Here is a 288,358-nt window from a genome sequence, read left to right as displayed (position 1 = left end):
TGTTGCCAGGTCAACCCCAGCTCATGGCAGCCACATGTGGGTCAGGTTTTCAATGGCTGGGACCTTTTGGAAGGAGATCTCCATGCATTGCTTCCAAGAAAATGGCCTTTTTTGTTTGTAGGTCAAAAGTGGTTGGGAAGTGAAACTTTTGCATGGTTCAACCTAACAGTTGCCACTACCAAAGGGAAAAAAAGGGAAGACAGTCGTCTTATTTTGACGTTAAGGCTCCTCTCACCCCCCACAGCACACACTAAACAGAAAATCTGGCCCCCTCACAGCGCTCAGACTTTCTTTACCGCCATTGCAGCGATACGCTTGTTTTGGTGTGCTAGAGGAGAGCAGTGGACAGCAGCACTATTACCCCGTGGGGTAATGTTAGGAGGAGTTGGTTTTAATCCTACAGGAGAATGAAATAGGGCACAGCCCCGGGCTGTCCTCCCCACTCTTGCTATACGTGTGATTGTGCAGGTTGTTGAAGCCCTTGTGTTAACCCATCTCCTTGCAGGTCTTCCTCATTTTCGATGAGCCTTCTCTGCTTTCCCAGAGACTGGTCCCTCCTGGTAACATGTTCGAAATGCACAAGATGAAGTTAGAGATGAGCGAATCTGTGTGGGAAAAGTACGGACACGTGTCCTTTAGAAGCGAGGATGGCTAGACTTGATCTCATATACTTTGGACAGATCCTCAGGTGGGACCAGTCCCTCGAGGGCACACCGTGCTTGCAAAGCAGAGGGTCGGCGCCCAGAAAGGAAAAAGATCCTCAACGAGACAGCTTCATATGGTGACCGCAAGAGTGAGCTTAAACACAGAACAGTTAAGATGCATGGCACAGGACTGGGCACTGTGGCTTTCTGCTGTTCCTAAGGTTGCCATGAGAAGGAACTGACTCAATGGCACCTGAAGACAATAAGCTGCAAAGAGGCTGCAAGGAGGTACAGGGGCATATATTTATCAACCAGACCAGAGAGCACTTGTCACCTTGTAGCAGTTGAGCTCAGTCAAAGGGGAAGGCGGAGGACAAGCCGTCACGGGAACATCACTGTGGCTGTTGTTACGTGCTGTCACGTCGGCTCAGACGTAAGCGACGCTCTGTACGACAGAACACCCCGCCCAGTCCTGCCCATCCTCACAACTGTTGTGTGCTTGAGCTCTAGATTGCAGCCGTGATGTCGATCCATCTTGTCAAGGGTCTTCCTCGTGCTTGCTGCCCCGCGGCTTTACCAAGCACGAAGACCTATTACAGGAAAATTAGCCAATGATTTCTCTTTATAATGATTTCTCTTTATTTCTCTTTCCTAGTAACCTACCTACTTGCACCCGTGGTTTTGCTTTTTCGGAATGGTCTCCCTGAATGCCTATCGAATAACTGCTCAGGATAAGTCTTATATTTACATGTCTTGGTCTTTTGATATTTTACCACCACTTTATTCAGGTATGTTCTAAGCGAGACAGAGTGTAGTTCTTAATACTCTCCCTGCCATCGAGGGAAGGGCCCGTAAGTATTACACAGCTACTAAAGCCAAACTGCAACTAAACCCCTTGCTGTTCAGTCCATTCCAACTCTCGGTGACTACACACGCGCCAGAGTAGAACTGTACTCCAGAGAGCTCTCATTCAACTCGCAGGAAACAGAGCTCAACAGTGGTCTGGGGGGGCCTGGCTGTCGATTCTGTCCTCTCCTCGCAATTCTTGCTTTTCAAGTTTGAGTCAGACAGGGAGGCCACAGGTACAGAAGGTAAGCCAGGAACCTTCACACCTCAGTGGCTCTTCTGTACGGGAAAATATCCTCTGGGAACATGGGTTGTGTAAACTTCAGAATGCTGGGGAAGGGGAGACATCCAAGGGTTGGGGCTATTTTAGAGTCTCCACTCATATTTTTAAACATTTTTGACGTCAAGAAAACAGTTTCTAATTCAGTGACAACGGGGGTATTTGTTTTGATTGTGGGTTTCACCCACAAGCTAGCTATTTTGGTTAAAACAGAGCATGTGTTCCCTAAAAGGTGACAATTTGATACCTTGTTATTCTCATTTCCCAATCCTTCTATTCCTCCCATTTGGGGTCTTTGTACACATTCTGCCTTAAACCCAACCCTCCGCCCTCTTTCCTTCAGCTGCTGCTCACCTGCATTTTAATGCCAGCTCTTTTTCATTGTACCCCAAATCTTTGGACCCTTCTCTGCTTTGTGTTGTCGTTGCCTGTCAGGGAGCTGGATCTTACTTGAGGTGAAACCAAGCCAGATCAACTAAATGCTGATTGGTCCTGCACCATCCCAAAGATCAATCAGGGGTCAGATATTTGTGATCCGTGGGGTGTGCTGGCTTATTTTTGGAAGTGAAATAAATGCCACATCTTTCTCTCTGCTCTGCCCTACTCTCAAAGCTCTGCTGCAACACTTTCAGAATCAAAGCTCCAGGCCTCCACTGACAGGAGACCACTGCACAGGTGTCGCATCGACCCTTCCGCTATGTGCCTTTGTGTTGCGTGGCCATTTTTCCTGCATGTTGTAGTTGTTAGGTGCCATCAAATTGGTTCTGACTCATCCAACTCTGTGCACAATAAAATGAAACAGTCTCTGGTCGATGTCACCCTCACAATCCAGGCACACAATCCGATGTCTGAGGCGATCGTTACAACCACCATGTCAATCAATCCCATCCAGCATCTGCCTCATCTTGTCTGACCCAAGACTTTACCAAGCGTGATGTCTTCCTCCAAGGGCTAGTCCCTCCTGATAACAGGTTCAAAGTATATGAATTTTCACCATTCTCATTTTGAAGAGGCATTCGTATATGTCTTCCAAGAAAGTGTTGTTCATTTTCTGACAGTCCGTGGTCTAGTTAATATTCTGCTAAAACCTTAATTCAAATGCCTCCCTTCTTCTACGGTAGGCTTCCATATCCGATGCCCGGGTTTTAGATGCATACGTGGTGTTGGAATATACCAGGTGCGGGCATGCAAACCCTAGTTTTCTACGTAACTTCTTTGCTGTCCACTATTTAAAGAAGACTTGTACAACAAATGTGGCCAAATGCGGTATGTTCTGGACTGCTGCTTCCATGGATATCGATGTGAACTCTAAGGAAAACAAATTCCTTGCAACTTCAAACTTTTCTTCATTTTCATAATATTGCATCTTAATCCAGTGAGGAGGCTTTTTATTTTATGTGAAGGGATCATCTATTCTGAAGACTGTATCTAGTCTTCGATCTTCATCAGTAAGCGCTTCAAGCCCTCTTCACTTGCAGGAAAGCACGGTGTGTCATGTACATATTATAGATTGTTAGCGTCTTTCACCAGTCCCGATGCCGTGTCTTCGTATAGTCCTGCCACTCATTTTATTTGGTCGTTGTACAGGCTGGAGAAATACAACAAAAGGACAGAGTACCAGCTCACACCTTTTCTGATGGTGACGCACGTAGCATCTCCTCGTTCAGTTGGAGAATGACGGCTCCTTCGTTAATGGATAGTCCCCACATGGAATTCTCAGTCTTTGCAATGTTTCCCATTATTTGTTCTGATCGCACAGTGAGTGGCTTTGCCCTGTCAATAAACCACACGTGTGTTTCTTCCTAGTGCTCTCTGCTGCCAGTCAAGATCCATCTGACACCAACAATGATATCCCTCTTTCCCAGGAAGTCCTCTTCTGAATTGGGCTTCAATTTATGGCAGTCCCTGTTGAGGTCTTGCTGCAACTCGTTTTGAATGATCTTCAGCACAATTCTATTTGCATGTGACACTGATGATATAGTTTGATAACTTACGCTTCCTGTTGAATCATCTTTCTTTGGAACGGGCAAAAATGTGAATGGTGTCTTCCAAATTTCTTGGCAGCGACAAGTGAATGCTTTTAATGATGGCATTAATTTGTTGAAACATTTTAATTGGTATTGCATCATTTCTGGCGACCTTGTTTTTTTTTGTTCTCTGCGTGTGTGCCAAAGCTTCTTCCTTAGATACCATTGGCTCTGGGCCATACAATACCTCCCGGAATGACTTAATGCGGACCAATTCTTTTTGATACCAGTGATTCTGTGCATTCCTTCCATCTTCGCTTGATGCTTTCTGAATCGTTCAATATTTTGCTAACCATGGCCATGGAGTCTATTCCAATCAGTGACCCTATAGGACAGGGTAGAACTGCCCCTGTGAGTGTCTGAGACTCTAAGTTTTCACTAGAGTGGAAATCCCCAACTCTCCAGAGAAGCAGTTGTTGGTTTCAAATTGCTGACATTGCGGTTATCAACCCAACATGTAACCACGATGCTACCACGGCTCCTGATATTTTGCCAAAAGGATCCTTAAATACTAAAACTTGAAATTTGAATTTTGTTCCACTTCTAGCTCGACAGATGCCACGCATGTTCGTCCTGTTAGATTTTCTACCTCCTGGTCTTTGCACATTTCTGCGTGTTATAACCCCTGAGATATACATATAAAGCTGTGGCGTGTCTTGTTGAAAAATAATTTGCAATGAACAAACTATTGCTCCTACAAAATTCTATCTTGTGATGCCTGGCATTGTTTCTAGCCCCAAGGCCATATATTTCAACTATGGATCCTTCTTTGTTTCCCAGTTCACCTTCAAATCACCAATATTGAGAAGGCATCTTTCTTGAATGTTGGATCAATTTCAGACTGCGGAAGTTGGTCAAACTCTTCAATGTCTTCCTCTTTGGCATTAATGCTTGGTGCATGAATTTGAATAACTACCTTCCTCATTGGCATAGGATGTTATCCGATCACTGAAAGCATTATATTTCAGTCTAGATCGTGGAATGTTGATGGACGGAATGATGATGAGTGTACTGATATCCATCTTCAATCAGTCACTCCCAGCAAAGTAGAATATCCAATTCAAACGAGTCAGTACCAGCCTGTTTCAGCTCATTAATGCCTATGCTATCAGTCTCTACATGGTCCATTATTTTTTTGTAGGGCTCAGCACAAACACAGTTGCCTACATTTGGGGAAATCCCAGGGGTCAGCACATCCAGGCCCCTGCAATGGATGAGTCTCGCTCTGGGAAAACCACCTTCACTGTCATGGAATCTCCTCTGCCAGATAAGCATGCTCTATTCAGATTTTGATGGCTTCTATTTTCCTAGATTCATATTTCATACACTCCGTGTTCTAATTATTAACTGATGTTTGCAGCTATTTGTTCTCGTTCTGAATGGTGCCACATCAGCAAGTGACGGTGCTGAAAGCCTTTCTCCATCCACGTCACTGAGGCCAACTGTACTTTGAAGAGACAGCTCATCCCTCATTGCATGTGAAGTCCTTCCAACCCGACAGGCCCATCTTCCAGCATGAGAATCTGACAAGTTTCTGCTGCTGTTCATGAAATTTTCATTGCCCGTTTTCTTAGAAGCAGATTTCTTGGTCCTTCCTCCTAGTCTGTCTTAGTCTAGAAGCTCTGTTGAAACCTGTTCACCATGGGTGACCCTGTTGGGATTTGAAATTCTGGTGGCATACCTTCCATGACCATGGCAACATGAAAGCTATCACCATTCAATATACCAACAGACAAGTGGTGGGATCCTGATTGCCACTACTCTTGATAGCAAGTAGCATAATCTCAGCCTCATTTCCCTCTGTGTCTATTGAACATCTGTCTTCCCCACTGGATTCCAAGCTCTGGGACAACAGGTACCACCTAGGTTGCCTCTGTTCTTCAATGTCCCAGGACTTAATCTGATTCATAGTACATGTGTCATAGTCAGTGTTTGTGAAATGCCTGAATTAATTATCCCATAAATCATCATATAATTAATTCAATAAATGTGCTCATCAGTGACTGAAACTTAGACCTTCCCCAGTGGGAATAAGATGTGTGTGTGTGTGTGTGTGTGTGTGTGTGTGATGTGCAGACAGGGACGGAGGGAAGGTACCTCCTGACAACTGGACAGGAAGAGAAGAAACAGACCTTTGACCTGAGCACATCAACAACTCAATGCAAAATGTTGGAAAGGAGATTGTAAGACATTCCTGCATTTCGTAAGAAAGTGTTCACACATCAGCGGGGATTCCCAGGGGATGACCTTGAACTTCTGACAGGACCAACAGTCCAGAGTGAACAGGAATGTGAGTGATGAGTTTGAAGTCAACAACAGTGCGGAACAGAGGTGATCTTGGACACCTTCCCCTCTCTGTGAGCCTTAATCACAGAGCCGAGGGCAGGCCTTGCTCATGGGGCTCTAGTGTTCCTGTCTGGGTTTGGAAGGCGCTGGAATGCACAGATGCTGGCAACTGCCTCAGCAGATGTACAGAGAGAGAGAGGACATTCTGTCTAGGTGACATGAACTGCCCAAACAGGAATTTACCTGCTGTACACAGTTCTCGCCACTGCATGGGGCCTTGTTTTACCTTTCAACTTCCATTAGCTAGAATAAATATCATGGTGGAATATACAAGCAGTTACCATTATTGTCATGTGTTTAGGTGTGCTCCTGACATATAAAGCAACCAAGTTATACTTTAAGAACAACTGTTCCACTGCATGTGTACATCTTCTCATTACTACTGTGCACTACACACACGATGCCACCGCATCTTCTCTTTACTACTGTGCACCACACACGCTGCCACATCTTCTCATTACTACTGTGCACTACACACACTGCCATCGCATCTTCTCATTACGACTGTGCACCACACACGATGCCACTGCATCTTCTCATTACGACTGTGCACCACACACGCTGCCACATCTTCTCTTTACTACTGTGCACCACACACGATGCCACATCTTCTCATTACTGCTCTGCACTACACATGCTGCCACCACATCTTCTCATTACTACTGTGCACTACACACAATGACACCGTGCATAACTTCCTGCTGCTGTCATTATGAGGCCTTCACTCACCAGTGCAGAGATGGGATTTGGGGACACTCAAAGAGATTATATCCTCGAAGAATTAAATGACCTGATCAGGAAGTATTTAGTAAAAGCCTTTCAGGAGCAGTGGAACATAAACTCACTCAGTTTAACTCATGTAAATAAGAAAAGAAATAGGCCATATATTCCAAGATTAAGAATAGAGTTTAGCCAGGTACCCAAAATCCAGGATCATAAATTCCATCTCTATTCATAGATGCCCTATACGACAGAGTTGTATTGCTACATAGGGTTTTCAAGACTGTAAATCTTTATGGAAGCAGACAGCCTCATTTTTTCTCCATCAGAATAGCTTGTGAGTTTGAACCTTCAACCTTGTATTTCACATACTAATGCTTAGCATGCTGTGCTATCAGGGCTCCTTGCTAGGTTCCAGGGACATTATTCTTGTTGTGCCCTGGAGTTCATTCCAACGTCTAGCAACCTTGGGATAGACTGGAGCATCCCCATGGGATTTTCCAGTTTGTAGGACTCGTGGCATTGCAGTTCCATGTTGGGCTGCAGCCACCAGTTGCTCCTGGGGGGAGAGATGATACTTTCTATTCCCAGAAAGGGCTACTGTTTCAGACACCCATTAGGGCAGGTCTACCATGTGCTACTGAGTCATTGCGAGTCAATGGCAGTGAGAATGAGAATCTTTATAGGAGCAGAGAGCCAAGTCTTTTTCCTGGGGAGCTTCTATGTTGAATTACTAACCTTTCAGTTAGCAGGTGAGCATAAAACAATTACACTGCCAGGTCTCCATCCATGGGCACTAGCGGGGGAAAACCAGGCAGAGAGGCCACCTCTCTCTCACTCAGGAATTTTCAAAGCACTTATTGATCTTGTGCTCCACCAACTCTTCATCATCACCTGAAAGCTCAAGTGCCCACCACTAACTGGATCATCATGGTGGGAGAGGGGGTAGGGGCTAATTACATGCTCTGCTGCCTTTGTCAGGCTACTATGGGTTCCCCTCAGAAGGAGTGGCAGGCAATGATTGGCATTGCAAATATAGGCGAAAAGGATCCACATATGTGAAATACCTGCACCTGAAAGGGCAGACAGAAGAGAGCTTGGAAATCTCAAGACAGAAGTAATGGATGCCTGAGATATTTAAGTATATTGTGCCAACCTGGTCAATAAACAAATGTGGGGTTAATTGAAGGGCGGAGAGATTTATGGTTTGGTGAGCCTCACCTTTCTAGTTCTCAGGTCTCTTGCTCTCTGATCGTTGGACCAGGGTGCAGCTTCCTTAGCCAATTCCCTGCTTCAGCTGGCTAGGCTCACTTCCTGCAAGACATCCCTGAGGAGAAGCCACATAGACCTACCCTGATGCGGCCCTGGGTGCTGGAGCAGCCGTGTGGAGACCCCTGCCATCGATGAGATGCTTACACGTTCACTGATTCAGCTTTCCTCCTGCAGTCGGCATCATTGCGTGTGTTTTGTGAGATGGAGGAGGACTTTGTGGATTGGTGTTGGACATATGGGTTAATGTTGGACTTATGGACTTGGGCAGCACTGGGTTGGGATGCTTTCTGAATGTACACTTACCCTTTATACAAAACTCTCTCTTATACATTTAATTTTTTCTGTCGATTTGTTTCTCTAATGTACCCAGACTAACACAATGCCTGTAGGTTTTTTCCCATCAAAGAAGCGGGCAAAGAAAATAAGCTGCAGAGAAGGCAACTACCAAATTTCACACCTCAGTCATAGCGAGGGGATGCAAACTTCCTCTCGAACTAGCCCTGGCTCCGGTTATCTGAAGGTAACCATAGGAATGGCCCCGATGGTTTTATTAGCAGTATCCAGGTCCATCTGGCTGCCTAGAGGGCATGGCTCAGGGGAACGTGTCTCCACAGTCTCAGTAGCAACACTGACGCTCATGATCTGTCTTGCTGTCTGGTATACTTATAGGGGTGTACATACCGACCCCATTACCCTGGGTGTAGAGTCTCCAAGCACACTGTACAGATTAAACGAAAAGCTATCACTCGTTTAAACTTCAGAACACTGAGCTTAGGCACCACTGAGCTCCAACTAGTTGCCAGTTTGCTCAAAACCCAAACCAAACTTACTGCCATCAAGTCCAGCTCATCGTGACCTATGGAATCCCCCCTGTGGGTGGCCAATGCTATAAAACTTTTTGAGAACAGAAAGTCTCATCTTTCTCCCATGGATCAGCTGGTGGTTTCAAACTGCTGACCTCGTGGTTACCAGCCCAATGCATAACTCACTACACATCAGAAGTCCTTAGATAATTTGCTCTAAATAATTCACTGCTCTTGAGTTGATTCCAACTCATAGAGACCCTATAGGGCAGGGTAGAACTGTCCCTGTGAGTTTCCCAGATTCTTTAAGGGACTAGAAAGCCTTTTCTTTCTTCCAAAGAGTGGTTGGTGGTTTGAAACTGCATCTTCAGGATCACAGCCAAACACATATCCGCAACACCACCAGGGCATCTCAACAAACTCCTAGAACCTATTTAAACCTTAGGCGTCCTGGGAGCACACGCTTAAGTGTTGGACTGAGAACCCAGCAGCCATTCCAAGGGAGAAAGATGAGGCTTTCACTCCCGTGAAGAATCACAGTCTCAGAAACCCAGAGGGGCAGTTCTACCCTGTCCTATAGGTTGCTATGAGTCGGAACTGACTCAGTGGCAGTGAGTCTTGGGTTTGGGTTCTATTAAAAGCCTTCTATATGCTTCCTCAAGTCTACCCTTGAATGCTTTGTCTGCTGTAAAGGGAACAAGATAGAACAGTAGACGGCCTTGGGAAGGCTGCTGCTTATAATGGGAACCGTGTCTCCATTTTGAATCTTGAACTAAATCCAACCTCCTTGCGAGTTCATTCTGACCACTAACTAGCAATGTGGCAGCTTTGTCCTCAAGCAGAGTGTGCTTGACAGGGGGAAAGATCAATATCCTGACGCGCCCAGGGAGGGGTAGGCTTGCCCTCAGGGAACGTGCCTGGACAGTGCGTTTATGATTGACCTCAGAATTGGATACCAGATATGGCTCAGGGTCATATGATCATGAGTCATACCCCACCACCGAGTAACCAGGCAGCGGAAGGGCCCCAGAGGCAATCCCATGTATTTTTACAATCTGCATCTGTGTACGAATCCCAATCATAATGCTGTCCCGGGTTGTGAATTGACCTGCTGCCAATCATGATTTGTAACAAGTACCTTTGTTTTCAATGAGACAGAATGCATAAAGATCACTATCATAGACGTGAGTGGGTTGACGTGGACTGGTGCTGACCATTTGAGTCAGTCATGTGGTTTACTTTGCCTGGAATTACAAATTGAAGAGGACCGGTGGCATAGTCATTAAAAGAGCGTTTCAAGATGTATATGAAGTACAATGCTGTCTGTGATAAGCTAATACCCATACATGCCTTCAAGGAACAGAATACAACTAGTTAATACAACTATTATTCAAATTTACCCAACATCCACCAAAGCCAATGACAAAGAAACTGAAGAATTCTACCTGCTTCTCTAGTCTGAAGTCGATCAACAAAGCAATCCAGCTATATTGAGAATTTTCATGTTGCACGCTGACCAATGTCTCCCTTCCCCCACGTTTTTGTGGTCCAGCATACCACGCTGAAACCTACACCAGCCCTGTGATGCTTCCACCGCCAGTTGATCCACAAGACTTTCACCTGCTGGCCTGTGATCGCCCTGCATTTTGCATCATGGCTTGGGGGTGCAGGAATCGGAAAGGGGGGTTACAGACTAGTATTGGATGTATGTATTTGATCTGAACCGAGCTGGGGTGTTTTCCTGATATGTAACTACTCCTTGATATAAAGTTCTCTCTTCCATAGGTATGAATGTCACTGGATGTGTTTCTCTATTCAAGCTAACCTAACCTACAGGGTCAGTAAACTCATTGTAGGCAGTCGGCATTTGCTGTGAACACATTCAAAGCAGGAGGTCACTGGACAGCCAGACAGTAGATTTCAAAAGAAGAGTGCATGTAGGTGAGGGCTGCTGGGAAGAGATGGGATGGAAGGAGGACAGGAACATAGAAGATACATGTTTACTATAATCCAACGGAAGGGAAGAATGCCATCCATTACCCTCCACACACTGTTGCTTACTTCATAGCAATTTGGAAAGGGTGGGTCCTTGTGTTCTTGGGATGTTTCGTTTCCTGCATCCTTCCTTGGATATTTATGGACTTCCCTTCTCCCCCCCCCCCCCCCCAGTCTAGTGGTCTATGAGTACCGAGCAGAGCAAGCACAGGAAGGAAGCAGGCCCCGGAGACAGAGGTCTCGCATGAAGACTTCCCCCTGTCCTCGCTTCCCCTCTTGAACTTCTCTCTTGATGTACAAAGTACACAAATACAGAGCTGTCGAGGGGATTATGTCGATCGATTTTCTCTTAAATGACTAAATATGACTTAAAATGAAGTCATGTCTACCTTACTAAGAATTGATGTTCAATCATTTACCCTAAATGAACAATGGGCCTAAGTCAACTCCTTAATTCAAAAGAGAGGTGGGAGAGGCAATCTATCACGGGGTTTCAGTTTGCGCTTTGGTGGCCTTCTAGAGCATGGCCCCAGGGAAAGCGGGGCCACAGGGGGCAAAGGAAAAGTGGGGTGTGATGAAAACACCCAACAGTGCTACAGAGATTTCCTGCAGGTACTTATTTCAGGGGGTTTCAAACGAGGGGGAGGATTCCACAGTCTTTTCATTCCGTGTTCCTTCAGACTTTTCGGGGTCCCTTCATATATGTAGGAAAATGCATTGTGAAAAATTCTGGAAATTTACATCTGGCTTTTAACTTCCGGGAGACAAGGGAAGGTTATGGCAGGGCGCTGTGGAGTCATTGTTGATGCTCAGTGTCCCCGAGTGACCGGGCAGGACTGCCCACAGGGCCTTCTCAGCAGTGATGGTGGTAGGAGAGCAGTTTGCCAGCTGTTTCTCTGGGAGAGCCGGTCGGTGGGTTGGTGAATTGGCACCTTCAATGGTCATGCAGCTGAGCACAGAACCACTGCACCACCGGGGCTCTGTCATACAAGAAGGGAGATTTCATGACCAGGAGTGGTGGGCCAATGGAACTTCAACTTCATCTGTGATTTTCCCTCCCCCCCTTGTTCTACTGTGGCAGAATGGGCTTCAAGTTTGGCTGCTAATCACAAGGTCAGCAGTTTGAAACCACCAGCCATTTCTTTTAAGAAAGGGGAGGCTTTCTACTTCCATAAAGAGTGACCTTCCTGGCAACTCCAGAAGCAGTTAGACCTTGGTCTACAGGGTCCCTGTGAGTCAGAGTCACACCCATGGCAGTGAAAACAAAAACAAACAAACAAAACAAGGAGAACTCATTGATCTCTAAGGTCATTAAAGCTAAATTGTTTAAATAGGCATCACTGGTTAAGTGCATGGTTCTCCAGGGAACAACAAGAAAGAGCAGCTTCCCCTGAGAATGTGCCTGAGGCCAGGGTGGAGGGGGGGCGGGGAATTGTCAATTGAACTGAAAACTTGATTGCTGGAGGCCAGGTATCAAGTTTGACACTGGTGTCACCAGGTTGGGGTGTTTGTTTAAAGGCAGCATCTGGTTGGGCTTTCCCAACTACCATTGAAGCAAAATTAGATGGGAAGCCACATGGGCAGGAACGACTCTTGAGAGAATTTAAAACATGAAATGAACAGCGTCGAGAAAATCAGCTTGGTTGTGGAGGTGCGGCAACAGCATCATCAGTGTTTCCTTAATGAATCCCATGCCTCCCTCTCCACCTTCTAATCTCGCTCCTCCAATTCTCAGGAGTTTAGAGGTGCAAGCTCATAGAATCAGAGGGTGTTTTTTTTTTTTCTGTTGTTGTTTTAATTACCAAATAGATCCGACATACAGTGGAAGATGAATAGCTACAAATCCTTTTAAACCTTTCAAGCTAAACGTTAGCCTCTACTATCTTTATCAAATCCAGCAGGTTTTTTTCCTCTTCTTCAGGCGGGTGAGCACTGATGTAGGCATCTACCCCCTGTCCCCCACTCGTGGGGCCTACCCTCTGCGGAAGAGAAGACTCTGGCTTCTTCCTGTCTCCTTATTCGCATTTTGAGTACGCCTTCTTTCAAGGGCAGTACTGTTTTAGGGTGCAAAAGCAACCCCAAATCTCAAAGATCACTTAAGGAGGATGTGTATTATGTCTTAAACAGGACAAAGACCAGGCAAAGACTCGCACTCTTCATCTGGATGAGGGAGACCATGACTTAACATGAGGCCACAATGACCTCCAAGGATTCACAGCCACACAGTCACTTCAATAAGACGTGGAGAATAAGGGAAACTATTATAAAACCAGGACGGGGGTGGATTCGTTTGGGGATGAACCTTGTGTGGGACACGTACATGATGATAGATAGAAAAGCTTACAAGATTGGCCCAGGCACATCCAACCAAGGCAGTGAGGGCCTGACTCATGCCTTGGATATCCTCTCAGAACGGAACTCTGGTGGCGCAGTGGTGAAGCACTCCATTTGTACCATCGGGAGAAAAATGGGACACTCTGCTTCCATAGACCTTCTCAGGCTTGGAAACGACCTGGGGAAGTTCTCGACTGCTCTCTCTGGTCATTACACGTTGGATTTGGGTCTAAGATTTGGGTCATGGAGCAATTGAGAACATAAGCACAGCAAAGCTAGGCTGTACAGAGATGTTCAAGGGCAGTGTGCCAGTGAGGGCCCTAATGGAAACAGATGCCCATCCACTAGTCTAAGTGGAAATAGGTGCATTTCAGAAGGGACTCTTCAGAGCGGTGTACGGGCAGGAGTGCACCCTAGGTGATGTAAACAGTTAAAGCTTCACTACTAACACACACACCTTAGGAGAAAGGCCTGAAGATCTCCTTCCTAAAGGTCAAACTTCACCCCCCAAAAAACCTGCCCCCATGAAGCAGTAACTCCCCATTCCCTCTTCCTGCAAATCCCTGGCCAACACCAGTTTGTATTCTGTCTCCAAATGGTAACCTTTCCCCTGGAGGTGGTGTGCTGCACTGACTCAGTAAGGGCTGAGGCGGGACAGGGGAGAGCGGAGGTGGCAAGCTGGCTCTGACCTTCAGAAGGTAATGAAGCTGCCACGAAAATCCACAGTTAGCTCCTGGTTGGGAGCTGCCGTTTGAATAGGCGGATGGCAAAGACTTCCTGGCTTCCTGGCTGCAGGTTCTTTGAGCTCTGACAATGCTTACCTAACTGAGATCCTGTCTAACCAACTCCATCCACAGGTGCCTCTGAGAATACACCTGGATACCTATTTCTCAAAAGCCAGCCATCGAGAGCTCCGTGAGGCACAGGTGTACTCTGAAACCAGGGAGACCCTCTGAGAGGCATCAAGTCGGAGGCAAATTGCTTCCAGTATCTTATGGGGATATGGACAGCTACTCAGGCTGCTGAGATTCTAGACAAAGGTGATTAGGGGGATGGACATCCAGCCATTTGGGGAGCATTGAGGGACAGGAGGAGGGAAAAGGAGTCAGACCCTGTCATCCCCCATTCTCTGAGTCAAAGACACAATCAAGGAATTGTCCAGATCTGGACCTCATTAGCAAGGGGCCTTCGCGATCAAATCGGGCCTGAGCCCTTGTAAGAACTAAGGGACTGAAGGAGAGAAAGGAGTGGGTGATTCCAGTGACGAATCCGCTGTGCTTGCTTTGGATGAAGCAAAAGGAAAAGTCACGGAAGGAACTCCTCCCCTGGACTGTCGGTTGCTAGCACCCTGGGTCTTAGACTGGGAGTCCGGCTCACAGCCACATGCAGCTCACGGTCAGCTGCCTGGAGGGAGCGTGGGTCTTTGGGGATGGCAAGGAGGGAAGGATCTGCCAATGACAGAAGGCAGGCAAGGTCACTCTAGACATCAGAGGTGACATGCTACATTGGGCCAGGACTGGAGGTGAGGGTGGGGCCACTCACTCGGTTCCGTCCACAAAGGACACCCGGCACCGTGTGGAGGCACCGGGAAGAAGCAGCCTGGGATTCATGGCAGCCCCCTTTGTGTGCAAGGAAAATGACTCCATAGGGTTTTCAGTGGGTGCTTCTCCAAAGCTGATCACCAGGCCTTTCTTCTGAGGTGCTTCTGTGTGGACTTGACTCCCCAGCTTTCTGCTGGTAACTGAGCAACAGAAAATGAAAGGCACATGTCAAAGGACAGAAGAGTGTGACGAGGGCACGGGTTTCTCCGGCCAGTGGATACGTGAAGAGAATTTCTGTTGAACGTAATCTTTGTTAGCCAGAAAATAAGTTGTTGTGGTTCTTTTTTTCCAAGACTAAATCTTTTTTAAACAATTCATTGGCACATAATCCACTTATCATACAATAGTTCGATCACATCAAGAAAAGCCATACGATCATTAGCAATCAGTTTTTGTTGTTTCCTGTCCCCTCAATAGTTGAACGACTGTTTAGAGAATACTGGCCTGACCTCCACTGAACTCCCACGGACCACTGATCAGCGATGTGAGTGGCCTAGGCCTCAGACAGGGTGCAATGGAAATTAGACTGCTGCAGACACATAGTTAAGAGAAAATTCAACATCTTGCCCTTTCTTGTCCTTTTGACCCATTTACGCAGAGGGCACCACCCCACACCGGAATTACACTGGGTGGAGCGGAGCTTTCTTTCGTAGTACACACTTTTCCTGCTGGGCAAGCATCCTGCAACTCCCTGTGAGTCAGTGCACCCAGTAGTGTCCCCTGGGAAGGTTCTCTCTGGTCACTGTGAATTTTTTCCTAATAACAGTTTCGCTCAAACCTCATTTTTGTGATGGCCAATTTAAGAGAACAGCATGCGTCTGTGAAATTTTGTTTACTGCTTAGGAAGAATGCCACAGAAACTGTTGGGATGTTAAACACAGCTTACGAGAACAGTTTCTATGGGAAAAGCGCAAGTGTATGAGTGGTTTTCTCTTTCCACAAAAGGTAAAATGTCAATTAATGACAAACCTCATTCTGAATATCCATCAACTTCCTGAACAGATGGGCAAAAATGTCAATTCATAGTGAATTTGGAGTTCAATTTGGAGTTAACTGACTGTTAATCCAGCTTTCTATTTACAAATTCTGAAAAGATAGTGTAACAGTGTGTGACCAAAAAATAGCCTGATTTGTGGCATATGGGGGACTGGTTTTGCCACCACGCCAATGGTGCTCATGCAGCCATCTCAGTGTGCTAGGTTTTGACAAAAACCAGCATGCCTCTCTTGCCCCACGCACTTTACTCACCTGACCTCACTCCCTAAGAATTCCTTTTGTTTCCACAAATGCAGAGGGAAACAAAAGGACAGCACTTTGATGACACAGAAGAGGGGAAGAAAAAAAAACAACCAGGGAGGCGAGGCTCTGTGAGCCATCTAAACAGATGAGTTTGAAAACTGTCTCCAAGAATGGAATCGCAGATTTGACAAATGTATTAAGTGATGAAGAGTACTTTGAAGGTGCTAAGGCTGTTTTGTAAAAAATTTAAAGACATAGCTTTGGGGGAAAAAAATCCTTTTTTGCATACCCCTCTTTTAAATTATTCACGTTATTATTTTCTGCTTTATTTGGATTAAAATTTTTCTATGCTTTATTTTGTTCTTGTTTGAATTTTAAAAAAAAATTTGTTTATGATTTTCCTTATATGCAAGCCGAGATAGGTAAACCTTTAGAGACGGCAACTAGATTAAGAGCTTACAGTTATGACAGGAGAAGTTGAGGGAACTGGGGAGCTAATAATGGATACAAGAATGAAGACAGTGAGCTAAAATTGATTGTGGTGATGACTGTACAACTCTGAAATATATTTGGAACACTGGATAATATGGTGTGTGAATCTTATGTCAATAAAACACTTAAATAAAATAAAGAATACTGGCTTCAAAGGAGGAGCCCTGCCATCAAAAGTTAATGCTTGGCTGCTATCTGGCTAGTCAGCAATTCGACCACCACTGGCTCTGTCTGTGGGAGAAAGAAGTGACAGACAGCCTGCAGGCCACTGACAGCGTGAACCCCAGGCGGCAGCTCTGCAGCGCTGCTGTAGGTGGGAATCAACTGCACAACAACGGGTGTCTGTCAATGGGCAGGAGAGGGCTCTGAAGCAGAAGCCTGCCCCTTAGCTCAAACTCTGGAGTCAATAGTTCAGACCCACAAGTCAGCACAATGAGTCCAATGCAGAGCATGTTTGTTTGAATGGTTTGATGGTTAGTTTTCCTTTTTGTTTTTCAGACTCAAATACTCAGATTCATTGAACACTGGCTATAGGCCAGACGCTCTAGAGCAGTGGTTCTCAACCTTCCCCATGCCGAGACCCTTTCATACAGTTCCTCATGTGGTGGTGACCCCCCAACCATAAAATCATTTTTGTTGCTATTTCATCACTGTCATTTTGCTATTGTTATGAATCTGGCAACCCCTGTAAAAGGATTGTTGGCTCCCCAACGGGGTCCTGACCCACAGCTTGAGAACCGCTGCTCTAGAGGGGTATCTATGCAGAACAGATTTTATTTTCAGGAGAGTAGAAAAGATTTCTATCACTGCAAGAAATGTGGCCAATGCAGTTGTTGGACTTTCAAATCTGTCTCATGAAATTATTTTAGGCAGAAAAACTACAGCATATTTGAATACCTACTTTGAGCCAAACAAATTCACTCACTGCCATCTCATAGTGACCCTACAGAACAGGGAAGCACTGTCCCCTGGGGATTTCTGAGATTGTAACTCTTTATAGGAACAGAAAGCCTCATCTACCACCCACAAAGCGGCTGGTGGTCTTAAACTGATGACTTCGTGGTTAGCAGCCCAGCGCACAACCACCATGCCACCAAGGCTCCTGCAAAACCAAGCAAGCGTGCGTGCAGGTAGCACTGGAATGAGGAAAAGTCCAAGAAGTGTGATGTGAAAGAAGTGACCATAAGCCACTAAGGTCAGGCAAGCCAGAAAGTCCTGCCCACGGCCGAGTAGCTAGGTTACAATGACCATTCGGGCTCTAAACCATGTGCCAGGGGGCATGTTTAGAGCCCGCAGCTCACAGAGCCGGGAGGCTTACACACTGCGGAAACCCCTGACACAGTAGCAAAGGTCGCTATGCTGCTGTGAGGCACCCCGCGCCACCTTCCGCTCTCAGCAGAGAGCCTAAATACGGCTACTCTTTGCCTCTGTCTTGTTTTCTCCTAGTTGGGCTGGAAAGGTCACCTGGTGGCCTGCAAACCACATTTCCAAGTCTGGTGCGCCCCCTCCTGGCTCATTCTCCATACAGCCCTTGGGCCCGCGTTTCCTGAAGGAAGTGTGGCAGAGCTCTCAGAGACTACAATTGGAATGTCCCGTGAATAAGCACGGAGAGGGAGTGGGGTGGGGGCATCTGTTCACACTGCTGCTCATCCTAGCACCCCGGACAAAGCCGGAGCTTGCTCACTCGGTTGTAACCCTCTTTGCTACCTTCACCGTGGGACCCACAGAGAGAATGTAGCTTTTAGGGGCCTTCTCAATGCCAGTCCAGCCCATGTCCCCAAGGAAGCAGGGGGAAATAATCACCCTGCTAGGGGCTTATGGCTTTGAGGCGAAGTTGACCCCGCGGCACCTAACAACAACAACGTGGCTACATGTATTAACCTGCTTCCGTGTGTCAGGTACGCCATGTGCACAGTGCACACCATGTCTCACAGTGCCGGCTAGGAGGATTGCATGGAAGAATTAGACTACAGACGATTCAGAAGCAGGAGTTAGGACAGGGCACACCCACACACGGCTGCTGACCGAAAGGTTGCACAATTTAAGAGCACAGTGCTACTCTGACCTTCATGGAGCCGCCTCTACCGCAAAGCTGGTTGGGAAATACAACCTCAGTGGCAGGGTGGGTGGCTCTGTGGTTTACAGGGAGCTAGTCAGTCGCTGCCTTTATTTCCTGAGCTCAGGGTGAGTTCCTGGCCTAGCCATAGAACCTCCAACATGGTGAAGATGTGGAATGCAATCCTGAGGTGAGGGGTCTCCTTGGTCATGAACCTGAATTGCACAGGGCAGCTGAGGTCTGCTGAGACCCTGGAAAAGGCAGAGGAAAGGGGAGGGGCAGGGAAGGAAGAGAGAGGCTTGGACAACAGGTTCATGTCCAGTCATGCCCATGAGTGGAAGATGACTTTGGCCGTCCTTTGGGTGTTGTCAAGAAAACCTAGCATGAGTGTAAGACTACGCTCCTCAAAACACCCACAGATTAAACAAATGTTTTATTGAGCAGCTACTTGGTCTTCAAGACACACAAAGGATGTCAGTCCTTTTTAGTTTTCAAATCCAATTGAGACTGACTAAAAGTTTGACACAACCTTAGCACTCCCTCCACTGTGGGTCCACCTGTGGGCAATGTGGGCACTTGGGTATTAGATGATGGTCCCCAATCACTTTGCTCTTAAGAGGCAGACGTGAGGCTCAAGGATATGTCCTAGTCCTGATGGGTAATTTATGGTGCACATTACACAGATGCGGGCAGTTCAGAAAACAGAAAGTGGGGTGATGTGAACAGCTACTGACCACCGCCATGGGCTGAAATGGGGTTGACAGGTCCCCAAAGCAAGTCAACAGGACCAGAGAGCGAAGCAAGCGGAGACCCTGGAGGAGTCACTTTGCCTCTTGCTGTCAAAGCAAGGTGGCCAGTGGAAAGGGCTGTGCAGCTGAGAAATGGGCCTTGGCCTTGAATGGCCCCTTCTTCTTTCCCCGCCATCTGGCACAGGGGAACTGGTAGGCACCTAATCAATGTGGTCGCCCCTTAGTCTCCTACCTGTGTGGGATTGGCAGGAACTGAACAAAAGTCACACCCCTGAGTTGCAAGCTGCCCTGTGAGTACAGAGGCCTACAGACCAATGGCATTTAGGGAGCAGCTGGCGTCTGGTTCACGGTATTGGCCTCAGACTGGGATGGGTGCACCATTTCCTGCCCGTCCTTCTCCCTACCCTCTCTCCCTCCCTTCACAGCAGGGCCAATCCTGCCCTGGCAGATCTTGATTCCTGTCATTCACTCTGAATCCCCAGCAGGCAAGGTCAGGGCTTTGGGGGGCAGGGTTCAGAGAGGGGGAATAGTAGATGTCCCTGCAGGTCTCCCTAGTGAGCGGTGTTTCTGGGACACTCCCAGGAGCCCCGGCTGCCTGGCGGGTATTGAATAAAGCAGAAGCCAGCGTATAGGAAAGGCAGCGTCTTGGAACGGTTGCCTGGTTACAGAGTGGCCTGTCCACGTGGTCTGGTCCCTCCCAGGCAGCCCATGGAGAGCTTGTGGGGATGGGGGCAGCATGGGGAGGGGTTGTCCCTGGGGAGCAGCCGCAGCAGGCAGAGCGAGCAGCTAAGTACCTCTCCCCCTTCCCTCCCCACCACCTGCCTACACTGTGGGCCAGGTGCCTGCAGGAGGGAGGATGGTCAGAGAGCACATAGGAACTTGCCAAAAGCAGGATGCAGATCCTTTCCTGCAGCTCCTGTCTGCCTCTCTCCCTCCTATGAAGGAAACGGGTGAGGGATGCTCCCCTCTCGGGCTTGTTGTACTAGAGCACCAGTGGCTGAGGAGGTGACATGGAGGTGCTGTGTGTGGGGGGGGGGGGTGTCAGAGCAGAACCCCATAGGGTCTCAATGACTGGTGCTTGTGGAAAGTAGATGAACAGACCTTGGTGCCTCTGGGAAGACTTGAACCTCCAACCTCTTGGTTAGCAGCTGAGCGAGCTCCCCAATGGCACCAGCCACCAAGCACTGCTATTACAGGGCTCCACAGAGACGCTCTAGGTGAAGGGCTGGCCATGGGCCCAGGGACGGCTGCTGCCCTGCCCAAACTGGAGACCTTCAGGATACATCAAGTGCGGAACCCGGGGCCTCACAATCATGTTGGGTCCCAACTCAGATAGCAGGTCCCCTTTCCTCCTTCTCTCTCTCCTGACCCCCAACTCGGCCACCTTACTCTCCTCCCCCACCTCTCTGTATTATGATCCCTTGCCCATGAGTCCCCCAGTGTCTGTCTCTGTCTGTCTGTCTATGTCTTATGACCTCTTGCAGGTGTGTCTGCCAGGTCTCAGGAAGCCTTGTCCCAGGACAGGTGCATGCACACCCTCTGCCAGGTCCCGCCAACCCTCGCAGCAGCAGCAGCAGCAGCAGCAGCAGCAGCAGCAGCAGCAGCAGGCAGCTCTTTCCCACAGGCCCTCTGCTCCCATCCAGGACAGAGGAGGCACCCCTCAAAGTATCACCCCCTTCAGGTCAGGCCATGTTAGAGATCTGGATCAAAGGTGGGCAAGAGGCTACCCACTGAATGCATGGTCCCCCGAGGGCCTGGGGCAGGAAGGCTGCAGCCATCACCACCTGAGATGCAGGAGGAGGCCTTCCCGCCCCACTCCCCATCCTCTTCCCTCTGGGGGTGGGGTGGGGAGGGACCAGGCTGACAGTGGTGGGGAGGGGGCCCTGCACCTGAGCTGAGGCCCCAGCCTACCCCACGGTGCCACTCGACTTTGCTTACAAACAAAAAGGGCAGTAAAGGTAAAACTGTCCTTAGCGCAGAGGTCCAGTGGGTGTGCTGCAGGGACGGCCGCGCCGGGCTGAGCCCCAGTCTTAGCTGTGCAGTCAGTGCCATCTGTGGGCTTCAGTGTCCTCCTATCTAAACAAGGTGCCCAGGGGGTGGCTTTCAGATCCTCGTTCAGAATCTGTAGTTCATGATTTCTGACCCTTTAACATGCTTTGCGCCCATGATCATGTCCTTCCTCTCTTTGGGGATTAGTTTTCCCTATCCATACAGTAGGGATTAAATGATCCTGAAGTCTCCATCCAGGGTCAATGCACAGAGAGGTGGTTCTTTCCACCTCCCCTTCCCTGATGGAAGTTTTTCTTCTTACGTGGAAGGGCAGGTGAGTTTATCAAGGATGTATTGGGAGCATCTGGCGGCTGGTACCTTCCTGCTCACCTCCTCCTGCACACAACAGGGGAAGAAAGAGCCTCCCTCGCTACCATGGATCGATTTGATGCCAACTCACAGCAACCTTATAATGCAGGCTAGAACTGCCCCTGTGGATTTCTTAGACTCTCTCTCTCTTTATAGGAGTAGAAAGCCTTCTCTTTCTCCCGTGGAGTGGCTAATGGTTTTGAACTGCTGACCTTGTAGTTAGAAGCTCAACACATAACCAAGTACACCACCAGGGCTCCTGAAAAGAAATTTAGCTTGTAAAAAGGCTCCTGGTCTAATAAAAGAAATGAGGCAGCAGCGGGCAATTCACTCATTCACTTAAGCACTCACACCATCACTGTCCTAGATGGCTGAAGCAGCCTCCGTCCACCATCTCCCCCTGGTCGGATACGCATTCCCCTACAACCCAGCCTTTACAAACTGCCTAAGTGCACTCCTTAAATGACAGAGAACCATGCCTTCCCTCCTGAAAAACCTCCACCATTAGTTCAGTCGTGAAAAAACATACTCAGCTTACACAACACAGACTTGCAATCTCACTCACAGAAGCATGGGGTACACGGCTGTCCAAGACTTCTAGGCAGGGCAGTGGGTCCGGAAGCCAGGCTCCATCTAGCTTGCAGCGCCTCTGTGCCTGGCTCCCATTTCCAAGGTCACTCCGTAACCCATGATGGCACTGGGAAATCGACATGCCTCCTTTCCAGCACGCTTCTCAGAAGTGACAAGTGCCACTTCTGATTGCATGCGAATGCCAGCGCTTAAGATACATGACCATACTTGCAAAGGGAGCTGAGAAAAGTCGTGCTTAGACCAGAGAGGCTCCAAACCCAACTCACTGCTTCTAGCGACCGTTTAGGGCCAGGTGGAACTGCCTCTGAAGGAAAAAGCCCATCTTTCTCCCTCGGAGCAGCTGGTGGTTTTTAAATTCACCAATACTGTGGGTGGCAGCCCCATGTGTGCCAGGGCACCACCAGGGCATGGCAAATCTGTGGCCTTTATTAATGAGGCAGAAAGGTAGGCGTGGGGTGGGGGATACTTCAGGAAAACTTGATCTCTCACAGCTAATTCTACCTTAGCTCCCCTTTCCAAATAAAACCCATGTCAAACCAGGCCCGCTCCATTCTCCTCTCTCCTTCCGGTCTTACCCCCTTCATTCATCATTCTCAGGCCCACTGGCCTCCCTGGGGTCTCTCAAATGCCCAGGCTTTCCCCGCACCACCCATGGTTTTGACCCTGCTCTTCCTGAGCAGGCTGCTCCTCTCCCCACTCCCAAGTCTTCTAGCTTCTTTTCCTTCTAGTACCTTGGCTTAAACGGCAGCTCCTTAGAGAGGCCTTCCACCACCCGGTCTAGCAGAGCACCCACCCTTCCTTCCTGACCCCGTTCTCCCTTGGTTTCATGACAGCCCACCCGATGACATGAAATCACCAAGGACCGTCCTGGTGGTTTGTCTCCCCTGTTAGAAAGTCCGCCCTTCAAGGGGAGGGCTGGCACCTTGCTCTCAACCGCAAGCCGAGAGAGATTCGATCAACCGATGCTCATCACATTCCCTTTGTGTGCCAAGCGCACTTCCATGGCAGTGACTGTCACCTCGTTTCTTCTCGGCTGCAAAGAGGAGGGGATGGGAAACCTGGGGTGCCCTGCGGCACGAGGAGGCAGTGGAGCAGGCAGGAGCTCAGCAGACATGGGGACAGGGAGTCTAGCGGCCCGCTGCAGTTCTGGTGTCATGGTGGTTGGGCCGCTCCGCAGTTTGAAACCACGAGCCGCTCCACGAGAGAGAGATGGGGCTTCCTACTCCCCTAAAGAGTGCCAGTCGGGGAAACCCACAGGGCAAGGTGATTTTAATTAGAGGAAATCCTGTGAAAGCTGGGACCTGTCACACGAGGGAAATGCAGCTATTTTCCACTAAATGAAAGAGAGAGAAATAAGTAGTAAGGCTGCATAATCGCAGGCAGAAAACCTCACGACGCAGGAAAACCTGGTGTGCAGCTTGGCTCTGTGCCTTCTCACAGGTCCTGTGGGAACCAGGGTGACCAGTGATCGGGCAACCGGTAATCGGTGGAAAATGGCTCCAGAGATGTCTCCGCCCTTATGGTGATAGCTATTCTGGTCCCTCTTCAAGTCAGCCCCAGGCTGTTTGTTCCCATCCCTTCTGCAGGCCGGTGGGGTATAAACAAACAAATGAATACCGAGTAAAATCTGGGCTTTACTAATGCCACGCCTCTCCTCGGAGCGGCCCTGAACCTCCAGCCCTCCCGGAAATCTAGGACGGCTTCAATGGGATGTGTCCAGAAAGCAAGACGTGGTCTCCATCTGGTCTTGATGAGTCAGGGCAGAAGTCAGGAGTCCTAACACAAATGGTTACATGTGTGACAACCAGCTGAGGAAGCTGGCAGACCAAGGCCACCCAGAAGTGCCTCAAAGGACACGCCTGGAGATCGGCCTCTAGGGTCACAGCCTGAAGCACCCTGTGAAGTGGTTCTACTCTCTGCCCAAGGGGTTGCTTGGGAGAGAATCAACCTGACAGCAGCTAACAGCAACACGTGCCACCACCCCAAGGTGTGGAGGCAGTACCCACAGAATGGCCGGTTACAGTGGGGCTTCTCAAACTGAGCACACCTGGCGTTGGGATCGGTTAATTCTAGGTGGTGGAGGGCTGTCCTGTGCCTGATAAAGTGTTAGCAGTACCCCAAGCTCTTCTCACAAAATGCCTGTGGCACCCCCCTCACGCCCCACTTGATGACCCAAAATGTCACCAGATACTGCAACGTGACCTCCAGCTGAAAACAGCTGGCTTTGAGCAAGAGCCCAGGCCCCAGACTCTGGGCATTCCCGTCTCTGGTCTGCTAGGGAATCTTCAGCAAGTTAGCCTTTCTGGTCCCCAAGTTCCTACTCGACAGAATAAGAAAACCAACGGGCCGTCCCTTCACAGACTTAACGTGGAAAGCACTGAGGAAAGTGCCTGGCACAAAGAAGTGTAATATTTACTATTATTATTACCTTGAAATTTCTCTCTGCCTCCCCTGCCTCGCTCAAAACAAGTAAGTACCGTGTCTCAATGATTTCATAAACATGTCTATTCTCCACCCACCTTTCCCCAACATTACCCTTGGCCAAGCAGCCAGCATCTCTTGCCTCTGAAGAAGGTGCCCTCTATGTCCTTCTCTATAGAGACGCCAATCTGATCTTTTTAAGCCGCCAATATTTCAAACCATCCACCTAAGAAACAAAAACGAACCCACTGCCTCTCAGTTGATTCTGACTCAGAGAGACACTATAGGACAGAATAGACCTGCTCCTTAGTGGTCCTAAGCATGCTAATGAGCGGAGAGCCTCATCTTTTATCCACTGAGCAGCTGGGAGGTTTGAACTGCTGGCCTTGTGGCTAGCAGCCAAATGCTTAACACACTGCACTATCATTCTTCTGGGAAAATCCCTCAACAATGGCTTAGAGACGGTGCAGAGAACAACCCTTCTCCATCTCTCGGGCCTTGTCTCCTAGCACGTTCTCCCTTGCTTGTTCATTTGCGCCCCATTTGACTTTTCTTTCCATCTTGCAAAAATGCTATTCTCCCTCCGTCAGACCCTCTGCCCGCAACTTCAAATGACACTGCTTTCAAAACAGAGACCATACGCCTTTTCGAGATAAACTCTGGTCCCTTCATTGGAGACGTCCCTTCCCCAGAAAACCCATGGCCGCATGCTGACTCTGGCCTCCAGGACAGATTAAAACTGCTCCTTAGGGTCCCTGAAATGGGTGCTCTTTAGGGGAGCAGAGAGCTTCCTCTTGTTCCCTCGGTGGGGTTGGAACCCCTGATCTTGAACTTAGCAGCTCAGTACTTACTTAGCACACTGTGGTGCAAACCATTAATATACTCAGCTGCTAATGGAAAGGTTAGAGATTTGAGTTCACCCAGAAGTGCCTCCGAAGAAAGGTCTGGCAATCTCCTACTTAAAATTCAGTACTTTATGTTGACTTGACGAAGTGTGAGTAAACTTAATGGAGCACAGCCCAACTCCAACACATGTAAAAGTACAAGAGGGTAGCCCCCAAACCAGAATTGCACTGGGCAGAGCGGAGCTTTTGTAGTACCCATGTGTCTCCTGCTAGGAGAGCATGGAGCCACTTGCTCTGAGTTAGTGCACCCAGTGGCATCACCTGGGAAGGTTCTCTCTGGTCACAGTGAATGTTTACATAAAAGTAGTTGTGCTTAGCCTCATTTTTAGCGATGGCTAATTTAAAAGAATGGCACGCGGCTGTGAAATGTTGTCTCCTGCTCAGGAAAAATGGTGCAGAAACTGTTGTGATGTTGAACACAGCTTATAGGGACAGTGCTATGGGAAAAACCTCAAGCGTACAAGTGGTTTTCTCATTTCAAAAATGGTGAAGTATTGATTGATGACAAACCTCATTCTGGACATAGGTCAAATTCAGGAACGGATGAAAATAATTGATGTAGTGCATTTGGAGTTCATTCTACCAGGTTAGACTGTTAATCAAGCTTTCTATTCAGATATTTTGAAAAGAATGTGTAACAGTATGCAACAAAAAAGGCCTGATTTGTGGCAGATGGGGGACTTGTTTTGCCACCATGGCAATGCACCTGCTCACACAGCCATCTCAGCGCGCCAGTTTCTGGCAAAAAACAACATGCCTCTCTTGCCCCACACACCTTAGTCACCTGACCTCGCTCCATGTGACTTCTTTTTGTTTCCATGAATGCAGAGGGACATGAAAGGGCAGTGGTGTTGCAACATAGAAGAGGTGAAGAAAAACACCGGGGAGGTGCTGTCAGCCATCCAAAGAGATGAGTGTGAAAACTGTTTCCAAGAATGGAATTGCAGATTTGACAAATATATTAGGTGGAATGGAGAGTACTTTGAAGGTGATAAAGTTGTTTTGTAAAAAAAAAAAATTAAAGACAGAACTTTGGAAATTTTTCTAAGGGTTTTTTTGGGGGGGATACCCCCCTTTTATCATGAGTTGGAATCAACTCAATGGCAACTATTGGTTTTGACTCCTTTGAAAGAGCGTAAGTGGTTTGAGTTAGGGTCATGGCCTGCCCAGTGGGTCAGCATGTGCACCACACAGTGCCACAGCCAAGGGGACCAGGAGGAACAATAATGCAGGCCAGATGCCACTTGCCACGCCTTACCCCACTGAAGCGCCCAGCGGCCACGCTGTTTTGGAGCCATGTCTGTGGAAGGAGCGTCTTTTGTTCACTTGTAAGGAAGACATCGTGTAGGACAGTGGCAGCCCTGGAATTGGAGCACCCAGAGGGTGGGTAATGTGGGAGCCACGCCTTCACAGCGCATCTCTGCACTGTTAGTAGAGACCGTGCTAAATGCGGCGCCTGCCTTTGTCCACAGACATCCCCTAGCTCTCCTGCATTCTTGCTCTCCAGAGCTAGAGAGTGCGCTGTCCCCACGCCAGGGCTGCTAGTTTAGAGCCAGGGCTGGTTTGCGGAAGGCAAGTGCTCCTTACTGCGTGCCTTGAACAACTGGATACTTCTCAAGTCTGAGGGTGATGTCATTGGTGCTTGCCATCATTAAATTCACGGCAAAATGCCTTCTGGGACTTGTGTATCTTTTCTTTCTTTCTTTTTAATTAACTATTCTTATTAACCTCATTCATCAGTCTTGTAAAAGATGTAAATGAAGCCCAGCCATGAGGAATACAATATGAAACAGGGCTGCCAGCATGTATACTGAGTGCCGAAGACTCAGCCGTCAAAACGCTGCAGAGGCAGCAGGAGCTTCCCTGAGATCACCTACCACGGCACTGCGAGAACTCACAGATGAGAAGCACCTGGAATGGCACGCAGTGCTAGGGGGGTACTCGCCACTCCTGTGCGCTTGGCCAGCGCTTTAATGGGCCACCCCGGAGAACGAAAAAATTGAGGCCCACGCACGCTCTGACCAGACCATGGCCATCGAGCCGATGTCAACTGGTGGCCCTTAGGACCGAGTAGAACATCCCCTGTGGGTGTCCGAGGCTGTAACACTATACAAGACCAGAAAGCCTCCTCTTTCTTCCACAGAGCAGCTAGTGGGTTTGAACTGCCAACCTTGTGGTAAGCAACCCAACGTGTAGCTCACGAAGTTTATAAGAAAGCTGTGGTCCTACCTACCTGCTTGGCAAACATGGTGTGCTTCTCCAGGGCACTGGTTGATGACTGCTGAATCGCATTCTACTCTGTTTTCAGCGACTGTGGATTTTCAGATGCAACACATTTTGAGGGTGCCAGTCCTTTATGCAGTCCTGGGCCTGGGCTGCTGAGGCAGGAACACGGCCTTTCCTTCTCAGGTGTCTGGGCAACGAGGTCTCTGGAGTGACCGTGTTCTTAGCAAACCTGAGACCTGCGCATTCAGTTGGCCAGAAGATTCCAATAACATCCTCCCCTCATGTAGTTAAGCGAGAGATGCTGAGCAGGTGAAGACCCAATGCTTGCACAGAGGCTGCTGCAGCTGGGCGCTCTTAGTTACCTCGTGCTGTTACCTTCTGCTAGAACGGAGTGCCGCTCATGGACAGCTTTAACAAACACATTTCTTAGGAGGTTAGACGTCCACATTTAAGGCAGCAACGCTCAGAGGCGGCTCAGGGGAAGGCTCTCATCCTCTTTCAAGACCCAGGGGCCCAGTGTCCCATGGAGATCTACGTGTCTTGGTAACAATCTTCCCCTTGCTCTAGAGCGGTGGTTCTCAACCTTCCTCCTGCCGCGACCCTTTCATACAGTTCCTCAGGTTGTGGTGACCCCCAACCAAAAAATTAGTTTTGTTGCTACTTCATAACTATAATTTTGCTACTGTTATGAATGGGGTGACCCCTGTGAAAGGGTTGTTCGACCCCCAGGTGGGTCACGACCCACAGGTTGAAAAGTGCTGGTCTAGAGGGTTTCCAGTGCCAGGAACCTGGACTCAAAGGGCCAGCTCTATTCCAAGCTCTTTTTTCTTGGGGGTTGTAGGTCCTTATTTCTCTGCTCAGTTCCCTCTCCTTATAGATCTTGTAGGATTGAAGGTGGCACAACATCATCCCAGGGAAACTCACATCGGGTCCGGGTATGCCCTGATGAAGGCTGATGCATCCCACCCTAATCGCATTACCACTAGTTCATTACATCAGATCCTAGCAGGGAGGGTGACTGCTTCAATGCCCGCCGGGTGTTTTGCCCCATTTTGTTTTTTTCTTCAAAATAAGATATGTGCAGTGTGCATAGGAATTTGTTCGTAGTTTTATTTTAAACTATAGTCCGGCCCTCCAACAGGTCTGAGGGACAGTGAACTGGCCCCCTGTTTAAAAAGTTTGAAGACCCCTGGTCCAGAGTCGAATGCCGGAGGGGGAGTTAGAATTTGTGGAAAGTGACAGATTTGTTCTTAGCTGAACTCATTTCAGTCCCTTTAGTGAACCAGGAACTGTTACTGCACACTTACTGGAGCTGGTTAGTAACTATGGGCTGTGGGAGTTTCTGTAACCCGGGGCTAAAGGAAGGAGACCCCACCAGAAGCAGGAAGAGGAACAGGAAAGCTTTCCCCCTGGAATCCTGCAGGGGGCGCGTGGCCCCGCTGACACCTTGCCGTTAGATGTCTGGCCTGCAGAACTGTGAGATAAAGAACACCTGCCATTCCTGGCCATCTGATGTGTGGAAATTTACCGCAGCCATCCAGGAAGTGAGCACACAGGCACTTAGATTTCTCTGGAAGAAGTGACAGGAAGGGATCTGACTTACGTCCCGATCCTTACACCCTACTGTATGCCCCAGCACCTTGCCCAAGTGGGGCCCAATGTGAACTAGAAACCTGCAGGAGCATTAACCTTCCGAGTTCCGTGGCAAAACCCAAAATCAGACGCACCAGCATGTAGTTCTGCTCTGTCCCGACAGGAGGCAGTAGAGCGAACTGTTCCACAGGGTATCAAGTCTGTTCATTTAGGGGCTGACAGTCTCATCTTCCTTCCATGGATCGGCTGGTGGGTTGAACTGCCAACCTTGGTCACAGTGCCATCAAGGGCTCCAGGGCATCAGAGGCTGGGAATTCTGAGAAGCCTACCAGGTGGCACCACTTACTTTACCTACGAGAATGGATCTGGGACTTCCTCTCCCCTAGCCCCGTTCCTGGCAGGCAGGATAGTTAAGAAGGGCTTCAAAATAAGTCCATGCATCAAATGGAAAGAAAAGATATGGAACATTTTCTATGAATTTTCTGAAGACCCTGTAATAGGCACAGTCGTCTCTTGGACATCCAGGAGAGATGTCAAAGAACAGAGCAACATTCAGCTTAGAACCCCGGGAGGATCTATGTGGTCTCCACCTGAGCTCTGGGCTCATGGGCTCCCCTGAATGTCTCCCACCTGCCATGGCCCAACCTGAACTCCTGATACCACCCTGCCACCCACATTGGCTACTTTTCCTTCTCACTAAGTTGCCACTTCGTTATTTTAGCTACTGTCCCCCTCACCTCCTTTTGGGCTCTCACATCTTTCATCCTATCCCATTACGTTAAACATACAGTCTAGAGCCAATGACATTGTGGTTTCCATTTGTAACGGAGGCCACCATGCTCTCTGGCCTGGGTGAGTCTGAAAGCACTTTTCTCACTGGCCACCCCACTTCTGTCCTAGCTCCCCTTGTTCTGCTCTCCCACGAGCAGCCATAGAAAGCGCTTTAATTGTATGTGTATCTAGTATATAAACCATCGTGCTAAATATACATATAAGTGTAAAATGTATATGACCAAGTAATTTGTCATTTTGCCCATTTTTAAGTATGCCATTTGGTTACATCACATGTACCAGGCTGTGCAGCCATCCACGCCCCCCATTTCCAGAAGTATCTCCTTACCCCAAACAGATGTTCTGCATCCCTTAAGCCATAGTCCTCCCGTAGTCCCTTCCCGCAGCTTCTGGTAACCACAAATAACCTCTTCTTCCTCTATAGATTTACCTATTGTAGACATTTCGTATAAGTGGGATCATATGGTACGTGTCCCTTTGTGTACGGTTTATTTCACTCTGCAGAATGTTTTCTAGGTTCAACCATGTCCTAGCTTGCACCATAACTTGATTGATCTTTATGGATGAATGACATTCATTGCACTGCATGCATGGGCCATGTTTTGTTTATCCACTCATCTCCTGATGAACAGAGAAATATTTCTAATGCCTAAGTCAGTGTACGTCACTCCTCTCCTTAAATGGTGTCCTAGCTCATTCAGAATGAAATGCAGGATCTTAATCCTGGTCTGAAACCCCTGGTGGTGTACTGGTTACACATTAGGCTACTAACCACAAGGTCAGCAGTTTGAAACCACCAGCTGCTCTGAAAGAGAAAGAAGAGGTTTTCTAGTCCCGTAAAGTTACAGTCCCAGAAACCCACAGGAGGCAGTTCTGCTCTGTTCTGTAGGGTCACTGTGAGCCAACATAGACTCGGGGGTGCTAGTCCTGGGGGCACAATGGACAAGTGCTCAGCTGTAACCAAAAGGCCGAGGTACAAACCCATCAGCGGTCTCACATGAGAAAAGACCTGGCAACATCCTGCAGTGTGGTCGCAATGGAGGATGACCTGGGGAGCAGTTCCACTCTGTCATGTAGTGTCCCTGCTTCATGAATTTGGGTGTGTGTGTGTGGGGGGTGGATTCTCAGCAAGTTCTTGTGTCTTTTAGAACAAGTGGGGGTGAATGCATTTATCTGGAATGTGAAAAAGTGCAAGCCTGTGTGGGGCCCTGTGGGTGAGGGGTGATGATTCTCATGGATCTGCAGGACATGGGGATTGATCAAAGATCAAAGTCTTCAGCATGGATTACCCACTAGCATACAGACAAAAAAAATTCACACCTCAACCAATATGCAATATCACGATAAGCACATAAAGTTCATGGATACAAATACAATGAAATCCGTCACAACTTCAAACTTATTGAGATATCGATTGATCGGTCAGTGTCCATGGAAACTGCAGTCAGAATATCAAACAAAATATTCCTTTGGGTAAATCCACTACAAAAGACCTTTTTAAAGGATTGGAGGACTGAGGTGTTCCTGACCCAAGTCATGGTTTCTTCAGTTGCCTGCTATCCACAGGCACGTTGGACCATGAACAAGGAAGAGAATCGGCGCCTTTGAAATGTGGGAAAGGCAAAGAACACTGAATCCGCCACGCGCTGCCAGGACAGTGCCTTAGAAGAAGCGCAGCCGTTTGCCCTGCACTGCTCATCAGGAGGAGCCACCCCCTGAAGAAGGGCACCTGGGTAGGCAGAACCGGGACCAGTGAGGAAGAGGAAGCCTTTAATGCGATGGACCGACATGGCAGCTGCAACAAAGGGCTCTGAGATGGGACTGACTGTGAGGGTGGCAAAGGGCCAGGCAAGGTTTCCTTCTGTAATATATACAGGAGGTTGTTATGAGTCAGAGCCCATTCAGTTGCGACTAACCATAATGGACATAGATAAAGGTGCCACCTTCCTCTGTAGGTAAAAGGTGTTCAGCTGGGCAGCTGGGCTTCCAAGACTTGGCCAGATACAGGTCACGACACTCAGCAACTGTGAAGAGGCCAATACCACTGCTTCTTCCTCTGAGGAAGTTGAAAAGGAACTATAAATATGTTTAAGGTAATCAAAGGCAGAGTACTGATGTGTATATTTTAAGTAGTTCACATTAAAATATATATTTTATATGTTTAGTATATTTACAGAAAATTTGGTCTTTTAGAATTAATAGGCCAGCCTAGTAACATCCATTTGGTGTATGTAATTGAATAATAATTGATCTTGACTTATGATTTTAATTTGAAAATATAAAGTTTATATCTGGCATTAGAACATTTAAGACATATTATGAATCATATTTACTAGCTTAATTTAATAGATTTATAAAAATTTCGTAAGGCCCTAGAAGAATTCTCCAATAACTTAAATGAGCCACCAAAAAATGAAATTGAATATGTGTAATTTACAAGTATAGTTTAAAAGTATAGTGTAGGAATGTGTACATAAGCAAATGTGGTGAAGAAAGCTGATCATGCCTGGCTATCTAACGATATAGTATCTGGGGTCTTAAAGACTTGAAGATAAACAAGGAGCCATCTAGCTGAGAAGCAACAAAGCCCACATGGATGAAGCAGACCAGCCTGTGTGATCATGAGGTGTTGATGGGGCCAGGTATCAGGCATCAAAGACCCAGCACAAAAAAATAATATCAATGTGCATGAGAGGGGATGCAGAGTGGATACCCAAAGCCCATCTGTTGACAGATTGAACATCCCCTTACAGAAGGATCACAGAAGGGTCACAGGGAGAAGGCAAGCCAGTCAAGGTGAAGTATAGCACCGATGAAATATACAACTTTCCTCTAGTTCGTTCATGCTCCCCCCACTATTATGACAATTCTACCTTACAAATCTGGGCACACCAGCGCATGTACACTGGTACAGATAAGAGCTCTCCAACACAGGGAATCCTGCAGAGATAAACCTCCCCGGACCAATAATGATAGCATCAATACTAGGAGGAGGGGGGAGGGCAGGGAGAGAAAAGGGGATGAACAACACAAGGGTGGGGATGGGAGGCAGCAGATGGTATAAGGCATGGAAAAATAATAATTTATAAATTATTAAAGGTTCATGAGGGAGGGGAAAATGAGGAGCTGATACGAAGGGCTCAAGAAGAAAGAAAATATTACAAAAATGATGATGGCAACATGCACAAATGTGCTTGACACAATGGATGGATGGATGGATTGTGATAAGAGTTGTAAGAGCCCCCAATAAAATTATTTTATATATATATATATATATATATATATATATATATATATATATATATATATATAATGTTGGAATTAAGTTTGCAAATAGATTCCACCATGATTCAAATGGTCCTTCATAATGATGCTCATGTTTTTGTGGATTTACAAACAAAGCTGTACGCTGAACTTCAAAGCTTACTTTTTAAACGTTTGACTTTAATAAATTTATCATTAATCTCAAAACTCAAGATCCACTTCAGAATCATCTTTCCTATTCAAAAAGGCCATCGTGGGCTTTAGACATCGTATACATTTTTAGGTGGTTCCTCCCCTCATTAAAACACAAGCCTCGTGACTGGGAAGCCCCGACTGTAACCCAGGACATGGGTTGTGTCTGAAACATAGCAAATGCGCAGGAGACGTTTGATGAACGAGTGGAATGGGGTACACTTTGCCCCCAGGACTGACACACAATCACTAAGGAGAGGCGTACCAGATAGGCTGACCCGGTGCCTCCAACATGCCAACCACTGAGGCAAAGGTACAGACCTGGGCACGCCACTGTGGTGCATAATGTTGTTATGAGACGGCACCTGACGGCAACAACAAGACTGACGACCAGTAACAGTGTGGAAGATGCACTAGATCCTGAGCAAATGGGCCAGGGTCTGGTCTAGAACCCTGACTGTCTGAGCCATGGCCCCCTAGACTTGCTGCCTCCCTAGTGAGGGGGTCGACCCATCTGCTGCTTGCTTCCCATTGGACCCAGAGAGGACGGCATGCCATCGTTCCATGGCTCTGCCGTGTGGATTACTTGTGTCCTCGCTTCAGCTCTTCTTTTTGTACGTGGACGAGCCCTATGTCTCTGCACCAACCCAACGCCACTTCATGCCTTTGAAATCAGTGAGAAATTCACGAACTAGGGACTAGCAAATAGTGCTTCGGGAAAGCACCCTTTGTGTCCCCTGCCACCCTCGAAGCTAACGGCCCAGGCTTTTTGAGTCAGACTATATGGCACAAAATCCAATTCCACAGCTCGCTGGTTGGTATGTGACTTCAGCCCATGCTTAGGAAATCTCACAAATACTTCATGCTTTTAAAAAATAAACAGTAGCCTCAATGTGTTTACCAAGCAGGATCAAAGGAAACCCTAGACTCAGGATGCCAGTGGAAACATTTGAAATTGTTTGCTTAAGATATGTCAATAGATACCCACTGATGTAAAGGCTTACCGGGACTCACAGACCTTGTAGGGAAGCATTTCAATGTGGTTTGCATCTTAGCTCCAATAGATATTTGTAAACAGAAAGAAACCTGGAGGGAAGGAGCCAGAGACGATAAGCCTTTAGGTAAATAGTTCAGGGGCCCTCAGAAGCCACTTCCTGGGATAGTTCACAGGGGGGGTGGCTGGGCACCACAGAGAGCAGAAGTGCATCTGGGCATCTTGGGCATCTTGGGAAATGCACTTTCTGATCCAGAGCTCTGAGATCTTATTTCTAACCAGGCCACTTTCTGAACAGCAAGGATCTAGCCCGGGTGGCATGGTGCTTATGTGTGGGCTGTTGACTGCAAGGTCAAGCTCAAAAGCACCAGGCACTCCTGGGGAGAAAGAGGAGACTTTCCACACGCGCAAAGAGCTGCAGTCTCAGAAACTGCCCACAGGGCAGTTCTACCCTGTCCTACAGGCGCTGGGAGGCAGAATTCACTTGATGCCAGTGGGTAAGGCGAATCAAGGAACGCTGTCTGAGAACAAGGGGGAAGCACTCAGTTGCGGACTGGAAGGTTGGTAGTTTGAACCCACTGGGTGTTCTGAGGGAGAAATGGCCTGAAAATGGACTCTTAGAAAGATTACAGCCAAGGAGAAATTCTACTGTGCTGTGTAAGGTGACTGTGAGTCAGAATGGACTGAAATGGCACCCGACCACCTTGGAGGAGGGAGGTTCTGTGGTAGAAATCTTACCTGCCATTCGGGAGCGCCTTGCTCATTGTTCAGTCAATGCATCTCGTGCGTTGACAACACCCTCCGTCCCTGCAGGCTGTGTACCGCTCTGATGCCGGAGAGGCTTCCACAGAGCTTCCAGACTAAGGTGGTCTAGGAAAAAGGCCTGGTCCTTCTAATAACCGCCACTGCCCTGCTACAGAGCCCCTGCAAAATAGGGGCTATTGTTACCCTGGCTTACAAACCAGGAAACTGAGGCCCAGAGGAGGAAGCTACTTGTTCAGTGCTTAGAGCAGCCGTTCTGAACCTGTGGGTCAGGACCCCTTTGGGTGACGTTCAAGATGAGTTTCTTTTCTGCAAACCTCTTGAAACGACAACTACTGCAGCACGTGATGCATTTGACAGAGTTGGTTCATTTCTGAAAGAGCGGAAGGTCTCTTGGGGAAAGGGTTGTGGTGTTTGCACAGATGGTGCTCCAGCTGTATGCTAGGATGTCGATCTGGATTTCAACGTTTAGTACTGAATGAGCCACCAAAAGTCATCGGAACTCACTGTATGATTCATCGGCAAATATTACCAACAAAGATGCTGCCACAAGAGTTACAAGAAGTAATGAAAAGCGTCATCAGTACAGTCAATTTTGTAAAGGTGAGCACTTTAGACAGTGGACTGTTTTAACAACTGTGCAACGAGTTGGACGCGCCGAATAATGCCCTGCGATTTTACACTGAAATGAGATGGTTGTTGAGAGGAAAAGTTTTAAAATGTGTTTTTGAGCCTTGAAGAACTCAAAATGTTTGTTTAAATCAGAAACCAAGACCACGGTTTGAAGCACTATTCAGCAATAAAAGTGAACTGCAGAAAATAGCTTACTTGGTTGCCATCTTGAATGAGTTCAATTTATCACTGCAAGGACCAAATGAACATGCCTTGATTTAGCTGAAAAGATCTGATCATTCCAAAGGAAACTTCTGCTTTGGAAAAAAAATTGGATCAAAATAAAATCTACATGTTGCCTACCTTATCTGCTTACTCTTTAGAAACATGACATTGAACCAGACAAAAGGAGCAATGGTAATTTCTGTGAAAGAACACTTGCACATGCTTGTGGATGAAAATTTATTGTACTTTCCAAATCTACCTGACACCCCATCTGCCGTTGCCAGAAGCCCATTCACAGTCAAAGTTGAAGATGTTCCTGAGACAGACAGCACAAGAGGAGTTCATTGAACTTATTAACAAAAATGCAGCCAGAACTGATTTCTCTACAATGCCAGTTACAAAATTCTGGATCCAGTGTTTGCAGTCATATCCTGTCCTGTCTGAGACTGTGTTGTGCCTTCTTCTTCCATTTCCAACAACTTATTTTTGTGAAACAGGGTTTCCAGCTTGTTGGTTATCAAGTCTAAATACAGAAGTAGACTTGTTGTGGAAGATGATCTTTCTCATGCTCTTAAAAAGCCTTCCCCGAGAATTTCTGATCTGGTGAGAAAGAAGCTATCTCAACCTTCACACTGACGTTGGCTTTTTATGCATACTGTCACAAAATGTGGCAATGTAGTTTACTGTTGTTATATTAAGACTGGTACCCATGCTATACCATGATTCAATACAAAATTTCATTTATTTGTAATTAGAAAGGAATATTTCATAATATATAATTACATATTATTTTGTGATTAATCACTATGCTTTAATTATGTTCAATGTATAACACTGAAACTATATCCTGCCTATCAGATAATTACATTATGGTGCATAACAGTAGAAAAATTACAGTTATGAAGTGGTAACAAAACTAATTTTGTGGTTGGGGGTCACCACAACATGAGGAACTGTATGAAAGGGCCGCGGCACGAGGAAGGTTGAGAACCGCTGGCTAAGAGGCTGCCTCAGTAACCACCACGCACTCTCAAAGAGCCTTTTCATTGGGACCTTGTCCCCCAGAATGTTGTGCCAAGAGACAGCGCTTTGTGATGGCTGGCCACATAGCCAACCCCATGTCGTGGGTGCCGGGGGAAGACAATACCACTCTTTTTCTTACCAAGGAGAGCTCTTATTTCGTAGGCAAAGGGAGCCATCCCTGACTTAGCACCTGCAGAGAGGGCGGGAGGGAACGGATGCTGCATAGCAGCTGCGCTCTGGGCATGGAGGGGGCAAGGAGGGGGCATGGAGGGGGCACAGAGGGGGCATGGACAGAGCCGGCCTTTCAGAACTGCTCACAGTCGCCACCAATTAAGTGGGGGGTGGGGGGGAGCTGACAATGGCTTCCTGATGTGTCAATCACTTTGAAACCTGTAGGCTGGTAGTTAAAGCCATTAGTCTCACTTGGGCTTCCAGGACAACTACAAAGAAAATATTTTGTCAATTGCAAGAAGCATGGATTTGCCAACCCCCTGGGTTTGCCCCAACTGGTCAAGCAATTGTTTTTAACACTTTATTTCCTAAGTGGACTAGCACCTGGGAGGAGACAGAAAACAAACTTCACGTCAGAAGAGCAACACAGGGCTTCTTAGGAGCCGCAGGCCTCTCTGAATTCGACAGCTGTTGAGGGACGAGCTGGCCTCTTTTTTTTGGACAGAGAGTTTTTATTTCAGGCCCAAGATGGAGGGGGCTGCAAATGAGCCTGCATCTTTGGCCTGAAGTTGCCTCGCTGGAACCAGTCAGCTGCCCCAGCCAACAGCCAGGAACAAGACTGCGGGAGACAGTTCTAAGCCATGTCCCAAACTTCAACCCGGCTCTGAATGGTTCGGCCATTCCCCTGTAAACAAGGCCATGAGCCAGTCTCCCACCTGGGCCTTCTGAACTGGTCAGGAGGCAGGAGTGTGTTGGAGAGCCACGTGACCTACCTGGGCCTTCTGAAGCGGTCAGGAGGCAGGAGTGTGTTGGAGAGCCACCACGTGACCTACCTGGGCCTTCTGATCCGGTCAGGAGGCAGGAGTGTGTTGGAGAGCCACGTGACCTACCTGGGCCTTCTGAAGCGGTCAGGGGACAGGCGTGGGCGGGCTGCTGGAGAGCGCGGCGGGTGGCGGGCCTCGGAAGAGCAGCACGGGCTCTAAGCCGCATGGGAGCCTGCATCTTTGAACAGGCGCAGCTCGGTCTTGAGCGCGGCGCAAAATCCCACGGGCACAGAGTGAGGGGCTGGGCAATGCCCGCCGGGGCCATGGCAGCACCATATTGGATTGGTTGGAAGCCCTGGAGATGCGGGACCACACAGAGAAATGAATCAAGCAGGCAACGAGTCAGGGGCTAACTGGAGGATGACTTTATCTTGAGGCTCATGAGTGTTGCTAACTCGGACAGAATTATGGTGGCGGAGTCATAGAAATGCTCTAGTGGGGACTTGCCTCCGGTCAGCTATGTGACCCTCTGTCCCAAACTGTCTCTTCTATGTGGGGCTCATTGGTGGGGAACTGGCCGCTGTGCCGAGGGAGGGGCTGTCACTGCGGTGTTGCCACGTGAGGCTGTTACATGCCCTGGCTGCACTTGTTTGGGGCTCCCCCCGCACTAAGTGGTTAAGGGGGGTTGGGAGTCAGGTTGCCAGACCCCGGAAACTTGCCATGTCCTCATCTTTAAAATGGGGCAACAGCAGCCTCTCCCTCAGCCAGTGCTGGCTCCAGAGCTCCAGGAGAAGACACCTGAGAAAGCGTTCCACTCAGTTCGCTCCCAGGCCATTGGGGGCTCAGGGTGCACAGTGTCCAGAGACTTTGTACGAAGGCCCGACTCTAGTCCGTTCCACCATTAAGGGGCCAGTAACTGCAGTAGTTGGTTACACTGCAGTTCCTATTCTTGGCACGTCATTCGTTGGCCTCACCGGTGGTAGGCAACCTACCTGGCCAGGCCCTCCTCTGGCTGACAGTTCTGATTCATACATTTCCTTCACATTTGGGACCAGCGGGAGCACGGCAGCATTCTGTGCGTAAAGGTCTCATGAGAAGCACACGGTCTCTGTTGTTTCCTAGAGAGGCCCATACCCAAGGCCACAGACTGGACACACCTGCATGGCCTCACAGTTCTGCAGACAGGGAGTCCCAAAACAGGGTGTCGATCCCTCTGTGGGCTCCGGGGTGAGTTGGTTCTATGCCTTTCTCCTCGTTCCTGCCTGGCATCAGCTGACTGTTGGGGCATTCCTTGCTTTGGAGGTCACTCAGTCTCTCCTGTGGTATCTCCCTCCCTCCCTCTTCTCTTCGGACCCACTCGTATTAGAACCATCCTTTGCCGCATGACCTCATGCTGACTGATAAACATCTCCCCAGACTCATTTCCCAACAAAGGCACACTCACAGACACCTGGGGTCAGACTTGAGAAATGGACAGAGGAGCCTTCTTTTTACTGGTGGTTTCTCTGTAATCACAGAGGTCCTTTTAAGAAAGGGTCAGAAGGCCAGAGCCTGAACAAAGAGATGTGACCTGGGCAGCAGAGGTTAGAAAGGAGGGCGAGCTCTAAGCTGCCCTCCTGCGGGTTTTGAAATGGACGGAGAGGTCATGTGCCGTGGCATGAAGGCAAGCTCACTAGCTAAGCTGTAAAAAGGTAGGAAATGTAATCTCCCCCAGAGCCTCTAGAAAGCACACAGCCCTGCAGCACATTAGATGTCTGAGCTCCAACGCCATAAGATAATTAATCTGTATTTCTCTCAAGTCCTAAGTTTGCTCCAATAGCAGTAGAAAACGAATCCAGGATTCCCCAGAGATCCCGGGATGGTCTAGCAGTCTTTCGTTGGAATGAAAAGGATCACCCCATATGTCGCTGCAGCACTTTTAGCCAATACCATTTTCGGGGTGTGCTGTAAGCTGTGCAAGTACACATCTTTTGTTGGCGCTAAGAGTGAAAAACAAACAAGCAAACACAGACCAAACCATTGCCATAGAGTTGTGGCTGCCTCGTGGGAAGCCTGTGTGCGTCAGAGAAGTGTCATCCCTAATGGTTGGCAGTGGCTGCGACTTTGGAAAGCAGATCACCACCAAAGTGTTCTTCCACGGTGCCTCTGGGCGTATCCACACCACCAACCTTTGAGTCGATAAAAACTTAAAACCAGTCTTACTACCGTGAGTCGACTCATCGTGACCCTGTGATAGTTAGCTGTACTACGCCAACCTGGCCAATAGGATCAGGTGAGATTAATCAGGTTGTAGTTGAATTGGAGGGCAAAGAGGTAAATGGGTCTGCAAGGCACACCCCCATCTCTCTTTACCTCTGGTGACTGGACCAGCGTGCTGCTGCTTTAGTTAGTTCTCTGCCGCAAACTGTGTGCTACACTACCTATGGGCCAAGCCAACCCATGGATGGTGTTGCTAGAGCTTGGGGCTCCTTTGAGACCTGCTTAGCCATGCTGCTGGTTTTGAAATGGGTGGATCCTGTCACTGTGCATTGCTTGATTTTGATATCCCACCTGGGCCTGCTTTGCGAAGCTCCCAAGCTACTGATTGTTGCTGACCTGTCCCGCTGTTTGCTGCCTGTAGGCAGACTCTGCCTGCCTTGCCTGAGGGAGGACTCCCCTGTCTGCTTCCTTGTCCTTGGACCCAGTAGCCCATGTGCATCAAAGGACTTCCAGTATATTAACTGTTCCACAAAAGTGAGCTGAACCGAGCCTTGTATCCTGCTGTATGGGCTAATTGGCTGTTATATTCCTTCTTGTCGTGCAAACCCATCCTCTTAGCTATAAGTAATCATAAGTGTCCTGGTTTTGTTTCTCTAGAGAACCCTAGCAAACACAGATCCTGTAGGGCAGGATAGAACTACCTATGTGGGTTTCCAAGGCTGCAATTCTTTTTTTTTCCTGTTTTATTGGCAAGTAATTTACTCATTGTATAATTCAATAGTTCAATCATGTGGGAAACAGAAAAATTTCTCCCACGTTGTCTCCCCCAAGTATATGCTAGATTTAGGACACTGCTTGCAGCTAATGGTAAATGATTGTCAAGTTACCTCCCTGAAGGCAGTCAGCTGCCAGACTATGATCTGGTCCCACCACAAGTAGGGCCCACTCCCTGCTGTTAAGGACAATGGGCTACTTCTCCCTAAAGGCTTGTGGTCATCAGTTTGGTTCCTGTAGGTGTGGTTTACACTCTACTGATTACGGTTTCTATAGTGAGCCAGAGAACAGGTCAAACTCGCTCAGTGACATCCAAAGTTAAGCTGCCATCCTGAATCTAGGATCCGCCCTTCTTGTCACATGTGTGCTCCCAATCTCCCTCCCCTTCCTATTGCAGGTATATCCCTAGATTGTCCCCCTCTCATTGTTGTATAACCTACAGTGCAACCCCTTCCTATGACATATGTCTTTACCTGTAATTATTAGGCTTCCATGCCCCCCCCAAAGATATATAAGCCTTGGTTAGCAATAAAGATTCTCCTTGGCCTCTTGACTCCCTCTTGACTCTCTCCTTGACTCCCCCTTCCTCTTCCTGCCCTTGCTCCCCTGTTCCCTTTCCCTTGTCCTCCTTCTCCCCCCCACCCCTCTCTTCTGCTCTCTGGTCTCTCTCTCTCCATGTGGACCACCAAGTGAGGCTGAGGTGAGCATGCTACCATGAAATGTGTCTGACTCCACTATTTCAATCTCTCTTCTATCTCTCATGCTCTCTAGGATGGAGATATATATATATATCCGTACAATTGCGCCTATCAAACCTGCGGTTAGTTGTGGGGGCTGGCCTTTCCCCCCCACAATCATATCAAGGAGACTTTCACAATCACCCCCACACCCATAGAGCCTCCCCGTCTCACGGTTCAATCACCTCCAAGATGAGTAATGTAATCACAATCCAATCTAGTGCTCCTCCCCCCTCCTGTCTTCACCACTGAATCCCGAGATCCCCTTACCCTCCCATCACCCCCCCATCCCTGTATCCCCATGACCCCGTGTATCAGTTATTCTCAATGTGCATCCATTCCTCCAGTGCTTCACAGCTGGGAGGTCGCAAAGAAAACAATAAAAAACAACACCACGCTAAGGTGATCAGGCTAAACATATAATAGTATACAGACTAAGACACAAATAATGTGTAAGAAGGGACAGACCCCCAACAACATAAAAAAAAAAAAGCAAGAAATTTCTGACATGGAACCAAGCCTGCAATTCTTTGTGGGAGTAGAAAGCTGCCTCTTTCTCCTGGAGGACGCTCATGCTTTCACACTGCTGACCTTGGAGTTAGCAGCCCAATTTGAAGCCGCTACACCACCAGGGCTCCAGGGCTTTCAGTGAATGGCCAGGTGTTTAACCATTTGTGCCTCTCAGATTATGTGTTAGATACAATAATACTTAATTGCAAACCCGAACTGAATTCATTGCCATCAAGTCAACTGAGACATAGAATGGCCTTATAGGACTTTCTGAGGCCATACATCTTTACAGGAACAGGAAGCCTCATTTTTCTCCAATGAAGCAGCTGGTAGTCTTGAACCGTAGACCTTGCTGTTAGCATCTCAACTCTTAATCCACCATCTTATGTAACTGTCGTATATTAAAATGCTGAACTACTGAGAGTGGCAGCTTGGTTATATCAATTGCAAACATGTCTTTGAATATTTGTTTTTAAGCTTTGGATTTTAAATCGACACCATATGAATTTTCCATTTAGGAACATTTAAAAGAACTTGAAGCTCACTGATTTGTACCATACTTATATTCTTATATCTATGGGAGTCATTTACTTTTGGTGGTTTAAGAAAAAAGATTAAGTCTGACAACTGAAGGACTTAAGAAAAATAAGATTAATTAAATATGCAAGTGCTATATAAACTATTCGAAGGTTTATAAATAAGATAAGTGGAACAAACATCATTCAAAAGCATTTTAAAAGTAATTGTTAAAATATAGGCTGGTAAATAATTGACACGAAACTTTTACACTGAACTAAAAAACCTTCAGAAGAACAGGTCTTGAACTTGTGAAAACACTAAACTGTTAACTGTCTTCTCTACCCACAGACACTGTCCTCACCTGTGGCGCTCACGTGGACAGTCTGTGAAGCCACTTGACACAGTCCCCACAGAGCGACAAGACAAGCTCCCTACCCGCGTGCTCCTTTCTCTGCCAAGTCAGCTTGCACTCTGTGTCCCATCTTAAGTCACTGTCACGCTCACGACCACTTTGGACGTTTTTTGTTCGTATCAGTTATTTCTGTGAAATTGGAAAACAAGCTGAATCAACTAACAGGCAGGTGAAATGTATGCTTAGGGCAACAACAAGGGCAGACTCCAAAAGTTCTATGGGGGAAATTGGTGTTTTATGTATTTTCACAAAGGCCATCCTCACGGCAGTAAGACTCACTTCATGGTAAAGAGGCATTTTGAGCTCTGTATTCAAGAAGGGTAGCCCAGACTTTCCAGAGCTTGGGATTTGGGGAGGTTTGGTGCATGCCTTGCAAACCCCCCTGTCAAATAAGCAGGAAACATTGCAGACTTGACAGTGTGATGGGCAAGACATGAGGCTAAAAGTGAGACAGCCAGCAGGGCCTCTCTCGCCATCTGCTGGTCATAAGCAGAGGGTTCCCACATGCTCCGAGGTTGGCTGGTGAGGCAGGCTCTCAAGCTGGCACACGGCTTTGTCAACAGGACAGGACGTTTGAAAAGGAGCAAAGTCTTGCGACCCTGTTTGAAACAGCAGCCAATATTAGCCCGCCCCCCGCCCCCCGGGCATCACAGTCCCTGTCCCTCCCTGCTCTATTCCTCTAGGGCGCTATCAGGCAGTGCAACTAGTTAAGGCACATAGCTGCTAGCTGAAAGATTGGAGGTCCAAGTATACAAGATGTGCTTTGGAAGCAAGGCCTCGTGATATTCTTTTTAAAAAATCAATCACCAAGAGCCCGTTCTACTTGGGAACACACAGAGTCAGTCAGGAGTCAGAGCTGACTCAATGGCGGCTGCTCATGGTACTTACCCACATCTGACCCATCGTACTTGACCTGCTGTTCATTGCTTTGGTACGAATTAGAAGAGAAAGGAAAGGACAGTTGGCACTCTAGGCAAAGCGGCCAACAGGGGCCATAATGGCATATGAATGTCAATTGGGAAAATTAGGCACTTGGCTGCAAGTCAAAAGGATGATGGCTCAAGGCCACCAGCTGCTCTGTAGAAGAAACACGTGACTGTCGGGTTCCATACATATTTACAGCCTTTACATGGAGCGAAAATGGTGACCTAGTCGGTGACACTACACGATTGCTCTATAATACGGATCTATAATAACCCTGGGCCCTGAGCATCAATGAAAGCCTGAAGAATTCTGTCAAAGACTGATGGGGAGATGCCGCTTAATGAAAACAGCTCAAGAGGGCTACCAGGCACAGGTGCCCTGCCGGTTGACCCAGCACAACATTGTCACATGTGTCAATGCAGTAACATTCCTGGACAGAGGACATAGACTACTCTCTTTTCTCCTCCTGCACATCAACCCAGCTGAATTGGGGATCACTTCAGCTTAGCATCAGCCACTCACCCTGCCCCTTCCTCCCGTGGACCCAGCCAGTCACCTACCTTGCCTCGCTTGCCTGCCAACGCAGCCAAGTTTCTTACGTCTGCCATCTTCCAGGAGGCAGCAACTGTGTCCCACCAGTTAACCATATCCCTCACTCTTGCTGCACACCGGGTTGGCAAGTGCTACCATTTGCCTGCTTCTGCATCATTGGCTTGATGAAAGATTGCCTACACTTGTCCTGCCAGCCTCAGCTGCTCCACGTGACCAGGGGACAGAGGCTTGTGCCAGCACTTGCATCTGCTGGCAGAGACAGGTGGGGAGAGCCCCAGTACTGCTGAACTACCACCAGAATATAATGCCCACCCCTGAATGTAACAAGCCAAGCCCAAACAAAGCAAAAGTGGGGTGGGGTGAGAGGAGAGAAGCAACAGACAGTCACAATTAAATAATGTAATACAAATAATACTACAATGTCTTCAAGACAGCAGACAATCAAATCACACAAAGAAACAGAATAAGATAGCTTGAGCAAATGACCAAATACACTCAGAAAACCTTTCCGAGGAAGAAATGGTATTGGAACAATCTGATAAGAAGTTAAAATAGCTTATATTTAATATTCTTCTAAAAATTAAAAAGAGATAAAAGGAAACCTAGACAAAACCAAGGAAATGATAGGGGAAAAAATTCAGAGAAAACAGAAAAAAATAATACCTTAGCCCTCAAAGTAACATCCTTGCTTTTTTATATCCATCCTACAGAACAAGGGACTACTGCATGGCATAAATCAGGAAAAGTGTACCTCGGGATTATATCCTCTCACCATACTTACTCAATTTGTAATGATGGGCATGTCATTAGAGAAGCTTGATCTTATGAAGAAGAATGCAGCATCAGGATGGGAGGAAGGCTTATTAACAGCTTGAGGATGTGCAGATGACACAACCTTGCTTGCTGGAAGAGAGGAGGACTTGAGGCACTCGCTTATGAACATCAAGGATGGCAGGCTTCGGTATGGATCACAATTCCGTGTAAAGAAGCAAACATTCTCAAAACTGGACCAATGTGTAAACATGCAAAACAAAATATTGATGTCAAGACTGAAGTGGTCAAGGGCTTTGTCTTGCTTGGACCCACAATCAATGCTCATGGAAGCAGCAGCCGACAGATCAAATGACTCGCTGCGTTGGGTAAATCTGATGCATGAGACCTTTTTTAAAGTGTTGAAAATCCAGGATGTTACTTTGAGGACTAAGGTATTATGCCTGATCCAGGCCATGGTATTTTCAGTCACCTCACATGCATGTGAAAATTGGACACTGAGTAAAGAAGACCAAAGAAGAAGCGGTGCCTTTGAATTGGGGTGCTGGAGAAGAACACGGAAAGCGCCATGGACTTCCAGAAGAGCAAACAGATCTTCCTTGTTAGAATTACAGGCAGCATGTGCCATGATTTTGAACATGGTGTCAGGAGAGACCAGTCCCCGGAGGAGGACATGATTCTTGGTCAAATGGAGGGTCAGCAAAAAGAGGGAGGCTCTCAGCACGATGGACCAACACAGTGGCTGCAGCAATGCGTAACAACCATCGTGAGGATGGCGCAGAACTGAGCAGCATTTCGTTCTGTTGTACACCGGACCACTATGAGTCGATAGCACCTAACAACCACGTAACCCCCAATAACAATAACTAGAAGGTCGATAAATGGGTAGACAAGCAAGCTGAACAGGTGTGGGTGGCATACGGGACGACACCCCCTGTGAATATATAGCTTTAGCAGAGGACATTTCTCTGGGTGTATTTGTATGTGTTGCAAATAGATCCATTGTTGTAGAACACACAGGGAGCAGCTATAAAACATCTTTGGCATTACCAAACCCATCGAGGGACTGAGTAGTTGGGCTTGGAGGCTTAGTCCTGGGAGGCTTGCAGACCTGCTCAGTCAGAGCAAAGAAGAGTAAAGAAAATCAACACTCAAACAATTACTCCCAAAGACTGCAAACCACAACCTCCTCTACCCTGAGGCCAGAAGGACCAGACAGTGCTTGGCTACCACGGCCAACTGCTCCAACCGGGAAGTCCTGATCTGCCTGGGAAGTCCTAGGCAGGGTGTGAGCAAATGCACACAAAGCCAAAGATCATAAAGAAGACCAGACTTCTGGGTCTCATAGACGCAAGTGGAACCTCCCTGACTGTGGCCCTTAGGCACCCTTCAAACCTGGACGGAACACGCTTGTCCTGGCGTTTACCTTTCAGCCAAATAACAAGTGTATTAAGTGAACATTAATTCCCTTGGGGTAGTCCTTGTCAGAACAATCAACCTTAGAGGCTCAAAAGGGCAGCATTTTCCCCAAAACAAAGCCCAGAGGACAGAAAGGGAAGGAAAGGAGGAAGACTGTAGATGGGAATGGAGGCAGGGAGGACGTAGGATGAGGGCTATCACATCAAAGCATCTGAAACTCACACAATGAGAGCCTCACTCACGGCTGGCCCCTGAGTCGACAGTGACCTTGTAAGACGGGATGGAACTGCCCAGTGAGTTTCCAACACTGCAAAGCTTTACCAGAGTAGAAAGCCCTGTCCTTCTCCCTTGTAGCAGCTGGTGGTTTCAAACTGCTGATCAACTTGTTGGCAGCCCAACTTGTAACCACTATGCCACCAGAGCACCCATAATGAGATAAAAGGTGTATAAAGGTTGAATGAAAAATGAGGAGAAATTTAGCCTATTTCCCAAAGTGGGTGATACTGGCCCTGGGGTGTGCTGTGAACAATCCAGGGGTTGTGAAATCCGAAACCTCCCCTTTATCCTGTATTATGGGCTATCGCACAAACGGTTTCTAATGGACAGGATTGGAGGCATTAAATTTTTATACTCTGAAAAAGGGATGGTAGGTGAAATAAGAGGGGTATCCACTCCCAAATGGGAAAAAAAACAACCACTGCTGGGCTGAGCTTTTGTAGAACACATTTTTCCCACTGGGCGAGCATCCAGCAACTGGCTCTGACCTAGTGCACCCAGTGGCATCGCCTGGGAAGGTTCTCTCAGGTCACAGTGGATTTTTTTCTCATAAAAGCAGTTTTGCTCAAACCTTATTATTTTTTTTTTTTGTGATGGCCATTTTCAGAGAACAACGTGGGCAGTGAAATTGTGTTTCTTGCTCAGGAAATATGTGGCAGAAACTGTTGTGATGTTGAACACAGCTTACAAGGACAGCACCATGGGAAAAATTCAAGTGCACAAGTGATTTCTCATTTTCAAAAATGTAAAATGTTGATTGGTGACAAATCTCATTCTGGGCATCTGTTAACTTCCTGAATAGACAAAAATATCGACAAAATCTGTGCACTTGTGCTTAAAGACTAATGACCGACCACTGAAGAGACAGGGAAGTTATCTGGACTATCTTGGAGGTTGGTTCATTGAATTTTAATGGGAGATTTGGGAATGAGCAGGGTCGCTGCAAAATGTGTGCCTCAGGTTGACTGACCAGGAAAAAGGGCCTGTAGTGGGAACATGCCGTGCTTTGAAAGAACAACTCTGAAGCAACCCAGACTTCTTTGCAAGGTCATTACTGGTGATGAGACATGGTATTCGTACAATCCCAAAACCAAACATCAATCAAGCCAGTGGAAGACACCGTTTTCTTTTGAAGTACTTTGAAGGTGATACGGTTGTTTTGTAAAGTTTTTAAATATATAGCTTTGAAAAAATATTCCAGTTTTTTGAAGTACCCTCTCATAAGTTTGGGAACCTAAGGCTCAGCCTGAGCCTTGAAATCCCTGTGAGAGCAGGTCTGTCCTGCCCTGTCCTGGCCTGTAGGGTCACCATGTGGCAGAATTGGCTCAATGTCCATGGGGTTTGGCTTATCCCCACTGAAATGAACTTCACAAGAGCAGAGTTGTGTGTGTTTTGACGACTTGTGGCAGAAGCAGCTCAATTCCCCATTACTTGCTCTCTTCTTCTTATACTTCTCAGCAATTAAACTTGGCATTAGCTGGGCACATGGTTGCCACGAGAGACTATTTCCCAGGCTCTCTTGCAGTTAGCTGTGGGTGTGCATTGAAGTAATTGTAGGTAAGGTGTGAATCCAGAGCCGAGGAGACCCTGCGGAGCGGCCTACTCTGTCCCACACGGGGTCACCAGCAGTGGGACCGACTCCCCAGAAAATGGCACTGGTTTCTATTCGAGTTGCTTGGGAAATTCTCATTACGCAGGACACCCTCAGTCCACAGGGTAAAACCACTGCTATGCGAAATTACTACCAAAGCCCAAAGATTCGACACAATGATCTTCCCCGTTTTGTTAAATCATTAGTTTCTCATCGCACAGACCTGGGGTTCAGGTCTCCTAGTTCAGGGAGAACCACTTCAACTGATTTGGGTGGTGAGATGGGTCTTGGCGAAAGACCCCACCCCCTATCTGTTTCTATAGCAACCATAGTGCATGTGTTTAGGAGAATCTGCAGTTTAAAAATTAGAGACAGTCTCTTCTCAATGTGAATCAAGGGTCCAGAAACCACACACAGCATAAACGTCTGGATGTGACACACAAATGTTTGGATGTGATCATGGTATTTATTCATAATATATTTCACAATGCATTAATATGGACAATAACGGTTATTCATACACGGCATATTAACTTTTCCTGGAGCACTCTGGAGTTTACTTTGGTTAGAGAATACTGCCAGGTTGTCCCCCTACTTCTTTGGCTTTTGCAGGTGGGAAAGGTTCCGCAGACCAAGCGCCCCCCATGGGCTGCTGGCAATGGCTCCCTCCAACAGGTTTGGCCGGGCAGGTGAGCTCAGTTTTGGCACTCCACAGTGGGTGGCACCACGGGACAAGGAGTGGGTTGGTGGGAGCTGAGTGGCTCGAGCATCCACAGCTCACATCTCAGACACCAATTCGGACAGCACCACGGGGCAGGCAGGGTCTCAGGCTCAGGGCTGGAGAGCAGCCACATCACTGGCCATCGCAAGGAGCAGAGACGATGCTGATGACTGGGGACCTGGTTGTGAGCTCCGAATGTCCTCCGGTGCAGAAGCCCCCCCCCCCCCCAAATCCTGCACATCCTCTGTCCTGCTCCTGGTTGGCTGGGATGAAGATGTCGATTATCTTGGCAAAACAAAACAGCGTGAGGACGTCACTATCCCAATGTCGCTCTGAGATTCAAAGGCCTGGAGGGCCCTCCACATACCCGCAGGGGAACCAAGGCACTGTGGGAAGAAGGCAAAGCATCCGCAGAACAGCAGAACCAAGTCCGACACTCCCTCCTCGGATGCACATGTCCAAGAGCAAGGGCGAACAGCTGGTCCTGTCTCTTCTGAGTGAATCTGTCCATTAAATATGGTCCTTCCATCCCTCCTCCTTAGTGAAAGTGTTATAAGTCTAAGTCTGAAGGCCACTTAAACACCGACGATGTTAGCACCAAGGCAACAGTTGTGTTCCCAGAGATCAGATGAAACTACATAGACACTTGACATAGTTAATAGTTGATACAAATCTGTGATATCACTAAGTTACTTATTGGCTAATGATACGCTCCTAGAATTGCCCAAAACACCCTCAGACAACTCTCTGTAGCACCTTGATGGCGGCTAGGTTGTTTAAAAAAAACGAACAATAAAAGTAACAGGGCAACATTTACAGACGGAAAGTCAACAACAGTGTACCGTGATAATGAAGGATCACTTTGTCACCGCGCTACATATAATGTAGAGTACGTAAAACGCAGTGGGCTGACTGCATGGGCTAAGGCAATGCAGAGGCAGTCACAAGAGAATCATTTTACGTACAAAAATATTACATCGAAATAAATAATTTCAAACATAAATATTAAACTTTAAATCATCAGGATATTTCCTACATATATACACACACACAGTTGATTTATGTGCACGTGTACATATGTATACATATGCATATTTACACATGAATGCGCACGCAGGCTCACATACAGACTCACAGAGACACACAAGTATACACACACACAAACACATACACACACACGTGCACCCAAATTCAAGGTGGAGGTATTGCATGACTATCCTTCATCCAACCCCTTCGGCTTCCTCTTCACCACATCTAAAGATAAAAACAAAAAACAACCAGACAATGTAAACCTTTTGCCTCCAGTGCCGCGAATCAAGAATGGGCAGGCTGTATTTTCACTTGTGGAATTTAGAAATAACATTGTATCGTTTTGTCCAGATTGCCAGTCATGTTGGTTGTGGAGGGAAACTGGGAAATTTCAGGGAAGCAGAACAAGCAGAATACAGAATGTTGGTTCAACAAACAAAAACGGTAAGCCAGTCCCTCCTCAGAGGCAAGTGCCCACCCGCTACTGGTGGGCTTCCTTCTAGGGACTGGGAGCACTGGGTTCTGCTAAAGCAAGGCACGGTCTCCTCGCACAGGTGCTTAACTGGTCTGGGCCTCCGCGTCCCCACCCGGGAAATGAGGGCCATCAGAGCTCTGCCTTGTGGGTTTGCTTTGAGGGTTCGTTAAAACAAGTCTATAAAGAGAGGGGGAGATGGAGACAGCGAGAGGGAGAAGCCAAATCCCAGGTGCCCTTGCGAGTTCCACTCCTGGCAATACACGTATGGCAGGGTAGCATGGGATCTTATTTCTTTCCCCTGACGAGAATCACCAGGTCTTTATTCTAAAGCCCCTCTGGGCAAACAAGGGCCTTTTGATGAGCAGCCAGTGCAATGAATGGTGTGTACCATGCAGGGGCTCTGACTTGTATGGGCCTCACAGATGCTCCTGGCAGTGCGTGTCTGAGAACATCTGTGAGTCCCGCTCAGCCCGAGGAACTCCCTCAGGGATGTCTGAGAAGCCCCAGGTCCCACCAGAGAGCGAATGGCCCAGGGTCTCCAGGGATGGGGCCTAGGGAGCCCTGCCGAGGAAGCTGGTGCAGGGCCTAAGATCCTCACCCCCCAGGCACACAGCCGCAGAGAGAAGGTGGCATCATACCAGGCTAGCTTCCTGGACGTGGGCAGCCGCTCACATGTGTCTGTGAGAGGGAGAGAGGAGAGACAGGCAGACAGAGTGGACTGCCTTACCTCAGCTACAAAACTCGCACCTCCAGGCCAGTGCCCGAGGACGGAGTGCATTTTCCACAGTAACCGCCGCACTTCCCTCGGACCTGGGTCCCGTCCTGCAAAGACAAGCAGCATCGGAGTCAGTCCTCTGGACAATGCGTTTCGGTCCTCTCCTTCCTGCCTGCGCGAGAGGGACTCTGGAAAGCGTTCCAAGGGATGGGGCCTTCCGGCACCAGCCGCTGTCAATGGGGAACTTCATCCACTCCCGCGTTTGTCTTGCCGGAAACAGAAGCTGTGCACGCTGGCTCGCTGTACCACAGGCAAGGTGGCTGGGCGGTGGTTGAGTTTGCTGTGATTTTTGACGTCAGGGCAGAGAAGTTTTTCTGGGTATGAGCTGCTCTCAACCACGCTCATCTCCCACACCTAATGATCTGGGACATTATTGCTACTGACTAGATAAGGTTTCTAAGGGACCCAACCTAAAATGTGAAAAAGCAAGACTGTATTTATACGCAAGGCTTATTCAAGTCATCTGAAAGACAATGAGCCGCATCTGGCTCACGGTAATGTTAAGCTGCTTCATACACGGCCCTCCCTCACGGTCCAAAGGTAAAAGAAGTTCTTTTGCCATTTCACAAATATTTACGCTGGGCATGGTTCCAAGGTTGATTGTAATTCCAGCAGCATGTTTCAGGCTTTGAGTGCACTCAGAATTTTCATATAGAAAAATACACTTAGCGGTATGTGGTAGTTATATCATTTCATGTCAACTTGACGATGTATAATGATGGAGGGGTGGTATCCAACCTGTAAGGTCACAGCCTGATGGCACCTCCTTGTGGGCATGGCCTTCTCATAATGAGGGCCCTAGGAACAACCCCCTCACCCCCCCAAACACACACACACACACACACACACACACACCTTTCTGCCTGGGGAACAACCCCCTCACCCCCCTCACAAACACACACACACACACACACACACACACCTTTCTGCCTGGGAACAACCCCCTCACACACACACCCCCCCCCACACACACACCTTTCTGCCTTCACGTTCCTGCTGGCTGACCCTGATTGCTGCCCAAACCCTGCCACCGCCATTGGATCCACATGACTTTGCCCTACACGCCCGTGATCTTCCTGCATTCTGCATCATTGCCTGTGGCTGGGTGAGTCTGAAGAAGGACTTATGGACTAGTATTGAACTATGGAGTTGAGTTGGACTGGGCTGGGATGTTTTCTCGATATATAATTACTTTTTTGACATAAAGCTCTTTCTTACACATACATGAGTGTCACGGGTCAACCCAGTCTAACACACCGTGCAATTGCTGGGTTTCCATCTCCCTTTCCATTGGAACTGATTGTCAATGGAATGACGTGCTAAAAGGAAAGCATTAAGGAAAAAGAAAACTTTAAAAATTGTAAATGCTTAGCAAATGCATATAATAAATTAAAATGATGTGGTTGTGGACAGACTGATAGCAGTGCTTGTTGAAGCAGAAGATCGGTGAAAAGACCTTCACCAGGATGGGCCGACACAGCGGCTGCAGCAATCCCACCTAACAGTGACTGTGAGCTGGTGCAGGCCCCGGTAGCCTGTCCCTCTGTGGCACACAGATGGGGTCCCTCCCTGGGAGCTGGACCTGCTCCAGGACACCTCACAACAACATCATCTTCGTACAACACTTTCGAGGATGAAATATGGAATGTCACATTTCCAATCTGCATTGATAACTATTTGAAATCAATTTTAATTGTAGAGCATACTAATTAAGCACAATGAGTTACCCTTCCCCAAGATCACATCCTTCTCACTAGCCGGACTGGTATTACAAAAAAGAAAAAGAGTTTTATTATCTTATTTTGATTGTCATCAGTAAAATGTGTTCAAATTTGGTCTTTCTCGTTGTCTAAGTAAGCACACCACATCACTGATTTGGCCTCTGGGCCTCCAAGCCGAAGCTATTTACCACCTGGCCCTTGGCAGAAGCAGCTTGCCCAGTCTGGTCTCGAGCCCCAGGCCGGCTGCCTGCCTCCAGGTGCACGCAGTGGCCCCTCGGCCACCTCCGGCTTCTTTGTGCCGCTCCTCTGCCATGTCCCTGTTGTAAGGGGTTCTAACCATCCCTGCTGTTGGAACTCTTCCCTCTCCCGTGTGCACCGTCTCGGCCCCACTGTGGCCGACTTGGAAAATGCTTCAGCACCCAGCTCAACAGCCACTTCTGAGAACCCCCTGAGGCGGAGTGTCCCGCTGCCTAGAGCTCTGTACGTGAATAATATCCTGATAAAACCCACAAACACCCCACTCCGTCACCACTGTGTCTACTCCAACTCCTGGCCACCCTGTGTGTATCGGAGCAGAACTGGGCTCCCCAGGCGGCTGATTTTCAGACGATTGCCAGGGTCTTGACCAAGTGCCGCTGGGTAGATTTGAACTTCTAACCCTTGAATTAGCAGTGGCGCACATTGACCCTTTGCCCACCCAGGAATTCTGAGGCTTCAAAGGGCCCCGTTACAGCTTCAAAGGGCCCCGTTAAGTCTTCCCTTCCCCACGTGTCTGTAATATGGGGGTGACAATGACAGTCTCTCATGCCATGATCTACTTCTAGATTTGCTGTGAGATAAGTCATGTGACATGCTTAGCGTAGCATCTGGTCTAATGTACTTGTTCTACAAATATTGATCATTAGTATTATGGAGCCTTTTTTTTTTTAAAAAATGAGGGCTCTCCATTGTCACCTGGTAAGGTGATGATGAGGACAGGGCTGAGGAGCGAGGGGATTGCTGACATGGAATCTATGATGCTCATGCTAGCCCATCAGCGGGGACTCTGCTCATTTCAGCCTCAGGTAAAGGCCGAGCTAAAATGGGCCATGCTCGCTATGGAAGAGAAGAGCCAACCAGTGCCGTGAACATCACTGTCATGGGAATGATGTCTGTTTCACAGCAGGGGGTGGGGGCCATGATTCCCAGCATGTTAGAAGCACCCACTCACAAACAATGACACACTCATTGAACATGATTTTGAGTTCTTTGAGGCAAGCCTTCTACGAATCCTTGTCCACCCGCCCCGCCAGAGACTACTGTGTTAGCCTTGCCTGAGGTGTTACTAACATTACCATGAACGGGTCTGTTCTCTTAAGGAGAGCTTCTGCATCATCCTTCCCACTACCCTGATGCCATTCTCAGCCGGCAGGAAGATGACTCAGAAAGGCTAGCACATCTCTGATTTGAATGACTGATGTTGATTTGGTGGTAGAGGGGATCTGGCCGAGAGCCAGGGGGCAGGGCTGTGGAATTTTGCTAATAATATCCATACAGGTAGTAATAAATGGACAAATGATTTTAGGTCTCAAAATCCCAAGTTAGAGTAAAAACCATGGTAATAGCATGTGCCACTGAACGTCCTTGGAATTACCCATAAATCATAGCAGCTACGTTTGCTGTTGAATACAGCCCTGCACAGGTACATATATAAAGCTAAGCGTCGCTATGTTGGGTCGGCACTGACACGTGACGACTTTATGAACACAGACCCAAACGCTGCCAGGACAGGGCCATTGCCACGGTCGGCGGCATGTTTGAGCCCTGGTTGTGGCTATGGGGTCATTCCGCCTCACTGAGAGGTCCCTTCATTTCCGCTGACCAGCGCTTGACAGTCCCCAAAAGACTGCCCTTTTCTCGCCACTGGGCATCCGGAGAAGTGCCCAGAGCAAGCGAGTAGGAGGCCCAGCGCCCTCACTTCTAAGGAGCACCGGCCATGCTGGCAGGCCCTCTTGGCCGCCGCCCACCGCAGCATGGACGCACCAGCTCTTCCCCCATCTGCCCTTCCCGGATCCAGCTTTCGTGGGCATGCAGGGTGATGGAGGAGATCACAGCTCGAGTCAGCTGCATCCCATATGGGGACCCCTGCTTTTCCAAAGTTCGCTTTGCTCTTGCAAAAGGCCCACATTAGTGTCTGCTTTCCCTAACTGCAGAGTCTCAGAAATCCACAGGGCAATTCTACTCTGCCTTAGAGGGTCGCCGTGAATCAGAATCGACTTGATAGTGATTCCTTTGTTGCTTGTTTCACTAACTGAAAGAAATCCTAAGAGGACTTTCACTTTAATGGAAAGAGGCAGTTTTTGTTTTGCAGAGAGATATTAAAAGGCCGGGAGCAGTGAGGGTGGTGCCACCAACTGCCCTCCCTAGGAATTACATGCGGCTGCTCAGCATCACTACATCCAAGTGTGAGGGTAGGCCGTATGTGTTACTTCTTAGTAGGTTATTTGCCGGGTCTGGGGAAGCTCTGAAGTGTTTCCTGTTTACATCAGCGGTAACTGCTTCTTGCTCTGGCATGCCATTTCTGCTTCTGCCGGGAGTCCTTGGAGAGTGGGGGAAGCGAGCCTATGAAGTCCAGTTGCAGGCGCTGTCCGATGGATTCTGACCCACGGCCAGCCTGTGTGTCTTGGAGTGAAACAGCGCCGGGGGATTGATTTGCAATGGCTGGGCACAGAAACCGCCGGCACCACCCAGTGTCTCCCAGTGCAAACTGGCCGTGCCCCCCTGTGTTACAGGGTAGAACTGCCCCAGATGGGATCTGTAGCGCTGATCCTCAGGCTCTGAGCCAGGCAGAAGCTCTGCCACCCAGGGACCCCAGCATATGCATCAGACTGTCTGTAGGAAAACAACACCCTCACCACTGGACCACTAAGTGAGCACACCACGATCACTGGAGCAAAGGCTGGAGCTGTCAAGGATTTCGCCTTGCTTGCATGTACAATCCATGCCCATGGGAGAATCTGCTGCACGAGCCCCCTGTGAAATCATGAACAGCAAGGACGTTACTTTGAGGACTAAGATGCGTCTGACACAAGCCATGCTATTTTCAATCACCTGATATGCACAGGAGATGCGTGTGAACGTGGGACACTGAATAAGGAAGTCTGAAAAAGAACTGTTGCCTTTGAATGACAGTGCTTGTGAGGAATCCTAAAAGCGCCACGATGGCCCAAAGCACAAACCAGTCTGTCTCAGAGGAATCACAGCCAGTACGTTTCTTGAGGCAAGGATGGTGAGAATTCATCTCGTGTTCTCATGTACTTTGGACAGCTTGTCAGGAGAGACCAGTCCCTGGCGAAGGGCATGTTTGCTCAAGAACTGGGAAAGCGAAAAAGAGGACAACTTTTGCCAAGGTGGAGTGACGCAGTGGCGGCATGGAGGGGCTCTACCGTAAGAACACTTGTGAGGAGCGCCCAGGCCCAGGCAGTGTTGCACTGGGCGGTACAGAGTCCTAGGAGTGTGAGTCGACTGAACCACAAGATCTAATTCAGCAGGCTTTTCTATATGATTAGTATTGTAGCTTGATTATTGTCCTGGGGTGGATGGTGGAATTCTCCTCTGTGAGCCACAGGTTCGGAGGCAGCTCCTGGTAGATAATGAGAGGAGGGTGTGCCTCTCTGTCTCCCCACAGGGATGTTTGTATCTCAGGTTGCCTTAGCTCGTCTCTTCTCTGGCAATGCAACTTCCATTCACCTGTCATCACAATCTTTTCTTCAGCACGTGGACCGGGCAGCCTAACCTTACAAAGGTCAATTCTTGCCGAACTCCCAAGGCATCCAAGGAAAGCAAGAAGAGCCTGCTGTTCCCCTCACACCTAGCTGGGGAGTGGCTGCCCTGCAGTTGGCTTTGCCAATTCCACGCCGCCTTCCAGGGGCAGAAGGGCAACTGTGAGACGGGGCTCTGGAAGCGTTGTGGGATTCTGAGTGGGGCTGCAGGGCATTCGTGAGCCACAAAGGGATCAGGCTGGGAGAGCTTACGAGCTTTGAGATTTTCTCCCAGACAGCATACCTGCGCCATGCCAGCCACACTGTGGAGCCACTGGGAGCACGGGCACTGTCAGGGGGGCAGGGATTGAAAGATGTATTGTGCAGTGCTTCGGCAGAATTTTGGGAGACAGACGGGGCTTTCTTTTCCCATAAAGAGTTACAGTCTTATAAACTCAACTCACAGGGGGCAGTTCTACCCTATCCCATAGGGTCACTATAAAGTTGGCATCGACTCAAAGGCAGCCAGTTTGGATTTTTTGGTCAGCAGAATTTTATTACTTTTTATAAAAGTACCCCTGGCTAGTGGAGCAAAGCTTTAAACACGGTCCCACCAGGACCCCCACAGTGTGGACAGGTAGTACTCACTCACTGGGCTCTTGCCATCTGCCACACCAATAGCTTTGCGTCATCGTTCCACTCAGACTTGACAAGAAGTGAATGAGCACCAGCAAACGCCCTGCCATCTAGTTGATGCCAACTCATAGCAACCCAGTAGGGCAGGGTAGAGCTGTCCCTGTGGGTTTCCAAGACTGTCACTCTCTATGGGAGTAGAAAGCTTTGTCTTTGTCCTTCAGAGAGGCTGGTGGTTTCCAACTGATGATCTTGTGGCTTGCAGTCTCACCTGTAGACCACCACACTGAGACATGCAAATTTACATGGCTTCTGGGTGCTGCTAACGCTACTCAAGGTGATGACGCCCCACTGGGGTAAGGGAGTGCTGATTCAAACAGGGGCTCTTTCGGATGCACACTCCAACTTTCAACATGCTACTCTGTTCACTGGGACTCGGGGGAGAAACCAAAATCAATACGAACCGCTTCCCAGGTGTCCTTGACCAGGGAAGCCTGTTTTCAGTGGGCACTTCAAGGGGAGGCTGCCCCTGGACTCCCCTGGGTCAGACGTGCAGTCCCCTAGCTGCTGTGTGTGGGAGATTGCTCTGTCCTGACATCAGGCGTTTCATAGGCAGTGAGGTGCTCAGAACCCCATGAGTTTCATCCTGCGCTCAGGCTTTCTGAGTTGTCACGGATTACCAAACTCACTACCATCAAGTCACTTCTGAGTTATGTGCTGGCTGTTAGCTGCAAGGTCAGCAGTTCAAGTCCACCAGCCACTCCTCAGGAGAAAAAGTAGGCTTTCTACAATCATAGTGTTCCAGTCTTGGAAACTGACGGGGCAGTTCTACCCTGTTCTGTAGCATTGCCATGAGACGGAATAGACTCAATGGCAGTGAGCTTGATTTTGATACAGGGTCTGTGTGAGTCATGGACGATCAGAATGGATATAAAATAACAGTAATGGCATGGACAGACGCTCCTCAGCCAGTAGACTCCTGCACAGACTGCTTCCTCAAAAGGCTCAGGAAGCAACCACACCTGCTTGGTGGTGTAGTGATGATTCTCTCCTTAAGGTGGCGCCCCTGGCTAGAATGGTTTCTAGTTTGTCTCTGGAAGAAAGATACAAGGCTGACTAGCTACACAAAGAAAACCTCAATTAAATTTGGGCAGCTTATAGATAGATGGCTTGTTACACAATTAGGCTTCACATTCAAACCATTTTTTTCTTTAAAAAAATTAATTTTATCACCGTGAAAGAGGGGGAGTGCATGATGGGGACCCAATGCCCATCTGTAGACAACTGGACATCCCTTCCAGAGGGGTAGTGGGGAGGAGATGAGTCACTCAGGGTTCAGTGTAGCAACAGTGAAACTCAAAACCTTCCTCTGGTTCCTGAACGCTTCCTCCCCTCCCAATTATCATGACCCCAATTCTACCTTGTGGACCTGGTTACACCAGAAGATGTACAGCGGTGCAGTAGGGATCTGGAAACACACGGAATCTAGGACAGACGAACCCCTAAACACCAGCGGTGGGAGTGGCGACACCAGGAGGGAAGGGCGTGTAGAAAGGAGATCTATGTGTAACCTCCTCTCTGGGAGATGGACAATGGGGAGGCGGGTGAGGGGAGATGCCGGGGAGTGTAAGATAAGATATAATAATTATTTATAAACTCTCAAGGGACCAGGGAGGGAGTGGGGAGGGAGGGGAGAGGGGGGAAAAAGGGAAACCGAGCTGATTCCAGGAACCCAAGTGGAAGGTGAATTATGAGAGTGACGAGTGCAACGAATGTATAAGGGTGCTTTGCTCAATTGATGTATGTACAGACTGTGATAAGAGCCTTATGATCCCCAATACAAAGATTTTAAAAAATTAATTTTAATAAATCATTTTATTGGGAGCTTTTACAGCTCTTGTAACAATCCATACATCGATTGTATCAAGCACATTTGTATATATATCATCAGCATTTCGAAAACATTTTCTTTCTACTTCAGCCCTTGGTACCAGCACTTCTTTTTACCCTTTCTTCCCCCACCCTACCACCCTAGTGAATCCTTGATAATTTATAAATTATTTTAATTTTCATATTTTACACTATCCATTGTCTCCCTTCACCCACTTTTCTGTTGTTTGTCTGCCTGAGGGTGGGGTGGGCTTTACGTTGATCATTGCGATTGGTTCCCCCTTTCTCCCCCCACCTTCCCCATACCTTCATAGTATCGCTACTCTCATTATTGGCCCTGAAGGGTTTATCTGTCCTGGATTCTGTATGTTGAGAGTTCGTATCTGTACCAGTGTACATGCTCCAGACTAGCCGGATTTGTAAGGTAGAATTGGGGTCAAGATTGTGGGGAAGGTGGGGGGAGGAAGTATTAAAGAGCTAGAGGAAAGTTGTATATTTCATCGGTGCTATACTGTACCCTGGCTGGCTGGTCTCTTCCTTGTGACCCTTATGTGAATGAATGTCCAAATGTCTAAAGATGGGCTTTGGGTCTCCATTCTGACTCCCTTTATTCACATCAAAATGGTTATTTGTTTGGGGTCTTCTGATGCTTGATACCTGATCCCATCGACATTTCATGATCACATGGATTGGTGTGCTTCTTCCACGTGGGCTTTGTTGTTTCCCTGCTAGATGACTACTTGTTTAACTTCAAGCCTTTAAGACCCCAGGCACTACATCTTGTAATAGCCGGGCACCATCTGCTTTCTTTACCACATTAGTTTATGTACCTGCTTTGTCTTCAGTGATCGTGTCATCAACCCCATCTTGAATAGCTAATTCTCACCCTGCTTTGGGCACTGAAACACGTTACATGGACCCTAGAGGGTAATGAATATAGGGATGAACACTCAAAGACACACTAAAATATGTAAGTTGTCTTTCTACTATCTTTATTCCCTTGGTACAAAGGAAATATTTCATAATTTAGGAGTAATCAGCGTGACTGCTTAACCAGATCTGAGATGTTTAGATACCTGTCCAGTGGATTCTACTCAGTGGCCCCAAGTGACAGATGGTACCATTCCATGGGGTTTTCTTGGCAGTAATTTTTATTGGGAGCCTTGGTAGCACAGTGGTTGTGAGTTGGGCTACAGATGCAAGGTCAGCAGTTCGAAACCACCAGCTGTTCCTTAGAAGAAAGATGAGAATTTCTACTTCCGTAAAGAGTTACAGTCTCGGAAACGCACAGGGGCTGGTGCACCCTGTCCTGTAGGGTCACTATGAGTTGGCATCAACTCGAGGGCAGTGAGCGCAACATGAAAGAGAACAGCATAGTGGGCACCTTCCACTACCACCATTCCAAGCCCTGACCCTCAGAGATGTCACTGAATGCAGGTGATTGCAACATCACACCGGGCGGAGGAGCAGTGCACATGACTGGCCCTTCTCACGCCACCGATCCGGTGACACAGCATAGCCTGACTCGGTGGGCCTGGGGTCTCAGAGCTTGCATTTCCAACAGCCCCCCGGGGAAATGGCTTTCCCAAGGTCAACAGATTAGAGGCGCAAGGTTTGGGAGGAAAACAGAGGATAGCAGAAGTTGTGTTTCTGTAACTCCTTGGGCTTTCTGCTGGCAAGTTTTTCTCTTTTTCTCCAGTCTCATGTATGTTTCCATTTCCCTTAACGCCAAGGAAAAGACTTCATCTCTCCCTGGAGCTCACGCACATACAAAATCACAGAGTGGCCAAGGTGTGGGAACCACAGCCACTTCTAGCCTCCAGCTCCCAGTCCTTCTGAGGACTGGTTCACGTGTTCACCACGGAGGGGGGGGGGCAGTGGGCTCCGTGACCTGTTCTCCCCACACTCTCACCCAGCCAAGCTTCTGCTTTCCCTGTACTTCCTGACACTGTGCAAAATGGTTTGAAGGGTTGAAATAGAGCGTGCCCCTCCCTTCTGCCACCCCTCGTGGAGCCATGGCAGCCCAGCCCCAAGCCCTCGGGGTCTTACCGGAGACTTCTTGATGTCGGAGACGGCGTAGTTGCCCTGCGATATCCACCTGGCCGAATCCGAGACGGTCAGGCCGGTCCCGTAGAGGTTAATGCTGAACCGTCCCTGGAAGAAACGGGCCACGAGAAAGATGGTCAGTCCATGAGACGTCGCAACCAGAGGAAAGGTGAAGCTTTGAGAGCAGGATGCTGATTATCACCAGAGCATATATTTACCGAACCTCAGCCCACTCCAGCCAAATGCCTCATGCATATAATCTCACTTGTCCTTGCAGGAGCTCCGGTGAGGGCGCCTTCTGTACAGGGGGAAACTGAGGCCCAGCAAGCCAACAGCTTCCTCTAGGGTTCATGGAGCCCTCGAAGTGCTGTGGGCAAGCGTGTAAGGTGGGTGACCCAGCCCATCAGCAACTCCCGCGGAGAAGGCTGGGGCCCTTTGCTTCCGTAAAGAGGGGGCTCTGGTGCCCCACTTTGCCCTGCGCGGTGGCTGTGATTCGGCAGGACTGGTGGGCAGCCGCTGGGTTTGGCTGCGTGGGATGGAACTTCAGAAGGCTTGGAGTCAACAAGAGCCTGACTGCATGTTCCTGTTTGCACCCACTCTGATGTTGCTCACAATTATCGGATTCTTTCCAGAACAAAATGCCACGGTGGAATTTTTCTAACAAGATCTTGCTGCCAAAGCTTTCCTGCTTCCAGCTCCCCTGCGGGGGGTCAGCCAGCACGCCACCCCTAAGCACAGCAGAGCTGGACTTCAAAGAGGAGGTGCTTTCCCCAACGAGGCCAGCAGAGGGCAGGCTTGGCCTGCTCAAAGCCACCTGGGAAGGGGCTGGCTACTTTCAGGACAATGGAAACAAGATCTCACCAAGGGCCACAGGAGGATGCCTTTCACAACGTGGCCTCCGTGTTTAGAGATTTGTTTTATAGTCAAAGATCCAAGCAGGGAGAGCTTCTCTTTCTCCATCTGTCTTTGTGTCTCTCACTCTCAAGTCGTCTCTGCCTGCGGTTTCCCAGCCCCGCGTGTCCTCTGCTTGCTGAGTGTTCAGACTAAGGCAGTCAGTGGGTTATGTCAGATTCAGGGACAACTCCTTTGTGGCCTCTAATGTTATGTAAATTTGCCCTCACTTTGAAAAGACTGAACCGATGGACTCACAACAAATTCTTCAGCACAATCACATTCCCTTACTGCACAGGCAGCTTCTCCTGCACTGAAAGCACGAATGTTAGGCTCCATGCCTAACACAACCTACCACACACTTGACTTAAACGCTTAACTAAAAACAAACAAAACACCCCCAAACTCCATGTCCACCAGTTGGTCCGAGTCATCGTGGCCCCTCCGGGACAGGGTAGAATGGCCCCTGTGGGCTGCATGGACTGGAACTCTTTACACAAGCAGAAAGCCTCATCTTTCTCCCATGGAGCAGCGAGTGGTTTCAAACTGCTGACCTGGTGGTTAGCGGTCCAATGCGCAACCGCTGTGCACCCAGCTTACTCAAAGACCCACTTAGCAATGTGTCTTCTTGTAACCCGGGGATGGCTTGCTTGCCGCAGTGAGCCTGTAGGGAGTAAGAAAGGCCCTGTGTGAACAAGCCTTGGGGACTGTGTCCTCTCTGAACCGTACTTGTCATGACCGTCTAACTGAGCAACGAGGGTGGTGAGGTGGAGGTGTGTGAAGCCAGTTAGAGCCTGTGTCCACAGCCTCTCAGAATCTCAGCCTGCCTGTCTGCACAACCGAAGCCGGTGAGAATATGGCACAGTGAGCACCCGGGGAGAGGGGCCACGGCAGCAGCTCACAGGACCTTGTGGATTCTCCACAATCCTGGCCTCTGCGCTGTGCTTTCTCCTGGGCCATGCTAGTGTCCTTTCTGCAATGTCACAGTGAACTGATGGAGGCAGGGGACTTGCGCTGCTTGGCTTTCTTGTATCAACTCCCTTTGGGGAGCCGTGACATTTGGTCTATTGCTAATAGATGTCACATCCCAGTGCCTCTGCTGAGTCCTGCACGGATGCCCCAGCAGTTTCCACTCCAGGGCAGGTCCAGACAGGGGTTCTAAGCTCTCCGGAGCCCGAGATTCCAGAGCTGCGAAACAGGGACAAACAATCCCTGCTGACAAAGTGCAAGGAGGTCTCCGGGAAGCCAACGGTTTTCAACAGGGGGTGGTCTTGTCACCCTTCCAGGTGACACCAGGCAACATCTGGGGACCTTTTGGCTGCCACCAACTGTGGGGGAGGAGGTGCTACTGGCACCAAGTGGAGTGAGGCTGGAGCCCCCATGATGGAGAAGTCACCAACCCAGAATAGCAAAGCTGGCCTGGCTGAGAGACCTTGGGTGAGGAGGAAAGTTTCGTGGTAGGATTTCAACTCCCTTACCTCCTTTCAGTCTGACCTTGACCGGGTGCTTAACCTTTCTGAGTTTACCTCACCCCATGACCAGGAGGGCACTAGACAGAATGCACACGCATCTAACTCATTACCGGTCAAAGTATGTCCCATCTGTATTGCTCCAAACCCAGTGCGGTCAGTGCATCCTGGCTGCGGGCCATCCTGTACAGATGATGTAAGCGGCAGCTGTGCTGCTTTAATGGCAACCTGCCCAGGTGCTCCTGACTCTGGCCGCCCCCGCTTGGCACCTCCTTGCTTGCCTCCTCAGACTGGGGTCTGAGGGGTGCATGGCCCCATCTAGTCGCGTGCTTCCCTTCCTACCACCCTGGCTCTGGCTCCACAGATGCAGGGCCTGACCTCTGGCCAAGGGCCTTCTCTTCTCTCCCTCCCCAGCCTGCTTCCCTCTCAGACTGGCCCCACCGGCTTCTGCTGACCCGCCCTCACTGCTCTGAGCACTGCTCTGGGCATCCTGGGCTGAGGCCGCAGCACCTCTGTCTGGCCGGCCTGCATTCTCAGGTCAGGATGGGGGCCTGGAGGACACAGGAGCTGCTTCTCCTTACTGGCCTCCAGTTCTTCGAGAAGGGAGCGGCATTTTCAGCAAGCTCATTCTGGACGCAGAATGCCACCAGGGGAGTCCGGGCCTGCTGGCGTGTCTGGGTGCCTTGTGGGGCTCCTTTCCCCTAGCCTAGCAGCCTCTCCGGAGGGCCAAGGGCACACGGGATTTCTTTTCCCAAATAGGCCCTACCTCTTGTTGCCGGTTCGAAGGAGCAAACACAGAGAAGGCTAAATGCATCCAGGAGGTACCCCGCACAAGTTGTTAAAAGACGCACCTTAGACCAGAAAGAGAGCTTGCTGTCTGAGATGGGGACAGGCATGCCGCCACCATGGATTTGGTTTCAGATAGTCTGGGATCAACTCCAGGGACACCAGCTGGCAGAAGTGTGAAACACCCCGCCATTTTACACATCGTGGAAACCAGCATGGAAGTTCCTACAACATTCCACACGGAGGACTTGCCTCTGGACCCAGCCTTTCCACTCCTTGGAATACGCACAAAAGGAAGGAACACTGGAACGTGGATGCCACACACCCAGGGTCACTGCCAGGAGGTGGAAAGCACCCTAGTGTCCATGGACAGAGGCAGGGCAGCCTACAGCAGATATGACCCTGCCCTCCGCACAGCAGCTGGGGCTCCGCCCTCCAAGCAGAACGGACTCCGCCCTCGGAACAGCAGCTAGGACTCCACCATCCGAACCCCGTCTTGACACGTGCAGCAGCAGTGATGACCCTCGGTGATGCTACTCGGATTGAAATGAGGAAGCACAAAGGGGAAGTGTTTAGACTATTTAGGTTAAGCAAACGCAATGCATTTTCTGTGATTACTAGGGGCCGGTGGGAGGGGGTTAGGGTGCTCTTGCTAATGTCTCACTGACTGTCTCAAGGAAACGACAACAGATAGTGGTGATGGTTGTAGAACACAGTGACTGTCACTGATGTCACCGAACAGCCCGCAAAAAGAGCAAAAATGGCAAAGGGATGGTGAGATGCATATTTCACCACAGTGGGGGGCGGGGACAACAAGAAGGCACATCCACCCTCATAGGTCCCTGCAGGGCGTAAATGCTTTGGGATCACCGGGCATGGTGCCTACAGCATAGTGAATGCACAGTAATGACTCCTAGGGACCCTATAGGGCAGGCTAGAACGGCCCCTGTAACTTTCTGAGACTTAACTCTTCATGGGGGTAGAAAGCGCCGTCTGTCTTTCTCCAGGCTTGTGGTTTGGAACTGCTGACTTGCAGTTAGCAGCCCAACTGGTACCCACTGTGGCACCAGGGCTCCTAAATGACAAGGAATGTCCGTAGCAGCATCAGGAACAACAAGAGCACCGCATTTACTGTGACGGGGTACAAACAAATGCCGGCTCGCCTTTGAGGGGAGGGTTCTCAAGAGCCCACTTCATTGGCCAATCAATTCCACAAACCGTAGATGGGAGAGGCGGGAAAAGGAGACTCCCACACAGGGCGCCCCGTATCTGCTTTGATTTCTGCGTGATCCCTAGGAGACACTGACCCCTTCAAGCGCCTTCTGCACAACCCCCTCCCCCCTTCAAACCTGTCCCTGGAAAACGGCTTCCTTCCTTCATCACAGAGTTGGTGCCCAATAAACATCCCTAAGGAATCCAATTCTAAAAGGAAGCTGATTTGGTTTGAAGAATGGGCTGGGGGATAAACCGCAGTAGCGGCAGCAACATATTAGCCTCTCTCGTGGGCTGGGGGTTTTCTCACTTAGCAATCGCTTTGTGTCAGGTTTTAGCAATCAATCAGTTCATTTGTCTCTGAATTATTAAAATAAATGAAAGCAAATTACCTTTCAATTACTTAAGCTTCCCAAAGGGCGTGGATGCATTATGAAAACGCAAACCCTGAGACCTTGGAAAAAGGTGGACACACGCAGGGTCAGCCTAGGAAGAGTTCAAATGGGAGGTGGGCTGTTTGAAGTCCCCTTTGCTGAAAAGAACAGGCACTTCAAAAGTTTTCAACTCGGGGTAATGGAGGAAAGGCCCCTCTCCCATTATGCCCTTTGTTTGTTTTCTTTCTCCCCTGAGAGAACTTCCTTTTCTCTCCTGGAGAATGTTTAGCAATGCTCTTCAAAATCTGGGGGTTGAGAAAACACTTCCCTAAAGGAAAACTCAGATGTGTTTGCCTTTGGCCTGGCTCAAAGCAAATCCTTCCAGAAGAGCGGGAGCCGGGGATTTTGAGCACAGCAGCCTGCCTCCATCCTGGGACGCGTGAAGGCTCCCAGGCAAAGTGGGAGCTCTTCCAGACACAGAGATAAAGATCAGCTTTGTGGTGACCTCACGGGACCCAAGGCAAAAAGCAGGGCCTGCGTCTCGTGTGTCCAGAATAGTCTAGATCCTTTTGCTTTCCCTGCCTTCGAACGGCAGAATCCTCCCACACAAGCTGGCTTCTGCTTTGCAGAAGGTGCCCCGGCTGCACTGGGCTTCTGTCAGTGGTGGTGGATGAACTGGGAAAGATGCTTGTGACAGATGCACAACAGAATGAACCTAGCCAAGGTCACTGAATGGTATTTGTAAAAAGTCCTGAGCTGATAAATGATTTTAGATACTTTAACTACCTGGATAATAATACACAAAAACAAACAAACATTTAGCCCCGACAGACTGTTACAGTATATTTCCATAGGCAAGTCAAAGTCCACCCTTTCTATGAAGAAGCAGGAAAGGGTGGGGGAGTAGGGGGCGGGTGTGCTGCAGGATGGGCAGAAAGATGCTGCACAGCGACCCAGAAGAAAATGTTAACATTTAGCCCCAAAGCACGGGCAAGAAACTGTGCCCACTACATCTAGAGAGTCTTTCCCACGTATCCACACCCTTGGTCTGGCTCGAAGGTAGCATGCCGGTCATTCGGTTATTGCACTGTGTCCTAACGCCCCCTCCAGGAATGGATGTTTGAGAGTCGCCAGGACTAAGGATGTGAGCACACAAGAAATGCCTGGCCGGGTTCTTTTCAGACTCTTCTGGAGACCCTCATTTCAGGCTACGAGAAGTCAAGTGAAGCCCACGTTAGTATTACACATTTTGGAATCTCTGAGTCTGATGTCCTTTTCTTTTAAAAATGGGGAAAGAACTCCTGTTTATTTGGGAAAATGTAGAAAACACACAGAAGGTGGAAACAAAAAATGCAGAAAGAGTGCCTTCCCACAGCATCCCATGATCCTCTGGGATGTCTCCTTAGAGGCTTTTCTCCACTGACACACTGTAACAACTAATGTTGACGGAACACTCTGCAGGCACTGCTGTGAATCTTTTATCTCTTTCATCCTATTAGTGGTTTTCTACCCCATGCAACATAAAGAGTTTTTAGTGTCTGACAGTGGTATCTTAGAGTTAGCCTTGTGTTGGCCTACTGTGTGCACCTCTTCCTAACTCTCCACTTAGTGAGTTCATGTTGACAGCCTGAACTTGGTCCTGCGTGGAGTATTTACACCATGGATATCGGCAGATGCTCCAACGCAGGACTGTGTTGTTTTTGTATTCAGAGAGCCCAGTGCTAGATATTTCCCAGCATACCACTGACTCCTCACTGAATATTCAAAGAGGGAAGGTGGAAAGTGGATGGTCCATACTGAAGAAAGCTTGGGGGAAATACCTGCAGACACCCAGCTCGTTCTTCTTACCTGTGGGCACCTGACGGCACTGTAGCAATCTCCAGCCGTGGCGAAAGGGACGGGATGCCCCTCCCTGGTCTTTGCAAACTGCAAGTCAGTGGCTGTGGGGTAGAGACGGGGTGGAAATGAGACGCACTGTGAGAGCGGCAGACGGGGAGGAAAGGGTCAGGGGATATTCGCAAGGGGACTGAAGGTAGAATAATAGTAAGGGGGAAAAAACCCAAAGGGGGCAGGGAGGAAAGAAATCCTCCTTGGCAAACAAATGGGTCCAGATGTTCACTTGCCTTTTCCTCATTATAAGTGAGGTCCCCAAAGCTTTGCTCCCTGCTTTTTTTTCAGCACCCACTGTCTCCTCAAGAGTATGGATGCCGAGAAGGGGGCTCCGAGAGCTTTGGAAAAGTTCCTCCATAAGTAAAGGAGAGAGCCGCCTTCTTTAAATGCAGGGCAACTGGATGGGTCAGGAGCGTCCTGCAGGGCTGCAGTGGCTGCTTTAGGAGGGGTGGGGAGAAACGGGCAAGGCAACCCAGGCCAGCTATTTCGGGCTCTGCTCTGGGGTGTCATCTGTCCTCCGTGGCCTAGGTGCTAGCGTTGCCAAAGCATGGGGCAATCAGAACTCCCATCTTGAAATTATTAATGGCAGCGTCACAAGTTTGGGGCTATTTGCTGTTTGTTAAATAACGCAGTAACAACACTGGCCCTGAGGTTGCACCGTTAACCCCATCACAGTGCCCAAGCCCCGGTTTGCAAATGAGGAGGGAGATGAATGCCAAACCCAAGCTCCCTGGATGCTGACATTCCTGTCTTGTCTCTGGGAATGGCAGCAGTCACTCAAGCTCACTGTCCTCCAGTTGAATCCCGTCCACAGTGTCCCTTCAGGGCAGAGCAGATCTGCCCCTGTGGGTTAGTTTCTGAGACGGCAAACCTCTATGGGAGCAGACAGCCTCATCTTTCTCCCGAGGAGCAGCCTATGGTTTCGAACTGCTGATGCTGCAGTTAGCAGTCCGATGTGTAACACTCACCACGCCACCAGGGCTCCATTGGGAATGGCAGAAGTAGGCCTTCATCTTTCACAGATAGCTACACCGTGTGTGTGTGTGTGTGTGTGTGTGTGTTGGGGGGTGGGGGAGTTGGAGGCTCACCTGAGCATGTGGAACCCCTGGGTCTGTGAGAGGCGCAATGGCAGCCCCTCTTCCTGCGGTCCTAATCAGTCTAGCCGAAGGCAATTAAAAGTATCTTGGTTCAAATCAAGTCTAATCTACCTCAAGGGGGAAGCAGCACAATATTTCGGGGGCAATGGGAAGGAGGAAAAATTAATTATTCATCATTCTGTTTTCCTCTTTCCAAGGGCATGTGTTCAGCTATTTTCGCTAACTACTCCAATGATGAATGCCCTCACAGAAAATGCAGCGCTGCCCAGGGGGCACAATCAGCTCCTGGGGAGGTGAGGCGTTTGGAACAGGTAACCCAGTAATTCATTTTTCTTCCATCCATCGACACTTAAATCAAACCAGATTTCTGCCTGTGCGTGCGCTGTCCTGGGGTGGGTGTCGCCGGATGAATGTCTTAGCTGGAGACTTTCTTTCCACCTGTTGTGTCGTCCATCCGAAGCCCTCCTGCTGGTATTGTGCAAAGAGCCCCTCATTCTCACTTATCTGAGTCTCAAAGCTGCTGCGGACTCCACACACTCCAATGGCGCCCCTCACTGGTCCTTCGTTTCTCTCCCTCTTGTCATCCCCAAAAGTGGATGGAGCGCGCCAGGCACAGCACAGTGAACAGACAGAACAAGGACTCTGCCCGGACCTGGTCCTCCGTGGATGGCCAGCTCCACATCCCGTCCACCATCCTGAGCCCAGGCCAGCGTGCGTTCCGTCAGCCGGCCACGCCGACGCCCTTTACTTACTGATGATTTGCATGGTGGTCAGGTCTATTCTGATCTTCTGGAAGGTGGAAAACCCAGCCGCCGTATAATCCTTCCGACACGGGCAGTCGTCTCGCCGGCTTCCGTTGTAGGGGCATTCTGTCGGGTCGTGCAGTCTAGTACAGAGAGAGAAGGTTCTGGTGAGGGCAGGGAGGTAGTGCCCCGATCGGCAAGCAGCTGGACTTCTCGGAGCCGGGGGTCTCCTACCTGTGCCCGTAAACCTCGGAGAAGTTCTCGGAGTCGCCGTGGACCAGGGTCACATACTCTTTCGGGTGCTCAGAGTGCATCCCTGCACAGAAAACCTGCAAGAGAGTCCAGCCACCCCTGAAGGGCCGTGCCAAAACGGGCCAACGGGAGCAGAGGCCACGCCAACCAGACAGGCTCCAGCCATGACGGCGACCACGCACCTTGAGGCGCTTCCCTCGAATAAGTAGGACATATTCTCCATCTTCGCTGACCCCTTTGAGTCTTCTAACCTCCTTGCAGCTCTGGGGTAGCTCACCTGAAAAACACGACAGGAAATGGGATGTGCTGGCCCAGAACTGTACTGTCTGCGGATGAGCTGAGCTGCACTGGCTACACCCAAACCATGCAGCAAAGGGACCATTTCCTTAAACATTTCTCAAAAGAGCAAGCAAAGAAGTTTTGGGGTTTCGGGAAGATGGCCAGAGCTGGAAGCTTACAATTGTAGACATTGTGGCAGGTTTTTCTCTCCTCTGGCTTCAGATCTGGCGGGCAGAGGTGGCTGGGCTGGTCCTCGTTGGTCAAACACTGCACAGATCTCTGCATCACCCCAAGGCCACAGGACACGGAGCACTGCAAAGACAAGCCGCGTCAGTGGTGTGGGGACGTCTAGTAGGGTGGTGCTCTCTCAAAAACCGGCGGTGACTTGGGGCCTCATGCTGCGGAAAGCAAATAAACCCAAGGCTGCCAAGCTGCCCCTGCTGACCCCTGCGGTGACCCTACGCAGGGGTTCCGAGGTGGGAACAGAAAGCCTCCCCTTTCTTTGTGACAGAGTGACTGGTGGGTTCCGGCCGCTGCCCTTGTGGCTAGCAGACCAAGGTACCGGCATGCACTGAACTCAGAGTGCGCCGGCCTCTGTGCTTAGCCTTCCATACCCGTATTTCTACACAAACACATCCACACTGACAGACACCCACAAGGGGCCTTCAAAAAACCACACGGAGCACACCCATGATCTTTCATTTCCATGACTCCTTTGAAGCCCCTTCTTGTATGTGTGTATGTACTCACACGCATCATCCTCCTGTAATCCTCGTGACTCAGTGTGACAGCACTAACTCTAGCCATTGAGTGGATTCTGATTCGCAGAGAACCTACAGAACACAGTAGAACTGCTCCTGAGGATTTCCGAAACTGTAAATCTTCATCGGCGTAGGAAGCCTCGTTCTCTCCTGTGGGGTGCCTGGTGGTTTTGAACTGCTGCCCTGAAGGTTAGCAGCCCATCACATAACCCGCTGTGCCACCAGGGCTCCTGTTTTTACAGATGTGGCCTTGGGGTTCAGATGGTGTTGCTCGATCTGTTTTCAGGATGGACAGTCTCACTAGAGCGGAGCAAGGGCTGTCACAAACACCAGGGCAGTCCCAATGGAAAACACTGTGCCGTGCTGTCCCCAAATGCAGCGGGGCAACCCAGATGAAGGACTAGAATGTACATCTACTCTTGTCAACAGCAGCAGTAGCAGCAACCACAAAACCTTCTGCCAGAACCCCCACCCCAAACGGGCACCTGTGTGAGGAGTGGAGCCTGTCAGAGGCGGAAAAGGTAAACATGTGCTAATAGAGAGCAAGGGAAAGGTGATCAGCCACAATCGGGAACCTTGCAAGACCCGGAAAAGCACAGCAGGCTGGTGAGTTCTGGTCCATAGAGGTCTCACTGCATTCATTCCCCACAACCACCCATTCTGTGGGCGAGCCTCACAAGTTAGGCAGCTCGCCCAATGTCATTCACGTGGAGATGGCAAGCTTCAGAGGCCTTGCTCTACGCACCAGGGCATCCTACCAGACAGGAAGAGGAGAGGCCCCTGCTCCCCCAACTGTCCCCTGCAACTGCTCACTCCTGCTTTTCCCTGAGTCTCCCCCAGGAGTCCAGTTAGAGGAGAACAGGTGGAGGTGGAGGTGGAGGAGGGGCGGTCCAAGGGGTTTCAGGCCTGCGGCCTGGGCAGTCTACTTACGCTCCCCCAGTTGCCCACCCTCCAGGTGGCGGAGACCGGGCACGCCCGCAGGTAGCAGGGGTGGACGCTGGCCGGCTGCATGCCCGGGCAGTTGACGGTGGTTTGGTAGCTGTACTCATAATTTTCCTTCCCGGTGTAAATCTCACTGCAGGAGACCAGCCTTTGTTTGTAGCCCCGTCCACAGGTCACTGAGCACTGAGAAAAGAGGGGTCGTGAGGAGAGGCTCGAGCGCTTCCCCAGGGCAGCCCACAGTGGGCCCCTGACCTCCGCGCTGAAGGCTGACCCGGCAACAATGCTGGAGAAAACTCTCACTTTGGTAGTTTATTTATGCTGTTCCAACGACAGGCCCTGGGCACACAGGGGACAAGCAGCCCTATGTGACGCCTTCTTTCCGGGAGCCAGGGCTTCCACTCCATCGGTGGGGGTGGGGCACCGTGAGCCCCTTTCTAGACATGGGGGGGGGAATGGGGGGCGCAGGGAAGCACTCAGCTCACGGACAGCTCAATTTGCAGTTCTAGTTGAACCACAGGGGTGGGGGGAGGCGGCCTGCCAGCCCCAGACTAGTGGAAGTGGCCCAGGGCGAGAGGACTCAAGCCAGAAGCCAGCCTGGGAGTCAGCTTGAGGAGTCAGACACCTGAGCATGACAACGGTCTCCTTCTCTGCTCGACAGTGTTTTACGTTTCCATCTGACCTCAACTTAGCTTCCTTCTCTCCCCTCTCCCAGGCGATGGCCGAAATGCCACCTTCCTCTTTACTCTCCAGGGTCCCTGGGTGGTACGGTCAACAGCACTCTTGGCTAGTAACCAAAAGGCTGGACACTGCAGTCCGCCCACTTCTGAAAACACAGCCACTGGACACTCTCGGGAGCCCAGGTCCACTCTGACGCACACGGGTGGGAGGGGGCATGGGTGGGGGGAGACAAGAGGGCAGTCTGAGGTAGTGGGCTCTCTCCCGGGGCACTTCGTGCAGTCCTGCAGCTCTTTTAAAATAGTTAATGCAGCTTAAACAACCAGCAAGCGGGGATGGAGAGCCGACTCGTATTCTAGCGCTCCCTTCTACAACAGAACATCAAGCTGGTTCTTCCTAAGATTTTAGAATATGTTCAACCTCCTTAGCAAAAGACTTTCCATCATCTGTCTCTTTCTAAAGAAATACAATGCTTTTGCAATTCCTCCCCCCTCCCTGCCCCCATCCCTTCTTGACAGCCACGGTAGCTTGGCCTTTCCTAGACTCACACACATGACCTCTGTGACCCACAGAGCATGTTAAGGGCAGCGGAAACACCACACACGCTTCCGTCATGGAGGCATGTGACATTATGCACTTCTTAAAACCCACAGGACAAAGCTCTAATGTAAACTATGGGCTTCAGTTAATAATCATGTATCAACATTGGTTAATCAACTATAGCAAATTTAACAACCTCATGCGTGGGACTATGCACAAGGAGGTGGGAATATATGGAAATGCTGTACTTTCTGCACAATTTTCCTATGAACTAAAACTGCCCTGTTTAGTAAAGTGCATTAAGAAACACTGAATTACAATAATTTAATTTTGACTTTTTTTAAAAGGCAACATGCTCAAAGAACCTATTAGCTGCTGTAAAGGACCTGTAAAACCCCCTAAAATTCGGGTGATGGATCAGAGTCCCGCAGGTTGAATGCTGGGCTGTTAACTGCCTGGTTGGTGGTTCAAACACACCAGCTGCTCTGTAGAAGGCAGATGAGGCATTCTGCTCCCGGGAAGATTTACAGTCTGAGAGACCCTAAGGAATAGATACGCAGGGTTGAGTCCATGCAGGGGTGCCTCTGAAGAAAGGCCTGGCAATCTGCCTCTGATCACCTCTGGAGCACCCTTCTCTGACACGTGTGGGCTGCCCCGAGTCAGAATTCACTTGGCAACAGTGATCTGGTTTGGGTGTCATCAGTATTGTCTCGTCCAAAGGTGCCTTGAGGAGAGAGTCAGACGCCCCCTGAACCAGGAAGCAGCTTCCTACGCGTTTCCTGGGTGGAGGACTGACTGCGCAATCATCAGTTCCCCAGGGTGATTCAAATCTACAGCATCTCCTGTTTCCCACTGTCTCTGGACTGTTGCTCTGCGACACGCGGTTCCCCTTGGCTAACACCTCCCCAGGAGAAGCCGCCCGCCGTGCGCTGCTGGAGGCGGGAGGGAACAGGCCCGGCCAGCCCCAGAGAGCAGCCCCGAGCCTTCCCGTCAGCAGGCTCCAGACTTGGACACATGTGCTGTGAACCTTCTTCCCATTTTGGCTGCGGCTGTTCAGCTGCTCCAAGACCCGTCTGACAGCAGGCCAGGGAAGGCAAGGCTAGCCTGGCTGCTGCCGGCCTGGACAGGCCTGTCAGTGCTTTGTCTGTCTAAGCTGTGGGAATCCCGAGGGTGTCAACACCAGGGCCTGTGTATACAGGGGGGCTTCCAAATGGGATGAAAGGATCGCGGAAATGTCCTACCAACTGTGTGAAGGCTGCTCGAGTTGACGCTACAGTCTGCATGAACGGAAGAAGTGAGTCTGTGAGATTGCCCCGCAAGTGCGGAGACCTTTCCCCTACAAAGCAGAAGCGACACCAGCCCAGTGGCGATTTCTGCATGGGGAGGAGAGAGGGGACCGTGGTTTCTGGAGAAACTGAGCCCCAGAGGCAGTTGGTTTGGATTCAGAGGCCCGCACAGCTTTGAGGGAAGCTGCCGAGGACAGGTACCCGCGTCAGCAGTGCTGGGAAAGGGGGACCACTTGTGTCGCCCCCCAAAACCATCTCAGACCAGCGTTCCAAAGCACCAGAGACTGAACCAGAAACTAGGGACCATCTCGATGCGGAACTGGGAGGGGCTGGTGCCAAAGGGGAGAGAAGCCATCCCTGAACTACCTACCCCCTACCCTGCCCCCCCGCTAGCCCGGTGGGAAAGGCACTTGTACCTTAAGCCCAAACCACATTCACTGGCGTGGAGTGAATGCCAACTCAGCGATGCTATAGGATGGAGCACAGCTGCCCCCTGTGGGTTTCTGAGACTGTAACTCTCTAGGGGAGCAGAAAGCCCCATCTTCCTCCTGCAGAGTGGCTGGCCGTTAGCGTCACAGCCCAGTGTGTAACCACTATCCACCAGGCCTCAAACTCAAAGCAAGGTGCTATTTTGGATGCTTCTTTGGATTCTGCCTGTTCTCGGCAGGTTAGCAGTCATCTGTATCCTGGACCTTGTCTACCTTGCACGCTGCACAGGCCTGGAGTACCATTCAGGGAAAACCAATGGCTGAATTAGAGCAAGGTTTCTCAACTTGGCAACCTTTGGGGCTGAATAATTCAGAGGTGATGAGGGAGTGGGGTGGCGGCTCTGCTGTGCACTGGGGGATGTTTCACGGAATCCCTGGTCTCTGCCTGAGAGATGCTAGCCTCAGACCCTAGTTGTGACAACCCAAAGTGCCTCCACACATCACTTAAAGTCTTTGGAGGGGCAAAACCACTTGGGTGGAGTGACTTATGGGAGATGTAGTTCAAAAGGTCTTAGGATAAGGTGACCAGATTTTAATATTGGCAAAGCTGGATGCCATTGATAAAACTATCCTGGCAAAATAGCCACATGGCAGCTGAAAACCTTATACCCTAGCTTGTACTGCATTCTTTCCAAAAATCAGGACTTTCTAAAAATGCCGTGGGACACAGTAAAATTAGTTAACAATTGGGACTGTACCGCCAAAAGCGGGACGTCTGGTCACTTTATCTTAGGATCAGCTTCTAGGAGGAAACCCAGTGCCCGACAGAGACATCACTGAAACTCAAGTACCCTTTCTGGTCCCATCTGAAAATGCTACTGGGGGGCGCGGCCCTGGTCCCAGAGTGCACATTCACACACTGCCTGAGACTCCTTCCTGACCACTGTGCTCTGAGCAAAAAGGCTCCCCTAGTTTGGACAGGAAGCGGAGTAGCAACGATGGCTTGTTTTGATGTGAGAGGTCTTTCAATATTTGGAAAGATATATAGTTTGAAAATTATATCGGGGGCTGCAAAAGCTCAGGGAGAAATTCTATATTTTCTTTTCATGAACTTTTTGGAGCTCTATCCCATCATAAAACCACCATATTGTTGTTATTGGCTTGTTAATAATACAACGTATTTCTACAGACAGTGTGTGCAGGCAGAGATGGGAACTAGACACCGAGGGTCTTTGGTTCCAATCAAACATCATTTTGTTCCTCCGGACCAGAGGCTGCACACAGGTGACTCGTAGCTGGTTCACAAAATGTTTGGCACACACCCCCCCCCCCCACCCTCCCCTACCCCACCCCTCTTCTCCTAGGTTGAAATCAGGAGCTTTCACAGAAGAGTCCAGACTCTGAGCTTCCATGAAACAAGCAGAGTGGGTTAACACTGGGCCGTCACTGAGGCATGTCCTCACCTGGACTGGCCAAGCGCCGGTTCCTTTCTACAGCTCTCGTTTGTCATGGCCCACTGGCCCTGAGGTCTCCCTGACTGCGGACCCACTCTTGCACCTCCCTTCCTTTGGGTACCTAAGAACCTGCAGTCCCGTCAGGCACCTCCCCCATCAAGCCCACAGCTGGGACATCCAGGTGGGCCACAGGTCATGTCCGGGGTTGACAGCAGCTCAGAGGCCATCTCATACCTCTCTCCCACCTTGCGCCCTAGGCTCTCTGGCCCAGTCTGGCAGGAGGGCTTGCCTCAGGACACACGACTAGAGGTAGGCCCAAGTCTCCCGCATCCTTGCCCTCACCCCTTTGCTGCCCGCCCTCAGGCCAGCGCTGGTCTGAGGGGGTTACAGTGTCAGGACAGGACATACCTCCGACCATTCTCCTGTGATCCAGGCATACTCGCAGGGTTGCAAGCTGCAGCTCTCGTGGTCGGCAGGCCTCTGGACCACGTCACAGTACATGTCGTGGACCGCGCCCTTGTCCTCGTCCACACACACCACCTTGCGGTACCTGGAGCCGTTGCCGCAAGTCTTGGTGCACTGCTCAAGAAAGAGGTGTGAGAGGGAAGAATCACTGATCGCTCCCCATAGTGCCGTGCCGCTGTGACAGCAGATTCTCACCGCCCACTATTTTCATGCCCGACGAGTCCCTGCCAACACCGAGTGAACTGTGAACAGGCTTGCTCGCCTCAGCTGGAATGTGTGCACCGCTGGCCACTGCAGGTGGCCCTTCAGATGCAAGCACAGACTTTGGGGGACATTGATTCTTAGCAGGTAGGTGAATTCTAACCTGAGCTCTACCAGTAATGAGGACGGAAAAGTTTATTGATACGCCAAGAGCAGTGTGGTTAGGCAATGGGATGAAAAACTAAAAGAAGCTATCCAATCATCCCTGCCCCGAAGGTCATCCCAATGCTACTGGGTACACGGACTGGAAAATGAATACAGCTGATCCTGCTCAAGTTGGAAGTCATTTGTTCCACTTTCCTCACCTCACAAGGTCAGTGGTTCAAGCTCGCCAGTCACTCTAGGGGAGAAAAAGGAGGCCGCCTGCTTCTGCGAAGATTTACAGCCTCAGGAACCCAAAGGAGCAGTTCCACTCTGTGCTGCCGAGTCACTCCGTCAGGCTGGATTTGGCAGGAGGGGTTTGGTAAAGAGCGGCACCTCAATGTGCCTGCAATTCGTAGTTGTACGCCAGGCCTCCATTCTTGACTACCGCGAGTACGTGTGCTACAAGCGTGTGTGTATACAGGTTTGAACCCCCACTTTCCTTTTCTTTGTGGGGGAGGATGCATGTAGGAGTGGAATTGCTGGATCATATGCTATGCACCCCCGTGTCTTTGTTCTTCCGGATGCAGGCGAGATGAACTGGATACTAGGATAAACCCTGGATTCCCTGGAAATGCAGTTTAAGACTTGTACTGTTTGGAAGCACACTGCAATATCAATGATGTAGAATGATTGATATATCTGTTCTGGGGCAAAGATGAACTGTGAGTACTGCAGGGTGTTGATGGAGAACAAACGACTTCAAGTTAGTGCAGGAGGCTGGCTATGCACCCTGTCCTAGCTGGGTGTAGCTTAGGGAGCTTCTGTTCCTCAGGAGCAGGCTAGGAACCACTGTGACATGATACCAAAGACAAAATCAAAACAAACAACCTGCCCCCTGCCCCCCGCCAGTGCTGTTGGGTCCATTCCCACGCAGAGGGACCCTACGTAGGAAGTGTTTGCAGGATCAACCAGCCTTATCGTCCTCCTGGGGCGCAGCTGCCAACCTCACAGCTGGCAGCCCCAGGGCCCAGCTGGTAATGCTTTAAAGGTTAACACTGAAGAAGGAAAGGGAGGCAAGGGGCAAAGGATCTGGTAAGCCACTGAACGTTAAAAGCACCCAAACTCAAAACCCAGTCATTCTGTGATGCCGACACGTATGTGCAAAAGAAATTGAAGGGTAAAAAAAAGAATTTCTTAGAGATGTTAACTCCTTAGAAAGCAGGTCAGAGGACTAGGAGCAGCTCCTGATTCTGGAGCAGTCAGACCTGAGCCAGCCCCTCCAGTGTCCTCTCTGGCTTTCATCAGCCCACGGCGCTCACGCCAGAGCCATAAGCAGCAGCCCAAAGCAGGAGCACAAGGAGTCCTGCAGCCTTTAAGGGTAAGCCCTGCTTTCTGGTCTGGAAGAATGCTCAAGTAGCACGAAAGAATATTGTAAAAGGGAGCTTAGGACAGTGGAGTTTTTCCAACAGAGAAACGGAAGCTGGGAAGCCTTTTCTTAAGGGTACTTTTCAGGAAAATGAACCTAAGTAAGTAATTGACTTGCCCGGAGCTTTGGAAGGAGTAAAGCGCACTTTGGACACTCACAGAAGAAGGATTTCCTCCTGGGGGGAGCGGGGAGGGAGGGGTAAAAAAAAGAGGACCTGATGCAAAGGGCTTAAGTGGAGAGCAAATGCTCTGAAAATGATTAGGGCAGAGAATGTGCGGATGTACTTTATACAATTGATGTATGTATATGTGTGGACTGTGATGAGAGCTGTATGAGCCCCTAATAAAATGTAAAAAAAAGGAAAAAAAGAAAAAGAAGGATTTCCTCCTGCTGGAGTCCCGGACCCTTACGAAGGCCCAGGGCTGCGTATTCAGGAAACAAAGCCAGAGCATGTCCGCTTCCCCTTCCTCTGGTGACTCCGCACTCACTCCCCTACTCTGTGACAAGATCCAGAATGCGCCCATAAGCAGCTAGAGCAGCAGTTCTCAACCTGTGTGTCGTGACCCCTTTGGGAGTCGAATGACCCTTTCATACCAGTAGCAAAATGACAGTGATGAAGTAGCAATGGAAATAATTTTCTGGTTGGGGGGGTCACCACAACATGAGGAACTGTATCCACGGGTTGCGGCATGAGGAAGGTTGAGAGCCACTGAGCTAGAGAGTTCCACTCATCATTTCAATTTCCACAAGCTGTCCTCAAATTCCATATTGGCTTTTCAAAACACTCTACCAAGTGCCTCAGTAACAGCACCAGTCTCTCTGGATGTCGGCACACAGCATAGCTCAAGAAGACGATGGTTCCCGCACCAGTCTGAGCGAGACAGCCTGCCCTCGGTAGTGACAGCTGAGGGTACAAGTGGAGGGGACAGTCCCTAAGAAGAAGAGGAGAAGCCATTCTCAGGAAGGGTCAGTCTTCATTGACACATGAAGGGGAGAAATGTCATGGTGGAAGGTGGGAGTGGGGGCAGGGAAGGCTGAGATGTGGGGGCTGGGGGAATACAGCTCCCGATAAACACATCTGATTGTTAATGAAAAGGTGGGTAGTTCAAATCTACGCAGACACACCTCGTTAGAAAGGTCTGGAGATCTCCTTCCATTATGGAAGAGACCAGGAGTGGGGCATCCACTGGGATCTGCTTGCTAAGGCTAAGGTTACTCGAGCATGTGACTTGAGGCTGATTTGAGAGAAAGAGGGTGGGCAGAGCCCAGGCTTGTAAACCTCGGATGCTGCTGAGGAACAGATCCAAACCTTGCCGAGGCCCGCAGGGCCCACTGCCACCAGCTAATCCTGCAGCTCCCAGACAGCTGCGCTTCGGTCCACACACGTGGGCCCTTCCTTGTCCCTAGAAGCACGGTGCTTGCTCTTTACTGCCTGGGCTCCCTAGTGAAGGCATGTGCATCGCAGTCTCCGTCTAGGGGGTGGGGCAGCACTTTCTACAACTGCCACCGCCATACACGCTCAGCATGCTGGCTTCTGGTCCGTCTTCCTGGTTAGACTCCGGAATCTCAGATTCCTGGTCGCATCCCCCATGCCTGGTGTCTAGCACTTTGCCGGTGCTTGGTCAATGCTGGCTGAATATATATATATATATAACTGGGGAAACGAACCCTAAAGAGTTCCTGTGTAGCCCTGGGCACACACTGAAATCGGATCCCTCTCTTGTACGCCTCCTGAATATCTCTGTAACCAATTGACCAACGTCCAGTTCCGGGTTAACTTTTCTAGGCCAAAGGGGTGAGCGCATTAATCATTACACAGCTGATCTCCATACAAGTCCCCCGGCTCCAAACATGCTCGAAAGCTGCGCAGACCTGCCCTGGGCCAGCAGACTCCGAGGAGGCCCTGCTGCGAAGGCGAGCTGTTTCCGAGCACAGCGTGTCCGTGGCACGGGGACAAGAAAATAAACAGCTGTTCTCACAGGGAAAGAAGGGTTGGCTTGAATGTTCTGAAAGACACTGTAGAATGTCTTTAAAAAGCAAGGAAAAAGCCGACCAACTTGCAGGTATTTCTCTTTTTCTTTCCCTCCTGCTCTTCCTTTCTCCCCTTTAAAAGCAGTTTGGTCGACATAACATTCCCCTACAAGTCAATGGTTTAAACATATTAACGGAACAGCCTTGTATCCATTACCAGATCCCATTAAATGCTAACTTCCTCCCTGCCAGAATCCTCGAAAAGACCAAACTCACCGCCATGGGGTCGATGCTGATTCATGGGGACAGGACAGGGGAGAGCTGCCTTGTGGGCTTCTGAGACTGTACCTCTTTATGGGAGTAGGAAACCCCACCTTTCTCCCGCTGAGTTGTTGGTGGTTTCGAACTGCTAATCTTTTGGGTCACAGGCCAGCTTGTAACCAAGGCTCCTTGTCATCATGCTAAGGCACTATTAATCTGCTCACTGTCTCTATAGATTTACCCATTCTGGATTTCTTATAAAAAATACCACCAACAAATGTAATGTAGGAAGAAACCTCAATCCAAGGGAAAGCTGAACATAAGAGACACCACAAAAGAGACGCTGTCAACCGGTGACCTAAACGCATTTGCAGTATCGGCACTCTGCCTGAGGGTAGACTATTCACATCCCTTTGCCTCTCCATTCAATCATAGAGCCATTCATTCAACTGGTGTCCCCAGGCTCTAGTTGCGGAAGCTAAATGCTGGGAAAACTGGGGAACAAGCCCCCCCCCCACCTCAAGTAGCTGATAAGCCAAAGGAGGAAAATGGAGAACAATGATTCTATGCACACAGGCCTGCAATCTGAAAGGTCAGCGGTTTGAAACCACCAGCCACTCTGAGAGAGAAAGATGAGACTTTCGACTCACATAAAGAGTCACAGTCAGGGAAACCCACAGTGGAGTTCTACCCTGTCCTGTAGGGTCAACATGAGGCAGCATCTAATCAATGGCAGCATTTTGTTCTGTTTTCAAATGCTGTAGCTTAGCAGGAAATACTTATTGCCAGCATGCAAGTGTGCTTTAATAATAGGGTCCCTCCACCAGCCTGGGTGATCGAGTGGTCCCAAAGGGATCAGTTATCAGGCATCAAAGAACAAAAAATCATCATATCATTGGCTGCACACCTCCATGATAGGATCGCTGAAGACAAATGGGTGCATAAGCAAATGTGGCGAAGAAAGCTGATGGTGCCCGGCTATCAAAAGAGATAGTGTTTGGGGTCCTAAAGGCTTGAAGGTGAACAAGCAGCCATCTAGCTCAGAAGCAAAAAAGCCCACATGGAAGAAGCACACCAGCCAGTGCGATCACGAGGTGCTCAAGGGACCAGGTATAAGGCATCATGCAAAAAAAAAAAAAGAATTTATGTATGGGTATATATATATATATGTGTGTGTGTGTGTGTGTGTGTGTGTATACCATATTGAATGAAGGGGAAGTGCAGAGTGGAGACCCAAGGCCCAAGTGTCGGCCACTGGAGATCCCCTCATAGAGGGGTTTAGGAGAGGAGATCAGTCAGTCAGGGTGCGAGGTAGTACCGATGAAGAACACAGCTTTCCCCTAGATCCTGGATGCTTCCTCCCCCCAACTACCATGATCCAAATTCTACCTTGCAGACCTGGATAGGGCAGAGGTTGTACGCTGGTACATATGAGGGCTAGAGGCACAGGGAATCCAGGGTGGATGATACCTTCAGGACCAAGGGTGTGAGGGGCAATGCTGGGAGAGTGTAGGGTGAGTGGGTTGGAAAGGGGGAACTGATTACAAGGATCCACATGTGACCTCCTCCCTGGGAGAGGGACGGCAGAGAAGGGGGGGGGGAAGGGAGACTCCGAATAGAGAAAGATATGACAAAATAACGATGTATAAATTACAAAGGGCACATGAGGGAAGGGGGAGCGGGGAGGGAGGGGGAAAAAAAACAGGACCTGATGCAAAGGGCTTAAGGGGAGAGCAAATGCTTTGAGAATGATTGGGGCAGGGAATGTATAGATGTGCTTTATACAATTGATGTATGTATATGCATGGATTGTGATAAGAGGTGTATGAGTCCCTAATAAAACGTATAAAAAGAAAAGGAAAAAAAAAAGAAAAGAAAATGATCAGGGCAAAGAATGTACAGATGTGCTTTATACAATTGATGTATGTATATGTATGGACTGTGATAAGAGTTGTATGAGCCCCTAATAAAACGTTAAAAAAAATAGGGTCCCTGGAAAGAAAAGGAAAAAATGCACCCCAAAAGCAAACAGGAGGCCTGGGGTGTTTTCAAAGGGTTGCTGCCGAAGAGGAAGATGTAAAACGCACCCCCCTTCCTCATCCTGCCCCAAGACCTGGCCGTGCTGCCACTGAGTTCCAGCTCTCGGGCTCCTATAAGATAGAGCAGAAGTGTCCCTATGGATTTTCAAGACTGGAAATCTTTATATGAGCAGAGAGCCTCATCTTTCTCCTATGGAGTAGCTGTTGAGTTTGAACTGCTGACCTTGCGATCAGAGGCTCACTGCTTAATTCAGTACACCACCAGACTAAGTAATTGTTTGTGTCACCCAGGCCCTCAGGGTAGCATGAAAGAGACTTTTTAAAAATAATGGACTGCATTTCTAAGTGATCTGATGAGTGTTTAATGGGAATTTCTGATAGGGAACACAGATGCAACTAACAATTATACGAGGACAATAGGCAAAAACCAAGACAGTGGCGGGCCAGCAGACATGCGGTCCCCAAGGCATACGCTTGGTCTCCTTGCTGCGGGGAGGTCCTGAGGGGCCATGTTTTGCTTCTCCCTGACCCAGCTGCCTTGAGCCTCGCTCTACCAACTTACTGCCACTCGACGGTCTCCCCCATTTTCCTACTCATCCTCTCCACAGCCACGTCCACCTTCTGAACACTCCACTCAGGTTGAGGAAAAGAAAAACCTGGGGAGTTTCTTGACTGTTATGAGTGATCCCCCCTGCTGAGAGGCTTCCAGTGTAAACTGGTGGTCTCCGGTGCCTTTCTTAGATACATACAGGAACCGACCAGGTACTTCCTTCTGTCTCCTATGTCGGTAGTGAGTGTGCTAGAAAGATGTGACGAAAAATATTAAACCGTCCATCTACACAGCACATGCCAAGATGTATACTTTGAGCAAACTTTGCATAATCGGAGAAGAGGAATTTCGTGTTTATGTGGCAAGATTATTTCCATTCTTTGCAACTCAGAAGGAATTATAAATGGAGCTTGTCTCCAGCATTTTCAAAAGCTGGTGAATATGGGAGCAGTGAGCTCAGATTCCTTCCTACACAATCCCTCACTCTGTGCTCCTTGGAGAACTTCCCCGGGGTTGAGTTTGGCAGGAGGAGGAGAGGGAGAAGGAGAGAGGGTGGGGGCAGGGAGAGCGAGAAAGCAGAGAATGATGGGAACTGAGAATCAAGAAGGACCAGCGACTGAGGGGGAGAAACAGCGGGGTCCCTTCTTCCTCCTATACCCCCCACTGGCAACACCTCCCAGTCACAAAGGGAAATCCAATCCCAGCCTGCGATTTCGGCAAGTGTTTCAAATGCAGGCCCACCCTCAGTCATCCCTGGAGCAGGACACAGGGGCCACTTGGATGCCCTGGAGTATTTCAGAATCTTACTCTGTCCTGGTGTATTCTCAATCTCTTTCCCAACTGTCTGCACAGAGTGATGGAGCATGGCAGCAACCAGAAAGACATCAGTCTCCGAATGAACTCGCCGCCAACAAGCCAAGTCTAACTCACAGCAACTCCACAGTACCCCTCGGGTTTCCAAGGTTATGGGCACAAGCAGCCTCCTCTTTCTCCTATGGGTGGGCTAGTGGGGTTGAACTGGAGGCCCTGGGGTGAGGAGTACAATGGCCCACCACCGGGACAAGTTAGGGTTAGACGTTCAACTCATTATAACGAGAGAATGCCCAGAGAAGTTCAGAGAATCCTTGTTGGAAGTCACCCAGGACTGCGCTGGGTTAGGTATTGCCTTTGGGGAATTCAATACTCTGAATGGCTCAAGGACAATTAGTTGGAAATGTAACAGTTTTATCTGTTAACCCCTGCCACGATGTGGTACATATTTTAAAAATCTAGAAGGAAAACAAGCAAAAGGACTGAGCAGACAGAAAGGGTGACATTCCCAAAGCTGAGAGGCCTGCAAAGAATGGACGTCATTCATCAGGAGGTTGAGGGGCGTGGAGAGGACAGGCGTGGCTTCAGGGAACGAACTGAGGACCACGTCTCTCTTGCTTCCTCCACTAGCTAGAGATATGACACTTGGATAAGTGTTAGCACCTCTCAGAAGGACAGTTTTCTTACCCACAAGACCAATAATAATTTGTAAAAATCAGGGGGGTGGATGGCACCACGCCGAGTGCAGAGCCAGCTACAGTTTAACTGTTCCGAACAAGCAAACCAATCTGTACCCTGTCCCTCCTCTTCTGAAAGTCATTCCCGGAGAAGGGGGTGGGGTGGGGAGCACTCTGCAGGGTGTGAGCGGGTGTGCACACGTGCGTGATGGGGGAGGGAGGGGAGTCCTGTTTGTTAATCGCATCTTTGGACCTGGAACAGCATGCATGACCCATTATGCTCCAAGGTCAGTGCAAAAGGCTCCGCTTCCTCATTCCCGTCTCTCCCCCTTTCTCCAAGCTAATTTCTGCTCTGGAAAGAAAGGTTCCCTCCCACTGACTTCTTACCTTCCAGGCCAGGCTTCTTCCCAGGGGCACTGAGCCTGCACCCCCACCCCAGCCCCCAATCAAACATTAACCTGGAAGGGGTGAGGGGGACACCAGTCTGGTCTATTTATGCATTGCCTGAGCAGTTTCTTCAGATGACCTCATTGTAGAAAGTTTAAAAGTTGGAAATCCCTTGCTAATTAATCAGGGTTTCACTTCAGTGCCTAGGCGTCTCCTTCCTGAATCATGAATGAGGAAAAGTACGCAGTAAGTCCTACCGAAAGTCTGCCTTGCGGCTGGTGCCGCTAACATACATGGAATCGATGTGTGAAACCCTTGGGCGGAGAGTGATCTGTGGGCATTTGGCCCCAGGCCTGCTCACGTTTTGTGGGAGGCAGCGGGCTTGGAGCAGTCAGGAGAAACCAGGCGCTCCGAGTCCATGCTCGCTGCTTTCTGGGAAGGAGCCAGCATCGTCACCGGCCAGTGGCTTCACCAGCTTCACGGAGAAGGAGGAGATGCTATCTGGGGGTCGAGCGAACCGCCTGGCAGGTGCTCGCTCGGTGCCTCGACTTACTTCTTGCCACTCCTCTGGCCGCCACGCGTAGCGCGGGCACGGCGGGCCGTGGCAGGCGCGCTCCGCCTCCGGTCGGGCGTACGGGTTGCACTCGGTCACTCTGGCGATCTTGTGAGCGCCCATCTGACAGGCCACGTTCCTCTGCTGCGTGCCTTGGCCGCAGGACGCTGAGCACTGCGGAGACAGAGCATGTAAGTGGAGCGTTCGCTCATTTCCCCGGAGGAGGGGTCCATTCGGGCGACTGCCCTCCTGGGTGGGGAAGGTGGCAGAGGAGGGGACTGCTCTCCTAATTCAATGATGTTCCTAGTTTATTTCTAATTCCCCTGTGAAGGAGACTCAAGAGGACTGGCAGGTCTTAAATCTGGAGTCTCCCGGCACGGCTGTTTGGGGGAAGTTGCTGAAGTTAGGGAACTCTTGGAGGGAGGGGCAGGGTGGGAGACACCATTATGAAACAGCGAGCGGGACCTAGAACTATCACTGCTGTGTGAAATGCAAATCCCAAATGATTTCCATGCGGAGGATTTGAGGTTCCTGAAAATTGGGGAGCCAGTATCGTAAGGGGGGGTGGGGAGGGTTCTTGGCACATGAAAAGCAGAACCAAGGAGGGACTTAATGGTGAAGGGCAGGCAGCCTTGGAAGCAACATCATGGCTCTGTCACTTACTTTCCTGCGCTTTGTCTTCCTAGATGTGGGATTTTTTTTAACCATAGACTGTACTCAAGTATTAGTATCTATTTACAACCTCAGATGAATAAAACCAGAGTCAAAGCTAAAGAGAAAAAAACAAAAAACATTTTCTAGGACCTAATGTTTTCAGCTCTTGAAAAATACCGTTAATCATGTTGAAGCATTTTGTTGACCAACTTGCAGAACACCATATTAAATCTGCAATTAACTTTCCTCCAAATTAATTTTTAATGGCTTCCTCATTGCTGGGTTTCATAATCTCACTTTGGGGCAGGCCAAGAATTATTGTCTTTATTAAGGGTCTGACAAGTCAGAAACGAACAGCAATGTTGTATTGGAAAGAGGCGCGCATTGTTGCTCTGAGTTATTAAAAATTATTACGAAATCTTTGTGAGAGCTCAGCCTCCATTAGTTTGTCTGGTGTTAAGAAAACAAGTTTAGTATCCATTAAAGTCATATTCCTAAGAGGAAGTCTTCTTAAAAAATAAAATAATCAAGAATAGAACCAAGCTCTTTTAACGTGGGAAGAGATTCTTACGTAATTAACCTGCAGTGGCATCTATCTGTCTCTGAGGCTAACGGGCGTTTACTATCCAGAAGCACAGCTAGGTGGAATTCTGCCGAATATGAATTTTTCCCTCCCCATTGCAGATTTCAAGATACTGGGAGTGAGGGCAGACGGAAGGCAGCTGGGGGAATGGTATTGCTTCAGAGGGAGGTCACTCAAGCCCGCTGAAGTGCAGAGAATAATTCACATCACTAGGCTGGTGACCATTGTTAGTTTTTAAAGTGTCTTTGTTGGGTTGGATGAGTTTCTGACCCAAAGGAAACCAGACTTTTAAAGTCGCTCTGTCCTGCTTCAGTGGGAGGATCCCTGCGTCTTGACTACAGACCGTGGGCATGCTGTGTTGGCGGCCCCCTGTGCGTCTATGTTGGGAAAGCACCAGCAGAAGAGCCTTCTACCATGAGAATACCAGAAATGCCCACACATCATCACCAACCGCACAAACAGCTACCACCATCATAAAGACACGAGACCATCTGGATTGGAGGCCAGATTCCAAAGATTGTATTTCCTGAACAAATGCCTCCCCATACAAACACAGGGAAAGAATGACCCGAGGCGTAGTCAACAAGTTTCAGTTCGGAATAGGACTAAAATGTACTTGAAATTTCACAATGTTTTCAAATAAGGTAAAAGAAGACTTGGGGGCAAACGTTACAACCTGCTGGCGGTAAAACCTTGTCCCGGCCAGCAAGCAAACTAAAGCACTTGTTGATGTCCTTGCTGCTGAGTCAATTACGGGTAGGTTCAAGGCAGGCCAGGTATGAAGAGCCATCAGTCCTGGCTATAAAGAAGATAATCATGGCAGCATTGATTAGGTTTCCAAAGGAATAACTGGGACATGGCCAGGCTCAATTCATATATTGATCCGGCTGTTGAAGTTTATACTATCAAAGCTGGGCTCACCGTGCCTGAAGCCTAGAGCCCCAGTAGCAGCCCTGTACTTCCTGAGCAATGCACCCGAGGACATCCTGGTGCAAAACGAGAAGTGCCTGTGTGTTAGCTCTTGGTGTGTTCCTTCGGTGGGTATCAAGGGGGCAAGCATGTGCACACAGAGCCGGCAAGGCCTGCTGGGTAAGCTGTGAGATTTGTGCAGAGGCCCCATGAATAAACAGCATGGCACAGCCTCTGCGTGACCCTGAGGGTGGTAGTGGTGACGTGCGGGTGTGTACTGGAGTATTTTCGGTTAGTGCGTAAAGAAAGGAAAGCGAGCAGCCTCTGGTAATGTGTGCCCCACCCCCTATGGCCATCAGTCTAGCACAGCCGCCTGCTTGTGCAGCTCAGCAGGTAGACATGTTCGGTTCTGTACTACTGAGCTGAGAGCTCGGCGACATCTCCTGGGACTTCCTGCTGTGTCGGGCTGGTCTGCAGAACCCGCCCAGCTACAGCGGGTATCCTCAGCTAACAAGGCTTGGGCTCTGTGTGGAATCCCACCATAGACACTGGAAGGCCAGGAAAGCACTTCACATCATTTCTTCTGAAATAATGGTGGGGCCATTACGTTAAAGGAGGGATTAGCCTGGCCATAAACATGAACTTTCATACATGGTAATCCTACTAACCACATGCTATAGGTAAGTATATGGGGCGGGTGAATGTTATCATCCAAACAGTTCTTCGTTGTAGGGGCTGCCCTGTCCACCGTAGGATGCTCAGCAGCATGCCCGGCTTCTACCCACTACATGTCAGCAGCAGCCCACCCCCTCGGGTTGTGACACCCAACACTGACTCCAGCATTGCCAAAAGGCCTCCCAAACGAAACTCACTGCTGCTGAGCCAATTCTGACTCAGAGTCCCTATAAAACAGGGTAGAACTGCCCCTCTGGATTTACAAGCATGTACTCCTTTAGAGGAGAAGAAAGCCTCGTTTTTCTCCTTTGGAGAGGCCAGTGGTTTCAAACTACTGACCTTGTTTGCAGCCCAACTTGTAACACCACCACCCACATACACCCATCGAGAACTGCTACTCTGGACTATGTATTTTATGCAAAGTGTCTTTCTACTCCCTAATACGCTTTTGAGGCAGATATTCAAAACAAACTACAAAGCAAAGCAGACACACACAGAACTCAAGCCAAAATAAGACACAAGGCAGTCAAAATAAATTGCGCACTGAGCCTCATAGCCTAACTACTGTGAATGAGAATTTGGCTTCAGGTTTTAGGAGATGGTGCTCATGGCCGCAGTCTCTAGACTATGTCAGAAAGAGTGTGGGCCTCTAAGAGGCCTGTGTTCAGTAGGCCAGCATCAATGCCCCCAGTCCAAACACAAACAACATCAACGGAGCACACAGATCAATAACGCCACGCTCCTTCTCATCACCGGCCATGTGCGCGTGGTCTACTTCATTCCTCAAAGGACATAGGCACACGCATGTCATGGCATCCACAACGTCCTCAAAGAACACCACCAGATGCAAACACCACCACCACCACACTGCTCTGATGGTCTTAGCAAAGAGCCCCAACCCAAAGTGAGTGGTAGATTCTTACTGCAATTTGCCTATTTCCATTTGGGCATGGAACCTGGGTTTGTTTTTGTTGTTGTTGTTTTGTTTTTTTAAAGATCCGTTCTTTCACTGAACCTGAAACCTCTCTCAGTGCATTGTTTTTAGCACCACTAACCCCAGGCTGCTGATGAAACCGTGGCATCACATCGGCCCATCCTGGCCAGGGCTCTGTATTGCAGCATCTGGAGCGGACGGAACGGTGGTGTCGTGCTCCTCACTGTAATCTGAGCATTTCTTCTTTTTCTCTGTGATCCTCACCAACAGCAGCAGTGTTATTCGGGAATAGGGGAGTTACAATGTGGAAGTGGACTGCAATGCTTTTATAACACGGCCCTAGACAACCTTCACACCTGCCTGAACTATCAACTGACTTTCATGGTGACTTTTGCTTTAGAATGTCACACGCATCCCCTAGTTCTTGATGTGAATCATCTAAACAAGAAGGACTTTTGGGGGGAAGACGGAGTTTTGGGGGAAGCTCTTGAAGATGTTAGTGGGTATGTTTTCTAATAAAAAGCCAGTTTTTTTTTGACAAATCAAGATTTTCAAGAAGGTGTAGAAATGAAGTATTCTACTTTGAACTTGGAAAGATCAATTTTGGAGGGCGAGCGCTTCATAGGCTATATCGATTGTGCTAAGAACTGTGTGAGCCCCCAATAAAATGATTAGAGCAAGAAAAAAAGGAGGTTCATAGGGCAATAACCACCTCCTATCCAAGGTTTCCCAGGCATTCTGCTCAGGTGAGAAATTGTGCTGACCAGCGATAATGCATCTGAACTCCAAGGCAGGAGGACCAGAATACAGCAGTAGCACCAGACAGACAGTTTAAGTCATGTTGCCAAGGGGAACTCACTCTTCTTTTTTGCCTATTGCTGTCTTCTGATTGGTAAACGCTGCTATTTACCAATAGATCATTAGTAAGGCAACATCAGAGTCAAACCCTGGGGCTTTCCCCATCAATCCTTGGGTCTGATTATTTCCAGGCAAACTTGTAAATTGCAGAAATCAAATTGTAGCCATGCGACACCTTGTTTGCTTGGTTCTTCTGATTCATTGTTACAAATCCAATCAGGTATTAGGAAGCGGGCCACCAGATGCATCCCCGTACTGTGTTCACTTGTTTTCTTCTAGGCAAAGGTATCTTGACTTTTCTAAGCAACCATTTTGCAAAGATGTGATCTTTCTGGGGAGCAATCTGATTGTACTATTATTACCTTATGCCGACGCCACCCCCACCTGCTTTCAACCTAATCACCTCAGCTTGGTAAGCAATGTGGGGCTTTCCATCAAGATCAACAAGATGCTGGAGTAACACTCCCTCTCTGTGTACCACTAAAGCCCCAAAGATTTTCTTTTTAGGTTTTTTTTTTAATTGAATAATTTGGCCTTAAAAGGAGCGTTGTTTATATGCACTGAACTTAATCTTGAGGGCGGGCTGCAAACAGATACGGTAGAGGTTGGGGAACATAAGGGGAAGTAACACAGCACGAAATTCTATAAGAGGACAAGCTCATTACTGCGGTCTCTTAAATAATGTCAGCCACAGGCTTTTACCTGAATCGAACCACTGGGTGCAAAAGCTGAACGTCGAACTGACCAAACCCAAACCCAATTCACGGCCACGGCATCAGCTCTGCCCCTGTGGGTTTCTGAGACTATAAAAAAGTCTCTCTTTCTCCCAAGGAGCAGGAGGTGATCTTGAACTGCTGATCTCCCAGTTCATAACCACTACAGCACCAGGGCTCCGTAACAGTGCTCATGTAAATGAACCATGATGACAGACGTCCAAGATGAAATGCAGCCTTGAAATGTGACCTCTTACAGAAGCCAGAAGATGCTAATTCTGGTTGGATACAGATCCTTGGGATGAATATATATATAATATATAAAATATATGTATATATTATATATATATAATATGGCTTATTATTATAAGAGTCCTGGATGTGGAGCGAATGGTTAAGGTCTCAACTACTAACTGAAAGGTTGGTGGCATGGATCCCTACCCCAACGGGCCCTCTGAAGAAAGAAATGGTGATCTACATGAGACAGGTCCCAGCCGGAAACCGATGGAGAGAGCTCTCCTCTGCACACGTGGTCCCCACAAGATGGAATACCTGGTAAGCTACAGTCTTCAGTTTTGCATTTCTGTGAAGTGGAATGTTGGTAGGGAGGGAGCAGGAACAGGGTACACTTCAGGGGAGCTGAGAAGCCAAGGTCAACCCTTTTCCTGTCAAGTTGATTCTGACTCCTTATAGGGCTGCCCCTGAGGGCTTCCCAAGCTGCTGCTTGACAGAAGCAGAGTGCCAGGTGGGCTAGAAGCACCAGCCGTTAGGGGAGCAGCCAACTACTTAATTACTGTGCCACTGAGGTTCAGGAGCATTTAGGAGATATTCTGGTTCCTAGAGGAATTTTCCACGGGTCGTATTGAAGTTAAGGCTTCCTGAACTCTTTCCAGTGTTAACTTAGCTGTGTCCAAAGCTGCTCTGGGCCTTAAGAACCAGGACTCTGGCTCTGAAAGGACCAATTCTAGGTTCTGCTAAACTTGAGCTTTGTTCTCAATTCTCTGAAGTGAGCTCTTTAATTCTCCGCTGCATAGAGAACCGGAAATACAGTAAAACCTCATTGGGTCATGTTAAGGGAGAGAAGGAGCTGCATTAACTGCAGAATATTTTCAAAGAGATTGAGTCATATAACTTTTAAAGTAAGTACCTTGAACCAAACTGAAAAGACGTGCATGCATGGAATGCCAAGAGCTTTACTTAAGGACGGCGTCCGAAGGACTGCTGTTCACATGTCACTTATTCACAGGGAGATGGAAGCTTCCAGAGGTCCTTCGGAAAGCTCACCAAGGAAAGAAACTCATGTGCACTTCCCAACTAGATTATCAAACCTTTAGAATTAGTGGAAAAGTCTAATGGAATGATTTCGTGGATACTTAGCAGTCTCCCTTCCCCATCCAATACACACATCACTCTCACCCGTCCAACAAAACATGCTCTGGAGGGCCTCTCAGAGTAAGACTCCCACGGTAAGAACTTGGCACAAAGTTACTGTACGTAATCCTCCTGAGAACAATATAAAGGAGCTGTTCAGCTCTGAGGCTTCCGGAAGAGCAAATAAGTCACCCAGGGTCATTCAGCTAGAAAATGGCACAGAGAACTCTCCCGTCTGCCCCTCACCTCTGTTATAAGCAAGGACAAGGCTGCAGAAGTAGTTTCTTAATACTTAATATTAAGGGCCCTTTCTTCAAGGGCCTCAGAGGTCAATTTACGCAGTTCCTGCCAATTTCAGTGTGATCTGAGTTAGTATTTTCCTAAGTGGTGAATAATAGTAATAGTAATTAAAAATAATGATGATGAGTGCCCCCAGGAAGCACGGAGGGTTACTCTGTGCTAGCAGTCAGCTATTACCACCCAGACTAACTCATCACCACTCCCTCGGAGGTGTTGAGCAAAGCACCACAAGTTGAGGCCGCTTGTCCAAGGTCACACAGCTCCTAAGCCTTTTGATGATCAAGCCCTTCCCACCCAGTCTCCGGCTCCCCTGGGAGAAAGCACAGCCCTGCAGAGAAAGACAGATCTTTACAGCGGGGCTGTTCCCCCTGCAGAGTGTTAGGAAGCAGTGGGAAGAGGAGAAGGTCGCTCACCTGACTCCAGGCTCCAGCCTTCCATTTGGGGCATCTTCCTCCTCGACACTTTCTGTGCCCATGTGGCTTAGCAAGGTGTTTACAGTAATCACTTTCTAAATGGGTTCCATCTTTTGCCATGCAGTAAACATGTCGCTGTTTATGCCCTCGACCACAAGAGACAGAACACTGCAATATAAAGCAATGGCAAGGTTGTTTTTTTCCTTTTGTTTTTGTTTTTCAATCACCTCAAGAGATGCTAAGACCACGCCTAGCAAAAGCTACCATGTCCCCCCTTTTCCAGGGCCCTGTTTGGAGGACGGTTCACACCTCAGCAGGGGAGGACGGTGGCAGGGACACGTCCCTAGCATTACTGCAGCACTGCTGGTCACTCAAAGTGTGTGCGCAAATTCTGATAATTGAGACCAAAATACTGCCCAGGAACACGCCATGACCCGTGACTCTGATTTCCAGAAGCCCTACTATGGAGACATGCCAAGGACCCCCTTTGTACACCTCACTTCCTCGGTGCGCTTGGGCCAAGGCATTTCTTCACCTAAACACCCAGTGGCTCGGATTGGGGAAGCCCCTCTTTCAAATCACAACTGTGTCCCATGCCCTAAATGGACTCTTCAAGGAAGTAGTTCCATCCTTTCCCAGATACGGCACTCTTCTTTGTCCGGTCCACAGGAGGACGGCGGGCAAGGCACATTAGAACCCGAAAGATCAGCTTGCAGGTAAGTTCGTGCCGACTGCAGGAGCGAGGCAACACTTCTCACCTCTGACCTGCAGGTTCACTGAACTGTTGGAAATGCAACCTTGTCTGACCACATCTAAGAGACTTGACTTTGATTTCAGATTAGGTTTCTCAGAAAGATTTAGGAATCCAAGTGCCCGTGGAGTCAGGACAGAAATTTCAAATGACAGTTTGTGGTAGAACAGGCGAGAGGCCAGCCTCAGTGAATGCACTGTGATAGATGTTCAACTCTGATGGCTCATTAGGGATTATAGAACATTATAGAAGTCCTTACCACCCGGAGCCTAAGCTTGCTGGCTCAGGTTTTCAAGGCGCATTATTTTTCAGTCTAACGCTCTTGTGTTTCAGAGGGAAATGAGTTTAAGAATGAAGAACAAAATATGAACATGCAATGAAAATAGATTTCAAGTGTCATTTCCTTCTATTCAATATTTCTCACTTTCCCCATTAGCTTGGTGATTCTGTTAACTTGAATTGCCAGCAGGCCCTTTTATGCCTAACAGACAAATAGAACCATGTCAAACAAGTACCCTGTTATTAACTGAACCACTATTACCAAACATAACCATTCATAAATGTGTCAGCCAAGTTTTTACTAGTAAACCGTTATAAAACTGGCAATAGTCGTTGATAGAGAAAATGAAGATATTGTGTATTAACAGGTTTGGTATCGGCATTCCACTTTTACAAAGGGCAGGAGCATGACTGTTTTCATTTGATTTCTTCATTTTATGCATATTATGATTTGGTGGAGTCACCCTAGAGATCTTAAGAGACTCTCCAATGTGGAAGGAAGGAGGCAGTTAGATGATCTGCACAAAAACAAACTTAACTATTGTTCAGCCTAAAGCACATTGACGTGTCTAAAAACCTAGAAATCTAGAGAAAGGCCACAAGCACACTGCTATCAACCTTTAGTCTACTTCACATAATTTTAAAATGTTATTTCAATAAAAAAATAACAGAAGGACACACAATTAGTTTGGGGGACGAAATAAGCACTGATGGAGCCCCGGCAATGTCTCGGGCTGTGTGTTAAGCACTGGGAATACAATGACCAGCCAAGCTACACGGCCGACGGCTCACAGAGCTTTTAGACCAGTGTGGAGGCAGCGTTCTTACAATGACTAGAAGACCTGGCTAAGTCGCAGATCGAGGCGAGCGCGATGGGAGAAACGGGCCAGCGAGGTTGGCAAAGGGCTCCTAAAGCTGTTACCTGGGGCCAGATCACACAGATCCCGTAGGCCATACCATGAGTTTGGATTGCATTGTGCTCACAACGGGAACCCGCAGACAAATCTAAGTCGTCATAAGACAAGGTGTGATGGCTGTTTCTAAATGTGACTTTGGGTGCAGGGTGTCATGAGGATGGAAACACAGCATGAGTGGAAACAAAGAAAACTGCTCAGGAAACGATTACCTTTTGTCTGGCCTAGAATGGATGGCGGCTTAGACTCGGGTGGGACATGTTGGCCTGGGACAGTGTGGTGGAGTTAAGGGATGCCTCTTTTTTGGCTTGGTTTTGAGATCAGCTGCAAGGTAGAAAGGAGAGGACATGATCTGGGAGGAGTCCCAGGTCCTGTGCTGGACAACTGGCTATACTGGAGAAAACATATCCTGAGGTGGGGAAAGCTGGACAGTCATTAGGTTCCAGGTACTAACTTGGCCATAGACATACATTCCCTCTCATAAAAATCCCAGTAGTCATGGTGATAGGTACTGCTACTGGGGACCACTGGTGTTCTCAATACAATTGTTTGAAGACCTTTGGTGACTCCCAGGACAAGCAGACATCTATCTGTCAAGAGCAATTAACTCAACTCACTGCTAATGAGTCCATTCCAAGGGACTCATAATGGCCCTGTAGCACAGAACACAACTTCCCCTGGGGACTTCTGAGATGGTAAATCTTTAAATGAGCTCAGAGCCTCAAGAACTGTTGATCTTGCAGTTAGCAGAGCCACACGTTCCTCACTATGCCACCAGGCCTCCTACAAGAAAAAATCATGGCCATTGAAAACATGTGAATTGTCAATACCACCACCAGTGTAATTCATGTGTGCTGCTTCACTGGAGCAGCCAATAACTGGCGTTAGTGAAACACAGATACATAAGGTAACTTTTGAAAAAATAATGCTTTAAAAACCCTTGTGATATTTGAATGAGCTGTATCTTGTCATTCAATGTGTTATTCTTATTTGGGGCTAGAATGAAACTGATGTGGAAAAAAGACTTAGCATCTCCTACCCTGCCATCCCCCCAAAGAGCAAGATTCACTACAGATGTTACTTGCCTACAATTGTTAAGCCCTAAAAACAATTAAAGGATCCTCAAGGTATCTAATCCGACAGTAAACATCTTTCTCTTAATGCTTTTTAATTTACCAATGAAGAAAGGCAGCTGTTCTTGGAAGTTTTCATAAGTAACAGGCTAATTAATGGGCCCATTATGACTTCATAAAGACGCTGTCATTTTCAGAATCAAATAAACTCATGTCTCAGCCCTTGGATATCCTGAGGAAAATATCTGCCTGATCACTCTCTGTCCCCTCACAGGCGCTGGCATGTACACGGATGTGCATCACTGAGATGTGACGTTCAATTCAGTGCGTCACCTAGTATGTGCTATCTATTGGTCACGTTCCTGAGGCTTCTTGCTCTGGGGAGCATTTAGTTCCTTGGTCTGCCAAGAGGAGACTAACTTTTCTCTTGGGAAACAATCCAACTTTTTGAAGAGATTGATGCTTTTCCCACAACTATGAGCAAGATTCCCAAACAATGTTAGCTCTGCCTTGTTATTTAAAGACATCCAGGCCAGTATCAAGGTCAGGCGTTTCGGGCTTGCGCTTCTCGGGGACAGTTCAAAGGACGCTCTTGGACTTACGTTTACGAGTTTGACATCTTGGCAAGTCAACTCACCTGGCGGACACGGCACTCAAGACACGTGCAGTCTGCCCTTCACCCCAGTAGAGGGCTCCCTCTCTGTTGAGAGGCAGCTTCAGATGTGGTGTGCAGCTGGGACTGGGGCTTTGAAGCCTTAGGGGTCTTGTACTGGTCCTTTCATTTATACTATGGGGCAGGGGCTCTCAGTCATGAGAACCGCACTCTGCCTGCTTGGAATAGCCAAGTCTGTAGACTTCAGGAGGATGGGGTCCCCTGGGTTGCCAAGGCCGGTGAGGACCTAGATCCCCAAAGGAAAATGGAGGACAAGACAGAGTTGGTAAGGAGACCCTGAGGACCCAAGGACTAGGGAAGGGAGGATGGAGGTCAGGGTTACACACAGGATCTGGCCAGAAGAGGGCCTGGGGCTGGGAGAACTGGAGGGGCTAGAGTATGACCCGGGATTATTCAACTACAGCAGGTGTGCGATAGTCTGGGAGGGAGTCTGGGAGGGATAGTCTGGGAGGGAAGCCCTAGGAGAGAGTATCTGGGGAAACCTCCGTGATCTACGTCTAGGTCATTCTCATCTCCATGGAACCTGGGCACTTGCCAGTGCACATCCATGGGAAATGTGTTTTGTGGGATGCTACTGAGCTAGTGTATATGTCAACTGCAGGGCTGGCAACAGCTGGCCGCAGGAAGACTGGAACGGCTGAGAGAAAATATTCATTGTTGAAACCCACCACCACGTCAAGTCAAGACTCTTGACGGGATTACCTCCTGGCTAACCAGTGCTCTGGGCTGGGTTTTTGAGACAGACTTCACGGATTAATGTCAAGGCTTCTCTTTTGAGATAATAGGAAAAACGAAAATAACATTTAACTTAACTCATTTAAGCAATGTTCTGTTGGACTTTTGCCTAGCCACACCAGCTCTTTTGACCTTACTCTCATTTTGACTTGAACAAAATATAAAGGCAGATGTTACCTGGAGAGTAGGCAGCCAGAACAGATCCAATGCTGAGGATCCGGGTTCAGGATTACCTACAGCCATCACAGGGATGCCTGACGGGAGCCTCGCATGAGGGTCGGCATCACCCGACTGGGAGAACCAAAGGGAGGCCAGCCTCTACACAACGATTGTTCCACTGGCAAAACGCTTGGTAAGTCCAAGAATAGACTTTTCGGGCTCAGCCTTTGCAACATTACAGATGGAGAGCCCTGGAAACCACATGAGCCTGTCATAAACAAGCAGACGAGAGCGGCATTCTTTTGCTGCCTTCCGCGTGGGAGGCTGCCAGCGTCTCCTCGTGGAAATGAAGCCAAGGAGGGCACAGCCGTGCCAGCAGAGGTGCCCTGAAACACAAGGCCTGAGAGGAAGGACCCCTCGCAAGCTAGTGGTGAACTGATGTTGCCACGAGTTAGCTCGCTTCCCACAGGCCCTCCCGAGAGCACTCTTTCCGTGTGAGCAGCACGTCAGGCGACCTTCACTGTGAGCCAGACCCAGGTCTGAAGGTTTACTCTAAACACCACCGCGCTGCCACCAAGTCCATGCCAACTCACAGCGACCCTAGAGACCTGCCTCTGTGAGTCTCCGAGCCTGGAACCGTGCGTGGGAGTAGAAAGCGTTGTCTTTCTCCTGAGGTGGTGGTTTGGAACTGCCGCGGTGGCAGGTCGCGGCACAACCACGCCGCCACCAGGCCTCCGAGGGCTTACTAGCCGCTCTTACTTAACCCAACAGCAGCCTTGTGGCTCAGCTAAACATAAGATACTTTTTTAGCGATAAGAAGAGGGGACATTACTCGCCCAAGGTCACAGAGTTAGTAAGCAGCAGAGTCAGGCTTTGGATCTGGCGTGTCTGTCTCCAGGTCGCCATTTGAATCCTTGTGCTCTACAGAAGAAAGGCCTGGCGAAGACGACAACGACTCAGCACCACACAACCACGGCAGGCAGGAACACAGCAGGGACCTACATGAAACGTACCACTATTTCAGGATTCTCTGATTCCCCAGTGTCTGCGAACAAGAATGGCTCTGTGATGTCAGTTCGGACTTTAATATTTCCCAGCAGCAGCTCCAATGTCCAGAGAACATACAAGTCCAGGAGAGAGCAGACGCCATTTCTCTGGACCAAACTGCATGCTGGTTTTCTTTGGCCCTTTCGATGAACTCTCAGGGGGCCTGCCTGACGCCACACAGGGAATTGTTACCTCCGTTCCCTGGTGAATAGCTCTTGGCACGGTCACAAGCTAAAGCCTGCAGGTTGTAAATCTGGGCCTGTCAATTCGCCCAGGAGTAATCTTTGAGCTGTAAGGGACAGCAAAGATGATTCAGTCGCGTCTATGTATTTGACAAATTCAAGCTAGATAAAGGGAAGCGGCATGTTTCAGGTCACGCAGCAAAGAAGGCCTAGAGGGAGACGCTGAAAGAAGAGTCCTTGTCCCTGCCACAGCCCATGCTTGCCGCCAATGGTGCTGACGGCTTCCCGGCCAGTTCGTGGTGCTCTGCAGTTGCTTGGGACCACGGCAAACTGGGACTGTGGTGATGTCCATTTGAGGCTGGTCATGCTCACAGAGCTGGCGTGATGGGCTGGCCACGCAGGCGCAGCTTCCGCACCTTTGGCTTTGAGGGACTGCCAACAGTAAATGAGTAAGAGGGAGAGCAGTGACCTCTTTTTCCAAAGTGCCAGCAGTCAAGGACAACTGAGGGGACAGGCGCCCACACAGGAGATGAGTGTTCGCCTCCGGACACGCTGTCCTTCATCTTCCTGCAGAAGGCAGTGCTTTGCGGTGCTTGTTTGGGAGCCAGAGAGACCTAGGCTAGACTCCTCTCTCCACCATTTTCCACAGAGCCATTTGGGGTAAGTTCCTCGGCCTCGCTGCCCTCAGATGTCTTAGTTGAGTAGGGCGACAGGAATATTTATACTCAATAGAGATGCGTTATAATTAAATGAGAAAATGCATATAAAGGTCTTAGGATTTTTGTTCACTGTGATTGCGATCACTGCTTCTCTTGGGCGGAACCTTGTAGGAAAAAAGGTGAGTCATTTACAATCTATTATTCACTAACGGAGCCCACGGTAAAGGGCTCGGCCGCGAATGGAAGGGTGGTGTTTGGGCCTCCCTCGCAGCTTTGAGGGAGAGTAGACATGGCGATCTGCCCGTGACTGACGATGACAGCCCAAGAACCCCTGTGGGTTGATTTGCCCCCAGTGTCACCCAGGCAGCTCCGAGTGGAGCTGACCAGATGGCAAAGAGCAATAATGGCGTCCTGGGATGAGCATTCCAACACAGGCGTTGTTGGGTGACGCGGGGATGCTTTGGGCAAAATCTCACTGACGTGAGTGGGTGGAGTGCTCTTTCTTCCAGGGAAGGAAACATCCACAGAGCGGACAGCAAGGCAGGAGACTGCTCCATTGTGGCCCTTCCCCTGGATCAACTATTTCTTATTACGGCGCTCCCTTCTAACAAAGGTGGGGGAGGCACTGTATTCCTGGAGCCACATCTCCAACTGCTCCGAAACGACTTCTAATTTCCTCCTCTTATTTTAGTCAGGATGTAAGTATCATTTTTCAACGTCCCTCGCATCAGCATCCGCATGAACGACAACCGTTACCAGAGCGCACCGGCTGGCTCGGCCGCAGGAGTGAGACAGCCTTTTGTAGACAGGGCTCTCTTTCCTTGGCTCGTGGGCACATGCGGAGGGGAGATCTTTAGAGGGCTTCTCATCACATAGGAATGGCTCCAGCAGGGGAACCCGGGAACCCAAACAGGCAAGAAGGAAGGGAGAGAAAGCCCCACCCGGAAACAAGGGCCATGACGGAGGGTGGAAAGCCAGTGCTGACAGCCCTTGCCTGAAGGCTGTTTGTGTCTGGGACCACCCTGGCACTGATTACCATGAAAAGGGGCTGAGCAGGCATGGGACTGACAGGGAACACCATGGAAGGAAGCGGATGTGGGCGTTCCAGTCCTCCTGGCTGGACATGGCATTAGGCTTTCCTCCCACTGCCAATGCCCAATCCCCCCCCCTCCCCAGCCACCCCAGGCTTTACTCGGCCACAAAGGCCGGAACCAGCAGCGGAGAGAAAAGAAATTGAGGTTTGCACGTCCACATCCAGTGCACATGATGGCGAAGTAGGTGGCCCAGCAAGGGGGGTGATGGAGGCAGGCGGATAGGGGAGCCTGAGGGGAGAGGTGCCATGTTCTCTTCCTTCCTGGACCCCCAAGGATGAGGAGGCACAGGCCTCCCCCACTGCTCTCTCTCACGTTAAAGGTGCAAAGGGAATGTCTAACATTCAATACGCAGTCTCTGGAACCAGTTATGCGCGCTGTGAAGGGAAATGAGGGCTGCTCTTGGTTCTGTAGGAGTGTGGGTATGAGGTGTTTCTCACCACCGTGACAGAAAGCAAGTGCTAAGAGAAGCTGCCCGTGTGGCACCTGGTAAAAGCTCTGGTGGCCACACCCAACAGGGTCCTTTGAGGGACATGACACTGCCGGGCCCAGCCACCCTTCAGTGCCAATTCCCAAGCCCACTGCTCATTCCTGTAAGACTTCCTCTTCCCTTCCAGGCTTGGCCTTATGCTAATTTGTACGCTGACTTCAGCAGGAAGATGCCTGAAAGCACCAGGCCCCACCCCCTCTTTGGCTGGGGTGGGTGGAGACACGGGACAGATAGTCTGGCAGCAGGGTGGGAGGTGAGTGAGGTCTTTGTTCCAGGATTCTTATTTTCAGGGGCTCCAAGGTGAGTGAAGAGGTCTCTGAGAAAGTCGTGATGGGAAGGCTGTGGCTGGTGGGAGAGCAAACTGTGCTGTGAAGGTGGGCCATGATCAAGGGCCTGGCTGGACAGGCCTCGGCTACCCCGAGGTGTCATTCTGGTAGAAGGTGACAGTGCATGGGCACCTCCACTTGTCGTGGCAGATGCTCCTGTCACAGACAGGACCACACCTGGGAGGCATGCCTTTGGAAAGGAAGGCATATCTTCCCACAGCCACTGGGAAGCCGATGGAAACCAGTTCTTCTGTGATATACATGGAGTGGGGGGCACCTGAGTCTGTTCCCCAATTAGTGTCTACCCCTTGAACTTTCTTCCTCTCCAAGACCCAACCTATTTGTTATCCTGTCACATAAAGGACCCCAGGCCAGGCACAGCCAGTCTCGCTTTCTCTGCATGGCTGGCTCTTCCTCCATCCGCTTGGTGTGAAAGGAACATTTTTTTTACAAGCCAGCAATGTCAAATATCTCACAGTGAAAAATTACAACGTTTGGGGGAAGCAGCTGATATAATTAATTTGCTTCTGGGTGGATGTTAATACCATCCCAGAAATGAGGTATGCATATAGAGCTGAGAAATATATCTCAACGGGGAGAGAAAAAGGTCACATTGATAATTACTGGATGAGATGCTCATTCTCCAACTCCGCATGGTCTCGCTGGGGCTTTGGGCAGGGCACGGTCTCTCCCCATTCACACCACCCAAGCCCTCTGCACCTCCTCCTCCTGCCACCTGTGGTTGACGACGTGGCTCAAAAGTAGTACAATGAACGATCAAGATGAGAAGACAACCAAGCCAACTAAAATGCAGAGGCTGGCAACAGGGAAGACTTGCCAACCAAGTAGCTACAATGTCTGATGCTGCTCTCTACATGTCCATGATTTCTACAGTCCTCTGAAACTTATTCCAAGGGCATTTCAAGGGTTGAGCCAGAAGAATTTCTGTGGATAGGTCACATCTGCTCTGAATCCCAGCACTACCTCTTCCTTCTTGGTCGAGGCCAGATGCTCAGTGGCTCCAAGCATCGCTTCCCAATGCTGCATACTAGGGATATGAGCTGATGACCAACGGCCATCTCCAAGGTAATGGATCCCAAAGTGAACTCCTGCTCTCCTTCCATCAACCCTTTCTTTGAGTCCCCTTCAATCAAAGGCCCCTTCCCCCTTCCAGCTGTCCAATTCCCCAAACCAACAGTCATCCTCACTCTTTTCACTTCTACCTCAAATCCAAATTGCCGTGGACCAGCCAGAATCTTGCCACTTGTCTCTACATCCACTGTGAACACAGCTTGTCATCTGAGCCACTGCCATGATCATCTAACGGTCTCCGTTCCTCTTCCGAATTCAGAAGCCGGAGCCATCCTTTTCAGATACATTCATCTTCTTCCTCGCCTCAAAACTCAATGGCTTCCTATCTCCGCCAGAGTCAAAGCGAACACAACTCCTCCCGCCAGCCCCCAGCTTCCCCATCCTCCCCCTTCCTCAATTTGATAGCTTTTATCTTTCTATTCCACCCACCCTAGCCGCCTCGCTACTGCTGAAATATGCCTGGAAGGACAGTCCTTCGGGGTCTCTGTTTGGAATGCTTGCTTTTTCACTCCCCCCATCTTTGCTCCCGTGTCACCTTCTTAGCGTAGGCTTCCTCGCCCCTTTCCAGCGAGTTCCCGCTTTTCCCTCTTTCTTCCTGCTCACTCCCGGCACTGTTACGCTTTTGATTTACAGTGCATCTCACTCCCACTCCCCATGGGGATCTCTGCCCACATCTCCCATGCACGCACGGAGTGCGGTTTATGGAAAACCCTAAATACAGTGGGGCGGGGGGGGGCTTCAGAAATTTTGTAGAGAAATGGAATGATCATGGGAATATTCCCCAAACATTCTGAATCCTTCCCAGACGTAAGGAATGAAGGCACGAGTGAACTGTAACTCGCGGAACCTAGAGGCAGTTAGCTGGGAATGACAGTGGAAGGATTAGGTGAGCGTCCTGCCCAAAGCCCAGCCCACGGCAGGACTGATACATCTGTGGTGCGAATCCACCTCCTACGTCCCTTCAGTCCCAACTCTTCTGGTTGAATATTGAACTCACAGCAACAGAACTAAGTTCTATACAGGGGACATCCAAAAAGACATCTGAGAATGTGATAAAGAGATGTCAAACAGCCACGGCTAGACACGAAGGAAAACGACACGTGACAGGCCCTACCTAGTCCAGGCCTTGGCTCTGTCCCCTGACTTGGAAACATCTAACAGTAAACCATAGGGAGACACACTTCTGTTCCAAGACACCAGATCTCAGTTTGATCTCCTTTTTCAGAAAAGTCTCCTTTATTTAAGAAAAAGGCTCTTGAAGCATGGGACAACCAACCCCGAGATTCTGTAATTACAACGTGATTGCAATAGATTCAAACCCACTCCCTACAATCTCGCCACTCCCTGCCTTCTCTAGTAAATGGAAGGGCAGTTACCCAAGGAGCTCTGTGGCAGAGTGATGGTGTATTGAAACCTCCAGCTGTTTTATGGGAGAAAAGGGAGACTTCACTCCTGTAAAAAGTTACAGTCTCAGAAGCACACAGGGGCAGTTCTCCCCTGTTCTATAGAGTCACTATGAGTCGAAATTGGGTCAATGGCAGAGTTGTGGTTTTTGGTAGTTATCTGACTGTTAGGATTGGGTCTCTCCACAGGAGCCAGGAGTTCTACTTATGAAAAAATAATGAGAACCCCAGGGAGCATCATTCTGCTGATACATGAGAGGTCGCTATGTGGGGGGTGGTAGAAGACCTTGGGGAAACATTCAACCCCAAGAATGTAGCTCTAACTAACTTTCCAAAAAGCAGAGTGCAGTTTGAAAAACAAACCAAAAAAAAAACTCCCGAAACAAAATAAAACCCCACTTCCACACAGGCAAAGGCTCATTTATATTTTGCAGCACAAATCCAAACCTGTAGTTTCAAAATCCTATAGGAGAAGCATTGGCAAAACATGGGAATCTGGTCTGGATTTATAAATTAATGATTGCACGTGGTCAGGAAAGAGTCCCTGGGCGGTACAGTGAACATGCTTGGCGGATAACCGGATGATCGGAAATTTGAGTCTACCTACAAATACCTTGGAAGAAAGGCCTGGCACTCTATTTCCCCTAAATCTGTCACCTGACAACCTTGTGCAGCGTGGGTTCTTCAACTCACGGGGTTCTCGGGAGTTGGACTTGATTTGCCAGCAACTGGACAGTATGAAGGTGGGACGCGAGAGCAACCTCCCTGCACCTGTCTCCGCTGTACTCACTGTGCAGCGCGATCCTGGCATTCCCTGTCAGGCAACGGTCGGTAATGAACACCAAGCATGTAGCCCAGGATCTGCACACAGCTGGTGCTCCGAAAATGAGGGCTGCCCTTGTGATTTCTCCGTATCAATTCAGATCTATTTGGTCAACTACAACTGGTCCTTTTTTGTGTTATGTCAGGATTCTCAGCGGGTCCCTGGTGGCTGAGTGTGAAGTGGAGGAACTCATTCAGAGTCCAGTTTTTCTATAGGACCCAAGTCTTTGGGGGATCTCTTAGGGAAGATTTGTATGTGTTAAGAGTACACTGTGAAACCCCAAACTGGAAGGCACAGTCTTGTTTTTTTCTGAATCGCCCCAGCTTTACGCCATTGAGAGGGCAGTTCCTCACTTGCTCTCTATCAGTGGAAAGTATCTGCCTTAGCCAAGTTCCAGTTATCACAGATTTTACTGTCAAGAGGGAAAAGCTAAACATCCAAGCTCTAATTTTAAAGTGCTTTTGACATAGTGAGTCCATTGGCAACTTAAGGTTCAAATGATTTCTGGAAGGTGGGACCCACTTGTCTGACTGGACACAGCGAGCTCTCTTGTCCACCCTGGGCAGAGTGATGGGCAGCTGTTACTTAGGAGGGAAAAAAAGCAAACCCACCCTTAGAGTTTAAGCACGGCGAGGAAACCCCATCTTTCCTTAGAGTGGAGCTCCGACCATAAAGCCGAGAGTGAAGATACTGTCTTGGATTCCTTTTACTTGCCTTTTTGCGACCGGTGGGTTTCCCTTCCAGCCTCCAAGCGGCAGAGTCGCTACTAGCTTGAGGGCCATTGTTAGTGACCTTTTCACAGAATCGAGATGGATTTTCCTTCTCTGGCCAGGACATGCGTCATCTACAATGTTCTGTGACCCCTGATCCCCGAGCGGAGTGTCTATGAGCGTGTCTGGGTGATGCGGAGGCTGAGGCTGGCAGACACCCCGAATCTGCTGTCTACCACAGCATGGGTAGTTGCAAAGTGGGGGCTTCCAAACCTTTCTTCCCCAAAAGTTCAGGGGGGACATCTGGGTTAAAACCGCACATCTGGAAAAGCCGATCACTTATCCAGAGTGTCCTCTGATGGGCTGACGGACAGCAAATGGTGGCAAGGCACTGACTGTGAGAACGTGGGGGTTCTTAAAACAAAAAGCCAGACTGTTTCTCTCCCCTGAGGGGAGGAAGGGCGGGCTTCATAAGCTGGAGGAATTCTCTGACGTATGAACAAGCACGGAGGCCCTCTCTGGGTAATGCTGTAGATGGCACAGGCCCAATGTGCCAGGGTGGCTCACATTTCGTTGTCAGGGAATTCCCCGGTTTCCTGGGGGTGGGTTTGCCCCCAGAGGGCACCTGATACAGATCCTTTTGTGTTTCCCACTCACAGGGAGAGGCTAGGGCGCTGTTACACTGTCTCCCATGCTTGGGACACAGCTCACAACAAAACGTAGCTGGCCCCAAATGTCAATAGCACACGTGTTGGAAAGCCTGCTTCTCAGCCGTCTGCTCAACCCACGGGACACCGCATGCCCTGCTGTCTTAGTCGCCATCAGATCCGTGGTCTCCTGCTGCCTGGAGAAAATGCCCCACAAGGTTCCTCTAGCTTTAGAGACAGCAGCCCGAAGAGCCTACGTGCTCAACATCCGACACTCACGTCTGACTGGTTTCGAGCTGCTGCGGGACCAGTCCAGATGGGCAAGTTAGGGAAGCTGTTTGACGCCAGGCCCATCAGACCCATCAAACATCTCCTATGGGTACGACCGCACTGAAGACAATCCCCTCCTTGGAGGCGCCCACTTGCCCTCAGGCTTTTTGCTCTGAAGGAAGAAAGTTGCCCACTTGGGTGCAAGTGCAGCCCTCCCTGTATCACCTCCCTTCCTGCTTCGCCAAACCAGCAAGCAAAGAGCGCAACGCCCCCAGCGTAACGCCGCCCCAGGACTGCACGTGCCCCGACTGGTGGGTTAGATCGGCATGTCCACTTCACAGTAAACCCAGCTCTCCTGAGAGCGCTTGTGGAGAGATCACTGGGGCCAGCCACTGTGAGAGTGACCGTGATCTCACTGGCCCCTCACCAGACACCTCCTGAGGGTTTTTCAGACTTGGCCCTATCAACAGTTTGGGGGGGGAAAATTCTTCATGTGGGCGGCTGTGTATAGCAGCATCCTACCCTCCCTGTGTCCACTATACGACAGTGGTACCATCTTTATTTGTGAAAACCAAAACAGGTCTTCAGGCACGGCCAATTTTTTTTTTTGGGGGGGTGTTGGTCGGGGGAGTGGTGCAAGAGAGGGTGTGTGTGCACACTGTCCCTAATTGAGAATCACTCAATTGTATTAAGGAGCCTTGGTGGTATAGTGGGCTATGCATTGGACTGCTAACTACAAGGTTGGCAGTTTGAAACCACCAGCTGCTCTGAGGGAGAAAGATGAGGCTTTCTACTCCCATTCCGAGTTACAGACCCGGAAACCCACAGGGGCAGTTCTGCCCTGTCCTACAGGGTTTCTAGGTGTCAGCATCAACTTGATGGCAGTGAGTTTGAGAATTGAAATTGTCTTCAGTTATTAGAAAGAACTTCAGAAAGTTCTTAAAATAGAATTGATTTTAATTGCCATGAGGATGGAGCAGGTACACGCCCACTTGAACATCTGTCTCACGGGGCCCGGGAACATCTGTCTCATTTGGTCTTCGAGAAAACGTGACTTGCGCAATGTGAAATCAATCCCACACGCAGCAATGACTCCGACGACAATATCCAGGACAAACAGGTTCTGCACAGCACTTCCTCCCTGACATCACGTCTGTGAGCCCCCCACCGCCAGGGCTTCCCGGACATTTCCCATCTGACAAAAGACAAGGCAGGAGAAGGAAATAATGATGTCACCTGAAAGATGCAAATCGCCATGCGGAAATAGGCCGGTTCCTTAGGAAGCTCAAGGAAAACCAACAGCATGCCTTTGGGAGCAAATCCTTTACTTTTCAAAGGAATCCGGGCTTTGACTGGGTAGCAGTGGATACAAAGGGGAGCCTGCACATGACCACATATGTACTGGAATTTACTGGCAAGACTTGCAATGAGGTCTGGATTTCCCTGGGAAAAGGAGAGCACAATTCCCATCACTCCCAGAGGCCTTTCCCTGTAGCTAGTTGCTGGGTAGGAGGGGCTGGAGGCAGGCAGGGGGAGAGGAGGAGAAGAGAGTGTCATGGTCAAAATGCCAAGGAAATACCAGGTTTCTTCAATGTTCTGGCTAGAGCAGTGGCTTAGTCCACTACAAGGTTACACTGCAAGTCTGAGAATAAAAACAGCTTCTGAAGAATGTGTTACATACTTTAAAGTCCCAAAATAAAACCAAAGTGATTCTTTGTTTCTTGTATAGTAAATTGCACACCCAGAACATATTTCTGTTTCTATAAAAATGTTTATATAGCTGATTTCGGGGGGGGGAGTCTTATTTATAGAATCATTTTAAGAACATCACAAAGAACTGTCTTATATAGATTCTCCAACTGACAATATCGCACCCCATTTGCTCCCTCTTCTCTCTCAAGGGCTGTGTGACTCAGCGGTCAGAGTGTAGGGTCACTAACCAAAAGGTTGCTGGTTCAAATCCACCAGCTGTTCCATGGAAGAGAGAGGAGGCAGTCTGCTGCCGTAAAGATGACAGGTGTAGAGGTGCTAGGATGCAGTTCCACTCTGTCCTGGGCTGGGGGGGGGGGAGGGCGAGGAACTGACTCAAGAGCAGGTTTGGGTTGGGATTCTCTCTCTGTCTGTACTAGCCAAAGACTCCACAGAATGAACATGTTCGGCCAATCAGCCCAAGTTTGGGCTCGTCTAGGCATGACTCACAAGGAAAAGGATGGTAAACTACTTGTAAGAAAATCAGCCAATAAAAATTCTATGGCGCCTAGTTTTACTCTGAAAGGATGGGACTGTTGTTAAGTCAAAATTAACTTGACAATGGTTGTTTGTTTGGGGTTCTCTTGCTAGACACTTCCATATAAATACACCATTAAAATGTTGTCTGCTCCTGAACCCCTTGCCAACCATGTGCAGACCTGGTTCCATCGTGATCTCCCAAGCCCTGGTTCCCTCAAATCAGGGGCACTCTCTGTCCTAAGTACCATACAATGCTCCAAGTCAAAACATCCTACGTATTTCTTCTTAATGGGTTCTTTTGATAAGTTGGCTATTTATTTCTAGATTTCCAGGCCAGGTAATAAGGAGTTCAGCTCCTGAACAGCTGGGCTCATTCATTCACTTATTAATCAGCCTCCAGGCAGCCTCAGCAGACACAAGAAATGTAATGTTTGGAGCAAGTAAACAGCTCAGGGACACAGGCAACTGCAACTTGAAATGTGGTAGTCGGGTCTACATGTCTTCCCCTGTCCCGAGAAGAACACGGAAGCAAACCTTCTCTCGTGTCTTTCCTCCACATGTGTTCCTTCTTTTCATGCTACCAAACTATCAAAAGGGAACCATGTTCTGTCATTCACCTGCCACCGAGACCAGGTAGAGTAGCGATCCTTGGGGAAGGGAGAGGTGTGAGAAGGAAGGGAGGGACTGTAAGTGCAGAACTCCAAGCGGCTGGCTGTCCCACCAGTGGGGACGAATACGATTTGGCCTTGCTTAAGAAGGAGTGTAACTCCGGAGGGTTAGTTTTCCCTCCAGAAAGAATGTGGGAGACATGCCCATATGTTCAGTGCCTTGCCTTGCCTTTCCGCCAGAGAATTATGAGCAGGGGATCACTTTTTAACAAATTCTAATTTCATCATTTTTCAAAATTCACGTGTAGTGCTGTAGCATATTACCACCCATAACAAATGGTACTCCTGCAGAGATCTGCATGCACTCAGATGGGCTCCAACAAAATCTGATTTATCATCTTCATTATCTATATACCTGCCGCATAACCAAAAAACCCACCCTAGATTTATTACCTCAAGTTACTCTATCTTTCTTTGTATATTAAAATGCCAGCAACATCATCCAAATGTGTGCTTAATAAATATGGATTTTTTCCCTCTCTCAAAAAAAAAAGAAAGAGCTAGCCTAGGTCCTGTTCTTTAGTTGGTTTCAAGGTCAGAGACAGGGCTGCCGTTAGTCAGAATCATATCCCTCGAGAGTCTAGAGTGCGGAGGAAACGTGGAGCAAAGCTCATTGTAGAGCGTTCAGAAGTAGTTACCATCGGAACAGAGCAGCTTAATATTGGGGGCATTCATTCTCCTTTCACGGCGGTTGCATTGCACTGACTTGCAAAGTCAGAAAGTTCTGGGTTTAAATCCTCAGTCAGCCACTTTCCAGCACTGGGACCCAGAACCAACCAGTTAACTCCTCCATGGTGCTAACTTCCTCAAGTGGAGAAGGTTGGTCTGATTTAGATAGGGGGCTGGATGACTTAGCACCAAGTAAATGCTTCCAAATATCAAACACTGTGAAAAGAAATCAAACATCTCTGTGATGATGGTGGAAAGACAGTGTGCCAAGTTAAGTGAGGGCTCTCATGGATAACTGAAGATGAGATCATTTAGAAGAATGGGACTTGGGAAGATTTAAACAGCTTCCCAATTACTGCAACGGAGGAGACCCGGTGGCATCTGGGTAGGTGCTGGGCTGCCAAGTACAAGGTCAGCAGTTCAAAACCATCAGGCCCTCAGCAGCAGAAGACAGGGCATGTTCCCCCTGAGAGAGGGACAGTGTGGGAAACCCACAGGGCAGCTCTCCCCTGTCCTCTAGGGTCGCTGGGACTCAGAGTAGACGCAGTGGCAGGGAGGGTAGTTTGGGTTTTTCTTTGGGGGGGGGCGGGATTAGTGGAGGAGCGTGAGCACAATAAATGCTTCTAGACAATAGGCCACAGGAATCCTGGATTGTTTAATTCAGGATATCACCTTAGAGGGGGGAATCAATCCACATGGATTGTGATAGGCCAAAGGAAAAGACAATGACGACGCCGTTAGTCACTGGCAGCGGAGGTTGGTGCAAGCATTTTCATTTCCTTGACACGGTGGAGGCTAAATTTTGCAAAGATAAATGATGACCCCTGATAGAGGAGAGTGTCGCCTCCACTCGACTCTCCTGATACATCTGGCACAGAGCTCACCCGGTTCAACCTTCTGAACTCAGGGAGCTGGAAATCTGCCTTGCTGAAACCCTTCCTCCAACGCAGGAAGGCTCTCTACGAACTCTCTCTTCCCAAGGGGGCTCACAGGGCTTTGCAGTTGGGCCTTCTCTTAGAAAAGCATTCATCAAGTCCTGCCCGTGCAACCCACCCGAACACATAAACATGCTTACTCCGGAGCTCCACTTGCTGCCCTGATGAACTTGAACTCGGAGACGCACAAGAGGAGAGTTTGTTTTAACAGCTGCTTCTACCTTGAGGCTCCGACGTGAGGACGCTCAAGACAGCTGGTTGTGATAGCCTCTCTCTCCCCATCCCTCTCCTGTTTGTTTCTTAAAGCCCAGCTGCCAGGGAACACCCACCGACGTGCCTCAAAATAATGGCCCAGGACAGTAAAGGGGCGAGAGGAAGCTCATCATTCGACAGAAGGGCATCCTGCGCAGGGACCCCTCCCATGCTGACATACGGTTTTTCTCCCAAATTTCCCTTCACACATTTGATTTCTGGGTTGGTTTATGGTTAATTACTAATGACAGATGTCCTATTGCTTAATGTCACCCTCTCTAATATGATAGCCACTTGCCATGGGCTGGCTATTTAAGTTTAGACTATTTAAAATCCAGTCAAGTTTAGAAAGTACTTTCCCCGTCATATGAGCCACATTTCAAAGGCACTGTAGCCGTGTGTGGCCAGGGACTTCCCAGTCAGAAAGCAAACAGAGAGAGCAAACAGAGAGCATTTCTAGGATTGCGGAAAGTTCTTGGGAACTGCCTCGTGTGGGACGTAACCTCTTCCTAAGAGGAGAGGGGCGCGTGTGCCTGGCTCAGAAGGATGGTTTCTGGGCTCATCCCGTATCATTTAGCTTAGCTTCGACTCTCTGGACACTCTTGTCTTGACTGCCAATTCTCTTCTGTGAATTTTTGGAAGGTGAGGTTGTCATTAAAACCACCTACCCTACTTTGAAGGGAGAAATAGCAACAGTGGACAAAGGTGGTGTTGGCAATCCACACACTACAGGTCTTTTTACTGGAGCTCATTACATTAAAAAACAGTATCCTTTGAGGCTTGTATTCTTGTGGCCACAACTTCCCGTATATGTGGAGACCGGACACCTCCCAGAGGGAGAAGGCAGAAAACAGGTTCTTTATGAACTCTGGCTTTCAGACCAACAGCAGTCTGGGCTGGAGTGTAAAGGAGGATATCGAAGCACATGCTACAGTCTGACTGTTTCAAGGGCTCTGTCCCATCAGTGCTGGTGGTGCCATGGATTAGGCATTGGGTTCCTAACTGTAAGGTCAGCAGTTTGAATCCACTAGCAGTTCCTCTGGAGCAGTGGTTCTCCACCTTCCTAATGCCTCCACCCTGTCATACAGCTCCTCATGTGGTGGGGACCCCCCAACCATAACATTATTTTTTGTTGCTATTTCAAAGCTCTAATTTTGCTACTATTATGAACCAGGTGACCCCTGTGAAAGGGTCATTGGACCCCCCAAATGGGTTGAGAGTCACAGGTGAGAACCGCTGCTCTAGAGAAGGATGAATCTGTCAGCTCTGGTATAGATGTTTTTTTTTTGTGATCCAAGTGAATTTTTAATAAAGGATAGAAGCAGTTTCAGGCATTATAGTAAACTGAATATGAGAGAGAGAGAGACAGACACACCTTGGCACAGCTGTGCTGAGCTGTGTGTAGGAGCCGCTGGGAGAGTCTAGATGTAGTTTTGGAAAATCTATATAGGTTGGAATTGACTTGATGGTAGTGGGCTTTGGTGCCATCAGGCAACGGGGCATTTATTACTGAAAATGATTGAAGCAACTGCATTTCACAGGAAAGACCAAGTCACTATTACATTTGTGGAACAATATCAGCAGACCAGAAGATACATGGACTAACAGCATTATAGTAAACTGAACACTAAAGAGAGAGATTTTAATTAATCTCTATTAATTTCAATTAATCTCTATTTTAATTTTGATGATGGTGATGGGGGAGAAGGGTGTTGCTTGGGTTTCATTGGTTTTGTTAGTTGAAGGCCGCATTTTCCCTTTCTTCCATTAGAACAAAATGTTCTGCTTTGCTCACCGCTAGACGCTTAGTACTAGCACAGTGCCTGGCCTATAATGAACACTAAATATCAGATGAAAATGAAAGCCTTTTTAAAAAAAATAAAGGAATGATCCACCAGAGTATTTTTACTTTTCCCATAAATCTTCCCACTGCTTTATTAATCACTAGGATTCTCTCCCAGCCAATTAGGGCAGGACTTGACCTCTGCCTCCCACTCCACATTCCCAAGTTTCCATTCTTTTTGATGCCGGAAAGGCCACTCCAGGGACAAGACAGGCGTCAGGGAGGGCAGCACCTAATCCCCTCCTCACCGCCTGTCCCTGGGACCCCTCCCTTGGATGTTTTAAAACCAGAAAGATCAAAATCTGTCAAATGACCAGTAAATATTAACTGTCAAAGGAAGGGACGAAGTCTGGTGGACACACGGTCACTTTTGATGTCTACAAAATGAGAGATGAGCTTGCTGACTTTGGTTTCCAGGGTTACAGGTGCTGGCAAGGGTTTTGATTATTCTGAACACATTTGAGTTGTGTGGGGGGACCTGAAGAAAGTTATCCTACACCAAATTCAGGTAACCTCTATAATTTAATGCTACAATTGTTTTGATTAGAAAATAATTCATCTTACTTCATATACTCCATATTAATAGAGTCAAATAATATGGCTCTTTATTGATTTGGTTTTACTCTCCAGCAGTGTGTGCTGCAAGGCGAGGCTGTTGCTGAGGACGAAGGGTGCACCTGATGCCAAGCCACGGTATTTTCAACAGGTTCACATGCTTACTAAAGTCGATCACTGAAGAAGGAATGCGGAAGAAAACTTGATACACTCGAACTATGGTGTTGGCGAATACTATTGGAAGTATCTTGGACTGGCGAAAGAAACAGTCAGATCTGCCTTGGAAGAAGTATGGCAGAATGCCACTTAGCGGCACAGGTGAGGGACTTCATCTCACTGACCCTGGAGGTGTTGTCAGGAGAGGCCAGTCCCTGGACAAGGGCATCCTGCTGCTTCAAGGGAAAGGGACGTGAAAAAGAGGAAGCCCTGCCCCGCCCCCCGCCCCCCCAGGAATAGGGGTTGACACAACAGTGGGTTCACTGAGTTCAACCTGATGAACAGTTCTGAAGCTGGCCCAGGACCACAGGGGCCAATTGGATGGTCCCTGACAACAACAACAATGCTGTATGTTTAAGATGTATTTGGTTTTAGTAAAATCGATTTCCCCCAAGCTAAGTGCCTATGCATTTGCTATAGTATCAGTTAGGATACAATTGATGTATGGATTGTTATAAGAGTTGTAAGAGCTGTAATATAAAATGGTTGATTAAAATTTTAAATATAAATAAATAAAATTGGTTATGGCCCATATCCTTATTTTATCCTAGGAGAAAGAAAAGATTTTTACCACTCTCTAAACCTAAAGCAAGAGGAGCCCGAGTGTTGTATTAGTTACACATTGGGCCGTGGTCCCAAGGCCAGCAGTTCAAAACCGCCAGCTGCTCAGAGGAAGACAGATGGGTGTTTCTCCACCCATAGAGAGTCAGTCCAGGAAACCCACAGGGGCAGTTCTAAGCTGTCCTATAGGGTTCCTATGAGTTGGCATTACTCAGAGGCAATTAGTTTTTTTAGTTTAAATGTAATACAAGGATCTCACTTTGATGTGAAAACTGGGTGATGAATAAAGAAGACCACAACAGAATTGATGTCTAGGAATTACGGCGCTGGCGAGGAATTCTGAAAGAGCCACAGACTGCCAGAGGAACACACCAATCTGTCTCGGAAGAAGCACAACTACAATGTTCCTTAGAAGCGAGGATGGCACCACTTAAGTCCTTCGGACATGTTATCAGCAGAGACCAGTCCCTGGAGAGCACAGCATGCTGGGTAAAGGGGAGGGCAGTGAGAAGAGGCAGATGGTCCAGGCCATGGACAGACACAGAGGCAACACCAGTGGGCTCCTGCAGGGCTCTGATGGGGAGGACGGTGCTAGTGTACACAGTATTGGCCTCAGGCGCACACAGAGTCTGGGTGTCGGCGCTGACTGGCCCGCACTTTTCACAAAGGTAAACTGATGGTGGGGAAAGGACAGGGCTGAGAAGTCTCCTTCTGGTATGCCCGGCCTCCGCGAGGCAGACGCCAACCTGATCATAGCAAACTACAACCACAACAACATTAACTGCTGTCAGATGTACTCATAACTTTGGTCTTAAAAACTGGGATGTACCAAACACACAAGCGTTGATGTGGGAGTTTTCTGTTGCTGTTGTAATCAAAAGGACCGTATTACAATTAGCTGAATAAAACTGAGGTTCCCTAGTGGTTAAGTGTTGGGCTGCACTCCACCGAGTGGGGAGCTGGAGACTAACAGCCGCCCTGTGGGAGGAAACCAGGGCTTTCTCCTCCCCTCAACTGGGCAGAAACCCACAGGGGCAGTTCTCCTGTCCTATAGGGGAGCTATGAGTCAGCATCAGCTCGATGGCAGTACGTTTTTGAATAACACTTAGGTTAGATGGAGTTCCACTGTTAGGCACATCCTTTAACGTATATAAACAAGAGGCTTAAGACATTTGGTGTGAGCAGGGGAGGTTTCTGTTTATCAAAACAGCAGGGTTATTATGGTCAGCAGGTGGATACGGAGATCAAAAGCAGATTACCATATAGTCTAATGGGTTTGTAGCAGACCCGCCCTCCGTCCCTCCCTGGGTTAAGTGTGATGGACATTTGGGTAGCTTACCTTTGCTAATAATCAGAAAATGTTTGCTATGATGATATTTCTCTTCAGTCATGTTATCTTATTTTAGCTCATTAGAAAAATATTTAAGTCACATATCAAAAACAAAATGGTTGCTGTTAAATCGATGCCGACTCATTAACAACCCAGAGTAGAACTGCCCCAGGGTTTCCAAGGCTTCAAGAGTTACAGAAGACTGTTCCATTTTCTTTCTCCAGAGAAGCAGCTTGGGGGGAGGGGGGTTGATGACGAACCTCAGGGTTAGCTGCTATCCGTGTGACCACTGCACATTCGGGCTCCTTCTAAGTCACATGAACAAAACCCACTGCCATGAAGCCAGTTCTGATTCACAGTGACCTGGTACAGGGTTTCTGAGATGGAAAATCTCTCCGGAACCAGAAGCTTCATCTTCCTCCTGAAGAGTAGTGGGAGGGCTTTGGTTGGTGGCCCAATACATATCCCACAGTAACCCCTGAGCTCCTTCCAACTCCCTTAGGGACACCTTCATTTTGGGCCCGTCATCCTCAGCTACCACAGTAAAACCACGGTGCTAAACACAGTGCTAAAGGGCCAACTCTATGATTCACGTCTTTTTGAAAAGCCTGGGCGCTCCTGAAACGTCCAACTTTAATGTTACAATATGTTTTTTTTTTAATTCGTTTAGTAAGAAATGCTTTCTGAAATGGATTGCAAGTGAACAAGTGACAAAATCGACAAATGTTGTAAGCCCTTTACAGCTAAGTGAACACGAAGAATAAGGCCTAATCAAAGCTACGCATACAAGGTTAGCTTCCCCTGCACCTATCTCCCGCTACATGTTCAGAACCACTTCTTCTCATCACTCTGTTTTGTCTTCTGGCTATGTCTTATTATTATCTACAAATCCAATAAGTGGAACATTCATTTTTCATAGTTGAGATTCAACGAATCAGGACAATAGTTTTAGAAAAGAAAGAAAAACCACAAAATGTTAAGTCTCTATAATTTTGGTTCTACCACCAAGAACCATTTGCAATTCAGAACTATTTTAGAGCTAGCCCTCAAAATATACATTTGAACTATCCAATTACACAAATCTTGCTACTTGGTTAGTCAGACTGTTGGGGTGGGTGGGGGTAGTACAGGGCGGAGGGGATTTACATAATTAAAATGTGCTCTGAACAAAACAAAAGAAACATAAATGTGCATTTCTAATTTCCATTGCCTATTTGCCTTTACAGTTTACTGATAAACACTGAGTTTTACACATTGAATACAAAATTAAATAACATGAAAGAATAAATATGCCTTATCACACAAGCACATAGAAATTTGTACTGCTCAAAATATTCAGACAACCCTATGCTTGGTGGCTTCCAGCGGCACTCAGAAAATATGGTGGTGATATTTACAATCTTTACTTTTTTCTCTGGAGACAGATGTAGCGAGGCGATAAAACAGATGTCAGACATTTGTTCCTACTACCTTCAGAAGGTGCACACTTGCATATGAAAATGAGGTAGGTGACCGGGCAGAAACCAAAGCACAGGTCCTTGGTGAGCTCATAAATTCTTATTCAGGTCCACACACATTGCTCCAGAGCACCCGGAGCAAGGCTCAGAGAGACCACTTTCAGGTTTGTCATGAAAAACTCAAGACAGGCAATTTCTCTGAAGGAGAAGTGGAGCAGCCTCTCAGTGGATCAACCAGCAGATAGACTAACTAGGGACCACGGAATGCAAGCAGCAGCCTGGACCTCTGGCCTCGCCTGGGGAAGGTTTCCCTGTCATTGTACAGAGGGGCGTGGGCCCTCTTCCCACTGTAGCCACCTCTAGTCATGGCAGTGCCCACACTGCTGTCCGTACCTACAGCAGCCTGCAGGACACACTCATTTCAGAGCATTCTTTCACAAACAAATGCCTCCCTCCAAAGAGTTTAGCTTTATTAGTTAAAAAAACAACAACTCTGCCCTGAGCATGATGCTCTTTGACGAAGGCTCGATAGGGCCAAGGGGACAACAAGAACCCCAGAGATTAGAGAGCAGAGCCACAGGAGAAAGGGCACGAGAGTGCGACCAAGTTCCCCGGACAGGACATGCGGGACTGGCTGAACTTGGGTCTGTTTGGTTGTGTCTGTTCCCAACAACATAAACAGGCAGCCGTTTACAGAAACAGCCCAACCTTGCCAAAAGGACACACAGAAAACAAGACTGCAAAGGACGAAGGGGGGGTGCATTGCACAATCTCGACCCCAGAGCTGCAAGGACTTGAGCCAGAGTTAAAGACAGAGAGCAAGGCAACGGGGTGCCTGGGCTCCCAGCTGCTTCCGTTGGGAGCCGCAGGAAGCCCTCCGTAAGAGTGGGTGGGAATTTCTTTGTAAAAGTCCTGCTCCTCTTCAGGAAGAGATGGTGAACAAGGCCCACTGGGCTGCAACGGTTGCCTCGGCCAGGTTTCTACAGTACGGGGTGCTGTGCTGGGAGGGAGAAGCAGCCCTTGGCCTCTTAAAACCCTGCACTTGCTTCCCGTTGGGAGCAGTGGGTCAGCGCTTCACAGCTGATTCTCTTGCACTGTCAGTTACATTGATGAAGCACCAGAGATGCAGGTTTTATGGCTCTTCACACAAGTCACTGAGGCATGTTTAGATTTCGAATCACTTAGAGGCTAGACCGCAACCCAAAGAAATCACCCTAAGATTAAAATCAAAACCCTAACCTAAGGATGAGGAAGGCCGTTCTTTCACGCACGTACTGACCTAGTTGTTACAAATGCATCTATTTGAATATAATGTTTTTGAGCGGGATTTAAAAACAATCAGAATTTAAAAGGAGTGGCTGTATTCCTACACTGCGGAAGCATGTAAATATATATTCAAAACGGGTCCCTCTACAAAAGAAACATCAAAATGGTAGAGGAAGCAAAGAAGTTATTTTTAAATTCGCACGCTTGCTTCTGAGCATAGCAGAACATTCAGTTTCTATTCTCTTTGGGGCTTCAGACAACGAGCTCTGGGTTACTCATTGGGTGGTTAACTGCAAGGCCAGTAGTTCAAAACCACCACTTGATCGATGGGAGAAAGATGAGGCTTTCTAAAGAATGACTGTCTAACCCCCCTCCCACCCCCGCGGGTATCCCCCCTGTGCTAGAGGGTCCAGGTGCGTAGGGCTGGACTCAATCCCGGGGCGGCCTTGGCAGTGAGCTTGGTTTGGTGAGTGCTTCTGAAAACTCTGTGCCAGCAAACAAGAACAAAAAAGTATATGCCCTTAACATGCTCCCGTAAAATAAAATGGAGCTGGCATTTTAACATTTGAGCATTTAAAGCCATTGCTGGGGAGTCCATTCTGATTCATAGCAACCCTGGCGGGGGGGTGTTTCTGCCCATTTCCCAAAAGATCCCTCTGGAGATTAAATCATGGAACAATGGATGTAATTGAGCGTACAGAAAAGGTTAACAGGGATTCCACAGGAGGATGCCAGGCAGAAGCTTGCCTCTGAGGCTTCTTGAACAAAATGAGAGAAATACCTCTTTTCTGAGAGCATTTGGACTTTCAGAATCCCCTAACTCTGGTATTGCTATTGGCTACGTGGACAGGGTAAACATATCATGTGCTTGTGAAGGGAAACCTCATGGAAAATAATACGTAGTAGGTGATGCTAAGAAGGGATGCTAGAAGGCCAGAGGGTTTTCCTAGCATCCGGAGGTTATTGAGGATCTTTAAAATGATGTGTGTGTGTGTGTGTGTGTGTGTGTGTGCACTCCAGATTTGCAGACAAAACACTCCTGATGAACCACACATTTGACACTACATGGCATTCTTAAGCTCTTAAATGAAATCCTTACACAGCCCAGGCAAACAGTGCCAGCCGAGATAACACGCTAAGTTGGCTTAGATTTCTACTTAAGAAGTTCGGGGGTTATTACAGCCAGGGTTACACCCGCGGAGACAATCTCACACACTAAGAGCCTTGACTCAGAAGCTACAGTAGGTATCAGCCATGTCCCTTCAGTTAATCTGCTCTTAAATGAAGCTGGTTTCAGATATGGGCAAGGCTTTCCCATAGAAGCACACAGACTTAAAAAGGTTTCTGGGAGTGGCATAATGTAACACACCTACTTATCAGCTATTTCATTATCTGCCATTTCATACTGAAAATCTACTACTTGACTAGTTCCCCAGCCACAGCATGGGGCTGCACGTCACACGGAGACGTGTGGTGAAGGGCGGGCTGTGGTGGGGAAGGCTGTCCGTCAACTTATCTGGGGAAGGATTCTCCGTGGGTTTGCCGTTATGCGATCTCGTGATCTGGCAGTTATGTAATCACATTGTGCTTGGATCCACCCATCCTCCTATTTTCCCATAACGGCAGTCTTCGGAAAACTCACTATGTCAGAGAGTGAGGAGCGGATGTATGATTTTTGGGTCCAGCGCAATGAATGTATTTACATGAACATGTACTCTATTTACAGGAAGCAGTTATGCTGCAGTTTGTGACACAACTTAGGCACAAGCGTTGCCGTCACACGGTCAATCCTATGTTTTGTCCAGAGCTGTGCCAGCAGTTTGCATGGTATTTTCAGTGGTAAGCCTTGGCTACACGATCAACTGCTAACTAAGGCGACAAGAAAGGAAGCCAGTGACTGAGGTGGAAATTCACCTCTTGTCGTGGAAGAGAACGAGTGGCCCAGGCACCTTGAATGGCACCCCATCAGTGATTCCACCGATGCTAGTTTACCACGGTTTCAACCTTTGTGATGCTTGCATTGAGAGCTGCCCACAAGTCACACAGAAGGCAAATCATAGCATCACTCCATTAAAAACACACAAACACACAAACAAACCTACTGTGGTCTCAAGCAGATAATCGTTCTAAGAAAAAGCCAAAACTGCCACAGTGTAGCAAAGGGTAGAATGTCTGCTACTGAGCTGGCCTCTGGCATCCCTTGACGCTTAATAATCACCCAGAGTTGTTATTGATCGATATCAGTACTCCGCTGGCCCTAGGGTTTGTCCTAGGTACGGAAGCTATTCCTGATCCCAGGCCAGGAGCGGGTACACTTACTCTGGAAAGTCACTTTGGGCAACATGGTACGTACGATAGGAATTCCGTTATGTGGTACGGAGGAAACAGAAAACCCTTTCCAGCACCGTGTGAGGATGCTCCCGTGGGTGTGGCAATAGCAGCTGCTGCAGTGGCGTGCTCCAGAACACCAGACATGGTGTGTTAGCGAGAGAGTCTGGTTAACAATCAGTAACAGTTAGGGCCGTACCGAACTCCAAGGGCCAGCACTCCAGGCAGCATCTTGAGGACAAGCGTGTGTGTTACACTGCTCGCGATCGGGAGGCTTGTCCAGAATTTCACAGCTCAAATCTGGAAACCGCTCCCCACTGGGCCGCTGACAGACCACCAGTCTTGTCCGGACTCCTCCACCACACAGCTTCGTGCACTAGAAGAAGGAAAGGGAAGCCTGCAATGAGTTTGCCTGAAACATCAATGCCAAGTGCGTTTCCCCAAAAGAAATCACACTTCCTCCCCGAATTCTGCTGGGGATCCCAGCAAGGTAAGTCACTGATGACTACAACCAAGCGGCATGATTGAAGCTAGCGGAAGAACAAAGCAATCGGCTGCTGTCAAGTGGGCTCACGTGTGCAGAGCAGAAAGGTGTCCCCATAGGGTTTCCAGGGCAGCGGCGTTTTGGCAGGCAAGCACTTCACCGACTGCACCACTGGGGGCCTCCAAGCTAACACATAGGAATAGTACAGATCAGCCACTAGAGAAGCTCTTGTTTACTGAGAGCTTCTACTCAGCTCTGCCCAGGGCTGTTCCTTTTAGTCTCTCGGGTAGGAGAGAGCTTGTCGGGGTGGAGGGGGTGGGGTGGGGTTTGAAAAGTTTGTGAGGAAATTCCATTACCTTTTCAATCCACCTTGCCACGAACTTGTAATCATGACATCAACCAGGACTTCTTTACTTAACAACTTCTAAGAAGTTGTCACCCAGCCTCTGACTAGTCTCTGGCTCCAATCTCCAGGGACCCTCAGGACACGAGAATCTCTTAGGCTATCTCCGTCCTAGGACAACTGTGGCTGTGGACTAGGATGAATAAACAACTTGGTGGGAACGCTGAATAAAAACGCTTGCCTAGTTCTGAGCTTCCAAGGCAGGGATACATGCGTTGTATTTCTTGGACAGGGCCAGTGTGCTCACATCCAGGCCCAGTGGAGTCTGGTTTCTGAGATGTGTCAGGGCCAGATCCCCCACAGAACTCAGAATGCTCTGTGCTGACAGCGAATGTCCCAGCGAATGGGAGCCCTCTTTGGCCTGGGCTCAGTTACGGGAAGCTTAATCACAGCCCCACAGGACAGAACTTCTCTGAAGAGTTTCGGGAAACCCACAAGCACGTCTCAAAGCCTGACTCCTTCCCCTTCCTGGCCTTCAGCAAAGCCTTCCAGAATGACATAACTGTCGATGAAAGACTTCCAAATTCTCTACTCTTACTGTCTGTGTCCACTAGGTTACAGGTGAGAGTTTGTGAAATTGAGTTCGTAGTGCATGGCACAGGCAAGAGTGTGAGCTGACGTGTCATCCATCTCGTCCTGCCCTTTCCCCTCTGGGCACTGGGGTTGCCATTCCTCCTCCTTTTTCCTAAGTAAACTCAGGACCCACAGACCAGCCCAACACACTCAATCTCCCTCCTCCCTGGGGGTTCTAGAGTCAAGAGAGCTCGTGGTTAAACACAAAACAATACACACCTAATAAGCCCTCCAGGTATAAAGGGGGCTAAAGGTGCAGCTAATAATAATGGTGATATTAAAGATAATGACCATCATTATCGCTAATGACCATGATTATGCTGATTTAATCGCAGGTAACGTTGAAGGCTATATGCTAGGCATCTCACGGAGACGATCTCATGAAGCCGTCACGGATGTTATCGGTGCCGGCGCTATTATCAAAAGCACTTGCAGAGGAGGACGTCGGCAGTCAACGAGGTTACATTATCTGCCAAGGTCACAAGGCCTATACGAGTCAGAGCTGGACTGGGCCCCGGTCTTGTCTGCACCACATGCTCTATTTTGCAATCGCAGGGCAACTGCCTTCCAGCGGGTGCCTCTTAAAATGGTGACAGTTGAAGGATTCCATTATCTCAGAATGTAGAGAGAAGTGTCCCCTTGCACGATTCAAGTGCATCATCCTCGAGAGGAATAGTTGCACCCACTCTGGCTTCATCAGGGAGTTACAGCATTGGGAGACACTATGCCATGGTGACAGGGGACATACCACACATCCCACCAGAACTCTGATGGTGGCGGAAAGACTGACAGGGATTCATTCAGGCCGGATTTTAATCACACTGAAAACACCCCCTTTCTTCTTCCTCCTCCTCCTAATCCGCCTCCTTTTTCTTCTTTAATATCAGCAGAGGCGCATAAAGAACTTAAACCGGTCTTTATCTTTCCTAATTTCCCTCAGCTACCTACTAACGTATTCTCAAGCTGGTAATAAATGCATCTGTAACTCAGTCGCAAATTAAGAAGCTTTTTACTAGAGCTAGTTCTTCTTTCGGAAAATAGGCACGGAATGACAGCTGGGACAGCAACAAGGATTCTGCTTGGTTTGCAAAGGAAATAACCGAGGGGGAGGGCCCTTCTCACCTCTCCCCAGTTGCCAAAGGCCCACTGAGGACACGGGCCAGAGTCGCAGGCTCTCTGCTCGTCAGGCTTGATCCTCTCCACGCAGTCGTTTGCGGTGTATCCGTTCTCATCCTGACACACGACGACACGCCGCTGTGAGCCGCCAGCGCAGGCACTGGAACACTGAACACATCGGTCCACACGTTACCCCTCCTCCATCCTCGGCGGAGGCCAGCATCGCAGAAATTATCCTTAAGTTGTCCGAAGAGGACAAAAAAAGCCCCCAGGAGCCCCGCAGAACACCCCCGCTTCCGGATGGGTCTTTTCAGACAGCTGAGGGCAGAAACCTGGCTGCTGCTCCAGGCAGTTGCAGGTCTTTAGTAGGTGCTCAACAATGCCCCTGGGTAACAATGTCTCCTGGTCCCCAAAGCAGTCCCTTCTCTGCAGCTCCGAGAGACCAGCAGGTGCACACGGATGCCGCGACTTATTCGGAAATCCTTCTTTCCCAAAACTCCAGGTGCTTGCTTACAACCAACATTTGCCTGCGCTGCTGTCAGGCCAATTAAGTCATATGAATTGTTGGATGTGGAAATTAAGCTTCTGCATTAACTCATGCACTTAGGTGTCATGGAATACGGCACTGAGATATGCTTTCCTTGAAGCTCACCTTCCCATCACGGTCCCTTCAATAGCCTAGGTACCCATGGCCATGACCGTAAGACACGCCTTATTTTTCAACTTGCCCAGTGAAGGTCCTTGAATCCCACACACCAACCTCCTTTCAGACACACTCTCAGGCTCACACTCCCTCGCCCGGCTGCCGTGGCTTTTTGTTTGCATTTTTTTGTTTCCCATACAAGCTTTCCATGGCTTGGGTGTTTATCTACATCTTGAGTGCTTTGTTTTTTCTTCCTTTACATAATTTCCTTATCTTCTTGAAACCCAACGTGTTTGCTAATATCCCTGGCTCGGACCCTTAAACTGTAAAAGCAGTTTGCATATAAAATAACCATTTAGTCCTCAGAGCAATGTATTTCCCATAATTTATCAGGCCGCAAACCGCATGTGCAACAGAGTTGTGTGTTCCAGGTTCTGAGAGCTGCTTTCTGTCTCATCCTAACGCAGTGTTATCTTGGAGCATGGACAGACCTCCGAGACCACAGGCTCTGCATCCATGTGCTCAACCAACAGTAGATCACATGTACGGGCAGGGGTGGGGTGGCTGGAGCAATTGGGTGGGCAAAGCAATCCTTCAAAAGCCTATGAGGCCACACCAAGGACTACTTACTTACACAGCATGTATATTGTATTAGGTAGTATAAGTAATCTAGGGATTTAGAGGATTGGAGCTGGGGGGGCGGGGGCTTCAAAAAGCTCCTGCAAAAATTTCACTCTCTTAATTCCATTTCTCCTCCAACTTTTTGAAGTCACTTCATGTATAGGAGAATATAAGTAGTTATACGCAAACAACACGATTCTGGATAAGGGACTTGCGTATTCTTGGACTTGGGTGTCAGTGAGGCATCCTGGAACTAATCCCCCATGGATATCAATGACCAGACTATCACGCCCGAAACCCTGCTTCTCGTCAGTTAGCTTCTCCGGAAGCATGACGTGTGTCTATTTTACGGCTTACTGTGTTGAGCCTGAAATTAGTCTCCCTGCCGACATGGACCAAATTATAGGTGATCATAAAGTGGCCCCCAGGTGATATCCGAGTGGTCAATGTAGTCGTCTAATAACTGAATGGTGGAAGGTTCCAGCATTTCACTCTGGACCATTTTAGTTGCAAATGCTGTTGTTCTCTTTAGATGACAACATTTCGCTTGGTAAATATTTTTTTGAATAGACTCTATACCTAGGAGCAAAATGTGAGTTACATTTATTATCCATGCTTGATAAAACTAAGGAGAGCAACCCTTAAAGACTCAGGGGCCAGTGGACAATCCTCTTTCTTACCTGCCCAACAAGCTCCCCCACCCCCTCACATTTGCCAATAGCAGCCAGGTTTTTGCCCTGCCCTGCCTGAATCAAGGCATGGCCACGTGGCCAAGTCAGTCCAATCTAGTGTTTCTGGGAATCTGAGTCTTAGATATAGGCATTCAATGGTAAGACAAAACTGGAAGGGACTCATTAACACAGACACTCCCTAAACGCCTTCAGATACTACTCCGTCTAGAACAGGTGTTGGCAAATAGCAAATCACGGGTCCAATCCCCATGCAGCCTGTTTTTATAAGAAGAAGAAGGAGAAAGGGAAGGAGGGAGAGATGGATGAGGAGAAAAAGGTTTTACTGATACACAGATGTGCCCCTGCGTCTCTGTGTAACACTGCCTCTAACTGCCGTCCACTACACTGGCAGAGTTGAGTAGTTGCCCTCTATTTCCCATGGACCACAAAGCCAACAACCGTTACTACACAGTCCTTTGCAGGGGAAAAGAGCCTGGATTTTGTATAGATGCCTGTAGCTAGATGCTCTGGTCCTCGTTGTTTCTAGGACCAAATCATCTGCTTTCTTTGTTTCAGCTTCGCTGGTCAGTCCTCTCCCTTTTGCTCATAACCAGAGACCCTTTGTTGGCACACAGAAGGTCTCACCCAGGGTTTATGCTGTTGATACTGAAACCAAGTACAACAGGATGTTCTTACGGAAGATCCCGCAGGAAACTTTAAACCCTACTGCTCAGGTGTTTGTAATCCTTTGCTTCCTTCTTCGCCATGGAGGCAGGAGGATGGTGTACAGGTGTGCGATGGTGTACAGGTGGGCAAGGCACAGGTCCATTTGGCATGCCCCGGGTAGGCGTTCTATGAGCAGGTCATGCGCATAAAGCTGAGGCTGAAAAACACCAGCCGGCATCGAGCCGACTCACTTTTTCTTAGGGGAAAAAAAATCCCTCCTCCCTCCCCCCGCCCCTGCCAAAAAATCAGACATAATTTAAAAAAGAATGTTCTTGCCTACTACTGCAAAAAAAAGGTTATGTAGTCTTTCCTAATTGGGGACTCTGCTCCAGGGCAGAGTCATGGAATCTAAAGAGAATTCATTATTGTCCAAATAACGTCTTAAATAAGAACAGCTTAAATCTTTTCTTCATTACAATTTCTAGTGCTATCATTAGAATTCACCAGCATGAGCTTTAAAATTTTCAACCAGGAAAAAAATTATGAGACACTCGGTGATGACCTCGCTTAATCACCCTTGTATTTTCAGAACTGACATTTCCTATAACCCGGGCCAAGGAAACAGGGCAGGCTGAGGACACCAAGGGAATGACAGACGCTGTGCAGAGAACCAATGCTTGCAGTAGGTGAAAAGGCCTACCAGGTCCTCGGCATTTACGGGAAACTAACTTACTGAAACACAGCTATGGGCGAGACAGACAGCTTTGCTTCCCTGCCAATGCTTTTTATCCTACCAGCAAGGAAACACAATTGGAAGTTCTAGGAAGGAACTAGTAGTCAGTCTATGGTTAAACAGAAGACTCTCAAGTGATGAGGAAACGCCTGCTGACTACCTGCCTACCCAGGGCCCCCACTACCTCAACCCTCCTGAAGTTCCAGCAGGCATTGTCAGTACTGCACACCGTCATTATCTAGGGGGAAACGCTTGAGTGAAACTCAAATAGGAAAAGCATGCCATTTGTCTTTGGAAGAAATATTTTTCAAGTTCTTATTAACTTGAGGTTAATGATAAAACCCAATCAACCCCCCCTACGATGGAGTAGACTGACTCACGGCCAGCCTGTCAGACCCCGTGGGCCTCCCCAGGAGGATTTCTCCCCACAGGAGCAGACTGCCACATCTTCCTCCCACAGAGCGCCTGCTGGGCTTGAACCAGCGCTTTCCTTTCCGCAGCCCAGTGTTTAACCCCCTGTGCCACGAGGGTTCCTTGAAAAGACTGTAGTGATAATAAGAAAGATAACTGCCAACATTGACCTCTGATGTGCCATCAAGCAGAGTATGAAGCACTTCACTTGTGTCATCTCATTAAATTCTTACAATCACCCGGGAAAGTTAGACTATGGAGACCTTCCTTTCATAGATGGGGAAACTGAGGCTCAAAGAGGAGGCGGCCCGAGTAAGGCCCCACAGTTTCAAAGGGAACGAGTTTGGATCAATTCCAAGCACCTTTGCTCCGAAGAGCCTGGGCCGCTCACCAGGTCATGGGGCCTCACCGTGAAAGGAGGTGACCGGGTCTAGTATCTCCCTGTGTGCAAGTCAGGGACCCAAACTGCACAGCTCCCTGCCCTCCGCTGGAAAACAGCAGGAAGGAAATGAGTGTCCTTGAGCCAAGCCTTCAGAAAAGTTCCTTGTCCTCCTAATTTCCTTACACATCTTGAGCTACTATTACGTTAAGGATCGGTCACCAGGTTTCCATGATACGTCGCGTGGGTGCCCGTGCAGACCTCGCAGCGCACAGATGCATGCAAACTGCATCCTGCAGCAGCATCTTTTCAGGGACAACAAATAACCCCTTATAATTCATTCACGACAAATGAAAATGCACAATGGCAATCCCTTGTGACAAACAGAGCTGGACCGCAGGAGTACCCCCAAACTCAACCTGAGAGAGAAGAAAGGCAAAGCAAGAAAGGCTTCAGTGAATACTCACTGCTCCCCAGGGACCAGTTCGCCACTGGTTTCCGCCCAGCACGTGGGTGCGGCTGGGGCTGACGCCCGTGGGCCGATGGTGTTCATTTTGGAAAGGGTACTGGGCCAGGCCACTGTCCGGGGTCCACTGAGGGCATGGCGCCATGGAACAGTCCTGGCTAGTTTCCGGGATATAATCCGGGTCGCACTCACTCTCGTGGATCACGTGGTCACTGTAGTTGACACATACCACCTGCCGGGTGGCCCTACCTTGCCCACAGGTCACGGAGCACTAGGTAGAACAGACAGAAAGAGAAAAGACTGGTGGTCAGAAATTCGTGAATGTGCATGTGTTGAGCAAATATCCCAGCATTCACCAGGTGATCAGGCCAATGAACAGCCATCCCTGTTTCCGCTTTTCTTCCCATCCCAAATCCAATTCATTAAGAAACCCTTTAAGCCCGGTATCCCAAATATATCCCAAACCCGGTCACTTCTTAGACCTGCCAAACATCCCTCTCGAGGCTAAGCTAGCATCTTCTGTTTGCTGCCCAAATGCAATCAGCTTTAGAATGGATCCTCTTAACAATCCTGCCCACATCTGTTATCTCCAGATCATGAAACACTGCCCTTTCTAAAAGCAAAAGGAAGTTCATGTCATTCCCTCCAACACTTTCCTAATTCACAAAAATTAGTCTGTCCAAAAGTCCTTACCGTGGCCTGCTGCGTGCACTGCCTCTGTCCTATCACCCTCTACTCAGTGCTCCAGTCACCTGGCCTTCTGGAAGTTTCTTGTGATTGCCAAGAACACCCCTACAGGGTATTTGTTGACACTGTACCTTTTGCTGTATTATGGGCTCACTCCTCCATGTCATTCAGGCCCAGGTCTTTTTCTCTGACTACTTGATCAAAAGCACATCCCACTCTGTACACCATTATTCTGCTGGACTTCCTTCTCAGACTTATCAGTGCCTGCTGCTGCACGGTATGTCTATTTGTTCAGTGAAAGGATTCTCCAAGAAAACAGAGACGTTCTGACTCATTCTTCACTGCTCTTTCTACAGTTAGCTTTCACAAGTCTGGTGACTGGAGTGACATCAGATGGATGAACGGCTGTTTGAATCCTTGAGGCAGGAGAGCATGGGGGTCAGCTACCATTTATTGAGTACTACCTTTTAAAAATTAGGCATTTACCATATAATCTCATATGATCTTCATGATCACTTTATAAGGTGGCTATTCTTTTTGATATCCTTCTAATATCAGAGGACATTGAAGTTCAAGGTCATCCAGCCAGTCAATATCAGCACTGGATTTTTCCATGGTTCTCTTTGACACTAACTTCAAAGATTTATATCTATGTGGTAATACTTATTGAGAAATTAATCTCCATTTTCTTCCCGCTCTCTCCTCACCCACCCCAACTTTGTACTCTGGGATTCAGGAAGGGGAGAGTGCTTGAAGACAAAGGAGCTTCCACTTTGAAAAGAGCCCAAGTTTATTTCAGAGGTGATAGAGCCCCTCAGAGACAGCGGAGGAAAGAGAGTGCTGTGTGTACGAGCAGGGGTCCTTGGCAAGGGTGAGCAGAAGATAAAGGGTGACGAGTGCCAAAGAAGGGGAAGTCAGTTGTCACTTGCCAGCAGTGTCTGAAGAGGCAGTAAGACTTCAGACACGGTGGTGCTTGGTGTGAACAGAAACAGCCGAACTCACAGTGCCAGATGAACATTCCCAGGTCTCACTCTGACCCTGGGAAGCCAAGAGCCACGCAGCTTCGTGGGCTCACAGGAGTTATGGAAATAAGGATGTAGGAGGCGCTAAGATTTGAGATGAGAGGCCCAGCCCTCACCATGTTCTCAACAAGCCCTCGGTATTTCTAATACAACACTAGGATTTCTAATGCACCCAAGAGGGTACATAGCTCTAGACTATCAACTGATGCACACATTTAATAATGTATTGTTCCTTACATACCAAACTAAGACTCATGCTAGCTGCCCATCTGGAGAACAGAATCATTTAAATCACATTCTAAGCCCAAGTGAAAATCACCCATTGATTTCTGTGAACCCCTACTATTCATGCTCTCCAGTGCATTCTCAAGTCCCCTCCCAGTTCCAAAGAATGCCCTCACTTACAGAGCTCCAGTCCAAAGCTTTCCACTGCCCACAGGGCACCACCAAACAGTCCTCCTTTGCCAAAGGTCGCGGCCGGGTTGGACAGGTGCTCTCGTCAGCCACCGAGCCATCCTCATGCCGGCAGCTGACGTATCTCATCCGGGTGCCTTTGCCGCAAGTAGCGGAGCACTGGGCATGGAGGTAAAATAGTGCAGAGATGTCATCTAATAGGGTCAGATATTGGATGTAACCCACTTTCTGTAGTCATGCCAAAGACCACCTGCCTCCCCTCCCCTCCCCTCCCTCTGTCCTCTCAGCTTCTTCTCCCATTCTCATTCTTACTGGAGTCCAAGACCCAAAGCGCCACTGGGTTCTTGGTACACTGTGAATGCTTCGCCCTGCTTCTGGGGTAGTTGGGGGCGGGTGACAAGATGGCAATTCACAGTCCTAGACGTGAGAAGGGAAAAAAGAAAAGCCAAACGAAGTTACCTTCAAGCCAACACATATTGCAATGCTTCACATTATAAGGGCTTAGTGTGACTTCTCGCGACTCCACTTTCCTCAGCTGCAAGACTAGAAACAATGGGACATGTTCTTACGCAGGGCAGGCAGCTATGCATGTGACTGTTCTTCTGGAAGGAATGTTCTAAAATAATGGAGAATGGCACATACATTGATAAAAATAAGGCTGCCATTTTAAAATGGTTAACTGTTCTCAATCCCAAAGGCCAAATTCTGTTCTCACATTTCAGTTCCTTTTCTAATTGAATTTTGCTAACCATGAACTTGCTTTCTGTGTTTACTTAAAGATAACTCCAAAGACCGTGAAGGTCAACTGTGAATATAAGAGATGTACGAGTACACCTAAGCCTGGAATTTGTGTAACACCCTTTAATCTCTCAGAGGGAATCCTGATAATGAATGGAGGGGCATTCGTGTGCAGATAATCCTCCCATATTTACAGATGGGAAAGCAAAGTACAGACCTGCTCACCGTCCTCCCCACCTCGGTGGTTGGTAAATACTCTTTGATACAATACAGATTCATTGAATGCCTAAAATGTGTCAGACTCAGGGTGAAGTGCTGGGGTTCCCGGCTGAAGGTGACTGGCAGCTCCTCATCTCTTGGAATTTACAAAGAGAGTGTGAAATTCAGTTAGCTGGCTACAGACCTTGCCTATTCTTCTGCCCATGGCTCAAAGAAGGCCACGGGGACTCTTCACAAACTGAAGCGATCATCCTGCCTGTGCAGCTGGGTAACTGCCCCTCCAGGCAGTGGGGTTATGGAATGACTAAAAGGGAAATGAATGGGTTTGAAGGGAGTGACCCACTCCTCAACCCATGACACCTGTCACTTGTGCTTTAGAATATTTCTATAAAATAATAAAAATAAAAGTTCACGAGTTCAATGCGCTGTACGGAAACCGGTCAGCAGCTGCTGCCACCGCTGTGTCCATTTACTTTGCTAACGCTCGTGAGGCAGCAAAGGCAACAACGGGTTCAGAATGGAGGCAAGAGCCGGACCACGCGGGCCTTAGAGAAAAAGTTCTGGGCACTGTCTGGGATGAAGCCCTGTCTTCAACCACTTGCCAAGCTGGAAGGCAAACCCAAGTCTTCTCATGACATAGTCACTTTATACAAACCATGCCAAAACAGATGGCCTGCACAGCATGGTGTGCTGGTAAATTACCATCAACTGGCTCTCCAGAAAAAGGTTGTGAATGCGTGCCTATGGATAACAGTTATGTGTACATGCTCACACATGTACCAAACAGGTGTGTATTTATTATAAATACTATTGAGATAAGGGATACATAACATACAGTCCACAAATGATACAGTTCTTCATTGTAAATTCCTTACAGCTAACTGACTCTCCTGGAATGTTTCTGCTGAGTTTTGCCAAACTCTAGAATCCATGACTAAACTGTAGCTGAAACTGTTGAGTGAATAAAGTTCCGACATAAATGTTATTTGACATTTTTGTTTATTTTTAAGTGGAAGATGAAAGTGAAATAATAGACTTATGTAAAAGAACATGCATTCGCCAAAGATAAAAACTGTTTCTTTGCTGATTTAGATAACAGTTTCTGAAGACCAGAAACTGGGTCCACCCTCTCTTTCCAAACCAAACTCACTGCCATTGGGTCAATGTGTGTGAGTACAAATGCGTATATACATGTAAATATATATATACATGTATATATATCTATGATTTTTGCTAACAGCTGTAGACACAAGTTTCTTTGAGCTTAATATGCATTATTAACATTTTATCCATAATTTTCTCAGGCCTAGACAATCAACAAAGTAATAAATTAAGTCATGAATTGTAGCATTTGCTGCCTTCTCCCACCATGGTTGATTTCAAGCTGCCAACCTGACCTCACTGAGTCCAGGTTGAAGCAGCAGAAAGGTGTAGTGTCAATCCATTACATAGTACTTTTATCATACATATGAAATTGGTAATAACTAAGGCCAAGATCATAGCTATTAAAAAATAATGAAAAAGTTATAAGCTTTGAGTTTTTGTTATTTTTGTTTTAAGACTAATTTAATTAAATGCTTATACTATTTATTTTTAATAATGGCTGTGTGTAACAACCACACATGACAACTGCACATAATTCCTGAGATTTACCAATCGGCTTTTGCAAGTTGGTATAAGCTGATGCTAACACACTACTTCTTGAACATATGATACTCTTTGTTATAAAATCCCCAAGTTGAAATCATTAAACAAACGAAACCCGAGTATGAGAAAAAAAGCAAACCATCAACATTTACCATCCCTTAAGCATGAAAATCAAACCTACATATTCTTCAAAAGCCAGAGAACATAAAAGTGATACATCAGATTATTAGATCCTAATACAACAACTAGGTAAATCTAAATAAGGTTACTCATCAATTAACTGCTCCAATCAGTGAAAGGGATTCATTTCGACTGAACCTTAGCCAGCTTTAGTATCTGAGAATCTAAGCCCAATCACTGAGTTCAGAACAGGAGACTCACCTGGCTCTCGGTTGGTCTAGTCGCTGCATTGCACTCATTGTCACCGACCACCGACATATAAGTCCCAATGATACATTTCACTACTCTTAGCTGGTATCCCTGACCACAAGTGACACTGCACTGGGAGAAAGAAATAAAGATAAATAAATAAATACAGTTCGGCAAATCTTCTCTCACCCTTTTTTTCCCCATAACATTTTACGAGAGATAATAATTTCCAACACATAGGCCGGAGGACTGGCACCGAAAGAAATTGGGTAAATGCACAGTCCTCTTCTGTGAAAATTCTGCTGATCAATTATCAATATGACACTTCAAATGATTTCTGCTTCCCGTTGGTTTGTAAGGTTTGTAAGGGTTCAACCCGGTGGCCTTGAACACCTCGGAGAAATGAGAACGTATCCCCGGCATTTTTATCACCTTCACACAATGCCCAGAGTGCCATTGCTAACAGAAGCCCGGAACAGAGGTCTGCGAACTGTTACGACCTCTTGGACATTATCTGGAAAAATAATCAGAATTTTCATCAACCATTTTGTATGAGGATGCTTGTTTTAAAATTATTTATAATGGGCAAAATGTTTGAAATCGTCTAAGTGTGCAACCTCCAAGAGTTAGCCGCACACACCACAGCACACAGGTAGCAAAGAAAGTAGCCAAGCTACTAAAAGGTATATTTTGATAGCTATATAAATCAGCTGAAAGCAAAGGTTTAAGCTGTAAAGTGATAGAAGTGAGTAGAGACTTCAAGATTTAGTCCCTCCAACCATTAAGTTGGAGAAAACTGACAAAATCAACCCCCTGAATCACTGAGTTCTGGAATCTAATAAAAAAAATAAAAGCTTACAGCAACCAGGGGACTGCTTAATGTATACAAAGGTTGGTAAATGTCAATATGGGAGTAACGTGGTGTTGTGTTTCGTAGTGTTCTCTCCCACAATCCTGCTCTCAGACCAGCAGTCATCGTATGAAGATGGCAAGACTATCCAAAGTGTGGCAGAGATTCAACATAACCCTCACCAAAGCTCCAAAAACCAGCTGGCAGAAATGGCAAGACTGAATGTAAAATTCACATGGAATTTCAAGGGGAGTCATGAGATGAAAGGACGATCAATTGAATGGGATAAAATATTTGAAAAATTATATACTCCTTACGGGTTTAGTATATAGAAATCTTACAACCCTATAATACAAGGGGGGTAAGCCCTACTCAAACACGGACAAAGGACTAAAACACACATTTCTCCAAAGACTGGCTACCGATTACAAAAAGAGTTCCCCAACAGAGTTGCCAGATTCTAACTCATCGTGATCCTGTTGAAGTGGATATGTCCTATGGGGTCTTCTGGGCTGTCAATCTTTCTGGGAGCAGATCTCCAGCTAATTTCTTCTGAAGAGCTGACTGGTGAGTTTGAACCATCAATCTTTTGGTGAACAGTAGAACACTTCACGATCGCACCAGGAAGGCTCCTTAATCAGTCATTGGGGAACTCAATGACATTATGCCCATCAAGATCTGCAAGGTCAGTAGTTCAAAACTACCAGCTGCTCTACCAGTCGCTCCGAGGGAGAACTATGGGGCTCTGTACTCCTATAAATTGGTACAGTCTCAGCAAGCCCCACGGGCAGTTCTACCCTGTCCTAGAGCAAGCGTCACTCTGAGTCAGCACTGACCCAATGGCAGTGAGTTTGGTTTGGAAAGAGCGGGTGGACCCAGTTGTATACACGGAGTCTGTTTCCTTGGGGATCACCCAGTGTCTGTCATTCTGACTGGGGGTGTGATACAAGGGGAGTGTCAGAGTCACGGTCAGTGCAGAAAGGGGTGAAACTTCTTTCACTTATTACCTGCATACCTGGAAGTGAAGACTTGTTCTAGAGCAGCGGTTCTCAACCTGTGGGTCGTGACCCTTTGGGGGGGAGGGTCAAAGGATCCTTTCGCAGGGGTCACCCGATTCATAACAGTAGCAAAATGACAGTTATGAAGTAGCCATGAAAATAATTTCATGGTGGGGTCACCACAACACGAGGCACTGAATGAAAGGGCCGCGGCCTGAGGAAGGCTGAGAGCCACTGCTCTAGAGGACCAAAGTGGTGGTGGTTGGTCAGGGAAGACAGAGAGCTAGATTACAGAGGTGACAGCAGACAGGCATGCTGATTCTCCGGGGAGCTTGGAGTGCTACTAAAATAGTTCCCAGACTTTTGATTTTATATTTCCTCCAAACCCCAAACAGCAATCTCCCATGAACTCACTACCATCGAGTCCATGCTGATTCACAGTGGCCCAATGGGGCAGGGTAGATCTGCCCCCGTGAGTTTCTGAGACTGTGAATCTTTACGGGAGTAGAAAGCCTCAGCTTTCTCCCGAGGAGAGGCTGGTGGTTTCAAGCTGCTGACCTTGCAGTTAGCAGCCCAACTCGCAGGAAGGGCTCTGGTCCAAAAGTCTCAGTTTCTCCTGTGCAAACCCAGGAGAGACTTTCGCTCTGTCCCTGAAGAAGGCTCCAAGCGGAGACTGTGGAAACAACAGACGGGGTGACTCGGGAACGGCTCTTTCCAAGGGTGATGCTTCTGCCATCTTCTGTCTAACAAATGCTGGTAGAAGAGTTTGATTTATTTGATGTAGCCCCAAAGATGTGTCTTTAGAGTTGACTAAAAACCAAAACCAAACTCACAGCCATTGAGTCAATTCCGACTCATAGCAACCCTATAGAAGAGGGTAGAACTGCTTCTGTGGGTTCCTGAATCTGTAACTCTTACTGGGAGCAGCAATCTCCATCTTTCTCTGAAGAATTTTTGACAGTCTAAGCCAAAATACCCTTTCAGAATCCTAGCCATGCCTGCCTGCCAAAGCCTTTGGCACGGGACCACATTTTGCAAATGACGTTCTGACCCCACTAGGAAATGACATCAGCCAGCCATGAAAGCTGTCATGAATTTGTTCAAATTCTCATGGGCTCAAGGGCTACCCTTCTGACCTCAAGGACTCAGAGATGTACGTGGGACTGTAAGGGAGTTGGCAGCTTTGGACGTGGGGCACACAGGATCCCCGGTTTTGTGTCACAGGAGTACAGTGAGTGCCGCAGGCCTGAGATCTTCAATTCCCACTGCTGGAATGTCCCTCTCCAAGCTCTCTTCAGATAAGAAGGAAAGAATGCAGCTAAGAACCTTATCATTCAAAATACCTGTCCCCAGGGACCCGGCTGCCAGGACGCACATTCCGGCTGCTGACAAGGCTGCGTGGAGGCGGGCTTGCTCTCTGGGTCACAGATTCTATCGTTTAATCGATCTTCGCCAAACTGACACCAGACCTGGCGGTGCTTGTGTCCTTTTCCACAGGTGACCAAGCACTGTAATAAAACGTACAGCCGCTCAGGGTCATTTCAGAACAAGGCGCAGTCGTTCCTGGGAGTCATTCATTGATGAGCAGGGCCAGGTGTGGCTTTCCTTTTTCCCACAGTAGCTCCTGTCTCCCGTGGCAACTGGTAAATATAACAAGGCTCTCATGCCCTCACTTAGCCTGGATTCATATGAACTTTGGGCCTGTCTGAAGCACCGAGCTCTAAAATAGTACGGATTGGTTTTCGTTTCTAGCAGAGCAGGGAATTCTGTCTCATTGACCCAGGTTTTCCCCGGAATACAACCAGCTATAGGAGACTGTATGTATCACATGATCTCGCCCCAATTCTCTCGTTTCTAAAACGGAGATAAGATCCGTGCTTCCTGCACAGGATTTTGAATATGTACACAGAAATCCAATTAAGGTGTCCAGCACAGCGTTCGTAAGTGTTAACTATAATCCATGCTTACTACAGATATTTTCACAATGTAGAAAAACATATGAGAACGTTATAATGACCCTCCTCAACGGTCTCTGCCTAGAGAGAGCTAGCATTGACATATGACTGCTTTCTTTCCAGCCCCTTTATCTAAGAGATTTTGGAACATACTGAATTGACAAGCTGACCTTCCCACACCCATTTCACTAATCATACTTGGAAAGGTTTGTTGTTAGTTTTTCTGGACGTCGTCAAACCTGGTTAAATCACATGTCAAGGTACTCATTTACCATTTCAGAGGCATTAATAATATCCTACTAACTCTCCCTCAAAAGCAAACGCACATGCACACACCCATAAAAACACTCAATGGTCATCGAGTCGATGCTGATGCAGAGACCCTGTAGGTCAGGAGAGAACTGTCCCTGTGGGTTCCCAAGACCACCACTCTTGATCGGAGGAGAATGCCCACCTGTCATCCCAATATTCTACGCGGAGTCACATGACATTTGATACTGAAAAGAAGCACGCCATCCTCAGCAGGCTAGACACGGACATGGCTGGCGCAGCTGGTGCAGGCCAGCACCCTTTCTTCCCCCAGGTCAGACTGGGCCCACAGGTACAGGAACTTCCCTTCCCTGAAGGCCTTCGCTGGAGCACGGTTAACATGGGTGGCTGCTAATTGCAGAGGTTGGCAAGTTGTGTCTACCCAGATGTATCTTGGAAGAAAGGCCTGATAATCTACTTCCCAACCATCAGCTTCAGACAGTCCTTTCGAATAGAATTCTATTCTGATACACGTGAGGTCACCCTAAGCAACAATCAACTTGATGGCAACTCAACCCCCCACCCTGTCACCCAAAAAAAGACAGTAGAGAGAGTCACCTGCTTGTGGGGCGGGCACCACACAGGGCTATGTTAATACCAAGAGACTAAACCCACTGCTGTAGAGTGATTTCCAATTCATAGCCATCCTGTAAGACAGAGCAGAACTGCCCCCTTTGGGTTTTTGAGGCTATAAATCTTTATGAGAGCAGAAAGCCTCATCTTTCTCCTGAGGAGTGGCTAGAGGGTTTGAACTGCTGATGTTGCAGTCAGCAGCCCAACATGTAACCAACTTTGCCATCAAAAATCCTAATATTAAAAAAAAAAAAAGGAAAGAAAAAAAGAAATCCTAGGGTCTCATTCTTCCATTAAACCAAACAAAGGAAGTCAGAATTCTCCTTTTGACTTTGCATCTAAACCAGTGCAGTTTTACAATGAACAACATCATGGTTTCCTTTTAGTGTGCGGCTAAGGAGCAAGGGGAGGCAAGGTTAGGGACTGGAACGCCACAGTTGCCAACAGAAGCCACTGTCATGGGTGATCCAGCCCAGCCTCTGAATCTCAGCCCGGACCAGAGCCACGCACATGTGGAGGAGTGGAGACGCTGTGTCCTCCAAGAACAGCAGGAGAGAGGTACAGCAGGGTTAGCCTTGAACTAGCCAGGCGAGGCCCCGAATTAAAGCATCAGAAATGGCCCAGGGACATAATCGCCCTCTGGTCCTCCCTGCTCACCTCTGACCACTCTCCCAGCTTCCACTGTGGACAGGGGAATTCGTTGCACCTCTGAACGGTTACTTTATCCTGATGAGTGCACTTGCCGTCATCCAGGACGTCATTTCGGCCGTTGACACAAATAGCCCTTCTCCGTTGGGTCCCACCATCACAGCTTTTTGAGCACTAGAAGGACAAGGGTACAGCATGACTGCTGGGTTTCCTAGGAAACCTGCTCAGGGTCCTGGCATTGTTACCTTGTCTCTTCCAGCCCTTATGAGGCAAATACGAAGGGGTACTCAAAAATAAATGGAATTTTTTTCAAAGTTGTGTATTTAAATTTTTTTTTACAAAACAAACTTATCACCTTCAAAGTACTCCCTATTACACTTAATACACATGTCAAATCTGTGATTCCATTCTTGGAAATATTTTTCAAACGCATGTGTTTTGATGGCTGACAGCACCTCCCTCATTTTTTTATTCACCTCTTCATTCTCAAATCACTGTCCTTTCATATGTCCCTGTTCATTTGCAGAAACAAAAAGTTGCACAGAGCAAAGTCAGGTGAGTAGGGTATGTGGGGCAAGAAAGGCATGCTAGTTTTTGCTAAAAACTGGCACAGTGAGATGGCTGCGTGAGCGGGTGCATTGTTGTGGTGGCAAAACCAGTCTCCTGTCTGCCACAAATCACGCCCTTTTTTGGTCACACGCTGTTATGCAATCTTCTCAGAAGCTCTAAATAAAAAGCTTGATTAACAGTGCGACCTGGTGGAAAAAACTCCAGATTCACTACAAGTGAACATTTTCATCCATTCGGGAAGTTGTTGGACATCCAGAATGAGATTTGTTATCGATTGACATTTCATCTCTTTTTGAAAGGAGAAAAAAACACTCACACACTTGAGTTGTTCCCATAGTGCTGTTCTTGTAAGCTGAGTTCAACATCATAACAGTTTCTACTGCATTTTTCCTGAGCAGGAAACAAAATTTCACAGCTGCATGCTGTTCTTTTAAATCGGCCATCACACACACAAAAAAAATGAGGCTGGAATGAAACTGCATTTATGAAAAAATTCACTCTGACCACAGAGAACCTTCCCAAGCGATGCCACTGGGCACGTCAGAGCGAGTTGCTAGATGCTCGCCTAGTGGGGAAAATTGTACTCTGAAAGCTCCACCCAGCAGAGCTTTTTTCCATTTGAGGGGGTGAGGTGGGGGTGGGGGTGGGAACCCCCTCATAAGTCAACAACCTTGGTCAATTCTAGCTATTTTGGGTGTGTTTGTACAAGGTACTGGAGTCCTTGGGTGGGCAAATATTTAATGTGCTTAGAGCTAACTGAGAGACTGAAGACCGGAGAACACTGGAAGAAAGGGCTGGACATCTACTTATGAAAACCCAGTATGGTCTCCTCGGACAAAAATGGGGTTATTGTGCATCAACTCCATGGCAACCGGGGATTTATACTATCAATTTATCAGGTTCACATTAAGTCAACACTAAATGGCATTGGAAAATACAGCTGGAAATGGCCTGTGGGGGTTACAAAAAACTGATTGGTTCCAAATTGTTTCACTACTCTCAAGGTTTCCACATGCCATGCTCATGTCAGACATTACAAATCATAGCACCTATCCTACAGAGTCTGAATGGGGTCAGACTTTATAAATCAATTATGGCTCTGTTCCATAAGGATGAGACAGGACACCTTCACACAGCTCTGTAAGGTGATCTCCCCAGCTTAGTGGACCTGGAATCCAAGAGAAAGGTTCTTTTTGACAGAGAACCGGACTTACTTCGGTCCACGCAGAGTACCGCCAGCCACCCGTGTTACATTCTCCGGAGCATTTCTCCTGGTTGCTTGGCTTGGGGTAGCTGCTGCAGAAGCGGTCGTCAACCTTCTCGGTCTTCCCATCTAGCCGACTGTATTTAGCACAGCTGATGTCCAATGTGCGGTACCCCAAGCCGCACTGGGCGCTACATTCACTCCTGCTGGCTACATACCACCTGCAAACATTGGGGAGAAAGCAACAATCTGCTTAAATCTCCATGCTAACCGAGTCTCCACTGGTTGCAGAGTGGAGTGCTTTTTCTTTCTCATACTCAAAAGCCACGGAACTGACAAACACCACCGCCAGTTACTAAAATCCCCAATTGTATTCCAAGAGACATCCATGCAGGTTTCATTGGCTGCCAGCACACACAGAGGTCACAGACTGGCATCCAGAAAGTCAGTCTTTGTGAAGATATTCTTTGGACATAGTCATCCTGAAATTCAAGGAACCAATACAAACAAACTTGAAATTCAACAGACCCAAGAAAGCAAATTTGTACTCAAAGGCTCATGCAACCCCGTTATTTCATTAGACAAACTGGAGCCTTCAAGGTTCAGAGAACCAGTCTTCAAAACCAAGGTAACCTCCTCTGTCTATGTGGGCCTGCACTCAACTGAGTTCCCTGCCCCAGTCCATTCTGATACAGAACGGCCTTAGCAACAGAGAGACTCACCACTGCTGCTGTTGAGACTGTACATTTTTGCAGGTGGAGAGAGCCTGCTCTGTCTCCCACAGGGCAGCTGGTGGTTTCAAACTGCTGACTTTGTGGGGAGCAGCCCAATGCATAGCCCAACATGCCACCAGTGAGTGCTCTTGGGAAGTGATAAATAAACATTCTGTCCATGAATAAAGAATCAAATAGGCTGGTTTCCACTGAATGTACATTTCAAGTGTGGTGAAGTCTGTGAAGGAGCACTGGTGGTGTCGTGAGTGACACTCTGGGCAGCTAACTGCAAGGTCAGCAGTATTAAATGAGAACTTCACAGGAGAAAGATAAGACTTTCTACTGCCATAAAGAGTCACATCATCAGAGACCCACAGGAGCAAGTCTACTCTGTCTGATGGGGTTGCTGTAAGTCGAAATTGACTCAATAGCTCTGAGTTTTTGTTTTTTAAAGTCTATATACCTTACTATCTATGAATAAAGGCTGCACATTCCTTGAAGATATGGGCTACCTTCTATACCAACTATTGTATAGACTGTTAAAGCTCCATTCAAACAGGTGAATCGACACCCCTTGAGCCTAGAGCTGAACCCACCCCTCAGGGATCAGCTTTCAGTCAAACAACACTCCAAACCAAACTCACTGCCATCAAGTCGATTCTGACACAGCGATCTGAGAGGATACGGAACAGAGTGGAACTGCCCCTGTGGATCTTAGACTGTAAATCTTTATGGGAGCAGAAAATCTCATCTTTCAATAGCCAGGCCTATAAAATAAACAAGCACACCAGGCGCAGTGCACTCCTCTGCACAAGCAACAGCAGGAGACAGAAAGGGCAGAAGAGCCGCAGCCCAACAATGATAACAAAGCTCAGAGAGCTGCGGGGTCGGAGAAGGCTGGCGAACATGGAAACCTGGAAGAAGTAGAAAGGTGTTGACACACTGAAGGGACTGCAACCAATGTCATGAAAGAAAACAAGCATGATTTATTCCATGGAAAACTAATACGATCTGTAAGCTTTCACTGAAGGAAACTTAAAGTTGAAAATCAATCAAAATTGATGAATCAGTGTCACCTCTGTATTCCTAGTACAGTAACGACCCTTTCTTGGCACATGGTAGGTGCTCAGAATATGTAGCTAAATTGATTAGCTCTTTTAATGCTCCCAGGCACATGGTGACGGTTTGTAATAAAACTCCCAGACTCACTGCCATCCAGTAGATGTTGACTCATAGTCAGCCTGCAGGCAGAATAAAACTGGCCCCGTAGACTTCCTTGGCTGTCCGTTTTTACAGGAGCAGAAAGCGGCCTCCTCTTTTACCCACAGCAGCCAGCGGTCAGGGCTGCTGACACTGCAGGTAGCAGTTCAAAGCATAGCAAAAAAAATCCCTTAAGCTGAATAACCAGCTCAACCAACCTACTGTTGTTGAATCAATTCTAAATCATAGTGACCCTGTAGGGCAGAGTAGAACTGCTCCATAGGGCTTTCAACGCTGAAACATCTTTTAAGAGAAGAGATTGCTCATCTCACTCAGACAGAGAAGCGCGGGGTTCAAACTGCTGACCTTTTTTGGCTGGCCATCAATGTTCAACCTACTGTTCCGCCAGGGCTCCTTTTAAACCGAGTCATTCCTTCACTGCCACGGAGTGGGTGCTGACTCAGTGACTCTGTGGGTTTCTTAGGCTGCGACTATTTGCGGGAGCAGAAAGTCCCGTCTTTCTGCTGAGGACCTGCTGGGGACACAGGTATCCTGCTGACCATGAGGACCGCAGCCCAATGAGGAACCGCGAGACCACCAGGACTTCTTTTAAAATGAAGAGAAAATTCTAAATAAATGATATTGTAATGTATGACTTTGTCTATTGGAATTAGCAATCCAGAAAAGAAAAGTTTTCTTCCTTTTTCAGTTTTACGAATTTTCATCTGATATCATGCGTGATTGAGAGCTTTACTGATGTCCACTACCCCCAACAATCCTCCCATCTGCACCTGTACAGGGGCGGAAATCTTGGGGGGAAAGGAGGTATCCCAGCCACATGCTTACCTTGGTATTTCTTACTACTTCTCCAAAGTAGGTCAGAACTGACCACATGGCAAGTAAAGTAGGCTACTGAGACTTTCTGTTAGAATGACATGGTATTTGGGGGATTTTATTCTAGCCTGGAACAAGGAACAAATATAAAACAATACTTTATCTCATCCTGTCACTGTGTAGCCCGGGCGGACTCACACTTCCCTAAGGAAGTGGGGCTAAAATGGGGACCGATTCAACAGAGGCATCTGGAACTTTCATCTGCCCTCTGATTCTTGGCTACCTTCACTTCACCTCCGTCACCATTTCCTCATGGAAAGGTTATTTTCCATCCTGGATATGGGAGGCGGGTGTCCTGACTCACATGAAAACATACTCGTATCTCAGACTGGAAAAGTATCCAGTCATGTCTCCCAGATAACCACATCATCCCTGAAATCTGAGCAGAGGACCTTGAAGAAGCTGGGGAAAGGTCAGAGCATTTCCTTAGAAATGTTCTCGTCAACATGCTGTTGTCCGAATGATACTTAATTTCTGTTTGAGGAGACAAAAAGTCTGGGAATAAATAATGCTGATGGTGGCCCAGCATTGTGCTGAAAGTCACACTGGTCAATATGAAAAATTTTGTATGGAGTATATACTTTACCACAATGACTTCAAATATGTACATACAAAATCAACTGTTTCACATTCTCTCTGGTGGTTGGTGTCTTGGAAAGAGGGCTCTTTGAGCGTTGCTGGGCTCCTTCACTTCATTGCACAGGACAAGCACATTTTTGTCGACTTTCAGGAAAGCATATTCCAAAGTGTTTGTTCAGAAGTGGAGCCTGAGGAAGCCCGTGTCCATGTGTCTGTGTGCGGGTGGGGGGACTGGTGGGATTCCATAGTTTTGTGGTTTCTGTGTTCCCAGACTTTTTCAGAGCCTCCAAAATGCCAGTCTGCATCATGAGTCTTCAAATAGGGCGGGGAGACAGTTTGCAAGGTTCTCCAATTTACTAGTCTGCCAGCGAGCCTCTCTCAGAACTAGTGTTCCCCCACACGCGTGCTAGAAACTGGGTTTCTATCACGTTAACAACTCTTTCCAGCTTGATCAGCCTCTGGTCTTCTTGGTTCCACGTGTAGTCACTCAGTAATAAGTCCTATACATCCTACTTGTAATGGCAAGGAAAAGACAGGACACTTCTTTTGGTACGTGTGTGTGTGTGTGTGTGTGTTTCTGTTTGGAGTGATGAAGTCTACAACTTAACAGATTGGGAAGTCAGTAAGCTATGATTTACAATACTGACATACATAAAAAACAACCACCACCGCCTGTCATTTCAGGCAGAGGTATACTCCTGTTTGCTACCAGGCTTCATCCGCTCAGCCTCAGCTCCTCTCTTTGGTTCTTCTTTGATTCCTGAGCTCTGTCCCTCCTACCATGGGGTATGACTACAATCCATCACTTTTCCTTTAACCAGTCACCGGCTCTGTTTTCATCCAACACATCCAACTGCCGGATGCAACAGTGGTAATATCCAACATCCGACCAGTTCTCTGAGCTGTGGCGTCCTTGTTTGGGCTCAGTGGAGTCTAAATTTCTTTTTAAAAAGAGCTAAGGATTAAAACAAACAAACACAAAAAAACGTGACTTTCTTCCAATGGAAAATTTTAAAGGGAGCCTGGCCATCGTCACTCATGGTCATCCGGCTGACCCTAACTCATAGTTGGCTCAGTTGTGGGTCAGAATAGAACTCCCTGCCCCTTTGAGTTTCCAAGGCTTTAAATCTTTAGAGGAGCAGAAAAATCTCATCTTTTCCCCACCGAGTAGCTGGTGGGTTAGAACTGCTAACCTTGCAGTTATCAGCCCAACACGTCGCCCCCTCTGCCACCAGAGCACCTTTGACAAACCTACTATATGAAATGGAAGGACTTTAAGCCTGGCATTTGATTTCACCTCACCAGGTCTCAAGATCTGTGGCACGGGGGTTAAATACAAGGAAGCTGAAAAAGGTTTGTGGGAAATGGAATTAAAAGCTAATTGAATTTCACCACAATTTTTTGAAGTCCCCTCACATAGCCTAGGACTATTTAAAAAATATTTTTTATTGGGGACTCTTACATCTCTTATCACAATCCATACATTCCTCCAATGTAGCAAACACATTTACACATATGCCGCCATCATTTTCAAAGCATTCTCTTCCCATTTAAGGCCCTGATATCAGCGCCCCATTTCTACTCCCTCCCTACCCCACAAACCCCTGATAAATTATAGATTATTTTTTCCATATCTTACATCGTCCTCTGTTGCCCCTCACCCACTTTTCCATTATTTGTCCCTCTGGTAGGGAGTTCTAGGTTGATCCTTGTATCTATTCCTCCTTTCTCCTCCCACCCCCTGCTAATCCTCCTAGTATCTCTACTCTCCTTGTTGGCTCTGAGGGGTTTATCTACCCTGGATTCTCTGTGTTTTGGGCTCTTATCTGTAGCAGTGTGCATGCTCTGGTCTAATCCATTTTGCAAGGTAGAATTGAAGTCATGATAGTGGGGTGAAGGAAGCACCAAAGAGTTAGAGGAAAGTTGTTTGTTTTATCGGTAATATACTGCACCCAGACTGGCTCATCTCTTCCCTGTGACCCCTCTGGCAAACTGTCTACAGATGGGCATTGGGTCGCTACTCCATGCCCGCCCCCTTCACATTGGGTATGGTTTTATTCTGGGTCTTAGATGCCTGATACCTGACCCAATTGACACCTCATGATCACACAGGCTGGTGTGCTTCTTTGATGTGGGCTTTGTTGCTTCTGAGCTAGATGGCTGCTTGTTTATCTTCAAGCCTTTAAGACCCCAGATGCTATATCTTTTGATAGCCGGCACAGAAAGGCAAAGCATGCATAATTGTGAACACATACTACAAAGACTCAGGAAAAAATAGCTATTATATTGTACTTCTTTCACTATCATGATTACCACCTTCTGTGTTTTAGTTTCCAACCAAGTTTCCAGTATGAACCAATAATATTAAACTTGAGAAAACCACATGAGATCCTCTATGTACTCTTTCATAAAACCTGGGAGAATCCCATGCCTTTTGTAACAAGTTTTTAACTTGAATTTTTGCTTTCCACCCGAGCTTCCAATACAGGAGACACCCGGCGACCATCAGATCAAGGGGTGTCATCACAAACGAAATTTCAGCTCATTATGCAATTTGCTCAAAGTGGAAAATCTCAGACTCTTGAAGTAGCAGCTCAAACATGATCTAGCCCCTCCAGCTGGTCCTCCGTGAGGCCACTCCAGGCAGGGCCCTTGAAGGATTAGTATATGATGAAGGGCCAATTCCCTCGCTCGGAATGATCCGCACGGACTTGCCTCCTCCGTGATCTAGCAGCGTGCATGCTTCGTGCTACAGGTGGGAGAGCGAGGCCTCTGTTCTCACAGGAAATTCTACCAAGTTTCTCTGGTGCAGTCAGTGGAAAAAATGACAGTTCAGGAGGCCCATGGAAGGCGGGGACCAGGACAGGGCACACAACCCCTGGCAACTACTCCATTTCCCAAGGGAGTAAACCTGACACGGAATATGCTCAAGTAGTATCAGCTACTTTATTACTGAAGCGTAAAACCAGCTTTCTGCTAGGGTCGAAGAGTACAGCTCAGGTCAGAGGGGCCAACTTTGAACTCCTCTCAACCCACCAACAAGCTGAAGGAACTTGGACCATTTATACCTAACTTCTCTCTACGACAGTACCTATGTCACAGTGGAGCTCTGAGAATTAAATAGCCTATTAATAGAATATTTAATAAAAGGGTAATCTAAAATGTCACTTTCCCCCTTAATGAGGTTGTCTTAAGGAATCTAGTCACAGGTTTAAACTAGTCCCCACTACTCCCTAAAACAAACAAAATTTTTAGTAATTTAGTTACAAAATTAGCTAATTATTTTTCTGAAAAGTACATTAAGTCCATGTGCTGAGGCAACGGTACCTCTAACAAGAATTAATACTGCCTAGTATAAATGTCCCCATTTAATGAATTTTTATTTTTTTGCAAGGAATTATATTAATACCTTTGGGCAAGCTAAGGAAGCAGCAGGCCAGTGATACTGGGTGATGAGGAATGTAGAGGGGTGGAAAGTGCCTGAAAGGTGGAGCTTTCGGGTCAGAATCCACCAAGACGTGGTGCATGTCCGGAGTCCTCCTCCCGCGCCAGCACTCCTCTGTTCACACACACTCTTGAATGGGCCACAAAATCTCCATTCTTGTCCAAGTCAAACCCCAAGCCAAACTCAGGGCCACTGCATCGATTCCAACTCAAAGGGACCCTGGTGGCGTCAGGGTCACAGGCTGGGCTGCTGAGAGCAAGGTCAGCAGTTCGAAACCACCAGCAGCTCCCTGCGAGAAAGACCTGTGGAAGCGCATCAAGCTTTGCTACCCCCCCACAGCGCTGCGCTCGTGGAAACCACGGGGCAGTTCTAACCTGCCCTGCAGAACTGCCATGAGCCAGAATCAACTTGATGGCTGTGAAGTTGGTTTTTGAGTTTATACTGTATTATTTGTAATGCTTAGGTAAAAAAGAAACCTGAAGAATGGAGAATTGGCTAACGCTTAAAACACAAGAAAGAGGACTGACGACGACCATCCCTCTGCTCCTCACACCAGAGGTCTGCTGCCCAGCTGGGAAGCCACGGGGCAAGCCAGGGGCTCACCTCAGTTCACAGTCTGTGCCGCAGGGTTCAGTGATGGGTGCGGGTGGGGGTAGCCGTTCACATCTGTGATCAGACACGGTAAAATGATCTGAATCTCTGGTGCACACAAGCTTTCTTTTCCGTTCCCCTGAACAGGTGAAGAAAAAAAATGAGCTGGAGAAAATTACCGCTATATAGATCAGGGATCAGCAAACTCTCTATAAAGGGCCAGACAGTCAATACTTTGGTTTTCCTAGCCATGCAAGCAGCCACAGGCAATGTAAGGGGTCTTCAAATAGTTCATAGAAAAATTAACTTGAGGGGACATAGAATTTAGACGTGAACTTTTTAGAGGTCCTTGCATATAATAAACCAATGGATGTGACTCTATTCCAATAAAGCTTTATTTACAAAAGTGGGAGACAGGCTGGATTTGGTCCACTGGCTACAGTTTGCTGACCTTTAATTTAGACAAAAGGAAACAAAGCAATAACACATAAATACAAATATCCATATTTCAGGGGAAGTTTAATATGAATACGTATCCATATTTCAGGGGAAAGTATTATCGCACAGATGACTCTACACAGTTTACCCTGGGTGTAAACGCTCAGATGAAGAACATATGTCTCATATTCTGAATCCCTTAAAAAGTTAAGCTTGACAGTCAGTAGGACCAGAGAAATTCTGAGAAAGGAGGAGAGAATGCAAGTAGCCAGAAAGTTTATATATTGACTTCTTTTTCAAAAGAAAACAAAAACAACCCCCTTCCCCAAACTCAGGCCCCCAGCAGATACCTTGGCAGGGCTTGCTGCAAGCTTGCCAGGGCCCGTGGCTGTTCCAGTAAAATTGGTAAGGCTTGTCTTCGATGGGAATATTGAAAGAATAGCGCACGTCGGGCTGACTCAGGGTTCCCACCGACAACACCTGGAAAGTGCACACAAAATGGGAAGCGTGTTTGCATGCCGGGAATTCCCAGGGGGAAGGAAGGGGTGGTGGACTTGTGATCCAGCTTTTACCTGAACCAAAAGTTCTTGCTCAATGCGATCCGTGGAGTTGAGTCTTTCCACCACCAGGTCGGATCCGCTGTATTCTATCACAGCCCTCCCGATGGGGATTTTCGTTTTGAACATGGTGACGACAAAGTTTCCATTTAGGAAGTATTCTCCGTTACTGTCTGATAATGCTGCCGAGGAGAGAAGAGGATTCTGTGAGCTGCTGCCAATTACCACCTGGTTTAAATACGAATCCACACCCCGGTTGGCAGGGAGCTATGGTGCAAAGACTTTAAAGCCAGGCAGACATTAGTTCAAATGCCACTTCTGCCACTTGCCAGCGGTAGAGCCACCAGAAATGCAACTCTCTGCCTTCGTTTCCTGAGCTCTAAAATGGGACACCCTCTTCTCATGGTGCCTGGAAAACTTAGGAAATAATATAAAACAGGGGTCCAAATGACCCTGGAGAAATGCTTGAGTGGAGTAACCAGACACTGGTCAACTGAGGATGTGACAGAGCTCACCAGGGGTGGTGGCAGCAGGCCCACCTCTCTGTCAGCCCCGCACATGCACATCTAGGGAGAAATGGGCTCCACAGGGCTTTCAACGGCTGCTTTTTCAGAAGTACAGCAGCGGGCCTTTCTCCTGAGGCACCTGTGGGTGCCTTCCACCTCCAATCTCTTCAGTTAACAGTCAAGCACCTTAATGGTCTACACCAGCGGTTCTCAACCTGTGGGTCATGACCCCTTTGGGGGTGGAACGACCCTTTCACAGGGGCTGCCAGGTTCATCACAGTAGCAAAATGACAGTGATGAAGTAGCAACAAAAATAATTTCATGGTTGCGGCTGGCGGGGGGGGGGGGGTGTGTGTGTGTGTCACCACCACATGAGGAACTGTGGGTTGAGAATCACAGGTTTACACCATCGCAGGGACGTCTCTAATCAAATCAGACCAGTAAAAGACTATAGAAGAGGAAAGAAAATGCTCCTTCCAACGCAACTATTAATATATTGACGGGCCACCCAGTGAGCTTTCACCAAAGATGGTCTTCTTTCAAATTTTACTGATAACACCCAACGTGAAGTGCAAACTGAACGATGACCCCGAGGTCATATGACTAGACTGGAAAAACGATGCCGGAACTCTGCATCACGTTGCTTTCATTTCCAACCCAACAGCCTACGCAGATCGAAAGGGCAACCTACATGTTCTTAACTCCAAGGCCAAATAAACTTAAATACTTTGCTTTTTGATTAATTCCTCAAGATAAAACCCCAATTATACTTTTCCCACATTGTATTTACTACAAAGATGTTTTAATCTCTTTGGGGACAGGACGTGGCACCCCATCAGACTCAACAGGAAAACACTCCTAAAGGTCAACAAACAGACCTTGAACTATTTATAGGTTTTTTTTGGGGGGGGGTCATATGTTTTTTATTGTTGTTGTTTTGACTTCTTTGGTTGCTTTGACTTTCAATGTCTTGTTTCTGTGTCTATTATTTTCTCTGCAGGTCTATCTGGATAAGGTAGATGGGATAAACACTTGGGAGGAGAAAACGATGGGACCAATGGTTCTGGGGGGAACAGGGGAGGGGGGAGAAGGAAGTGGGTGTTAACAAACCCAGGGAAAAGGGAACAACACGTAACCAAAAATCAATGGTGAGGAGGGTGTAGGAGGCCTGGCAGGGCTTGATCAAGGGCAGTGTAACCAAGAGGAATTACTGAAACCCAAATGAAGGTTGAGCATGATAGTAGGACAAGAGGAAAGTAAAAGGAAATAGAGGAAACAAGTAGGAGGCAAAGAGCATTTATAGAGGTCTAAATACAGGCATGTACATATGTAAATATATTTATATATGATGATGGGGAAATAGATCTATGTGCATTTATTTATAGGTTTAATACTGCGGAAGCAGATGGACATTAGGCCACTACTCAAGTACTCCCTCAATGCAAGAAAACTTTGTTCTTTAACCTGGCATTCTATGATGCTCACCTTCCTGACACAATCTCTGAAGACAATGTGGGTGCATAAGCAAATGTGGTGAAGAAAGCTGATGGTGTCCAGCTATCAAAAGCTATAGCATCTGGGGTCTTGAAGGCTTGAAAATAAACAAGCAGCCACCTAGCTCAGAAGCAACAAAGCCCACATGGAAGAAGCACACCAGCTTGTATGATCACAAAGTGTCGATAGGATCCGGTATTAGGCATCAAAGACCCAGAGCAAAAATCATAAAGTGAATGGTGGGGGGGGGCGGGGCGAGGGTAGAGTGCAGAGTGGAGGCCCAAAGTCAATATGTAAGCAATTGGACATCTCCTTACAGAAGGGTCTGGGGAAGAAGGCAGGCCAGTCAGGGTGCAGTACAGCACCAATGAAACATACAGCTTTCCTCTGGTTCTTTAATGCTACCTGCCCCCACTATTATGACCCTAATTCTATCTTACAAATCTGGCTAGACTAGAGCATGTACATGGGTACAGATAAAAGCTGGAAACACAGGGACAGATAAATTCCTTGGGACCAATATTGTGAGTAGCCATACCAGGAGGGTAAGAGGAAGATAGGGGGAGAAAGAAGAAATGGATCACAATAAAAATGATCACTATAACCCCCTCCCAGGGGGATGGACAACAGACAAGATGGTAAAGGGAGACATTGGACTGTGCAAGACATAAAAAAATAATAATTTATAAATTGTCAAGGGTTCATGAGGGAGGGAGGGGAAAAATGAGGAGCTGATACCAAGGACTCAAGTAGAAAGAGAATGCTTTGAAAATGATGATGGCAACATATATACAAAAGTACTTGAGACAGTGGATGTATGTATGGATTGTGATAAGAGTTGTAAAATCTGGGGAGCGGGGAGGGAGGAGAAAAAAATAAGAGGACCTGATGCAAAGGGCTTAAGTGGAGAGCAAATGCTTTGAGAATGATTGGGGCAGGTAATGTATGGATGTGCTTTATACAATTGATGTATGTATATGTATGGATTGTGATAAGAGTTGTATGAGTCCCTAATAAAATGCAAAAAAAGAAAAGAGGAGGAAAAAAAGAGAAAATGATTAGGACAAAGAATGTACAGATGTGCTTTATATAATTGATGTATGTATATGTATGGACTGTGATAAGAGTTGTATGAGCCCCTAATAAATTGTTTTAAAAAAAAAGAGTTGTAAAATCTCCCAGTAAAATGATTAAAAAACAAAAACAGAAAAAACCCCTGCAGGACTGAGTAGAACTGCCCCATAGGATTTCCAAGGCTATAATCTTAATTGAAGCCGGCTGCCTCAACTTCCTCCTCTGGAATGGCTGGTGGGTTTGAACCACTGTTTACTTTGCTGCTCAGCATTTAACCATTGTGCCACAAACAACAAATAGAGACTAGATGTCACACACAGAATTTCAGTTGTTGGGTTTTTTTTTACATTTTATTAGGGGCTCATACAACTCTTATCACAATCCATACATATACATACATCAATTGTATAAAGCACATCCATACATTCTTTGCCCTCATCATTCTCAAAGCATTTGCTCTCCACTTAAGCCCTTTACATCAGGTCCTCTTTTTTTTTCCCCTCCCTCCCCGCTCCCCCCTCCCTCATGTGCCCTTGGTAATTTATACATTGTTATTTTGTCATATCTTGCCCTATCTGAGTCTCCCCCCACCCTTCTCTGCCGTCCATCTCCCAGGGAGGAGGTCACATGTGGATCCTTGTAATCAGTTCCCCCTTTCCAACCCACTCACCCTCTACTCTCCAGCATCGCCCCTCACACCCTTGGTCCTGAAGGTATCATCCACCCTGGATTCCCTGTGCCTCCAGCTCCCATATGCACCAGTGTACAACCTCTGCTCTATCCAGTCCTGCAAGGTAGAATTCAGATCATGGTAGCTGGGGGGAGGAAGCATCCAGGATCTGGGGGAAAGCTGTGTTCTTCATCAGTACTACCTCGCACCCTGACTGACCCATCTCCTCTCCTAAACCCCTCTATGAGGGGATCTCCAGTGGTCGACAAATGGGCCTTGGGTCTCCACTCTGCACTTCCCCCTTCATTTAATATGGTATATATATTCTTCTTTTTTTTTTGCATGATACCTTATACCTAGTCCCTTTGGCACCTCGTGATCGCACAGGCTGGTGTGCTTCTTCCATGTGGGCTTTATTGCTTCTGAGCTAGATGGCCGCTTGTTGACCTTCAAGCCTTTAAGACCCCAGACACTATCTCTTTTGATAGCCGGGCACCATCAGCTTTCTTCGCCACATTTGCTTATGCACCCGTTTGTCCTTGGCAATCGTATCATGGAGGTGTGCAGCCAATGATATGATTTTTTGTTCTTTGATGTCTGATAACTGATCCCTTCAGGATCACACAGACTGGTGTGTTCTTCCATGTGGGCTTTGTTGCTTCTGAGCCAATTTCAGAGTTTTAAATAAGTTTTTTTTCAAGAGTGTGTGAGCCTTTTTAGTAAAGCAGCTATTAAACATTTTAGTTTTATAAGCCAGTGAAGATGTAGGTCCATAGTGGGTCCTCTATCAATGATGAACAGTAGGGTGATCGATGGAACCTGACACTGGTGATAAGAATACAGTCCTTCTAGCCAAATGACTCATCCCCAGTCAGTGGAAACCTCTGGCAATCACATTTCTCCAGGGCCTCTGCAACATGAGACTCACTAGCCAAGCAAGACGCAGGACTGTCAATGGGTCACTGATTAGAGATGAGGTTAGTTCGGTGGCACCTTAGGCATCCTGACGCTGTTCTCTGAGGTGAATCACTTACAAGGTGACTGCATGATGGGCTGCCAACACAGCCACCCAATTCTTTCAAGTTAAGTCTTTTGCCAGCAACCCAGCTGACATTTCACCAACAGGGGAAATGAGCCGTCACAAGGCCTGTTCTACGAATTAAGCGGTATTACGATGCAACGTGTAGGTGCCTCTTCTAGTCATTTGGGGGCTCCTTTCTGATATCCACATGTTCTCTCTCCTGCTCACGCTTCCCTCAGGCATTTCACCCTGCACTGCTTGTTCCTTAGCCCGTGGACAGTGATCTAAGACTTCTCTCCTTATTTGCTCTGTTAAACGACTTGGCCCCAGACATCTTTAAAGCCATCCGTTGGAATGAAGCTCCTGCTCTGTCTTGAATGAAATCAGTCCCTGCCTTCCCATTACTACAATTAATCCAGGGCTGAGTATACTGGAGGCATATGAGTATCACTGAAATTCCCACTTTTTTTCTTTTGAGGAAGTAATCTAGTGGCTTTAACCCAACAGGAGGGATGGGTCTTTGTGAAAGGACAATCTTTGACAGTAAGTCTTTCTGCTTCTGTATCTTGTAAAACATATGCTTTTTGTGAAAACAAGCGCCTACTGCCCCACCTCCCACTCATGCTGCTCTCTCAAAACTCACTGCCATCGAGTTCCCGAGAACGTAATTCTTCGTGGGTGTAGAATGCCCAGTCTTTCTCCTGGATTAGTTTACCTGGCACCGCACTGCCCTCACCCGACTGGGCTGAGGTCCTCTCTCCTGCACATTGTGCCCTGACCCAAAGGGCCGGAGAGAGTGGCTGGGCTCCCCTCATAGAAACATGTGAAGGATGAGGATGACAAACCCCTTGGCCCCAGACATCTTTAGAGTCACCAGTTGGAAAGAAGCTCTTGCTCTGTCTTGAATGGAATCAGCCAATGCACCAGCTGTGAAGGGCCCGGACAATATTTCCCTATGGACTTAAACACCTGCCCAGTGCATTTGCTGATCTTCCTCCAAGTCGAGGGTAAACATTTACACACCCTGGACTTGATGACAACATCAAATTCTTCCTAAATTGTTAAGTAACCATTGTAAGGTCCAACGCTTCGAGGTCCCAACTTTCACACCCAGTGAACTGCGACTGTGTGCTCTGTAGGCTGGCCTGCCATTTGCTGCCAGAGAGCCCACTGGAGGCCGGCAGGTGATTTTCTCATAATATTTCATTAAAGAGCCACAACTGGTGCAGGCCGCCTGTCCCAGATGACAAATCTTCTTTAATTTCTACTTTCATTCTTTAAAACGAGATTAAGGACCCTTCAGTGAGAAATAGAAGGTTATCAGGTGGCCCTCCCTGAATGCAGGCTCCTGACCTGCGTTGATTAAATTGCATTGGAGGGAGATTATTTTTCCAGGAAGGAGAAGAATAGAGGAGGAGCCTTCTCTCTTGTAAGGAGAAGAAAGGCTCAGCTGAAGACAGTCTTCTGCTCTCAGCAAGTTAATTTATAAAGGAGGCTTCATGCAGTGCTGTTGATTTAATTAGGAAGTCACCGGGGCACAGCGTCATGTGCCCACATTTATAACCAAGTGCACGAAGAGGAACGACTGGCCCATCTTGGGCAGTGGTGGAGAGAGAAATAAGGGGTTCCCACAAAAATAATTTAAAAGGGGTTCCCATGAAGTTTGTTCAATGATTTTTAGCCAACAATCCATCAGCTATTTCTCACTCAACCCACTGCTATCAAGCCGACGCCAGCTCACCGCAGCCTATCGCCAGGGTACAATTGTCCCTGTCAGTTTCTGGAACTATAACTCATTACAAGAGTAGAAAGCCTCATCTTTCTTCCTCAGAGTGGCTAGTGGTTTTGAACTGCTAACCTTGCATTTAGTAGCCCAACTTATAACCACTATGCTACCAGGTCTCCTTAGGAGGGTAGAGAGAAAGCTGATACTGCCATAGAGTCGTTTATTCCAAGGAAGACTTGGGGATCTCTGAAAAAGGGGATGATTGTGTGTACATTCAAGATAACAAAGACAGCAGATGAATGAATACCTCAACAGGTAAGCACTCGTTTACTAAGGGGCCAGGCGAAGGCTTTCTGTCAGGAGCTGTATAACATTAGTGGTCACATGGAGAAGTTAAGAAACACGGCTTCTAAACTCAGCTGATGACAGCTCAGTCCTCTTAGTTGCTCAGGGCAAGACCTTGGCATCATCCTTGATTATTCCTTCTCTCACACACCATATTCAATCCTTCGACCCAAACTCGACCGCTTGACCTTCAGAACGTGTCAAGAGCTCATGGCATACACCAGCCAATGCCCCCCGCCCCCACAACACACACGTCCTATTGTCAGCCAAAGCACAAGGATCAGTCTCTCTCTCTTCATCTCTATCTCCATCTCCTCCTCCCCCTCTCTCATTAGTCCAGTAAATTTCTACCCACTGTCTGCTTCTACTTCCTACCCCTCTCTCGCCATCTGTCCTCAGTATAAGAGTCAAAGTTCATCCTTTCAAGACATTAATATGATCTTTCATATCCTATCATTCCTTAGCTCGAAACCTCCTATAGGCCCTTCACATCTCTGAGGAGAATCTGAATCCCTTGGTTCTAGGACCCTATGATGCTTGATTCTAAGTGTCAACTTGCCTGGGATGGTTCCTAGTTATTTGCTCAGGCCCAAGTCTCAGTGCTGTTATGCAGCTGTATTGTGTGATTAAATCAGGTGGCCTTAAAAAAAAAGCCAACTCCTCCCCACTGCGTAGGTGGGTCTCATGCAATGTGAAGGCCTGAGGAGCAGAGGCCACAAGGACTCACACACAGGGGGAAGAAAGGGGGTGAGAAACCGTCTTTCCCTAGAGCTGGTACCCTGATGTGAACTTCCAGTAGTCCCCCAAACTGTGAGACGGAAAAATCTCTTGTTTTGTTAGAACAAAATTTTCTTGAATTGAGGGAGGGTATGAGCAGAGGCCTGAAGTCCATCCACTACCTCGGTGTATTGCCATATATGTACAGGTGTGTATATATGTAATTCATAATACATTAATTCATTAAGAAATAGAGACTGTAACTGTTTACGGGATTACAAAGCCCAGTCTTCCGCCTAAGGAGCTGCTAGTGGTTTTGAACTTCCAACCATGTGGAGCACAGCCTCATGTATAACCACTACCCCACCAGTACTCAATAGGACTACTCATTTCACAATAATTGCAAATCCTTGAAAACCTGATTTGAATCCTTTCTATTTTCCAAAATTTAGAGTAAGTCGGTTGCCGCTGAGCTGGCTCTGGCTCGGAGTGACCTTATGCATAACAAAACTAAACACTGTCTGGTTCTGTGTCATCTCCCTGATCATTATGTGAGCCCATCGGTGTGGCTCCCCGAGTCAAGCCATCTCACGGAGAGCTTGTAAACCCCCGGCTATAGCCCAAAACAGCAGCACAGCATGAACCCATATGCTGAGAGCGAGTGTATGCTGATTATGATGTTTCCGAAGTGAACTGGAGACATACATTACCCATAGATATATGAATGGATCTTGGCCTTGGACTTTATCAGAACCCTAACCTAAGAACATTTAGTTTTTATGTCATGTCATAATTCTTATGGCCCAACTTGATACTCTCAGGGCGAGATCACTAAAGATATGGGTGTTAACTAGCCTATGTGATCCAAAGATTGTAAATAAAATCCAAATCCAAAGGAGAAACTGTTATCAGAGCTTAAATTGTGCACAGCTGATTTGCAGAAGGTTATGGATGACAGTGGAAACCCAAACTCCATTTTCAGGCTCCCCACAAGGATCCATCCTTCAGAGAAGGCTATGTACTAGCCTTGCTTTCCAACAGAGAGCATTGTAAGGCCAGGTCAACGCATGATGTAATTTGCTTAAAATGCAACATCTTATCACTTGATCTTTCTTGTGACCCATTTTAAAGTTAATTCAATTTTTAATATTTTCTGCTTTCTTTTTGACTGAAGTTTTCCTGTTTTGTTTTATCATTGTTGGCGTTCCTTGTCTTTGTTTTGCGTGATTTTTTGGTATATGAAATACAGGATTGGCAGATCTATGGAGACAGTTACTAGATTGATCATCGCTTAAGGGCATGGCCGGGGAGGATGAGCGAAATGAGGAGCTAACACCAGTGAGCCTGAGAAAGGAGAAAATATTCTGAAATGGATTGAGGTGATTTCTAAGTCATGCTTCTAAATGTGACTGGACCACTAAATATTATGACATGCAAAGTGCATGCCAATAAAAAACTAATAATGAGCTTTCAAGATGAACTCCCTCAGGTAGAAATTCATGTCACAGGGAAATTCTCTGTGTAAGACAGGGGTAAAGAAGTGGTCAGCCCACTAACCCCCTCCCCTAGAGAACCAGAGGCCCGCATCCCGTCTCACCTAAATAGTTGTCATCCTCGTACTTCCCCGAGAAGCTGTGCTGCCGCACGTCGAGGCTGGTCGCACCTGCTGGGATTCGGACCACGTTGCTATAACCTGGGAAGAAGCGAGCAAACCTTCAGAGCTCCTCAGAGTGGCTCTCTCCTCTGAGCACGGGACAAAAGGCATGCGACAAAGGATAGAATGTCATTCTCCCCAACCGGCGCCTTCGAGCCGGATGGATAATGCACTGGAACAAGATTGATTTTATGCCTGATACGAATACGCTTGCATATTACAAGTGACTAACAGTGTTTACACTTTGTCCATTTTGCTTTTCACCGTCCCCGGGCACTTACCGTAACGCACTAGATTAAATGTTCCCGCTACCGTTTTGCATGAAGAATTATCACCACCGCACACCCCGCATTTATCTCTCCGGGCTTTGGAGTTTAAAATGCGGTCACATCCAGCTTCCTTTAAAAAGAAAACAATGGATGGAAAGGGTCAGTATGGCAAATGATGGCGTTCTGTGAATGGTGGGCGTTCAAAATGACGGGAACAGTCTAAAAATGTGCTTCATGGACCAGCAGTTCCTCTTCATGACAGCTTTTCCTGGAGGCAAACCATCAATCTATAACATATGGGCTTAATTTTAAGGATGGAGGTTATAATAAAGGAGTGTGTGTGTGTGTGTGTGTGTGTGTGTGTGTGTGTGTGTGTGTAAATTACTACAATAAATCCCCCAGGGTAGGTTTTGTGTAAGCCCCCACACAGGCTGAGGAGGTCAGGAAAAAAAACAAAAGGCCAAAGTCTCTGCCATGGAGTGAATTCTGACTCACAGGGACCCTGTAGATCAGGGTAAAACTGCACCTGTGGGTTTCTGAGACTTTCACTGTTTACGGAGTAGAAAGCCTCATCGTTCTCCTGCTGAGCAGCTAGTAGCTTCAAACTGCTGAGCTTGCTGTTGGCAGGCCTAGCCTAAACCCCACTACACCACATGGTTCTCAAATCCTGCCATGTAGAGAATCCAGGGCTGGTGCCACCACCACCCTGGGGCAGGGCTGTGCTTTGAGAACCACTGCCCTATAGATACTACACAGACATTAGCAGTGGCTTTCTCCCAAGGCTGCCACATAGCACAGCTTGGCAGTGAGACAACACATCTGGGACATACCTGGCACACGCCTTGGACACAGATATCGCTGGTGTGCCGTCCACAAGGAGTTCCATCCACCACTTTGTCTTGGAGCTTGTAGTAGGCCGAGTCTCCGGCCACCCGGCAGAACAGTTTGCAGCGGTCCTTGAACAAAACTGGACAGAAGAACGTGATGTCACGGGATGCTTGTGCCTGGGCCCGGAGCCAGCCAGGCGAGGCGGGCTCTTCCCCTGAACTACTTACTTCCACTGTACTTGGGGACCCAGCGCACGGTGGGGGACAGCCCGTGGAAGTTAAAATGCTTCCCGTTAAAGTGAGCGCACTGCTCCTCTCGGAAGTCGCCTTTCTGCTTGAGACATGGCTCCGTGTTGCAGGACTTGAATTTCTTTCGGTGCCCGACACAGTATTTGCCGCCATGTTTTGGCCTGAGGAAATAGAAAGCACGCACAACGCTGTGTTGTCACTGCCCCTCTGCTGTGATGTCTTGTCCGGTATGGACGTAAACCGAGGCGACAAAACTATTGGGGAAAGGATTGGGTCCTCTGAAACGCGAGTCGGTTTGCCTTTGGCCTTTCACAGCATTACTCTCACGGCACTGGGAGGCCAATCACCCTGGGTGAGCCTCGGTCTGCCCATCTGCAAAACGGGCTGCAGCTGGTCAGGCTGGGGTGAGGGCAAGACGAGAGCACTAAAGTCTGGAGCACAAGGCCTTGTGCCTATTAGGCTGTCTGCTGCCCGCTTTCTCTGGGGACATTCACGTCCTTCCTTGTCCACAACAGAGACAGTGAGAGGCACCATGTAAGAGCCGGGTTGCTTCCTTTCTGCCTCCTGGACCTTAATATGCTCACAGGACAGTCTTAAAGCTGCGCGGCTCCACCTCCCCTCATTCCGCTCCCCCACAGCCACTGCGGTTATCTGTCTTGTTCCAATATAAAGTGGGATGCAGGGAATATACTCCTATTCTGACTAACTTGCCTGGGGCGGGCGGTGGGGGGTTGGGCAAGGGAGAACGACGTGGACTGGGTTCATTACCTTTCGTGTGACAAGAGTATGGCGCACGCCTTGCGAAGCACCACAGTGTAAATTTAATCCTGTACATGCATTTTCCAGATGTGACCCCAAGAGGAAATTATACAGCCCAGTCAGCGCCTCGCCAAGTTCATCATGGAAACGGGAAGATCACAGAATCATAGGAAGTCAGTGCTCACCCACCCAGGGCAGGAACGGCTCAGATTGCACAGCCACCCTAGGGCACCCCTGAACCCAAAAGAAAGTTTCCCTCTTTTGTCTTTAGAACAAATTGCTCAGAGCAACTCTCACCATGAGGAACGTTTGGCGGTAACCAGGGAAACTTGTTTTTTTTTTTTCAGAAATGGGAACTATGGCCATGTGCCCCTAAAGCTGAGACTCTGAAGGCGCCTGGGAGTGCTAGTAAGGCTCTGGAGTTGGATGGGGGTTTCAGTCTTGGCCCTATCCTTGCTGTGTGACCATGGAATCGTTCTTATTTCTCTGAGCTTCATTTTCCCCTCCTCTAAATATGAGTACCTGAAAATGGTAGCTACTGCAATGTTGTTGCAGTCCCAGGAGTCCAACGCTACAGTTTGTTTTAAAGCCTGACACAGTCTGCATGAGGAGGCAGGCCTCAGGGGGAGGAGGCAGCTGGAGAAGCTTGCCCTGATACTCAGCAGCAGAGAGAAAGCTGGAAAAGTGAGGGAAGGCCAAAGGCTTTGCACCTGTAAGCTGGATGACCTTGTACAAACCACCTGGCTTCTCTGAGCAATGTCCTTGGCGCTTAAAACAGACGCAGCCCCTGCTGCCTCCCAAGCTTGCACTGAATCTGACAAGGTTGGCGAGGAGCCTGGTAAATATTTACTGTGGTGCATCATGAAGCCGGCATCGAACCCACCCACTGCCATTGAGCCGATTCTGACTCATGGATCGAGGAGAACTGGCACGTTCGGCTTTCCAAGGCTACAACTCTTCACGGGAGCAGAAAGCCTCTTCTTTCCCTTGTGGAGTCAAACTGGTGACTTTGTGGCTGGCAGCTCAATGCGTAATTCACTATCCCACCAGGGCTCCTTAGCCTGCATCTAGGGATGCAAAATGGTGCATAACCCAGCCATATCTGTGTCAGACTGTCTGTGCCTCCCCAATCACAGCACCACAGATGGGTTACATGGCACTTAGCTTGCCAACATTCTCCGATCGCTTTCCTAAGTGCGGGGCTGATACGGTACTTTTGCGTCAAGCAAAAAGAGGTTCAGAAAAATTGCGTAATTTGCTGAGGTCATGCGGATCATAGAAGAGTGGCTCCAGAACAGGAAGTCAACGTTTCCCACTGTGCTCTTCCTGCTGCGCCATCCAGCGGCCTTGGGCCCGCGGCTTGTCTCTATCTTTTTTAGTGCCAGGGAAAGGTCCAGTCTTGCTTTCCTGGCTACCAAGTCCATTCCTCAGTACCAAGACCTTGCAGCCTCACGCACAACTAATCACAGGTTGCCCGTGAATAATGCAGGAAGTGCTCAGGCGAAACTGGTTTAAGATAGGCTACAAGGAAGAACGCACACACACACCACACACACAGACACACACACACACACTACACCCACCCCCCCTTGATTTCCCCTTAAGCCCAAATCACTGTTTGAAATGCCTCAACTGACAATGGTGGATTGATTACTTAGTTCATGAAAACAGCTCACATTTCTTGCCCTTAGAAACTAACGTTTTAAAGATGCTGATCTTCAGCAGACTCTTGAAATGTATGCGGCACAGTCACTGTTTGTGCTGCAAATACTTCTGATGGGTGTTTGTTGGCGGCTCACCTCAGGAGGCTAACACCTTCCTCCCTCGAACCATGGCAGCGAGCATGCTGTGACGTATTTTGTACAACCAGTGCTTTTTTCTCTTCGTAGACAACACATAAAAAACACTATATGTAAGAGGCTATCTTGCTGAGAGGTTTTAGACATGGACTGTGGAGCCTCGGCATTTCAATCCTTTTCTTGCTTCTTAATACAGATGCAGTCAAGTGAGCTGCTTAACATTGCCGAGCTTCAGTCTCTTCATTTACAAAAGGAGGTTGATATTAATATCGGTTTTTTAGGATTCAGTGAAGACTGACTGATGCCTTGAAGGACTAAAAATGAATTTGGCAAAAAGCACATGCTTAATGAATGTTTAGCTATTTCAGGGGCCAGCAAATGACTGCCTGTGGGCCAAATCCTGCTTGATGCATGGCCTGTGGGCTTAACTAGGAGCTCTGGTGGCATAGTGATTAAATACTGGGCTGCTAACCTGCAAGGTCAGCAGTTCAAAACCACCAGCCACTCCACGGCAGAAAGATGGGGCTTTCTACTCCCAGTATCAGTTCCAAGCTCAGCCAGTTCTACCTGTCCTATTAAGATTACCATGAGTTGGCATTGACTTGAGGGCAGTGCGTTTGGTTTTATGGTTTGTATCCTATTTATTATCTAACTCAAAGGAGGAATATTTCATGGTGTATAAAATCCCATGAAATTCAAATTCCGGTGTCCACAGATAAAGATTTATTGGAACATAGTGACCTCCATCATTTATGGTGGAGTGTTGTGACCCAGACTAAGGAACCCACAAAATCTAAACTATTTCCTCTCTGGAGCATTACAGAGAAAGTGTGTTAGCCCTTGAGGTATTCTCACATGCCGCTTTCCATGTTCTGACTCAGCCATCCTGAGGGTGGTTGGTACAATCAGTTGCTCTTGAATTGATTACCAGGCCTTTTTATTTTCCAGAGGAGCTAGGTCCCCAAAGTTATTTGGCCTATTACCCCATTTTCAGAAGAAAAAAAAAATATATATATATATCAACTATCCCCCAGCAATGAAAAACGTCCATACAATAGCCCATAATCCACTCACTCACTCGTTCACTCCCATCCAGCCGATGATGGCTCATAGTGACCCTACAGGACAGGATAGAACTGCTCTTTTAGTTGTCAAGACTGTAACTCTTTACGAAAGTAGAAAGCTCTGTTTATGTCCCAAAGTCCAGCTGGTGGTTTTGAACTGCTAACCTTGCAGTTAGCAGCCAAACACACAACTAATTAGGGCAGAGTACCTTTCAGATGTGAAAGATCTGTTTTCACAGCGGCCCTGGATCACTCCAGCACCCCCAGGGGGCAGTATCACCCACTCTGGGAAACACTGTACCAGTGAGCTGAACTTGTCTGACTAGAGGGAGCTGAGTTCAAGAAGCAGGAGAAATCAACTCAGGCCTCCCTGACCCCAAAGCTCCAGAGCTGCCTTTCTCTACCATGCTGTCTTCTCAGAAGAGAGACTTCTTCCTGGACAACCCATGATCTGGTACTTTAATTACATTTTACATAAAAGTCATTTCTCAATTCACTAGTGCTAACTTCAATAACTGAAAACTTGCTCCTCTGAAATTCATGGTTCTTCTTAGTTTCAGACAGTGTGCTTGCTGCCTGACTGGTATATACCCAGTAGTAGGGAAGGGCATAGCCATCTCTGAGGTCACCATCCAGAAGGGAAAACGTTCATTTTGTAATTGAGCAGTTCAGCTGGATAGGCGTATTTTTTCCATGTAAGCAAATGCTGGAAATGACAGGAAATGCAGCTTTAAAAAATAATATTCACCACAGTTTCCAACTACCAAGTTCCTTTGAAACACAATGTTGCATGTCAAATAGGGACGGAAAGGCTTGAAGGAAAGGGCGAGATTTAATTACTATGGAAGTAACTACTCAGGGCAGCCAAGTCAAAGCTCTCATTCAAGCACGTGTGAAACAAGCAAGCCTGCGAATGCATACATGGGGACTTCAACATTAGTGGGAAATTTCTATTATCTTTTAATCCCACTTCTCCATAAACTTTTTTAAACCTCCCCACTACCCACCCCTGACACCCCCCCCACCACACACACACACACACACACACACACACACACACACACACACACACCCCACGGGGAAATTCATTCTGTGGCCAAAGCGATGCAGGAATTGGGGGGAAGGTCACTGTAGGTTCATTCTATCCTCAAGGAAAGCTAAACTTTGGTCTGAAAATGGCTTTGAACAGAGATCACAACTTCTCTGCTGGCTTAGAATGAACTTGGGGCAAGTTTCCATCGGTTAGCACAAGGGCAGGATTTCTAAGGGTACCCCCCGCTGCCAAGGAGGCAATGTGCTTCCTGTGCTTAAGGGGATTGTTAAAAGTATAGGTCTGATGTCCAGGGGCAGGGAATGATGAAGAGCTACACAAAGATTAGATGGCAGCGAATGGAGCTCAACTCCAAAACCAAACCAAGCTGACCACCACTGAGCACATTCTGACCCATAACAGTGGCCCCTTCAGAGTAGAAGGGCTCAGTGGGTTTTTTCAGACTTAACTCTTTATGTGAGTTGAAAGCCTCATCTTTCTCTTAAGGAACTGCCAGTGGTTTCGAACTGTTGACCGTTTGCTTAACAGGCCAATCTATCACTATGCCATCAGGGCATGTTGGGAGCTCAACTGGTGACCACTAATGGTCTTCCCAAATGGTGCAGTGTGGTTCTGAGTTTCCTTATTCTGTCCTGAGTGAACATCTGTCCTACTGCAACCAATTCTCTAGATTTCCCAACAAGTTACTCCTAACTCAATGTCTCCATAAAACTTCGTGGCAATTCTTTACAGCCCAGTGACAGATTAGCGTTCCTAGATGAAGCAGGCAAGCCTTTTCATCCGTAGTCATTATGGTGAAAGGACACGCTGCCTTTCCTAAAGAACTAGCAGGATTTTTCATTGTGATGCCTCCTAACAATGATATAAACCGTGTTGTTCTGGTCACTGGGAAGCCTGGAGTCAAATCCCAGAGCACAAAATAACAAGTGCAGAATGTGCTGTGTGATGTCATACGGCATCTTCTAGGTCTTGTTTCTGTATGTGTGATGTTGGTGGTGATACTAATTTTAGCTTTTATCCGATTACCTGTTTCTTAGGGGTCATGTCATTAAGTTATTGTCCAAAGACACCCTGAGGGTGAAAAGGAAGAATTATCATATCAGCAGGGCAGACAGCTAATGCTTTGGGCTGTTGACTAGGAGATTGAAGGCTTGAGTCTACCCAGAGACACCTCACACAAAAAAAGGCCTGGAGATCTACTTCTGAAAAAGAAAGGGGGGCGGGGAGAAGCCAGTGAAAACGCCAAGAGCCTAATTCTACTCTGACACCGAGGGGAGAGTGCAGTGAGCTGGAGCTGACTAAGGCAACTTTGGGCCTGTTGTCAGGAGCGTCCAATCCCTGGAGAACGGCATCCTGCCCACTCAGGTAGAAGGGCAGAAGGCCCTCCCCATGATGGACTGACCATTGGCTACATCGTTGGGCTCAAATATAAGAACAACTGTGAGGATGGTGTTTGATTAGGTGGTTTCGTTCTATTTTACATACAGTTGCCATGCACTGGAAAACCAAGTCAACGGAAGCTAACGACAACGACAACAGCAGAAGACAACTGGTCAATTGATTTCCTCTAGCAACACGTGTCAACTAGGGCTATCCTGGAAAACCAAGATACATGATCACCTTAACTGAGCAGAAAGTTATCTTTCACAAATCAAGTCTGGGTTAAAAAAAAAGCGATTAAAGAGGCGAGGGAGGATTCAGACCCCCATTCGCATGCTGGCAAGCATGTAACACCATAGACTAATTGAGACCAACATGTGTGTGACCAAAGTTAGAAAGCATGCAGCTCTCCAGCTGGCTCATCAGATCTAGCATGCCCCCTTGTGCATGTGAGACCACGTCTCCTTTGACTTTCACACTTTTAGGAAACTGTAAAATCAGCAGCAGCAACTAAAAATACAGCACTGAGTGTCCAGATGTTAAATAAGCACATTCTTGAGTCACAAGAATACTGTGAAAAATAAAACAGCCCTGTGCTCTTCACAGACATGCATTGGAATAGAAAAGTAGACAGTCTATGGGCTCATCGTACTGAGAGGGGATGGCCTGAGAAAACAGGGTTTGTTTCTCACGCTCCTGAAGAACAGTGCTGGCACTCCCACGTCCCACAAAGTAAACCTGCCGCGTGAAGTTCTCTGAGCACGCTTTGAAACAGAGCTTGGGCCTTCCTCCTTCCTCTGTCTCTCTTTCCAAAAGAAGCTTCTCCAGTGCCAGGGGAGCCTCCGTGTTCTGAGGCCGTCTCCCGCCTCAGCTGACAGGGACACCCTAACGTGCACGTGTCGGGGCTGACTTTTCAGGAAAATGATGTCACAGCTGACACCCAACCAGGAGGGCTCGTTTGTTTTAAAGGTTCCCATAGAAAAGAGCCAGGGCAAGGGCCTCCCGTTGGGGTCTTGAATGATGAGCCCTTAACTTCTGAATGTGAGGATCTTGGCTTCACTTTGAAGGCCCAGACCCTTTTCTGCTGAGATTGTCATCTGGGATGATTCCCTTTGTCTGTCCAGATCAACCGGGGAGTGATTTATCTCCCTCCACTGTCATCCGCATTGCTTCTGGAGTTGCTATGAGGAAAAACAGAGAAAGAGCCAAGTGCACCTTTGGAATGGAATACTCGGTGTCCATTGTGTTAAAGTGCCCACTGTTTGCGATATCCGTATTTCATCATGAGACTCTTGCTCACATAAGCAACACACAGTTTACAGTGTTAATGGAGTGATCACAGTGACTATTAAAATATTTTATTTTAAAGCGTCAATAAATAAATGGGATATAAAGTTAAATTTTAAAAGCAAGCTGCAGATGAACACATGTAAGTGTGTGTATATATTCCTACATACATCATTATGTTTACATATTAGAGTTCGGTGCCATCAACCAAGTGCTGACTTACAGTGAACCCAGTGTACAACAAAAGGAACACTGCCTGGTCCTGTGCCAACACCCTGCTGGGGTTGAGCCCATTGTTGTAGCCACTGCGTCATGTGTGTGTGTGTACACACACACACACACACACACACACACACATTTCCTTCAAAGGGGCTTCAAATAGTTTGTGGAAAATGGAACAGAATAATGAATTTTTTCCCATGAACTTTTGGAAGCTTCCTAATATTGTGGAAGCTGCATAATAACTACTTGCTATAATGTACATTACAGCTACAGGAGCCCTGTGGTGTAGTGGTTACAGGTTGGGCTGCAATCTGAAAGGTCGGCAGTTCAAAACTATCAGTTGCTCCGCAGGAGAAAGATGGCTCTTTCCTCTCCTGTCGAGGTACAGTATCAGAAACTCGCGGCGGGGTGGGGGGAGGGGGGTATGTGTGTGTGCAATTTTACCCCGTCCTACGGGATTGTCATGAGTGAGTCTGTTTTATATTACTGTAGCTACTCGAGTATAAGCCATTTTTATGCTGCAAAAGGCCCCCGGTTTTGTGTGGTAAAATTCGGTGCCTAGGCTTATACCTGAGTACATATGGTACATCTATAATATTAAGGTGGGGAAAAACAAGAAGATATACAACTAACCGTTTCTTAGTGCTTACTCTGAAGGAGAGTGTACACGGATTAGGAATAATGATGTTAGAAATGTTTTTATAATATACTTCTCCATTTGAACTTTTTAAAGTATGTACTATGTTTTAAATCTAAAGAAAATAGATAAGAGCTACAGAAAACCTGGTGTTTGTCAGCTTATACCCAGAGCTACAGAATGAGTGAGATGGAGCCCAGACCAGCGCAGCTATTCAGCTGTTCGCTATGGAGACCAGTATTAAACAAGAAATAAACAGTGCGTTGCAAACAAAAATAAAATTCATCGATCTTTATCTGGGATCTATACTATAACATAACCGTTTAGAACAGGGCTTGCACACTGGTAGCTGACAGCTACATTCCTTTTGGGTCACACTGTTCAGATTGTTCTTATGTAACTTGAAAAAGCCCCTTTTTGTTGGGAAACCATCTACTATCTGGGTATTTCCCCTCTTTTTGGTCTCTGACATGGCCTCTTATACTGCACAAGTCCACTTCCCTCCTGATTGCCCTGCTTGCTTCTCCCCCAAACTGCCTGCTGTCTCCAACCAGAGCAGCTAAAAATAAATTAGTGCAGATGGGTGAAATCAATTTAAATAATCCTAGGTCAATGTGGTTCTCACAAATAACCATCACACACAAATGCCATCACACACCTACAGACCAGCCCTGCTGATGGAGCCCTCCTGGGTGCTCCAGCCTGTAAAAGATCTATGTGTCGTGCTTCTGAGAACTTTCCAAACTATGATTTTTGCTTCCCGGGTGTGAATTTCCCATCACTTTAAGATGTACACATCGTAGATCGACACAAGATTGGATGTCATTCCTCAGGGAGACAACTGTGATTCTTCAGTCTACTTGTGGATCGCTCCCTCCCTAACAAACACGTGAGTGGCTGGGGAAGAACAAAGACAAAAGTCCTTGTGGGGCTGGTAGGGAGCGCCAAGGTCACCAAGTGAGAACCAGCCCAAAGGCAGCAGACTCCCGATCTGCAAACCAAGAGTGCAGCCCTGCAAAACAGCTCCAGTGACTCCAAAGCATGGTCCCAATGCAGGGTCCCAGGTCCCCCAGAAGTCTGCACGTGCAGCCTCAGGGATCTGTGAGCACATTCCAGCAGTCAACTGAAAAAGGGACCCTGGATGAAATGCCCAGCTCCCGTGTTCCTTGTCACCTGGTGTACGCACACATGATTCGTGTGCTTTTCAAACTGGGGAGGACAGGGCAGCGAGACAGGCCTGAGCGCAAACTCCGGAAACCACAACTTGTTAAGTAGACACAACTTCCATGAACAAAGGTTTATGGGAGAAGTCAAGAGGGTGGATATGTGGGCCCACCAGTTTAACTTGCAAGGGGCACTCCATCTGTCTGCAGATGAGTGATCCCTTTGTGGGGTTTCCCCTTCCCGATCCCCCGCCAGTGGAGCAACACTCCAGGACTTACTCAGGCCGGTTGCACTCTCGGACCGCTGACTTGACGCCCCCTCCGCAAGTCCGTGAGCAGGTTCCAAAGTGACTCCACCTTCCCCAGGATCCATCAGTCACAGGGCCCTCCAGTTCTTTGGGAACACAAAATCCAAACTTGCAGTGCTGTATTTAATAAGGGGAACAGTGAGGGAGAGCTTGGTGCTGCACATTTATCATCTGTATCAGTGGTTCTCCACCTTCCTCATGCTGCGACCCTTTCATACAGTTCCTCATGTGGTGGTGACCCCCCAACCAGAAAATGATTTTCGCTGCTACTTCATAACTGTCATTTTGCTCCTGCTATGAATCAGGCGACCCCTGTGAAAGGGTCGTTCGACCCTCCAAAGGGGCTGCGACCCACAGGTTGAGAACCACTGAGGTATATGAATAATGGAAATTGTGGGGATTTTCATTGCACACTTATTGATTTTAGGCTGTGTTCTCATACCCCTGGCTTGAATAAACTGGCCAATGATGGATTGGCTCCAGACTGGCGGGGTTGCTCCGGCAGCCAGGTTCAAATGCCTAGATTAATTTACCTGGGAAAGAAGGGATAGGAATGGGCACATGGGCTGTAGACAAGGATTCAATGAGCTATTAATTGGATGTGCACAGTGAATCTCCATTAATGAGGCTTAGAGATGCTACAAGCCTGGTAAAATAGAAAGCTTTATTGATCCCAAAGGATTTAAAAATCCAGCTTTAATAGGAGAGTGAGGGAGAAAAAGGCAATTTCATGATTCCTATAAACTCACGCCCAGAAATCACACAGGATGCGCCTAAAGCAAGGTGGGCAATAGAGAAGAGGCCTAATCTTTATGGCTATTTTGGTTACTAACGGTTTCAGACTCGCCAGCACAGAGCAGAAAGGAGGCTCTGAGGATTAAAAACACAACTCCTCAGCAGGAGGAGGACCTCAAGAAGCCCATTTCAACCCTCCACTATTGTTGGGTCGTGAAGCCCTGACACAAAGCAGAGGTCACAAAGGGCCAGTGGCAGCAGGGCTTGCAGGAGGGGGATGCCTGGGGCGGCTCAGCTCTGAAGCAGAGCTGGTGGCTGCAGCAGTGCAGTATCTGAAGGAGGACAGGTCCCCGGGGGAAGAGGCTGGGAGGTGACGGAATCTGGGCAAGTCAAGGCAGTACACTTGGCCAGGGGTGGAGAAGTTTAATGGAGAGTAGGGAAAGAAGAGGCAGGTGAAAGTCTCCCTCGGACCAGTGGGTCCCACAAGAGGCTAGGCGAGCAAGCACGTAGAGGATGTGATTAACCTTACCCTATTCTACAGGGCCTTCTTGCAATTATCCTTTGGCACCTGAGGACCTGTCGATTTCCCTGGGCTGTTGGGCTGAGGCTTGAAGGATTCTGCAGTAGAACCCCAAGGGCAACTCAGTACACACACACACACACACACACACACACACACACAAAATTGGGCAGAGGCTGGAGTTGACCACAAAGCTCCCTAGAAACCATTTGATAATTTTCTTTATGGTCATCTTAAGCATTTCTTAGACTATATGCATATACAGAGAGCCAGCTACCTATATAGTACTGAAGGCCACTACTACACAATCTTCTTTTTCTCACTATCGTCAAGACTTATAACTCACTGCCATCAAGTCAATGCTGACTTGTAGTGACCCTACAGGACAGGCCTCCACTCTGATGTACAGGGACCTAGGGTGTCCCTGACTGTAAATCTTTACAGCAACAGCCAGCCTCACCATCCAAATCAGGGTAAACTGAGTCAGATATGCAGTTTAAACCTTTCCAGTACCTATGTTTTAAAGTACGAAGACAGGTAAGACAAATTTTAATAGCATATTTTTTATTGAGCCCCAGATATCTAAAATTTTACTGATTTAGCTTGTAACCGATTAACAGGAGTTTTTTACACTTTCTTGCACTTATTGAACATCTTGGTTCAGAGAGACATTTCAAGTGCTCATTAGCCGTCTGTGATGAGCGGCTATCAGGTTGGATAGTGCCGGTCTGGGGGAGCAAAGCTTTGTAGTCAAATGTGCACGGATTCTTCCACACACTAGTCACCCTCTGGCCTTGGGCAAAACACAGACCTCTGTCTCCACAGCTAAAAAAAGATGGGAGCTATCTGCCAAAGTGCTCTTGAGTGGAACAGGAGATGATGTAGCTAAAGCTTAGCGCATGTGAGGAACCAACTTAAACAATAACTGTAATAATAATGGCAAGCATTTTTGCTGTATTTACACCATTATAAGAATTTTTCCATATTAATTTACTTAACCCTCACAGCCAACCTATGAAGCAGATGCTACTGTCCAGCCCATTTCTACAGAAGAGAAGGCATCCCAGAGAGACTAACTGCACACATCGGTAGGTGCCCGGTTGGAGACAGAGATGAGGAGGGGAGCACCAACTGTCTCTCAGTGGTCAGCAAACAGGCACCATTTTTAACATTGACATAATGATGAGTTTAAAATAAAAATGAAGTCAATGAGATGGTTTGGTAAGGCTCAGATTCCAGGCTGCCCATCCTATAGTTCTATTTTCCTTCCTTGGTAACAGATTCCATAGTTTCCCAACATCCCCTACAGTTAAGGGTGGTTAAAGAATTCACTGGACAGGATTACTGGGAAGATCCATTAATCCTTTTGTCCCTTGCTCTTTGAATTCATCCTGCCTGGAACTGAGACCTGAAAGCTTGAGCTTCAGCAGCCATTTGATGACCTTGAAGAAGAAGGTCATCTGCATAGGATACTGCAGAACAGGGGATCTCAACCTGGAGGTTGAAGAGTCCTTTCACAGGGGTCACCCAATTCCTACCAGTAGCAAAATTACAGTTACGAAGTAGCAATGAAAATAATGTTCTGGTTGAGGGTCACCACCACATGAGGAACCGTATGAAAGGGTCATGGCATGAGGAAGGTTGAGAACCACTGCTGTCGAAGAAAAGTTATTAACCTGAATCTCTGATGTGTCTGTGGAGCTGCTATAGCATCCCTAACCTGTCTGTCTTTAAAGTGTGTGTGTGTGTGTGTGTGTGAGAGAGAGAGAGAGAGAGAGAGAGAGAGAGAGAGAGAGAGAGAGAGAGAGAGAGAGAGACTGAGATTCAGTTTGCTGACACTGCTCTAATTGAATCTCTTCTAGACAAAATTCCTGATATGTAATTGAAGTCAGATCTGATGCCCAAATCCAGCCCTCAAATCTTGCTGATAGATACACATTTTATTAATTCTACAGAGTAGACGACTCATGCATTTTAATAATGAGAATAATGAGAAGCTGCCTGGAAATGCCTTTCCATCCTCCTCTTACCACTTCAGACTTAAGGCTCTTGGTCTTTCTGTTCTGTAGACGCTACCTGCACACATGACCACACTCCAAAAGGATGGTAATTTCCATTAAGCAGGGACATAGACCTTAGAACAAAACAAGGACGTGGGTTTATCGTCGTGCTGCAGATCAGCGCTGTACTTTTCAATTTCCCTTTAGAAGACAATTAGGACACGGTCTTCAAATGAAACACTTCTTGCTGTATGACCACTTGTGGGTGTTCAAAAGGAATAAGGAAAGTGCCTGAGGTGATAGAGACTGGAAATGTGGCTGGTTGGCATATACCTGTTGGCCAAGACAACCTTGCAGCAGACAAACTGGACAAACAATAATTACATACTGGAATAGTCATTACATCATAACAAAGCATTAATTGAATGCTGAAGCTGGAGCCAAAATATATTCAGTCTTTCTTAAAAGTGGCCAAGGCCATTTAAATGAGATTCTACATAAATGCACCTTTTGTTAAGACGCTAACAGGGGGGCAAGGAGGTCAATTTTTAAGCCAAAGAGGCTTAAAACAGAGTAGCAAACTCAGACTCACCAACAAGGTTAAAATGAAAATGGACTTAACAAGAGATGGGAGAAAATAAAAAGACATTAGTGAGTCGTTCATCAAAATAACACTGTGTCAGCAGCCCAAGATAGATTACTGCCAGGGAGGAGGACAGAAAGGAGAGAGAGGAAAGGGAAAAACAAAAACAGATGCCCAAAAGAGTCAGAATTTTCTGGCATATAGACATGATTTTAGCACCAATTTTACCAAATGTAATAGAAAACTACCACAAAGAATTTCTATACCAACATAGCCACTATTACTGGCAGTCATAAAATCCATACTCTTTATAGGAATAAACATATATACAAGGAAGTTACCCCCCCCCCAAAAAAAAACCAACCAACAACAGGAAATAGCTCTGCTGGGAGAGCTGTTCTGGTAGGCACCCCTCCTCCTCCCACCCCAGCTGGGTAAGCATCTAGCAACGCACTCTGAGTTGGTGTACCCAGTGGCATCCCCTGGGAAGGTGCTTTCTGATCAGAGTGAATTTTTTCATGAAAACAGTTTCACTGGAACCTTGTTTTGTGTGGTGGCTGATTTAAGAGAAGAGTGTGCAGCGATGAAATTTTGTTTCCTGCTCGAGAAAAATGCCACAGAAACTGTTGTGGTGTTGAACACAGCTTACAAGGACAGCGCTATGGGGAAAACTCAAGCGTACAAGTAGTTTTCTGGTTTCAAAAAAGATGAAATGTCGATTGACGGCAAACCAAGTTCTGGACATCCGGCAACTTTCCAAACTGATGAAAATGTTGACTCAGAGTGCATTTGGCGTTTGTTCCACCAGGTCAGACTGTTAATCAAACTTTCTATTTAGAGATTCTGAAAATATTGCATAACCATGTGCAACAAAAAAGGCCTGATTTGTGTCAGATGGGGGACTAGTTTTCCCACCACAATAATGCACCTGCTCACGCAGCCATCTCAGTGTACCAGTTTTTGGCCAAAACCAGCATGCCTCTCTTGCCCCACGCACCTTATTCACCTGACCGCGCTCCATGTGACTTCTTTTTTTTTGTTTCCGTGAATGAAGGTGAATGAAGATGGACATGAACCGATGAGTTTGCAAAATATTTCCAAGAATAGAATTGCAAATTTGACAAATGTAGCAAGAGGAATGGAGAGTACTTTGAAGGCAATAAGGATGTTTTGTAAAAAAAAATTAAATACATAGCTTAGAGAACAAAAATTACAGTTTTTGGGGTGGTACCCTCTCGTAAGTCCATGCTTATTAATAAGAGCTGCTATACATGGTCACTTTTCTAAAACATAACTAGAAATGTTGCTATTATTTTCTCTGCATCGTTGCTTCTTTGCAACTCTTTTGAGTCTGGCCTTTGGAATGCCTTTAAGCCTCCTGCCTTGCTGAACACAAGCACACTGGAATGGGTCTTCTGAAGGTCCTCTTCAAGAGCCCCATCCCTAGGATGGGATAAGATCACCCTGCAAAAGCAGATGATTAACAAAAGACACCAGAGAAAGCCTCTGAGTTCTGTACTCCAGATTGGCTGGAACATGCTGGAAAATGCTTGGAAAAAGTAAAAGTAGGTAACTTCAACAGCCTTGGTTACAGACTGCTCTTTCATAGCATTGCAATGGAAATGCAAACAGTGCTGTGCTGTCCAATCACACAGGAGACTGCAGTTCCATAGGCAGCCTGGCAGTAGAACTCACGATGTGGATTTTAACGAATTTTGGTTTGGCGGCATATTTATTAACTCTTAAAAATACATATTTTGTAAGGTTAGGTAAAAACAAATATACTATCTTCTATTACTTAAGCCCGTTGTCCTTGGGGCACAAGTGAGTGCGTGCGTTGCTGACAATGCAAGGGTTGGGCTATCAACATTCCCTCGGCGGGGCCTGGGAGGACAGGCCCAGTGATCTACTCTGGAAAACTCAGCCATTGACAAGTCCGTGGATAGAAGTGTTGCTCTGACACACAGGCCATCATAAGTCAGAACTGACTTGATAACAGCTGTCACCATTTTTTAATATTTGTGCAAACCTTTATAGCCATTCCCTGATAATCATTTTACTGAGTATAATTCATTTCCTTCATCATATTATTGACAATTCCGCTCTGCTGTGGTTTTTCCGGCAATAATATTTGTCAATGATAGACAGGGTGGTGGGTGCCTGGGGCTGAAAAACAGTGTCGTTTGTTGTTGAGATCAGACAGCTACTGTGGAAGTAATAGAGCAGTGTAACTCTTAGCCAGGTTATCAACTCGATTCATTGTCCATTGGCACCTCCCATCAACTGGTAGCAGCTGTTGGAGTCTTTGTATTTAAAAGGTCAAATCCAAATGTTGTAAGAATGTGTCATATCCATTATCAACGGCCACCATGGGAACCTTAGAGCCATATTCCTTCCAGGCCTGCGATCCTCTGAGTAACAACCCATGCAGTTAAATATTGTGCCAAGCCAGGACCAAACTCACTGCCATCAAGTTCTGGTTCATGGAGCTCCTACAGGCCCCTTGGGGCTTCTGAGATAAAATCTTGATGGGAATGGGCCGTCTCATCCTTCTGCAGAGCAACTGGCGTGTTGGAGCAAACTGACCCTGTGCCTAGCGGATCAAGCCATAGTCCTCCACACCACCAGGGCTCCTGAGACATTGCCCAGAAGTGCACAACTCATTCTTTGGTCAAGGAGATGCCTGTCTCCCTAGGGGACTTCAAAAAATTCATGGGAAAATGGAATGAAAAGATAATGACATTTTTCTACAAACTTTTAAACGATAACGCACACACTTCCCCTCCGTTGTAAGCCAATGAAACCTCCACGCACTATGATGCCTATGTCTCGGCTGTGGTCTTTACTGGGAGAAGCCGATTCGCAACTGCTGAAATCCTAGTCGTTGAAAAGTTACATCTTGAGCTTCGTTGCCAACTGAAGTTCAAAGTTGTCTTCACTATAATCATTTACTTTGACATTGGACTCTATTTTTCAAGTAACGTCCATACCCCCTTGCTCCTATCACTCTCTGGCAACCCAAGAAGCAGGTGAAGAAAGCTCCAGTCTCGAAACTCAAGAGCTCAGTGTGCTTGAGCAGTGTCCACATCACGACACTCTGCTGGCCCTTCCGATCAAACAACAGAGGCCGTTGGAATTGGGGAGAGCTGGGGTCTGGGTTGGCTCTGCTCCAGTGATCTGAGTGAGCACAGGCATGCCCTTCACTCTTCTCAGTTCCCTCAGCTATGAAATCAGGGAACAAAGAGTGACCTCCAAAGTTCCCTTCCACTGAAACATCCTGAACTCTACTGGTGCTACAAGTGGAGGAAAAGGAAACGAGGGAGAATGTTAAACGTCAGCAACATGGACAATGGGAAGACAGGAGGAAAAGGAAAACTATACGTAAGGAAGAAGACAGACTCCGGAATACAGCCCAAGGAATATCGTCATTGGCAAGTGAGAGAGTCCTCGCTCACTTGGAAAATCTGAAAGTGAAGTTTAGATCTACAACTGTTTGCAACCCAAAACTTGAAGAAATGATGAAGATGATGACGATGACATCACTTACACGCTACCACGTTTGCTTCAGGTGGACACCAAGTTAGAGCAGTCACAGCCTGGTGCAGGGAAGACTGTGAACTGTGGTTCGTGCAGGTAACAGGATTTTAGTTAGTAACAAAGAAGTGGAACCATTATGACCAGTTCATTATGATGTAGGTTTGGCTACTGCCCAGGTGACATCATAGCTCCCGAAAAGAAACAAGGCAAGTGAGGAGAAGCCCAGTGTCCTCCTAGAGAACCTGGTAGATACGCAGCACTTCTGTGTTTCCTTGATTCTAAGGTGCTCTGTCAACTTAGTTATAGCTTTCCAAAACAAAGAGAAGTAACAAGAAAAAGACCCTGCAGATCCCTATTAAATTTACCCACACATTGAAAAGCACATCAGGGTTTCCAAAATTTAATTAAAGCAATGAATAAGGCAACAAAGCTGTAAGTTGACATAGTTTTCAATAGTAAGATGACCTCATACTTCAATATTAACACATATGCTAACATGTACTACAATAGCTTTGAGTTAAAGTTTCTTGTGCCAACCTGGCTGATAAACACATGTGGGGTTAATTGAAAGGCAGAGAGATCAATGGCTCATAAAGCCTCGCCTTTCTTGTTCTCGGGTCTTTTGTTTTCTGATGGTCGGACCAGGGTGCAGCTGCCTTAGCCAGTTCCCTGCTTCAGCTGGCAAGGCTCACTTCCTGCAAGACATCCCTGAGGAGAAGCCACATGGACCTACCCTGAGGCAGCCCTGGGTGCTGGAGCAGCCGTGTGGCGACCCCTGCCAGCACTGAGATGCTTACATGTTCACTAATGCGGCTTTCCTCCCGCAGTCGGCATCACTGCATGTGTTTTGTGAAATGGAGGACTTTGAGGCTTGGTGTCAGACAAATTGGCTAATGTTGGATTTGTGGGTTTGGGCAGCACTGGATTGGGATGTTTTCTTGATGTGCACTTACCTTTTATATAGAACTCTCTCTTATACATATGAGTTTCTGTGGATTTGTTTCTCTAATGTACCCAGACTAACACAAGCTTATAAACAAAGGAAACTGATCATATCATCAAAATCTTGCACATTTTTGCACACTTTGGGGGTGAGGCAGAGCAGGGTGCGGTGTTACTTGCCTTTCCGGGTTCACATTCGGTCCCATCGGCCCAGGGCAGGTGCTGAGTCTGGCAGCTTTTTTGCGCCCCATCCACGTAATTGCACCAGAGCCGCTTACATTGCTTCTGCTTATGTCAGTGGAACGACAAGGAAGCCACAGTGAGATTCAGGACATACTGAACAAGGCACGACTTGCTTTTCATCGGTGATCTGCCAATGAGGCACTACTGGCTGGAAGGGAAATGTTTCTTTCTTCTTTCCTTTTTTGAGTACAATTGATTAAATATTCCAAGGAACAGAGAGTAATCTATAAGATACATCTCTATGCCTGGGAGAAATTACTTCCTGAGCAACCACTCCCCATATTTCAGATGAGAAATTGGGGGCTGGAGAGCATGAAGGAGCATGCTCCATTACCACCCACGGAGGCTGCATCTGCGTTCAAGCCCAGCTGGACCCTCAGACTATAGTATTTGTTTTTCCAACTGCAACTGAAAATGAAACCCGTGGGTGTCAAGTGGATCCCCCCTCACAGCAACCCTCCAGGACAGCGCAGAACTGCCCATAGGGCTCCCGAGGCTGCCATCACAAGCGCCACGGAGTGTCCTCTCGTTCTCCCACGGAGTGGCTGGTGGGGCTGAACTGATGATCTTTTGGTTAGCAGCCTGGTGTTTAACCACAGAGCCACCAGGGCTCCTGTCTTTCCTAATGAAGCCACATAAGGTCATATTATAATCCTATTTTCACTTCTCATTACAGCTCTGTTCAGGTCTTGTCAGAGGAAAAAAGGGACAAGGTATTGTGCGGTGTTTTAGGCATGCATGCTACAGAAGTTACCATCATACCCACCAGCCAGGCAGAGAAACAAAGCTTTGAGGGCCCTTTGCCTGGGTATCAATCTTGAACCTCACCACTTCCCTTGGTGTTTGTTTGCGTGTTTGGTTCCTCCCAGAGATGACCACTGTTCTGAACGGTACTCATCCGTTCAGCATCCTCGTTGTCTTTGCTGCAAGGTATTTCAATCTACCAGGAACACACAGCATTGTATAGTGTGCACTTCAACTCGGCTCAGAGAGTATCCCATTGATGTGTCTTCTGCAACTTGTATTTTTGCCCCTCTCAACACAATGTTTTTAAGATTTACATAACTTGATAAACTTCATCTCTATTTTAGGTTATCATTTTTAAAGGCTTTTTTCAGTATCTGTTAAAAGTAGCTATGTCCATTACAGAAAATTCAGAAGGTTCAAAAATTTCATTTTTTTTAAAAAAGGGTCTTTTACCTGCTTTTAAGCAAGAATATACTTTCCAAAACAATTTTTTATCCTCCTATTTGGACTTAAAACTTTCTCAGAAGCATTTCCATGTGTGTATATTTTAAATTAATATTCCACAAAATGAATATATAATTTGCTTAATTATTTCCTTGTGAAACGTTTGGATGGATGGATTCTAATTTTTGCTATCATCAGTAACACTGTAATACATATCACTACGAATGCGTTTTTATATTTTTCCATGGCATCATTGAACTTTCCAGTTCTCCCTGCTGTATCCAAAGTCTGTGCCAGGAAGTCAGCCAGCTGGACATGCAAACAACCCCCCCAGGAATGAAATGGGACAACTAGAAAGGCAGAGTTCTGCTCACAGGCAGCCGGTTACCCGGGGCTCGTGTCCCTGGTCCAAACGCCTAAGACATGGACATGAAATCTCACGTGTCCACTACCTGCAGAGCTACCACCGGAAATGATTTTCTCCGATGGGTCAGAGGACATTCTCTTGACAACTTAAAAGAGCGAGAGGGGCTTGTTTCATGAATTACTTTACGAGAGTGCCTTTAAGAGAGGTCACCAGGACAAATCAAAGGGGATGAAATAAAACAGGGAGAGAAGACTGAACTCTGCCATTGTCAGCTTTACAACTTTGTCCTCTCTGAGCCTCACTTGTAAAATGAGAGCAGTAATGACATCTCCCTGTGGGCCTCGTGAGAGTGGAAGGAGAGTGCAGGCCATGGACCACTGACTTGGAGCAGTGACTGACTGATCATCAAAGACAACGATATTGGCATTAGCATCATCATGCTAATAGCATGCTAATCTTGATTTCTCTTTGGGTAGTTTATAGTATATCAGGACTCCAGGGGGGGGCGGATTAACAGATAAAAACAAAACAAAGCCCCAGACACTTACCATAAATGGGCATACTTGATGACCTGGTCCAAAGGCCAATTCACATTGTTTATTCACGTTGTAAAGAAGGCCTGGCAGTTGGGAAGGCAGAGGGTAGGGTCTGGATTCTGGTTCATTGAGCAAGCAGTCGCCCCGCCCAGAGCTGCAGAAAAAGGTTAAGTTAGTCATCTAAGGTTAAGGTTAAGTTAAAAAAGAGAAGCAAGGTAAGATGTTGGTGTATACTTGTTTGAAGAACCACGAACAGTATGCAGAGTCAGTAGTACATATATATAATATATGCTTTAGTATTTATCACATGTGCATGTTATGGATCTATTATATTTTATATATGCATCTGTAGCATATATAACATATATGTAACACTATAACATATATTACATACCTGTATTGTATGTTATATACTGTATATACTCAAGTATAAACTGAGTCTTTCAGCACATTTTTTATACTGAAAAAGCTCCCCAGGTTTTTGTGGCAAATTTGGTGCCTTGGCTTATACTGGAGTATATATGGTATGTTATCTATAACCTGTTATATCATGTATAACATAACATATAACAATGCTCTATTTTATATACCATGTATGTGCCATGTGTATAATACATCATATAATATATATGACACATATATCTGCTGTGTTTATGTTATGTATCTATTGTAGTTATCACATGTGTTCCAGCATTTATCATGCATGTTTATTTTTTACTATCTTTCCATTCTGACTATAAACTTCTTAGAGGCAAAGCAACTTTTCCTCCAAGCATGGAGCCGTGTCCTTAGCAACAGGTGTTTGGCAAGTGTTTGTTGAACAGATGGGTGAGTGAGCGAATCAATGATGCGGAGAAAGAAAACACCCTGCTCCATCTGATTCTGGAGAACAGCAGCAGCAAGCATCTACTTCTTTCCCTTTCCCGCAGTCACCTCACAGAGAGAACCACACCTGGTGAGTCCAATTCATCAACCCCCTTCTTCCCTGTGGGTGCAGAAACAGACACCGAGGGACCATGGGAAAATCACTTAACCTTTGGTTCCTCTGGGAAAGGAGGGCAATAAATCTGTGACACAGGGACACTGTCTAATGTAATTGGACCTTTAAGCAGCCTGGCAGGAAGTGTGAAAAACAAAATAAGAAAAGACAAGAGAGAAAAAGAGGAGAGAGAGAACAAGGTGGGAGGGAGAGGTGGTGGAGAGGAGAGGAGAGGAGAGGAGAGGAGAGGAGAGGAGAGGAGAGGAGAGGAGAGGAGAGAGAGAGAGAGAGAGAGAGAGAGAGAGAGAGAGAGAGAGAGAGAGAGAGAGAGAGAGAGAGAGAGAGAGAGAGAGAGACATAGGCCCCAATTCAACGACAGCTTGTGGCTGTGCTGCAGTCCCTATCTTCCCATATCACCGTCCGTGGGATCATCTCCCTCCTCTGCTCCATTCCTGGCCAGAAGTACTGAACTACAATCACAGAAATGTCAGTAGTCGGCCTTATGGGTCATATTCACGCTCTCTCCCCAAAGACACGAACATATTCAAAGCTTTCCCCCAAAATGCAGCAAAATGTGCATGTTCTCTTTAAAACCCCAAGCCTTTCTTAGGCTTAGCTGATTATCTTCTAAAATTCTGGCCAGGATCTAAACAGCAGAGATGCCAGAGAGTTTTATTCCCCCATTCCCCTCAGCTAAGGAATGTCAACAAAAACAGCAACTCAAAAGGCCTGCTTGACTCCCACCGTCAGCTCACTGCATGCAGGGCAGAGTAGAAACCTGTGCCAAAAGAAAGGTCAAGTCTTACTCTAAGAACTCCGTGATATATTTCCGACTGCATTTTGACCAGATCCAGGGGTTGGTATAGAAGTTCAATGTTGAAGCCATGACATACTGAGGACTCTTCACTCCTTCTTCTTTGCATTTTTTGTTGTCATCGTGAGGCATGTTAAGCCTGCAGCCAATGAGACAATGATGAGAATGTCAATAAGCATCAAGGAAGCACGCTGCTACAACTGTCTTGAGAAGGCATTTGTCTAAGAGGAAATATAATAACAACTGGCTACTGTCGTTTGGATAAGAAGCTGGATATCAGTGTGCAGAACACCCCAAAATTTACTGCATAAAAACTGGGCAGAGAATAAAACAGAATGATCACCCAGTTTGATGTATTGTATCTTTTAAAAACATGAGATGTGGGTTGGACCATTATTTGGGTTAAAGGTACTTTTTGGCATTTCATGGCTCGGAACGTGCTGCGGTTCGTGTTAGAATACAGTACTTGAAATTCCTAATAAGCTGTTAAAGGCCAACTTAAAGAGTAAAGAATTTGGCAGGATATATGAAATCCAGCACAGGTAAATCTAATAATTACCGTGGGGCATGGCCAGGAGGATGGGGGGAATGGGGAACTAACAAGCATGAGCATAAGAAGAAAATTTTCTGAAGTTGTGGTGATGAGTGTGCAACCCCTTCATGTGATTGGATTGTGACTAAAATAAAAGTAATGAGTAAATAGCAGGGAAAGAAGTATTCTCCCAGGTGATAGTAATGTGAATTAAAGGGGTCACTTAGGGGTCAAACATGTGAAGCTCAAAGCTTTCTAATAAGAGACTCACTTTGAGTCTTGGCATTTCCTCCTTTTTGGGTCAGGCTGACAAATGATAGACCCAGGTAGGTATATCATTAAAAAGCTATGCAAAGTTTGTGCACAATGAAACCTATTAAAGAAAGCCACAGGCACGAACCAGGGGCATGTCAGTTCAGTAGCTTAACTCAGGGATGGCAAATGGTTTCATGATTCATACCAATGTCAATGAATGGTACCGGCTTCCTGAAAAGTCCACCACAAAAAGGATTCTTAAACTAACTCAGCTTCCACCAGAGAGAAAGCTGTGATGGATTGCCAGCGTGCTCGTGGGCCCGGGAAGGAACAGCGCAGCAGCATTAACACATATTTGCCATTCTTGGCTTTGGCCAGAGGAAGTGGAAAAAGAAATTATGGGAGGTGCTCCTCACGCCAGAAACATCAATTCGATGACCCACGTGCTGAGCTCGGCTGATTACCCACTAGGTAACCAGTTCAGAGGGACCATCCGCTGAGGATAACTGTCTTCCGGGAGAAAAGCGATGCTTGGGATTAATTTATTATGTAGGGAGGAGTTCCCCTTTACTAGAGCTGCTTAAAAAAAAAGCACTGGGGACACAGTGGTCAAAGTGCTCCACTGCCAACCGATAGGTCACTGGTTCAAAGCTAGCAGTCCCTCCGTAGGAGAAAGAGGAGGCCATCTATTTCCATAAACGTTGCCGTCTCAGAGATCCTAAGGCAGTTCTACTCTGTCCTATCGGGTTGCTGTGAGTTAGAATCGATTCTCTGATGGCAGTGGGCATGTTTACCTCAAATACCGAGAAGAGTGAGACGGACAGAAAAGTGGAGATTAGTTTCAAAAACAAAATGAATTGGGTGAAAAAAGCCATAAAGTCTATTCCACTAACTTCTCCTGTGTTTTGTTTTCTTAGTCTTCAACAAATGCAGGCCCATCAATAACTACCACTAGAGATGAAAAAAGCAAGAACCTCTGTCTACACTGAATACTAACTGTCGATGTCTGAAAGTCCATTTTCTTAAAGAAAGCCCAAGGTTCTAGCTCCTGGCAGCAAAACCCAAGTAGCACCTCCACCAACAGCCTCAACTCAAGCAAAACATTTACATCTCAGTTTCCCCGTGGGTTAACTGGATGCTTATCCCCACCGCCCCATAAGCAAAAAATACAGAACCCCAAAGTCAGTGCGATGGAGTCAATTCCAACTCATCGTGACCCTGCAGAACATAGTGGTATTGCTCTGTGGGCGTCCGACTCTGCATCATTACAGGAGCAGATGCCTCATCTTCTCCCAAGGGGTGGTTTTGAACTGCTGACATTCTGATTAGCAGACCAATGTGGAACCCACTATACCACCAAGGTTCCCTCCATAGCTTGATAAATCCCATCTACCGCACCATGTAAGCTGAGTATTTTCAGCTCCACGCAGGGCTCAGTTAATAAGCATCCTCTAAGCACTTACTAAACAATCACGGTCAAGATTTTTTATACTCACAGTGAGCCAGGAAGTGTACTCAATGTTTTAGATCCTTGATCTCACTTAATCACCTCCTGGACCCAATAAATAATGCTATTATTTTCCACTCTTAATGGAGCATTCTCGTAAAACTCACTGCCATTAAGTCGATTCCGATTTACTGGCAACCCCACAGGACAGAGTGGAACTGCCCCTTTGGGTTTCCAAGGCTGTCAATCTTTACGGGAGTCGCGGGCCTCAGCTCTTCCTGTGGAGCAGCTGGTGGGTTCAAACGGCTGACCTTGTGGTTAGCTGCTCAACGCAGAGTCCACAACGTCGCATGCGCATGAAAGGTTTAGTCACACAGTTACTAAGGTTGGAGGGAGTGAGGCTTTGAATCTACAGCGATACCTCAGTTATTGAACTCAATTCATTCCAAATTCATCTTCAAACACCAAAATGTTCCAGAACTGACCGTATTTTTCCCAAAAGAAATCGGGGAAAAACAAATTGTTTCTGAGGCTTAATAATTCTTTTTTTGGGGGGTAGGGGGGGAATGTAAGTCATGGAGGCTTTTAGCCTTCATCCATCTCAGTGTCTCGGATACAAGTTACTTCTGGTTGATCAACATTCACAGTAACTTTCAAGCATTTTAAAACGGTCTGTATTATTTCGTAGCTAACAATTTCGCCTTTTGCTACATTAGCCACTGTAATCACATTTTTTAAAATGTTGATAAATGTCGACTTAGTCATGTTGTTGTCAGCCTCCCCATCAGACAAGAAGCAACTGATACAAATTTCTCAATGGTGTCTTCTTCTTTGACCCAATTGTGGTTCTTAACAGTTTTCCTCTGAGCTTTACTGCTGGAATCATTAACTCTCTTCGGAGCCATGGTTATGATAGTTCATGCAAACGAAGCGCAAAAAAAACCAACGGCAGGCGCACTGTATGTTGTCTGAGCGAGAGGGTCCCCTAGACTGAGGGCGCGACCTCTTTCAGTCCAGGTGAGACGGGACTTGTGACTCACTCTTTGCCCACACGTGTTTTCTCAAGTCAGATTTTCGGTTCAACTATCAAGCAGTTACGGACACCGAGCAAATGTTGTTTTTTCCCGACCTTTGCTATTCTAATAGTTGCAAACTCAAACTTAGAACTGTTTAACAACAGAGGTACCACTGTCGATTTCTATGTCCACTATACCACGTGTTTCCCTTCCATTAGACAAGCTCTGTGGGGTTTGTCAGGAATACTGAGTAAAGGTTTCTATATGTTGTAGAGACTCAATTACCTCCCAGAGTCTTTCTAACTCTTAGACGTATCTATGAAGCTCGTCAAAAATGGTAGAAGCTGTTTTTGAAGCACGCAATTATGCCCCATAAACGCAACAAAACCAATTGCTTTATTTCCCCCTCCAATAATTCTTGCATTTCATATTACCTTAAAGTTATGACTGTGTCAACTCCATGTCTCCTTTTCAAATTAATACATATTTCATTTAATTTTTAAAGTGCACTAGAGCACCTACTACAAAGAACTGTAGCAAGCTAATACAGAATTTCACTTTCCTTAAAATGAGATAGTGCCCCAAACCAAAAATGATTCATTAAAGAGTTAAAACAAACAAACCAAATTCGCTGCCATCGAGTCAGTGCTGGCACATAGTGCTTCCCTGTGGGTTTCCAAGCCTGTGACTGGCTATGGGAGCAGGAAGCCCAGTCTTTCTCCGGCGGAGCTGCTGGCTGTGCGGATCACAGCCTATGCGGAAGCACTATGCCATTATGGCTCCCATTATAGGATTAAGCACGAGATTTGTTTAATTTACCGACATCTATCATTCCCTATTGTTCTTTCATTTTCCCCCTCTTGACACTTTGGAGATTAGGGGTTGGGGGTTGGGGGGGAAGTGCAGGGGGTAAGTATTATTCTCATTCGACAGACAGGGAAGCAAAGCACACGGTAATCTGCTCACATGAAGAGAATGTGGGAGAGTTCAGCCTAGACCCAGATACCTGCCTCCCAGGCCAATCTCTGTGCAGGGGCCTTTTGATAAGGTGATAAAGGGTCAAATGCCACAAATCTCTGTGCTGATTGTTTAATAGTCTTAGTCAAACACAGGGACCCAATACTATCTACCTTGAGGGATTCTTACAAAGATCAGAAGGGATAATATAAATGAAAGCTCCTGGGCAATGTCAGCTACATGGCTTTGTGTGTGTGTTATTGGAGAGGAGAGGGCACTGTGAACTACCCATTGACACTGCGGTAGAGTTGAGTTTGACTGGCCAAAGTTCTCACTTTGCTTAAAAATTGGCCGGCTAGAAGTTTATGTGCACCTGTGGGAAAACCATGAATGGGAAACTATTTATATTTCTTAAAAAAGTATTTTTTTTTCTTAGCCACATATTGACGGAAATGTCGATCTGGCAATCAAATAAACTGCTCTTTGAATCTATTCCTATAGCTGTCACTTTTCTCACCCTAGTCTCCGTAACATACAAAGCTCCCCTATTGCAATCCCACTCTCTTCATGGCCCAATCTCATCCCCTATTTAAAATTTTAAAGAAGCAACTGGATTTTATACAAGACAAGCATACAGAAATTCCCTATAAATTCTCTTACAATAAGTTTGGAAACATAGTGCTAAACACAAATCAGTTCGTTTGCCTAATGCAGAGCCTATCAGAGCCTGTCCCTGGCTGAGGGCCAGGTGGGGTCATCATTACAAACGGAGCTGCAGGGTGAGCAAGAGGAGACCACGGTCGAGCCTTTCTACTCCTATAAAGAGTTACCGGTTCCAAAACCCAGAGGGGAAGTTCCACGCTGTCCTCCAGGGTCGCTGTGAGTCGCCAGAGACTCGATGGCAGTGTATTGGGTTTGGTTGGAGTTTTATATGACTGACTCTTTTGCCTCTAAGCAGGTGAAGACTATGAAGTACATTCTGAAATTATTTGATTAGAAACTTATTTTGCACAGATTATTTTCATAGAAGAAGCACTGGTGGCCCAACAGTTAAGTGCCCACCTGTTAGCTTAGAGGTTGGCAGTAACAAACCACGCAGGAGAACCCCTTGAAAGAAAGACCTCAAGACCCGCACTTCTGAAAACCGCTGTTCTATGCCACCAGTCACCATGGGGTCCCAGAGACCGCCGGGGCAGGCGAGCGCTGTCCTATCGGGCTTGGGCTGCAATCTCTTCAGGAGCTGATAGCCAGAGCTTTTCTTCCATCGAAGGGCTGATAGGTTTGAACCATGAATGAGCCATTTGGTTAGCAGTCAAGTACTTAACCAAGTACTTAACTTACTGCACTGCCAGGTATTTTCTGTAAAGATTACAGCCTAAAACACATCACGGGGCAATTCTACTCTGTCACATGGGGCTGCTATGAGTTAAAATGGAGTAGAAGGCTCCTGATGAAAAAAACAACATTTGCATGGAATTTGTGCCAGACTCCCTCTACTTTATGAAATGTTAATTAGACCACTGCTTTTCAAACTGAGCTCTTATTTCTACCAAGTAGCCCCATAAACTAAAAAGTCAGAAAGAAAGCCATACCGATCACAAGTCAGACTAATGTCTAGTGAATGCACACCATTCAGAAGAACAAAATGGAAAAGTCAACTTTATGATGACCAGACACTGTTGCCCACCGTTAGAACATGATGCCGTCACTCTCTAAATCGCACAGAGTGGCTCCCGAAGATGCACTTCTCTGTGTCTCTGTCCATTCTGGTCCCTGAAAGAGGGATACAGGGGCCCCAGATTCTAAATGCGTGAACCATAGCCCTGCCTAACTGGGATCAGGCATGATCTGGAGTAGTGAAAGTCTCAGGACTAGATGATATTGAGCAAAGATGTTCCATCCAGGAAGAGCTCCCAGGTAGCACTACTTCCGTAGACAGGGCAGGGATGTCCCCATTCCTCCAGTTTGCAGCCAAACAGGAGAACATGACACCGCGCATGGGAAATCTGAGCAGTTAGACCAAAACAGACATGGATGAGCTACGGCTGAAGAACATTGTTCTGCAATGATTCCATTTCCTCAAGTCAAAGTACTGCTTCCTGATCAGGTTCAAAGCTCTACCACCCTGTAAACCCGAGTGTGATGCAGGAAGGGCTGTTTACTCTTTCGATTCACGGAGATGCTCACTAATGCAAAGAATCTAGTTCGGGTCAACCTGAATGAAGTAAAGCTATTCAAAGGAAACGTACACATGGCCCAGCTCATGGGCTAATGTAAAAGCAGTACTCAATCCATTGTCTTCACAAATGGAACAGCTTCTCTGGGGGTCACAAACGGTGCCCAGTTCAGCAAGACCTGGTAGAAGGAAAACAAACGTAGAAACATACAAAGATTTACTTTAAACAGCAATTGTGGTTTGGAATAAGAACATGCAGCAAATTGTGTCAGTCGCAGGGGATGCGCACAGCAGACTCACCTAAGGTATCGCATTTGTCCTGAGTTCTGCAGATATCCTGCCTGAAAGCAAAACAGACTTATAGCCTTGGGGCACCAAAGAGGAAATGTCAGCACAACAATGTCTTCCAGGCAATCACAACAACACATACTTTAAGGAGGGGAGGCACAGAGAATAAACTAACAAGGCCAGGGGTCCTCAACTAAAAAAAAAAAAAAAAGTTGGAGAATCGCAAGCTATATTAAGAGGCAGCTACAGGGTAGGCGTAGGACATCGGGTGGAGGGATCCTTACTCAGAAATCTTTCCAACCAGGACTTTTCCAAAGACCTTGGAAGGTTCAATCTGTTTTTTTAAAGAATCTTTGAGAACACTCCTGGGAAGGCTCTCTCTTTCACAGGAGCTTCACATGAGCGTGTTGGTTTGTGACAAGATTAGACTTGGCCAACTGGAGATACAAGGGACTTCAAAAAGTGCGTAGGAAATTGCCATGATTTTTCATTCCATTTCCTCACGAACTTGTTAAAGCTTCCTCACACAATGAGGCCTGAACACCCTTTGATACATGGTATTATGATTTAAGTCTTTGTGAGAGCTCACATTTTCAGAAGTATTATTATTTATAGCTTCTAGTAAATCTCAAAAGGGGAAAATGCTGAACTCACATCCTGCATGACACCAAGCTGCACCTTCTAGAAGGAACATGGATGGATGCTCAGACCTGCATAACACAGAGATCGCCTCCCTGGTACCCATGAGCTGGTGGTTCTCAGTCCGAGGTGACTCTGCACAAACCCCTCTCAGGGACATTTGAAAACATGGTCAGTTGTCACAGTTGACAGTTTGGGGTGCTGTCAAATAGTGGGTAAGGCCAGATGCACAGGTAGACCCCTCACCACAAAGAATTGTCTGGCCCAAAATGACAATAGTGCTTAGGTTAAGAAACTACTCTAAGGGCTGAACCTTGACCAGGAACCAAATTCTTTGAGTCATAAAAACTCCACATACCTCGTTACAAGAACAGCTGTATCGTGCTGGATTCCACCAGGATACATATGGGAATGTTGCCACTGGCAAAATTTTTTTAGTATAGTGTTGGCATTAAAAGTCATAGGAGGTCCGTCCTAAATCCAAAAAGAATTTGGTAGTCGGTTATACCAAGACTGATAAAGACATGCATGCCATTTTGGATACAGTTAGAAGAAGAAGAAAAAACTTTATTACCTGTTCATTATGAATGAAAACTAAGTTCACAATAACAATATTAATTAAATTTCCAATACTTGGGTCTTTATAGATAGAGGCTACCTGCAACCGAGATAAATTTGTCAAAGTTAATTGCGAACGCCGTGCAAGCAATAAGCAATTCACTCACTTCTCATGTTGAACTCTACTTCTTTCAACATTTTAGGGATACACACATTTTGTAGTTGTGAATTTTCACGCATTCAACCAACATTTACTTAGGGTCTCTTTGTAAAATTCACAGGTGGCGGTTTTTAGACCAAAGTGGATTCTTTCAGACAGGTTTAAACTCCAAGGTGTTTTCCTCTGAAATTGCAGTCACACCTGCATCGCTTGAGAGGCCAGCCCCAAGAGATCCTGCCCACGTAGAGACCTCAAATGTCCCCTGCTTTTGAATGTACTTACAATGGACATTAAAGTTAAAATATAGTGTTGCAGGTTAGCTCCGTGGTATGCCACCATCTTATTGTCTGCCACCACCATCACTTCGACAAACCGTGGGTAGGACACAAAGCGCTTGGCTCTCCTGTGGGTCCCCTGTTCCCTCGCATCCTCCGTCTTGTTCCCGTACGCAGAGAAGGCCTTTGGTGCAAAGCTGCTTTCTAACACTGCCAAGTCATCGGCCAGGTGACTCCTTCCTCCTCCCCATTTTCCCATCCTGGGTTTCCTCGTGTCTTTACCGTGGTCGTCTTGCTCTGTGACAAAACAACGGCACAGGTGACATTCCAAGCCACATCTATTTCACATGAAGAATCTGATTGGACACATCCTAAAAAGACAGCTCTGTAGTCAGATTGCATACGAAACCAGTTCCTCCACACGGTGGATTCCACAAGTGAAACTCAAGCGGCACTCGCAGGACTCGATATTAACGTCCCTGAGAAGTTTCTAGAAATGCTCACTGGAAGTATTAAGAAATTAGACCTGAATGTAGAGAAACAAAAATATCTGATCCTTCTCATTTGGTAATGAAAGCTTAGCTGTGAGCTAAGCAGTTTCCAGTCTGGCTGTTGGCCGTAGGCACAGTTTGGGTCAATCGTGTAGCTGTGGTGCTCTACAGAAAGGAAATGGAGATGTTTCCTGTCCCCCACTTTTGATATTCGATGAGCTAGGTAAAAAGAAGTCTGAGAGGTGCGCACGCTACCAGATGATACAAGGAACTATAAAATATGCGTGACGGGGCATCCTACTCCATTATTCCATCACTGGAATACTGAAAGTTATGAGGCTAGGCTTCCATTCAATACCTTATCTATTTCGGGTCGGGAGGAAGCGATTAAACTCCGCGAATCTGGCCAGTAAGGTCCAGGGTTTACAGTGTCAGGTTCGCTCTAGGTATTTCAAGCCCTACCTCATCTCTTGGTTCTACACCATCTTGCTGCTCCAGGTGTGGAGCGTAGCCTGGGAGCACAGGCATCAACACCTGGAAGCACGTGAGATGCGGCAGCTAGCAAGACTACCTCCAACCTGAGCAAACAGTAGGTTTGGCGGCTCAAATGCTCACCTTTTTTTTTTTTGAAGGTGGGTGCTTTGCTGTGAGGTGGGCTGTTTGAAGCTACCCACTAGCTCCACAGGTATAAGACTTGGTACTGTCCCTCCATAAAGATTAAAAATGTAAACATATTCCTTGCAGACCAAGGAAATTGTCTCCATGTTACAGCTGAGAAAAAGAGTCTCAACGAGGTTGAGTGATCTGTCCAAAACCACACAGAGGCAAGCCCAAAGGACCACCACCAACCAAGCGGTTTGAACAGCCCTCCCTCGATAGTGCTCTTTCCACTAGGCAAGCTATTTCAAGAGCTGCCAGCTGAAATGGGTTTATTATTTGGCTTACCATTTTAAACTTGAATCTGAACTGGGGAGAAGATAGCACTTGGTGGATCTTTTCAAGAAGACGCTGGTGTGTTTTCCACAACAGGTGTATGTAAGTACGTCAAATTGTTGAAATGTGAACCTTTTTTTAATGCATTAAGAAAACATGTCACTCACTCTGTGAAGAGTAAACAATCTCAGAAGGCTTCTGCAAATATTTTTATTTAATTGATTGAGTTTACTGAGAGAAAAATATACATGCAGTAAAATAAATAAATAAACATAAACCCACTACCTTGCAAGTCTGGATAGAGCAGAGGTTGTACACTGGTGCATATAGGAACTGGAGGCACAGGGAATCCAGGGTGGATGATACCTTCAAGACCAGGGGTGTGAGGGGTGATACTGGGAGAGTAGAGGGTGAGTGGGTTGGAAATGGGGAACTGATTACAAGGATCCACAATGTGACCTCTTCCCTGGGAGATGGACGGCAGAGAAGGGGGGGGAAGGGAGACTCCGGATAGGGCAAGATATGACAAAATAACAATCTATAAATTATCAAGGGCTCATGAGGGAAAGGGGAGCAGGGAGGGAGGGGAAAAAAAAGAGGACCTGATGCAAAGGGCTTAAGTGGAGAGCAAATGTTTTGAAAATGATTAGGGCAAAGAATGTACAGATGTGCTTTGCACAACTGATGTATGTATATGTATGGATTGTGATAAGAGTTGTATGAGCCCCTAATAAAATGTAAAAAAAAAGAAATGTTGTACAGAATGAATTCTTTGGATGAACTGAAAGGGAGAAACTATATCATCAGAATCACGGAGAGGACTTCCTTGGCCCAGGAGGGAATCAAGGCACTGAAATGCATGGAAGATGCCCTTATTTAAATAACAAAGTTGAAGTAAGTACAGCATTAATCCCCACCCCACCCGCTAGAGTCAATTTCTTACAGAAAACAACCCATGCAAAATCTGACATACTGGAAGCTATTTCATTCACCAGCAATCTGTGTAACGAAGTGCAACCCAGTGTGATTTACCGGTGGCATGAAAACCATTGGCAGGAACCAAATGACTTCTTGGGAACAGAAAGCACTGTCTCCTGGTGTGTCACACTTCCTAGACGCTTAAGCACTTGACCTCTGCTCCTAAGGAGCTAGAATCATGCTTATTGACCTAACTCGGCCAACTAGTTTCTAGTGTACTTAACCATTTTAGCAAGCAATTTATAATTGAATCTTTTAAAAAAAGGGTCAGATTTATAGATGCAAATAGTCATAAGAATAACAGATGCATGAGCATTTTTACTGGGAATCAAGGGGGGAAATGGACATTCTAGCTTATCCATCTAATCAAGTTGTTTGCCTCGGAGTAGTTGTTGTACGAACAAGTGGTGATTTCCGCCACAGGAAAACACACAGTAAAACGCGAAGAAAGTCTTCCAGGGTTCTCTGGGGTCCTCTTTCAGCACACAGATTGATTCAAGGCGAGTGTCACGCTTACAGAAAGCAGAATACACAACTGAACTAGTCTGTACATTCTTGCTCCCCCACCAACACAGGTCTACATTTCTTTTAAAAATAACATTTCATGAAGAAATAAGCTGTAGACCATAAAATTCACCCTTTGAAAATGTACAATTACTTATTGAATTGTGTAGTCACTGCCATTGGCCTAACCTTTAAAGTATTTCGTCACCCAGAAAGAAACTCCTTATGCATTAGCATTTGGTTCTTATTTACCTTCCTCCCAGGCCCTGGAAACCATTCAATTATTTTCTGTCTGTTTGGATTTGCCTACTCTGGCTTCTATATAAATGGAATTATAATAAAATATATTGCCTTTTTTGACTTCTTTCACTAAATTCAATGTTTACAAGGTACATCAATATTGTAGTACGGATGTTTCTTGTTTATTGCAAAGTAATATTCTACTGTATGGGGAATGCTACATTTTGTATATCTATTCACTTGATGGAGATTTGGGTTGCTTCGGCTTTTTAGTAACTATAATATGCTACTATTACTATTCATATAAAACAGGGTGCAGAACATCAAGCTGTATTTGGTCCCCCAAATCATCAATATCAGCTAATATCGCACGACCCATCAAAGAGAATCGGTTCCAGCCATCACCTTCCAAAAACCAACTGCTACCCCGTCGATTCCAACTCATAGTAACTCTAAGGACATGGCAGAACTGCCCCTGTGGTTTCCAAGACTATAACTCTTATCTTTCTCTTGTGGAGCAGCTGGTGGTTTTGAACTGCTGACCTGGCAGCTATCAGCCATCACATTAGATGTGAGTTAATTAAATGTTTGAACAGTGGGGCCTGAGAATGACATTACAAATGTCCAAAGAGCCCTCGACAAAGAAAGGCTTCTCCACTTCTGGTGTACAAGCTCCAGTGTGTACACATATTGTCATTTTTCATGGCCACATGCAATGAGGTTTCAAAAAGTTTCTGGGAAAATTCCATTATCTATTAAATTTCATTTTCCCACAAACTTCTTGAAACTACCTTGTATTTAGCAGTAGACCTATTAGGTAGTATGGTAACCCTGTAGTTCATGGGTATTGCAAATGGTTAGTTAACATGCTCAGCTACTAAAAAGTCAAATGTACAAGTCCACCTCAAAAAAAAAAAATGTCGGATGATGTACTTCTAAAGTCAGCCACTGAGAAACCCCCAGGGGAACTTCCCGAAAGATGTCAAACCTAGCAGACATGCTATGCTACACTGACCCTGTACAGCAAACACATGGGAAACCAAATGAAACAGATGCAGCTGATACTCCTGCAACCGGAGCGTCCGAGGGAAGGACTGAGCATGGTCTTGGAACAGAAGCTGACAGAGCTGTGAGAGAGGAGGCAGGCGGGTGAACTGTCACCTAACCTGAAACACTGTGCTCATCTTCAACTTGCACAAGTTGCATTCCATCGAGATAGCAGGCCGGCCCACTGGCTGCTGACGAGAAAAGTGGGATCCTCCCTTATTCTCCCACAGCCTTCTGATAATCAGAGGCATGGTCAACCCTACCCTCACCCACCCAGCAGCTGGTGACAGCCCCCACACCATGAAGCTCCTGCACTGCCTGAGCCGGGAGCCATGCCCTCCGAGGTTGGGCACTGGCTGCATCACCCCACAGCTGGAGGTGTGCGAATTTTCCCTTCATGAGACCAAAAGCCAAACTAAACTCATTGTCACAGGGTCAATTCTGATTCACCGTGACCCTGTAAGACAGGGTAGAACTGCCTCTGTGAGTTTCCAACAGTAGCGAGCCTCTTCTTTCTCCCATGGGGCTGGCTGGTTGGTTTTCAACTGCTGCCCGCCTTGAACCCACTCACTCCGTCAAGAAGACAGAGGGCCTAGTATCTGGCCATGCTCGACTCCTAGAAACCTGCTGCCCGGCCTTAGTCTTCCCACCGCCGGTGCCCACTGGGCATGAAAGAGCTCCCTCTGGGACAAGCGCTCTAATCTCAGCTACCATCTGCGCTGGCACAATGACTTCCTGACTGGCTGCTGGAACACAAACAACATGTAGGCCGGCAAGCACGCCAAAACCCTTCTGAGCGAGTGCCAACTCACATTGGGGGCCCTGCCCACATGGTTTTCTCTGTTCTAGGGTTTTGTTTTTGTTTTTGATTTTCTTTCCCTCCCCTTGATTTTTAAAATCCTTTTTCTGATTTCCTTTTGCCTTTCATTTCTTCCGTTCCTCTGTTCCTTAATCTCTTCTTGTTTTTTTTAGTTTTTTTCTCTTTATTTTCCGTTTCTCTTTTCTTTCTCTATTCCTAGTTATGTTCATCATATTTAAATTTTCCCCCCTTTAACTCTCTTCCTTTCTTCCCACTTTAGTTATTACATTCTTTTTCTTGCTGCTGTTTGCCTGCTTTCCTCTGACATTTTTATTTTTAATTTTCTTTGTTTGAGCTGTTCTTTTCTTTTTTCTTCCTTCATCCTACAGGAGACAGACACCACATGGGCACTGCCTCTTATGCAGCCAAATCTACGGGGTGAGGACCATTACTCACTCCTGTATCACCTGGTCATTGATAACCAGCAACCAACATCAGCCAAGCCCACAGCCATACTACATGAATAGCAAACAAGAGAATTGTACACATGCTCACATTTTGTTTCACATCCACTTGGAGATTAGTAATATGTGTCTAAGATCACCCGAAAATATACTCATTAATTAAGCAAAATAAAATCAAACAATGCCATATCGTCTCAAAGACAACAATTTCAATTCACATAAAAAAGATAGTAGCCTAAAAAAGTGACTACTATATAAAACCAGAATATCTTTCTCAGAAAGAAAAGACATTGTTACTACTTGATAAGGAATTCAAATTTAGACTCTTCCATGGATTAAGAGACAGGTCGATGAAACCAAGGGAAACACTGAATCAACTTTAAAAGAATTCAGGCAATAATACAAAAACACAATGACAAATATATTTTAAAAATTAGAAACCTTACAAAAACAGCAAATAGAAATTTAGTTAATAAATACTAAGATTCAGAAATAAATAATGCATTGAAAGCACAAAGGAATAGGATTAAATCGATAGAAGGTCAAATTAGTGAGCTTAAAGACAAATCTCTCAAAACTAATCTGCTGGAGGAACAATGATAATAATTTTTTTTAAAAGAACCAAAAACTTCCAAGAGAGACTAAGAATTACGTGGGACGCCATCGAGAGGAATAACTTAGGGGTGAATGAAATTTCAGAACAGGATGTAAAAAAGAATAAAGAGCAGAGAAAACAGAAAAAGAGTTGTTGGAAGAAAATTTCTCTAACATTAAGAATGATGAGAATATATGCATTCAAGAAGCTGAACAAAACTCAAACAGGAATATATGCCAAAAGAAAGTCACAAAGATATAATCAAACTTTCCAAAACAAAAGACAAACACAGAAAAAATGAGACATTACAATGGGGAACCATTATGACAAAAGTCTAACTTCTCAAGAGAAACCCTGTAGGCAAAAATACAATGAGATGATCTAATAAAACTCTGAAAGGAAAAAAAAATTGTCAATGGAGAATCAAATGCCCAGTAAAACTGTCCCATAAGTATAAGAGTGAAATTAGGATATTTCCAGATAAGGAGACATTAAAGGGATTTGTAAAAACAAGGCCAACTGTACATGAAATTCTTAAGGGAATTCTTCGTACAGACCAACAAGCTCAGTGCTATCTGGTCAATTCTGACTCAGAGTGGCACTCGAGAGCAGAGTGGAACTTTCCTGTGGGTCCCCAAGACTGAATCACTGTGTGCATGCAGTAAGCCTCATCTTCAACCTCCAGAGAGACCAGCACCATAATATCCAACAGCCTGATATCATACCAGAAGTCAACTCAGACACAGAAGCATCCAGAGTAAATCAAACCCATGACTGAAAATAAGAAATCGAGATACCTATTGTCAATGAAGACAATTACAAAGTAAGCAGATGGAATAGTATAATTACAGAAATTTCAAATGAAGAGGAAGTTAAGAAGTTTTCAAACTAGAAGAGACTGTCATAAACTTGGGAAGAAATCAATAAAAGGGCGGGGTTACTACAAAGGAAATGAATAAACCTCATCAGAATAAAAAAACAGGAAAATCATAAAGATTCCAGAAACACTAAAACAACAGAAATGAAGACAATAATAGGAAAACTCACAAACAAGCTGCACTCAGCACAGAAAATGATGTGGACTACAGACAGCAGCAGCACCACAAACAACACACACCAGAAGGACAAAAGCAGTGGACTGCTATCCGAGGGAGTCCAGCTGACCCTCCCTGGAGAGCAGGCAGAGCTGCTCCTGTGGGGTGCTGACGCTGTGACTCCTGGTGGGAGTAAAAAGCCTCATCTTTCTCCTGTGGGATGGCTGGTGGTTTTACACTGCTGACCACACTTTGTAACCCACTACGCCACCAGGGCTCCTGTTCACTCACATACACGCTGCAAAATGAAAACAATTAATTCACAAGTACCAGCAATTGCGCTGAATGGACATGGATTAAATGCTGAGTCAAGAGGAGAGGAGGCCCAAAAGGCTGCCACAGAGACACTGCAACTCGTGGGCCCTGTTCCTCGGGTGAGCCTCAGGGATACATTTTGTTACGGACATTAAAAAAGAAGGAAAAAAAGGGGGAGAGGAGAATGAACAAGAAAACAGGACTCATCACTATTCTGTCTATGAGACACACACCTTGGCTGCAAAACAAAACTGGACTCCAATACATAGAGTGGAAACACATAGCAAGCCCATCGCAATAAAAAATATAAAATTTAAGATGAAATCCAGTATGAGACATAAAGATGGGTCGTCTAATGATTAAATAAGGTCAACCGAACAAGAGGACATATAATGACTGTCTATCTATCCATGAAAGCACCTCAAAACATATTAAATGCCTACAGGATGGAAAGAAACAGACAACTTAATAGTAGGAGACTTTAACACATGAAGGACAGAACAACTGTCAATGAAGGACAAAACATCTAAAAAGATATTCTACAAAGACACAAAAGAACTAAACAGCACAGCTAACTTGACTTCAGGGACATAAACAGGGCACTACACCCAACAATAACACATTCCTTGCAGAACAGACAATAGCTTCGGTCACAAAGCAGCTTCAATATAGACTACATGTTTTAATCGAGAAGGTATTAGAAAGCATCTTCTCAGATCCCAATACTATAAAATTGAAAATCACCAATAGAAAGATCAAGGGAAGAAATCAAATACATGGAAATTCAATGATACTCTGCTTGAAAACTACTTAAATGAAGGTTAAAAAAAATTCCTCGAATCAAACAAGAATGAAAATACACCATGGCCAAACCTTTGGAACCCTGTGAAAGCAGAGTTCAGAGGGCAACTTATACATGAAAAAAGAACAGCCCAATCAACACCCTAAGCCAGTATCTCAGCAAATGGCAAAGAGCAATAAACTGTGCCTACAGTCACCAGAAGAAAAGAAATAATAAAGATTAGAGCCATGGTAAATAAAATAGAAAAAGAAAGAACATGAAAGAATGTGGTTCTTTGAAAGGATTAACAAAATCCACAAAACAATCGAAAACCCAATAAGGAAAGGAGAATACACAAATATCACCAATAAGAAGCGACATGGGTGACATCACAACGGAACAAAAGGAAATTAAAATAGATAATAACAGAATAAATAGTATGAGTGCGTATACAACAAATGTGAAAATCTAGTAGAAATTGGCAATTTCCAGAAATACACTATCTTCCTAAACTAACATAGACTGAAGTAGAAAAGCTAAACAAACCCATAACAAACTAACTAATTCAACCAGGTAATTAAAAATAACATTTCTGCCTCGAAGGCTTCCCTGGTGAGCTCTGCTAAACATTCAGAGAACTGATTCAGTACATTCTACTCAAGCGGTTCCAGAGGGTAACAAGAATGGGAAACTTCCAAATTCAGCTTACGAAACAAGTATAATGCTGACACCGGATAGAAACATCACTAAAAATTAAATTATAAACCAGTAACCCTCATGAATGTAGATGTAAAAATTATGAACAAAATTCTGATAGCATTTAATAATATATCAATAGTCTATATACATACATATACATTTTACATATATACATTTTGTGTACAATGCTTCTAATTTTCAGGAGGTCCCAATCATCTAGTTAATTTTCTATTGTTTGAATTATTTCCATTATGTTCGATTCTGTGTGTGTGTGTGTATACATATGTACACCATGTGGGATTCATATCAAGTATGTCTATGTGATTCAATAGTAGAAAAACAATAAATTCAATTTATCACATAAATAGAGCAAAAGAAACATATGATCATATCAATAGACTAAAAAAAGTTATTTAACAAACTCCAATACCTATTCCTGATAAAAATCCCTCAACAAAATGGGAATAGAAGGATAATTCCTCAACACACAAAAAAAGACATCTATATCTAGCAGCCAACATTACTCTCTATAAAGAGAAATTTGAAGCACTCCCCATGAAAAGGGGAACCAGACAAGGATATCTCTTATTGCCACTATTATTCAGTATTGTGCTGGAAAAATCTTAGCCAGACTAGAAGGTAACAAAGAAATGCAAAGCAGTCAAATTGGCAAAGAACAAGTAAAACTGTATGTGTAGATGACATGATTCTATAGGTAGAAGAGTCCAAAGACCCAACAAGAAAACTGGAAATAATTAAAAGCTACAGCAGTGTGTCCGGAGCCAAGAGCAACATACAAACATCAAACGATTGCAGTATGCTGAGGAAGCGCGCTCCGAGAAGGGAGCCAAGCAAACAACACCACTGACAACAGCCCCCCAAAGAGGAAACACTCAACAGAGAAACGAAACTTTCCAAGAAAACGACAAAACACCATTACAAAAAACCAAAAGAGACCTTCGTAAACTGAACAATAGTCCACGTTTACAGAGAGAAAGACAACTTAGGGAAAATGTCAGGACTACCCAAAGCAATCCACAAGTAGGCAAGTCCAACTCAGATCCCAGCTGTATTCATGAAGAACCAATCCTTTAAAAAAATACTGCAAACGTTTAAGATGGCATCACTATTTAAAACTTGAGTCAAAACCTTTTGACATCTGCTTATCAACCGGTTTTAAAGGGCATTAAGTGTGTTCATTTTCACAAGGCAATACCAGGCACATGGCTTTCCTCCACACCGGAGTTCTCTGAAATGATAACACCCAGCCAGACCTTGCTACTGTGGGTACTCATCAAGGTGTTTCACACAGACTGGGCTTGGATCGAGGAGATTCAAATGTTAACATTAACCGTTAGGAAGTTAATTATTGCTCAGGATTTTCATAAGGTTTATCAAAATTTAACCGAGTTTCCTTAAGGCACTGCACCTTGTGACCTCATGACTTAACTGGGCCAAAGACTCTCAGCACAGCACCAACGGGAGGACTACCCAAGAGCACAGGCTTTCGGGAAATCCCTGCTCCATTCCACCAGGGCAGGGAAGGAGTCCGTGGTAGGCCTGGCATCACTGAACCATTCTTGTCCTAATCCGACCCTCAACGAATGACTGTCTCGGCCTCAGTTTTCTCGTTTGCAAAATGGAGACATTCACAGAGCCCCTGTGAGGACTGATGCCTAAAATGTCCCATCAGAAAGTGCCACAAATAGTTGACAGGGTAATAAGTATTAGTTGTTAATGCTTTACTAGGAGCATGCAAAATACTCCCTTTTGTAAATTAGTACATAGGCCATGGAGTTTCCCAAACAAAACCAAACTATTTTAGAAGAAATCTTCTCTTCTCTTACTTGGTTTTCTTTATTGATTGAGAATGACTTCCTTTTATGCTCATCCCTTCTCCCGCCCTGCCCCTCACCACAGACGACCATTCTGTGGTGTTATTTTGTTTGTGTGCACAATTGTTAAATGTGTCTTGGTTTGAGAAGCATGCAGTTTTAATTATGTAAAGAGCAATTATGAGAAACTTTTCATCCCATTTCTTTTGCTTTCTTTTCTCTTGAAACTAATCTTACTAAGTACCTGTTACTGCAGGCACTGCACCCAATGCTCCCAGTCAGATCTCACCGGAACTCCACAAACCTTTGGGGTAGTCCCCAGGTTAGCCCCACTTTATAGAGAAGGAGCAAGTCCCGCTGCCTGCCAAGACCCTCGGGGAGTAAGTAGCAGAATCTAGAATGAACCCCAAAATTCCCCAAAGGGGACCTACAGCTCTTGACCATTTTGAATCCAAATGAAATCTTTAAATGCACACCCAAGATTCACTTTATTTCCCTTTTCCACGCTAGAGAGAGGATCTGAGAAAGCATTCTATTTAATCACAGAATCAGGACGATAAAAAGCCTTTCTTCTTTCCTAATATGGCTTAACCTTGACTCTGAGACGCCATGCTTGTTGGCAGGGCATTGTTGCTTCTTTCTCTCGGAGTAGAAGATCTGCCACAAAGAATAAGCACCATCAAAGGGTGGGGAGGCAGCTTGAGGGATGAGTGCTACCAGGGAATCTGCCCCACCCTTCTCCACTGAGCAACCGAGGAGCTCCTGACTTCTCTCAACCTGGCAAGAAATCAAAGTAATGGAAGACGGATGGACGAATGGATGGATGGATGGATGGACAGACTGACTGACAGACAAAATAGATCAGAAGTTTCAAAGTGCTACCTGACACAGCAGCATCTGGGAACTTGTTGGGTAAGCAGAAAACCAAGTTGCAAACCAGAACTCTGGGGACGCATTCTGGAAACCTACCTTCTAATAAGCCTGCAGGCTATTCTGGTGTACTAACGTCTGAGAACCGCTGCCCTAGAGCATGGCCTGAAATTCAACGGCAGATCTCCTTAGACCTCTCCTTCCAAAACTCACTTCAACATTCAAACCCCAAGCCCACTGCCATCAAGTCAGCGCTGACTCACAGGGACCCGATAAGGCACAGGAGAATGGTCTCATGAGATTTCCAAGGCTGTCATGACGGCAGACTCCCACATCTTCTTCCCACTTGACAGCTGATGAGCTCAAATAACTGACCTTTTGGCTTCCGGCAGAACGCTTAACCATTACACTGCCATGGCTTCTTCACATCAAAACCCAGAATTTTGGTCACAGAGGAAACACATCCAGCTGATATTGCAATCGAGCATTCTGAACTCTCCATGCAGCCGGCCGGTCAGCTCAGCTGTGCGGTGTGTCAGAGCAGAACTGCGCTCCATCAGGTTTTCGCTGGCTGATCGTTTAGAAGAGACTGCAAAGCCTTTCTTCCAAGGTGCCCCTGACTGGGCTCAAATTGTGGCTAGCAGTCAAGCAGGTTACCCATTGCACCTGCCAGAGACTTCTACTTAATCTTCGGAAGCTCCATGTCTTGGCCAGTCCCTCCGTGGGATGGAGAAAGGCCTTTACGAAGGAGCTCCAGTGGCAGCGTGGTTAAGCACTGGGCTGCTAACGGCAAGGTCAGCATTTTGAAGCCACCAGCTGCTCTATGGGAGAAACAAGAGGTTTCCTACTACCACAGTTACAGTTCTGGAAGTCCCCGAGGCAGGTCTGCCCCGTCCTGCAGGGTCGCCGAGGGTGAGAATTGTCTTGATGGCATGAGCTGAGTTGGGAATGAGGAGAAAGGAACAGTAACCCGATAGAGGTAAGGCAGAGAGGAAATGAACTATTATTTTGAGCAATGTGCCCATCACTGTGTTGGGCACAAAATAAGAGCTCACTAATTATAGGCAATATTAATATTATTATTGGAATATGTGTGTATATATGTATATCGAAGTAATCCTCTTTTATAATTTCACCCACTCATTCTTTAGAAGTAGCCTTCAAAGCCTTTCTTTCGAGCAACAAAACAACATTTTATTGAGTGTCTATTGTGTCAGCCACTGAGGCAGCTGTAATGAGACACCACATCCTTCAGGGCGAACAAGAACTTCTCAGAAAAACCAGTCTGAAGGACTTCCTCAGTGGTGCTGGTGCATCACACACATTGTGTCGTGTTGGCAAACTAGTTCATTTGTGTTTTCCCTGGGCCCAGGCAATACTTGGCATATTGCACATACTCGGTAAATAGCGTGGAGGGAGGCAGGAAGAGGTGATCTAAATGTAAGAGAAAGGCCCAGTCCCTGCTCTCATAGAACTTCCCACCTAGACAATTTGCACATGCCCAGTGACAGTGAGAAGACATGGTCTGAGATGGAATCTGATGTCAATAAATGCACACAAACACACCCCACCTCTCAACTGATCCTCACACCCGCTACTGTCAGTCAATTCCAAATCACAGCCACTCAGGAGGACAAAGTCGAAGTCCCCCACAGGATTTCCAAAGCCATCATCTTCACGGAAAGCAAACGGCCACACTTTCCTCCCATGGAAGAGATGATCAGTTTGAACTGCAGTCTGTTGGCTGGCAGTCAGGATCGTCACCCCAGCACCATAAGGGCTCCTTCTGATAGTACATGGAGGACAAAAGTGATGTCGGTGTGGTGGCAGGTTTGCCACCCTCTTTATTCCAGTCAACTCAGAAAGCCCTTAATGAAGCCTTCAGACAAGAGTTTGGCAGGACAGGAGAAGCAAAGTCTACTGGGATCCTGGGGAGATGGATAAGCTAGCACACTGTAGCAGCAGGAAAATGAAAGATTAAAAAAAAGACCCCAAACAGCCATATAACCAGTGAATATTCTATAAGAAAGAACCATGTGTTTCCAAAAACTGGGCGGAGCAGGAGCTCCAGGGAGTTGCTCTGTGTGCATAAAGCCCTAGTGTGCGACTAAAGCTCATCCAGGTTTACTTACGCTTTAAAAGGGTCCTCAATTTGCTCACTTTCACAAACAGCCATGGACCCCTACCTAACTCTCTAGGAATACTATGTACCCAAACCCATCTGGGAGCACACTGTGAACACTACAAAAGGGATGAGGCCAGTGTCAAGAACTAGTACACTACTTGCCATTAAGTGGGCCCTGACGGAGTGATCCAACTGTGTCAAAGAATTTGCCCCGTAGGTTTGTCATAGGTTAACATTTGCCAGGCCTTTCTTCCGAGGCACCTCTGTGTGGACCAAAACCTCCAACCAAGAGAATTCATCTTTTTCTTTTCTTCTTTTAAACAACTCAGAGACTCCTGAATACCAGTACATGCACAGTAAAGTCAGTGAAAGACCACAAAGAGCAGTGATGTCACATTTTTGCTGTTAAGACTCCACTGTTGGCTGGTCTGGACTTTCACGATCAATGTTTCCCTAAGGGGACATTAGTCTCATAAGATAGTCCCAGCAGCAAATTGAGCAGGTTTGCAAAACACAGCATTCACATCTGGGGCTTGCTCAACACACACTAACATTTTAACAGCTCTGGGAAGTTTTTCAGCACAGAGACCAATTTACATCTGTTTCATTGTGCGATTGCCAAATGTAGGAAATCGTTGGCTGTTGAAAAGAAGCCTGGTGTGGCTGTCGGCTAAGCGTGGGGCTGTGCACTGCGGAGTCTGTTTCAGACTTGATAGCTGCTCCGTGGGAGTCAAGCGGGAGCTGCCTGCTCCCACCTCAGACACCCTAGAGTGGCTATGGGTCAGAGTCCACTCCATGACCGTGAGGTTTCGCCAGCTGAAGGGGCAGATGATGAGGCATGAATGATGTCTGGAAATATGAAAAGACAGGTTTTCTCCCGGGAAGAAAATGGCCTTGCCATTGTGGCCGGGGAAGGTGGGGAACATCTGAAAAGTTCCTTCGCGTTTGCCAGGCATTGGGAGGTGGTGGGCGGCATGTTTGATGGATACCACATGGTGTGGACTGAATTCTGTCCCACAGAGGTAGGTCAAGGCCCTAGCTCTCAGGACATATGAAGACCTTGTTTGGAAGTAGAGTCGTGAGGATGTTATCAGTGAGCATCAGGTCTTAGTGGAGCAAGGCAGGTCCTCCTCCAGTGTTAGTGGTGTCCTTACAAACAAAGAGACAGCCACAAACAGACTCCAGCCATGTGGTAAAGGAGTATCTACTGCAGCTGCCAAGCAAGGACCACTTGGGATTACAGGAAGCCAAGAGAGACAAACAAGGAAAGCTCTTCCCCTAGAATCTGTGGAGAGAGGCCTGCTATAGCGATCTGTGTTAGTCTGGGTATTTTAGAGAAACAAATCCACAGAAACTCATGTATACGAGAAAGTTTTATATAAAGGTTAAGTGCACATCAAGAAAACATCCCAACCCAGTGCTGCCCAAGCCCACAAGTTAAACATTAGCCCATACGTCAGACACCAGTCCACAAAGTCCTCTTCTATCTCACAAAACACACACAATGACACTGGCTGCAGGGGAAAAGCCCAATCAGTGAACATGAAAGCATCTCAGTGCTGGCAGGGGTCTCCACACGGCTGCTCCAGCACCCAGGGCTGCATCAGGGTAGGTCCATGCGTCTTCTCCTTGGGAATGTCTTGCAGGAAGTGAGCCTTGCCAGCTGAAGCAGGGAACTGACTAAGGTAGTTGTACCCTAGTGTGACCATCAGAAAGCAAGAGACCCAAGAACGTGACAGGCGAGGCTCATGGAGCCATTTATCCCTTCGCCTTTCAGTTAACCCCACATGTGTTTATAGGCTAGGTTGGCACAACAAACTAACTCCCTCACCAGCTCCTACAGTAACTGCACTGATGGTGGACCAAAAGGGCTATTGAGGGCTTACATCTCTGTCAGGTAGTCCACACAGATTAATGAGCAACTTCTTCACAACAACTGTGTGTGGGGGGCGGTGGGGGGGGGGGCGGGGGGCTTCAAAAAGTCTGTAGGAAAAAGCATTACCTTTCCATTCAATTTCCGTCCGCAAACTTTTTGAAGCCCTCTTATACAGTGTGAGCCATAATTCCCATTCCATCAGCAGTAAAATTACGGGGACATTTGAAATGGTGTGAGGAAGTACTTAAATCATAAGTTTGAAAGAGCCTAAGATGCTGGGTCTAGCCTGGTCTGCATTATACAAAGGGCCTTATTAATACTATGTGAAATAAACTTAGGAAATGTTGCTTTTAACTCACACCGTCTCCACGTGGAATTAAAATTTTCTAGTAGCCATAATTTTAAAAAGTGGTTAGTTTTTGTCACATATCAAATTCAACCTTATATATTCAAAACATTCTCATTTCCACACTTGGCTCTAGATCAATAGCTGCATGGGATCACTGGCTACTGTGGAAGATGGTCCATACAGCTAAGCAGCTGGATATTAACAGGAAGGCTAGCAATTTCAATTCACCTGAAGATGCCTCAGAAGAAAGGCCTGCCAATCTACTTCCAAGAACCCAGCCATTGACCACAACTACACACTGTCCTACCATGACACACATGCGGGTACCACAAGGTAGAAGGGACCTGATGGCGACTTGTTTGCTTTCTTAAGATGAGATGGTGCCTTCTAGGAATCGTGCGTTTGATGAGTAAATACAGGAGTCAGGGGGATGTGGCAGACAAGAACTGAAGATCAGGTATCAGGGAGACTCGTGTTCAAATCCAAGTCTCACAGCGTTCAGGCTATGTGATCTTAAGCAAGTCCCTTAAGTTCTCAGCTTAATGGTAAAGTCAAGGAGATAGACACCACGTGAGGGTTCATCTAGAAGGCACGGCTGGGGGCAAAACCAGCAGAATCTCCTCTCTGGGTCACTCCTACACCTTAGTGAGGGTGTCTATGAGATGACTAGTCAGTCAGAAGGGTGGGTCAGGCAGAAGCAGAAGTTAGAATAACTCCAGAGAGTAAGGGGTTAGGGTTGGGGCAGGTCCGGGGGTGGGGGGGTCAACACAAAAGAACTGAGCTTTAAATTACGTTCATTAACACTGAGATAGGTACAGGGCACACATCTCTGTGACATACTGAGAAGTTTTTTTAAAAATGAGCTAAAACAGACAGAAGGGGCCCTGCCAGCATTATGTTTACATATTGGGCTGGCAACTGCAAGGTCGGCAGTTTGAATCCATCAGCCTTTCCTTGCGGGCAAGACCACGCTTTCTACTCCCATAGAGTCACATTCTCTGCAACATGCCGGTGTGGAGTGGGGAACTGGTGCAGAGGTTTGAGGGGCCAGCCCCAATCCCAGCTACTACGTGGACACTTGACCCTCCCCCCAGAAGAATTTATTTCAAACGATGGCATTGAATCTACAGCTCCGGGAGAGGGGCACATCGGATCGGAGCACATGGGAGCAGATGAAGAGGGAGGAGGAGAGAGTGGAGCACATCCTGGCCCACCAGGTCTTGAGGACAATGTTCCCAATTAGAACAGCCAGTCCACAGAGAGCACCACATGGCCGGCCCCACTATGAGACATGATGCCCTTTACTGACCCATAGCCCTATAGGGGACAACACCGGAGACACAGTGTTGGAATTGCGCCTGATCTGATCACGCCACACCGAGGCAAAACGCTCATGGGGTGCAACAGAACAGCAAGGGAACAGAGCGGTGAGTTCCCCAGGGAATGCTGAAGGTGGACTTTGGGGCCAGGGCATGGTGTCCCAACAGACTGGAAAACACTCCTAAAGGCCAACAAACAGTCCTTGAACTAACTAACTACAAGCTTTTCTTTCTTGTTGTGTTTTGTTTTGGGTTTTGTTTTGTCATTAGTTTGTTGTTGTTTTGTTGTATATTGTTGCTTGGTTTTGCTCTGTCTTGTTTTTGTGTATGTTATGATCTCCTCGGGTCTGTCTAAATAAGATAGGCTGGATGAACAATCTGGAGGAGAAAACTGGGACTGACAGTTCCGGGGGGACATGGGAAAAGGGGGGAGGGGAGGGGAAAGGTAGTGGTGTTAAAAAACCCAGGGACAAGGGAACAACTAGTGATTCAAATCGGTGGTGAGGAGGGTGTAGGAGGCCTGGTAAGGCGTGATCAAGGGTAATGTAACCAAGAGGAATTACTGAAACGCAAATGAAGACTGAGCATTGGCATTCTATGATGCTCACCTTCCCAACACACCCGCTGAAGACAAAGCAGGTGAATAAGCAAATGTGGTGGAGAAAGCTGATGGTGCCCAGCTATCAAAAGATATAGCGTCTGGGGTCTTAAAAGCTTGAAGGTAAATAAGTGGCCATCTAGCTCAGAAGCAACAAAGCCCACATGGAAGAAGCACACCAGCCTGTGTGATCACAAGGTGCTGAAGGGATCAGGTATCAGGCATCATCAGAACAAAAAATCTTATCATAGTGGATGAGCGGGGGAGTGTGGGGTGGAGACCCAAAACCCATTTGTAGGTCACTGGACATCCCCTTACAGAAGGGTCTAGGGGAGGAGACAAGCCAGCCAGGGTGCAGTGTAGCAACGATGAAACATACAATTTTCCTTCCTCTAGTTCCTAAATGCTTCCTCCTCCCCCCACTATCATGATCCCAATTCTACCTTACAAACCTGGCTAGACCAGAGCATGTACACTGGTACAGATAGGAAGTGGGAATTCAGGGAATCTAGGGCGGATGATCCCTTCAGGACTAGTGGTGTGAGTGGTGATACTGGGAGGGTGAAGGGAGGGTGGGTTGGAAAGGGAGAACCGATTAGAAGGATCTACATGTGACCTCATCCCTGGGGAATGGACAACAGAAAAATGGCTGAAGGGAGACACCGGACAGTTCAAGATATGACAAAATAATAATGTGTAAATTATCAAGGGTTCATGAGGAAGGGGGTGTAGGAGTGAGGGGGAAAATGAGGACCTGGTGCCAGGGGCTTAAGTGGAGAGCCAATGTTTTGAGAATGATGAGGGCAATGAATGTACAAAAGTGCTTTACACAATTGATGTATGTATGGGTGGTGAGAAGAGTTGTATGAGCCCCTAATAAAACGATTAAAAAAAAAAACACGAGTCGCATTCTCCGAAAGCCACAGAGGCAGTTTTACCCTGTTCTATAAGTTGGAACCGACTCGATGTGATTGCAGCGAGTTTGAGTTTTAAAACAAGAGTATTTTCTGAAAATCACCTCCCTGTTTGCCCATCTGATTGACAAGCCTGGAACAGTAGCAAATGTGAGGACTAGGAAACGGGTCTGAGAAAACAACTAGTGTAGCAACAGAACAACCTTTAGGAACTCCTGACATTGTCCACACCGCCCAGCACGGGGCCTCCCACTCCTCTCCCGCCACAGAGCATGCGCTCATCCCGGCTTGGACGTCCATCACTAAGTCTTCCTGCCTCCTCCTTCTTACCCTGTGTGTGAGCAAAGGGTCAAAACATATCAAACAGCACCTTCTGTGTTCCCCTTAATTACTCTAATGCCAAATCAAACCAAATCAATTCTGGCCCACAACAACCGTATAGGTCTGAGCTGAACTGCACCCCAGGGTTTCCTTGGCTGTAATACTTAAGGGGCTGGACTGCTGCACCTGTCCTCAGTGGAGCAGCTGATGGGAGTTGAAACACTGTTTCTCTGTATAGTGAGTAAGCGCTTAACCACTACGCCACCAGACACCCCCTACATTAATCTAATATGCGATTCCCTTGCTTCTTGGCTTGGTTCTTGATACTGTTCTGGGGCTGGGGGTTGGAGTTGCTCTTGCAGGAGCTGGTTCAAATCACTGCAGCCTGACCTAATGAAAACGAAGATGAATTAAGAAGTACAGGAGATGGGGAAGCAGGCTCATATGGACCAAAACTAGAACCCAAACAGCCACTTTTACAAAGATGACCACAAAGTAACAAGTTACTTAAGACACAAAGCCAACTGCCATGGGTTGACCTTCGTTTTAGACCATGCTCTATTCACACGGAGTGTAAAAAGACAATTTGGGCACAAATAGGGACACTTTATTATAGGTAGTAATTATATGAGCCAGAGAAACTATTATTAATTTTTCACAGATGGGTACTGGAGTATTTAGAGATGAAATCCCACCACATCACGAGTTTACTTTAAAATGCTCCACAGCAAAAAGTAAATCAGAAGTAAATATTAGTAATGGTTTCATGTAGATAATACATTCATGTTGGTTGCTTTTACTGTGGCTTCTACTTTTACGCATCCTTGCTGATGTTCATAATAAAATGCATTTTTAACAGCAAGATCAAATGTCAAATAAAAAGAAACAAACGAAAGACTGAAAGAATTTACCAGAAGACACAAAATGCTATTTAAACAAGAGTGAAGTAAAGGTTCTTCTATCAGAAGTTTCTTTGTGATGACTCTTTAACGATGTTATAAAGAGTATTACATGATTAAGAGCAGTGTTGAAAGAAAGAATATGCAGTACTTTGATATAAATGCTAATGGCAAGATAAACCTGAAGACAGAAAATCAGCAACTTAAAGCCACAATTTTCTAATACTTTCCCAACGATGTTAGAGGTCATTGCCTACACCGACTGCTGAGTAGACATAAAGTCGTTGACAAGTTTGAAAGAGGAGTAGACTGGTGAAGAGGAGGCACACCAAGGGGTTAAGGAGAAAAAATGAAGGCCAAAAACAGAAATTTAAGCTACAAGTGGCAGAAAGAGCATCTTTTAAAATTCAGAATCAGTTTGGGTTAGAGGGCTAGCTGTGTGTTCACCGAGATCTGTTTCCGCATCTATAAATAGGGAAAACTCAAAGGGGCCTGCTTCCCAGGAGCCTGTGCAGGAGTAGATGAAGTAAAGGCAGAAGTGCTTCCATATTACCCAGCCCATAACATGGGCTCCTTAAAAGAGTGCCTGCTCTTATTCCCCCGCCCCTCCTCCCCGCCAGGACCCAAAGGCGGAGGGGAGAGGATGTGAGAATTTATAAAAAGTGCGCGGTATAACACTGGAAGCAGGCTGGCTCCGGGAACAAGTCTCTACGCAGTCAACAGTCACTGACCTGCTGGGGCCCAAGCAGTCTGCAGACAGGGAACTTCAGCCACTGCCTAGACCCTTCCTTTGGGTCGCCCAGGAATTGTTTACTTAAAGCCGCCCTCAGCTCCTGCTCCTTTGCTAGGTCTCTCACTCCATCTGGGACCAAACGGCAGGGCTGCTAATCTAATCAGCCAATCTATGCTAAATTATTAATGGGATCCCAGAGGTTAATATGTAACAAGTGTCTACACCAACAGGGAGCTGCGGAGACACAAGGCCTTCATTCAGAGTCCTGGTGGGAATTTCTGGCACCAGGCTGCCTCCCTCAAATCAAGTGACCTGCCAGGCGGGCATTTGACAAGAACCCTGCCCGCCGAAGGGCGGATGTGCTAGAACAGTATGTCTTGAGGAAGATGCTAGAGGAGTAAATACAACAGGGTTGTGGCCAAAGGTGAGCTTAGTGACCTTCCAAAACACCAAGCTCACTGCCATGGAATTGATGCTGACTCCCAGTGCCCCTATAGCGCAGGGTAGAACTGCTCCCGTGAGTGAGTTTCCAAGACTGGAACTCTGTGGGCATAGACAGCCTCGTCTGTCTGCCACTGAGTGGGGCGGTGGCTTTGAACTTCTGACCGAGTGGTCAGAAGTCCAACACATTAGCACCAAGGCCACCAGGGCTTCTTTTGATGACTTGTCTGCGCCTCAGGTTTCCCCTCGGTAAATTGGAGGTTAGGCTAAGGAGGAAAAGATATGATCTATGCACAGCTCTTGAAACAGTGCCTGCCACATGATACATGCTCAGCAGCTATCAGCCCCTCTTGGGACCAATTGTTGTTGTTGTTGGGTGCCAGCAAGTAGGTGCCAACGCCAGGGCATCCTCACCATTGTGCTTAGGCCTGAGCCCCTTGGTTGTACTCACTGATGGACAAACATCAAGGGTAATGCTCTGAAGGCTTCCGCACAATAAGTTTTCTGGACGTGTTTTTAATGCACATTAGCCCACAGGGTAGTAGTACACTGGAGTCAAATCCCCTTCCTACCAGCTGTGTGACTTTGGACAAGTTGCTCTCAGCCTCTTCGGGCTGCAATTTTCCCCGCTATAAAATAAAGGAGAGACTAATACTTCATCAATAGCATTCACCCACAACCCATCTATGATAACGTATGTAAAGTGCTCAGCACCATGAGCCCTGCACATAAGGGTCCGACCAATGACGGCTTCATCGTCTTTTATTTCCCAGCCTTTATGAGGACAGCTTGGAGCTGGACATTAAATTCTGCTAATCCCAAGAGCAGTCCAACACTGATCTTTGGATACAGAGCAATTTCCCGGGGGTGAGAAAGAGCCTCAGCTTTGACCAGTGATCGTGTCCACAAAGCAGCAGCTAAGGGGAAGGGTTTGAATTCATTGGGTTATGGAGACTACCTTATCTCCAACAATGGATTTCAGGAGACCATAAAAGACCTGTCCGTCTCCAGCCCAAAGGAACATTCACAGTGAGCACTTGGATGTTGGCCCCTAGTGGCAAGCACCAGAGGGACAACATAACGACGTGCCCTGCTGCCATTTCTCTTTTAACTGCATTATCTAAGTATAAATCTCTGAGAGTCATGGGGAAGTTGTGTGTGCATTTTTATTTTTTAATCATTTTACTGGGACCTCTTACACCTCTTATCACAATCCATACATACATCCATTGTGTCACGCACATTTGTACATATGTAGCCATCAACATTTCCAAAACATTTTCTTTCTACTTGAGCCCTTGATATCGACTCATTTTCCCCCCATTCCCCACCCTCCTCGCTCCCTCATGAACCCTTGATAATTTGTAATATTTTTCTTTTCTTACACTGACTGCTATTTCCCTTCATCCACTTTTCTGTTGTCTGTCCCCCAGGGAAGGGGTTATATGCAGATCATTGTGATTGGTTTTTCCTTTCTCCCCCCACCTTCCCTTCCCCTGCTAGTATCCCTACTCTCATTACTGGTCCTGAGGGCTTTTGCTGTCCTGAAATCCCTGTGTTGAGAGCTCTTATTTATACCAGTGTACATGCTATGGTCTAGCCAGATTTGTAAAGCAGAATTGGGGTCATGATAGTGGGGTGAGGGTGGGAGCGGAAAGAAGCTTTCAAGAACTAGAGGAAAGATGTATGCACCCTGACTGGCTCGTCTCTTCCTTGTGACCCTTCTGTAAGGGAACGTCCAATTGTCTACAGATGGGCTTTGGGTCTCCACTTGGTGCTCCTCCTTGTTCACATTGATATGTTTTTTTGTTCTGGGTCTTTGGTGCCTGATACCTGATCCCATCGACACTTCATGTTCACACAGGCTCGTGTGCTTCCTCCATGTGGGCTTTGTTGCTTCTGAGCTAGATGACCACTTGTTTATCTTCAAGCCATTAAGACCCGAGACACTATATCTTTTAATAGCCGGGCACCATCAGCTTTCTTTGTGTGTGTATTATTTTTAATACAAGCAAATAAAATTTTAAAATGAAGTATTGCCTGTAGTCCTAGCAACCAGAAATAATACAAGGAAGCTTTAAAGAGTGCTGGTGGCACAGTGGTTACACATTGGACTGCTAACTGTAAGGTTAGCAGTTTGAAACAACCAGCCAACTCTGTGGGAGAAAGACAGGGATTTCTACTCCCAAGAGAAGCTTTGGTCTCTGATATTCATAGGGGTAGCTCTACCCTGTCCTAACTCTATGGCAGTGATTTTGGCTTGTTTTTCTTTGTGTGTTTGTTTGAAGAAATTGGTGGAACATGGATTAAGCCTCTGGTGAATCCCCCTCTGAGCACACTTGAGGTATGTGAGTAGCCTTGTTATCAGACAGAGAGCATTGTAAAGTCCACTAACTAAAGCAGATGCAATTAGGTTACAATGTAATAGCTTATCACTTTATCTCCCCTTTGACCCATTTTAAAGTTGTTTCAGCTAAAAAAAAAAAAAGTGAAGGGGAAGTAGATGTGGATTGAGTCTCTCTGGTGAATTCCCTCTGACCTTGGCCCAGGGATATGAAGAGCCTTCCTATTACTGCAGGATGCACTGGAGAGGGGATCTGCAGTTAGGTTAAAATGTCACACATTACAATTTGATCTCCCATTTGACACATTTTAAATTTGTTCTACTTTTTGATATTTTCTGATTTCTTTTGGTTGTGATTTTTCTGTGTTTTATTTAGTAATTATGAGTTTTTCTTGCTTGTTTCATTTTGTTTTCTGTATATGAAATTCAGGATAGGTAAATCTATAGAGAGAGTGGCTGGGCTGATGGTTTTATGTGGGGATGGGAGGGGAGGTTGGGGGAAAATGGGGAGCTAATACCAATGAGTACAGGAGCAAAGAAAATGTCCAAAAATGGATTGATGATCTACAACCCTTCTTAATATAATTAAGCTATTAAGGTGCATGATTTGTGAATTATATGCCATTAAAACTGTTTTAAAAAACAGAAGTTGATTGAAAAATGGAATGAAAAGATAATGGAAATGTTCTACCAACTTTTGAAGCCTTCTTGTATTTTCATACATATTATTTCAGATGTTTTTCTTTACACACAAATGTATCTCCACTCATGTGTTACCATATTTTAAAAGGATATCATACCATACATATTAGTTTGTCACCTATTTTGTTTAATATATATTTCCATGTTTGTTTGCTTATTTTTAACATTCATCTGCCATTCTTTTTAATGGGCTACCTAGGCAGCCATTGTATTCACCGCCCAGTAGCTATTTTTAAATCCTTCCATGGATGAGGATTTGTTGTCCTAAGAAACTACCCTGTTTGTTTCTCACTTAGAGTACTGAATCTTCTTGCATAAATACCTTTGCACAATTATCTAACTATTTTCTTAGCAGTGACATTAGCAGATTAATGAGTATATGATTCTTAAAAGTCTAAAGACATAAAAAAAACTGCTGGCCCTGCTGAGGGTGAGAGGGGGTTTCAGTACCAGAGAAAATCACTTTCTTTCAGGTAAAGACAAATAAAAAAAACCCGTCGGCCTTCTCCCCTGCATTTTTTCTTATTCACCTACCAGAAAGCAAGTGTCGGTCATTGATAAGAACAGCTAAAGCCTCTTGTGCACAATTCAGGGTCAAGCAGCAAGTGTCTATGAAACCATACTTGGGGTTTCATCTGGAAATGCAATGTAAGGGATTGGTAGGAAATGACTTACAAAAGCACTGCCCTCTGCTAAAAGCTTCCCATGATCTGGACATGGCTCTCCCGGTGTGTGGGGACGCCAGGCAGGCAGCTAAATCAGCTTCTTGAGGACCCTCTGTGCAAAGGGCACCGCAGTCACTCCGCCAGGCCTGAGGAAGATGTCCCTAACCCCACTGGGAATTCCGGGGAACTTGCAAGCACAGATAAATCCAAGTATCCTCAAGTGCCCAAAAAGTATACACGTCATCCTAACCAATGACAGCCACACAGAGACCATGAAGGACGGGCAGCTACTGGACCAAGAGAACCCTGTGAGAAGTAAATATTTTAAAGGTTGCATTGGGTGCAGAGAAAAGCTGAGTGGACAGAAAGAACTCTCTGCCCTGCCACCAGCTGGGGGACGACCGTGGAGGAGTCCAGTAAGTCCTAGATGACGTAACAGCCAAGAACCTCTTGGGTTAAGAGTTAAACTTCCGGGCTCTGTGATCCTGGTCAAGAAAGGGTGTAGAATTTTCTGTGCCTAGTTTTCCCACCTACGATATGGAGACAGCGGTAAGAATGAAAATATACCATCCCTGTCAGTCCCTGGGCCAGAGTCTAGCTATTCACTGAAGGATATCTGCTCAACAGTGCTGGCCACTGTTAGTCTCACTTAGAGTCGGGGAATCAGAATGAAATTAAAGAAGATACTCTAAAACAAGTTTAAGAACAGGAGTTTTACGATAACAGCTGTTATTGATATTTAAGGTTTACGGATGCTTTGAGCTTTGGTAGTTTGGGCATTGTGCTTTTTTCTTTCTTTCCTGAACTGGGGTGATTTGTTTTCCCTATTAGGGGGTGAGAGGTGCCTCACTGTATTTTAAAAATCTGTCCCGTTAAGTGACTGTCTACCATCCGCTAAGCATTGTCCCCGGGCCTCTCACTATGCCACCACCACTTAGCCCTGCTGGCGACTTTCAGAAGTGTGTGTGATTTCCACATTAGACTTTCACATCTGCGTGGTCACACAATGGACTGGAATAGGCAGGGTTCCGCAGGTTACCCTCATGGCACAGAGCGATTGCTGAATAAATATTTGATGGTTCAGCGAGTAAATTCATGCACATATGATGAACAAAGGAGGTCTTCAGCCTCTTTTTAAGCTCATGAACTGTTCACAACCTCAAACTCCTTCTGCACATGTATTTTTAAAATAAATTTTCTCAGAATCTTTTCTCAAAGGGAATCACATATATATCAAAAATCAGAAACGAGCTAGACTTATACTCCATTTCGATGCAGAGTTTCTGGGGTCCTGCTCTTCACATACGCCCATCAGCTAGATCAAACCCTTGGTGTGACACGGGTCACGCCTGTCAAAACGGGAATTCTGCAGGCCTGCTCCAGCGATTAGGTTTCCTTAGTCTAAGGGAAGGAGCTCTTCTGCAAACTGAAGAAGTGGTTAGACATTGGGCTGCTAATCACAAGGGCAGCAGTTCTAAACCACCAGCTGCTACTTGGGGGAAAGATGAGGCTTTCTACTCGTATGAAGAGTTACCATCTCAGAAACCCACAGAGGCAGTTCTCCTCTGCCTTTCAGGGTCACCATGAGTGAGAGCTGACCTCGGTGGCAGTGAGTTTGAATTTTGCTTTGAAGTCTTACAGTTTGGTATTTAACATACAGGATACACTCCAGGAATTGGCTCAAACATAAGGACAAAATGTGAGGATAACACCGGGCCAGGTGGTGTTTTGTTCTGTTGCACACTGGGCTGTTATAAGTCAGAAATAACTTGGCAGTACCTAACACCAACTCCAGCAAATAGTAACTCAACATTCAGAGTCTTCCGTTTCCTCGTTTGTACAGAATGCAAGTGATAGACTGGAACTGACTGCCAAGGTGTCCTCCAACTCAAATCCCCTATCATTCTATGAAAGAAGACACGCACACCAAAAATGGCGGGGAGAGCCATGTCTCAGGCGAAGCAAATGGCTAGAGACAAGTGTTTGCCCACTTCTGCAGTCTGAAATGGATCAAACCTGCAGATCAAGATGCGCTGGTGATCACTAGTGACTGGCATGGAAAAAATGGACACAAAGAGGGGAAGGATCACTATTTGGAAAGTACAACCCAGGGATGGAACCTCTACCTGTGATTGCATAGTGGGAACGTGCCAAGACCAACAATGTATGCACTGCAGATGCCTTCTTAAATAATTATAAATGGCATCTATCCATGTGGATCTCACCACATGGAATACACAGGAGTCAAGTCAACTACCACTGTAGAAAGAAACAATGGAGAAGCTTAACAGAATCGGCGGGCAAGCCTAAAATTGAAGCTGAAGAAAATGGAAACATATCCAGCAGAGCCAATGGACCACCTTAAATTTAGTGACCACTGTAAGGATAGATTCGAGGTGTTGAACACTACTGATCAAAGACCAAAAGAGATGTGGGAATGAGATCAAGAACATCATCCGTAAAGAAAGCAAAAGGTCTTTAAAAAGACAAGAAAGAAAGAGAAGTCCAAAGTGGATGTCAGATGTGGCTCTGACACTTGTTTTTTAATGTAGACTAGCTAAGAATGCAAGAGGTGATGACATAGACGGGCTGAACATAATATTCCAAAGGGGACCTCTGGAAGCCAAAATAGTATAGTGAAATATGAACGACCTGGAGTTAGAAAAACAAAAGGCTAGAGTATGCTTGGCATTGCTTTAAGCTGAAAAAAAAAACGGAAGAAAATATTTACGCCTGAATTGAAATATTGCAGGACTGTAGGGGGAAACTACTGAACGCTTAAAGAAGCTGGAAAGGTTCTCTGGTTGCCATACAAAGAACAGTTGCTCCTGTTCAACCATTTTCAGGAGTGGCACACATTCCAGAACGAGTGAAAATGAAGAAGTCCAAGCTGAACTGAAGACAATAGTGGAAACAAGGTTCCAGGAAGTGACAGGATGCCAATGGAGATGTTTCAGCTAACAGATGCAACACTGGATGCTAAGAACTCTGAACGACAGCTACTTGGCCACCTGATTGAAAGATTCATATACGTGCCCATTCCAAAGAAAGGGAATCCAACAGAATGTAAAATGTATTAAACAATATCATTAATACCACATGCAAGTAGCATTTTGCTGAACATTATTGAAAAACAGTTGTAGCAATATATCCACAAAGAGCTACAAGATTTCAAGCCCAATTCCAAAGAGGATGTGGAATGAGGGATTATCCCTGTTGATGTTGGCTGAAAGCAAAGGGTAGCAAATGTTTACTTGTGTTTCCTTGACAGGGCAAAGGTATTGGACTGTGTGGATCATAAACAACTAGGAATTCCACAACATTTCATCATTGTATATTCACCTGTACATTGAGTAAGAGGCAGCCACCCCACAGAATATGGGGATACGGTCTATGTGGTGGGCCAGGGTTGTATGCTTTCATCGTACTTGTTCAAACAATCCAAGAAGCTGGACTACATGAAGAAGAATGTGGCATTAGGATGGGAGAAAGGCTGTGATTTGTGCATGATACAACCTTGCTTATTAAAAACCAAGAGGCCTTGAAGCACATGCTAATGAAGATCAAAGACGGCAACTTTCAGTATAGATTCTCCTTCGACATAAACAAAACTTTTCCAAATTAGATCAATAGACAACACCATGATAAACAGAGCCTTGACGCTTTCCAGGATTTCATCTTGCTTGAATTCACAATCAATGCCTACGGGAACAGCATTGGTCAAACCTGCGGGAAAAACCTTTTAAGGATGTGGAAAGGCAGAGATGTTACTTTGAGGACTCAGGTGTGCCTGACCTAAGCCAAGGCGTTTTCAAAGGCCTCGTACGTATGTGCAGTGGATAAAAGCGAATAGCGGAGCGGACAGTGCACACTGACTACACCATGGACTGCCATAAGAATGAGCAAATCCGTCTTTGAAGAAGTACAGCTGGGATGCTCCATAGAAGCAAGGACGATGAAAGACTTCCTTGTATGTACTTTGAACATATTATCAGGAGGGACCGACCAGTCCCTGGAAAAGAGGGTGGGTGAACAAGATGGATCAACACAGTACAAGCAATAATAGACTCAAATATAGCAAGCCTTGTGAGAATGGTGCCGGGCTGAGCGGTGTCTAACTTTGTTGTGCAGAGGCTCGCTATGAGTCAGCAGCAACTTGACAAGCACATACACCAGTAATTGGCTGTAGCCTTAAATCCAGTCATAGCCGTGACTCCAATCTGCAGTTGTAGGGGCTCCTAGGGTACCTCTATCTAAGGCTCTCCCTTGGCTACCAACCTTTGTTCGGGGGTTAAATCATTGAAGCGGAATGGACTGATATTGGTAGACAGTGCTTTGTCGTCTCCGGCAAAAGTGACTATTCCCACCCCACCTGTGTCCACTTCTTGTGCTGAGGCTACTTTGGAGGTTTCCATGACCCGGTCCATCCGTCTGAGGCAGTGGCTCTCAACTTTCCTCATGTCACGGTCCTTCAATACAGTTCCTCATGTTGCGGTACCCCCCCTCCCCCAACCACAAAATTATTTTTGTTGCTACTTCATCATTGTAATTTTGCTACTGTTATGAATCTGGTGACCCCTGTGAAAGGGTTGGTAGACCCCCAAAGGGATCACGGCCTACAGGTTGAGAACCACTGGTCTCAGGATTGCTGGCGAACTGTGCCATATTCCACAGTTCTCCCGAACTATGCTGAGCCTCCTGCACCTGAGTTCACAGAAGGGGTGCAGAAGCAGCTGGAAGAGAGAAACCAGAGTGGCGCAGTCCAGCAGCAACCGTTGGAAGACCAAGCAACACTGCTGCTCTCCTGACTCATCACCCTGCGCGAAGGCAGGGAAGGCACTGCCACGTGGGCACTGGCAAGCAAAACAGAAGGGACACAATTCTGGGGTGGGGGGGCACTCGTGATTTAGAAGATGACCCTTAAAGGCCCCAATATCTTTAATGACTGGAACCTGAGTGAGCTTTGTTGAAGCCTGAAGGCATCTTTATCTTCAATCTTCACTCCCCTGTGCTTTCAAGAGGACTTGACCATACTCATTCTCCAATGCAAAAATCCTATGTCCAATGACTTGGGTGGGTCATTTTAAAAGATGAGCCCTGAGGACAATTTGAATGATGGTATTCAATAAGACCCATGTTTCTCTCTATCTTGCTCACACATGCACACTTCACATGTGCAAAGAAAGAAGACAACTAAACATGGGTGGGAGCTGGGCTTAGCTGAGGGATTGCGGGCAAGTTACTTAGTCTGTGCGAGCCTCAGTGTCTTTATATACACAGGGAGAAAAGAATGGTACCCACCTCGCCAGTCTGTGGTACAGACTAAACATGAGTATACAAGACTCTAACAAGTAGTTTCCTAAGGGCTGGTTTGGAGACACTTCAAGGCAAAAGAAGGCCAGAAGATATTCAACTAACTGACTAATAAAAATATTATCTGAGCAGTCTTTAAGCCTATACGAAAATAAGATGAAAGGGGAGTATCACATATTTTGTTTCTATCATTACTTATTGCTATGCTTTACATATGAAGGGGCTTCAAAGACTTTGTGAAAAAAATGGAATTAAAAGATAATCAGATTTCTCCCCAAACTTTCTGAAGGCCTCTGGTATGTTCATACACATGGATAAAATATGCACTTGCTACCTGGAAAGTCAAAAGGTAGAGGTGCACAGTCTCCCAATTAAAAAAAAGTGACGAAATGATACGCTGAATTGGCAGGTGGCTGGAAGTCTTGACAGCGTGTATTCTGCTGGGGCTGTTTCTGAGTGAACTCCATTTGGAAGACACTGTCTGGATCGTTAGAGTCCTAACTGACAAATTATTTTAGTTATGTTCCATCTGTCCCTGGTGGATAGACTCCAGTACTGGGTTAGATTAAGCCAAAAGACCTCAGATGCGACACTCTTCTAAGACTTGGCGAAGCGATAAGCAGACACTGTTATGGCTTTTTTGTTTTGCTTTGTTTTTGTTTTTCATGACTCCCTTTAGAAGCAGTCCTTTCAGGAGCAAACAGATCATGGTAGTGTGGCAGAACAGCCAGTTACCGATATAAGATGAAAGAAGCCGTCATTGGCAGAGTGTTTTAAGTCACCTCCTATAGCTCTTAAAATTTTATCTCCTTCCTTGAAAGCAAACAAGCGGCCATCTAGCCCAGAAGCAACAAAGCCCACATGGAAGCAGCACACCAATATAGGTGATCGTGAAGGGCAGAGGAGACCAGGTCTCAAACAACAAAGGCAGGGTGGGGGGGTGGGGGTGGGAATCACATCACTGTGAATGAGGGGGAGTGCATAATGGGGACCCAATGCCCATCTGTAGACTGCTGGACATCCCTTCCAGAGAGGTAGTGGGGAAGAGATGAGTCACTCAGGGTTCAGTGTAGTAACAATGAAACTCAAAACCTTCCTCTAGTTCCTGAACGCTTCCTCCCCTCCCAATTATCATGACCCCAATTCTACCTTGCGGACCTGATTATACCAGAGGATGTACAGCGGTGCAGTAGGGATCTGGAAACACAGGGAATCTAGGACGGACGAACCCCTCAACACCAGCGGTAGGATTGGCGACACCAGGAGGGAAGGGGGTGTAGAAAGGGAGAACCGATCTTGGAGATCTATGTGTAACCTCCTCTCTGGGAGATGGGCAATGAGAAGGTGAGTGAGGGGAGACGCCGGCCAGTGTAAGATAAGATAAAATAATTATTTATAAACTACTAAGGGACCAGGGGGAAGGGGAGAGCGGGGAGGGAGGGGGAGGGGGAAAAAAAGGGAAACCGAGCTGATTCCAGGAACCCAAGTAGAAGGTGAATTTTGAGAATGACGAGTGCAACGAATGTATAAGGGTGCTTTGCTCAATTGATGTATGTATGGATTGTGGTAAGAGTTGTATGAGCCCCAATAAAAAGATTTATTAATAAAAAAAGTTTTATCTCCTTCAGTGATGTCATAAACACTCAAGAAGTGATTCAATTTGAGGAAGCAATTTTTAAAAGGAATATGGAGTACAATGCTGTAGAAATAGGAAGTCCAAGAATATTTCTAAAAAGAGAGCATGCTACCCAACACATTAAAAGAGGCGACCAAATTGATGGGACAGCTTCCATTGATAAGGTATCCAGGACTTCAAGGCAGTGAGGCGTCACTGCGAGGCTGAAGCTGGAGATACACAAATAGACATGAACTTTCCAAAGCATCCAGGTGACATATCCTCAACAAGGATCAAACCAGTTTGCAAAAAACCTCAGAGAATGTGGTCAGGATGGATGAAGATCGAGTGGTAAACATGTAGGAACTGGATGGAAAACAGACAGGGTAACCCCAGGTCTGTTCCTCTACTCTTTGAAGCCAGAGTTGATCAGCTAAACCAATACTTGCTAACAAGACATACTGAAGTTGATAAGACAAATCCCAGCAAATAAACAAAAGCTTGAAGACTTCCATTTGTCAGACTTTTTTACAGTAAGAAATGTTAAAAGGAAAAAAAAGCAAACAACAGACAAAGCAAATAAACGATATCAAACACCAGAAAAAAACCAGCCATTGTTGATACTCTGCCGGATTTTACTCAGCTTAACCACAAACCTAGCACCTTCAACCAACGTGGCAGCTCTGCAAACGGGGGTTTGGAGTCAGTGTTCTTTTGAGTTTGACTTCTCTCTCTGTCACCTATTAGCTGTGGAACCTTGGATAAGACACACGTCTCTATAGCATCTGCATCAGCACAATGGAGGTAGGTATGCCTACTCGCATGAAGAGTAAATAAACCACAAGCTAATGCAGGTGGTAAACGCATTACATCTTTGTAGTGTGACCCCCGGCCCGGGCCCGTCGTGCAGAGCTTGCGTCTCTGTGTAAGCAAGAAGCAAGTACCTGAGGCGTCACATGCATGCCTTCCTGTGGACGACCCTCTCTGGAGCATGCTGTTTCGATAAACAATGTGGGGCTTGGTTTGCTCCTCTTCATCCTCATCTTCATCAATGGACTGAAGTGGTTCAATAAAATAATCCCCATCATGGGTCCGGAAGGTGCCCAACTGCAAAGGAAGAGAGAGAAGGGGCCGATTTACCACAGCGCCACAACTGGAAGGGGAACATCAAGGGGACACTGGCAAGTAGAGAAGGTGCCATCTAACCCTGTGTCTTCCTCACATGGGCTGCTTACAGTGAAAATGCTGCCAGCCTAATGTGGAGACACGGAAAAAGCAAAAAGACAAGGAAAAAGCAAAAAGAAAACCCTGCCAGCCAGTCCATGCTGACGCCTGGCCACCCCAGAGGGCAGAGTAGAACCACCCCTGTGAGTTTCTGATATGGTAATGCTTCGCGGGAGTAGAAAGTCCCGTCTGAATGTGGAGAAGCAGCTGGCTGGTCTTCTCCATCTCATCAGTACCTTAGCCTTGATGTCACTCTAACGGTTTTGATCTGCCATCCTGATTTGATGCTAGCAAATGCTTTCTTGGAGCCCAAGTTCTAGCCATTTGAATGCAGGCTATTGTAGGAAAGCACTGGGAAAATCGGGCTAGGATGAGCTCTAGAGGATAACCGGCCCCACAGATGTCTTCTCTTGGATTCAAATTCAGGAAGCAGATGTTGAGCACAATGGACTCAAGGTGGTGTGTCTGTATCACTGGCACATGGTCATTTTCTAAGTGACTGTGTATAAGGCTCTGAAAAAAGACAACCCTCTGCTCCAGTCTTCCCACCAACATTGGCCCACCCACCATGAAGTAGCTCTCTAACCACGCTGAGCCTGGGCTTCCCTATGCAAGGAAGGGTTACTGAGCAAACTGAGATAATGCAAGTAAAGTGCTCCGGCAAAGTGCCTGGCACAGAGCAGGGGCTTAAAGCCCGTTAGTGCCTTTTGGTGTTACTGGTGTCTTCGTGCAGAAAGATGCTAGGTCTAGCACAACAATGAAAGTGGCTAAGATGTGGGGATAGCATGGTGCAGGGGGTGCCCCATGCTGATTTTTACCACCAGGAAGTTACTCTCCCTCCCTCCCCACATCTCCACCAGGTTTTATAAAAAAGTAAGCGATGACACAGGGTTGAAACACACAAAACAAACATTACAAGAACAGAGAAGAGTGGCTGTGCTATTTAGGTAGAGCAATGTCTCTTTCTTTACCTTTGTATACACTGGGGGTGGGGGTGGGGCGGCGGCAGGGAGGGCGGGGAAGAAAAGAAAACCAGTAGGCCTCTGCCTGTCTCTAAGGTCAAGAGAAATGACGGTCCTTAAGTGTCAGGAGCAACATCAGCACCCCCCAGGAGCACGTTCGAAATTCAAGTCATAGAGCTTCACTCTATAGCTACCTGTTGCTGTTGAGTCATTTCTAACTGGGGACTTCAGGTGTGACCAGAGTTGAAACAGCGCTGTAGGGTTTTCAGTGGCTGATTTTTTTAAAGCAGATAGCCAGGCTTTCTTCTGAGGTGCTTCTGAGTGAACATGAGCTTCCAACCTTTCAGTTTGGTGCTGAGCACATTAACTCCTTAACCATTGCCCCTACTGAGGCCACATGTCTGGAGACAGTCCATTTAAGGGATAAAGTTTGTGAAGCACTTGGCGAAGACATCGGTTCCCAAATCCAACTAATGTCAGACTAGCCCAGAAAGTTAAAATATATATATATAAAATATATTTAAAATATGTATATACATGTTTAAAATATATATTTATATTTTATATATATTCAGATTTAGGAGCACCTTCTCATACAGAACCCTTATTCTAGGACTAGGGCTTAGAAACAAATATATATATATATATTTAAAAGTTCATGGGATTGACGAGTGGCTGGTTTAAGTAAAGGGCAGTTCTGGTACCATTATGCTGAGTAAATGGTTACTAGAGAAAACTGCTCACTAGACAAAGTAATTCATTATCAGACAAAAAGGGATTAAAATGCATTCTCACCCAGTTATAACCACCGTTTTTCATTACACAACTCTACGGTGCTTTCTGAGCACTAAGCCGGATGCATGCTGCCATGGGTGAAGCCCACCAGAGACAGAACATACATCGTGGGATGGTCTCGGCACAGTTGGTAAATAGGAAACCTGAGGCCTCCTCTAAAGTTCTCCTTCAGGGAAGCAGACGCAGCTGGATTGTGTTAGTACCAAGTCTAGAACTCAGGCGGGCTGACTCGGTCGTGGGCCTTTTAAAAAAGAACTACAATGGTCTCTTTAGGACTGCACATTCAGTCTCTGCCCTGTAGCTAACAGCATGGGCCAAAAAGACTGGGCCGGAACCTCTAATTAGCCATGAGCTCTTGGACAGGCCTCAAATATTCACAGCCTATGTATGAAACAGCAATCACAAAACACTCCCTTCATTGGATTAATGTGAGGGTTTGAATAGTAAAGCATATGTACTTACTACAGCACCAGGCATACAATAACTCAATAAATGGAAGTGATGTGATACCAAAGTCAAATTGTTGGTTGATTCATGAGACAGTTTCTGGGTCCAAGAGTTAGCCTTGGGTCAGGGGATCATGTAGTCCAACAGCTGTAGTAAGCACCTGGGACACAAACGACGACCCCATAGCACATCAATGAACTGATGCTGCCACCGCTCTCTAGGAGATTTGACACATAAACTAAGGATTGTACCACAAAGCAGATCATCAGGAAGCATCGTATGAGAGATAAAGACACGTGGCCCTGAAGGTGGGGGGCGGGGGGAAGAGATGGCATCAGTTGGAAGGATTAAGTAATGAGATCTCCCAAGGAAAATAAGTCAGTCATATTTGTAAGGAAAGACGTGTTTTCAGCATGCAAAGTTGGCTGGGCAGACCGAGCAAATTCAAAGATGCACAGGCAATGAGATAGGACTACAATGAGTTGGAATTCAGGGAAATGAACATAAAACAGACGGGCAGCAATATTGGATTTGTGATGCCAAGGTGATGTGAGAGTATACGGTAACTGGCCTACGTGCCACAAGAAGTTTCTATTTCTCCAGGAGGAGGTTGGGGCACCAAGCGCATAAAGCACATGAACAGGGGAGTGATGCATCCCTGTCACCTACAGTCTGTTAAAGACCTATGGCACAGAGAAAAGGCCAGATGGCTTTTATTTCTTGGTCCCGTTGAGAAGGCACAAGAAAGTAAGGAGGGCTACATTAAGCATAGTGTGGTTACGGAGTGGTAACTGACCCACTTGAGGCAGAATTCACAGAATTGACAAATGATAGTATTGGGGATGGGGCTAGGGGGTGCACTGGCAAAGCCCAATCTGAAGAGAGTGGATTTCCTGCTACAGAAACCACAATGGAAAGTCAGCAGGATGGGTAAATTCCTGTTTTAAGATAGATACAGGACATCTTAAAGCCAGAGGATATATAGAGAGCCTACCTTTAATACGTACGCCAGACCCCCACCCCACGCCCACCCCCACAGAAGCAGGCTGCAAAGCAAACACGATATAAATCAACCTATAAATGTCCGAGCATCCTTTTCGGAAACCCTCAGCCACTTAGCCCACGGTTGCCAACCAGACCACGTGCATGTTACCTCTAAAACTGGCCAATAGAAACTCAGGTCCAGAGCAGCAAACTATTTATACAAGTGCTGGGGCCACTCAGATGCACGGCTTTTGGAGGCGGGGACGGAGGAGGAGTAAAAGACTGTTTACCAATTTGATGTGCACACGTAACTCTCAGATCTTAGAACTGGGGGGTACTCTTTTGGGATCTGGGCCTCTCTGATGACTGCGTTCTGGTGCCCGGTTTCTGACCACCCTGCCTGAATGAAGAATGGAAGGAATTCCTGCGCTGTGGCCCCTGGTTTTGGGCAGCGATGACTCACCGCAGCACCCCCACCCGCCTCGCCAAACTGCCGTCTCTGCCCACCCCCAAACTTTCTCAGCCAGGACCTGCTCTGGGCACCTCGGCGGCTGGTTGCTACCGAGGGTTACCCCCATCCCAGTAAGTCAGCTGGCTGGACCTCTCTCTGCCAGCCTTCAACGTGGCCTCGCTCCCCATCTTGTCATCTCTCCGTTACAGAGATGGATGAAGCATTGCCTCCAGACAAGAAACGCATAAGATCCACGAATGGCAACGCAGAGTCCAGCGCCCCAGGTAAGTCTTCAAACCGCCACCTAAGAAAAATGACGGGAGGCTTGTGGGTGCTCAGGGGAAGGTAAATGGGAGTGGAATCTGAGACTGAGTGCGTGGCACGTAAATAGCGCTGTGCGTTCAGAGAGCTTGACCCTGGAAAGTTTCTGCGTCACAGTGTCGCAGCTCACTGGCACATTGCGAGGGAAAGTCAAGGACCACCCCCCCCCAGGCTAGAATGTTGCCAAGGGGCATCACGCATTACGCGGAGGGGAGGGCGGATGCCCGGTGAGACCTGCTGGAGGGCGAGTGGCAGCGGAGGAAGCCAAAGGCCGGGAGCTGCCCTGGGTCCCCCGCTAAGTGCGCACTTGGCAGGGAGGTGGCCGCCCCGCCCCCTCGCTCTGGAAACGGCGCCACAGGCTTCCCCCGCCCGGCTCTTGGGAACCCCTTTGAGTGGTAGAAACTTCGGGAAAGCGATATCGCTCTGGCTGCCTCCTCCGACTCCTTTTTGGGGTCACCCCGCCAGCAGGGTGCAGCGTCGGGCTGCGCCTCACCCCCCCACCCCAACTTCCACCTTAATTCCGAGCGTCCGGAGCAAGCCCCTCCCTCGGCCCGCCCTCCGAGCCTTCGTCCCGCCCCTGCGTTCCGCTGACGGGGCCGGTGGCCCGTCAATCCCGCTCAGCCTGGGGACTCCCGGCGCGTGGAACACCCAAGGCCCCAGGAGCACGCCGGGACTGTAGGTTCCGCACGGGCCCTCCCTCCACTACGGAACAGGGTCTCCCGGGAGCCCCGGGCCACAGCGCCTGCGACCACACCCCCGACTCGCCACAGGCCACCGACGCGTCACGGCCACCCTGCCTTCAGCGGTCCCGCTCCCGGCCGCTCCGGCCGCGGCAAGGACCAGCGACTCTAGCAACTTCTTACGAGTTTGGAAATCGACCCCCGGGCCGCCTCACGGGGTTGGGCCACGCGCAGCCGAGGCCGCCTGGGAGCGCCCGGAAACCGAGCACGCCCCCCCCCCCCCACACACACACTCACTTCCCCGGGGCGGACGCGTGCGCCCCGCGCCGGCGTGAGCGCACGCAGCGAGCGCAGCCGCCGGACTGAAGGACGGGGATGCGTTTCGCGCTGATCTTCAGCGCCGCGCTGGTGCCAGGGGAGCCCGGCGCTGCGAGGGTCTCCCGTCAGCAGGGCGATTCCGTCTCCCGGGAGCGGACGCTTCTGGAGGACCGGGAGGGGGCGGGGAGAGGAGGGACCGTGCGCCCACTTACCATTCCCGAGCAGAGGCTGATGACCGCCCGGTGCTCGGACTTGGTATTGACATGGCCTTTGTAAAAACAGTGCTTGAGCTCGGCTTCCTCCTCGGAGTAAAACTTGGTCTGGTTCACCCCGGGCGCCCCGAGGAGGGTGACAGTGAACGTCGGAGCGATAAATCCGGCATGGGCGGTGAGATTAAATAGAAACTGCTGGCCGAAGGCGGAGAGGCGGTAATGCGCCCGGGAGGAGGTAGAGGAGGCGGCGAAGGCAGGCCAGGGGTCAGAGGCAGAGTTAATGCTCCGTCGCCGCCTTTTGAAGTGCACGTTCCTGGGAAAGGGTTCTCCGCGAGCGTTCACTCGGACGGGAGAGGCGATTTCGTATTCGCTCAGAGTCTCTAGTAATTTCACTGCGAACAGAAGCATAGGTGCATGAACCAATACAGTTTGCGGCAATGTTTTATATTTAACTGGAAAGTGTGGATGGGGTTACCCTGATTCATGGCCTCGGGCTTTTCCCCTTTCAAGTCAGTCCCTTTTCTTACATTCAGGGGGCAAATATTTACTGAGCACCTACTACGTTCTGGTAACAAGAGCTGTGCTAGCCTCTGAAGGAGTCACCCTTCGGAGTCCGAAGGAACAAGTCAAAATACACAAGATCATTTCAGACCCTGAGAAACCCTCGGAATAAAATGAAACGCGCCGCTATCTAGTGCTTCCAGGTTACTAAGTAACTTTGGTTTGGGGCAAGGAGGTGGGCAGAGAAAATTGCGGGCTGAAAGCTGGAGGTGGGAGGAGAGTTGACTACGTACATCTCTGAGGCTCTCCTTGGCAATTGGCTGGGAAGGATCCAAAAGAGCGAGATGGCAAAGCGGAAGATAATTCTTTCGAGGAAAAGGGGCACGAAACAGGGGACCTGCGCTAAGTCTGGGGGAGGGGTCCCGCCTGGTGACTGGGGGTCCGGGGACGGGAGGAGGGGGGACGCGAAGCCTCGTTACCTTGCCTCGGGTGCAGCCTGTCCTTGCGCACGGCCGCCGCGGCGTCTGGGTTCCCCATCTCGGCCAGTTCTTGCACCAGGAGGGTTAGCAGGGCGGCCCAAGAAACAAACTGCATGGTGCTCCCCACCCCTCGCCCCGCGGCCCCCACTCCCTCCCTGCCGCCCTCCTCGGCGGCGGCGGCGGTGGCGGTGGAGCTAGGCGGCGGCCGCCGCGAGCGCGCCGAGCCCAGCGGCCGGCGCCAACTTTTGACTTTGGAGCCGCTGAGGTCTAGCAGCGCGGGTCCGGACTGCGCTCGGCTGAGCAACGCCGCCGCCTGCCGTGAGCTGCGCCGCGCGGGCCGCAGGAGGAGCCGGAGAAGAGCAGCCCAGGGGCTCGGCCGCTCGGCCGCATAATGTCCCGCGAGCCGGCGGGAGAAGGCGCGGGGAAGCGTGCGCTCCGCGGCGCGCTGGGCGCCCTGTGCTGGCGGGGATAGCGGAGCGGCTTCTTGAATGGGGGGCTGCGTGGGGGGGCCGCGGGTCCGGCGCCGCTCAAATACCCCGGGTGCACGCCTCTAGGAGGAGGAGGAGAGGGGAGGAGAAAGCGAGACGAGCGGGGACCGCCTCCTTTCAGACCGCGTCCCCGGCCTCCGCGGGCCGTGCGGGACTCCCAGCTGGTGGCCCCGCCGGCTGCAAGAGGCGGAGGTCCCAGGCGCCAGGACTGCTGGTGGCGCTGGTTCCCGCCCCCGCGCCCCCCCCCTCTCGCTGAGGTGGGCTTTTCAGAGCGACAGGAAAGTTTTCTCCTGTCCCTGGCGCGGCAGTCTATTCTCCCTTTTTCCCGTTTCGCCTTACTCTTTTCTCTTCGGCCCCTCCGTCCGTCTGTCTCTCAGCGCCCCTCCCGCTGGGCCCCTCTCCTTCGGCTGCATCCCCTCCCCCTTTTCTCTTTTCTCACCTTCTCTCTGCCCCCATCTCCTGCATCTGTTTCCACTGGCCCCCCGCCACTTCTCCCTTTCCCTCTTTATAATTTTCTGTCTCCTTTTTTGGTTTCTTACAAATGACAGTGGCCCAGGGCAAGAGCGCCTTTTCTTGGCCCACAGTTTCTCACCCAGACGATTTTGGCACCTGAGCCCCGCTTCTAACTCAATCGCCCCAAATCTCGAGTTTCAGAGGTGGGACTTTGAATCCTGCGATTCTGGCTGTTTCAAATCGATGCCCCCCGCCCCCCACTGCAAATCCTCAAAGCTGTTAGCTGTGCTTTCCCTAACCCCTGCCCGCGTCCATAGCTTTCTGCAGGTCCACGGTCCAAAAAAGGTTAAGAACCGCGCTTGGCAACTAGAAGGGGCGGGATTTAGGCGCCCCTGGCGGCCCCGGGATTAGTTGTTGCTGGGGGGGAGGGTTGGGGGGGGGGCAGAGTGTGAAGGGAACGTCCTGGTTCCCGAGGGCAAGCACCAGTCCCTGGAGGAATTTTTCAATCACTTCCGCTTGCTTTTAGCCTAGGAGATGCTTGGATTGACTGAAAGCAGCCACTTGTAAACTACTACCTCCGCTTTGAGATGCAAATCTGAAAGTCAGAAGTTCTGCCAGCAAAAGCAGATGTGTGTTCGTGTGTGTTACACACGACAGTGCGCACGAGAATGAGGGTGTGCAACAGTAGGGAAATGGCACTTGTAGTTAAAAGAAGTGATTGAAAAATAGTCATCCAAGTGTCCCAATATTGAAATGGTTACTTTTTAGGTAACTACCAAAACTAGGCATACCAAATACCCCTTTTCTGGAAAACATTAGCACATGTAAAGGGAACAAATGACCTGAGAAGACGGAAATTTCCAAAAGAAGCTTTTAATCCAAGTGGATTAAAGTATCTATTGCCTAATTACACCACTGGAATTTCATAATGGGTGTATACAATGTAAACGTGGTAAAATAGGATACTTGTGATGTGTACATACAGAGACTTAAAGGGTGAAGTTTAAATCTTTTTTTTTCTGAAATCTTCAAAAGAGTTCACTAAATTACATCTCTTTTCATGCACAATCTTTCTTTGCATCATTACAAAATAAAATTCCTCACAAATTAAAGCACCAAGGGGTTCCTGACACTTTAGCAAGGAATGGGGGGCAGGATCAGGAATTCAATATATTAACTGATACCTAAATAAACTGCTAATAGAGGGCTTCTGATACAACCTAATCATTTCCAAAAGGACTGATAAGGCAGGAAGGCAATAAGTCTCTCTGGTGACCTCTGGAGTCCCAATGGTGTAGTGGTTATACATTGGGCTGCTAAGTGCAAGGTCAGTAGTTTGAAACTGTTAGGCACTATGAAAGCAAAAGATGGGCTTTCCACTCCCCTAAAGGGTTGCAGTCTCAGAACACACAGGGATGGTTCTAGCCTCCCCCAATAGGGTCACTATGCATCAGTATTGACTAGATGACAGTGAGGTTATTTTTCTTTAATCTCTTTAGTTTATTAGCTCACCTTCAAATTAAACATCTCTAAACAACCTCAATGATTCTTAAGAAGATGTGTTGTAAATCAATGGTTATGAAGTGTGCCAGGTTTGGAGGAGTTTGGTTTGAGGAGAATTAGTAGAATCATCCAGAGAATTGCTGCAACGGCCTTTTCTATCTATAGGTTTGGGGGATTTTTGGTCTCAAACCATTTTTTTTTCTAGTCAAGAATATTTCATGACTTTCCGTTTGGTTCTCTCATTGTTAGCTAACTTTTCCCTCAGCACCTCAAATAGATCTGGCACATACTGGGTGCTCAAAAAATATTTACTGAATAATGGATAAGCCTAGCCTTTTGGTTTCCCAAAATCGCCTCACAAGAAAGGCTTGGTGACCTGCTACTAAAAGGCCATTTGCAGGCAAACCCTGTGGAATACAGTTCTGCTCTGAAATGCGTGGAGTTTCCATGAGTTGGGAGTCCACATAAGACAAGTGATATTTTTACTGTTTTTTTGGGATCAACTGTGTTCAGATGTAGTCTTTATACATGTATACACACACACACACACAGTTTGGAGATTTGTTCTGTAAGGACCAGAGTGCAGGACAAAAGAGTTGAATCTATACTGCATTAACCCCTCAGAGAAGTTTGCACTGAAAGAAGCAGAGCTAGTCAAGGTCACCAGGAATTCATGGAGAGATGGGTTTCAGCTTATCTTCTGCTGGGCTTTGTTGGATTGGAACATTGTTGTAGGATAGGTGGGAGCCTCCAATTCCCAAGGAGTGATGAACTGACATCAATCACTTGGGAGAGACCATCTGATGAGCGGAAATGAGAGATGACATCACAAAAGGTTTACTATCTGAACACCATGTGAAACAGCAGGAAGGAGCTGTGAAGCAAAGGCATGTATTTCCAGAAAGGGAAAGCCCACACCCAAATGACAGGGAGGGGCCAGAATGAAAGTGAATAGTTTCCTGAGTGGGTGAGCTCTGGAATACGGGGTAGCACTGAATACTGTCGAGGGAAGAACCAACCAGGAAATTCACGGTTGCCTGAGCTCTGTGACTCGATGACCTTGGGCAGTGTTCTCTGATCCAGTTTCTTCTCCTCCCTGGAGCCACTAAGTAAGTTTGAACTCAGCCAACCTTTCACATATTAGGCGAGCACGTAACCGTTACACCACCAGGGCTTCATTACAGACTGTTAGCAAGGTGTCCTGGTGACATAATGGTTACAAGTTGGACTGTGATCCTCAAGGTCAGCAGTTCAAAACCTACCAGTGGTTCCTTGGGGGCAAAGATGGAGCTTTCCCATATGTCCATACAGAGTTACAGTTTTGGAAACCCACAGGGGCAGTCCTACCCTGTCCTGTAGGGTCTCTATGAGTGAGCAAGTGGATGCCAATGAGGTTTTTGTTTTATATCGCAAACTTGTAACATGTTTCATTAATTTTATGTAAAACAAAGCAAACTAAAGAGTTGACATGAGATGTTTTCATTCAAAAGTCAATTTTACCCATGTATGGTCTTGACTAATATATGCACATGTCTCTCCATATTTTAGGTAAAGATATAATTCATTAAAAAGTCACTGTTATAAGGGCACATGAGTCAGGGTAGTTGTTAGGGATCATGCTAGCTAGCATGGACTGTCATGCTTCACCAGGACTCTTGAGGTCACTTGCCTCTGAACGTCTCCCCTCCTAGGTTATATCATGATTTTTTTGTTACTTGCTGTTGTTGCTTGATATCTTTTGCTTGAATGAAGCTACAAGAGAGTAAGACTAAACCTATCCCTCCGCGGAAACACACAGGAGTGGGTGGGGGCATCTCTGACCTCCTGTGGCTTCCCTATTGCCATGGAGCAGAAATCAGACATGCCTTCATTCTCCATCCTTCTTTATTCTGGCACCAGCCACATTCCTCCCACGACCTTCCACTTTTCTGCTGGGTTCAATGGCCACACAGAACTCACAATACTCAAGGTTAAAAAGTGCAGAGTAGGCACAGGGGGTTATTGGGGAGGCCAATGGGTCACCACAAGCCAAGATCAGAAATCATTAAGGATCTGGTCATTGGCCCACAACAATGCCTTTGCTCAGCCAGCAGTCCAGTCTTTCTTCAGTCCTCAAACTCTCAGCCTTGTGGTTCCTTGGCCTCTGCTTCTGTGCGCCAGGAACGTAGCCTGCTACCTTGCCTCACAGTCTCAGAATCTCAGTCCTTTCCCTCAGTTCTGTCTGGTACCCTTGTCTCAGCCTCTGGTCTCAGCCTGGAGCCTTTGGTCGGTCTCATGGTCTCCATAGGTGACAATGTTTCTATGCAAACTATAGAGTGGAGGGCCCATTCCATCTTTGCGATCTGTTCTCAGTTCGAAAGCTCCACTGAAGCCTGTTCACTTTGGGTGACCCTGTTGGTATGTGAACTACCAGCGACATAGCCTTCAACATCACAGCAACACACAAGCCATCACAATATAACAAATTGCCAGACAAGTCGTGGAAAGGATCGAAGTTGTCAAAGCTTTTGTCGTGCTTGGCTCCACAGTCAATGCTCATGAAGCAGCAGTCTTGAGATCAGACAACATGTTGAACTGGATAAATCTACTGTATAAAACCTCTTTAAAGTGTGGGAAAGCAAGGATGTAACTTTAAGGTTTAAGATACACCTGATCCAAGCCATGGTATTTTCAGTCGCCTCAAATGCATGTACAAAATTGGACCATGAATAAAAGAAAGACCGAGGAAAAACTGATGCATTTGAACTATGAGGCGGTAACCCCCCCCAAAAAAAAAACCCTAAACTGCGCTTTGTGGAGTGGACCTTTCATAGTAAGCATCTCCTCTCCCCCGCCCCCACCCCCAACTAACAAGCATCCTGCAACTCTCTCTGAATTTGTGTCCCCGTGGTGTCACCTGGGAAGGTTCCCTCTGGTCAGAGGGAATTTTTTGTAAAAGCAGTTTTTCTCAAACCTCGTTTTTTTGTTTGTTTGTTTGTTTTGTTTTGTTTGTGATGCCCAATTTAAGAGAACAGCATGCGGCTATGAAATTTTGTTTCCTGCTGAGGAAAAATGCTGCAGAAACTCTTGTGATGTTGGACGCAGTTACAAGGACAGCGCTGTGGGAAACACTCACGTGTACGAGTGGTTTTCTCCTTTCAAAAAAGATGAAATGTCAACTAATGACAAACCTCATTCTGGACTTAGCTCAAATTCTGGAACAGAAGAAAATAATTGACTCGGAGTGCATTTGGAGTTTGTTCCACCAGGTCAGACTGTTAATCAAGCTTCCTATTTGGAGGTTCTGAAAAGATTGCCTAACAGTGTACAACATAAAAAGGCCAGATCTGTGGCAGAAGGGGAACTGGTTTTGCTACCGCGACAATGCACCTGCTCACACAGCCATCCCCGTGCACCAGTTTTTGCCCCAAACCAGCATGTCTCTCTTGCCCCATGTGCCTTATTTACCTGTTCTTGCTCCGTGTGACTTCTTTTTGCTTCTTCAAATGCAGAGGGACATGAAAGGACAGTTAATTGATTCAATAGAAGAGGTAAAGATGAAAAAACGAGGGAGGTGCTGCCAGCCATCCAAACAGATGAGCTTGAAAATTTTTTTGGAAGAATGGAATCACAGATTTGACAAGTATTAAGTGTATGGGGAATACTTTGAAGGTGATAATGTTGTTTTGTTAAAAAAATTAAATACATCGTTTTGGAGAAAAAAAATTCCAGGTTTTTTGGGTACCCCCTCGTACAGTCCTGGTGAAGTCTATTGAAAATACCATGGACTGCCAAAAGAACAAAAAAAAAATCCATGTTGGAAGAATAGGGTCAGAATTCTTCACAAAGATGGTGAGATTTCATCTCGCAAATTTTGGAATATTGTCTAAAGAGACAAATCCCTAGAGAAGGACGTAATTTGTGGTAAAGTGGAAAAGCAGTGAAAAAGAGGAAGGCCCTTGCCCAGATGGATTGATATGGTAGCTGCAACAATGAACTGAAACATGAGAACAATTGTGAGGATGGCACAGGATTGGGCCGTGTTTTGTTCTGTGCTACGCTGGGTTGCTAAGGGTTGGAGCTAGTCCAATGATATCTAGGAAGACATTTCATTCCCCTATTCCCTCGGACAGAGATTTCTATCTGCAGTGGCACACTGCAGGCACCGAACAAACAGTCCTTCAATGGATGAGTTGGCCACTGCCACAAATGTAGCTCTAGGTCCCTGAGCCAATGTGGTGGTTGTTATTGTTGTTTATTTACGAAAGTCATTCTTTGGTACACATAATCACAGAGCAGCATTGACATTATCTCTGTTTTGTGTGGTATACTCGTGGGGAGAAAAGTCATGTTTGAATCAGCACCAACATCTCATCCTTATTCCTTTCTTCTAGAGTCAGACATTTTTAGGGCGAGGCCCTCCTCAGGAGCAGCAAACTTAAACCACAATGAAATGCCACTTCACCCCCACTAGGAAGGCTAAGAGATTTTTAGCAAGTAACAAATGTTGGTGAGGGTCTGGAAAAATCAGAACCCTTTTTCACTGCTGGTGTGAGTGCCAAATGTTCTAGCCATTCTAGAAAATAGTTTGCCTGCCCTTTAAAACGATTAAGATAAAGCTGCCATCTCACTGCCATCGAGTCAGTGCTGACGTACAGTGGACCCGCTGTGGATTTCCAAGACTGAACTGTTTATGGGAGTAGAAAGCCCTGTATTTCTCCTGAGATGCTGCTGGTGGGTTTAAACTGTAACCCAACATGTAGCCCAACATGCAACCACTACACCACCAAAGCTACCATATAATCCAGCAATTTCACTCTTTGGAATTTTCAAGTCAAGAGACGTGAAAACATGGATCTGAATAGACCCACGTACGTTTCAGCATGATTCACCCTGGCCAACATGTGGCAATTGTTCCAGTATTCATCGGCAGATGAATGGTCAAATGAAATGTGGTATACATATTCAATGAACTATTACTATATTTTCCATACATCACATGCTCACATGTCTGTGACACGGCAATAATGACGCGGACTATAACGGTTCTAGCATCATGCCTGTGCCACTCGGATAAAATATGGTGCTCCGCCATGAAGAGCGACGGAGCTCTGATACATGCCACCACAGGTGTGAGCCTGGAAAGCATTTTGCAGTGACATTAGTCAATCACAAGAGGACAAACACTGATATCGGATACTTTTGGTATTATGAAATAGCAGGATAGGCAAAAGATGAGAGTGATTCCCAGGGCCGAGGGGACACAGCAGGCAGGATTGTTACTTAGGTAGCCTTGCATTTTTGCTGATGGGGATCCGTGGAAAAATCAGTGGTGGATATTGGTGATGGTTACGCAACATGATTGTTCCAGTTGGTTTCAGCGAATGGGCAACATGCTGGATTGGCAATACTTGTGTCCTTTAGATCTTTTCAGCAATAAAAATGTAAAAAAGGGAAAAAACTATCTGGCATTTTAAAAGTATTGTTTTATTGTTTGTTTTTTTAAATAAGAATCATGGAAGTAGCCCAATAGAATATTCCTTTTGAACTAGAAACAGCAACAACCCAACAATTGTTTTTACATGGAGATGGTTTCATACATACAAGAGAGTCACTGTACATGCAAATGATTCTTAAGAGGTCATCTCTCCTAGTGGTTAACAGATTAAAATAATGGTTAGCCTTTAGTGATGGCTTACTGTGCATGCCACGTGAAGGCTCCTGAGTGCACAGGGAAGCGGACAACAGCACTGTTGCTGAGTACTGAGATGTCATCCTGTTGGTTCCGACACATAGCCATCTAATGTCTAACAGAAGGAAACGCTGCCGGATCCTGTGCCATCCTCACAATTGCCCTGATGCTTGAGCTCACTGTTGCCGCCCCTGTGCCAGTCCATCTGGTCAAAGGCCTTCCTTTTTGTTGTTGCCTCTCTACGATGCCAAGCATGGTGTCTTTTTCTAGGACTGGGTTTTCCCCGACTTTACATAGGAAGGATGAAACTCAGAGAGAGAAGCTGAGTAGCGTGCTTCAGGCTGCACAGCAGAGGAGGGATTCAAAGCCAGGCAGCTAGCCGGCAGGCCTGCTCTCTTAAACCACTGCATTATACTGGCCAAGCGGGGTTAAGGAGGTCTCCTGAGCACCCCCAAACCACTCCCTTCTCTGCATATAGGGCTGCCCTTCTGGAGACTGGCCTTCTTCTGTGGTCTGGTGGCCACACACCATCCTTAGGAGTTCCTCAAGCCTTCAGCTTCACCCACAGTCTTCATGGCTTCAGGCTGCACCATTGTGCTTGCTATCAAGGCAGCATATGGCGGAGAGGCCTGCCATGTCGTAATTAAAAGGGTGCCAGGTTTGAATTCCCATGATGAGTCAGTTGAGGGGCCCACTACCAAGAAGATTTCCAAAGAGCTTTTCAAACTTTTCCAGCTACTTGAGAGGGGCTGGTGGCAGAGAGGAATATCTTTGTTTTCCAAATAAATGTGCATACGTTTTCAATCTAAATGCTTCGCACGTACCAGCTTGACCTGGTAATGAGATTATGTGACATCGAATCAATGCCAGTCGTAAATAGTGTATTCACCGTGCACCCGCCTTTGTATTAATTGGCACCAATACCACAAAATAGGTTGCTTCCTGAAATGTAAGCCTAGCAATTAGGGCCTTGTCAAGTCCCTATCAGATGTTGGCAAAATAATTGGTTTTGTAGTTGTTTTTTCCCCCACTCAAAAACAGGTCTGACAAAACACATCAGTGGCATTCATGATGAGCATAACTGGAATAAACGTTAGCTACTCTTGGCCTGTGTGCAAGCGGCATGCTTGGAAAACTGATTTAAACTCACACATGCAAAATATTTTCAGCCAACACATCTTGCAGTTCAAGCCAGCTCATTGATTCTGAGCAAGAATCTGGGCCCACTGTGTGTGTGTGTGTGTGTGTGTGTGTTTGTGTGTGTGTGAAATGGAAGGGAAATTTCATGGACATTTTCCACCAACTCTTTGAAGTCCCCTGGTGCTTGCTTGACAGTACTTTTGCCAACAAGAAGAAAGTTGAAATAGAGAAATGACTCCCCTGATCGGCAACTTTGATCCCAGTGCCCAGGAGTGCAAGAGTTTTAAAACCAGAAAACGAGGAAACTCTAAGACCTTCTCATCCCCCAGGAAGTCAGTCATCCAGGCGTGTGAGTTTGGGGTTTCCCACGGACCAGGTGGGAAGGGAAAGGGGCAGCAAAAGAGAGTACATGCAATGAACTATTTGGAAATCCTTAAAAAAAACAGTGAGGGAGGAAGAAAGTGAGGAAGAGTCACGTGTCTCAGCATATAAATATACTCAAGATGCAGATGCAGTCTAAAGGAAGCAGGTCCCAGAGCTGTTTGTGTCACTGAGTCCCTGATAGTAGGAACAAAACAAAATCCCAGTACCTTAGTCGGCATTAAAATCTGATCAGTGTGTAGGTAAGATATCCAGAAAGATGGCCGTATGTCAAGATATGAACAGTGGCTGTCCCCAGGACTGGGAATTGTGGAGATCTTTTACATCTGGTTGTCTGCCATGCTGACTTCCGTATCGGATTACATTTACAAGAATATGTTACTTCTGTAATGAGAAAAAATAGTGTTTTTCTTTTTAAATAAAGGGGCAATATATAAAGAAAAAAATGAAGGTACTCGTACCCCAAGGGAACAGCTATCTCATCAATTATGTATAACTTGAACTTTTTCTGTGACATTCAATATGTGTTTTCTTATTTGAAGGTAGTCTTACAGATATTGTGCATATGAGAGAGAAAGCCTGAAAGAGATTTATAGTGCTCTGTGCTGAGCTTTGGAGGGAAGCTGGGGACTTTAAAATGTAAGCATTTGTTATACGGTAACTGTGGGTTTAAACTGTGAATGAAGGGAAAGAGCTAAGAAGAAGAGGGAAAGAAAATAAAAAGAGAAGGGTCCCTCTCCTTGACTATGTGAACAGGGAGGACATTGATTCATTCATTCAATAAATATTTATTGAACGTGCCATTCACTTTACAGACAGCAGAGGAACTCATAGTCCGGGGGGAAAGTGAGATACAAAGGAAGTAAATATGTGAGCCTGTATATAATTAAAAATCTTTCTAAGGGTTGCACAAGAGGCAAAAAGAGAAGTATCTTAGATTGTCGACGGAGCCGGCCTCTGGAGAAGCAAGTCACAGAGTTGTTTGTAGATAAACGGAAATTTAGAGCCTAAGAAGGGCACACAAAAAGGTCTATAAAGGTGGACATCTCAGAGATGGGGACGTCAAAGTTATTCCTGACGGGAGAGAGCCGGGGGATGCGGTCTAAGACAGGAGAGAAGGTGGGCTGCACTGGAAGCCCTTTCGGCTAGAGTTAAGCAGGCGCCAGATAATGTCTGGCCTCTGAGATGAGGAGTTTGCATTTTATCCCGAGTATAAAGGGAAACCGCAGAAATAGTTCAGGCAAGGGGATATTCAGATAGTTTAACTTTTTGAAAAGAAATCATTCAGGCTGCTGTGTGGAGAATGGGGTTGCTCAGAAGAGAAAGCAAAGTGACTTGCACTTGTGTAGATTTGGTAGGGGTGCTAGAGGCAGCGCTATTTACGTCCAACATACAGGTAGACCTAGCAGGACCTGCTGAAGGCGGGGGGGGGGGGGCGGAAGTGTCCAAATGAGCCCCACCATCAGGAGTAGAGGGCAGAGCGTATGCCACAGAGTCCGTGTTCTATATCCCACTTCGGTGAGTAGTGATATTAATGCAACCATTGGTCCCCACACACACCCTCCCCCCTCCCCCCCCCCAGCCCTCCCGACTAGAGGAAAGAACAGGAGCAACATATAAGAAGCTACAGTGTGGAAACAATGAGTCGGATGGAACTAAGGGACCCTTAGCGAACATTGGTCTCCAAAGTTCTGAAACCAGACCTAGATGGTCCAGGGCTTCTGTTCCCAACTACTCTGAAAGCAATCCTATAAGCAGGTTCTGGACAGAGTGGCAAGAAATGTGGAACAAATCTCAAAGTCACGAAAGATAGCAGGCTTGCTGGCCTCAGACAGTGATGGATTCTGGTCCCCAGCCACCATCTTTCAGGTCTGGAACCGAACTCACCCCTGTGTCAGAATAATAAACTGCTGAAGATCAAAGGGGCCACATTTACTCCAGGGCAAAGTTTAAAGGGTTAGCCAAGAAGGAGGAAGGGGCACAGGGCACGCAGGGAGGAAGTGGGCTGTGCAGTGGCCCACGGAGGGCGCTGCGATGGGTGAGTGGAGACAGAATGCATGTGAGTTGTTGGGGGTGCAAGCTCTGTGATCTTCTCTGTGAACCGTCACCCACTTTACAGCATAAAGTTAAAAAGAATGAGCCCCAAATTGTTGTGCAGAAACTGCTGTCCTTCATGTAGATACATTACCACTAGATAGAGAATATAAAAGAATAAAACCGCATAATCAATAGCACAAATGCAGAGGACATAAAAATAACAAGAAATGTACAATAGAGCCTCCTCCCTGAGGGACGGACAACAGAAAAATGGGTGAAGGGAGACGTCGGACAGTGTAAGACATGACAAAATAATAATCATTTCTAAATTATCAAGGGTACATGGGAGAGGGGAGCGGGGAGGGAGGGGAAAAACGAGGAGCTGATACCAAGGGCTCAAGTAGAAAGCAAATGTTTTGAGAATGATGAGGGCAACAAATGTACAAATGTGCTTGATGTACAATGGATGGATGGATGGATTGTGATAAGAGTTATACAAGCCCCCAATAAAATGATTATTTAAAAAACAAAAGAAAGAAATGTAGAGGACCTGTGTGAGTGAAAATTTAAATCTTTCGCGAAGCCTTCAAAGGAGATGTGAATAAATCGAAAGATACCACAGTATTAGAACCATGGAATATCAAAGTTGCCCATGTTCCTTAAGGTAGACTATAAAATTAATTGGGATTTTAATGAAAATACCAACTATTTGATTTTGAATGCATGAGGCAAATTGATCCAAGCATTCATTTGGAAAAATAAACAGCATCCAGGAAAACAATGGGAGAGAAGAGCAATGTGGATAATCTACCATTAATACCAGATAACGAAACTGGAATACAGGCCAGAGTAGCGCTGCCTCTGCGGGTTTCTAAGACTCTTTATAGGAGTAGAAAGCCTCATCTTTCTTCCATGGAGCAGCGGATGGTTTTGAGCTGCTGACTTTGTGCTTAGCAGCCCAAGGCAAAATCCACTCTGCCACCTGGGCTCCCTAAAGAGGGACCAGCATTGAAAAAGTAGAAAGGGAGACCTGAAGATCCAGTCACGGGAGGAAGGAAAGCGGGTGGCAGGGAGCAGGCACAGGCTCCCTCCCCTGGAGGCACACAGGGTGCCGGCCCTGGCAAATGGCTCTCTTGCTGGCCACTTGTGGAATGAGTAGACCCTGAGGGTCTGGAAGAGGGGCCGGCCCCCACCACTGCTGCTTGCCCAGTCCAGGCCTTGGGCGAGAATATCACCCTGCCTTTCTCTTGCCCCCGCTGGGAGTTGAGATTCAGGATTTGTTCCCAGCATCCAAGACTTTGATAAGAAACTCACCGAGGCTGATGCTTATCTAGAAATTTTGATACAATTAAAGTGTTTTGATGTCAATCTTCAAAACTGCTGAGATGATGAACAGAGAAAGAAAGTTGAAAGTCTCAAAGAGACAACAAATATCACAGTAGAATCCATCAAACCCTGCACTGTATTGCTGCAGATTGCTAAAAATTCTATCAACCCTGTAGATGCAATATATCAACCTAGTCCCTTGGAACCTGTGATAAGCACAGGGCCTTCCCAGAGGGTCTTACCTTTCAAACCTGCTCAGTTGTGTAAGCCAGAGCCACATCCATCCTCCCCATCAGTTGCACCTGTATAAGCTACTCTGGGACACCATCAGACTCCAGCACCAAATAGTACAGGCAGTGGACACTCACCAACTAGCAGCCGTCTCGCTCCTCCACGCCATGTCACCTCGTGTCCAAAGACAGTCCCAGAGTTCTTTGACCCCAGCAGTGAGGACGAATTCTGTGATGCTGATGAATGCCATCAGACTGGCCCCTCCCCCAAATGCTTAATGGATTTCGCTGGATCTGCCTCAGTCTTGACACACGGCAGCTCAGGAAATAGTCTGAAGTGTCCAGACACCACGGAATTGCTGAATTCTTCATTGTCCAATAGAAGAAGTGACACTGACCCTTTTGATGCCCATGACGATAGAGATGATGAAGGGGTGGCAGGGTTAGTGAAAGAGCAATAAGAGTGTTATCGTGCACATCTTGTCCAGGTTCAACATGAAAGAAGAGCTCTTTTAGAACTGTTTGCAGACCCTGTTGCACCTCTGGACCTGTCTATCAACCATTTCTGAAGCTCCTGGGTGCTACAAACTGGGAAGCAGAGTTTACCCCTGATAGTCAGGGGAACAGGCATCCTGGAGCAACACTCGGTCTTCCTTTGGGGAAATCTGTTCTCTCCCTTCTTATTGCAGTGGTCCGTATCTCAGGGATGCTGGACTTGCCGATGCAGAGGGACAATTCGAGCAAGAAAAGCTTTGTTCTTTCTCTTGTGTGGCAGTTATGATTTTGACTTTAGTATTGAGAAAAAGCTTAGGCTTTGAAAACAAGATGTCCAACCTTTGTCCAAACGCCAAACTTTGAAAAGCATTTATAATCCTGTCTCAAACTGACTGTAGTGTTGTTGTTGAGGTATATGATGTTTTCTAGTTCATACAATCTTGGTCATATATAAATATATATATGTGTGTGTGTATATATATATACATATACATAAAATCTACTTGATGCAAGATTTTCTCATAAATACTCCATCTACTACAAACAATGATTCACCACCGGACAGCAAAAAGTTAAAAAGAAGACTGAGCCCCTGAGTCAGGTGAAGATCGCCCGGGAGCTGAAGCTCAGCTGAGACAAGGACCTTCCTCGAGAGCCCAGAGAGAGAGAAAGAGGAGGGCCGCACCCTGAATTTAGACATGTAGCTTCTTAAACTTAGGAGAAAGATGAAGCTTTCTACTCTCATAAAATGTTCTGGTTTTGAAAACTTATAACGGCTTAGCTTCCCTGTCCTATAGGGTCCCTGCGAGTCAGAACTGACTCAGTGGTAATGAGTTTGGTTTGGGTTACAGATTATCAAGAGTGTCTAAAAGATGTGTAAGACGCTAAGGACGGTGGCTACTGGGAGGGAGATTAAAAATTGGGTGGACGGAAACAAAAGTGGGCAGACTTTTTATGCTTCATCTTTTAATACTTTCTGGTTTTAAAAGCATCCAAATACATTGCTTATTCACAATATTTTTACAGATAAACTCCAGATTGCTGGCATCAGCAATTTGGAAGCTATTGGTGCCCTTTACTGGGCGTTGAGGTGAGACTTATAAGTTCTATGGAGATTGCGTTTGGGATGCCCAAGAGCATTGTAGGAGCGTGTCATTGAGGAAGTTGGTGTCCAGGAGATGCCTGGGTTGGAAATGAGAAAGGAGGCCACCCGCATATTTACAGAGTGAGACATGGACAGGTCATTCAGTGCAATGGGTTTCCTTGTAGCCTCCTTGGGCATCATCTAGAGGACACAGACTACAGGGCCCCATTCTCAGAATTTGGTGGCAGAAGTCTAGAGTAAACCAAACATCGAGCCCGTGGACATCCCATTGATTTCTGATTCCTAGAAGCCCTGTACATGTTAAAGCCACACTGAGCTCCATCACGCATTTAATGGCCGACTTTACAGACGTAGATCACCAGACTTTTCTTCTGAGGCACTACTGGGTGGATTCCAGCCTGCAGCCTTTCCATTTAAGGAACAAGGTGTTTGCACTTCTAATCATCCCTAGGAGATGGAAATCCACAAGGCGGCAGTGGTTGTTTGGTTTGGTTTGGTTTATAGGTGCTTCTGGAGTGGGAGGCTACTTTGAGAACCACTGACGGAGGACAATGGCTTTCAGTTCCAAGTTCACAGTAGTTATCAGATGAGATCCTTGAGAAAATAAGCAAACAGACCATTACCTGGCATCCCTACCAACTAATGAAGTCAGGCCCTCTGGGGAATGAGGCCTGGGCACAGGTGATTGCTAAAATGGATTCTCCTGTGTAACTAACATGAAGAACTCCTGGCCCAGGGGGAGACTAGGTATACAAGAGAAGGCAAAGGACAAAGAGCGAAACCAGGAAACATAAGCAGAGATAGTTATTAACCGGCAAGCTCTCTGTTAGGTTCTGGTGATAGAATTGAAAACCAAACCCAACCCACTGCCATTGGGTACCTACCAAGTCATAGCAACTGTATAATCCAACAAATAATACTGACAGATCCACCAAGGGGCTTGCTCATATTGATGGGCCAGTGCATTCTGCTTCTAAATGACTGGATTCCCAGAGAAGGATTTGCTCGTGTACAGCCGGAAGAATATGGAGGATGTGCACCCAGCGTTACTTGTAATACTGAACAGCTGAAAGCCATCTAGCTGCCCTCAGGAGAAGAATGCTACACTATGCAAACCAGTTTACTCATCTGGTGGATAACCCCCTAGCACTTCCAAGGTGTGAGCCAAGTGTACAGACATTGGCAAGACCTCAGAAAGTACTGTTGAAACTAAAGGCAAGTTGTAGTGTGATAGGTATATTGTTTGTGTGAAAAGCAGCTCGCATACCTAGTTGTTAGCTGCCATTCAGTTGGCCAAAATACCACCTGGTCTTGCCTCACTCACCCTGATGGTCGGTTGTGAGCCAGTGGGTTTTCACTGGCCAATTTTGGAAGTAGGTCATCAGGCCTTTTCCCTTGTGTGGCCTAGACTAGAAGCTCTCCTGAATCCTTTCCAGCACCAGAGCAACGTGCACATTGCCACAGACATGTGGCTTGCGACTGCCCATCAGGTGAATTGGCCAGGACCTGAAGCTGAGTTTTCTGAATATCGAAGCCCAATCCAAACCTTCTGCCACTGAGTCTTTTCCAATTCATAGTGACCATCCACAACAAGGTTTCTGAGGCGATGCATTCTTATGGGAGCAGACACCCTGCTCTTCAGTCCACCGTGGGGCTAGTGGGCTTGAACCACTGGTCTAGTGATTAGGAGTCTGACCCTTACCTGACCACGCCACTAGAAGGTGAGAATCCAGTCACTGAGCCACCAGCGTCCCCTAACTCAGACATCACAGTGTTTGATGTATGTGCAACCCTGTCAACGAGGTGTGGAAGAATGCACTCTAGAGAGGCATCTCAGGAAAGAGAGAGGGACCATGTTTAGGGGATGGTGGGCCAAAGGAAATTCGATTTCTTTTTTAATATTTTAAAGTTCTTCTGATCGCAACTCCTCTTTATCACCTCAGTGTGAACCTCTAGATCGATGACAAATGTGGATGATCACTCTCAAACCTATCAGTGATACATGCATGCACTCGATGTTTGCCTCTGTGTGGGTTCCTAAAATTACAACATCCATATCCCCTTCCCTGATGTGCAGGAGATTGTTAAAAAAATGTTCACGGACCACATGAACTATTTCTCCTAAACTCCTTCCAAACACAAGGAAAAGGCAAAACCGTAACCTCCAAGGACCTTGACCTTTGCTCTCTAAATTCTTGTACAAGACAAACATGTTTGAAGGCGCGTGCCAAACATACAGCGCTTCCTTCCCGAGGGTCGTGCCAGTCATTCACTCAAGGGGCTGTGATGGACTGTGGTTCTGAGAAGGCAGCTGGAATTGTAACTTTGTAGGCCCGTGTTCCTTACAATGGCAGGCAAATGGCGCTGGGAGCATCTGCAGATAAGGATACATAAATCCACAGAAGCCCACCTTAGCCTGCTCATGCATACCCTGTGACCTGACTTTCTACACATGTGCTGGAGCCCTGAGGATAAACTACAGTTGCCACCCTGGAAAGACATTTTAAATGCTCAGAAGGTCATGCTGCAAGGTAGAAGACAATCTTCCTCTACTTCAGTTTGAGAAGATTTGGGGGAGTGAGGGTGACCCTGTCTATATTGTGGTCATTGTGTCCTGGGTGCCCAGCCTGATGGTTGGCATAGAGGAGATGCCCAGTCATCCAAAAAGTGAAGGTATGTACATGAAAAAGAAAAACAGACTCATGAATGAATGCTGCTTAGTTTTGAGTCAGAGAACTTGGCCACAGAAAAGTAGATGCTACACATTTCATTGTAATGCTAAAACATTCATTGATAGTGAGAATTAAGGGGGACAGGTAATCGAGGGAGCCCTGGTGGTATTGGGGGATAAGTGTTAGCCGTTAGCCAAACAGTCGGTTTTAAACCACCAGCTGCTCCTTGGGAGACCGGAAGCTGCCGGCTCCCATAAAGCGCCACAGTCTGGGAGCCCACACAGGCTTGCTATACCTCAGGCCTGACGTCATGGCAGGAACTCGGGACAGCTAACAGTTCCTCTGGGTGAGTTACAAGGAAGGGCATAATTCAATGTCTGTGCTTACTTTGAAAATTCAGTAAGCCGCACAATTATGATTGTGCATTTTGCTGTTTTTATGTTATTATTTTTCGATTTCTAGAAGAGAAAAACCCGCTTTTCCCTAAGAGTTACCACTGTGAGCATGTAACTGAGGTTTAGACATTTTAATCCTTTCTGTTGTAGACTATCTCATCTGTGGAAGATTATTTTCCATCCCTCCACATCGTTGCGTTTTGTATTTCTCCAAAGAAATGGGCAGCCTCCCTTCCAGGACTTAAAGGCTTAGCCGGCCCTGTTCGATGACACTTACTCTTCCTCATCAGAATTTAGCTGATGGAGAGACAGCTGTTGTAGGATTGGAAGCAGTTCTGCTACTAGGTTTTAGCACCCATTCTTTTTCTGCCCCTAATCTTTTGACATGTCTAAACACACTAGGAAAATAGTCAAAGAGAACCAGGAATGTCAGGGATGTGCAATTTGGGGGGAAATGTGATGTTTTCCACTCTTTAATAACATTACTTACTCAGCTTTCTAATTTGTTTCCCTTTCACCCTTCTTTATAATAAGAATAAGAATATTAACAAAAGTAGGTTTTTAAACATCTCAAACCTAAAGACGCAGAAATTTAACTTCTGGGAATGCTTCCACTAGATATTTGTATATATGAGGGGGTATCAAAAAATACAAAACAGAATTGCACTGGGCAGAGTGGAGCTTTGTTTCTTAGTACGCAATTGTCCCCTAGGCGAACATCAAGCAACACGCTCTGAGTTAGTGCACCCAGTGGAGTCGCCTGGGAAGGCGCTCTCTGGTCACAGTGAATTTTCTCCTAACAGCAGTTTCATTTGAACCTCACTTTGGGTGATGGCTAATTCAAGAGAAATGCGTGTGGCGACAGCGAGATTTTGTTTCCTGCTCCGGAACCATGCTGCAGAACCTGACGTGACGTTGAGCACAGCTGACGAGGACAGCGCTATGGGGAAACTCAAGTGCACAGGTGGTTTTCATGTTTCAAAAAGGTGAAATGTCGGTCGATGACAAGAATCATTCTGGATGTCCATCAACTTCTCAAAGAGATGAAAATGTTGACTTGTAATACATTTGGAGTTCTTCCACCAGGTCAGACAGTTCATTAAGCTTTCTATTTAGAGCTTCTGAAAAGATTGTGTGAACGTTTGTGTCGAAAGAGGTCTGATTTGTGGCAGATGAGAGACTGGTTTTGCCACCACAACAATGCACCTGCTCACGTTGCCATCTCAGTACGCCAGTTTGGGGCATAAAAATAGCATGGCTCTCTTGCCCACAAGCCTTACTCACCCGAACTTGGTCCGCGTGACTTCTTTTTGTTTTCATAAATGAAGAGGGACATGAAAGGACAGTGATTTGACGCAGAAGAGGTGAAGAAACAAATGAGGGAGGTGCTGTCGGCCATCCAAACAGATGGATTTGAAAAATGTTTCCTAGAATGGATTCACAGATTTGACCAATGTATTCAGTGTGATGGATAGTAAGTACTTTGAAGGTGATGAGGTTGTTTTATTAAAAAAATTTAAATACAGAGTTTTTTTGGGGAAATTCTGGGTTTTTTTGGTAGGGGGTACCCACTCATATACTCATCCATGTACCAAAGATGTCTTTACAAGGAAATTAACTGCTACAGTGTCTGTAAAAGAGTTTAATGGGAATCTAAATGCTTGCCTTTGGGTTTTTAAAGTATACAGAACCATTGTTTTAATGGGGATATTATCTGTGTGCTGGTGTGTGACTTGTGTAAGGCATACGGCTGTGTGGGAAATACAAGGGGCACCACTGTGTGCTTAAAATACCAACACTTAGGGATACGCATCATTCCTGGAAAGCTGCGAAGGAAACATGAATACAGGTTTTCCCAGGAAAGGTGGTGTACAGAAAAGCATGGACACATTCCCTACATAGTCCCTTTTAAAATTTTTACCTTATTTTTTCATCGTTGAGAATATAGACAACCGTGTATCCACCAGCTCGGCATTTTCTCTGTGTGCAGTTCGTGGCACCGATTGCATTCTGGTGGTGCATTCATTCCCCACGCGTGTTTCTGACTGTTCCTCCCCCGTTCACCTCCACGTCCTGCCCACTGAGGTGCCTTCCTGATCTGTGGAATTGCGCTTGTCGATCCCGTACAGACAGACCTTTACCAGAGCACAATGGTTAGGAAGCCATGGTTTACTAGTTAAGCTAAACTGCTGCTTGGTTTTAAGTAGACAGCAAGGGATGTTTGTTGTTGACTTAAGGGTGAATGACTCTCTCATGGTAATTCTTGTGGGAATTTATCCAGCCTCCAGGAAATATGGATTCTGTAAGCACTTGAAATTCTGTTCTACATTGTCATCCTTTTGATCAGGATTATTCTATAAATCTTGGGTCAAATTGTTCAGTGATGGAAGTTGGGGACCTCTAGTTCTTTCAGCATCATGGCAAAAGAAGCAGTTGTTCAGAGAGGCAATTACATTCCTCTAGTAAATATCCCTTATGAGGGATTTCCTAGTTGAAAATAAGTGATTTAAGAAAAACCAGAAATAATATTTTTGACAGTCGTTCTTAAAGGAAACCCCCACTTTGCCAAGTATGTGGGATACTTGTGTAATTGCTGGTGGAATGGAGAATGAGGTTAATCTAACAAGAAGGTGATCTGTGAAAATGTATCAAAAGTTACCAAGTTGAAAATTCCAACGCTAAGAATTTGTTTTTAAGAATGTACCTGCACAAGGAACATCTACCCTGGAGCACACTAAAGAGCTACATGATACCTCTCAAGTGTGCCCTGCCAAAGATAACATAAGTATGATGGAAAAATTCGATTGCATTAAATGAAGATTTGCATTAAATTGAGGTTGATGAAATGACAAAAATGAGCCTGGTAGAAAGTTCAAAAGCCAGTTGTCAATCACCTAATTTCAAAGTCATATTGACAAGGTAAGGTAGTTAGTTTATTGTGCCAAGCTGGCTGATAAACACATGTGGGGTTAATTGAAGGGTGGAGGGATAAATGACTTGGTGAGACACTCTTTTCTAGTTCTCAGATCTCTTGCTTTCTGATGGAGGGATCTGGGTGCAGCTGCCTTAGTTCCCTGCTTCAGCTGGGAAGGCTCACTTCCTGCAAGACATCCCTGAGGAGAAGCCACATAGACCTACTCTGATGCAGCCCTGGTTGCTGGAGCAGCCGTGTGGAGACCCCTGCCAGCCCTGAGATGCTTACATGTTCTCTCATTCAGCTTTCCTCCTGCAGTCAGCATCATTGCGTCTGCTTTGTGAGATGGAGGAGGACTTTGTGGATTGGTGTTGGACATATGGGTTAATGTTGGACTTGTGGGCTTGGGCAGCACTGGGTCGGGATGTTTTCTTGATGCGCACTTAACCTTTATATAAAACTCTCTCTTATACATGGGTTTCTGTGGATTTGTTTCTCTAAAGTACCCAGACTAACACACAAGGGGTACTTTGTTCATAGGCCACGTAATTACCACTTTTATTCTGCACATTCTTTCTTATCACTAGGCTATCGTAGTTTATTTAGTACACAAGTAAATATTTATCTTAAAAGAAAAAGAATCAAATGGTGTCTCTGTGTATATGGAAGGGCTTCAAAAAGGTTATATGAAGGTTCCATTATCTTTTAATTCCACATTTCGATGGACTTTATGAAGCGCCATTGTATTAAAAAGAAAGGAAGGAATGGGAGATATAAATGTGAAGGACTTCACTCAACAGGGAAGTCCAGATTTCACTGCAGTGTCTCGGATCAGGAAGTCCCTGTCACCTCGCACCTCTTTTCCTGAATTATGCATAGGTCCTTTGTATAAACCTAATTTTCAGACCTCTCATTGCTGACCTTTTGATAAAAATGTTACATACATACTAAATCACATGGTTAAAGTTATAGACGTTAATATCCTTATGCCTTTTATCTTCATTATTCATGGAAATGAAAAGAAACATTGTAAGAATAAATAGGAGGGTTCTTAGGAGATTTTTCTATAAAAAAGACTACCCCTCTTTTGAGGCCAGAAAAGCATTAGGAAATGGGAAATAATTTAAATAAATACATAGTTATAGAGTTTATGTCATTGAGATTTTGTTTTGCTTTTAATGACAGATGTATAGCGCAAAGTAATATAAGCCAAAATAGAAAAATGGGTTGACTTAGGTAAGTAGAAAGTCCAGTACTTATTTCAGGCCTCATTGGGTCTAGAACAGCTCTAGACAAAATAATTGATGCATTTAATTTGTGGTGTTGGCAAAGAATATTGAATATATTTCCAAAAGGTAGGCTTTGGGTGAAATACAGCCAGAAAGCTCCTTGGAAGTGACGAGGTCTACATGCCACCTTGCTTACTGTGGACACGTCGTCCTGTTTAGTGACATAGAGGGTCAGGAAAAAAGGAGATGGAATAACACATCAGCTGCAATAATAGCAAAATGCAAACATAGCAACAATTGCGGTGATGGTTAAAGGACTGGCGGTTTCATCCTGTTCTACATGAGGGTGTTGAGTTCAGAACATGACTAATGCCATCAGACACTCATCACTCTTATCGCCTGGCTATTTCATACTATATGGACTGTGTTTTCAGAAAAAATGTGTTTCTTTTGGAGGTAAGGTAGACACAATCTCTTACCTTATTACTATCTCAATCACATCAGCAAAATAGAAACTGAGTTCCTCTCTCCTGATCATGCTAGCAAAGTGTGTGTGTGTGTGTGTGCGCGCGTGTGTATGTGTGTGTGTCTAGTTGATTAGGTCTTTGGGAGCCAAAGATAGGTTCTTACCGACTGAGCAAGAGGAGACATGGATGCTGAGAAATCAAAGAGAACAAATGTCCGAGACAGTTTTTACAGGTAGAGATGAAGGATAGAGAGGAGTTCCCGGGGAAGCTTGAATAAAGAGGCACGGGGGCAAGAGAGTGTAGGAAGTTGGGAAGAGAGATGGAGAACAGAGGAAAAATAAAGTTGGAAGTGCTGTCTAAAGGCAGCCCTGCCAAGATAAGGTATTTGGGCTCAATTTTAAAGGCAACAGGGAGCCAAAGGGTTGTCCCAAAAATATCATCACATTTCCCAATGATAATACTTCATCAGGTGTAATTGAAACTCAATTCGTTTCTGCATTTTCTTCAAGGGTCTGGTATGTGGTTTCTGCTTCATTTATAAGGCATTTAGTTTCGATTAAAATATATATTTGCTTGACCTACCACCGGAAAAGTTTTATGACTTTTGTTGAACTCATCTATCTACTTCAGTGAATTAAATTCCCTTTTACCAATAACTTCAGGGTTTCACTAACCTGAAAAATACACATTAGTATGTATAACTCCAGGTGGAGGACCGAGAACTCCTGGAGATAAATAAGGAGAATGCAGCCAACCACGAAGCCCTCGGCCTGGTGAGCAACTTACCAACGCACTACTTTAAGGCGCTCATTTATTGTGCACTTAAACGTGGTTCTCGCAACCTTACCACAGACTTTGGAAAATGAAAAGTGTTTTGTTATAATAATGATTAAAAAGTCCCTTTGGAGGAAATAACTTCCTGATGAAGATTGATTTCTCTCTGCCTTCCTCTTTTATTTTCTGTGTATCTTTTCTAGAAATAGTGAAAAAAGGACTTGCCAGGACCAAGAGTAATGAGCCACGAAATTCCCAGTGGGAGGTCTAGAACTTGGCTTTAATGACCTCCTTCCATTATAAGGTTACATGGACTTTGAAGAAATTAAGGTGAATACATGTATTTATTATCAATCTCAATAACCATGTGCTCCAAGAAGATAGGGTTACCGACACAGCTGTTTTACTGATGGGGGCCTGTAACATCACGATGGCCAGTCCTTGGACCTTGGACCAGCACACTCTTGCCTTTTGTTACTCAGCATGCTTGAGTCTATGTAGCCCAATCTGTATTGGGGGCGATAGGAGATCCACCTATCTAACAATGAGCTCCGGTAGCCCAGTGGATAGAGCTTTGACTGCTAACCAAAACGTTAGAGGTTTGACTCCACCAGCGGTTCTGCAGGGAAACAAATCGGATGACTTGCTTCCAGAAAGATTACAGCTTGGGAGCCCAGGGGGGCATTTCTTCTCGTCTTTGGGGTCATTCTAAGTTAGAACTGACTCAATAGAATGGACAACCCAAGGCTTTGGGAAGGATTAAGGAAAGAGCAAACCTGAACTGACACCCACTGCTATCACGTCCACACTGACTCCTGGCAGCCCTATGTACGATTCCAAGGCTTTCAATCTTGATAGGAACGAATAGCCTCATCTTTCTCCTGCAGAGTAGCAGGTGAGTTTGAACTGCCGACCTTCTGGTTAGCAGTCTAATGATTACCCGACAGAACCTACAGGACTCTTGTGTGCGTGTGTGTGCGCGTGTGTGTGTGGATTAGACAAGATTAAAATGGGTGCAAAGCTGTTAGTACGGTCTTGCAGGGTAGCCCTATAGTTCTAATTTGTCTGCTACTTCCCGATTTTTCATTAAAAGTCCTACCTCCTGAAGAACCTCAGAAGTCCCAGACGAATTGGGATGGTGAGCCAGTCGCCTGCGAGTCAGAAATTCAGCAAATGCTTCCCCAATGTACTGTTATTATTTCTGAGAGCCTGGATGACACCGTGGGTAAGCTCTAGTATGTGAACCGTAAGACTGGTGGCAGGAACCCCCTAGTTCCTCTGAGCAAGCTCTGTAGCAATCCGTTTCTGTGGAGACTTACAGTCTTGGAAACCCTGTGGGACGGGGTGGTGTTTTCTGACAGAGCATCAACTTAATGGTCATGGATTGGTCTGAAGATTACAATACTTAGTATGATGCAAGAACCACAGTAATATTTTTAAAACCCTTTGGTGAGAATAAAATTAAACCTGCTAGACTCCACATCCGAGACTCTAAATCCAAATTCTGCACTGTTTCATTTGTTCTTCGGCTCACTTCTTCAGTCACTTGACCCTGCCATCACTGACGGGGTCGTTTATGAGATGGTAACTGAAACCCAGGTGCTGTCCAGTGTCTGAGTGGCAATGACTCCATGCGTGTCAGAGTACAATGTGCTACATAGTATCGTCCCTGGCTACTTGCTTCCTAGTGATTGCCAGACCTTCCTTCTTAGGTGCCTCTAGGAGGGAAACGGATCGGTAGCCTTTCGGTTAACAATCAGATGTGTTCAATCTTTGTATCACCCAAGCACCCCAGAAGTAGACATACATGACATTTCATAAATAGTTGCTTTTTGAATTATCCCCAGTGCCGTTGTGCTAAATGCATTTGATAGCACTGTCAGCAACCTGTCGTCATCCATAGATGCCATCGCGTAGGGGCCAACTCATAGCAACTCAAGACATGGAACGGCCAAACTGCCGAACCTGCGACCATCCTCGCAGGGGCTGTAATGGCTGAGCCCACTGCTGCGCTGCCGTGTCCATCCATCTTGTCGAGGGCCTTCGTCTCCGTCACTGCCCCTCTACTTGACTGCCCACCATACTTTTGCATGATGTAAGTCTCCTACAATGTGTCCAAAGTACAGGAGATGGAAGTGTCTCCATCCTTGCCTCTAAGGAGTCTTCTGGTTGTGCTTCTTCCAAGACAGATGTGCCGGTTCTTTTGGCAGCCCATAATACTTTCAGTATTCGTTTCCAGCACCATCATTTAAATGTATGGAATCTCCTTGTCTTTCTTATTCAATTCAATTTGCACAAACCTATGACGCAACTGAAAATACCACCTCTTGGGCCAGGGGCATGTTAGTCCTCAAACTAACCTCCTGGCTGTCAACACTTTATAAAGAGGTGTTTTGCAGCAAAGTTGCCCAAAGCAATGCATTATTTGATCTCTCGGCTGCTGCTTCCAAGAGCATTGATTGTGGGTCCAAGCATGATGAAATCTTTGACAACTTCACTCTTTTCTCTGTTTACCATGATGCTATTTACTGGTCCCATTGTGAGGATTTTGACTTTCTTCCCATTGAGTTGTAATCCATGCTGAAGACTGCAATTCTTTTTCTTCATCAGAAAGTCCTTTAAGTCCTCACTTTCAGCAAGCAAGGTTGTGTCACCTGCATTTGCAGCCTTCCCCCATGGGGGAGAAGAAATAACCTCATTTAATCTGAGCAGTGGGTTTCCTCTTTTTAATTTTAATGGGGTGAACACCGAGGTTGAAAGAGTCGCATCTCTCTTTTTGCATCCAGCCTCCTAACCAAAGGGGAGGCCCTCAGTGACACATGCAGGTGACCTCCACCTACATGTACCTGTCCAGGACAATGAAACATAAAAAGACCCGAGCGTCTCAGGTTTCCACCCTTGTGGGTCACCATCCACAAGAAGGCGGAAAATCAGCTATCCGAGTGGGTTCCCATTACACTCTTTCATTTTCATATAAGCAGAGCCAGGAACTTCAGAATCAGTCACCTAGCCCTAAACACAATAAGCTTTTGGTATTATATTTATGAGAACAAATCATAGGGAAAGTAGATATTTCATCAGGGCGACAGAGCAGTCGCTGGGGGACTGGCTTTGTTCAGCTGCACCATATTAATAAACCCGAGAGAGCCCTGTGCTGGGTTAAAAGGCAACTTTTCGCCCCACTGGCATGGCAGACTGAATAGAGAAAGTGACCTCTGGCGAAAATAGGATTCGATTTCACAAAAAGATATGGAAAACGATACAAAAGCTCTCACCGTGTCTCCTGCAAAAATAAAAAGAACAAAAGAGCCGGTGGCCAAGTCTTCAAAGAAAAGCCTTTGCTAGACTGTTTCCACGTAATATCTTTCTTACATTTGACTTTAACTCTGTGGTACTTAACAAAATCTTTACAAAGTTCAATGCTTTCTTACAGGTACTTTAAATTTTTAAAAAATGCATTTCTGGGAGGGTTTTTAGGTGTTTGGATTTGGTAGAGAATGCTTGGATCAGGCCCCTAGAAGAAAACAAAGGCTTATGTTTGGTTTAAGGGGCGAGGGCCCAATTGGGATAGGGAATTCAGAGATGTTGGAAGAACTGTGGGTCTATGACATTGTAAGTGTGGCCTTAAGGGTGTGTCTGCAGCTGCATTTTTATGAACTTTTTCTTTCTCTTTTTAAAAAATTTTGAAATGGCAATTTGTGGCTTTTTCTTGAAGGAATTTAGTGCAAAAGTTGTGTCCCTTGCTGTTCTGAAGTCTTGCCCAAGATCTGAAAGCATGCCCATGCAGATGTGATCTGAGACTTTCAATTAAGAAAATAAGTGCGTTTTCTTTACTGGGTAATGTGGTGGTGAGGGTGAGGGGGGTGTAAGAAGCCTCCCCAATCCACTGCACCCCCCTGCTGCCACTGCCCCTAGCCCTCTCTTTTAAAGCAAATTCTTTATTCATCAGACACCCTAGTGGGAAACAAGAAAGGGGCGATCTTGTAATTGCTAATCTTCTGAAGTCAAATGGCTATTTCCGTCCTAGGATGTTGTCAGGAGGGGCAGATTGCTCCTCAGTTGGAGGAAGGGAGCAGGGTAGCTTTTCTTATCTCTGCGTTATCCCCTTTTTTCTTTTGGCTATCTTTTTCAAGTGCAGATCCAATTCAGAGAATTTCGATTTTGTAGTTGTTGGGGGAGGGAGGTGGGCATGTATTTCAGTTGCAGTCATTCAAATATATTTTCATATGCCTAGTGGTCCTCAGAGTCATGCAGAGCCTACAGGACAAAATAAATGCGCAGGGATGCATTTGAAAGGCTTTGATTTCTTTCTGTGGCGTGACTTGCATTTCTTTGCTTTTTTGCTTTTAACTGTAAAAGGCAGTGTAAGGGTAGTTTTATGTCTCTAGCTCATTATTTTCCAGACTCCATTGCCAAATGATGACAAGAAATGTGATAAATTCGTAGATCTCCAAACGCAGGGCTGTCCGCTGGATTCCGGTGCACAGCGATCCTGTTGGACGTTGTGGAACTGCTCCATTGGGGTTTCGGAGACTGTAATCTGCTGGAGTTCCAATGGCTTCATCTTTTTCTCTTGGAATGGCTGGTGGGTTCCATCTGCCAATTGGTTCGCACCTAAAGGCTTCACCCACTGTGCCACCAGGTTGCCTGGGTACAGCCAGAGATGGAGTACGATGCAGCTACTTAAAAAAGCAACAACGTATCAAAAACAATTTTAGTGGTAACTGAAGAAATAATGTAGAATCATGGTATATGCTATTATTAGAAGTATGTAAAAGTATAAGCAGAGTTTGAATCATACAATAGTATACAGAGTATCTCTACAACTTTTGTTAAAAATTTAACTGTAGAAAAATTACTGTAAGAAAATATTCTGAACAGTGATTACTTTTCGGGGAATGGGATTATGGCTTCCCCCCTTTCCCAGCTTATTTTACATGCTGCCCATATTAGTAAACATGTGTTATTATTATTTAATAATTTATTGGGGTCTCATATAGCTCTTATCATGATACCTACATGCATCCATTGTGTAAAGTACATTTGTACATGTGTTGCCATCATAAGTAAGCATGCATTATTTGGACGATTAAAGAAAAGTACCCACCACTGGTGTGATAATGTGTGACTTCATTACACACACAATTAAATGAGCTAACCGTCAGGTGTAAACACCTGGCACGGTGCCTGCTGGTCCAGAGTATGCACTCAGTCAACGTTGGCTTCATTTCTGTTTACATTGAGCAGAAGGTTTCCAACAATACAACAGGATACAGTGTCCCTAGGTAACTAAAGATAGGCCTTGCAAGGACCAAAGACAGAACCCCGAGTTTAAAGCACTTTAGGCAGGCAGGTGAGGGAATGTCCATGTTACAATCAGTAGGATTGCATCTCTTTCTCCGTTAGTGAGCCGGTAGCTTTCATTCCTCAAGGACAGACTCGCTTATTGTTTATGGGAATTTGCCAACATCATGGTTTTGTGAAATGGCAAGTATCGTGAATGCTCCCCCCACCCTCAAATAGATCTTCCCAAACAAGGTAGAGGGCTAGTAAGAGCATGCTGTAAGTTAGAGCGTTACAAGGTCTTACCGTTCATTCAGAACAAACAAAACAAACCCCTAACGAACGTTCTGTAGGCAGATTAAGTGTGGTTATGTCACACATTGTCATGGGAAGTATTGAGATGAAGACACCTTTCTGCTGAAGATGCCTTTGCACGTTGGCCTAAGACTCTGGGGGAGAGTGTGTGGGGGTTAGAGAATCGCTTGCCACACATGGCTAGTTTAAAAGTAGAGGGACAGAACTGGGCCTAGCAGGCACAGAACTGTGCTTTTTATTTTTGCTATTCCGTTTCCTGACCCTCCTGGATCCCTAAGGGGAGGGGTGGGGGAGGGGAAATCCCTAAGCCAGTTTTAGAACAGCGAAGGAAGTTGTGTAATGAGGGGCAGGAAAGGCTGTTGCCTCTTAGGAAGGGATTTTTCAGTATGGTTAGCCGACTGCAGAATTTAGAAATTCCAAGAGATTTCCCCATCACCCCTTGAAAGACACTGGTCAGTCCAGAACGGAACAGAACTGAAAATACACAGCACTTAAAAGTGCCTTTGTCATCCCTGCAGGTAACTGAGCTTCTCCAGGCATGACAGGCAAGGACTCAGGCTTGTCAGCACTGTTTCCCTCCCTTTCACTGTGGAGCATGAGAAACTGGGGGGCGGAGGTGTGTGTGTGTGTAAGAACCCTCTGGAAGGGTTTACCAAGCTGTGTAAGGCTCACGACGCCTGTCTTCCTTGAATGTGCATTGAGTGGCTCCAGAGGATCTGTATTCCTTGCTTTGGAGTTGAATGGCTCCGCCTGGACAGGTTTTCTAGTTTCTACTTTAGTGTGAGTTGACCTGAAACTTTCTGCCTGGGCCAAGTTACAAATATACCCTCCCAAGAATTGGCCGTGTGAACACATTCCTAACTGGAGTCCCCTTTTTCCCCGAGATCTAGCTGAACCTTACAGCCACAGTAAGGACTCACTGTAACAATATGAGCTTTCATGGGCCCTGCAATTTAAGATTCTTTCTTTCAGACTAAATAAGCAAGACCGCTCCCAGACATCCATCATGAATATCACAGACGGTCTTCCATATCATATAACTTAAAACTGGGTGTTTCCAATCCTTCAGGCTCTCTGACTTTCGTTAGCTGCATCTGCTAACGCTGGAAATGTGTTCTAAAAGACCCTGTATCATGTGGCCAGGAAAATGTAGGGCCAGATGGCTTGGAAAGAATATTAAATGGCAGAAAGGCTCTCTTGGAATGCTTAATTGTTACAAGAGATCACATGTATATTTCTTAACTATTGTCCTCTGTGGAGTAAAATTTGTCTCTTTATCCAAATCAGAGACAATAAAGAAAAAAAATAGTTTCAGGATTAAGAAAAAAAAAGAGCCAACCCAACAACTCTGAGATGATGAAAGCTATTTAGAAAAAATATGACATATTTTGACAAATTTGATGACATTCTAGTTAGTATGCTTTATCTCACTGATATGTTTTGTTTGGATAGGGCTGGCATAATGCTATTAGCATTCAGCCTTGTATTATTATGCTGAAAGGAAAATTTTGAAGCCTACTCTCATAATTTGGAAACCTAACTATACATCAAGAGGATTCTGAGAATTAATGTTAATCGTAACTGTCAGTGTGCTTAATAAAATAATACAGAAGAGTCTTAGAATGATGTTTGGGACATTGTAGTTGCTCAGCACACCGTCATTGTTATGGTGAAACTGAACTGTAGAGTCTGACGTTCGGTGTCTTATGGGACATCGCCTAGGGACTATCTTATATGTGACATTCCCACAGTCGAGTTATTTACTTCTGCCCTGTTGAAATCCAGTTCCAACTCTAGCCCTCCTCATTTTAGTAAATAACATCCTACATTTTGTTGAGCTCGAGATCTGGGAAACTTATCCTGACATTTCTCCAGCCCCCTCTATCACTAGCTCATGATCATTGTTAAAAAAAATTAAAAATTATTCAGCTCCTTAACTCTTATCACTCAAGCCGCTAACTCAGGGCTCTCGACTTCTGCACTACTGATAGTGGAGGCCGAGGCCAGACCATTCCTTTTGTGGCAGGATTTAGTAGCATCTCAGGTTCTCCCCACCGGGTATCAGTAGGAACCACCTAGTGTGACACTCCAAAATGTCTCCAGATATGACCAGATACCAGAGAGGGTTGGGTGTTGGGTGTGGGTGGGGTGTAAAATGCCCTCTAGATAAGCCACCCCTGGTCTGGCTCAGGCGAGCACCACCTCCACTCCCACTGCGACCTCCCTGCCGGGATCTTGTTCTTCTCAAAGCCTCCCCCCAGGGTAGCCAGAGAGGTCTGACAATGTAGGAATCTGATCAGTTCACCTCCTGGCCTAAATTCTGTACCTGTTTGCCTTCCCACTTACAGACAGAGACGCGGGTGCCTACTTCGATGGAGGTCTGGTTCACTCTCCTAAGTAATCCTGTGCATCTCACTCACTCGACTCCAGCCACACTCTGGCATTTGTCTCAGATACACCAAGCTTCTGTCCCTCTGGGCCTTCACCAGAGCTGTTCCAGGCCACGGCACCCTGCAGCCCAACGCCACACTGTCTCAGGTCGTGTTGTGGTTGTTAGTTGCAACAGAGTTAGTTCCAATCCAGGGCCACACACAGCACAATACAGAGCTGCCTGATCCCGTGCCATCTGCACTATGACTGGTAGACTCAAGTCTAATGTTGCAACCATTGTTATCTCTTGACTGCTTCCCAAGTTAGGGGACTTAAATTCTAAAATTATATCGGACTCTATTCGTTTGCGATCCAAAGGCTTTCGCTGGCTAGTTTGCAGAAGTAGATGAGCAGGCCATTCTTCCTAGTCTGTCTTACTCTGGAAGCCCCCTCTGGAATCTGTCCCGCCACATGTGACCCTGCTGGTAACTGAAATCCTGGTGATGCCGCCACTCACGTCTCACTTGGGTACTGAATGCCATGCCACCATGCTTTGGAGTACTTACTCGTCTCGGGCCTCCTCTGGCTTCCTGTCACAGGACCCTAATTCCCATCAATGACGTCATCATAATTTGTCATGGCATATTTTTAACCTTATTTTAGTTTATGTCATATGAGACTATACGTTTGCTGTATTCTTTACTTTATAACAACACCCCTCTCTCCCAGCATAGCTTCCACCTAAGAGGAAATCGATGCACCTTTGTGAGCGCAGAGTTAGTGAAACAAACAAGCAGGTTTTGATTGGGACTTGTTTTCCCTATTCTTCACACTAGGGGGTGCCAGATGAAATTATGATCTTTACAGTACTGAGGACGGTTGGCTGAACCTTTCCCATGGTGCCATTTAATCCTGGTAGTTTAATAAATTGTTCTCTCATTTCATAGGACTCATCAAGTTCAGACAGTTGCACTCATTGCACAACAGCACCAGGCAATTAGAAGTGCTAAATAAGTGCTTATTTTAACCTTCTTAATTATCAGTTTAAAATTTAATTTCTATCAGCCTTCCCACCAAATTTACTAAAGGAAGTCATTTCAAAATATTAAAAAATGAAGATTTCTATTTCCCTTACATGACTCCATTTGCAATGCCCAGGATTTTCATTATTGACAGTGAAATATATAACTTCCAGTCTTTACCCAAATGAGTTCTTGTTCAAAACATGAAATGGCTAAGACTTAAATAATAAAGTGCTCAATAAAAAATATTAGGTTGTCTTTACTTTAAGCCAACCTTTCATGCTTTATCTCCTAAGGAAGAATGCCCTGTGATGAGATACTTAACTGGAAATTCAGGCTTAACGCATTTAGATTTATTAGGAGTCCTAAAAGTCCTACTGTGGGGTGGGGACTAAATTAGAACAGCTACAGGTTAAATCTTCCCCCTGTGCCAAGACAAGAGCCCAGTCTTGAACAGAGGTGTCAAATGCTAACATATTAGATTGCTTTTTCTCGGCATCATTCAGACTGTATGCTGTTCACAGCCTTCACTTCAGCCAGTCTTCTGACATCCTACCAGCTTAGGGCACGAAGACCTCTTCGAGATGCTATGTGAAAACAAGCAACGCCTTGCAGATATCTCTACCACTTGCTAGCCAGAGGGGTCGTTTTCATACTGCAAAGATGTTGCTGCAGTTACAAAGTGAACTTGTCATTTGCTTCGCTTCTCTTTGATTTTCAGATTATCCTGCTTTCTTAGTTGCTCTGTGGCATTTGTATTTCTGTGTCCATTAGATTATCAAAGCACAGTGGAATGGTTATTCTTAAGCCCCAGGAAGGCATCTTGCCTCCTTTCCAATCCTTCACCCAAGGAACTATTAAAATAGGAAGAAAAATATTCCAAAGGAAAATTTACTGAGAATAAAAAAAGAAGCCAAATAACAAAAACATTTCTTACAGACGGTTCTATGAGAGAACCAAAGAACATAACCCAGGCATGCTTGTGGAATTTCATCCTTCCATGGGGTCAGTGGGGCTCAGGTGAGTGGGCTTAGTTGGGTAGAGAGTGATGCTAATGTGGACAAGATGCGGTGCAAGTTGGAGCCCATAAGGACCGATTAGCTTGTGAAACACATACCCATCTAACAAGTGTAAACTCTTACACACAAACAAGGAAACTTCCAAAAGGTTGTGGGGGAAAATCTATTCTATTTTTATTCCATTTCTACAAACCTTTTGAAGCCCCCCTTGTATTCATGACACCACCCCAAACAACAAACAAACAACCCATTGTGTTGAGTTGATTTTTAACTCAAAGTGATCCAAAGGACAGAGTAGAACTTCCCCATAGGGTTTTGGAGGCTGTGAATTGTTACTGAAGTAAGACTACCACCTCCTTATCCCACGGAGTACTTGGTGGGTTCAAGCACTTGAAGCTTGACCTTCAGGTTAGCAAAAGAACTCTTAACAATTATGCAACCATGGCTTTCTTCTATAGGATGTAATTTTTAAAGGAGATTACATATATTTTAGTAGATTATATAGATGCCTAGGCATGTATAATCTACTATATTCTATGACTCATCTGCTCCAACACTTGCCTACCACTTTGCTGCTCTGTCACCTTATGTGCTGCTGTCATGCTGGAAGCTATGTCGCTGATATTTCAAACGCTAGCAGAGTCACCCAAGGTGAACAAGTTTCATGAGCTTTTCCAGAATAAGAACAGATTATGACGACGGGATAAGCCAAGGAAAACTTTATGAATATCAGTGAAAGTTACCGGATATAAGTCTTGTTGTGAACCCGCATATTGGAAGACACTCAAAATACAATTAGGGAAGAGCTGCCTCGTCAAAGTAGAGGCAACCACAGTGCTGTGGATTAGAGTAACTCTTCCAAACCTGCATTTACTGAGGGGCATGATTCCAAATGAGAAGAAATCTCTGCAAGCATCCATTAATAAACAAAATACGAAATATGAATATGAATCTAGGAAAACTGGAAGTTGCCAAAAAGGAAGTGGCACATATAACGATTGCTATCCTAGGCATTAAAGAGCTAAAATGTATGGGCATGGGCCATTTTGAATAAAACAAAATCATATGGTTTACTGGGCCAGCAGTGGACAATTTAGGAGGAATGGCATTGCATTCCTTGTCAAAAAGAACACTGTCTGTGATAGGATAATATCTATGCATACCTACAAGGAAGTCCAGTTAATACAACTATTACTCAAATACATGCACCAACCACTAAAACTAGTGATAAGGACATTGAAGATTTCCACCACCTTTTTCATTCTGAAATTCATCAAACATGCAACCGATATTCATGGATAATTATTGGTGATTAGAATGTGAATGTTGGAAAGAAAGAGGAAGGATCGATAGTTACAAAATGTCGTCTGGAGATAGAAATGATGCTAGGGATGGCATAATAGAGTTTTTCAAGACCAATGGACTCTTCAATGAAAATACCTTTGCTCTACAACATAAATGGCAACTGTACACATAGACCTTGAAAGATGGAATAGACAGGATTCAAACTGACTACATCTGTGGACAGAGACAATCTTAGCAGCCAAAACAAGGCCAGGTTCTGACTGTGAAGCAGACCATTAATTACCCGTATGTAAGTTCAAGTTGAAGTTAAGGAGCACTTAAGTAAGTCCACGAGAGCCAAAATATGACCTTGAGTATATTCCACCTGAATTCTGAGAACATCTGAACAACAGATTGAACCCATTTAATGCTAATGACTGACGTCATTTAATACGAATGACAGAAGACTTGATGAGCAGTGGGATAATGCCAAGATGATCATACGTAAAGAAAATAAAATGTCATTAAAAAGACAAGAGAGGGAACCGATTGCAAGGATCCACATGTGACCTCCTCCCTGGGAGATGGACGGCAGAGAAGAGGGAGAAGGGAGACTCCGGATAGGGCAAGATATGACAAAATAACAATCTATAAATTATCAAGGGCTCATGAGGGAGGGGGGATGGGGAGGGAGGGGGGAAAAAAGAGGACCTGATGCAAAGGGCTTAAGTGGAGAGCAAATGCTTTGAAAATGATTAGGGCAAAGAATGTACGGATGTGCTTTATACAATTGATGTATGTATAGTGATAAGAGTTGTATGAGCCCCTAATAAAATGTTAAAAAAAAAAGACAAGAGAGAAAGAAAAGATCAAAGTGGATGACAGAAGAGATTTTGAATCTTACCCTTGAATGTGGAATCACTAAAGGGAATGGAAGTAATGATTATGTAAAAGAGCTGAGTAGAAAATTTAAAAGGGCAGCTTGAGAAGTCAAAGTAAGTTTTATCATGAAGTGTACAAACACCTGGAGTTAAGAAGCTCAAAATCAAGAACATTTTTAGAATATATCAAACTGAAAGAACTGAAGAAAAAATTAAAGCCTTGAATTGAAATATTGAAGGATTCTTTGGGTAAAATATTGAATGTTACAAGCATCAAAAGATGGTGAAGGTATACACCGAGTCACGGTGCTAAAAAGAACTGGTTGACATTTAACCATTTCAAGAGGTGGCATATGATCAAGAACCAATGATACTGAAGAGAGAGGTCTCCACTGTAGTGAAATCATGAGTGAAAATTAAGGCTTCAGGAAGTTATGAAATACCAATTAAAATGTTTCAACCAGCTGATGGAGGCACTCATTCACCTGTACTACGAAACTTGGAAGACATGTACCTGGCCAGCCACTTAGAACAGATTCATACTTGCACTCATTCCAAAGAAAGCTGACCCAAAAGAATGTAGAAGTTATCAAACAATATCATTCATATTGCATGCAAAGAAAAGTTGGCTAAAGCTAATTCAACAGCAGTTGCAGCAGCGTATCAACAGGGAGCTGCTGGAACGTCAATTCAGGAGCGGACAGGGAACATGGTGTATCACTGCTCACAGCAACTGATCTTGGCTGAAAGCAGAGCATAACAAAGATTTTTCAGTGTGTTTTATTGACTTGCGAAGGCATTTGACAGTGCGGCACATAACAAACTACAGACGACATTTAGTATAATGGGAATTCCAGAATGTTTAGTTGTGCTCATGTGGAACCTTTATCTGGATCAAGGGGCAGTAGTATGAACTCTGATTTAAAATTAGAGAGGTGTGTGCCAGGGTTGCATCTTTTCATGCCTAATCAATGTGTGTGCTGAGCAGATACTATGGAAAACTGGGCTATATGAAGAAGAACGTGGAATAAGGATCGGAGGAAGGCTCGTTAACAACCTTCAGTGTGCAGATGATACAACTGGACTTTGTGCGAACAAGGAGGACTTGAAGTACTTGCTGATAAATATCAAGGACAGCCATTTTCAGGATGGATTACAATTTACTATAAAGAAAACCAAAATCCTCACAACCAATAGGCAACAGCATGATAGAGAAAGATTAAAATAATCAAGGGTTTAATTTGGCTTGGTTTCATAGCAGTACTCATGGAAACAGCGATCAAGCCATCAAAGGACTATTGCACTGGGCAAATCTGCCTCACAAGATCTTCGTAAAGTGTTGAAGAGCACAAATATGACTTTAAAGACTGGTGCTCCTGACTCAAGCACTGGTATTTTCAATCACCTATTCATGTGGAAGTTGGACAGTGAGGGAAAAAAAAAATCCTCAGCACTAGAGCTCCAGGCAACATTATGTCAAAATGTCATTTTATTTGGGTACATTATCAACGTTCATGGGAGCAGCAGTCAAGAAATCAAATGCCGTATTGCAGTGGGCACTGTGCTGCACAAGACCAGTTGAAAGTGTTACCCAGCAATGATGACACTTTGAGGAACAAGCTGTCCTTGACCAAAGCCAGTTTTTTTCATTCACCTTACATGCCTGGGCCGAAGAAGAATTCATGGAGGCCTCGGAATGATGGTGTCGGCAAAGAAGATGTTGACTAGACCATGGGCTGCAAGAAATACAACACATCTGTCTTTGTAGAAGTAGAGCCAGAATGCTCCTTAGGGTCAAGGATGAGGAGACTGTTTTCAATATTTCTGACATTGTATCGTTAGGGACTGGGCATCATCCTTGGGGAAGTAAAGCGTTCATAAGGAAAGGAAGATCCTCAGTGAGGTGGGTTGGCACAGTGACTGCAACCCTCAAGTCAGACAAGACGGGGGTTATGAGTGTGGCACATCCCCTTTTGCAGTCTGCAGGGTCATCAGGACTTGGAACTGACTTGACTGCTCCTTCCAGCAACATAAGAGGGGTGCCCCCACCCCAAACAAACAAACAAACAAAAAAGCTCTGCTGGGCGGAGATTTTGTAGTATGCATTTTTCCTGCTGGACAAGCATCCAGCCACTTGCTCTGAGCTTATGCACTCAGTGCCGTCACCTGGGAAGGTTCTCTCTGGCCACAGTGAATTTTTTCATGAGAGCAGTTTCACTTGAACTATGTTTTTTTTGTGATGGCTGATTTAAGAGGACAGCGTGCAACTGTGAACTTTTGTTTCCTGCTCAGGAAAAATGTCAAAGGAACTTTTGTGTGTTGAACACAGCTTACAAGGACAGCACTATGGGAAAAACTCAAGTGTACAAGTGGTTTTCTCATTTCAAAAAAGGTGAAAGGTCAATTGATGACAAACCCCGTTCTGGACATCCATCAACTTCCCACACAGATGAAAATGTTGACTTGTAGTGTATTTGAAGTTCGTTCCATCACGTCAAACTGTTCACCAAGCTTTCTATTTAAAGGTTGTGAAAAGATTGCGTAAAAGTGTGTGACAAAGAAAGCCTGATTTGTGGCATACTGGGGCCTGTTTTTGCCACCACACAATGCCCCTGTTCACACAGCCATCTCAGTGTGCCAGTGTTTGGCAAAAACAGCATGTCTCTCTTGCCTCACGCACCTTACTCACCTTACCTCACTCCAAGTGGCTTCCTTTTGTTTCTCTGAATGACAAGGGACATGAAAGGAGAGCAATTTGACACGTAGAAAAGGTGAAGAACAACATGAGGGAGGTTCTGCCAGCCATCAAAACAGATGAATTTGAAAAATCTTCCAAGAATGGATTCTCAGATTTGACAAATGTATTAAATGTAATGGAGAGTACTTTGAAGGTGATAGGTTGTTTTGTAAAATATTTAAATCCGTAGCTTTGAATAAAAAATTCTGGTGTTTTCTGGGTACCCCCTGGTGTAGCTGAGTGAGATTAACCTTTAGGAAAGCATCACTGTGGCAATTAATAATCTGGTGTCAATTTGGGGCTTGATGGTATTAAGAGGGAAGGGGTGGAGTCTAGCCTTCAATCGGGTCATAGCCAACAAGGCCTCTGTGTAGGCATGGCCTTCTGAGAATTCTGTGAACTCTTGTATTTTCCTTCTTGGAGGTGAGAGACACACTCTCTTGACTCACTTCCTTGGAGAATCTCTACTGACAAGGCTGACTCCCTGTGAGACATCCCTGAGGAGAAGCCACATGGACATACCCTGATACAGCCAGAAACCTGAATCTGGAGAAGCCACATGGAGACCCCTGCCAACTTAATGTGAAGATGCTTACAATGCCACTGCACCTACAAGACTACCCACCCACTGGCCTGTGATCCTCCTGCATTCAGCATCATTGCATGTGTTTCGTGAGTCTGAAGAGGACTTTAGAGATTGGTGTTGGACATATGGGCTATATGGGCTAATATCAGACTTACGGGCTTGGACTGGACTGGGTTGGGATTTTAATGTACAATTATCCTTTATTTAAAACTCTCTCTTAAACACATATGAGTTCCTGTGGATTTGTTTACCTACCTGGAATAACACAATCACATGGTTGGTTAAAGGTAGAGCTTAGGGAAAGAGACAAAATCAATACTATGCATAACACTAGCCTCATCTTGCTTTTTCCTACTTCATCATCACCCTTGACACTGTCACCAGCATCATTATTGCTAATATCCTGTTCTTATTATGAGCCAATCCCTGTGTTCACTGATGTAGCTACATTATTTTAGTTTTCCAACTAATTCTTGAGATAGACTTGGCTGAAAAATCAAAACCAAACATAGTTCACATTGAGTTGATTCTAACTTGTGGCAAACCTGTATGTGTCATGGGTCATTACTGTGCTCCAAAAGATTTTCAGTGGTTCATTTTGGGGGAGGATACTGCCAGGCTTTTCTTCAACAGTTTCTTAGGGGGACTGGAACCTCCAGCCTTTAGTTAGCAGCATTAACTCACAGTACCATGCCATAGGACCCCATAGGACCCACAGTTAAAAAAACTCCTCATCTCATGGGACAATGCCCAGTGGGTAAATTCTAGAGCCAAAATTAAAATCTAAGTTATTGAATTCCACGTTTAAGATCTCATCACCTTCTGTGCATGTATATGCTGACTCTGGAAGATTGATATCCCAGCTTTTATTCTGTTTATCTGTATTCAGAGTATGGATTATATTTTTCTAATAACTTTATTGCAGGAAATCTTACAACTCCTTTCAGGGAAAACATTACATTGACCCAATTTCTGTGACCTACATTCTCTTACAACTGATCTTTACCCTTTATAAAAAGGGCCTATCTGTTAATCTGGGTACTTTGGAGAAACAAATACACCAAAACTCATATATAAGAGAGATTTTTATATAAAGGGTAAGTGTGCATCAAGAAAACATCCCAACCCAGTGTTGCCCAAGCCCACAAGTCCAACATAAACCCATTAACCCATTTGTTCAACACCAATCCACAAAGACCTCCTCCATCACATAAAACAGACTCAATGAAGGCTGCTCTAGAACTCGGGGCTGCATTGGGGTGAGACCATGTAGCTTCTCCTCAGGGATGTCTTTCAGGAAGTGAGCCTTGCCAGGTAACACAGGCAACTGGCTAAGACAGCTGCACTCTGGTCCAACCATCAGAAAGCAAGAGACCAGAGAACTCAAAAGGCGAGTCTCACGGAGCCATTTATTCCTCTTCCCTTCAATTAACCCCATGTGTGTTTATTGGCCAGGTTGGCACAATGAACTAACTATATCAGGCTGTGCACCATAATTCTACTAACGTCCCCTGAAGAGTACATCGTACCCAGTATCTGCTCATGAACACATAAAATGAATGGTGCTTCTTGGGATCTGACAACCAGAAACACTTTGGAGAGAAACTCTGCCTTTCTACAAGGAAAATGGAGAAAGGGCAAACTTCTAGAAATTTTCTTTCTATAAGCATGTCTTAGGTTTTGCATATAAAATGGATTGGTGTTATACTCAGTGGACTATTTCAGGGAGCGTGAAGATGGTAGGCTTAATAATTACAGTACTCAGTATTATTGAGCGAGTATCCATTTTTCTTAACAGAAGTCTATCAGTTATTTAAGATTGCTATACACACATACAGATGTGCAACATACTTTTTAAGAGCTTACCTACTATTTCTCATCTTACAGTGTCCCCACTGCATAAAAAGGGCAAGGATACTGTCTTATTCTTGTAGGTCCCATAGTTCTTTATACATAACAACTACTTAGCTACTGATATTGACTTATTGCTATAACAATAGACACGATCAGTTCTAGTTTATGAATGTCTCAGAGGGCAGCTTTGATTACTACTGAATTCCCATTACTCAGTCCCCTGCCAGGAATAAAGTTGTTGTGCGCTGCTGAGTTAGCCCTTGACTCATGGTGACCCCGTGCACAGGGGAACAAATTGCCGCCAGAGCCTGTGCCGTCCCATGATTGACTGCAGATCACACTGCTGTGCTCCTTCGGATTTTCCCTGCCTGATATTTACTAACAGAATGTCACTTTTCCTAACCTGCCTTATTCTGGGAACACTGCTGAAACTCATCCAGCATCCTACCAACAGGCCCACGGGCACGTGTGGAGGCTGTGCAGAGGTGTACTGCCCAGGAATTGAATCCAGGTCTCCTGTACAAGCAAACTAAAGCAAACCCTTTGCTGTTGAGTCAAGTTTGATTCAGGACATAGCGGAATCACTCCACAGGGATTCCTAGGCTGCAAATCTTTATGGAAGCGGACTGCCTCTTCTTTCTTCCGTGAAGCATCTGGTGGATTCAAACCACCAAACTTTTGGTTAGCAGCCCAGTACTTAACCCACGGCAGCACCAGAGATCCCATGTCTCTTATATAGAAGTAAGGATTCCATTTCTGAATCACCAATATCCTCATAAAAACAAACAAAATCTCACTGCCCTTGCTTTGTGTCTATGGCAACTTATAGGGACCCTATAGGGCAGGTAGAACTCACCTCTGTGAGTTTCTGAAGTTGTGACTCTTTATGGAAGTAAAAAGCCCGTCTTTCTCCTGAAGAGTGTCTGGTAATTTTGAACTTTGGACCATGCGGTTAACGTTCCAACAAGTAGATAGAATGCCACCAGGGCTTCCTAATATATCCCCTTGGGAATACAGGAATGACTCAACAGTCGATTCGTGTTGAATGAGGATGAACATGCATTCTTTGCCATTCACTGGATCCTGCATTGTGCTGAACACCTGGTACGTAGGTTCTTGGATTTTAAGCAGCCAGCGTCAGAAAGAGTATAGAGTTGGCCTGACTTGACCACTGGCTGCTTAGCTCCCCAGTGATGGTTTTGCACTGATCCATCTACCCAGTTCCACTCTGGAACCTAAAGTGACGCTGCCCATGGAATGGGGCCAATCATAGCTATCACATCTTAGTGCTGAAATAAAGGGAATTGACCCCTGCATGGATTAAAAACAATGACCTTCATCCCTTTAGTTATAGAAATTGAAAAACCAAACAAGCAAAAAAGAGGCTCACAATAACAAGAGGATAACTTTAGGAACAAGTGAATACCATATGGTCAGAAATTTTACATGTATTAAAATGCTGAACGATGCCCAAGCTTGCTTCCTAGCATCACATTAAATTAAGTTGTATTTCTGAAGTGAGAGCTGAGCTTCCAGGTGGCGTGTTGGGAAAGGTGTTTTTTTTTTTTTTTTGCTAAAAGACGATCCTAGAAAATTCATGGACTGGGCTAGATGGGGGCGGAGGGGTGTGTGTGTGAAGGTCCTTTTATGTGAGTCTCAAAGCAAGAATTTCCAGTACAGAATGACTGCATAGCAAAGGAGATGATAAAAAGGAGATGGAAAAATAGACCGTGACCTGTAGGAATGCCTGTTTGCAGCCAGGTATAGGAGAAGTCAGCCTGGGTGTGAGCACCAGCCTAGCCCCTCCTGATACTGGCCTGGAGCAAGTGACAGCTTTTTGAGGTTCAGTTTCCCCATCTGTAAATGAAGGCTACATCTCATGGACTAGCACAGTGGGATCAAAAAGGCTATTTTAGCCACCTTTGTGTTCAAGAGTCTCACATGTAAATATTTAACTTCCGTTTCCAAACGTATAATGTTCTTTGATATTCAGATAAGACAGAAGGAAGTTGGTTATGTTACTTTAGACTTGTGTTCCATTACTGAACCATATCTCTGTGGTGCACTAGAAATTAATACATGTTTCCCTAACTCCGGTGATTACCGTGGACTAACATTGCATTCTCCTCCTCCTGTCAAAAGCATGAATATGACTAATGGAAATATTTAAGAATATAGCACTTTTTTTTTCTCCTCAGGCCAGGGCAGCTCTGTAACCTCTTCACTGGTTTTGAAAGAGTGCAGTGGAATGGTGATGTCTGTTGAAGCCCCAGTTGCAGAGGAGCTCACTGCTTTCAGTTATATTGTGATGCATTTACAAGAGTTAGGGGCAGAGAGAAAATCAAAGCCTTTGACCTCCACCTAGGCCAAAGCTACTTCTTTGCTCTTAACTCTGTGTGCAATCTGTAATAGGCGTTTCTTCATTTTTTAAAAAATGAAGGGACTCTAAAAGGAGCCCGGGTGGTGTACTGGTTATGTGTTGAACCGCTACCTGCAAGGTTAGCAGTTCAAAACCACCAGCCGCCCAGCAAGAGAAAGACAGGACTTTCTATTCCCATAAAGAGTTACAGCCTCAGAAACTCGAGGACAGTTCTGCCCTGTCTTAGAGGGTCACTAAGTATCAGAATCAACTCTATGGCAGTGAGTCTGACTAACTGCAGGGTTAGTAGTTTGAAACCCCCAGCTGCTCCACAGGAGAAAGCTGAGACGTTCTGTTTCCATAAAGAGCTACAGACTTGGAAACCCATGGGGGCAATTCTTTGTCCAGTAGGGTGGCTTTGGGTCAGCATCGACTGGATAGCAGTGAGTTTTTGGAAGGGCCTCTCAACACGGAAATGTCCTGAACCTTGTATCACTTTTAAGAGGCTCTATAGAATTTCTTTGGTGCTTGAAATATGACCAAAATGACACTTCTCTTAGAAATACTTTTTATTCTATAAAAGATATTATATGTTTATTCCTCATTTCAATCAATTAGTTGCCCAGTGTAAACCAGTCAGCAGGAATAACTTGAGACGACGGTGCCACTGTGGAACTTTAGAGGATAAAATGAAGGGTACCGATGTCTTCCTTTGCTCTTGCGCTTCCTTTCCTGCTACATATATTCAATCAGCTTCCACTTACCAGGTGGAGCCTTCTGACGAGCTGGGAATTTGGGCAGGGGACAAGGGCCTGCTGCTGCAGGATCTTACATTCTAGTGTGGGGTGGAGGGTGGAAAACAAACAGGAAAACCAACACGCAGGTAGCCATCAACACGTAGAAGGAAAATAAACGGAAAGGCCAAATCAAGAGCAGAGGGCTAGTTGAGTACTTTTATAGACAGGGGACCATGTAGCACACCTCTCTGCCAACGGGCCATTTGAATAGGGGCCTGAAAGAAGTAAGTACAAGCCGAATAAGTATCTAAAGGGAGAGCAAGTGCAAAGCCCCTGAGGCAGGACCGCGGCTGGTAAGTTTAAGAGTTATTTAGGCCCTTCCTGCCGCAGAAGAGGAGGAAGTGGAGGAGCAAGGGGAAAGAAATACATTTGGGGATACGGCCAAGAGCCAAAGTGATTAAGTCTTGTGGACTCTTTTACTATGGAGTAATGGAGGCCCAAGTAAAATCCAAAGATGCTTCTCTTGTACTCTGGATGCGACGCAAGCTCATTAAGAGCCACTTCGGTGTATTTCTCTGGAATTCCCCCTGAGTGCAGAGCCCTGCCACAACCCTCCTGTGGACCATCCTGCTGAAATCTGAAGCTCAACATGCTAATTATGCTCCAAATTGAAGATACTCCATTCTCCTTTTCTCTAAATGCATGTTTATATGTGTATGGTTTGGAAGAAGCACAAAAAGGAGGAGGGAACTGAAGATGAAGGTCATTCTCTTGTAATTCAGAGGACTTGCATTATGCAATCATTTTGGAATGGTTTTTAAGCGATACCCAAGCTCAAGTTGACAAGGGTAGGCAATACACACAATTAGGCAAGCTTAAGACTACAGCTGAACATATTGTAAAGGCTCTGTGTTTTAGATGCATGAAATTATGGTCCTTTCCATCAAATGCTTCTTAAATTTTGCAAAGCAGATCCCTAATCAGTCTGCAGCCTTCTGGCTTTTAGGTATGTGGCCTGTGTGTTTCTGCAAGTTTTTTGTGCTTTGGTTTTTAAAGCCTCATGTTTCCTAGATTTTTATTTAGCATCGATTTCTACTCGTGGACACTGAATTTTTTTTTCCCTCCAGCGTTTTAAACATGTTTCATTTTCTAGCCACACAACTCAAATTCCTACCTTAAATGGGGCAGAGCTAGACTGCAATTGCTCTGACTAGAACTTGCCCTGTGTTCTGTAGTTACATGGAGATGCTTTCCCCTCTGTGAATGGGGAGAATTCCTCTTGGCCCACCTCCCCAGATTGTTGTTAGAGGAATTGAAAAGGAGAGTCTTAGAAGTAAAAGGGCCTATACAAATGCCTGGCATAATTATTCCTGATCTGCATTCGGTGGAAGAAATCCTGGGTCTAAAAAGCCCTTTGTGGCCCTCAAACACGACAGTAAGAGCCCTCTCTCCCCCTGACAGCCACACTGCTGCCAGAGTAATCTTTTGAAAACAAATCTTGATCCTGCCACTTGTATTCAGAAATCTCTTCAATGACCCTTCAGCACTTTAAGGGACAATACTCAAGGTCCTTACTATAACCAAAATGGCTGTTGGCTGTCTCTTGCCTCTCCCACCCAGTGTGCTCCGGCCTTGCCCACATGACAGTAGCTCAGTGCCTTTGCTGGGCCACCTATTCTGATGGGACTAAACTCTAAGAACAAGTGGTCTAACGCCCTCCTGTGCTCTCCTTCCTAGTTCTGTGGCTCGGACTCCAATGTACACCTTCCTCCTGTAAGACCTGGGTGGCCGGACAGTTGATGGTCTCATCTACTCACCCAAAAGTTGGTGCCTGGGAAGAAAGGCCAGGTGATCTACTGCCCACAGTCAGCCATTGCACATCCCATAGAGCACCCTTGTCCTCTGACGTCAGCCCATGATGCCGAGTCAGAGTCGACTCCACCCCACCTGCTTGCTTTATCATTCTACCAACTCCAAATCTGCCTGTGCATTGGGACTGAGTAATTAGTGTTGACGAGAAAAGTGTTGGCAGCGATGCTCTCTTAAAAAAGTAGATAGTTTTACAGCATAGCTGCTGTTGGACTTTCCGAAGTCGTAGGCATTACACACCGTCACTCCTCAGGCTCCGCTCATTCCTCAGCTTGTGTTTTTCAGGATATCGCGAGTGTCTGTTTGGACGACCTGAGCACACACCTAGTGAGTGGGTGACAGAGTGTTCAGCAGCACGTGATAAGCCCAGTGATTTCTTTGAGATGAGCTGTTGCCTCCGGGTAGCTTTCTCACATGTGTTATAAGCATATGGTTAATAGATGACTGAAGACGCTTAAAATCAGCCTCACTTAAGAAACTGAGTACAGTGAATGTAACACGACTCCCGATAGACCAGGGTCAGTTAACCACATGGAATGCTCCACATTAGACAATCATTTGTATTTAATTTCTGCCTGAGAGGGTTTGCGGCCTTTTCCTTTCCGCCCTGCTCTCAGATGACTTGTGTCTTCAATGGTTTGTTGTGGACTGGCAGTCCCTGCGCACACAGGAGTGTTTCTACCACTCTGTGCACTTTACCCTTCTGTTTTTGAAACTGGTCTCTAGTTGTAAAGACCAAGGGATTATCTTACTATGAATCTGTTCACTTCTCGGCACGCCTGAGCTTATTTAGAATTTTCCTGGGACAGGAAACAAAATGTAACTGATGTCTGCTCCCTAGGAAATCGGTCCTGCCAGCCATAGCCAGAATATGGGCCGCATGGTAGCTAAAACGGGTTCATGCTTGATATCCCAAAGCATGAAAATGATTGCTTTCAGTACTAATCATTCAGAAATAATCACTGCATCATGAGAGGGAGGAGCCTCACTTCGACTCTGAGCTTACTGTGCACCAGACTGTTTGCTTTATGTTGTATGGACTATTTCAGTTAATCCTTTAGCAATCTTAAAAAAATACTTTTATTGGGGCTCTTACATCTCTTATCCCAATCCATACATTCCTCCAGCGTGTCAAGCACATTTACATATATGCCTCCATCATCATTTCCAAAACATTCTCTTCCCACTTGAGCTTCCGGTTTCAGCTCACCATTTCTTCCCATCCTTTAGCAATCTCATGAGGGGAAACTTTGTAATGGTTTACAGTTTGGGAAACGGAGGCAGAATGACATAAAACACCCCCAGCTGCACTCGAGGCGCGAGCCCAGGCCCTGGGACATCAGAGTCCTGGTTGGTGTTGTCCTTTGTTAACATGGAGTTGATTATGTCTCACGGCCACCTGTGTGTGCAGACTGGAACTGCCCCGTAAGGTTTTCAAAGCTGTGACCTTTTGAAGAAGATGATCAGGCTTAGCTCCTGAGATGCCGCTGGGTGAGTTCGAACCACCGACCTTCTGGCTGAGAGTCATTTGGCTTAACCATTTATATCCCCATGCAATTTTACTTCTAATGTTCTCCTTACAAGTTGAAGAAATTCTCTATGGATAGGAACTTATCTAGTATCTACTAAACCTTTTTTGGAACGGGGATACATGTTAACTTCTTACATTTCTTAATGTTCTAGGAGGGAAAAATGTGATAATTAACTGTGTCCCCTCAAAATATGTTTTGGAATCTAACCCCTTTCCCTGTGGATGTAAATCTGCTTGCAAAGAGTTTTCTTTGTTATGTATATGACATCTTACTCAAGAAGGGTGAGTTCTAGATCTAAACCTTTCGGAGTTATAAAAAGAACAGACTAGGTGCAAAGAGGTACGTGTGTGTTTACACACACACACACACACACACACACACACACACACACACACACACACGGGGAAGACTGATGCCAAGTAAACCCTGTCTACAAGCCAAAGAACCAGGAAGGAAGCATGATGTCTGAGAGCCTGATTTGGATTTCCAGCCCCCGAAACTGTGAGAAAATACGGCATCTGTGCTCTGAAGGTACCCTTTGTGCGTGCTCGTACCAGCGGAGCAGCACCCAGGCACAAAGACACTAACAGAGAGGGAAACCGAGGCTCTGCACAGCTGGGGCCTCTCTGTCTGCTCTGTCACTCCTTACTCCAAGTGCACCGTGCTGTTCCCCACAGGTAGGCTCCGCCATCCAATAATGACCAGGCTCTGGATCAGACAGTGTGTGTTGTGCAAAGATGCTTGCACAAGCTTCCTATTCTGTGACAAGTGAGCACAGGGACACACCCTGGCCTAGTTGTGACGACCAGACAAACACAAGGATGGAAATATTTTCTTCCAAAAGGGAGGGGGGAAGAAGAGAGATAATATCTTCAGCCTAAGTCAAGGCTTATAAATCATGGAGCTCTTTTAAGCTCCTCCAAGTGCTCTATAGGCCCTCAGCAGTTTCTCGGTAGGAAGTGTCCCGACGCTCACATCCTATTGCATGACAGGGAGACAACAGTGCTGGAGAGGGGCTTTCCACAATGCGGCTCCATGGCGCTGTTGAGATGTTTCCAGGTTCTAAAATAGTCACTTTCATCCCCAAATCCGACAGGGTAATTATAGCTTTGAGTTGGCGCTGAGCATTTTCCTCAGCCCTGGTCCGTAGGGCACAGAACCACGCAGTCAACCTTTCGCTGGGGGACGCAAGGAAGTCAAGCAAAGGGACGTGCTTGTGCTCTCGGAAGCGGACGTGTGCTCTTAATTTTTTCTCCAGGTTTGGGTGTGTATTTATAGGCTGTTCTGGGTAGACAGACTTCTTTCTAGGGAGGAAAATGAAATCACCCCCCCACCCCTCCCACCCACCTATTGCTGTTTAAGGACACAGTTGATGTCATGCTCACCTTCCCTGTGAGGTAAGCGTGTGATGGTGTCCTTTGTGTTTTCCTTAATCGTTCAAGTCAGGTCTGCCACCCTTCCTTAACTGTATTCCTCCTTCCTGTCCGAGTCAGGTTCCTGGGGCCAGGCACGCAGCAGGTTCCAGCCCACTGCGCCAGCTCAGAACTCTGGAGCCCCGATGTCCTCTAGAAGGAACAGGGCTCCCACGCCTGAGCTGAGACGTGACCGGGAGCCAGAAGCAGCCTACATAACAATAGTAACGCCCTCCAGTTGTACCGTGGCTCGTCCGGAGAAGTGGACCAGTCATCAGAGTCTGGCACAGGGCACCACCTCCAGGATCCGGGCTGGCATCTCCCACAAGGCCTCCCCAACACCTCCCTTGACCTCCTCTTTCCCATTTTACAGATAAGAAAATTAAGGTTCACTGAGATAAAGCAACGATTCTAATCCTCAGTGTCTTGGTTTGTTTGCATTCCGCCTTGAACCAAGCAGACCCCATAACGAGGACTGGATTGAAAGCAGCTCATTTGGGATATCCAGGAAATACCAATCGGGTCGTGGGAAAGTTCGACATGCAAGGGCAGACTGCTAAGAAAGGGTGTGATCTCAAGTCAGCTACCACCATGGGAGGCCTGAGTGTCTCCCCACAGGGAAAGCCTAGAAGACAGTGTGGAATGCGTGTCTCAGCCATCCCTTCGACGGGTGAAGGACCGGGGGTATTTTTATGTTTACTTATTTATTTTTAATTAAAAGCTCATTTTTAGGCTCTTACAGGTCTTATAACAATCCATACATCACTTGTATCAAGCATATTTGTACAAATGTTGCCCTAATTTTTTTCTAGACATTGGCTTTCTATTAAGCCCTTGGTATCAGCTCCTTTTTTTCCCTCCCTCCCCCACCCCACCCTCATGACTCCTTGATTAGTTATAAATTATTATTCTTTTTATACCAATACCTATCAGTCATTGGCTAAGGGCAGGTAGAGATGAGCCATGAATCCCCCAGCCTGGACAGGGCCCCTGCCAGAGCTTCTGAGAAATCCCCCAGACAGAGGGACTCACATACTGATAGTTGGAAGCCAGGCAACCCACAGTGCAGTGGGGAGCCCCCGGGAATGTGGGCCAGAGACAAGTACTATCTGCTAAATACATTGCTATGGTAGAACCAGGACTTTCAATGCTCTGTCACCTCTCAGTGCTGATAAAACCATTTCAGAATGTAGCAGTTTACACCAGGCTATTTATCCATTGGCCTGCTAGATACTCAGGGTGGTTCTGACTCGTGACCCTGTGGACAATAGAAGTAACCACTGAAGGGTCCTACGTCTTCCTCATACTCAATCCTGTGTTTGAGGCATTGTTGCGGCCACTGTGCGCATCTTCCTCCTCTCCCCTGACCTTTTATGGGCCAGCACTTGGGACTGAATTCAGTCGGATGAGGCTTTTGCTATCCTTATCTGGACACCATTAAGTGGCTGCGGCCATCTGGCAGCCTACTGGGAGCTGCTCTTGCCATAGAGACCTCAAAGAGGACTCCTCTCTGTTATACACGGTATTCTTCTCCAGCAGCTGGATCAGAACTCAGAAAAAAAAATTAATGGTCAGGTAGTAAAGATTTTGAGCTTTGCAAGCTACGCAGCCTCAGAACCAAGTACTCAGCGTTGTTGCTACCACCTGCAATGAGACACCCCACTCACTAACATTGAGTATAAATTCTGACTCATAGCAACCCTAAAGGACAGAGTAGACCTGCCCTGTAGGTCTGCAAGACTGTAACTCTTTACAGGAGTAGAAAGCTTCATCCTTCTCCCTTGGAGTGGCTGTGGTTTCGAACTACTGACCTTATAGTTAGCAGTCCAAAGAGTAACCCACTATGCCACCAGGGCTCCTAGAATGTGTAAATAAGAAAAAGACCGTGGCTGTGCTCTAATAAAACGTAATTTATAAAAGCAGGTAGTGACCTGAATTTGGCTGATGGGGATCATGGTTTTCCAACCCCAAGCTAAAGCAAGCTTAATCACAGGGGCTGCACACTTTGAGAGACTGAAAGCAGTAATTTCAAGGTCTTTTGAGACCTGGCCTGGGCTGAGAAGCCACACAGGGTGATATCTACCACATTCTGTTGGTAAAAATCATCATCATCATCATCATCATCCTCATAGGCCAGTCAAGATTCACAGTAAGGATATAGACTTTGCCTCTTGATAGAAGGCTCTGCATTATACTGCATGTGATGTACATTCAAAGATTGAAGGCCTCTCTTATGTCCATGCCTGCCCATCCCATGTCTGATTCCAGAGTCCTGTGTATTTCACCAACACAGTCTCCCAGTTTGCTGATTGAGGGCCAAGGTCAGGCGGCTAGGCAGATCCTGACCACTTTAGATTATATTCGGTCTCATATTTGAATGAGGTCTTTGTTGCTCTGAGTAATGAACTTGGAATCTTCGATGTGTTAGAGCTCCACCTTAGAAATGGGATTTCAGAAACTTAGAGAGTTTGCTAGTCTACTCTGTTAACCCTTGTCTGGAAGAATCATTTTTCTACATTGCTCAGCAAATGATCAGTAAACATATGCTTATGACCCTCTGAAACCCTAGTCCCCTGCCTCAGAGAATTGCATCAATTCATTGCGTTAGTCAGCAAGTATTTATTGAGCACCTCCTGTGTACCAGGCCCTGAAGTAAGGGATGTTCAAACAAACCCAGTCTCTTCTCTCATGGAACTTACAGTTTCCCACTAGAGTGACTTGGTATTCAATGTTCTTCGTGGTCATAGTTCCTTAATTGTCTTTGCGCCGTTGGATCTAAAATAGTCATTTTTAACTCTATGAGAATATCTAGAAATGTCACACTCCCCTTCACTACCATACAATGAATTTCATAGATATGTTGGTATCAACAAAATTTCAAAAGCCGAAGTCTTTGTTTCTTATCCTGGGAGATAATCTATAGGCCTTTGGAATTTCCCCAGTGTTTGGAGCCATTGTTATTGATGGACAGACTCCAGCTAACACCTACCTAAGGGCTTATGCCAACGAGATGACTCTTGTTGAATGGGGCCTGCCCCTGCCAGAAAGACCTGCGCCATCATCTCAGCCCAACCTCAGGGAAGAGAGTCAGATATTGAGCTCAACTATGTGGGCAAGGATTCAATCAATTATGCCTTTGTAATTTTTTTCAGACAAACATTTTAGAAACTCAAGCTTGCTGAGCTTCCTGGTTGGTGAAAGACATTAGTGCTTGCACTTCATATATTACATATAAAGGTGTGATATGTGGGCAATTTAAAGATCACTGGAACATTACTGACAATGATAGGGTTTTCAGAATGGTGAAGAATGCCTTTTCCCTACTGCCATCAAGTCGAATCTGACTCATAGCCCCCCTATAGGACAGGGTAGGACTGCTGCTATGAGTTTCTGAGCCTGTAACTCTTTAAGGGAATCGAAAGTCTCATCTTTGTCCCAAGGAACAGCTGGTGGTTTTGAACTGCTAGAACAACTGTTTACAAAGTTCTAAAAACAAACAAACAATGTAAGGCTTAGGAGAATCAACTCTGCCCAACTTTTGACTCACCTGAAACTCAGCTACTAATAGTCTACCACTGACTGGAAGTCTTACTGAAACAGGTTTCTGAATGTATTTGGTATGTTATATATGTTATGCACAGCAACCCTCATAAAAACGCACTTTTCAACATGATGATTAAAAAGGCATTTTGCAAATAGTGTGAGTTTTCATATACAGTGGTGCAGCTTCAGCAATTCCATCATAAGATTCCCTTTTCTGTTTTCAGAGTGGACCTCATTTCTCCTGAAAAAGTGGCCAGCGCAGTTGCAGACATCAACATGGAATACATCACAAGCATTGCAGGGGTTTTTTTTTGGCATGACTTTTCTCTGTTTCAGCACCACTAATGTCACTTCAAAGGAAATCCAGGTGTCATGGTAGGTTACAAGTTGGGGTGCTAACTTCAAGGTCAGCAGTTCAAACCCACCAGCTTCTCTCGTGGAGAAAGATGCAGCTTTCTCCTCCCGCAGGGATTTACAGAATAGAAAAGCCAAAGGGGAAGTTCCATTCTGTCTCAGAGGGTCACTGAGTTGAAATCACTCAATGGAAGTGAGTTTGGAATGACATGTCATAGGGATCCCCTGGGGTTGTATTCAAAGTTTATGGTCATGTATTAAACACAGTGGAAAATATACACAAGCCTTGAGAGATTCATTTTTACCGTGATATGCAATTTAGTGGACAAACTGTTCCCTTGGAGATTATAAGCTGCATAGGTTTTGAAGGAAATCCGCTTATAAGTGGGCTGTGCGTTCAAATCTGTGTTGTACAATCTTCCGGTAACCTCTATAGTAGTTGCTTTCCTGGAAAATTCAGTATATGTTCTTATCTAGAAAAAGAATATCTCTTGTTTGGGGGCCAGCTTTAGATCCTTAGAGCCCTGAGGTAGTGCAAACAGTTAAGCACTCAGCTGCCATGAGTTGTCATTGACGCAACGGCAACCGTGCTTACTGATTCTTTACGTCATTACCGAGCTGTCCACCTACATGAATGTCCTGTAGGATATTTTAAAAGACGCAGAACTCCTCTTTCTCATCAAATTGGCTCCGATGTGCAGGAACCGTTTGCGTAACAGAATGAAACGCTGCCTGGCCCAGCACCATCTTTGTCATCGCTGGCATGTTTGAAACCATTTCTGTGGCTCTTGTGTCCATCCATCTCCGGAGGATTCCTTTCCCTCCTGTTTGATGACCCAGGGCTTTATCAAACACAATGCCCTTCGTATCAGTTGTAGCTCCTGGTGACATATCTGTGTGTTCCACTTCATCGTTGACAACTTTTAATGATCTCTTATTAGGAAACATTTCATGCAGTATCTTGTGACTGCCGTTATGCTAGTAATTTCATAGGCGTTATGTCTGTTGATCATCAAAGAATCTTTATGAGCTAGTTGATACTTTTCCCCAGTTTTATAGAAAATAGAATTTATGGAATGCATAAAGATCGATACTCTAGGCATGAATAAGAGGAAATGGACTGGCATTGGCCATTTTGCATTAGACAGTCATGTGCCTTACATTGCAGGGAATGACAAATTCAAGAGGCTGAATCCCATTCATCATTAAAATAACACTTCAAGATCTATCTTGAGGTACAACACTTAAGTAATTGGATAATATGTATACACATACAAGAAAGACTAGTTAATACAATTATTATTCAAATGGGTACACTGACCATTAGATCTGATTATTAAAAAATCCAAGAAGTTTACCAACTTCTACAGTCTGAAATAAATAAAATATGTAATCAAGATGCATTTATAATTACGGGTGTGGTTGGAATTCAAAAGTTGGAAACAAAAAGGGATGATCAGTGGTTGGTAACTATATGGCCATGGTGATTAGAGATTGCATGATAGAATTATACAATAACAATGACTTCTTTAGTGCAAATACTTTTTTTCAACACCATAAATATAGCACACAGGATTCAAATAGACTATATCTGTGGGTAGAGAAGATAGGGATGCTCAATATCATCAGTCAATTCAAGGCCAGGGGCCTACTGTGGAACATACCAAAAATGCCCATATGTAAATTGAAGTTAATGCTGAAATAAATTGAAAGATGTTCATGAAAGCCAACATATGACCTAATGTATATCCCCTCTGAACTTAGAGACCATCTCAAAAACAAATTTGACACACTGAACATTAATGGCTGAAGATCAGGTGAGCTGTGGGTAGACGCCAGGAACATCATACACAGAGAAAGCAAGAGGTCAGTCAAAAGAAAGCAGAGATCACAGTGGATGTCAGAAAAGACCTTGTTATGTACTCTTGAATGTAGAGTAGCTAAAATGAATGGAAATGGTGAACGAAAAATATGAAAGAACTGAGGGAATATTCAAACCTCAAGATGTAATATTGAAGGATTCTATGGGGAAATCCCTACTCAGCTGTGCATTTTTCTTACTGTTATGGTTAGCATGTTGCTGTGATCCTCGAAGCTGTGACTCTGGTATTGCCAATCTCGGCAGGGTCATTCATGTTAGACAGGATTCAGGAGAGCTTCCACACTAAGAACAGGCTTGGAAGAGGAAAAGGAAAATCCACTTCTGAGGGGTTAGCCTCTGCAAACATTCTGACTAGCAATGGAAAACTGTCTGATATAATTCCAGACAATGAACCCCTCAGCTTGGAAGGGACTCAAAATACAACGGGAAGAGCTGCTTCCTCAAAGCAGACTTGACCTTAATGATAAGCTTACAGGACCTTTATTTGCTGATAAGGAATGACTAAAAATGAAAAGAAATACTTGCAAGCATTCACTAATAATGAGAACATGGAATGTATGCATTTGAAACAACTGAAGGAAAACTTCAAGCCTCAAGTTGCAGCACTGAAAGACTCTAAAGTTCCGTGGTTTACCAGAAGACAAATAAATCTATCCCGGAAGAAGCACAGCCACAACGCTCTTTAGCGTGAGAATGGCATGACTTCTTTACACACACTTTGCACACATTACCAGGAAAGACCAGTCCATGGAGAGGGCCTTCATGCTTTGCGAAGTAGAGGGTCAGTGAAACAGAGGAACCGCCAGTGAGAAGGATTGATACAGTGGTTGCAACAATGGGCTCAAGCACAAAAACGATTGTGCGGATGGAGCAAGGCTGAGTAGTGTTTTACTCAGTCGCACATAAGGTTGCTATGCATCGGAGCTAACAACAACAATATGGGCAAAATTGTTATTTTGAATGATGAACGAAGCATCAAAAGCAGTTGGAAGGAAGACACAGTCACTATACCAAAAACGAATGAGTCGATGCCCAACCATTTCTGGATGTAGCATATGATCAAGAACCAATAAAGAGCATTGAAGAAAGCAGTCTAAGTCTTGCCTTGAAAGCATCGATGAAAACAAGGCTCTAGAAGTTGCTGATGGAGCCCTGATGGTGTAGTGGTTCTATGTTGGACTGCAATCTGCATGGTGGGCAGTTCAAAACCACCGGCAGCTCCTCAGGAGAAAGACCGGATTTCCACTCCCATAATGATTACAGTCTCCGAAACCCAGAGGGGGTCGCTGGCAGTGAGCACTGACTCAATGGCAGTGAGTAGAGTAGAGGAATTTCTGGGGAGCCCTGGTGGTGTAGTGGTTGCTCATTGGGTTGCAATCCTCAAGGTCCATGGTTCAAAACCACGAACTGCTCGGAGGTGGGAAAAACTAGCCTTTGTTCTCCTGGAAAAGAGTCTCAGAAACTCACAAGAGCAGTTCTACCCTGTCCTGTAGGTTTGCTATGGGTTGGCCTTGTCTGGACGGCAGCGAGCGGTTTTTGAGATAGGGTCGATATGAGATGGCATCAATTCAATGGCAGCGAGTTCGGTTAGGTAGGAGTTGATGGAACACCAGTTTCACCAAGCTGATGCAGCAATTGGAAACAGTCATTAATCTGTCCCAAGAAATTTGGAAGACAGCTACCTGGTCAACCAACTGGAAGAGATCTATATTTGTGCCACATTTCAAAGAAAGGTGACCAAACAGAATATATAAATTATCAAACAATATCAAATGCAAGTTAAAATTTGCTAAAGATAATTCAACAATGGTTGCAGCAGTACATTGACAGGAGTGGGCAGAAAGTCAAGCTGGATTCAGAAGAGGTTTGTGGGAGGAGGGATATCATTGTTGACAAGAGAGAGATTTTGGTTGACAGCAGAGACTACCATAAAGAGGTTTACTGGTGTTTTATTGATAATTTGAAGCTATTTGGAAAATAACAATGTATGGATAATATTGTGAAGATTGGAAAACCTAGAACACCTCATTGTGCTCACAATGGAAACGGAACATTGACCAATACTTACAGATCAAGGGAATACTGCACGGATTTAAAACCAGGCAAGGTATGTGTCAGAGTTTTATCCTTTCACCACACTTCTTAAATAGATATGCTGATCAAATAAATAGTTCAAGGACCCAGGCTCTACAAGGAAGGACCCAGCACCTGAATTGGAGGAAGGTTCATTGAGAAGTTTTGATATGCAGAGAGCACAATTTTACATGCTGACCGTGAAGAGGGCTTAGAGCCCTCGCTGATGAGGATTAAAGACCACAGCCTTCCGGATGGACTGACACTCAATGCAAAGGAAATAAAACCTTCACAACTGGACTAATAGGCAACATTGTGACAAAAAGAAAAAAAATTAAAGTCAAAGATTTTGTTTCAATGGAGTCCACAGTCAATGCCTATGCAAGCAGCAGTCAATTAATAAATGGCATATTGCTTTGGGAAAATCTGTACAAGACCTTTTTAAAGCATTGAAGAGCAAAAATGGCACTTTCAGGACTAAGGTATGCCTCCCCAAGTAATGGTATTTTCAATCGCCTCATATGCATGTGAACACTGGACAGTGTGTAAAGAAGACTATAGAGGAAGTGATACGATTGAAGAATGGCGTTGGAAAAGAATATTGACAGTACCATGAACTTCCAAAAGAAAAAACAAATCTGTTTTTGGAGAAGTACAGCCAGAATGCTCTGTGGAAGCAAGGCGGGCGAGACTTCTCACACCTTTGCACACATTCTCGTAAGAGACCGTCTCTTGAGGAAGGCCTCACACTTGGAAGAGGGGCAGTGGAAAAGAGGAAGGCCCTCAATGAGAGAGACTGACACCGTGGCTGAAACACTGGGCTCAAACATAACAATTGTGAGGGTCCTGCAGGACGGGGCAGTGATCTATTCAATTACACATAGGCTTGTCATGAGTCAAGGCATTCACAGCGACTACAACCTGCCACATAGAGGTTGACCAAGTTTTCCGCACTCCAAATTGGGACAGAATATGATGCCAGTTTACTCATGGAAAACGAGGTCAGAACATTTGAAGTGGAACTAGCCTGAAAAAATATGCAACGCGTTTTAATGTCATACTACATTTGTCTATCTTGAACCACGGGCCTGATATTATCTTTGTTTTCTAGAAGTAGTTTCAACATATGAACACTGAGTAATAAAAGAAATTTATATTAGGTAGACTGAGACAAAAATGACTGTCAATGTAACGCTTTCTTATTCTTCATTTTACAAATGTAATGGTTGAGGGTTTCTTGTTAATTTAGTCTTTAAGCCCTAAGAGACAAAGATTAGAATATGAACTTCAGAATTCCTGAAAAATGAACAGTAAATTAAGATATTGTGTAATAGAGAGGCAATGGAATTATTAATAGGCTTTTATAGGGAGAAATTTAAGCTGGGATTATTACACCCAGAAAGCAAAGGGGAACTATCATAATTATCATTAAGCCCCTGAGCGTTACTTTCACAGGGAACCAAACGGAGTGGGAGGAGTGTAAGTGTCAGGAGGCGAGATGCTGGGTCCTTTTCGGAAAGAATGTCCCCTAAGAAAGACTGTGAAACTTTCTCCGCCTTTCCAGATGGTTAAAACTGGACTGGCTATTACTTTTTGAAATCGTTGGTATTCCTTCGAGGGCACAAAAAATTTAAGAATTGAATGAGGTGGGGGAGGAGGGAGCAGTAGAATTGATTGTGATGATGTACACAACTCTTTTTTTGACTTAGAAAGCGTATGATATATGAATAGTATATCGAGAAAAATACTTTTTAAAAAAGGAACCAATCTTGACCAATGGTTACCATGGGTGAAGGTGGAGGTGTTTTTGTTTAGGGGACATTGCTAATGGCTCTGCAACATGCAGAGTAGAATCAGTGTACTGAATTGTATGTACATGTAGAAGTTTTTGAATTGAGGAATGGTTCGTAGTGTGCATTTTTGCCACAATTAAACAAATTATTACATGAATAACCATGAGTACAAGAAAGAAGAAAATGTTCCAGAATTGATTGCAGTGATGATGGCATAACTATTCTTGCGAAGATTTGATTGTATGACATGTGAAGTACCAATAAACTGTTTCCAAAGGAAAAAAAAGGAATTGCATGGCATGATTTTGAACTTCATAAGAAGTGTCCTGCTTTGTACTGGCTAAAGTTACCCCTGAACGTGTATGTCCTGAGGTGCAGACACAGCAGGATCAAGATCTTGCCCTGTGGGAGCGTACAGGAAGGGAAATGGAGGCTCAGAAAACGACTGTGGGTGCATCCACCTGAAAGAGTGAGATGAGCAGGGGCCTCCAGGAAGGCTTACGGAAGAGACGTGGGACAAGCTGATACTGAGCGTGAAACGGGAAGCTGCTGGGAGGTTGGTGACGAGAAGTGAGGAGCAATAGGGACAGAGGTAATTCATTCCTCATTTGAGGGAAATGCACAT

General features: G+C 46.5%; 1 protein-coding gene and 1 pseudogene across 3 annotated transcripts; one reads left to right on the top strand and one right to left on the bottom strand.

Moving 5' to 3' along the window:
• Positions 1–49,427: 49,427 nt before the first annotated feature.
• On the bottom strand, positions 49,428–230,057 carry ADAMTS9 (ADAM metallopeptidase with thrombospondin type 1 motif 9). 3 transcript variants are annotated; one of them, XM_075549934.1, is made up of 40 exons: positions 229,549–230,057; positions 228,569–228,960; positions 223,119–223,281; positions 190,383–190,672; positions 189,957–190,040; positions 189,741–189,856; positions 188,756–188,796; positions 188,529–188,634; positions 182,065–182,211; positions 180,292–180,433; positions 178,123–178,230; positions 169,597–169,742; positions 159,935–160,116; positions 159,710–159,846; positions 158,892–159,009; positions 158,554–158,649; positions 149,419–149,585; positions 149,197–149,326; positions 148,421–148,547; positions 140,997–141,207; positions 139,222–139,386; positions 137,071–137,235; positions 133,892–134,011; positions 131,219–131,323; positions 130,898–131,065; positions 128,785–129,054; positions 124,200–124,361; positions 121,817–121,993; positions 93,985–94,152; positions 86,575–86,748; positions 77,499–77,669; positions 72,696–72,890; positions 71,184–71,316; positions 70,908–71,002; positions 70,708–70,802; positions 70,483–70,616; positions 68,592–68,683; positions 62,015–62,119; positions 51,934–52,028; positions 49,428–50,956 (listed from the first exon to the last, which is right to left on the bottom strand). In XM_075549934.1, exons 1-39 carry the CDS (start codon positions 229,661–229,663, stop codon positions 51,939–51,941), a joined length of 5,802 nt encoding a protein of 1,933 aa, XP_075406049.1. In that variant the 5' UTR covers positions 229,664–230,057; the 3' UTR covers positions 49,428–50,956; positions 51,934–51,938. The 3 variants fall into 3 exon arrangements, with proteins under 3 accessions (XP_075406049.1, XP_075406050.1, XP_075406051.1); XM_075549935.1 differs by having other exon boundaries at positions 178,123–178,227; XM_075549936.1 differs by lacking the exon at positions 93,985–94,152.
• Positions 197,822–197,929, top strand: LOC142449623 (small nucleolar RNA SNORA5; annotated as a pseudogene).
• Positions 230,058–288,358: the final 58,301 nt, after the last annotated feature.

Source organism: Tenrec ecaudatus, chromosome 5 (assembly GCF_050624435.1).
Source record: "Tenrec ecaudatus isolate mTenEca1 chromosome 5, mTenEca1.hap1, whole genome shotgun sequence".
In the NCBI taxonomy this organism is placed as follows: domain Eukaryota; kingdom Metazoa; phylum Chordata; class Mammalia; order Afrosoricida; family Tenrecidae; genus Tenrec; species Tenrec ecaudatus.
This window is presented reverse-complemented; position numbering and strand designations above follow the sequence as displayed.

Coding starts and splice junctions, on each gene's coding strand:
- ADAMTS9 (XM_075549934.1), bottom strand. CDS start 229,663: ATGCAGTTTGTTTCTTGGGCCGCCCTGCTAACCCTCCTGGTGCAAGAA. Junction 223,282..228,568: donor TCAGCCTCTGCTCGGGAATG/GTAAGTGGGCGC, acceptor CTTCCTTTGCAG/TTGGGCACCTTCCGGACCCA. Junction 149,327..149,418: donor AGCAAGAACTTTTGGTTCAG/GTAAAAGCTGGA, acceptor TGCACTTTCCAG/GTGTTGTCGGTGGGAACCCT.